The sequence below is a fragment of the Myotis daubentonii genome, chromosome 1 (assembly GCF_963259705.1).
Source record: "Myotis daubentonii chromosome 1, mMyoDau2.1, whole genome shotgun sequence".
Lineage (NCBI taxonomy): Eukaryota > Metazoa > Chordata > Mammalia > Chiroptera > Vespertilionidae > Myotis > Myotis daubentonii.
In genome coordinates this window covers 220,541,884-220,830,241 of record NC_081840.1, presented here as the reverse complement: position 1 = coordinate 220,830,241, position 288,358 = coordinate 220,541,884, and the positions used below count along the sequence as shown (strand labels likewise).

The following is a 288,358-nucleotide window of genomic DNA, read 5'->3' as shown; positions in this document are numbered from 1 at the left end:
CCTAGATACTTAAACTCACCAGGAGATACAGGGTTATTGAGCACGGCAGAGAAAAAGGGTGAACATTTTTTCCTGGTACCATATAATGGTCACAAAGGTCTATGATGAGATTAACTCTTCATTTCTTCTATTCCTATAATGTAACAGCATAGGACTGTTGGAAGTCTGTCAGGATATCTGAGATTGAGAGGGTAAATAATCAGGTTTTATGTTTAGGGTTAAGACAACTCCTCCTTTTGAGAAATGAAAAGTGTGTGTGTGTGTGTGTGTGTGTGTGTGTGTGTGTGTGTGTGTGTGTGTGTTTTGTTTTGGTTTTGAGTTTTCTAGAACTCAGAGATAAGGAGGCCAGATTGTAAAATTTTAAGGAACAGGGAACACCATGACAGAGAGTTTGTTTTATAGGGGTGAATTCTGGAAGTCTCCTTAAAATAAAGACATATTGTATGGTTCATTTTTTCCATTTTGGGCCCTAGGAAAAGTTTCTTTAACTAATATATTGAAACTCAAGTCTGACTTAATCTAAATCCCCTATATCTGGTTTTACATATTTTAAAGTATATTTAAAAATACCTGAGAAAGTAATTAAAATAATGATTTTCATCCTCAGATATCGGGTGAGGACCAGGAATTTGAATTTTTGATAAACTTCACAGGATTTTTCTAATGAACATAGTCCATGAACAGTACATTGAAATTATTAACTCAATATCTAATATAAAATTTTTATAATTCATTTCAATTATTTGGTATCATAGAAATGAATTGACTATAATGGGTATTTTGGCCAACTCAGACACCACAGGTGTTATGAACTGAATTGTACACACACACACATACCTGCTCATATGTTGAAGAGCTAATATGACTGTATTTGGAGGTTAGGCCTTTAAGGAGCTAGTTAAATGAAGTGTCCTTATAACAAAAAGGAGGCCCCAGGAGTATGTGCTCACAAAGGAAAGGCCATGTGAAGACAGAGCAACGAGGTGACCATCTAAAGCCAGGAAGAGCAGTATCACCAAACTCAACCATGCTGACATTTTCATCTTGGACTTTTCAGCCTCCAGATCTCTGAGATTCTAAATTTCTCTTGTTTTAAGGCAACCAGTCTGTGATGTTTTGTATGGCAGCCTGAGAAGACTAATACTGTGGCCTAAAATGTTTTCAAAAGAAGTGGCAAGTGTCAGATGAAGTCAACATGATGCTCTTTAACATGATGAGAGTATTTCTGCTGGAATCTGACACTTATTTCTTCAGGGTTTGACAACAGGACTATTCACATTGGACAAGTCAGGTGCTCTGACTTTGAAAGTTCTTGCAGGGGCATTTCCCAGGATTGACTCTCTGACTCCTCTTTTTGTTGCTGTTGCTTCCAAGATTGACTAATTCTTTTTCTAGCAGATTCATTTTTTCTTTAGCGTTTTAAACACAACCAACATGGTTAGAATTTCATCTTACTAACCAGAGAGAGATCCTTTGTATTTTACTAAGACTTCACATGTTTCTATTCAAATGCATTCCATGTTAGTTGCATAGTCCTCTTTGCAGAGAAATATCTCATTTCTCTGTGTGTGCTGGGCAGTCAGGATGTCAGAGTGAGGAGAGGGACTACCATGAACACTCCAAGGTGAATTCTCCTCCAGTTTGGTCTTCCAGCGTAGATGAAAGATTGAGAAAGAATGATGCAGCAAACCCTGTTTCTTAGGGCAACTGGTAGGAAGACAAAATATTTTCTCACTAGGCAGAATAGTTTATTAAGTGGGAAACTTCACCTCATGACCACAATGTTAACCGAGTGCTATGCTTATTAAAACAGATGTACTGGCGTCTATAAACTGTGGTTCAATGTCTTCTTCTGAATTCAGATTATTTTTTTCCCTAGTCACTTTTCAATTGTAAGTATCTATTATAAATAAGTTAGTTTTAAATAAGCTATTTCTAAAATCCCAGGGAAGTATATTTTTCACATTTCTTTTTATTTGCTGTGGTAAAAAAAGAAACCTCTGTCTCAGTCACCATGATTATTAAGTCATTTCTCCACAGGTTTCCAGGGACCCTCTGCTAACTAATTTCCATTTTCAGTTGCTGATGACTATGTTCATTCAACTAGAGTGATGGAGTTTCTTTTCATTGGTTTTAAAATAGGGTATTTTATGGAAGGTTTCTGCATATCACTGTTGAAGGTGCAGTATGCCATTTGTTTTTGTTAAAAGTTTTATTCAGGTCATACATGACTGAAGATGCCTGATGGTGAGTTCATTCCTGAATTTCTTGAGTTTATTGCTAGAGAAATGTAGTCTTCCACTATCACAAAAAGTGGAAGGAAATTATATTCATTATTAATAATTATTGTTTCTCTAGACCAAATGATTTGGCAAAGGTACCTTATAATATTATTCCCATTTTCCACATGAATAAAGGAGGACCAAATAAGTGAAACATATTTGCTTAGGTATAGAATGGCATGAAGAGTAGAACTGTATATATTCTATTAGGAAATTAAGATACCAGGCTTTAATCCCACATCCATCTGCTGTAATTCTAGCATGATCAGTTTTCAAGGACTTTCCATTCTAATTGCAAGACTGAAAGTCTTGCTTTCTGTCAATTCTGGGCAAACTGGGACAGTTGGTCACCTTACCAAGTCCTAGGCTTTTTCATAGTACCGCATCATTATTCTCATGTTATGGCTTTTTGCATAGATATTTTAAAAGAATATGTTAGCATGAAGTGGACACCATTTTAAAATATTAGCCAAAGTTTTATCTCCCATATTTGCTTATATACAGTGGTCTTTCTTAAAATTAGTCAGCTAGGCCATTCTACGTTCACTTTTCCCATCATACAGTATTCAACACAGAATAAGGAGTTGTTTCTTTATCTACTTCAAGTTTGATTCCTCAAAGAATTTGGAATGTCTATAATAAGGACAATAAATTTGGTGACATACATGATGATATATAATTAAGGATTTACAACATTAAAAATGATGGTGATGATGATGATGACTAAAATATTTTGAACATTTGCTATATGACAGATACTTTCCTCAGTGTTTGATAAGTGTTGTATTACAGTGTTTATATGAATTATGTACTCATTTTTTCTATATATGGGAAAACTGAGGCAAAGAGAGGCTGAATAAAGTTTTCCAGTTCACACAAAAAGTATGGCAGATCCAGCATTCAACCTTAGGCAGTGTGGCTCCAGATCCTGCACTTTTAAGCATTGCGCCCTACTGAATCAAAAATAACATTGGTTTTAGACAGAGAGGGTCAATTAGAGAGGAAGGGATGAGGAATTAGATCCCAGTAGTCCCTTGAGAAGAGGCTGAATAACTACTCAATCTTTCAGGGCCTGAGCTTTGGGGAGAACAGATAAGAAAAATCAAGATATGTTTAGAGGGAATCAGAGAGAAGGGTGAATTTGTGTTCTATTCCAAATTAAACCCAAGATAGGACACAATCCAAGAGTAGAAATCACCTTGTGATTAGCCTAAAGGTTCATTCTGAGATAACAGGGATCAATTAGGATTTGCTTCTTTTGTATATAACAAAAACCCCCAAATAATGGAAGCTTAAATAAATAAGAGATTTGTTTTTGTTCTTGTTGCTGGAGAAGTCCATTTACAGTAATTCCATGATTATCAGGTAACAGGTTTCTTTATCACCATCATTACCATGTTTTTATTTTCTAAAATGGCTCCATGAACCATCATATTCATATTTAAAAGCATCAAATATCAAAGGGAAGAGATTAATCAAAGCATATATATGCATAACCCAATGGACACTGATAATAGTGAAGGCCTGGGAGCGGGCAGGAGCTGGGTGAAGGGAGTCAATGGGGAAAAAAAAAAAAGGAGATATGTGTAACACTTTCAACAATAAAGATTTAAAGAAAAAAGAGCAAAGGAACATTTCTTCTTTCAAGGTCCCACTCAACAACTTCCACTTATACCTCAATTAGCCAGAATATAATCACATTGCCACATTTGATTGCCAGGATGCAAAAATATAGGGTTTTATTAGGCATATTGCTACTCTTAACCAAAGTAAAAGTTTATTTGCTTTTTAACTAAGATAAGAAGAAAATAGATAGTGTGTATGAACTGGCAGTTTCAACCAATGGACTCATGTGGTAGCAATGGGAAAACCAGTAGTTGAAGGAATCTAGTAACCCAAAAGTAGGAGAGGAAGTGAAGGGTCTCAAGAAGCCTGTGATCCAGCAATATTGGAGGGTTTCCTGAATGTCAGATAATCCAAAATTACCTGAAAGATAGTAATGTCCCAGAAGACCCTAAGACTAAGAGGGAGGGAGGTTCAACATCGCAACAGTATTCAGGACACATAAAAAGCAACAAGTTGAGAAATGATCTTCTCTGATATGTAATACTGTGTAAGCCCTCCCATTATTAAATACTGGTCCCTAAGACCTTGGTACAATTTTAGGGTAAGGATAAAGGAGCCCCAGTTGTGCTGAAATTAAATTTATTTCACCACAACCAATTGGAGTGGACAGATTCATTTCAACTTAAGAATAAACTTACATTTCTCTCACACCTAAAATTGTAGACTGAGATTTGTAAAAATTACACGTGTAAGTGAAGATAGGGATACATCATTACATGTTAGTAACAAGATTATATTTAGAGCCAAATTAATATTTATGGTACCCTTTGATACCATTTGATTATATCCCAAACCCTTCAGACCCTGTGAATGCCGCTGTAAGTAATTTGGCATGTATGTAAGCAATTTCATTATGAATTATAATGCATATTTTGAGTTCAACTGTGTTCACTTGCTGGGACTGCATGACAAAGTTCCACAGCCTGGATGGCTTAAACAACAGAAATTCATTTTATCACAGTTCTGGAAACTAGAAGTCTGAGTTCAAGGTTTCAGCAGGATTGTTTTCTTCTGAGACCTTTCTCATTAACTTGTAGATGGCTCCCCTTTTCCCTATGTTTTTATAAAGTCTTCCTTCTGTGCATGTCTGTGTCCTGATCTCTCTTTAAAAAGACACAATTCATTTTTAAATAGGGCCAATATAATGACCTCAGTTTAACTTAATAACCTTTTAAATGGCCCTGTCTCTAAATATAGTCACATTCTGAGGTCCTGGGGGTTAGAATTTCAACATATGAATTTGAGGGGATACAATTCAGTTCTTAACACCAACTTTGCACCCAAATGATGCTTATCATACTATTGGGTGGGACTTTAGGATGATGGAAAGACCCAGGGTCCTCATTATCACCAAGGACTACTGATAGAGCACCATAAATGAACACTGTCTATGTGCCAGACCCTCTGTTTGGAGTTGTAGGGTCATAAGATCCTAGCCATGTGCGGAGCTTCTCATTAACTGAGGTTTCTGGATATTGAAATACTGAAAAAGGCAATGTAGTCTACCTGCTCATTTATTGATGTGTATCCTTCCATAGAGGTAAGGAATGATTCAAATACTTTAATTATAAGTGGTTTCAACTAGCAAATATGTCATAAGTATACATCTTGTGATTGAAAGTGAGAACAAAGTATTACCGTTAAACTCATTAATAATTAAATCTAGTTTATGATATTTAGTAGTTGGATAATGCTGGTTACTCATGTTAAATTTTCTATTTAAATGTGGGTAATAATTATTTTTAAGCTTTGTAAAATAAGATGCCAAATGTGACCGAGCAAGAGTGGAAAAGGAGGTAATGGGAGGAGGAAAAACGTGTCATATGGAGCCTAATAGGGCATTAGAAAGACTATGATTATGAGTGAGATAAGAACATCCTAGCTATTTTGAAAAAAGAGTGACATAACCAAACTTACTTTTTTAAGGACTGGAGACTTTGGAAGAGGGCAGAGCAGAAACAGAGAGACCAGTTAGAGAAAGGATGTGGGCATGAACAAAGCTAATAATTTGGAAGTGGTAGGAAAAGGTTAGATTCTGGATATGTTTTGAAGATAAGCCCAGAAAAAAAAAATGTTTTAACAGTTTAGCTTGCAAATAAGATTGGAATTGAGTCTTGGTATAAAAAAAGTAAAGGTTGAAAAAATACACTACTGAACTATGAGAAAATTTAAGTGGTGTGGACAGGATTCTCCCTTACATAAATTAAGAAAATCTAAATGCTTACTTTCTCCTTTACTTCTTCACTCTTTCATACTCTCACATGATCATGCACTTCTATTTTAATCATTACATTGCTTAACTCCTTGCCCTACTAAACAGAAGCTATAATTTCTTCTCTACTCTCTTCAAAGTCTACAAAGTTGCTTAGAACAGTTTGTGCTCAGTAGAAGACATTATCTGAAGATAATAACAAGAGTGGCATTAGAGAGAAAAAGATGTCACACAGCTGCTTCTGGGGTCACTGTCAAATATGGTAGAATGCTTTCTTTACTGCCCCTTGCACACTTTCCTAATGGTGGTACTATTGCAACTATTTTACATACTCCTGTTTTTGAGCTAGATGTCCTTCAATATTATTTTTATATTGGCTACTATTATCCACCTTTTTCCTATAACTTATGGCTAGACCTTTGACATATAAAACAAAGGGCCTTAAAAATGTTCCTGGATCTGAGTATGTGAAAAGAGAACCATTGTGTATTTCGAGTATCGTAGGGCACCCATTATTCTTGAGCGATGTGCCTTACATTCTAGGTTATATACTAGTACATATACCAGGTAACTCGTTTTTTCATAAATACTTGTGGTGTGCCTACTCTTTGCCAGAGCCTGCTGTAGATATTAGGCTTACAAATGCAAATAATCCAGACAATAACAAAGTAATTGCACCTGTGATCTGTGTTACAAAGTGAATGCAAAGAGCCTACTAGGAGTTCAAATTATGGCTCAGGAAGTAAAGAGTGATAAATTTGTACAGTGCTTTGACCAATGTATGATGGAAAGTCTAAACCAGGGGTTGGCAAACTATAGCTTGTGAACCAGCTGCATGTTTTGTAAACACATTTTTATTGGAAAAATTCCCTGTGCATTCTTTTAAGTTTTACCTATGGGTACTTTTCTACTACAATGGCAAAGTTAGCTGTTGTGATAGAAACCGTTAGGTTTTGCAAGCCTGAAATATTTTCTATCTGACCCTTTAATAAAAATGTTGCTGACTTCTGGTCTATAGTATGACTAATAACAACCACAGGAATACTCATCACTTTAAAGTGTCATGTGCATTAAAAAACTGTTCTTCATGGTCCCATCACATAGGGTTGGCATTGGCAACACAATATTTAGCTGATTGGCCCATGAAAGCAAGCCAGACAAATAAGGGCCTTTCTCTATGTTGGCCCAGAGGAGAGCATTAGTTCTGATGGATTGTTTTTATACAAGGCCAAAGGAAACTTTCTAAACATGTGCCAGTTGGTCTATCTCTCCTTCAAAACAGTGAGCAAATCAGTGCAGAAGCTATCTCCAGACCCAAGTGCTGATTTATTGACTTTGGCAACTCTTGAGCTTATGTTTACCTTGTCATGACAATAAAACTATTGAAATAGAAGTTGAATCAAATTGACAGACACTCAGAACTGTAGCTAAACTGGCCCAAGTACATTTTTTATTTATAGGATTCAGCTTGGTGTACTATATTGGCATTTAATGAAGGCCAAAAATGTTCCTAACCTGAGTAACAGGCCAGAACAGAACAGCAAATTGACCAGCAGTTATCTATTCATCAGGGTTTTACATAGAATGCAGTGTGAATGGTGTGCCTTGGAGCTGGTGATGCAATGACACAGGGAGTATTATTATTGGGCAGAGAAAGTTCCCTCCAAAATAGCTTCACTTTTGTGAGCCTCCTGCCCAAATCTAGGTGTTTTAAGAAATGTCAATGACCGCACATGCATTCTATTTTCAGATTCCAAAAGAAGAATTCCTGTTATTCTTCCCACACAAGTTTCAAGTTCTTAAATTGTATTTAAATACACAATAAATTTGAATTCCTTTATTCCCTTTTAGTATTCAACCACATTTGTTGAACACTTATCAGTGTAATGCATTCATTATATGAGCAAGCCCAGTTACAATGAAAGAATAGGCCCTTTGTTTTTAAAGAGGACACAACCTAAAAAGGGAAAGATAAATTCTAAAATATTTGCTAAAACAGACAATAAATCACATGCACAGACTCTCTCTCTCTCTCACACATGTGTATAAAAGTCATGGGAAGGTGGAATTTCCTGGCATTTTAGGCTGATTATTGGTTAAAGCTGCTTAGAAGTCATTGATGGAAGTGAGCTTTGAATAGAATTTGGAAGGAAAGGATTCATGACATTTGCAAGATACCTTAGATCAGAGGTTGTTAAACTATAGTCCAAATCTGGTTGTTTTTGCAAATAAAGTTTTATTGGTACACCGTTATGCCCATTTGTTTGTCTTGTTGACAGCTGCTTTCATCCTACAGTGGCAGAACTGCTTAGTTGCAACTGAGTTGGTATAGCTGCAAACCTAAAATAATTTACCATCTAGCTGCTTAAGAAACAGTTTTCTACTCTATCGTACAAGAGTATGAAACTGGAGGAAGAGACATTTACTAGCAAGAGCTCTTATATTGGTAAAATGATGGAAACATGGATATTTACATGCATTTGTCTTCCTTAAATTATTTCTGGCACAAGAATGGATATAAATGAAAATTAATATTCTTATTGAAAAATGGGAAGGATATCACCTACAAAGAGGTCTTTAAGAGAATTATATTAGGGAAGCTCTTCCTCCATGAAATGTAGTAGATTATTATCCTAGCGGTGACCTCACCACTATCACTGAGTTGTAAACTTCAAGCTGCCATTTTGAATTGATTTACATAAATATTTCTGACATTTCCAAATGTTTCAGCACCTTCTTCTAAATGAGGAACTAAATTATTTGCTGTTGTTGTTATTGCTTGCATTAGTCCCCAAGATGTTACTTCTGGACTCCATGAGTTACCCCAAATGTGAATGGGAGTTTTAATATGTGACTGTCTCATTATAAATGTGAAAGGGCCTATGGGAAATTTGGCATTAATTCAAATATACCCTAAAACAATTTTGATTTGTTAGGCATGGCAATATCATACTTTTCTAATATTTTAGTTTCAAAATTTATGGAGAGAAACCTTTAAGAAGACTATATTATCCACAAAAATATTCTAAGTAGTGCCATGCTATAAAGTCCAGCTGTGAAACTAGTCCTACTTCATGTATAATGCACCAATTATCAAACTGCAAAATGTAGAGTAATTTTAAGAATTATGGCTGAAGATGAACACATTTCTCTTTAAAGGTACTACTAAATTGAAATTCATGCAAATACGCCATAGACATTCACATTCTTACATTCTAATTCCCCCAACCCCTTTCTAGGATCTGAAATGTGCTTTATGTTCCCCAGTACTTTCTCATTATTGGTTCTGTCCCATAACCTGGTTTGGTTGAGAGGGTAAAAGTAGTTATTCCCTTTTTGTTTTGATAAAAAGACTAAGATTCAATGAGTTAAGAGACTATTCTAGATACAAATTCCCAGGTCTTTAGCAATAATTCTGAGGTTCCTGGGAAGGGAAGTTTTATGTTGTACAAAAATTTTAGATAGGTAGATAGATGATAGATGATAGGTAGATAGATAGATAGATAGATAGATAGATAGATAGATAGATAGATAGATGACTTCATATATAAAACTACATATATGTGCAGAGAAAAAGTGTAGAAAAAGAGTTATGGAAATAACATTCACTCTGTTATGCTAATGGTTATTGCTTAGTATATCCTTTCAAAAAAAATTTCATGGATTACGCTTCTTGTCTGCAGTCACAGGAGATATTGGACTCAGTGCTTATGTTGAAAAGGATGTTACATGTTTTTCAATCCATAAACACTTTAAGTCTAAAAAATAGAGGAGTCTGGTTCATCTCTCCAGAGATCCATAGGGAGTGTCACTCTCTGCCGGGGTCCAACCCCAGCGGGTCCAGGGGTCCCCAAAGGTGTGGACGGAGTCGGCGAAGAAGGAATGACACGGAGACAGCGTTCAGTTGATCAGCAACCTAGCCAGGATCTCTAGCCCGGATCTCCAGAGAGGTTCTGCTTCGGATTTCCAGCGAGGTTCTGTAGCCATGTTCCCTTGCTAGGTTCTCCAGCCAGGTTCTGTCCAGGCTCTCCAGTCAGGTTCAGTGTCCAGGTTCCAGTCAGGTTCTCCCGCCAATCTCTGTAGTCAGGTTCAGTCCAGGATCCCTTGCCATGTTCTCCCGCTAGGCTCTGTCTCTAGGCTCCGAGGCCAGTCCCTCTCCAGGATCCTCCGGCATGCTCTCTCCAGCGAAGTTCTTCTGTCTCTAGGCTCCGTGTAGGTTCTGTCTTCTTGATTCTGTTCTAAGTTCTGAGTGTTTCTATCTTGTTACAACTGTATTTATACCAGTTGATTCAATCCTATCAATCTCTATTACAAAGGTTAGGGCGTTTCTTATCTCCATTCCAGGGAGAAAAGATTATGTAGTTTAAGCATGATTGTTCGTAGTTAAAGGGATTAATTACCCACCTGGCACTTAGTTGAGGGGTTTTATTCCCTCCCTAACTTCAGGGGAAAATCCCTACCTGGGGAAAACAACCTTTCTCAGAGACCTTGGTTAAAACACATAGTGCCAAGAAGGTGAGCAAACATATTAAGAACAGTATGCCATATATGCCAGGTCCCTTGAAACAGCAAGCATGGACCGGCTCCTGGCAACTCTCCATAAAATTGTTTATGCATGGATATACAGTGCATGATCATCATATCTTGGCAAGAGGACACAAGTTCAGCATCTTCCATATGCAGCAGGGAAAACCCCTTCAGCAAAGAAGTCTAGCCGTTGGCATGCACAAATTATACTAGCTTTCATTTTACTATGTCAAAAAGAACACTCACCATGCTTAATGAGAGGCTTTGGATTAATGCTAAGTGTTTACAGCAGCGAAGGAATGCTCAGATGCCTGGGAAAGCAGGGCACCTAGCGGGCACAGTGAAGGTCACTTATTCACATTGAAAAATCAGTTATTTCCATGGTCACAGATAGAGTCTCCAGTAAGGTGTGTGTGTGTGTGTGTGTGTGTGTGTGTGTGTGTGTGTGTGTGTGTGTGTGTTAAATGCACACATAGGTTTATATGTCTTAGGTACTTTAACTGTCACTGTTTCATTTATAAAGCTAGGAGACCAACACAGATGACCAGTTGATTATCCAAGTAGTCTTCTCTTTCCTTTCAGGAGGGAAGGCTTGAGAATATGATTGTGATCGGATGTATGTATCCCCAGAAGCCCCACTTTTGTGTGCTCGTTTGAGTGTTGCTCTCACTAATTTTTTATAAAATGACTCTGCAGTGCTCTGAATTGGCAACTGGGATGAAGCAAATGACAAGCAATCAATTTCATGTTCAAGGTATTCCCATTTTAGAAACTCAGGGAATATAGAAAATGCTCTTGTCTTAGTAAGAGAACATTTTTTGAAAGCATCTATTAAAGGGGAATTTAATGGTCAAATTCCAAAACTGACTTCAAGGTATATTTATGTTCTGAAAAATCCATTTCTTTGCCCAGCCTTCCATGATGCCTATAATTTCCACGCTGAGCATCACTATCCCTTTAGGTTTTAGCATTTTTTAAGACACCTCTGACAATATGTGTCTTTTGTAAAGTCAAGACACAAAAAGTTGTGTCTTTAGCATGTTTTTGTGTACACTGTTGAATAAATTGTTGTATCTAAATAGTTTTTCTACTAAAGGAAATTATATAGAGCAAGTAAATTTTGATTGATAGTAAGACGTATGCACACTCATTTATTCAATAACTTCCTGTTGCTCTATTGAACATGATTTATTAATTTTTCACTGTGAAGGTTGACTATCCATAGGGACACTAATTGCTAATCTTGGATCTGGTGATGGCAGTGGCATCATATGAGGCATCTTAATGCACAAAGTGTAGAAGTATCTAAGTTAGGGGAAGGGACCACATCAGTCAGAGTCAAGTCTGTCCTACCTCAGCCTTTTCTCTGGTTGATGCTGGTCACTGCCCACATCACTGGAATAGCCTAAGTGACAGAGGAGACTGCTGTGTGTCTTGAGACATCTGCCGGAGTGGAGGGGCACTCAGTGCCACACTGTCGCCTGCCCAAAAATGCATACCAGGGTTTTTCTCACAGTAGCTGCCTTATATAGTCCTCTAATAATCCCCACAGTTCTAGATTGTAGACCCTGAGCTAGGATCTTCATGTTAATTAACCAGTAAGCTGAATCTTTTTTAAAAAATAAAGTTGCATAAAAAACTTACAGAACATTAAAGCAAATACAAAGGTCCTGAAGGCACATTCTCCTAAAAGACAAAGCCAAAATCCTCACGCTGGCCCACAAGGCTCTCACAATCTATATGCTTCACCCTCTGTAGCTCCCCAGTACCTCTCTGAACTCAGTTCTCTCTCCACTCACCACAGAGTAAGCTCTATGAAACCAGGAAATGGGGTGTTCCAATACTTAGAATAGTGTCTTGCAAAGAGTAGGCTCTCAGTAGATGTTTCTTTGACACAATCCTATATAATAAAAGCCTAATATGCTAAGTGTCTGGTCTACCAGTCGTCAGTTCAACCAATCAAAGCATAATGTGCTAATGATATGCTAAGGCCGCTCAAACACTCACAATGTCGTGCACTGACCACCAGGGGGCAGACACTTCAATCAGTAGGTTACCTTGCTCCTGGGGTCTGGCCGATGGGGACTGAGCAAGACAGGCTGGACACGCCCTGGAGCCCTCCTGTGGTCCCTCCCCAGCTGGACAACCATGCACCAGTGGGGTTCCTCATCCTGGCCTGCACCCTCTCACAATCTGGGAACCGTCAGGGAATTTTGGAGAGCCACAGGCCAGGCTGAGGGACCCCACTGGTGCACAAATTTGTGCACTGGACCGCTAGTGTATGAACAATTAATGTGTTTAACTGTTTCATAGCCTGTTTGAGCCTCAGATTTCTCATTCATAAAGAGGAGTACCACACTACCCATTTTTCAGAGAAGTTGAGAGAATAAAACAAATAATACACAGGAAGCATCTGGCAGAGTGTTGGTACTCAATACATTTTTGTTGTGTTTCCTGTCCTCTTTTATTCTTGTAGATAGAATAATCACAGATAATATTTATTGTATTCCTATAAAGTGCTGGAAGCTGAGCCCTTTATAAGAATTGTCTCATTGAGTTTTCTAAACCCTGTGAGCTAGAAACTATTATTTTTCCTGTTTTATAGATGAGGATTAAAAGGTTAAGTTATTTTTCCAAGATTGCACAGTGAGTTAGCAGTCAAACTGGGATGCAAATTAAATTTACCTGACAGTGTACTTCCACTTGTAGTATAGTGACATGGCAAAGAGTGGGATTTAACCACTCCAGGGATAGATGACTAATATATGGTCCATGCTCCAATAGCTGAAAGTATAAAGGTGGCCCTTATTGGTGGACATCATAGTTCATTTACATGTTTGTTTGTTTTAATCTGAGGAAAGTTTAAATAGCCTGGCTAACTTGACCAGTTTGCCTGGACCATCCTCATAAAATTTCATCCCTAATTCTAAAGGATTGATGTGAAGGTCTTCATAAAACATAATACATAATAAATTTATTATCTGTCATTGATCACTTACTTGCAAGGAACCATAATATAAAATTATGTTTATACCTATTATATGGTCATAGCATATTTTCTTAATTCTGAGTATTTATTTATTTTAATTTTTAATGTTGATATTATACAGAAGTCTCCATTTCCTCCCTCTCCCCACTTCTCCCAGATCCATTTTGTTCATTAGATTCCACAAATATACTTTTAAATCTTCAAACCAACTCTATTACCTATGTATTAATTATCTCCATTGTGTCAAGATCATTGGAGAGGTTAGAATATTTGCCCAAAGCCACAAAGCTTATAAGTGGCAAAAGCCTTAAGGAATTATGGAATCTGAATTTCACCAATTGATTTTCATAGGAGTTAACATAACTGAAGAACCTAATTCAATCTAACTCCAATGGATGTGCCCTTAACCATTATATTAAACTATAAAGAGCTATAGAGATGTGAGGATTTATTATGCCTTTTCTTATACCATTATTCCACATGGAAATTTTTACTCTGCAAAGCCTTCATTAAGTTTCTATCTACATAAACCATCTTCACAATTATTCAAGGAATTGAGTTGACAGTCTCTCTTACAAATATCCAAAAGCAAAAGCCAAAAATGACTTTGGCATAACTCAAATATTCATCAAGTGTCTGCCTGACCATTATGGCTGAATGGAGAGACCCCTACCTGTGCAGTGATAGGCAGTTCAGATAAAGCATGTAAATGGGCTGCCGAAAACCAAAGGTTGGTAATCTTCCCAAAGTTGTGTGCCAAGGTTCTGACCGCTTCCTGGGTACAGAGGAAGGTTGTAGGCTCTCCTCTCATTGCTGATGTCTTCAGTTGCCAAGGATGCATGCCTGCCAGGTGCCAAATCAACTTCTGGTTGAGATCCGATGTGGAGAACACTTCTGTGGTGTAAATTAAGCATCTGGAAAAACAGCATTAATTTTGTTAAGCTGCTCAAAAATAAGTTAGGAGCACTTCAGCATCCCATATGCTGCTTATGTGATCAGTCAGCTGTACCTCACAGCCAATGTTATCCTTCTCTTACAAAATTTTCCCAACATATTTGGAAGACTTCTTGCTTTTCCTACATTATTATTTGCTGTGTTACAATCTCCAAGGGAATCACTCAATGCATTTTTCTCATTCTTTTCTATGCTGGCTATCAATGCCAGCCACCTTCTCCGGGATTAGAACACTTTAAATTCAGTATGGAGCTTATAATGATTCCTAACTCATTCATCAGTATCTGTTTTAGTCTCATAATACATGTCACCTTTATGGGATGCATCCACATGCATAGACACCAGCCCAAACTTCTCCCCCACCCCCACACACACACACTCAAGTATCCCTACATTGTACCTCTCAGTCCCACCTAGGATAGTGTTACTTCTTCAGGGTACACCAACAGCAAGATCAAAGACATGATAAAATGCCATATAACTGTAATCCACCAGATTCATGACAGCATCCAAAAGTTTGACAGGAGGACATCATTAATTTTTGAGAAGATTCCCTGCTTTTTGGCAGGAATTCTGCCCACAGCTTTCCAATTAGCCTGCTTTAGGGCTGGAGAGAAGCTAGTTTCTCAATTGTAAGTACCTTATCTGACTGAAATCTTATTCTGCCAGATAAATTACAAAGGAATTTGCACAACTTTTCCCAGACTCTGGCTTAGTCACAAGATTAATATGAAAATAAGGTCTTCCCTCCAGCCTTTTTTGAGTTCTTCTGATTTTTTTTTCCATTATGTTTTCTAAATGCTCTGCTTTGCTAATGGCACATTAAATGGCATTCTTACCAGGAGATGTGGGATGGAAGTTAAAACAAAACTTCTCAGAAGATCTAGATTGTGCCATGGCATGAAGGATTGGGAGCGAGTCATTTACCATGACACATCCTTCTTAATTTCTACTTGCTATGAGTTGACATAAAATTAGTATTCTTTGAGCTGAACAGAAGCAAGCCTTAACTTAATTAAAAAACACCTTGACAGTGTCTCCTAGGTTTTATGATTTGTACCCTTTGGCCCAAATCCCCAACATCAATAGGGAATTTCTCAAGGGATATTGTATTGTTTGAAAATAGTTTAAATCTGTGTCTGAGTTTCTGCAAGATACTTATTTGAGATAGCTTGTGGCTTAAGGATGTCCTTGATTTATTGTTGCATGAAAGGTACCTCAGACATCTCCCATTAAAGAGGACTTTGTTCTACTTAATGTGACTTTTCACTCCCAACCTATTTTTGTGTAAAAACCTATGGGCTGACACATTGGCTATTCTAAATTTGCAATGTGTTGGTAAAAAAACATTATTTACCTGGTAATATTGTTGGCTTAATTTGAACATCAGATACAACAGCATATTTTGCATTAACACTAAGTACACACACATATACACATACACACACACATTTCTTGAGATGCCCATAAGAGCAAGTACCTATTACTTTATGATCAACAGCCCTAAGACATATGTGTTGTGCTTTGAATTGAAATGTAACATCCAATAATGTATCTAATTTTCCAATTAAGCATAAGTATAGAGAAAACAGTTGTTATTTGTATAAATACATAAAAACCCAGAGGCATAAGGGCTTTGTAATATTATCTTATTATGTTCTATCAATGTCTTATAATTAATAAGAATGTTATAATCATGTGATTTTTTTCACATGAAAAAACAAGATACATCATGGTAATAGTAAGCAAGCCAAAATACAAATGCCTTGGGACCAGGACGAGTTAGGCTCTCTCTAGTTAGGCTTTCTCTCCAGGTACAAAGTTTAAGGAGGTAAAAAAAAACAAACAAAAAATAAAGCCACAATTAGTAATCAAGATAAATAACCTTTTAAGCTCATATTTAAAAATCAAAATTATGGTGCAGCCACTATGGAAAATAGTATGAAGGTTGCTCAAAAAATTAAAAATTAGCCCTAACCAGTTTGGCTCAGTGGATAGAGCGCTGGCCTGCGGACTGAAGGGTCCCAGGTTCAATTCTGGTCAAGGGCATGTACCTTGGTTACAGGCACATCACCAGTATGGGGTATACAGGAGGCGGCTGATCGATGTTTCCCTATCATTGATGTTTCAAATTCTCTATCCCTCTCCCCTCCTCTCTGTAAAAAAATCAATAAAATATATTTAAAAAATTAAAAATTAAACTATGATCCCATTCCTGGGTATATTTCCAAAATAATTGAAATCAGAATCTTGTAGAGACATCTGCATTCCCATGTTAACTGCAGCATTATTCTCAATAGCCAAGGCATAGAAATTACCTATGTGTCTATAAATGGATGAATAAGTAAAAAATATGTTGGAAAAATGCCTTATAATATCACTTATTTGTTAAATCTAAGGAAGCCCAACTCATAGAAACAGTTGGTTTTCCAGGGGCTGGAGTGGGAGAAATAGGGAGATTTTGGCCAAATAGTACAAACTTCCAATTTTAAGATCATTGAGTTCTAAGGGTCTGATGTATAGCAGGGTGATTATAGTTAGTAACACTTAGTGCATACTTGAGAGTTTCTAAGAGAGAAAATATTAAATGTTTCCACCACAAAAAAAGAAATAGTCCTATGAGTCCAGATGGAGGTATTAACTAATTCTCTGGGATTAATCATTATGCAATACATAAATGTATGAAACCAACAAGTTGTACACCTTAAACTTACACATTATAATGTCATTTATCTCTCAATATAAGGTCAATTATGTCTCAATAAGGCTTAAAAATGTATTTGCAAGGCAAAAATTAAATTAATGGAAATACATAATACGCAATATATCAAAAATTTTAATCAAGACAGTAAAATTCCTTATTTTTCCCTACTGCGTTTCTTACTAGATCAATGGCAAACATTTACTTGTACTATTTGTAATCATATTTTTGGCCTTGACATTGCACTAATTTTTAAGTGTTCAATCACTTTAATGTGTGATTATGCATTATTCTCATTCTTTTCTATTCTCTCCACCTCGCCGGTAAGTAATAAGATGTCAGGAACTCCGGTGTCCTTGTCTACAGCAGCAGGTTATTGATCACTGAGGACTATTTAGCTCTATTTAAAACCACATTTGGACAAAGGGGAAAGCATCTCTCTTCTTTAAGAGGCTATTTACTGAAATGAAAAAATCATAGAGGCAGCAGAGCATGGGGATAGGAGCAGTGGTTTAATTATAGTTCTACATGTGTAACCTCAGACAACTTACTAACTTCTCTGGTCCTCCTTACCTGTGCTACGACCATTTTACCATTTACCTTGTTGGATGACTGAGGATTAAAGGAGATAACCGCCCTAACCAGTTTTGCTCAGTGGATAGAGCACCGGCCTGTGGACTCAAGGGTCCCGGGTTCGATTCCGGTCAAGGGCATGTGCCTTGGTTGCGGGCACATCCCCAGTGGGGAGTGTGCAGGAGGCAGCTGATCGGTGTTTCTCTCTCATCGATGTTTCTAACTCTCTATCCCTCTCCCTTCCTCTCTGTAGAAAATCAATAAAATATATATTATTTAAAAAAAATGAGATAACCAAGGACAAATGCTCAACTTATTGCAGATACTCAGGACGTTTTTTAAAATTTTTATTTTTCAAAGACACTTGGGAGAGTTCGCCTGTTTTATTTATTTATTGTTTTAGGCAACAGGCATCTATTTTGTTTCTATTTTTTAAATAAACTTTTTATTGTTGACAGTATTACAGACATCTGAGGATATTTTTATTCCTTCTTGCTCAGCATCCTTTACATCATATCTCTGGATAATTTAAGTGTTTAGCTCCAAGATTCCAACCCAGTAGGTGAGAGCATCTTTGGAATGCGTACGTTTAAGGGTTAGCTCTTCCTCCCCAACTTTCCTGACCCTGGGCTACATCCCTTCACTGGCCGTCTAACCTGGGGCATACACCAGATGGCAGTGTCCTATTGAGGACAGGATCTTCCTGGCCTTTTCGGCTCACTGACCAAGTGACTGGTTGTCTTGCCATATCTCTATGTGTGTTACAGGTCAATAGCATTAGCCTTGGGGCCTAGTTGATGTTCAATGTGAAAATAAACACTGGAAAATCTCTGTACACATTCTATTCCCCTTAAACTGCCAAGCATTTCATTTACAAGGTCAATTGGAAGTGGTACCTATGTAATGTTGAAGTAAACATACACTTCAAATAGTTTATTGGTCAATATTTACATTTCCGTGCACTTTAATCAGTACAGAGTGATCGCTTTCCGGATCTGATACACACTGCAAGGCACCAGGGCACCAGAAGTGAGCTATGCAGTGAGCTCCTGTTTAGTGGAAGAGAGAGCATTGTATGCAACAAATAATAGCACGATGTTATGCTATTTATCACAGATGACTTCAGGAGTTTTTGTTTCTTATGACTATGTCTTTGAGTTAATGCATTTCATGGATTTTACTAAGTTCCTTTGCTTTCAGCCAAGAGGTCTCAAATATCATGGATGCCTAACGTTCTCTGTTTTAAAATATGATGAGCATTGCTATCTTGCTACAACCCATCACATGTGTGATTTTGGAGGCTTTTATCATAGCCACCTTTCAATATGAAGAAAGATATACCCAAATCATTTCTTCTACCTCTGCTAATTTATCCTATAAACATTTGCTACAGGGTGCCAAGTACTGCACTTGAGGAAATGTAAACATAAATGAACTATACAGCTCTTAGCCCCAATAGCCATGAGTCTAGAAAAGGTTAATAACTGGTTAGAATTTGAGGGTCAGCCAGCAAGTGGGCTGTAAATATGAGTTTGTGTGTTTTTATGTACACATGCACTGTTTAGTTGCTGCTACTGCTGTTTTTGCTGAGGTTCATGAACTGACACTGTTATTTACTGAAGGAGTGTATTAGTTTGTGAATGTGCTTATGTGTGTGTTGTCCTTTGGTAGGTGATTGGAACTGCTGAGGTTAAAGACCACCTCTCTGTGTAGTCCTCACAAACACACACACACCACCTAGGATTGCCAAACTGCAAACATAACTGGAGTCCATTTCTCCTGGGCACATTTCATTCCTGTTTGCCCTATTCACTCCTTTCTTGTCTCTGACCTGAGTCACCCTGCCTCTGACCAGGAGCAGTCACACACCCTCCTGTGACCTCTAAGGACTCACAGGAATCTGATTTTCCTACAGACCCGCCAGCTGGGGCCCTGGGAATCTGATCCACTCTTGGATCATTCACAGTCTCAGCAGTGGCATTTCAGAGTAGGCGCCACTCAGATCCCTGCCTCACTTGGGCCCCAATGAGCAAGGACACCGCCTATGGCATTTCAAAGACCAGCTCTGGCCCTGGGGAGGCTTGTCATCCCCAGGAATCTTGCTGCCAACACCAATGGAAGCTGAGCAAAGAGGCAACCATTGGCTTGCTTGGCCAAGTGGAGCCCCAAAGGCACCTATTAGAGCTGTGCATGGCTGACAAATCAAAGTTCAAATGCAGCTGGATAATTATCTGAGATTTAGATGAAAGGGAGTTTCTAAGCCCTCTCTTCTCCATTCTCAACATGTTGATATGATGCTATTCCCCCTGTACAAGCGGGAAGACGTGAAATAGTCCCTACATTCCTGATTTATCCGTGGCGTATTGGAACTGCCATCTGCTGTATTTGGCTGTTGATGATGCTTTAAGAAGCCATATAGTGACTGTCTCTTCCTATAACTCACAAGGTCTGAGACTAATCCTGGGAATCAGCATTAATAAAAAGGTAGCATGTTTTCCTGATACTGCTGAAGTGGACACCTTCAATGAAAATGCTTAAAGTTTTCTCCCAATATGATGCACTGTGATTCTATTAATTCTAGATTACAAATAGGTCAGTGTGCAATGCAAGGTCAGAAAGAAGACAGGCAAAAGGCCAAGATTAGAACTCCAGTCTCCTGACACTAGTGAACGCCCCTTTCAGCATCCTGTAGGAGCCCAGCGTGTGTTTCAGACCAGGGAGGACGCCTGCACTGGGCATGGAAAAGGCAGGTGGGTGCTGACAAAGCTTCTGCAGAGTGCCAAAAATGAAGAGCCATTGTTTAAAGCTGCAAAAGGAGAACCAGAGCAATAGGGAGTCATGACCTTTGACAATGAGATGATAAAACAATCCAAATTGTGACCTTCTCCACTTCAACGACTACTTTGCCAATTTCCCTGTGTCCCAAAAGGAATCCTCACAGGAGAATTAGAAATGAAATACTCTGTTTCACTGCTTTGCAATAAGTGGTGTGGCCCAGGACAAATGGGGAAGTCACTACCTACAAAGCCACTCTCGAGGCATCAAAGCCCTTTTGCATGTGTAGCGAAGTTAATGCAGATGTCTGCCTCAGCCTTCCTCAGCAGAAGGACCATCACCTGGCTTTCCTCAGTGTGGTGCTTCCAAGATGCAGAAACACTTTAAAGGAAGCATCTTTCACAGCAGGAATACTAGTGCACAGCTGTTTCAATCAGCCCAGGTCCCCATGGATTCTTTTTCCTGCCTGTAGAGTGTTTATCCTTGGAGGAAAGGTACAGTTGTTTAACTGCTACATTCTCATTTTCTCTTGGCTTCTGCCGTCTCTTTCAACAAGTCCTGCAGGCCTCCCCGAGTAGAATGCCATGCACATCTGTGCTGAGGGAAGGAGTGAGGAGGACACTGAGAAATGAGTGGTAAATAAAGAAAGAAAGCCTAAAACCCAAGATGCACCAAGTACCTAGAACACAGCAGATACTTCATACATATCATCTCAGTAAGTCCTTGCTAGCATATTGAGAGGGAGATATTGAAATACCGATTTTGTAGAAAAGGAATTAGAGTCTTGGGGACAGGAAATAGCTTTCCCAAAGTCAACAAAGAATGAGAAAGGAAATCAATATCAGACCTTGGTCTCTTAGAATTCAAATCTTAGGCACTTTCGCCTCCACTCTGCCATCTCTTTTAAAGCAAAGAACGAAAGTGAAAAATGACTATTTTTTACCCCCCACCCCCAGTGATAAACTGGATTTCCCCAAGTGGAATGCAAGGCAGTCAGATTGGATGGCCACTTCTTAGTTTGTTTTTAATTCCATGTAACCGTAATGGCTACAGCTGTGGCCACATCATACATTGCTGGTCCCATGCCAATCCCCAGAGTCCCGGAGAAGCAAGTGACTCACAGGCTTTGAGAAGTGCCTGATGGGGCCTGTCAGTCAGGGCTCATTATCAAGAGCTCCTGCCCCAGACCAGGCAGGACTCCTCAGCTGCAACAGACCAGCAATATTGCAGTTTCAGCCTGCACACACAGCTTTAGGTGTGTGGCTCTATGAAACCCTTGTCAGTAGTGAAGTGGCCACGTGTGAGATACTGCAAAGGGATCCACATAGTTGCCAGGCATGCCAGCTGTATTGGAATGTTTTGAGTAGTTGGGGTTTAAGAATCCTGATCTCAGAGAGTATAGTTATTTTCCCTTAAGTGGGTCATAGGGAGTTCACCCCGGTTTAAGGGGAAGTGCCAGAGCATTTATCTGCCTTTGAGTTGTATACATTTGGGGAGTGCTAAGGGAATATTTGATAGATAACTGTACAAAATTGGATTTTTCTCCTCTGCTTTTATTCACCCATTTACTTATGTAATAAATATTTATTGAGCAACTACTATAATCCATGAACTACACTAAGAATATGGAAAACAAAAATGGATACAATAAATAAAGCATAATCTGTGCTTCCAGTAACTGACAGTTCAGACAGGTAGATAGGCATATAAACAAATATGTGAGGTAAAGTGTTCTGTGTATTATAACAGAAGTATATTTAAGACTTAAAGGATAATGTATTTGATGGGATTTGGAACGAGAAGAAGAGGAGCATTCAGGAAAAAACAAAAAACAACACTTTATGGAGGAGGCTTCCCTTGCCAGACAGCATTTTCAGCAGAAAGAATAAAGGCTTGCCCTAACTGGTTTGGCTCAGTGGATAGAGCATTGGCCTGCAGACTCAAGGGTCCCAGGTTCGATTCCAGTCAAGGGCATGTACCTTGGTTGCGGGCAAATACCCAGTAGGAGGTGTGCAGAAGGCAGCTGATCGATGTTTCTCTCTCATCAATGTTTCTAACCCTCTATCCCTCTCCCTTCCTCTCTGTAAAAAAAATCAATAAAATATATTTAAAAAAGAATAAAGGCTGTTGTACAAATCAACATAAAATTAAATTCTAGCTCTGCTAACATTGAGCTATGTAATCATGACCTTGATTTCACCTTTCTGAGTCTCATTTGTGAAGTGAGGACAAAACAAACTATACCCACCTCAGAGAGTTGTGAATATTGAATGAGATTCCTGTTAGACACCTAAAGAGAAATTTTTATAATTGGGTATAATTTAGTATCTTTTGGGAAGAGAGACCCTCTGAGTCAGATGGGTGTTTTTGCCAGTCATGCTGTCTGAACTTTAGTATGTGAATGTTTCCTGTTACCCATCTAGGATAAGCCAAGAGTGAAGAAGCTTGATTTTAGAGATTAAAAATGTGAGCTAACAAAGGAAAGACCTTAGCAACATCTAGCACATGTGGTGGGTGGCAATGCCCATTGTTGCCTTGGGGAATGAAGATGTAGTTTATAACATAAAAGAATGCCTTAGCCTTTACCTCATGTTGCCCTTCTGGAACAATGGCAGTGTCTGATATTCGCATTCATATATGGAGGCCTAATAGAAATCAAATAGATGTGACTTATTCTGCAATATTTTTTAGACTAGTCAATTTTCTATTATATTTGGGGATCTGAGGCAGCTTAATAGACATATCAACTAGTACATGAAATATAGCAATGATTATTATTACTGCACCAGTCAGGGTTCCATATTGCAAGCAACAAAAAAAGATGACTGGCTTAGGAAGAAATGAGTTTATCAAAAATATATTGGGTAGCCAACAGAATCATTGGGAAACCTAGAAAAGCATGCTAGATGCTAATCTTTCAAGAACTACTCTGATGAGAAGAACAAAGAAACTTCTAGTGCCATGAATGAACCTTAGATGCAATTTAACCTGCCATTTAACTTGAATGCACTGCAAGTGTCTCCAGCTACAATGCCTCTTCCTTGCCAGGAATTAAAAATATAGTCATTGATTTGCAGCATTATGTACAATAGCCAAAATATGGAAGCAATCTAGGTGCCCCCTGATAGATGAATGGACAAAGATGTGATACATATATATGATAGAATATTACTCAGCCATAAAAGAGAATAAAATCTTGCCATTTGTGACAGCCTGGAGGGATATAGAAGGTATTAAGTGAAATGTCAGTCAGAGAAAGACAAATACAATATGAGTTTACTTATATGTGTAATCTGAAGAACAAAATAAACAAATAAAACAGAAACAAACTCATAAATACAAATAACATTTTGATGGTTGCCATATGGGAGGGGAGCTGGGATGAGTGAAAAAGGGGAATGGGTTAAGATGTACAAATTTAAAATTATAAAAACAGCCATGATACCTGGCAGATGTGGCTCAGTGATTGAGCATCAACAAATGAACCAGGAGGTCATGGTTTGATTCCCGGTCAAGGCACATGCCAGGGTTGTGGGCTCAATCCTCAGTGTGGGGCATGCAAGAGGCAGCCAGCCAATGATTTTCTCTCATCATTGATGTTTTTATCTCTCTTTCCCTCTCCCTTCCTCTGAAATCAATAAGATTTATTTTAAAAACAACAGCCATGAGGATGTAAAGTACAGCACAGGGAATGTAGTCCATCCTCTCTAATAAAAGAGAAAAATGGTAATTGGCGTACGACGATACCCTTTTCATTGGCTAATCAGGGCTATATGCAAATTAACTGCCAACTATGATTGCCAGTTAACTGCCAACTAAGATTGGCAGTTAACTGCCAACAAGATGGCAGTTAATTTGCATATGTAGGCACAATGCAGGGAGGCGAAAGGGAAAGCAGGAAGAAGCCCCCTGCCACTGACAGTGATCGGAAACCCAGGGGGAAGCTAAGAGCTGGGGGGGCAGGGCAAAGGTGGCCCTGGGGCCGCCTTTGCCCTGCCCCCCCAGCCATGATCGGAGAATCAGGAGCCTTTTCCGCCCTGGCCAGTGAGAGCAGGAAGTAGGGGTGGAGCCAGCGACGGGAGCTGGGCATGGTCGAAGCTGGCAGTCCCGGGAGCTAGGGGTCCCTTGCCTGGGCCTAAAGCGGAGCCCACGATCGCGGGGCCACTGCAGCTGCGGGTCCCCGCTGCCCGGGCCAGACGCCTAGGCCAGAGGCGTTAGGCCTGGACAGGGGCAGAGCTTGCAACCGCGGGGAGCTGGGGGTCCCCTGCCCAGGCCTGACACCTCTGCCGGAGGCCTCAGGCCTGGTCAAGGGTCCGATCCGGTGATTGGTGATCGGAGGGTGATGAGGGTCAACTCCTCTGGCCGAGGCATCAGGCCTGGGTGGGGGGCAGAGCCGGGGATTGGGGGGATATGATGGTCCCCTTGCCCAGGCCTAAAGCCTGGGTCAGAGGCGTCAGGCTTGGGCAGGGGGTGGAGCAAGCGATCAGAGGGAGATGGGGGTCCCCTGCCCAGGCATGATTCCTGGGCCAGAGGCCTCAGGCCTGGGCGGGGGCCAGAGCCAGTGATCAGGGGGAGATGGGGGTACCCTGTCCAAGCCTGACACCTCTGGCGGAGGCGTCAGGCCTGGGCAAGGGGCCGATCAGGCGATCGGAGGGTGATGGGGGTCTACGCCTCTGGCCGAGGCATCAGGCCTGGGCAAGGGGCCGATCCTGCGATTGGAGGGTGATGAGGGTCAATGCCTGAGGGCTCCCAGTATGTGAGAGGGGGCAGGCTGGGCTGAGGAACACTCCCCCCCCCCACGCACACCCAGTGCACAAATTTCGTGCACCAGGCCCCTAGTAATATTATAATAACTATGTATGATGTGAGATGGGTATTAAAGTTATTGGGGTGATCACTTACTTCATCAGTTATATACACAACTAATAACTAAGTTGTACATCTAAACTAATATACTATTATATGTCAACTGTAATTGAAAATTTTTTTAAAATATATATCCTTTGCTACTGCCATCACTCTTATAGAGGAAAGGACTTCTCCATCTCTTCCTTTCTGCATCACCAGGTCTTTATGTCCTCTGGTTGGTAGAGCCATGCACTAGATATAAGAGAAATTGGGTAACTTTGGCCTTTTATTGTGAGAAAGTAGAAACTTTATATAAGAAATTTCCAAAATTATAAAGAATGTGTAAAAGATGTCATAGGACCACAAATAGGATGGATATCCACTATAATAATTGTTATTGTCACCATTGTTATTACTACCATATTGATTCGATAAGCATTATTGATGTGCTAACAAGTGTAACGCATTTTTGGGAAGAATAATTAGGAAGAAAGGCTAGGGCACTTGCCTTCAACTTTCACTTGGAAATAATAAGGCATATACCCCAAATATACAAAATCTGATTCTGGTAAAGACAAGTTTGATGCAAGTGTAAGTATTAGAAAGAGCTTCATTTTGACATTTTGGAAAAAGGAAATCTTAAAAGACATGTAAGAGTTGGCTAAGAATCCTTTCCTTATCCAAGAAGTTAGAACAGTGGTTTTCAAACTTCAGTGTACAAGATCACTTTGAGAACTTATAAAAACAGATTGCTAAACCCCAATCCCAGAGTAGGTGGTGAGGAAGATCAAGTATTAGTGTTTGTAGAAATCATAGTCTGAGAACTACATTTTGTCCCTGAGTTAAAGAAGCCTTCAGGACTAGATGCAGGGAAGAAATAATAAGCTAGTGAGATTCAATGGAAAAGGAGACAACCACATATAGAAAAGAACTTGTAAGAAAAACATCAGAAACAAGGTTGGCAAAGTAAATTTAGGCCAAGTATTCAGGGGTGGATTCTGCTAGAATGTCTTGCTGAGGATGCCCCGAGTTAATGCTATGAGCAGGAGAAAATGCTAAAAGACTTTGGGCAGATTACTACAAAGAACTTGTAGTTGAAAAACTATCCATCCTGGATATTTTTCTAAGTGCTGGGAATAACAGAAATAAATTTGATGTTTTTTCAATACAATACATCATTCGGTTATTTTCAAGAGAAGGGAAGACCAATCCAGTGTGGCCTTGTGTGGTGACATTCTAAAGGGGAATGAAGGGCCAAAATAAATGACATTTGAGATAAAAATCTATAAGATGTCTAAATAGAGACTGCTGTCCTTATTACGAGCTTGCTGTGTGAGATTGGGCGCGCTGTGTAACCTCTGTGGTTTTCTATTTCATTGGCTGAAAACAGATGATCTCTCAGGATCTATCTGTGATGGTGCATAAGTCTGTGATTAGATAGAAGGCTGAAGAGGAGAGACAATTCACAGGTGAATTCACCATTGTTAAGACTGGAGAACTGGAGGAATCATGAATCTAACGACAAAAAATAACGTCAACATTTTTCATCTCAACTGGAAAATATAATGACCTTGCCTCAAAGTGGAACAACAACAGAAGAAATGGTGCATCAGAACACCTTTGTTTAAAAAGTTGCATTCAATTTTGGAGGTTAAGAATAGATAATGTATTGGGAGGCAACAGATACGCATATAGATGAATCCTAATTTAATGCAAACCTGTTAGTTTATTTATGTTATTAATATGATACCCTGGAGGATACAAACCAATTAAAAACCCATTTCAATTATTAATTGGGTCCCCTAATTGAAGGGACATAATAAATTAATTAAAATGTCCTCAGCTCAATTCACTAAGGAAAATACCTAAGTTAGGGAATGGATTGGATGAACAGATCCAAATTAACTCTTAAACTGGATTGTACTCAACTTCACATAGAAAAAGTAGCCAAATCCACATAAGGAGGTGTTTGAATGAGAAGACCAGGAGAAGAGAGAAGCAGAGGTGGGTTTCCCACTTGGTTTTGTGGCTGTAATGTCATGGTCATGCCTATTAAACACTGCAAGCCTCAGTTTGCTTAAATATAATGTTAGCTCATCAAATGGAATCATTTAGATCATTCCTCTTTCACTCTGGCCATTATGACTCACAATGAATACATGAGCCAAAAATGTCAGTCCTCAAACTCCCAGTGATAATGTCCTTAACTGAGCATGTACTGAGCACACTCTAATCTGTGCCCACAGTCCAATGATATGAAGATGAGAAGACCCAGGTCTGCTCTAGGCAGCTCACTATCTTAGGATGTCAGAAGTGGGTGCCAGATCTGTACAGAAAAAGGGTGATTGAAAACAGTATGTGCTAAAAGGACCTGAAATCACAGCTCTGCAGATATCCGTTAATTCTGTTTCCTCAATTAAAAATGGAAATATTGATATCTCAGATGGTGAGTATGTTTATTAAATGAGATAAATGTAAAGATTAGACTCTAGCACAACACATGGTAGGTGGTAGGTACTCAATATAAGTGTCTATTTACTTTCCCACATCCTTTCTTTATAAATAATGATGTCGTGGCACTCATTCCATGGAGGTCTTTGGAGGATATCACTTTGCTGAAGGAAAGTGTTATTTTCTGTTGCTTTGTACTGAAGTATTAGCCAGTGCTTAAGAGAGTATAACACATCAGAGTGGTTTTAATGGCCAATGTTTAATAGATTAAAATAAGAAGCTCTTGTATAAGAGAAAACTAATTGTTTTCTAAAGTCTTGGTTTCAGCTTGGAACCCCACTCTCAGTGAGGGCTCCACTTGCTTGAGAGTACTTGATATTTTCAGATGTTGCAATGTTACAAAAGCTATTATTTTAATGAATGGCTCTCTGGTTTCTAATAAACTTGAGAATATTTTCATGATTGTGAGTCCATTTGTGCTTATCTTATTCTACAATGTTTTCTCATATGTTTTGTCCACTTTTATATTAGAATGTTTGTCTTTTTCTTACTGATTTAAGGTTGTTTACAATTTTTGTGTACTAACCCTTTTCAGGTTTTTCTGTATTGCAAATGTTGCTTCAAGTTTTCACTTTATAATCTCTGTATGATGTCTTTTGAGAAACAGATTTTAATTTTAATTTATTCTTATATTATTATTTAATAGTTATTGCATTATTTACCATATGAACAACTGATATCTATATAAATAAAAATGTAAATGTTCGTTTGTTCAAAATCTTAAATCTCCAAAAGTTCTTCACCAATTGCTTTGAAATTTTTACACAACGTTGCATTCGAATACTCATGTGTTTTTATATACCTATATACCTACTATTATATAGATGTCACACCTGTGACAGGTAAAAACATGCTTTTTTTGAAAAACAGTGCCATATGTTGGATGTGAAAGCAACACACGCTATACTAAATATTTTACGATTCCATTTTAATGTTTCTGTTTACAATTATAAATTATAGATAAAATTAGCCACAAATATGTGTGTCCAGCTGCAAAACGATCGATCAACTGAGATATTCTCACATCAATTGCTGGAAATTGGGAACAGAAAGGTGCCAGCTGATCTGACCTCAGGATGATTTTCATTGCCTCATAACTTCTGCAATTTAGTGTCGTCAAAAGAAGAATTGGTTGAAAAAGTATTTCCCAATATTCAAACCAATTATAAGAATCACGATTGGCTGAGTGAACGAGCTATTCTTGCGGCCAAGAACAAAGACATCTACGAACTTAATATTAGTCAGTCTAACATTCAAAGCGAGGCAGTCACATACAAGTCCCTCGACACTATTGTGGAAGCAGATGAAGCGGTTAATTATCCAACAGAGTTTTTGAATTCACTTGATCTGCCAGGGATGCCACCGCACGTACTGCAATTGAAAATCGGTGTGCCAATTATCATGCTGCGAAATATCAACCAGCCAAAGCTTTGCAATGGCATGCGGCTTGTAGTAAAAAAATTAATGAGCAACATCGTAGAAGCAACAATCTTTACAGGACCTTTCAAAGGTGAAGATGTCCTCATTTCTCAAATTCCTATGATTCCATCGGATATGCCATTTCAATTTAAGAGATTACAATTCCCAATTCGATTGGCATTTGCAATCACCATCGACAAAGCTCAGGGCGAATCTTTAGAATTATGCGGTTTAGATCTAGACATGGATTTCTTCTCACATGGACAATTATATGTTGCGTGTTCTAGAGACGGCGAACCAGACAATCTCTATATCTGCACAGACAATGGAACAACAAAAAATATTGTATACCCACAAGCATTGTGAAATTAAACATAATAGAAACGTGCGCTTTCTCTTTTCTTTCTTTTCCATTTAACCAGACTGAGCCACAGCAATGCATGGCCGAGTACAGCTAGTTATTTTATATTTTATTTTCTTCTGACCTATTCTTAAACTTACTTTCTCCATCATTTGTTTTCTTTTAATGGTTGATTTTTGGTGGAATATTTCCCCCAAGATTTGTTTTTCTCTTTAAAGTTATACACTCTCTATACTCTTTGATTTTAGCCCTTGAAATTTTTAACAATACAAATAATTTAAAATAATTCAATGTGTCAATTCTAATGACTGCTTTTTAACTGATATGCTTTGCCTGAGGTTTTCATATTATTTAGATTTATTTTTCATACTGCATTCATTAATGTTATTGTTATTCTCTTTAACAACCAGTGTTTGTTTAATGTACTAAAATATGTTCTCTTATTTATTTTTTATGATCCTCTTGAATATTTGCATTTGCTTCTAAAACTAGTTTTTCTTCCCAATGTATGTCTTTTTTTCTTAAGCATAAATCCATTCTTTAAGTTTTTGTTTATATTTCTAAGTCTTTTTTATTTTGGGTGAGGAGGAAGGCATGATTTTTTTAAAGATAGAATTGTATAGAGACTCAGACAAGATTAGCTGTTATTTTTTTCCCATTCCATAACTTTTTGGTCATCATTTCACTGTGCTCTGATTTCCCAGGTAGACATTGAGAAATCTGACGACTGTCTAACTATCTGTTCCCTGATGGTGTTCTGTTTCTCTTCTCTGTATGCTTTAAAGATCTTTGTTTTGTCTTTGATGTATTATGGTTTGGAAAAATAAATATGTTTATGGATGGATTTCTTTGTATTTATCTAGAAACAAAAAATGGCTGATTTTCATCAATTCAAGAAAAACTTTAGATACTTTCTTTATTATTAAGAGCTTTGACCCATATCCTCCATATTCTGCTTCAGATATTCTGAACATAGGTAATTCTTTTAAATGTGCATATATATTTATCTTTCTATGCTGTATTATGTTATTTTTTGGTGTTTTTCAAGTTCTCTGGTAATTCTTTAACAGTTTCCCAGCTATGTATAGTAAACTAATTTGCCCAAAGTCATACAGTCCTGTTTTATTTTGTCATCATTCATGGTAATTTTTAACATGTGAAAACGTTTTTATATTGTTGAACTTGTCAGTAATTTCTTTTATGGTGTTAAGATATTTTTCTCTTAAGATGTATCTTATACTCCAGGTTTATATAATAAATATTCTTCTGTTTTTAGAAATTTATTTTATATGCTTGGACCACCTGGATTTCAATTTGGAAGAAAGAAAATATATTTTGAAAATATAGATACCTTTATTGAATTCAGTAGATTGCAAGTTCCTTCAGGGAAGTGACTTTGTTTTTGCTATCACTTATACATACAGAACTAACCTCAGTACCTGACAAAGAGTAGTTACTTTATATAGTTTTAAAATAATTTTATAAGCAAATTAATGAGTTTTAATAATACACACAGTATCCTCACAATTTCTGTCTTGAGAAGTTTTATGAAAAGGTAATACAGACTAAACTAAATAAAATCATATATATTGCATACCTTTAATTTTGTGTTATCATGTATCATCCATATTTATATATTTTGTTATATAATTTAGATATTATATTATTATGCTCTTTATAAATACTTTAAATAGTTATACTTAATTATAATTTTAATAACTTCATTCACCTTATGTTTTTACCATATTTAATGAAACATTCTTTTACATTTTCCATTTAAATTGTTTCCAATTGTTTTAATTATAGCAGATTCTATATTTGTGTATCTAGAAATGTATTTCTACTATGGCATTACTAGTGTTGACATTAGGAGTCTTGTACTCTTAAAGGTATGAGCTGAAAGCTAACTTTATTCCTTAATTTCCAGAAAATGAAATGACCTCTCTGGTCTTCCTAGACCTAGATCACAGGGTTTTCATTGGGATTAAATTTTAAAATATTTTATAGACTTTACCCAGTGTAGTCTCAACAAATGTTAATTGACCCTACCCCTAGACTTCCTTCTTATAATAAACACACACAAGTAGAATTTAGTCAAAGAGTATGAACATCTAATGGCTCCTGCTAAGTATTTAACTAATGGCAACTGTCTGAGTCAATGACTCATGGCATATTTAGCCTTAGAAAAGTATAGCAAAAATGAGCACGGCTCACACCACATAAATAACACAACCTATGAATAATGTATCCCTGATTTACAGATGAGGAAGTGAGGTCCAGAGAGGTTAAATGATTTTCTGAAATCACACAGCTTATAAATGCCAGAGAAGTGGCAGATTCAAATCCAGGCTATCTAACTCCAAAGATTGCATATTTAATGGTACGATGCCTAGAACTTCTATAAACATCTCCCTGACACTAATTACTTCTCCTGGAGAAAAACACATTTTAACTAGATTTCTTAATTTAAAATTGCACAAGATTTAGGGCCGCCCTCCTTTTCTGCACCAGACATTTTCCACTTAGTCATACTGTGTTTCACCGTTATTCATTTCACCAATGCGTATGCCTCCCCAGCTGGTTTAAAACTTCTTTAAGTGTTAAGCTAATTTTGAACTATTCTTCTGAATTCTCTATAACAACCCCCATAATGGATAATCAATAAACACATACTACCTGATGTTTAGATAGTCTAAATGCTTTATTTCTCTGTAAATTAGTCTCCTTCTAATAAATCAAAGGAAAGTAAAAGTTGTCATAGGAAACAAAACCAAAATGAAAAGCATGCATCTGAAAGTCATGTTACACACATTATAAAGACTAAACAGATCAGAATTATTTAACAATTTTAGTAAAAGGAAGCCCACTATATTTTCCTAGACATCTTGGAAAAAGAGGGCATTGATGTCAGAATCTTCCTGGCTAGTAATCTTGCCAATCTAGGACGTGGGTGGGCAATAAACAACCAACTTGGACATCTATCAGGTAAATAACCAGCCAACTTAGACATCTATAAGGTAGCACTTACAATCGCACAGCTCATTCCAACCTGCCTTAGAAACCTACCTGGTCTCAATTACCACCAATTCATGGCCAACATGGTAAATTTTTGTATTATTGTTTTGGATTTGAGAGAGATTGAAGAGTTAACTCCAAATGAAGAGGCAGCAGGCAATATGGAAAGAATAATCAAACCAATGGTAATGATGGGATTTGCCACCAGCAGGCTGAAAAAGCTGAAGCTGCTTTCCTGATACATGGAACTTCAGCAAGAAGTATAGCCTAAGTCCCTGAACCTCACAGGGATGCTGTGAGGATTAATGTGATAATATATTATCATGTGCCTTGTAATAGGCACTTAGCAGACGGTGCTATCACCATGATTAAAAGATTACTTATCCCTTCTATAGCTATCTGGGTTTTGGGAGTTTCCAATCACTACAAATATAACTTGAGATAATATAAAGGTATAAAGTAAGTATAGTTTGTTTCTCAGTTCAATAATTATATCTTAGACTATTGCCACTATGACTAAACTTATAAAATCATACTAATCTCTATATATAAAAAGCCAGCGACGAGGAATGCTGTAATGACTGGAACAACCGGTCGCTATGATGCCCACTGTGGCCAGCAAACCGGCCTGATTGGGGGTGGGACTGGCCAGCCAATCCCCCAAGGCCCCACCCCACAGCTGGACCCACCCCTATTCACCCCTATCCCAATAGGAGGCGAGGCCAGCCAGCCAACCTCCTGCAGCCCTACCCCAATCAGGGACAGGGCCTGCTGGCAAATCACCTGCAGCCCCTCCCCACCAGCCAACATGGCCCTGATTGGGCCCTGATTGGGGCGGGCCTACCGGCCAACCTCCTGCCATCTCCTCCTCCTGACAGGCCCTGCCCCAATCTGCCCTGATTGGGGACGGGCCTGCCGGACACCACCCATTCACAAATTCATGCACTGGGCTTCTAGTCCTATCTAATAAAGAGGGAATATGCTAATTGACCCTCACGCTGTCACAAAGATGGAGGTGCCCACAGCCAATAAGGAGAAAATATGCTAATTGACTGCCTTGCCCTCAAAGATGGTGGCACCCACAGCCAATAAGGAGGGAATATGCTAATTTACTGCCACGCCCTCAAAGATGGCAACACCCACAGCCACAAGATGGTGGTGCCCAGTCACCTCAGCACTGCTAGGGCAGTAGGCACACGGCAAGACCGGGCCCGGTCTTGCCACTTGCTTGCATCTTGAGTCCCCCAGTACCCTCAGCCCTCCAGCCGCCCAAGGCCAGCCTGAGGTGCAGGCAAGCCTCGGATGTTGGCTGCCCAGCCGCCCAGGGCCACCCAAGTCTCAGGTAACCAGGTCCAGCCGAGGCTTATGCTGCTGGAAGCAGCAGCAGCAGAGGTGTGATGAGGCATCACCTTCCCCTGATCGTTGGATCGCCTCCCACACCTGAGAGCTCCAGGACTGTGAGAGGGGGCAGACCGGGCTGAGGGATGCCCCCTCCAGTGCATGAATTTTCATGCACCGGACCTCTAGTGTATATATATATATATATATATATATATATATATATATATATATACATATATATATATATATATATGCCTAAATGACCGGTTGTATGATATGCACTGTCCACCAGGGGGCAGAAGCTCAATGTAGGAGCTCCCCCCTGGTGGTCAATGCACTCTCACAGCCAACCTCCCTCCCGTGGTCAGCCAACCTCCCATGGTCCATACCACCCCCTGCTGGTTGCCCCCCTCCCCCCCCCCCACATCAGTCCTGATCATCAGCCAGGCTGAGGGACCCCACCCATGCAAAAATTTGTGCTCTGGGCCTCTAGTATATACATAAAAATTAACAAAACTTTAAGCAAATCAATTATAGTTATCATTTTGAATTTTAAAATGAAATAAATATCCTTGAGATACAGTTAGAAATATTATTGACAAGAAAATTTTTTCCTTATAAATTTTATTTTTATATTTGGGGAAAATGCTTTCTCTGTTATGTAATCTATTTTTTAATGTACTTAAATAATAAAGCCATCACTTAAAAAATGAATTTAATAAGGGTCATACAGTTTTCTTCAAATCTGCCAAGTGGATGACAAGTGTAAAGAATGGTCTAATATACCTTTATGTGTCAGTAAATTTATTACTGTCATTGAGAAAATATTGATATATACCTGATGTTGATCTACAGCCAAAGTATGTATTGTGGTAGCTCCATGGTTTATTTGTAGTGCCTGCTCCAAGTTAGGTTGCATTCATGCCCATGATGTATAACGCAGTTAAATGCTGAGACATAGTTTTTATTTCTGAAAACCAATTCACTGAGTCATCTAAACTGGTTTGAAGTACACAAATCTGCAAATGTTTCCTTCTATCTAATATAAGTGCTGCCAGACTCTCAATGCCATACTCCTAATCCCCCTCACATTCTGTTTATATAATATATCCAGGATGGGAAAATCTATAGAGATAAGAAGTAGATTCTTAGTTTCCTAAGGCTTGGAAGGTATAGCAACGGGGGATCTTGAGGTGATAACTAAAGGCTATGGGTTTCTTTTGGGGGTAATAAAAATGTTCTGAAATTGATTACAGTGATGGTTACACAACACTGATTATACTAAAATCACTGAATTGTACATTTTATATGGATGAGTCATATGGAATATGAATTATGTTTCAATAAACCTGTTATAAAAATAAACTAGAAATTTTAAAAAGAGCTAAGAGGTCAGATGAGGCCACATGAGTTGCATCAGCAGTGCTGTGACAAGATTCACTGACATCTTAGTTCATTGCATCTTGACTGAGGGATGCAGGGAAAAACAGACTTGAAGGCAACACAATATCAAAGCAAAATAAAAAGCTATTTAATGATGCCAAAATACTTATCACAATTTCTTTTGTTTAACCAGATCTATTAACATGATTCAAACATGAAAAACATTGGAGAGTTAAGCCCAAAATCCCACCTACCAGACCCTGAAAGTTGTCACATTTGATGTGCAAAATCTGTGTATATCATTTTAATTACTCAAAATGAATTATTAAGAACATTATAGAGATATGACTTTGTTTCTAGGGCAGTGGGCACTTCCATCCTGGTAAAAGGGTAGAGTCACATTATAGCCATATTCATCTCAATGTAATATCAACATACATATTTGAATGGGAGAGAGGGAAGGAAAGAGAGGACAAGAAACAGAGAAAAGAAAGACTCATTTAAACAATACTTAATAGTAAAGCCGTACAAGTATCCAATGTGCAAATTGAACCAGCCTAAACCTGGAGCCAAGAATGTGCCTTCTGCCAGGGTCTGGGTTCCTGTATGCATCTCAGAACATATGTTTAAAGAATCTCATTATGGGATCAACAAGGTCTGTATGAAAGGAGCCAATTCCTGTATCTGTGGTTCACCTGAATAAAAAGTGAATGTTTCTAATATTAAAGGAAAAACTGACTTTGCTCAACTTGGTTAGAGAAGGTCTTCTACCCAGCACCTACCTAAGGCAGTTTCATGGGTAATTCAATAATACACAATTTTCTTCTTACTTATGCTATGACATTAGAATCTAAACCCCATGCAAGCAGCATTATCATTTTAATTCCTGATGTGCTCAGTTGATACAGCTTTTTATTTTATTTAATTTTAATTTAATTTTATTATTTTTTTTGCAGATGCAGGTAGCCCAATGACAGCTCATAAATGAGAAGATGCTCTGAGAAGCCACTAGAATGTCAGCTGCAGAACAATGTGCAGGGGGGAAAAAAGCTTGGAGCAAAAGAGAAAGAGTGCAAGAGGTGGCAAATGCAATGGATAGAAAGCATTAAAAGGTAACCAATAATAAAATGGAGACACAAAATGAATTTTATAGATTTTCTGGTACCCTTGACTCATATAGCAAATAGAAGTATTTAAAATATACACTTATTTGTATTTTAATGCTTTAACTTGCAGTACTCAAGTTGATTTGAGGTTTGAAATACTAGTCTCTCATTAAGTTAATTGTACTCTTAACATTTAAATAATTATTAAAAGGTTTCATAAGTCCTCCCAAGTTGAATCACTATTTGACTAAAGGAAGTTGTTCAGTTTTACTTTATTTTGGCTTTTCTTAAGTTATATTGGAAGCAAATACTTCATTATAAGTAGAAAGAGGTGAAAATGTGCTGAATTTGTCACCACCATAAAGAAAGGAAGAAATCAGAACTTCTTATAATTTTTTATTCTGAGAATTTCATTTACTATACAGTGCCCCACCTAAGCAACATCAACTGAGAATATAATGCTTGAGTGGACCCACTGATGTATCAATATCACTTCCCACTAGTGAGCTTTTTTGGATAACAAATGCTTATTGTGAAGCCTGATGTGATTCCTTGCCCATTAACCAAAAGCTAATTGAGAAGCAAGTAGGTTTTCAGAAATAGAGTAGCTAGAGCTGAGAAATACAGGAGAAATAAATGACACCTTTGCTTTACTGTAAGAATTTCCATTATTGTTTGGAGAAAACAAAATGAAGGTAGAAAAACAGAAAATATAATATTACTATCATATTGCTATGTTATGACGTTCCTGACATAAATGCTACAGGACTTCAGAAATGTGAGATGTAAAGATAGGTCTAAGAGTCAATGTCAACTTCTTAAAAAGAGGTAGAATTTTAATTGGGTCTTAAAGAATGGGTAGAATGTGAATAAGCCCAGGATGGAAGCCAGGGACTTTTCAGATAGAGGAAAAAGGCTCAACAAAAGTCAGAAAACGGAATTGTTTTAGATAGTGCTTGGAGGCCGTGGGAAAGGGACAGCCAGGCTGGGTCAGATGGTGGGTCTCAGGTGTGGGGGCACCGAGAAACACTTTGAGCTATTCCATTTGTGGCAGGATTGCAATCTACTGTAGCTATACCCTCTTTTTCATGTTCAAACAAAATGATGTGACCTCAGCTCTCCTGTGAGGAAGCCTGCTTTGCTTCTCCATTTCTTGAGAATTCCTGCACGTTCAGGTGCCTGACATTCCTGCCTCTTCTAACCTCTGGATCTCCTTGCATGTCTTTGCTTTAAAAATTCTGATTTTTATTTCTGCTTCTCCTGAACTTTGTAGGTACTACCTGCCTTCATGTGTAGACACAACCCTCCCCCCTTCTTCCCTGAAAGTACCACCAATTCAAGGTGGTTTTGAATATAACGCATACTAATTGAATAATAAAAGAATTATACAGAGGTCCTGGAGGAAGGAAGAAGGTTTTATTATAACAGAATTAGAATCAATACAAAATAACTAGTCTACATGAGTCTTACTTTTTCTTTCAGCCATCTCTACCCCAAGACATTTCTCACAAATCTTCCTGCTCAGAACCTAGGTGGCCATAATTTCCTGATGTCTCTTGTGAGTGTGTATATAAAATGTGTGCCTCTATTTCCATCTTCTCTGGTCCTAGAAGACACGATCATCACCGCGCCTTCAAAACCAGTGTGCATAAGCAAAATTCTTGACCCTTGATAATGCAGAGTAATCTTGCTCTTCTTTCTGTGCCCTGGACTGGTCTTGGGGGCTTAATTTTGCATAACCTGAAAATCGCTTCAGTGAGTCTTCCTAAACGAAAGGGGATCCATTGCAGAGATGAATTCTGCTCTTCTAGAATGCAGAAAACAGATGAACCCATTTCTATTTTTTAGTGATTCTTTTCCTGCTGTTAGATATTATTCACAATTGATTGCCTCAACAAATCACTCAGGTCAGGAAGAGTAAAAGAAACACAAGGCTTTAGAATGACAAAGCCCATCTGAAGCAGGCTCTGGGCAGGGCTTGGTTAATACTTGGAGAAAAACAAAGAGACCTTTTTTTTTTTTTTTTTTTTTTTTTTTTTTTTTTTGTCTTTCTATCATATTCAACAAAAAAACCCCACCAAAGTTTTTTTTAAAAAAAATCACTCCATGAAAACAGGCGATAGCACTCAAAGTGCAGAGTGGGGAAAACTGGCTATGTAGATAGCATAGCTCTATTATTTGCAAAAATAGTTTGCCCTTCACTGGTGACCCTTTGCATCTGTTGCATAGGGTGCTGAGCCAGAGACATTAGGAAAGTCAATGGGGATAATGTAACAGACTCCAGTTCCCTAATGGGAGAGAAGCCCTCATTTATGCTGGTGTAAGTGTGCATTCTAAAGACTTACAAAACCATTTAGATTTTCTGAAGCTTTCAGATTTCCCTGAAAATCACCAAATTACAACCTTAAACTGTGTAATTAGTCTGTCTTTAGGAAGAGTGTTTACAGCAGTTTTTTTTTATTTTTATTTTTTCCTGAAAAAGGAGGTCTGTGTAAGTAAATGGTTTGATTTGTCCTGAGCATTTGACTGTGAGGTTAGCTTGTCAGAAACTACAAGAAAGTTTTCTCTTAATCCAGCTGCAGGATTAGGACCTGGATATAAACCCAAGAGCACAATATATTGAACTGCCAGAAGGCACCATACCTATGCAGGGTCAAGGACCCAAACAAATCCCATGGTGCCAAGTTCATCTGCCCCTCTCTTTGTCACATGGATAACATCTAAGTAAGATGAACCTTGCTGGCAGCCTTGATCAATGGAACTGGAGTACAAATATCACAATCTGTTATCAGTGGATAGAAGTGGTTTGGGGTCAAAGCCAACCTCCAAGGGGAGGCCCTGAGTTTCAGATGTTGATGTTCATTTTTATGTCAGTGACTAGTTGATAGCTATGCCTTTTCCTTTTTCCCAGGCCCTGAATCACAAAACCCACTAGAGACAGCTCTGTGATCAAGAATGAACTTGGCTTAAAAACTCTGACCACCTGTTACTCTCAGGATCCAGCCAAGGAAGCAAGCTCTGGGGGAAAAATTAAATGTCCCCTGCAAAAAAAAGACCTTTCTGTACATAAGAACATTATCTCCTCCATCAGCATTGCCACTATCATCAGCCTGCTGTGTCCTTTTGTTGAAGTGGAGTATCAACTGCTCTTCTTATTGTCCTGAAGGGTCCCTCTCTTTAGTGATGCCTGTGTGTCTCATCGGCTTGGCTATGATTGAAAAGCGTTCACTTTGTAAAGGGAAGCACCTCCTTCCATTCCCATTGACCAGCTTCGTCTGCCTCTTAGTGCACATGACCCAATGATGGATACATATGTAAATTCCAATTGTCTGTCTTTTATGAGTTGCATGCTGTTTCTCCAGCTTTTTATAATATAGCATCCTCCAGCTTGCAATGAGACAAGGGTATTGGATTTTATGCAGTTATAAAATCCCACGTGAGACAAACTTTTTATGTAGCTGGTGACTTCATCCCAATACTTGTTTCTCCTCACTACTGCCATGTGCTCTGCCTCCCCATTCTGTTTCCTTCTTTCTTTCTCTGGTCTTGAGACCTCTTATTCAAAACATTCTGGAGACTTTTACTTTTTCTCTCTATTTATGGTTTGCTTTAATGAGCTCAATGCGTAGGAGTCGGCCATTCCTTTTAACTATGAAGGAGCATGCTGATGAAGGTGTGTAATGACAACATCTGTCTGTTCTAAACAGATGTTGTGATGATCCCTGGTTACACACTTAGTATGCTGGTCAGTACAAGCCAACATTCAGCCTCAGAGGAAGAATCCCTTGGATTTCTTGGGTCCGAGGCACATATTTGATAATCTAAACCATTAGCTCCTCTCTTGATGGTAAAACTCATTTCTGCATAAAACCTATAAGAACACAGTATTAATCTGCCATCTGCTGCAAAATACAACTTAGTTATGCATATCATGTTGTAAATGATGTAGAATATAAAGCTACTGCCCACATTGTGGAATTTGTTTAAACAATAATGTGCATAGGTTCTGAATTGCCTTGAGGTATATTTGTTTATACAATAAGCCCAGATAAACATTCTGCTACATTATATGCCATCCTTATTAACAGTACTCAAATATTCCAAACAGCTTTTTTTGAGTTTAAGTTAAACCATAGTTAATCTTGACCTTCAAACAAAAACTTGGCTCTAGTATTATTTTCAAAAGAAAACTCCAATACCAGCCACGCTTTGTCAGTGCCAGAATGCTTACAACATGATCAACAAGTGGCACATATACCCTTACGGACAAGTCAAAGGATTATAATTTAGAAGGCAGGCTGGGAATGTATTATTATGGTGGATGTAATTCAAGATGCCTGGGCAACATGAGGCACAGGTCATCCTGAACTACCTACTCAGCACAAAACAACCTTCAGAGGGAAGCCGTGCATGAGCAGAAACCTGGATGGAAGGAAGACACCAGCCTTACAAATATCTGGGGAGCAGGACAAGAGGCAGAGACACAGCAAGCATAAAAGACCTAATATGGGAATGTGCACTGCAATAGGAAGGAGGCCAATGTTGCTGGAGCAGAATCCACTGAAGAGAAGGGGTGAGGAATTGAGGTCAGGAAAGGAGCCAAAGATAAGATCAGATCCTCATAGAACATTAAAAGGCATTTGAATTTTATCCTAAATGTGGGAAGCACAAAAAATTGAGAGCAGAGGAATAAGTAATTACCAAAATAATATAATAATCATGGTCCAGTATAATAAGTAAGAACTCTTTTAAAAATAGGAACCCAGAAGCAAAAACACCTAATATTGCTTAGGGGGCTAAAGAATGTAAAATTATTATTATTTGCAGTACCTGACTGAGAAGGGAGAAGATCAGGCTGAGGCACCACTTATGTGCAGAGACAACAATATACATAGAAGTGAGGGATAGAAAATATTGTTATTGAGAAATAGTATATTTGATTGGAGTATGTGAGGAAGTGGCATGGGATGAGGTTAGCATCAGATCTTCAAGGTTTCTGCCTGTCACCCCAAGGAATTTGGGCTTTAGCCAGTAAGCTAGGGAGCCACTGAAATATTTTAAGCCAGGAAGTGATGCAACATGATCATGGTTTTATTTTAGAATAATAAATCTGTCAGTAGTGTGAAGAATTAATTGAAGTATAGGGGAGTTTCTGAGGTCAGGACTACTGGCTGAGTAACTTAAAATAATCCATATGAGTAAGAAGAGATGAACTAGGGTAGTAAAGATAAAGAAAATATATTGGAGAGATATTTATAATGTAAGGCCTCACAACTACTTGGATATGAGTGGTGAAATTGAAGGACATAAAGATAATTTCTTGGCTCTTGGTTTGAGGAATTCAGTCAATGGTGAGATCATTACCCAAAATAGAATGGAGTATCATGTTTGAGACTAAATATAGTTTCAGGATTAATACAAAATACAATCTGTGAAATAGAAGAAATATCCAATGAAGGAAAGACCTAGAGGATGTAAAAGGATACGGGCACAACAGCATAAATGTAATTGTTAGCTTTGACAAAAGATGAGGTACAGTTATCCATCCATAAAGGAGAAAGTAATATAATGGTTGATGAAAACTAGGATAAATTAGAAAATGGAATGTAAAAATAATTGAGTTCACTTAGAATTTCCCTCTCTCTCTCTCTCTCTCTCTCTCTCTCTCTCTATATATATATATATATATATATGCATATTTAATTTAATGTGTATGTATTACATATGTTTGTGATATACACACATTAATTTAGAGAAAAGGTTAATGAAATATATATATAAGCTGAAGCAAGCTTAAAAGTATACATAAATATTGCATAGATCAAGAATAATGAAAAATGATCCTGAAATGTTAAGGTTGGATGACAAAATTGTATCATTCTCATTTGAAGACACTGTGGAATAATTTGGGTTTGTTGGTAGGAAGGGAGAAATAGTTAATTTAATTATGGACATGTTAAATTTAAGATTATGGTAAGAAACAAAAGGTATATGTTCATTACAAAATTGAAATTACATATTAGAATCACATAAATGGGTAAAAAAGATAATTTTGCAAACATTTATATTAGTAGCAAAACAGACAAAATGGTGAAGGAGGCACCCTTGGACAATGCTCTCCATAATCAGGAAGGAGAAAGAATCCCAGAAGTTGTTTCCTGTTTATAAGCTCAAGAGTCACACCACTCCAAAGGGTCTTATATTGGTCTGACCTGGTTAATTGCTTAAGAAGGAAAAATCTCTCCTAAGAGGCAAGTTTTATACCTAAACTAGAGGCCCGATGCACAAAAATTCATGCAAGAGTAGGCCTTCCTCCCCAGCTTCCCTCCAGCACCCAGGATCCGGACTTTCCTACTCTGGCTGTGGGAAGGCACCCGGGACCCAGCTGGCTTCCCTCCAGCCCCAGCTTTGTCAGGAAGGATGTCTGGAATGATGTCTGGAAGATATCTGGTCTAATTAGCATATTACCCTTTTATTATTATAGATGATTCCTTAGCAAGAACTAATGAAAACAGGATGGACAATGATGTCTGCTTCTGAGAGAGTGTGGTCAGAATAGCACTAGAAAGGTTCATGTTGGACAATAAAAATGCAAAGTGAAAGTGGAGAGATTTCGAATAGGCTGAATGAAAAAGAAAGACATCTTAGGTATATTCTAGAGACTGAGGCTGTCAGCATTGCAAGTGGCTTGGATTTTAAAAGAAAAACAAAACAAGAAAATGACTTTCTCTGGGAGAAGATACACTATGGGAATATGTATATCTACTCCAAAATAGATTGGGTAAGTTGGCAAAGCTAAATTAACCTTTTGCTCAGAGATTTCTCCAATATGAGTTTAATTTTACAGATTGTTCATTCTGAGAAGAATAAAAAAGACAACTACCAGTATTCAGTAATTCTGAGATCCTAACACCATCTATTGTCTTTACCCCAAACCCCCTGACTCTATGCTACAGTATCTGGCAACACGGGTCTTTGATCTTGGAACATGGTTTTTGCCTGGGATAACTAGCTGCCCTTGAGGAAGAAGATTGGCTCATTCTCAAAGTGATGGTGTGGGGCCAGCGCTGTGACAATCTCATGTGTCCCATTAAGTCCCTGTAATCTTTAAAAGGTTAGAAACATCAGAGCCTTGGAAATAAGTTGACACATCTGAAACACTGAAGAAAGTACACAGATCTTTCTGAAAGATAGTCCAGGTTACAGCTGTGGTTGTAGCCTCAATGCCACCAGCAAAAGAAAATGTCTCTGGCTGAGACCATACCAAATATGAAACTGTGGAATACAAAATTCTTTGAACTTTAAACACACAGAGAAAGAGAATTAGATGTCTAGTGTTATTATTTAGGTCTTATACTTTAACTTGAAAGGGGTTGTAGTATTATTATAGTGTTATGTTTCTAAATTTAGTAAGGAGTTAGGGTTGATATTGAAGTTGAGACAATTCTGGTTTTGGCATTGTACTAACTATTGTACCTTCTTTGTGTATTTTACTATTGGAGCATCCTTTTCCTGTTTTTTTGTGTGTTTGTTTATTTGTTTTTGATAGTAAACTGCTGCCTGATTTTTTCACCTTTTTTTAAAAAAATATATATTTTTATTGATTTAGACAGGAAGAGATAGGGAGAGAGAGAAAAAAACATCAATGGTGTAAGAATAATTGATTGGCTGCCTCCTGCACAACCCACACTGGAGATCTTGCCTGAAACCCAGAATGGAATCATGACTTCCTGGTTCATAGGTCAACATTCAACCACTGAGCCACACCAGATGGGCTTTTTAAAAAATTAATTTATTTTATTCTATTGTTGGAGTTTCTTAATTGTTGCCATCTAATTTGACCAACTAAGTTAGAATGTGCTCTGTGGAACAATGTGACTTGTCAAAAATTGGGATGAGAAACAGAATGGAAAATGAATTTTCAGCTCTGGTTAAAAATTGACCATGAACTAGCATAGAATTCTGACCCATTTTGTACTGTTATAAGGACAGTCCAAAGTTCTCAGAGAGGGGCCAAGAGTTCTGGGTGTCTTTGAAGGAACAACCTCATGAGGGTTGGGGGTGTGTGGAATAATCCTGACAGAGGCCACACTCCACACTCCGCCTGTGCAGCAGCAGGTTTAATGGGTTTAATGGTTGAATTCAATGAACAAACAGAACAAAAAGCTGGGGAATTCTGAGCAGAGCCCATCTTGTTCACTTTCCCACTCCTGGTTTCCGAAAGATGAGATGTGGTAAGCAGAATAACCTTCCTCCCCACAAAGATGTCCATATATTAATCTTCAGAACAAGTGAATACATTACCTTCTATAGCAGTGGTTCTCAACTTGGCTGCACATTAGAATCACCTGGGAATCTTTTTAAAATCCTGATTTCTGGCGGAAACCGGTTTGGCTCAGTGGATAGAGCGTCGGCCTGCGGACTGAAGGGTCCCAGGTTCGATTCCAGTCAAGGGCATGTACCTGGGTTGCGGGCATATCCCCAGTAGGAGTTGTGCAGGAGGCAGCTGATCGATGTTTCTCTCTCATCGATGTTTCTAACTCTCTCTCTCCCTTCCCCTCTGTAAAAAGTCAATAAAATATATTAAAAAAATAAAATAAAATAAAATCCTGATTTCTGGGCCTCATCCTCTGGAAATTCTGTTTCTTTGTTACTAATGTTGTTGCTCCACCCCATAACAAAGAAACGGAATTTCCAGAGGATGAGGACCAGAAATCAGGATTTTAAAAAGATTCCCAGGTGATTCTAATGTGCAGCCAAGGTTGAGAACCACTGTTCTACAGCAAAAAGGGCTTTTCAGGTGATTCAATTCAGGATCTTGAGATGGGAAGATTAACCTGGATTTTTCAGATGAGCCCAATGCAATTAATTACAAGGATCCTTATAAGTGAAAGAGGGAAGCAGGAAGATGGGCTTCAGGGTCAGAGAAGGAGATGTGTTGATGGCAGCAGAGATGGTTGTCCAGGAGCCACAAGTCAAAGGATGCAGGTAGCTTCAAAAGAAAAAGAACTTTTTAATGTATTGCTGGATGTGATTTGCTAATAATTTGTTGAGGATTTTAGTATCTATGTGCATCAAGGATATTGGCCTGTAATTCTCTTTCTTTATAGTGCCTTTATCTGGTTTTGTGATTACGGTGATATTGGCTTCATAGAAAGAGCTTGGAAATGTACTTTCCTGTTGCTTTTTTTTTTTTTTTTTTTTGAATAGTCTGAGGAAGGTAGGTTTTAGTTCTTCTTTGAATGTTTGGGAAAACTACCTTGTGAAGCCTTCCAGACCAGAGCTTTTGTTTGTTGAAAGTTTTTTGTTTTGTTTTTTGTTATTCCTTCAATTTTCTTAGTTCTAATTGGCATATTCAGGTTTTCAGATTCTTTCTAATTGAGTTTTGGAATGTTGTATTTTTCTAGGAATATGTCCCTTTCATCTAGATTGTCCAGTTTGTTGTAATAGAGTTGTCCATAGAATATTTTTACAATCTCTTATATTTCTGTGGAATCAGTTGTTACTTCACCTCTTTCACTTCTGATTTGTTTATTTTGGTCCTCTCTCTTTGCTTCTTGGTGAGCCTGGCTAGAGGTTTGTCAATCTTGTTTATCCTTTCAAAGAACCAGCTCTTGGTTTTATTTATCTTTTGTATTGTTGTTGTTGGTTTTTTTTTGTGTTGTTTTTTTTGTCACTATATCATTCATTTCCCCTCTGATCTTTATTAGTTCCTTCCTCTGCTTACTCTGGGCTTTTATTGATGCTCTCTTCCTAATTCTTTAAGTTGTAGGGTTAGATAATTTATTACCAGTTTTTCTTGTTTTTTGAGGTAGGACTGTAATGCTATGAACTTCCCTCTCAGGACTGCTTTCACTGTGTCCCATAGATTTTGGATTATTGTGTTTTCATTGTCATTTTTTTCCAGGATGTTTTTTATTTCTTCGTTGATCTCTTTGGTAACCCAATCATTGTTTAATAACATGCTATTTAACCTCCAAGTGTTTGATTTTTTTATTGTTTTTATTGTAGTTGATTCCTAATTTTATGCCATTGTGGTCTGAGAAAATGCTTAATATGATTTCAATCTTCTTGAATTTGTAGAGACTTAGCCTGTGTCCCAATATGTGGTCTATCTTTGAAAATGCCCCCATGTGCACTTGAGAAGACTATATAATACTTAACTTTGGTGTGAAATTTTCTGAGGATGTCAATTAATTCCATCTGATCTAGTGAGTCATTTAGGATTGCTGTTTCTTTGTTGATTTTTTGTCCAGAAGATTTATCCAGTGATGTTAATGGGGTATTAAAGTCCCCTACTATGATTATATTACTGTTGATCTCTCCCTTGATATCTTCCAGAAGTTTTTGTTTTGTTTTGTTTTATGAATTTGGGTTCTTCTGCATTGGATTCATATATATTTACCAGAGTTATAGATACAAAGACACACATAGATAGATAAATATAATTTATGATAATTCTGTTATTTTAGTGGTTTTACTTGAGATTATAACATTAATTCCTGCCTAGTACAGTGTATATAAATTAGTACTTTTACAACTTTCAGGAAAATACAAATGCTTTAAAATATTTTAATTTAATTTCTCCCTTCGTGATTTACGGACAAATTTTGTCAGATGTTATAATTACACTAGTAGCCCCGTGCACGAAATTCATGCACTGGGGTAGGGGGGAAAAGGGGCCCCTTAGTCTGGCCTTCACCCTCTCCAATCTGAGACCCCTCAGGGAATGTCCAACTACCTGTTTGTGCCCACACTTTTAACAGATAACAGCTCCATTGTTGTTTCTTTCTTATGCTTAAAACCATTGGAATTAATAGGTATTCAAAGTGTGTATACATTTTGGGGGGACACCCTGTATATCTCTAGTCAGCGGTGAAAGAGACCAACAGCAGATTTGGAACCCCCAGACAGGGAACCTCGCTCACTCCCCACATGTCTCCCCACTTCACTTTCCACCTTCGTGGGCAGCAGGAGAATCAACGTTTTCTCTCATTAATTTGGAAAAGCACGTCCTGTCACCTGCTGCCCTACAGGAGTGAGCTAGGCCCCAAGCAAGCGAGCCTCAGTCAGGGCAGCCTTCGCTCATAGGTGCTGGCACCCAAAGTGCACATTCCTCCTCTACAGTCGCCCCAATTATCCCACTGTTTCACTGAGAGGACGGAATTCCTCTCCGCCTCTGGATTCTTGATCTTGAACACTGACCGAAAGCACCTCAGCGAGGGCCGCCCATGCCCACCAGGTGTGTCTATCTGCACCTGCTCCTGCCTCAGCACCTGCATTAACCCCCAAGAGGTGATCTCTTAGCTGCACTGGCCTCTGTGGGAACAGGGCATCACCACTCCGCCCTCTCACTGTCATCTCACAGGCGCCCACCCTCAGCACCCAGAACACCCAGACACTCTCCAAAGGACATGAGTGTGTCAGAGGGGATGTGTGCACATCCTGTGGGGGTGTTAGGCACGCCGGGTTGATGGAAGTGCGGTGGAGAGGCGGGGGAACTTGTACACGTCTTGGTTTGCAACTGTTGCAGACCTGGGAGGGTGACAGTGTGCTGGGGGATGTTCGCACGCGGGTGGGGGCGGGGAGGAGGATGTGCACACCAGAGGCCTCTGGCTTTGCAGATCCGCAAACCCCCATGGTGCAGCCAGGAGGATGTCAGTCTGGCCCGCCATGGTGGCTGTCCCTGTGATCCTGCACCTTCTGGGCCAGGAGGCGGATCTTGCGCAGCCACTCCTGGGCACTGATGGCCTAAAGGTGCTACTTCAGCTCAGCCTGCAGACTCCGCTTGGCGCGCTCACAGCTGTCACCACCGCCATGTGGGGAGTACAGGCCGCCCTCCCCTGGCCTGCCTCCCCTGTGCAGAGGCTCTCTGCGCTGCTCACCTGCCCAGAGTGACTGGGGCTGGGCGGAAGCCAGGCGTCCTGCCCTGCCCAACCCCAGCCGATTTGCCCCTGTGCGAGCTGCCGCCCCTCCGGGAAGGGTCACGGATCCAGGTCTCGGGACTGCGGACAGCCTCAAGCGCCGCCCCCTGCCCAGCAGGTTCACAGATCCGTGTCTTGGTCCCGTGGACAGCCTCAAGCACTGCCTCCCGCCCGGCAGGCTCACAAATCCGGGTCCCGGGACCACGGAAAGCGTCAAGCGCTGCCCCCTGCCCCCAGGTCACGGATCCAGGTCCCAGACCGTGGACAGCCTCAAGTGCTGCCGCCCCGCTTGCCAGGACATGGATCCGGGTCCCAGACCGCCGACAGCCTCAAGCGCTGACCTCCGCCCAGCAGAGTCACAGATCCGGGTCCTGAGGCAGAGTACAGCCTCCCGCAGTGCCCCCTGCCTGCTAGGTCATGGATCCGGGTCCAGACGGTGGACAGTCTCAAGCCCTGCCACCCGCCTGCCAGGTCACGGATCTGGGTCCCAGACCTGGACAGCCTCAAGCACTGCCCCCCACCTGGCAGGGTCACAGATCGGGTCCCAGGACTGCAGACAGCCTTGCCCACTGCCGCCCGCCTTCAGTATGCAAATTAGCTGCCATCTTGTTGCTTCAGGGTAGGGGTCCCCACTGGGGTGCCTGGCCAGCCTGGATGAGGGGATGATAGCTGTTTGCAGCTGGTCACACCCCCTTCACGGAGGAGGTCCCCACTGGGGTGCCTGGCCAGTCTGGGTGAGGGGCTGAGGGCCGTTTTCAGGCTGGCGGGTGACTGAAGCTCCCAACCTCTCCTTTTTCTCTTTTTTCTTTTATTCTGGGATTTATTTACCTTCTATGGCTGTCACTGGAGCTGAGAGCCAGCTTTAGCTCTGAGGCTTGGCTCCAGCTCTGAGACCTCGGCTGCTGAAACCAGGGATCTGGGTTTGTTTGGGTTCTATAATTGAAACACTGTTGCGGTCCTGCTGGCGGAAGCCCTGCTGACTGAAAGCAGGTTTCTGGAGTTTGTTTAGCTTCTATACTTGCAACATTGTTTCTTAGACTTGCAAGCTCAGAGGCCAGCAGCGGCAGGCGGGGAACCTTGGCTTCCTCCATCACGGGAGCAAGCAAGCCTCCTGTTCGCTTCAGTGCCTGGCTGCCGGCCGCCATCTTGGTTGGCAGTTAATTTGCATAAGGATATGCTGATTAGCCAATGGGAAGGGTGTCAGGGTTATGGTTAATTTGTGTCGAGTATGACTCCCTCCACGTTCTGCGTGGAGTAGGGTTCGGTATCTGAAAGAGGAGCCGCACAACAAATGAGAGAAAAAGACACGAGATAATTTTGCAATATTGGGGGACCAGGCGGGCAAGTCCCAAAGGACTTCCACCTAAGCTCAGGCTGCTCCAATCTTTTATTGAGGTCGGGGTAGCCTTAGGGTAAGGAGGTCTGTCTGGGGTAGCCCGAAGGGAAGGTGGTTTGTTTGGGGTAGTCCTAGGTTAAGGAGTTTTCAATGACACACAGATTAGGTCATAACATCACCCTTAGGCAATTTACATGATTAAAGGTAGGGAGGTTGCTTCAGCTATCATTATCTAGATTAACTGGGTGGTGCACAGTTCTGACCTTTGCTAGAACTTCAAAGGTTACTAGCTTTTGGGGAGTGTCTGTCTAAACTCAGCTAGTGAAGACAATGAATGGTTTCCGGCAAATTTGCATGTTTCTCTTTTATTAGATAGGATGTGTATAAGCCAATAATATGATTGTCATTTAAAGTAGTCAATATCCATTTGTATTTAAAAATATATTTAGCCACTTTATTCCCTCTATTTATTGGGACAATTTTCTGTATGCCTGACTTTTAGTATTTTATTAACTAGATGATTATTGCAGCCAATTCTTTTGGTTTTTGTCTGAAACTATCTTATGTATTTTTAAGCATAAATTTATTGAATTTTAAGTTTGTAGTTATTTTTTTCCCTTTGGTTTATTTTAATATTTTGTATTTTAGTTTGTTTTTGTAACAATTTTACTGTAATATACCTGTGTGTCTTCTTATTTTTTTGTTGTTTGTTTGTTGATTTGCATTCATCTTGTTTGTATCTTGTAATTTTTCTATCTGTGGTGATTTATTTTACAAGATTAATGAGCATTAGGTCTTTAAATATTCCTCCTACTTAAATCTCCTTCTCTCCTTCTGGTATTCTATTATATGTCTGGTAGAATTTTTCACTAGAATTTTTCTTGTCTCTAACATATCTCCTCTATTTTTCAGCCATTGTCTCCTCATATTTCAATCTGTGTATTTTCTTGTGACTTATTCTCCTATTCACTAATATTATCTTTAGCTGTCTTTAGTCTTCTAAAACATCCACTGAGTTCTTAGTTTTAATTATTCTACTTTCAGTTTCTCTAATTTCTATTTTATTCTTAATTATATACTGTCTCCTAACATCATTCTCTATATTTGCCTTATATTTACTTATACCCAGTAAAAGTAGCTATTTTTTAGTCTTCTTCTAATATGTTTCTAATAACTTCCATTTGTGTATCTCTCCTTAATATATTTCCATTTCTCATTTTATTCTCTTGAATTTTTAGTGAATTGTGATCTTTCATTATATCAGGTTACATACAAAAATTTATTTAAAATGATATTTTGGATGACACTACATTTCTCCTAATAAGATTTATACTTTTTACTCTTAATATATTTCTGGATGACATATATTAAGAAAAAATCACTTTAATTCATTCAGTAATTAAAGTTGTTAGAAATCTGGCTTTTTTTTTTCTTTTTTCTGATTCACATTATGGCAAGGTTTTAGGTAACCCCCTCAGCCCTTCAGTCATCATTTTGGCATTCGAAATTGGCAATCAGTCAAGGAAAAAAAATGCTCTAAATTCTGGATTTATCTCTCAAGGATTTGCTTATTTTCATAATCTTGGTCTTGAAAATTTTCACTTCCTTGATAAGCTTGCTACTACTTTTAAATTAATTTTTATTACATATACATTTGTCTAGTTTCATATTTTTTAATTAGGAGGGTTGTTCCAGAATAACATTTCTTCATTTGTAGAAGGAATATACTTAAAACTTGTTTGTGAATTCTCACTTTTACTTTTAAATGCATATCATTTTGTACTGTTTACAAATAATATCCATGTGTGTATGTGTGTGTGATGTTTTATGTACTCTTTATATGTATAGTATTATCAATGGCTATAAAAATACTTCCACTTAATCCTGCGGATTCTCATTCTCATTTGAATCCAGATTATCTTCTTTTTATCTATTTTATTGTTTAAAGGATTACAAATAGTAGTACATATATCTCCTTTTTTTTCCCCATTGACCTTCCTCCAGCCTCCCCTAACCCCTGGCACATGCCCTCATCCAACACACTACCCCAGTGTCTTATCTCATTTCCAGAAGCCATTAAGTGGTTAAGTGAGAAGCAAATGCATTTACCTCAACATGTTGCATACCAGCTTTATCATCCATAGGCTGTTTATTACAGAAACTAGAGGCCCAGGGCATGAAATTCGTTCATGAGAAAGGGGTGTCCTGCAACCTGGCCTGCACCCTCTCTAATTCAGGACCCCTCGGGGGATGCCCGACTGCCAGTTTACTGCCAGTCGGACATCCCTCTTGCAATCCGGGACCACTGGCTCCTAACTGCTCGCCTGCCCGCCAGCCTGATCCCCCTAACTGCCCTCCCCTGCCAGCCTGATTCCTCTAACTGCTCTCCACCATTGACCTAGTCCCCCTAGCAGCTCTCCCTTGCCAGCCTGATCCCCCTAACTGCTCTCCTCTGATGGCCTGGTCACCCCTAACTGCCTCTGCCTTGGCCCACCACCATGGCTTTGTCCGGAAGGATGTCCGCTCTAATTAGCATATTACCCTTTTATTATTATAGATAGGCTGTTTATTATGGAAATAATAATGAGACTAAAATTTTCCTTTTTAAATCATAACTACTTTTTCAAATATTTTGTTGTACTCATTGACTCAGATACCTACTTCTACCTATTTATTCATGTCTTAAATTACTGACTCAGGGAGGAGAGAATATCCTCAATTTGCAGAGCATAGAAGAGAGAAACAGAATATAAATAAAAAAATATATTAAATTAAACCATATGCTATGATAAGTGGTCTTAAGTTAGTTGTAGACTCTCTGCAAGACATCATCTGCTTCATTTGACATAATTTACAAAACTAATTCAGCCCTCAATGTTGACACATGGATAACTGTACTATTTTTTGCATACTTAGTACCCTTTGAATATGAAAGGGAAAACTGGGCAAAATAAATGAACTAACATGAAATTTTGCAGTGTATGGAATTAAATAATATTAAGTCATAGACTGAAAAAGAATTCTTCCCTTTAAAATTGTCTTTTATTACTCATTGTCTCAAGAGAAAACATTTAGATTGATTTTTGTTGGTTTTGAGGCATCTTTCCACTTGCTAATCTCTCCTCTTAACAAAGAATGTACAGACTTCTAGCTCTGAGCATTTGGCAGCCTGCAGTATCTAGCTATAATTTAATGAAATTTCCCTTTTCTGTTGTTTTGTTTTATTGCATTTGTTTGTAATATTACATTTTGTTTATCACAAGTGGTACAAGTTTTCCTTCTGTGGAAACTATCTTTTTTTTTTAAATCTTCACCCAAGCATATTTTTCCATTGATTTTTTAGAGAGAAAGTCGAAGAGAGAGGGAAAGACAGAGAGAAATATCGATGTGAGAGAAACACATTGATTGGTTGCTTCCTGCACAAGACCTGACCAGGGACTGGACCTGGGAGGATCCTGCAACAGTGGTACGTGCCCTTGACCTGAATCGAACACAAGACCCTTCCATCGGAAGGCTGATGCTCCAATTTTAATCTTTCTTTTAAAGTTAGCACATTAGTTTAAAAGAGTAGATCAATACACAATATTAAGTATTACATTGAATTATACAAAAGTTTCAATATCAACCCATAATTGACCTACATACATGGCAATATTATGTAGTTCAAGCTCATTGTAATACGTAGGTAATCTATCCTATCTAATAAAAGAGAAACATGGTAATTAGCGTACAACTGCTACCTTTCCCATTGGCTAATCAGGGTGATATGAAAATTAACTGCCAGCCAAGATGGCAGCCGGCAGCCAGGCAGCTTGAAACTAACATGAGGCTTGCTTGCTTCAGTGAAGGAGGACTCCAACGTTCCCCGCCTGCCGCTGCCGGCCTCTGAGCTGCAAATCTAAGCAACTATGTTACAAATATAGAAGATAAACAAAACCCCAGAAACCTGCTTTAATCGCCAGGCTTCAGCCAGCAGCATCGCAACATTGTTTCAAATACAGAAGGTAAACAAAGGCCAGAAACCTGCTTTAAGCAGCGGAGGCCTAAGAGCTGGAGCCTCAGAGCTAAAGCTGGCCCAGATTAAAAAAAAAAAAAGAAAAGAAAAAAAGGAGCGGTTGGGAGCTTCAGTCACCCGCCAGCCTGAAAACAGCCCTCAGCTCCTCACCCAGACTGGCCAGGCACCCCAGTGGGGACCCCCACCCTGATGGGTGTGTGACCAGCTGCAAACAGCCATCATCCCCTCATCCAGGCTGGCCAGGCAACCCAGTGGGGACCCCCACCCTGATCCAGGACACCCTTCAGGGCAAACCAGCCGGCCCCCACACGTGCACCAGGCCTCTATCCTATATAGTAAAAGGTAATATGCCTCCAGGGGATCAGCGTGACAGGGGGCAGTGCCCAAACCCCCTGATCGCCCTGCGGCTCTGTGTTTGACAGGGGGCAGGGCCACAACCTCCCTATCCGCCCTGCTCTGTTCATGACAGGGGAAGGCACCCCAACACCCTGATCAGCCCTGCTTTGTGCCTGATAGGGGGGAGCTCTCCAACCCCCTGATTGCCCTGCGGCTCTGTGTGTGACAGGCTGCAGTGCCCCAACCCCCTGATTGGCCCTGCTCTGTGTGTGACAGGGTGAGGTGCCCAACTCCCCCTCCCCCATGGGCCCTGCTCTGTGTGTGACAGGGTAGAGCCATAAACTCCCCATCGGCCCTGTCCTGAGTGTGACAGTGTCGGTGCCCCAACCCCCTGATCCGCCCTGCCCTTTGTGTGACAGGGGGCGGTGCCCCAACTCCCCTATCGGCACTACTCTGTGAGTGACTGGGGGAGCTCCCCAACCCCATGATTGGCCCTGCTCTGTGCATAACAGGGGGGAGCTCCCCAAACCCCCTGATCGACCCTGCTCTGTGTGTGACAGGGTATGGAGCCCCAACCCCCCTCATGGGCCCTGCTCTGTGTGTTACAGGGGGCGGTGCCCCAACCCCCCAATCGGCCTACCCTGAGCGTGACTGAGGGTGGCATCGCAACCTCCCAATCTGCCCTGCTCTGTGCATGACAGCGGCAGTGCCCCAACTCCGCAATCAGCCCTGCTCTGAGCCCAACCAGGGGCTGCACCTAGGGATTGGGCCTGTCCTCTGCCACCCAGGAGTAGGCCTAAGCCAGCAAGTTGTTATCTCCAGAGGGGTCCCAGACTGCGAGAGGGCACAGGCCAGGCTGAGGGACCCCTCCTTCCCCCCGAGTGCACAAATTTTTGTGCACCGGGCCTCTAGTATACTAATAAAAGTGTAATATGCTAATTAGACCAGATAGATGGGTTGTCTTCCAGATGTCATTCCAGACATCCTTCCTGACAAAGCCAGAGCCATAGTGCAACCATCCAGTCCCAGATGCCTGCAGGCAGCCCACGGGAAGCCAGCCCTGGTCCCAGGTGCCTGCGGCCAGCCAGAAGGAGCATGACCAGGTCCTTCTTGCCTGTGGCTGGCCAGAGGAGGGAAGCCTGGGTCCCAGGTGTGGGGCCGAGGCAGAGGCAGTTAGGGGTAATCAGGCAGGCAGGCGAGCAGTTAGAAGCAATCAGGCAGGCAGGTGAGTAGTTAGGGGCAATCAGGCAGGAAAGCAGTTGGGGGTTATCAGGCAGGCAAGTCAGCAGTTATGGGTGATCGGGCAGGCAGGCAGGCAGTTAGGGGTGATTAGGCAGGCACGTAAGCAGTTAGGGGGCAATCAGGCAGGCTGGCAAGAATTTAGGGGTGATCAGGCAGGCAGGCAGGTGAGCAATTAGGAGCCAGTGGTCCCGGATTGCGAGAGGGATGCCCGACCGGCAGTCGGACATCCCCCAAGGGGTCCTGGATTGCGAGAGGCTGCAGTCCAGGCTGAGGGACCTCCTCCTGCCCCCCCCCCCCATGAATGAACTTCGTGCACAAGACCTCTAGTATGTAATATAAAACTGGTGATGTCATGGGACTATCTAAATCTGGGAATATTCATATAATAATGGGTACCTTTGATAGGAGCTCACATCATTAATAGTTGACAAGAAGAACCTCTTCTTTTGGCCTGTCCTTTATGTATTTAAGTCACTTTTTACAAGGAGAATGATGCTCTCTAATTTGAGCAACAGCCCACATACTGTCATTCTCTAATCTAGCATATTAAGTTACCAGATATGGAAAAAAAAAAAACTAGCAAAATTAGAGGTTGAACTCTATGCCATGGGCCATGAGTCCAAACATGACTTCAGTATATAACTGGTTGGAATATCTAAAACTTTGAGATTATTGAGAGAAATATCCTTTATAATATAAAAGACATAATAATTTAATTAAAATTACAGTGTAAACTGAGCAAAGACCAGAGGAAAAACAAATCAGTTAGCAAAGTTAATTCCCATCAATTATCAGGCTTTCACAAATAAAAGTCTTATTTCTATTATAATTCAGCCATTTAGTCTATTGCTGGATGAGTTATATGAAGTTGTAAAAGGAAATTGTTTACCACAAAAGGGCCTGGTACAGACTACAAATGTAAAAAAAAAAAATATATCAGAGCTATCCATATATAATTTCTGAAAGTCAGACCACAGTGCTAAAAATCAGAAAGTGATGAGATTAAAAAAAATATAAATCTATTCCAAAAATGCAAGGAAATGAAAATGGAAGAGAACTGGAGAGGGATCTTCTTAAGAAGGAAAATAATTAACCCCTATATCATTAGACCATCTTTTCTTGGCCAGAGAAGTCTTCTAGCCCTTTCACCTATGGTCATGAAAATTGGTAGTATTACATATATATTTTAAAGGTAAAATGAAGGAAGAAAAATAATTGAGGCCACAATTTCCAAACCAAGAAAAATAGAATATGGAACATCATAAAACTATACAAGCAAAGAGAAAAATCAATAAAATTCAACATAGCACATCTCCCTGCGCACTTCTGAACTTACAAAGTCCACTCATCTGGAATGCACCAGGTGTACCGTATGTGTTATAAATCTTTCAAGTCTTCAGAAATATGATCTATCCTTAGAAGCCCTGGAAAATACCAGTTGGCTTCACTAATTGTGGGTTTTGTTTTCTTCCAATCTTGGATATTGACCAGCACCCTGGGGATTTTGTCTCCCTGTTGAAGTCAGCAATATGTCGGAGAGGAGGTAGACACTAAGCACAATCTCCTTCACATAAATTTCTACCTCTCACTCTTGCACTCGAGTCAGAGAATCTGAGGGTGTGCAGATTGCCTTTGCACTTCATGCAGGAGAAGCAATCTCATTTGTATACCAGTACATCAAGGCATCACAGCCTCACTCTGTGACTGGTAAATGGCTGTTTCCATGATTTCAAAATTACCAAGAAGAGTGTCTCAGAATTAACTTCCCATCAAAATCACCTTAGAAGTTTTTTATTATTATTATTAATCTAAATTTATTTTATTTCTTTATTTTATTTAAATTCTTTATTGTTTAAAGTATTACATGAGTCTCCTTTTCCCCCCATTGACCTTTCCCTGGCCACTCCCAACACCAGCACATGCCCTCACCCCCCTCCTGTCTGTGTCTATTGGTTATGCTCATCTGCATACATACAAGTCCTTTGGTTGATTTCTTATCCCCCCACCCCCGCCTTCCCTCATAGGTTGATGTAAATTTCCAAGGCTAACTTTCAGCCTAAATAAATGATGCTCTCTGGGAGTTTTCATGAATCTACATTTTTTAAATAAGGACATTCTGATATAGCTAATCATAAAACCACATTTGGATACCACTGTATAAAAGCACTAATCTCTCCCCTTTATCTCTGTAATGGGAAAGATATAATGCCATTCTTCTCTACCTTTGGACAGAAAAGTTCTCTAAAATCTTCCCTTATCCCCCCTCCCCCCGCAAAAGGTGTGAGACCACTCCACATTAATTAATCTTTCCTCTTCCAAATATCTTCAAGTGTCTCATCTATTTCCCTTTAATCTCTTCCTAAATTGTAATGTCTTGTGCCTATTAAGTTCCAACATAAATATTGAACTATATAAAATAATTTTTAGTGCTGATGGCTGGCTAGTCTTCACTGGCATTGCATTTCTCATAGCCTGAATACGTAGCAGGAAAACTAGAAATATATTTCTACTATTGAGCCTAATAGGCTGACCAAAATCTGTTTTAAAATTCTTAGCCATTAGGCATTATGAAAAAAGGCAAACTGCAATATTCCAAATTTCCCTAGTTGCTCATTAACTTCCCCCATGTTACTTAGCTACATTGCAGAGAATTCCAATAATACCCCCATGTTTGGATTGAGACCCTGGAAGAGCCCACTGCACTGCCTCCGGCTGGCTGTGTTTTGCCTAATAAAGATGGTATAGTAAGATGCTCTGTGGTATGTCTAGGGGGAAGGTAATGTTTTCCTTCCACATTTAAGTTCTTGATCCAATCTGCTACTTCCATCGCCCCTTCCCACTTTTTCCTACCTTATGAGTATACCATGATGGGTCAAAGATGCCAAGCCATATTTATACTGCATTTATATTATATGAGTTCCTGGGCTAGGTAGAAAGTGACATGAGCAAGTCAGATGACTTGGACTCATGTCTGTCAGCAGTAAGCTAATGGCAGTGTATCTCTCTTACCTCTTTGGTCCTCAGGATCTTTAACTGTTAATCGGTGGCACTGGTCACAACATTCGTCATGACAAGTCTCTGTAAGCTGCTCTTCAAACACCCTGAAATAGAACATTAACAAACAAATAGCCAAGTCTTTAAGATCAAAACCCTTCTTCCCCATTAAAAGAGTAGCAGAGGAAGGTATAGTCAATCCTGAATTAATGTATATTATTCTCTTATTTGTCTTTAGAGTTTTAAAATATTTGTATCCTTGAACATATACTCTCAGTTCATACATTGTTGAAACATTCTTTTGTGACTGATACCTGTTCGTCATTATTCTTATATCAATAAAGAACGAAGTGTACATTTTCATTCTCCTGTTGATGGATATGTGGACTGGGTCCAACCACAGCTATAAAAATTCTTATATACCTCTCTTAGTGCCCATGTGCATGAACTTTTGAAGAGCATGTAATATAAAGAAACATTTTAAGATCTTGGGGTATGCTCATAAAAGATGGTGCAGGGATTAAGAAAAAACATATATATAACACAGTGACAACAGTGTGGTGATAGCCAGAGGGAAAAGGAGTTGGCGGTAGGTAGAGGTGGGCAAAAGAGGGATAAATGGGGATAGGAAGAAACTTGCTTTGGGGGATGGGCGCATGATGCAGTGTGTAGATAATGTTTTGTTGAGTTGTACACTTGAAACCTGTATGTTTTTGTGAACCAAAGTCACCCCAATAAATTCAGTTTTAAAAAGAACTTAGTGTGTATTCATATAGAAGTTGGCCAGATCATGTGAATCTTTATCCTGAGAACTAATAGGGCTCCTGGAGGTAAAACTCACAAAATGTGCCTCCATCCCCGCCCCCTCACACACACACCAAATGCCAGACCCCTGGAGATTGTAACTTCCAAGCTAGTCCACACTTAGCCTCTGGTAATTCATCAATTACATTTTAGTGCTCCTCGGAGTACTGGCTCCAGCAGCAGGCTTTGGGCTTCTGCTGTAGGCAGCAAAAGGAAATGTGATTCTTGTTGTTCACTTTTCTCTCCAATTTTGGTGGCTCCAGTTTGCCATGTGACACCAATTTTCTGATGGATCTAAGGAAAGTTGTTGATTTTCAGTTTGTTTATTTTTTTGCTTGTGAGAAAGGGAGTGATGACTTCTAAAGTCTTTATACATTGGACCAGAAACCACATGCCTTATTTCTTTTTTAAAAAATTTTTATTTATTTTTTATTTTTTAAATTAAATCTTTATTGTTCAGATTATTACATTTGTTCCTCTTTTTCCCCACCATAACTCCCCTCCACCCAGTTCCCACCTCACCCTCTGCCCTCACTCCCCACCCACTGTCCTCATCTATAGGTGTACAATTTTTGTCCAGTCTCTTTCTGCATCCCCCACACCCCTTTCTCCCCCAAGAATAGTCAGTCCATTCCCTTTCTATGCCCCTGATTCTATTATAATCACCAGTTCTTATTTCTTTATGAGTTTATTTTTAATTCTTCTGCAAGTTAATATTCCTTTGGAGTTTTATCTCTGGAATTCTATAGTAACTGGGTGGAGAATGCATTCCTGGAGAGAGGAATTGCATTATCCTCTGCAAGCTCCTCGGAGGAACTGTAGCCACAAAACATTTCATATAATTTCTTGGCTCAGTACTTCTAGGCACTGTGCATTTTAATTCTCCACTTGTGTTATGACTGGTATGTAGTAAAAAAAAAAAAATTAGAGTCAACTTTTAAAATTTTACCTCACCTAAGACTTTAGGCTGAAATTGAGAAGTTTATCTGCTTTCTTCCTTCATATGGCATTTTTTCTCAATTCACTCTTTTTCTGAAGGAGTCTCCTGTCATAAACCCCAGCGTTAAGTGTGACTATTATGAGTCTGTACCTTGTATGGACCCAAGACCTTTTCTCCTCTGCTCCATATGACTATTAAAAGAAAATATGTAGCCCAGCCGGCATGACTCAGGGGTTGAGTGTCAAACTATGAACCAGGAGGTCATGATTCCATTCCAGGTCAGGGCATATGCCTGGGTTATGAACTAGATCCCCATTGTGGGGCGTGCAAGAGGCAGCCAATCGGTGCTTCTCTTTCATCATTGATGTTTCTATCTCTCTTTCCTTCTCCCTTCCTCCTCTCTGAAATCAATATATATATAATTAGAAAAGAAAAGCTGTAGCCTACTCAGAATCTACAAGTTCTTTTACGGCAACCTTTATTTCATTGATCTTTCTTATTCCACTTTTTTTTCTAATCTTTGAGAACTATTTTATAAAGTACCAAAAAATGCACATTGAAACATTTAAAAATATTTTTCCATTTTATTTACAAAAGAAATAAATTGAGTGTACTTAGTAGTGTATATTGCTAGGAATAGAAGTCTGGTTCAGCTTTTTGTCTATTTTATATATTAGGATTTGTTTTTTTCAAATAATATATTGTAGATAAATGTATCAATAGCTAAAAAGAATGTTTAAAATCATTAAATTAAAAATCTCCATGAATGTTTATTTGTCTAAATTCATTATGTGCTTAAAAGTATGAGCTTTTGAGCTAGACCATCTGAGTTTGATTTCTAGTTCTGTTAACTATTATTTAACTCATCTCAGCCTGGTTACTCAAGCTTTAGCTTTCTTTACTACAATTTCTTCATCTGTAAAATGAGGGTAATAATAACACCTACCTCATAGGGTCAGTAGGAGAATTAAAATAGCTACAATTTTATAAAAACACTACCAAATATAGACTGCCACATGGCAAGAATTCAATAAACTACAACTAATAACATCATTTACTTTTATTTACTAATTCTATATTGGGGGGGGGTCATTCCTATTTGATCACAATGTTTGTTATCTCCTCCACCCCAATTCATATGTTAAACCCTAACCCCTAATATTGTAGTATTTGGAGGTGGGCCTCTGGCAGGTAATTCAGTTTATATGAGGTCATGAGGGTGATGCCTTCATGATGGGATTCATGCCCTAAGAGGAGGAAGAGACATAAGAGCCCTCTCTCTTTCCACAAGCATGCATTGAAAAAAAGGCAGCTGTGTTAAACCAAAATGCACCAGACACTGAATATGCAGATACTTTGATCTTGGACTTCCCTGCCTCCAGGTCTATAGGCAATTAATGTCTGTTGTTTAAGCCACCCAGTTTATGAAACTTACTTTTAGTAGAAGTAAGAAGACTTGGTTATTGGCTATTTAAAGATCATTAATAAATCTCTCTTCTTGCACTAATATGCAAAAATAATTAGTCATCTTTTTGGGATGTATTGCCTAGCTAAGTCATTACTTCTACATGAGATGAGCTGGCCATACATAGGGTATCTGGAATAGGTACTTTTGCTGCAAAACAAGGGAACCCATCTCTTCAGGTGCAGCTGTGTGTAGTGTCCTACAAATCTACTTTGTTCAAAACTGGTGTTTTTCCTTCATCCAAGAACAAAATTGTACCTTTCCTATGGAGTTGAGGTTTTTCTAGTTGTCCAGAGACTGACTGGCACTATTGGCACTTCCTAACTTAATTTCTTTATACCTCCCAGGAATAACAAGGCAGATTCACAGGCACAAATGATGATGTGCAACAAGGAAGCCACTTCATATCAACCGAGTACTTCCACCTCTTTTTCCAGCATCACAGTCTTGAGGACCAAAGAGTCCATGCTTTACCTCATTTATTCATTTACCTCCTATGTGTTATTCAAAATTTTATAATGTGTGCTGTGCTAGGCACTTATGATACTGTGTTAATTAACACAAAATCCTTCCTCTTAAGGAAGTCACAATCAAGAGAGGAAGGTCAGCCCTAGCCCGTTTGGCTCACTGGATAGAGCGTCGGCCTGGGGACTGAAGGGTCCCAGGTTCGATTCTGGTTGGGGGCATGTACCTTGGTTGCAGGCACATCCCCAGTAGGGGGTGTGAGGGAGGCACCTGATCGATGCTTCTCTCTCATCGATGTTTCTGACTCTCTATCCCTCTCCCTTCCTCTCTGTAAAAAAATAGCAATAAAATATATTTTTAAAAAAAGCAAAAAGAGAGGAAGGTCATTCAGAACACAAATGTGTACATAGATGAGGGAACCCTACAGTGCTTGAGAAAAAAGCAAACACACACAAAACAAGGGCTTCGTTGAGTGGACATGGTATTTCATCTAAGTCTTGAATGATAAGAAAGAATCTACCTATTGACAATAAAAGGAGTATATTGCATAGTGAACATCATATGCAGAAGGACAGGAGTCAATCATTTGGGGTATTTTGACATCCTTGGGTTTCAGTGAGCAAATACTTATGAGTGGAGTGTAGGATGTCTATGGGGAGGAGGCACCAAAAATTAGATGAAATGTTAGATGGCAAACAGGGGCCTCATATTCTAAGCTTTGGGGCTTTGTCTTGTGGGTAGTAGTAGGCCTTCACAGAACAGTTAAACGGAGAAGGACATAATCAACTTTGCTTTTTCGAAAAAGGTAGTGTGTATAGGATGAAGGGTTTTTGTGTTGGAGACCCATTAGTGGCAGCTCTGTGATCCAGGTCTGAACACAGGCAGAGGAGAGAAGATGGAAACACAGGGACTGATTTGAAAGATATTAAGAGGCAGAAATGACAGGACTAGGAGAGTGATTATAAATGAAGGATGAGAAAAGCAGGGCAGGGCTTCGGGAAGATTTCTAGCATGGATGACACATTTCACTGACAGAGAGAATGGGAAAGTGAAAGCACCAGAAGAACAATGACTTGTTTTTAATGCTAAACAAGGAGAAATTGGGCAAGGATTTGTCAAGTAGCCATGATGGCTTTTGCACTGTTGAGCTTCAGGACTCTCTTCAGCCTCGACTTGCTGCTTCCTCTCTTCCTCTGAGCAGCCCCACGGACTCTCCCCAATTCCCACTCTCAAAAGCTGTGAACACCAACTCTGTCCCTGGAGGATCCTCTTCCCTCGAGCTTCCTTGTGGAGATTATCACTCTTCTCAGCTTCCTCCTGCTGCCAGTCCCCAAAGACAAGTACACACGGCATTAAAAAATTTTTTACTACTAATCACCATGTGGAAAGAGAGAAAAGCAAGAATGACAAACATGAGGGAATTACAAAGTTTAAGAAATTGTATGGCCCTAACTGGTTTGGCTCAGTGGATAGAGCATCAGCCTGCGGACTGAAGGGTCCAAGATTTGATTCCGGTCAAAGGCATGTGCTTTGGTTGTGGGCACATCCCCAGTAGGGGCTGTGCAGGAGGCAGCTGATCGATGTTTCTCTCTCATCGATGTTTCTAACTCTCTCTTCCCTCTCCCTTCTTCTCTGTAAAAAAATCAATAAAATATATTTTTTAAAAAAAGAAATTGTATGGATTTCTTTCTTCTTCTCTTACTGAGAAAGTTAACAGAGAACCAGCCCTTCCCCCCTGCCTCCCCTGCCCCCAAGCGCGCGCGCACACACACACACACACACACACACACACACACACACACACACACATTTTGTTCAACCTTTGTTGCTAAGGATGGAGTTCAGCCATCTCCTCTAGTTGGTCTGGTGCCAATGCTTTAAGAAGAGGGCATGCTGACTCCTTTCTCAGGAAATACCTTTCCTTTAAGCAACTGGCCTGAATTCCCTTCATATCTGCACATTTGTTCAACAAATATTTATTGAAAGTTGCTCTCCCTGAGGCACTGTGGTAGGCCCTGAGAAGATAGTTGGGAAAATGACACAGCTCCTGCCCTGGGAGGCTCATGCCATAATGGTTGGGAAACATTAAGTACATGTGCATTTACTAGGCAGTCTCCTTTCCCCAAGTGAATAATGTATTCAGGTTACTTCTGTGGTAGTAGGGATTTTTTAAAATATGTTTTGTTTATGGATGATTACCATTACCAAGAATAGTGCTTGGCAAATAACTTACAAACAGTAAATATGCTTTGAATCATGCCCTCTGCCAAAAACAGATAGGTCTTCCAAAATGTCCCCCAAAAAAGAACTGATCCCTTTTATGATTGAGGTAGGTATTCAAAAAGAGTCCTCTAAGAATAATATTTGAAGATTAATGAAATAATTATGAAAAAAGTGATTCACTTGTTGGAATTGATTTTACTTCATTCGCAAGTTCACTTCTGTTCTGCAAAATGTTTTAAAAATATCAGGAGCGAGTTGCACTAGGATTCATTGTGCCTGCTATAAGCCTTTCACTTGGAGGACAGGGAGGTAGGAGAATAAGCAATCAATATGAGGACTTCATGACATTACCAGGCTTCTTAAACCAACTTTAATCTGTCTTAGGTTTACACTTATGTCAGAATTTATTTTACAACATATCTAACAATATATGTTCTTCCCTGTGATTTTGACACCCCTCCCACTGAGAGGTGGGGGTCTCAGGTCCCTCTCTTTGAATCTGGGTGGCCTTGCAATTGTGGCGGAAATGATGCTACATGACCTCTGAGTCAGGCCATACAAGCAACTTAGGTCTGGTCTGGTTTTCTTGGGATGTTCACCTTTGGAGCCCACATTAGAAACCACATTAGCCATCTGGCTGTCTTCAAGCTACCATGCTGTGAGGAAGTCCAGCCATGAGAGACCAATCCCTTCTTTTATTTTTTAAATTTATTTATTGATTTTAGAGAGAGAAAGGAGAGAGAGAGAGAGAGAGAGAGAGAGAGAGAGAGAGAGAGAAACATCAATTTGTTGTTCCACTTATTTATGCATTCATTCATTGCTTGATCCCAGTATATGCCCTGTCTGGAGATTGAGCCTGCAACCTTGATATATCATGATGATGCTCTAACCAACTGAGCTACCTGGCCAGGGTCCCTTCTTCTTAATTACTTTCTTCTCTGCGAATCAATGGCACATAAGCAACTGGTTTCCTCACACTTTATGGCTCTCTCCTTCTCAGTAACCTTTGCTGGTTCCTCGAAACATTGGAGAAGCTCTCTCTCAGAGCTCTGTTCTGGGCTCTGTGATTTCCACCAACAGTCTTTCTACAAGTTATTTCATCAGCCCCATGTCTTTAAATATTATCATACTTATAATGATATGCCTGTCACCAAATGTTCCTCCAGGATCCATATTCATGCATCCTACGTCTTGTTCATCATCTCCCTTAAATGTTTAAAAGGTGTCTAAAATTTCACACAGACAGAAAAGAACTATTTTCCTCCAAAAAAATATACTCCTTTAGAGACACTTTTCTATCTCACTGCCTTTCACCTAGTTGCTCAGTCCAAAAACCTATCCACCTATACATCAAATCTTCCCTTCTCTTTTCTTTGTACTTTATTCATATCCAGGCCTCTTGGCTCTTAATTAAAAATATATTCCAAATATTATCACTTCTTAGATGGTTCTTTCCTGATATCCCCTCCAAATGCAACAATATACCCCCTTTATATTCTCTCATGTATTAGCTCAGTTTATCTCTTTCAATCTTTTATCTGTTTTTGAAATTCTTATTGTCTTTATTTTTTCTCACTTTCACTCCTCTCCACAAGCATATAAATACTTTGAAGAAAAGGACTCTATATTACTCTCCAAATAAGAGAACTGCAGCTTAGTTAATTTGTTGAGAATGCTAGTATCAGCAAAAGGTACTAAAAATAGGTTTGAATAAGTCCATTTACAAACCCACGTTCTTTCTATTGCATCACCAAGAAGAAAACCTCTTAGATGAATAGTAAAGGGATTGTACTTAATATTTCTAGTAGTATGTTATATGTATCCCATATTTTCCAACCTGAGTTTGCTTTTTATATTAGACTAGAGGCCCGGTGCACAAAAATTTGTGCACTTGGGTGGGGGGGGCGGTTCCTCAGCCCGACCAGTGCCCTCTCGCAGTCTAGGACCCCTCAGGGGATGACGACCTACTGGCTTAGGCTTGATCCCCGGGGTATCAGGCCTAAGCTGGCAATCAGACATCCCTCTGGCAACCCGGCAGCCCTCGGGGGATGTCCACTTGCCAGCGGGTAACAGACCTAAGCTGCATTCGGACATCCTTAGCACTGCTGAGGAGGCAGGAGAGGCTCCCACCACTAGCGCTGTACTGGCAGCCTTCAGCCTGGCTTGTGGCTGAGCAGAGCTCCCCCATGTGGGAGCACACTGACCACCAGAGGGCAGCTCCTGCATTGAGCATCTTCCCCCTAGTGGTCAGTGTGTGTCATAGTGACTGGTCATTCCCAGTCTTTCTGCTGTTAGGGTCAGTTTGCTTATTACCCTGTTACTATATAGGATAGAGGCCTGGGGCATGGGTGGGGGCCGGCTGGTTTGCCCTGAAGGGTGTCCCGGATCAGGGTGGGGGTCCTGCTTGGGTGCCTGGGTGAGGGGCTGATGGCTGTTTGAAGCTGGCCACACCCCCTTTAAGGTGGGGGTCCCCAATGGGGTGCCTGGCCAGTCTGGGTGAGAGGTTGAGGGCCGTTTTCAGGCTAGCTGGCGACTGAAGCTCCCAGCCTCTCCTTTTTTTCTTTTTCTTTTTTATTCTGGGATTTATTTACCTTCTATAATTGAAACTTCATTGCTGTCACTGGAGCTGAGAGCCGGCTCCAGCTCCGTGGCCACAGCTGGCTGAAAGCAGGTATCTGGGGTTTGTTTAGCTTCTATAATTGAAACTTAGTTGCTTTCAGAGCTCAGAGTCGGGCCGCGGCAGGCAGGGAACCTTGGCTTCCTCCATCACTGGAGCAAGCAACTGAACCTCCTGCTCACTTCAACTGTGTGGCTGCCTGCCGCCATCTTGGTTGGCAGTTAATTTGCATATCGCCCTGATTAGCCGATGGGAAGTGTAGTGAAGGTACAGTTAATTACCCTTTTTGTCTTTTATTAGATAGGATACTATAAACAGTAGGCTTCAATATTTCTGATACCCTTATATAAAGGTAATAATAACTTCATTCAATAGTGATGCTCTTTGGCTATTCGGCCTCATGCCTATTACAATATTCAGTAAAGTACCATCTTGTTGTTTTGTGAAATGGGATTCTCCTTTCTTAGAAGTCATTGGTAAAAATGAAAGTTAATTTTAAATTATTTTACAGTTAGGATGTTCCTTCTTAGTAGTAAAGCTTCCAGTATCCTAGTCTCTCTAACAGTTAGGTTAGTTTGGGTTTAAAGTTACATGATTCTCCCATTCAAAATGCCTTAAAGAATAAAGAAATATATTATGTCATATCTTATGTCCAGGAGTCAAATTCTTTGTTCTACTAACATAGGCTCAAAGATGTTATCAAAGAACAGGTGTGTTCCATCTCTCTGTTCTGTCATGCTCAGCGTTATTATACTTTTAGGCATGGTCCCCTCTTTTTAAAAATATATTTTTATTTATTTCAGATAGGAAGGGAGAGGGAGATAGAAACATTAATGATGAGAGAGAATCAGTGATTGGCTACCTCCTGCATGCCCACACTGGGGATCAAGCCGGCAACCTGGGCATGTGCCCTAAGCAAAATGCTTGTCAGTAACATTTTGCATTACATTCTTCCTTGTCTTTATATCAAGGAAGACTGTGAGAAAATCTCCATTCTTTTAATTTGATTGAGTTATCTCAAGTCACATGCTGTCTCCCTTTGTTGAATCTTAGATGATGTAAAAGCTATTTACTAACTATCCTGGGACAATAGGTGAAAACCAGGGCAGGCCAAAGTAAACTCAAACTCTAATTATAGTTACTAGATCAATGTCATACACTGACTTTAATCTCACCAATAATGAGTATATTTTGCAGTGCTTTAGTGAAAAACTGTTTTTTTCTGTTTTCTGGTTTCTCATTTAAAGTCTTTGTTCAACTCTTAAACATTAGCTTTTTAAAGATTTTTCTCTTGAGCATTTCTCACATAGCATTTTCTCTCTCTAGATAATCCAATCTACTCTAATTGCATCATTTATCATCTATATGCTAATAATACCAAACCTTTATCTCCAACCTACACAATACCCATGCACTACAAATATGTACTAGTATATGCAAAGGCATGTTGGACATTAAGAAATTGATACTCCACAGACATGTCAATAATATCTGATATTTCAGTATTCAGTATGACGAAGTATTATATTCTAATATTTACACATATATTATCTTATTTAAGTTTCATAATTACTCTATGGACTTATTACTATTATTATGTATTAATTCGGGGTTCTCCATGAATTGGCTCACACAATTTTGGAGAAGGCAAAACCAACATCTGCAGAGTGGACCAGAGCTGTTATTGCAATTCAAACTCACAATGTGTGGTCTGCTGCAGAATTCCCTCTCACTCCAGGGAAGTCTATTTTTTTTTCAATACAGGCCTTCAGCTGTTTGCATGAGGCTCACCAACACTACAGAATGCAATCTGCTGTACTCAAAGTCTACTAATCTAAGAATCAGTGAAATTTTCATTTCATCCAAAAATATCCTCACAGAAATATTCATAATAATGTTTGACCAAATTTGGCCCAGCCAAGTTGATACAAATTACCCATCACCATTCTAAAAACATTCTAAAGATGAAGAAACCAAGGCAGACAGAGATAATTTTCACAGAGCCACACAGCTAATAGATGGTGGAGACCAATTCAAAGCCAGTTAGTCTGGTAAAAGAACCCATTCTCTTATCATATTATTTTAAATTGATCATCTTCATTACTGAACTATGTTACTGGACCCCTTAAGAATCTCGTTCTCTTACTACATCTATAATGTTATTGATAAGAATGATTCTATTCAGTTGCCCAAGTGGTCTACCTGCAAGTCACCTCTAATTAATTTCTATTACTAGTATTTATACCACCTAAATATATTTCTACTCCAAATTTCCAAAGCTAATGCCTTAAAGTGAACCTCTATCTTTTCTCACCACATTATTTTCTATATGCAATGTTGCATCCAGAAATACCTGATGATCCTCCTCTAATGCAGGGCTTTGCTTATATTATTTCCTCTGATCTTGAATACATTTCTAATTCTCTATTCGTATATGTTCATGTGTGTGCGCACACACACACACACACACACACACACACACACACACACTTAAGTCCTATTGGTCAATTAGGCCTCAGATAATAAATCACTTATATTCCAGAATCATTTGTTGAAATTTGTGCACAGAGGAGGTTCCCTCAGCCCAGCCTGCATCCTCTCCAATCAGGGACCCCTTGGGGGATGTCCGACTGCTGGTTTAAGCTTGGGGAATGGGGCCTAAACTAACAGTTGGACATCCTTTTCGCAGTCTGGGACTGCTGACTCCTAACTGCTCACATGCATGCCTGCCCGATTGCCCCTAACCCCTCTGCCTGCCTGATTGCCTGTAACCACCTCTGCCTGCCTGCCTGATCACCCCCAACTGCTCTTCCCTGCCGGCCTGATCTCGCCCCCAACTGCCCTCTCCTGCTGGCCTGATCTCAGCCCCAACTGCCCTCCCTTGCTGGCCTGATCACCCCTAACTGCCTCTGCCTCATCCCCCACCACCATGGCTTTGTCCGGAAGGAAGTCGGACATCCGAAAGATGGCCAGTTGACCTGGTCTAATTAGTATATTACCCTTTTATTAGTATAGATAGATTATATAGGATAGGATTGCTTAAATGGGGGTGGGGAAGCCTTTTTCAGCAGGAGGAGATGCTCCTGGCAGACAAAAATACATAATCCCTATATCTGGACTGATAGCCAGCCATATGCACTATACTGCCAAACTGGTCATTAAAAAATTGAACTGCTTTCTTACACCTTACAGCAAACAGCTATTGCCCTTAAAACTCCTCCTCAGCCTCCATCTTAGGTTCAGCCTTCGCAGTTAACCCACATTGTGTTCTGATTGGTGAATTTCTATGCCAGTCAGCATCAAAAGCTCCACCTCCTAGGCAACAATTGGCTCCTCACAGTTCACCTAGATTTGGTTCTGATTGTTAGTTTCTATGCCAGTCAGCATCTCTGAGCCTATCTCAGGCCTGATCCGCAGCCACCTCAGCAGTGGCGAGGTCGTTAGGCCTCTGGCCCAGCCCTGTGCTGGAGGCTAATGACCTTGCTGTGCCCACCTCACCCCGCCCACCTCCTGCCGCCCCTCACATCCCCAATGCCCAGCCCAGCAGCTGCCAGCCATGCTATGATAGGAGCCTGTGGGTCGCGGGAGAGGGACCCAGAGGTACTCCATGCACTTCCTGGTGACCAGCCGTCCATCTGGTCATTTAGATCGTGACAACCACCTGGTCTTTTATAATGTAGACTAGAGGCCCAGTGCACAAAACTCGTGCACTGGGAGTCTGTACCTCAGTCCGGCCTGCACCCTCTCCAATCTGGAACCCCTTGGGGGATGTCAAACTGCCGGTTTAGGCCTAATCTCACAATCTGGGACTGCTGGCTCCCAACTGTTCGCCTGCCTGCCTGCCTGCCTGATTGCCCCTAACCACTTCTGCCTTCCAGCCTGATCACCCCCTAACCACTCCCCTGCCAACCTGATTGACACCTAACTGCTCCCCTGCTGGCCCAATTGCTCCCAACTGACCTCCCCTGCCAGCCCAGTCACCCCTAACTGCCCTCCCCTGCCAGCCTGATTGCCCCTAACTTCCCTCCCCTGCATGCCTGTTCCCCTCCAATGGCCCTCCCCTGCAGGCCTGGTCATCCTCAACTGCCCTCCCCTGCCAACCATCTTGTAGCTGTGGGCACCACCATCTTTGAGGGCATGGCAGTCAATTAGCATATTCCCTCCTTATTGGCTATGGGTGCCACCATCTTTGAGGGCGGGGCAGTCAATTAGCATATTCCCTCCTTAGTGGCTGTGTGCACCACAATCTTTGCAATGGCATGAGGGTCAATTAGCATATTCCCTCTTTATTAGATAGGAGTAGGGGCCCAGTGCACGAATTTGTGCACCTTGAAAGGAACGGTGAGCCACAAGGCTACAGTGGGCACAGGGGAGGGACCCGGCCCATCTTCCCCACCCCCTCCCAGTTCCTCCCGCCACAGTTCCTGGTCCCCTCTCTGCTGGCAGCCCTGCTCCCACTGCCACAACTCCTATGCACTGAGGGTGCCACTCTTGCTTGCACCCACTGATGGTGTGGAGTGATTGGGAACAGTGCCAGCAGTGGGTACTTTTTGCATTGCTCTAGCAAAGCTCTAATCATATTGTATTTTACTTGTATGTATTCCAACTGAGTTGGAGGCTCTCTGAGGGCAGATAGTATATTTTTTGTTCTCACTAGTGGATAGCAGTGCCTGATACTTACTGAGTGTGAAATGTGTGTTGGTTAATCAATTAATTTTCATGCCATGTATAATATCACTTTCCTGTCTGTTACAATATGAACAAGGGACACATTATGGTGTCACAATTCCTTAAAAACTTGGAAAACAAGTTAAAGAATAGGAAAGTAATCCCTAAACTCCTGGGTCCACACCATGAAAAACAATGGGGGATGCTTCAGAATATGATTCTGAAGTTCCTTTTGATTTATTTAAAGTCTCCATATATTACAGTAATTAAAGTGCTTCATGACCTCATCAAAATCTTGTAAAGCTTAATTAATGTTTGTAAAGCCTTTTACAATACTTTGATGAGAGGCACCAGAAAAGTATAAGGGATCATTAGCATTATCACTGATGCCATCTTGAAAGACTGCAAACAGTTTGCTACACTTGGGTTTGCTGATTAAATCTTAGTTATGACTATGCAGAAACACAAACAAAATTCATTCCCACAATGTAGCTCAGCTTGTCTTATTCAGAAGGTTGTAAACAGATATACATAAATTTTAATGCAGCTATTTCACTGAGGATTGATACTTAAAATGATGATAAAAGAAGAGATAAATTCAAAATCATTAGTGGACCATTGGCCTCACCTGTACCATCTTGAGAAATATTTTCAACTGAAGTTTGAAGTCAGGTGGGCCTGGGTTGAAAACCTGGCTCTGAAGCATATATTTCTTGAAACTTTGGGCAAATTTCTTAGTATTTCTGCTTCTCCTACTAATCTAAAAATTTGTGAAAAGCTAGGAAGGTGTCTATCCAGTACAAGACACTTACCAAGTGCATAGTATACAGTCTGGCACCTAGCATGTGTTCAAGATATATATTTTTAATATGTAAATGATTGTATATTTAACTATTCATATTAAACAATTAAAATAGAACATCGCCAGCATTTGAAAGATTGATCACCTCCATCTTTTGAAGTGTCATCATTCCATCATCCTGAATGACTTATTCCTCAGGAGTTCTGGGTAACTAAATTTTACTGTGTTGTTTCCATGACTAACAATTCTGATTTTGAAGGGTACTCAATCAAGAAGTCATATGAAAAGCTTTACCTAAGATGTTCTGTTTATCTATTGCTTCATTAAAAAACCCTAAAAATTTAGTGGAGCAACACATCCATTTTATTGTGCTCCCAGTTTAAACAGGTAGAGCAGCAATATGTTATTACTACTCCCTGATGACTGGGACCCTGTAGGGGTGGCTCAGGTGGCTGGATTTAGCTGAGAAAGCTCAATGGGTTCCATATGTTAAGGAGCTGTTTTATCAGCTTCATTTTTCAATTATTTTCTACACCTGTCTCCTGGGGCTAGAAAGTCCAAGATGGCTTCATAATTCAAAATCTGGTCCCTATATTGGGATGGCTGAGCTACATGGAGCTGGCCAATTATCCCTCTCTCTCCATGCATGTAGCCTCTTCCCATGGCTATCTTGAGCTTCCTTAAACAACAGTGTTCTCAGAATTTCTTACATGACAACTGACTTCTCCCAGGGTTAGTATTCCAAAAGAAATAGATCGAACCTGTATGGGTTCTTAGGACCCATCAGAAGTGCAAAATACCATTCTCATCACATTCTGTTGTTCAAGCAAGTTAACAAGGACATCCTAGATTCACGATGAAAATAAATATAGACTTTGTCTCTCAAGGACAGGAGTTGCAAAGAATCTATAGCCATCTATTATCTTCCCCTTAAGAGGAAAAATATCCCTGCCTTAATTGTCTGGAAATCTGAAAATCATCACCAAGAATTCTGTTCTCTTTCGCTATGCTTCCTTCCAATGAGTGGCTATCTTATTCACTTCAAATGGTTAGGAGAGATGGTTTATAAACTTGTTTCTGCCGGGGTCCAACCCCAGCGGGTCCAGGGGTCCCCAAAGGTGTGGACGGAGTCGGCGAAGAAGGAATGACACGGAGACAGTGTTCCGTTGATCAGCAGCCTAGCCAGGATCTCCAGCCAGGATCTCCAGCCAAGTCTTGGTCTGGATCTCCAGCAAAGTTCTGGTTCGGATCTCCAGCCAGGTTCAGTCACCAGATTCTAGTCAGGCTCTCTTGCCAACCTCTGCAGTCAGGTTCAGTTCAGGATCCCTTGCCATGCTCTCTCCAGCGAAGCTCCTCTGTCTGTAGGTTCTCTCTTCTTAGTTCTGTCTGAAGTTCTGTGTTATAAGTTCTGTGTTCTGAGTTCTGTCAGTTTCTGTCTTGTTATAACTGTATTTATACCAGTTGATTCAATCCTATCAATCTCTATTACAAAGGTTAGGGCGTTTCTTATCTCCATTCCAGGGAGAAAAGATTATGTAGTTTAAGCATGATTGTTCATAGTTAAAGGGATTAATTACCTGCCTGGCACTTAGTTGAGGGGTTTTATTCCCTCCCTAACTTCAGGGGAAAATCCCTTCCTGGGGAAACAACCTTTCTCAGAGAGGAGACCTTGGTTAAAACACATAGCGCCAAGAAGGTGAGCACACATATTAAGAAATGTATGCTATATATGCCAGGTCCCTTGAAACAGCAAGGATGGACCGGCTCCCGGCAAATTCCCCCTTTTTTATTTTTTAAAAGCAGGCATTAAAAAGAAAAACCTCAAATGCTCTCTTGTATCCATTTTAAGAGTAGGATTGGCGCTTTTCTGCTATTACCTGAGTCCTGATCTATCACCCCAGGGAGAGCTTGCCAATCCTGCACTTTCCCAGGGTAGAAAGGCTGCAGTGGGGTTAAGGATAAGGCTCCTTGGGCCTACCTTTTCCCATGCCATTACATTTACCTTTCCTTCCTCTGAAAAGCATGGACATATTTCTTGTATAAAACGTTCTGTCTGACTGGGAGTAACCTTAATTCCTCTGCTAGCAAGCATATATGTTAAAAGATCAATACAGAGTCTTTTTTCTTTAGACTCAGTATGGCACATCTTCTTAATCTAAAGATCAATACAGAGTCTTCTTTCTTTGGACTCAGTATGGCACATCTTCTCAATGTAAGTTCTGTACTATCCACCTTCTTACCCTATTTATCCTCTATAGGGGGGTTTGCAGCACCCTGGTGGAGTCCTATCCATCCCGAATGTGGGGGTTCTCAATGGGGGGGCTTACCTAGGGGAATCCTGTTCCAGGGGTTCCCAAAGGTGTGGACGGAGTCGGTGAAGACTATCCACCCTCTTCCTATGGTGGAGTCCTATCCGTCCCGAGTGCGGGGAGCTTACCTAGGGGTCCCTGTTCGGGCGCCAGATGCTGGGGTCCAACCCCAGCGGGTCCGGGGGTCCCCAAAGGTGTGGACGGAGTCGGCGAAGAAGGAATGACACGGAGACAGTGTTCCGTTGATCAGCAGCCTAGCCAGGATCTCCAGCCAGGATCTCCAGCCAAGTCTTGGTCTGGATCTCCAGCAAAGTTCAGGTTCGGATCTCCAGCCAGGTTCAGTCACCAGATTCTAGTCAGGCTCTCTTGCCAACCTCTGCAGTCAGGTTCAGTTCAGGATCCCTTGCCATGCTCTCTCCAGTGAAGCTCCTCTGTCTGTAGGTTCTCTCTTCTTAGTTCTGTCTGAAGTTCTGTGTTATAAGTTCTGTGTTCTGAGTTCTGTCAGTTTCTGTCTTGTTACAACTGTATTTATACCAGTTGATTCAATCCTATCAATCTCTATTACAAAGGTTAGGGCGTTTCTTATCTCCATTCCAGGGAGAAAAGATTATGTAGTTTAAGCATGATTGTTCATAGTTAAAGGGATTAATTACCTGCCTGGCACTTAGTTGAGGGGTTTTATTCCCTCCCTAACTTCAGGGGAAAATCCCTACCTGGGGAAACAACCTTTCTCAGAGAGGAGACCTTGGTTAAAACACATAGCGCCAAGAAGGTGAGCAAACATATTAAGAAATGTATGCTATATATGCCAGGTCCCTTGAAACAGCAAGGATGGACCGGCTCCCGGCATGTTTCTATCACTTATTAACTGTGATTTTAAACACATCTTTCTTATCTTGTCTACCTATCTATCTCAGAGAAAAAAAAAGTATATTTTATTCTGTCACTGAATGATGATGATTTAATGGAAGAAAAGGAGATAAATATTTAGAAATCCTATGTAGATGCCAGTAGTATCATTATTAGTAACATGTAGGAAGGAAACTATAATTACTAAGCTTTCCGAGTCTAATCAGAAGAGTTAGTTCATTAGCTGCTTTGAGTTCCTAAATTCATTAAGGCTGAGGCTGATAGAAACCTAGAGACCAAGTCATAGTTCATTCAGTCTGAAGATCAGACTTCAACTTCAGAGTTGAGTCTTTGGTCATAGCTGTGTCTCACAGCTGTTCTGTACTTTTTCAAATATGAAGGTGAATAAGGTGATAACTTTTCATGTATGTAATTAGTAGAACCATCCAATCATTGTATCTTTTTAAACAATTTATGGTGTGTTTTTTTATTATGAAAATGAACTCAATTATTTGTATGAACGAAGATTTTGCAGCTCTAATTTTTGCTAACAACCAACTTGGGAAGGGAAAATACACTTGAGCAAGCCATTTAGCAAAAAAACTGCTATAATCCCTACAGTGTTCGTGGCTTAAATGAGGTGTTATGTTGTGTGTGGTTTTAAAAATGGGGGTCTTCACTTCATTTGTGCTTCTGAGCATATTATTACTTTTTTAAAGTTACGTATCATGCCCTAACTGGTTTGGCTCAGTGGATAAAGCGTCGGCCTGTGAACTGAAGGGTCCCCGGTTCAGTTCTGGTCGGAGGGCATGTGCCTTGGTTGTGGGCACATCCCCGGGGTGGGGGTGTGCAGGAGGCAGCTGATCGATGTTTCTCTCTCATCGATGTTTCTAGCTCTCTGTCCCTCTCCCTTCCTCTCTGTAAAAAATCAATAAAATATATTTAAAAAAATAAAATAAAGTTACGTATCATGGATTTATTTCTAGAAAGATAGAAATTGCCTTGAAAATGTTTAAATACAGCAAACATTGGAACCTAGCAAGGCAATGTGGTATAGGAGGGAAATGGTACCAGTCCAGTCTCAATATTTGGGATAGGACTCTGAGCTTCAGTTTCTTCCGAAGTCAATGAGGTCAGATGAGTTGAACTGAGATTTTCACATGCCATGATTCTGTTATACCTTTTATTCAAATACTAGAGGCCTGGTGCACAAAATTCATGCGGGGGGGGGGTCCCCCTCAGCCCAGCCTGCACCCTCTCCAATCCTGGACCCCTCGGGGGATGTCCGACTACCGATGGCCAGACAACCTCTCACAATCCAGGACCACTGGCTCCTAACTGCTCACCTGCCTGCCTGCCTGATCACCCCTAACCGCCTCTGCCTGCCGACCTGATGGCCCCTAACTCCCCCCCGCTGCTGTCCTGGTTGCCCCTTACTGCCCCCCTGCCAGCCTGGTTGCCCCCAACTGGCCCACTCTGCTGGCCTGGTCACCCCTAACTGGTCCCCCTGCCGGCCTGATCACCCCTAAATGCCTTTGCCTGCTGAACTGATGGCCCCTAACTGCCCTCCCTGCTGGCCTGGTTGCCCCCAACTGCCCCCCCACTGGCTTGGTCACCCCTCATGTGCCCCTCTGTTGGCCTGGTCACCCCTCAGTGCCCCCCTGCTGGCCTGGTTGCCACAAACTGTGACCCCTTCCAACCTGGTTGCCCCTCATTGCCCCCCCTGCTGGCCTGGTTGCCCCACACAGCTTGCTGCTCAATCATTTGGTCATCCCTCACTAACCCCCCTGCTGGCCTTGTTGCCCCAGTCAGCCTTTTCGGTTGTCCATTCGGTTGTTTTGGATGTGATGGCCTCTGGCTCTTTATATATATAGATATAGCCATTGTAGAGTCTGAAGAAATATAAACATAATTGTAAGTCTGATTTTAATTTCAAACATTGAGCAATGATAGAGGTCCTGACATGACAGAGGGCTCCAAATGGTAAGTTTCTCTAGAATCATGTATAATCTGAAACAAGTGAAAAATGATGAATTATAATAAGCCTGCAATCTACCAATCTTTTGTTAGTTCAGACTCCTCTTCATGCATTAAGCATATTGTCAGGTCTCTTTGGCCCTAAATCCCTAGGTCACTTTCTAAGCTCATCTTTCTTGCTTTCGGCAGCATTTGACTCTAGTGACCAGTTTCTTGTTATGAAACCTTCCCTTCCTTTGTCTTCTGAGACACCACCCTCTGGTTTGAATTCTACTGCTCTGGTTAATTCTTCACAGTCTTTTTTCATCACATTTTCTTCTATTGCACAATCCTGAAGCATATCCTATATAGTAAAGTGGTAATATGCAACTTGACCATCACGCCCTCACAAGATGGCTGCCTACGATGAGGCTGGCAAGGGGGTTACTGAGGGATGACCAAACGACTAAAAAAGCAGGCTGTGTGGGGCGACCAGGCCGGCACAAAAAGAAAATATGATCGTGTGTTCCCTGCTATACTTCAAATATGTACCTCCACACAGGAACACACACCTATACATATATACACAGGAACACATAGGGCAGTTGGGGGCAATCAGATTGTCAGGGGGGTAGTTGGGGGCAACCAGGCCAGCAGGGGGAGGCAGTGAGAGGCTAACAGGCTGGCGGGGGAGGCAGTTAGGGGTGACCAGGCTGGCGGGGGTTTACCTGGCCAGCAGCAGGAGGCAGTTAGGGATGACCAGGCTGGCGGGGGGTGACCTGGCCAGCAGCAGGGGGCAGTTAGGGGTGACCAGGCAGGCAGGCAGTTGAGCAATTAGGAGCCAGCAGTTCAGGATTGTGAGAGGATGTCCCGGATTGGAGAGGGTGAAGGCTGGGCTAAAGGGGATCCCCCCCCCCCCCGCCAGTACACAAATTTCATACACCGGGCCTCTAGTATGTAATACAACCCTCTTCTCTATACATGCTTCTGAAATTATCTCACTCATACTTAAGACTTCAATTCTCATCAATATGACATGTGCCTATTAAATACTTATTGAGTGTGCTTTATCTTCCAGAGACTACAGCCCTATCTTCTAAATATAAATCTGTAGCCTGGTGCTTTATGTTGACTTCCAGACATGCATATATAGGGCATACCAATTTTATCCAACTGCAGGTATATGACATAGCAGGACTCAGAATGCAGTGTCCATGACCTATGTGCTCCCTGGTGCTGTGCAGGTCTTTGTCTTTCTTAATGTACAACCTGAAGTCAACTTCTTCAAAATAACACTCATCTCATCTTCCATATCCCAAATGACTATAACTCCTCTTGTGTTTTGTAGCTGAGTGAATGAGTTTCAAAACTGTCAAGTTGCCAGGATCATCAGTCCTAAAGAAGGGTAAAGAAGATTCAGTGAAATAATAAATATAAAGCACACATTCCAGTATCTGGCATATATCAAATACTCAATGTTTATTATTCTCCACCCTCCATTAATATCCTAGCATCAAACCAGGGCCTCATCTTTAACTATAAAAAAAAAATGTTTTCAATTTCTTTAGAAAGTTTAAAAAACTGTCTTTTAAAAAACTTTGATCTCATAAATTTTATCCTTGTGTTATCACTACATGGTTGCGAACACTATCATATTTCTGTTTCATCCTACTAACTGGTTTCCCTAATCCTGGCCCTGCTGTACACATTCTATCCCCACTCCTCTTTCTTACCTTTTCTTCATTGAACTTTACATATGCTGCTGATCTGTTTGCTACTCAGCACAGACTTCCCATGGCTTTCAGGACAAAGGTTCAAACTCCTAGCCTTGGCATGCACGGCTTTTCATGATATGGTCCTTCTGACCAGTACAAACTCAAGATCTTTGAGTTCCCTTCACACACACTGCTTCTGCTGCAGGAAATGCCTCATCTTCTTTCTCTAACTTGATGCTGTTTAACTTTCAGAGCTAAGTTTCCAGGCCATGTCTTCCAGGGAACTCTTCCTGGACACTGAGACTGGATTAGCGTCTGTATCTCTTACACCTGGTGATGGTCTAAGCTCCCTAAAGCAGAAATTGCATCTCATCCATCTTTGCATGTGACTAGTGCCAAGCAAGAGGCCTAAAGGGCATGTTTGTGGAAGCAATTAATGAACGAAAATTTTTCCATTTAACTGAGTGCTATATAGACAATGATTATAACTATTACATCTGTATAAAAAGGTACATGTTTGCATTTGATGGTAGAGGTGGTGGGGCAGGGACAACTTAAGGACAATCTGTTTCTCTCTGGGATTCTAATGGATCTGACTTTAATAGTGGGGCTATCAAAGAGAAACTTACTGTGTGAGATACTAAGGAGCCTCTATGGGGTCACAAAATCCAAAGGCAGTGTTTCTCAAATGAGGCTTCAAGACTTCTAAGAACTGTGTTTTGTTTTGTTTTTTAAGTTTTATATTTCATTTGAATCATAAATCAACACAGTATAATGTAAGAACATACCAACTTATAACTAGGTAACACAAGGATTTTTAGTGCCGGTGTTGGTTTTTACATAATGCTATTTTAATTACTGTGTGCGAATGAGAAGAGAAAGGGAGAAAATGATTTAATACATAAAGGCTGCTTAAACAAAAAGTGGGGGACAAATGTCATCAGGGCTCATCCAATGTAAGAAGTGTTTGTGATATTGCAAATAGTGGAAAATGGTGGAGGAGTTTTATATATGCTGCTTAAAAAAAAAAAAAAAAGGACAAAACTGTGTCATAAGCCACACTCATATTAGAGGGATTTAGTGTCAGTAAAACAGCCTCATTCATCACAGTACATTAATGCTGCTACTTTTAGCATTTTTTTTATGTTTGCATGTAATTTATAAACTTATTTTCCATTACATTATATAAGAGCTTTAAACATATAAATATTTAAGAAACAGTATCATAAAAATAATGTAGTTTCATGCTAGAGACCTGAGAGATTATCCTCTTTAAAATAATTTGCACATTACTCCAGATGGAAAAAGACTATGTTAATGAATAAAGGATCAGGACATAATAAGACTGACTTGGGAGTAAAAGCTTTCTTGTCAGAGTAAAATGATTTATCTCTTAGCTCAGCGGTGCATATACACACACACACACCACACACACATACCACACACACATACACCATATACACAAACACATTATAAAAATATGTACCTTCTTAGTCCCAGCCAGTTTTGCTCAGTGGATAGAGCATCAGCCTGTGGACTAAAAGGTCCTGGGTTCGATTCTGGTAAAGGGCACATGCCTGGGTTGTGGACTCGATCCCCAGTAGGGAGCATGCAGGAGGCAGCCAATCAATGATTCTCTCTTATTATTTCTATCTCTCTCTCCCTCACCCTTACTCTCTGAAATCAATAAAAATATTTTAAAAAATAAAAATATGTACCTCCACACAAGAACACACACCTATACATATATACACAGGAACACAAGGGATGCACAAACATATTTGTATCTACAAATAATCCCATGCACATGGGAAATATGCGCACACATTCCCTTGCCCCTTTCATGACTATATCTCTGCATTTTATAAAAAGACAGTAAGTACACACAGAAAAGCACAGTTTACAGTTTAGCATGGCCCTTTAAGAAGATTTCTGAAATTAGACTGCTAAACTCCCAACCCTATTGTAGCTGAATAGCCTTGGACATATTTACTTCATGTTCAGTCCCTCATCCTTCTTTTCCTTAAATTGGAAAGGACAGTAAGCACTCAGCTCACAAACTTTTTAGGGAATTAAATGCATGAATGTATTACTGCATGTTGAGCAAGTTAGTACTATGTTGTCACATAGAATGAAATCAATAAATTGTGGCTTTCCTTTTAAAAAATTTGTATATTGATGGGCAGAGAGCACAGCTTTGGGGTTCTAGAAGAGTTGTGGCACCAAAGAGAGTTTCTTCCTTCCTTTGTCTGAGAAAGTGAGGATCCTGGGAGTCATCCCTAACATCTCTCAGTCCTTTATCACCCATATTCAATCCATCACCAGTCGTGTTGATATTTTTCCCTCTGAAACTCTCTCAGATTGATGCATTTCTCTGTGCCTCATGTGGTTATAAGACAAGACACATAACTGGTTTCTCCACACTTACTCATTTGTTCCTTTTTAAGACAGACCTTTTCCAAAAAGCAAATATGATTGTGTATTTCCTGCTATACTTCAATAACTTCTCATTGCTTTTAGGGGAAACTTTGCATAGTCTGGCTCCTCTCTCCCTCTCTCCTTGCAGGGAACTCCTCTATGGAAAGCCTTATTAGAAGAGGACTGTCTCTAGTTAAGCATTGTCTCTGTGAATGTTGATTGGCTGGATGGACAGAACTACTTTGACACTGCCAAGTCATGACACATCAGCGGAGGATGTAGAAGAGGTGTCCAACAGAAAGGGCAATGATGCCTGTTAGGATAGGACAGTACCTTACAGTGGAGGACAATGTCTGGTGAAAGTCGGTAGCACACAAACATGCTACCGCTGTGAGCCGCTGATGATTCATCATCAATGTACTACGAGAGTGAATATAGCCCTAGCTGGTTTGGCTCAATGGATAAAGTGTCAACCTGCAGACTGAAAGGTCCTGGGTTTCATTCCTGTCAAGGGCACATGCCTGGGTTGTGGGCTTTATCCCCAGTAGGGGGCATGTAGGAGGCAGCTGATCAATGATTCTCTGTCATCATTGATGTTTCTATCTCTCTCTCTCCCTCTCTCTTCTTCTCTGAAATCAATAAAAAAAATAAATAAAAGAATTACTTCCCTTATGAGGAATTCAGGGAGATGCTGAAAGGAAAACATTTAGCACAGAGCCAGGGACATAGTAGGGGTTCAGTAACATTTATTGACCCATTATGGGTTGCCCACTCCTGCCAACAAAAGAAAAACAGCCATTAGTCAGATATTTACCCAATCATCCAATCCACCAATATTAAAAAAAAAAAAGAATGAATATAACCAATGAATGCATCAGCAGTGCCCAATGAACATGTTGGCTTCCAGTATAGGAAAAGCATATTAAGAGACAGGTATTTTTGTTTGTTTGCTGTTTGTGTTTTTTTTTTTTTTAAATCTGTGGCTTCTGGAAATATTTATCTGTGAACACAAATGTGATTCCTCCTGGCACTTCTTAGTAATATACAGTGATACCATCATAGCAGAATGAAGGGTCCGTAAGACCCAGCAAAATGGTGGCAACATAGCTGTATCTCACTTTTTTACCAAAAGAAATAAAAAGACCCAGGTTCTTTTATTTCTTTTCTGGTTCTGACTTGCATGGTAATTGAAAACTATACTTCCATATCACAATTTTATTTATTACAGAGTTCACAGATCCATAATCAGCATAGTTTCATACATCACTGAGATTGGATCACAATAGTGAATGAGGATGAAAGGAATGTCTTTGACTCATTGACTCCAGTTTCCCACGGTTCCTTGGAGATACACTTGCCAAGATAAGGTGGCCTAAGAAGGTCTAGAAAAGTGCCTTTGTTAGGTTTGAAATGCTTGCTGCTCACAAATTTCTTCATATATCCCCTTTTTTGGTATGAGAAGCATTGGTCATTCTTATCTGAATACTAGAGGCCCGGTGCACAAAATTCTGCACTTTTGGTCAGGGGGGTCCCTCAGCCCAGATTGAGAGAAGGCACAGGCCAGGCCTAGGGACCCCAATGGTGCACAATCAGGGCTGAGAGGGACATGGGAGGTTGGCCAGCCGGGGAGGGAACATGGGAGGGCTCCAGGGCATGTCCAGTCCATCTTGTTCAGTCCCGATGGGCCGGACCCCAGCAGCAAGCTAACTACCAGTCAGAACATCTGCCCCCTGGTTGTCAGTGCACATCATAGTGAGAGGTTGAGCAGCCTTACCATATCATTAGCATATTATACTTTGATTGGTTGAAAGGACAACCAGTCAATCGAACACTTACCATATTAGGCTTTTATCATATACTAAAGGCCTGGTGCATGAAATTTGTGCATGGAGGGGGGTGGTTCCCTCAGCCCAGTCTGTACCCATTCCTACTGGGGACCCCTCTCACAATCTGGGACCCCTGGCTCCTAACCACTTACCTGCCTGCCTGATCACCCCTAACTGCCTCTGCCTGCCTGCCCAATCGCCCCTAACTGCCCTCCCCTGCTGGCCTGATCTTACCCCCAACTGCCTCTGTCTGCATGATCACCCCTAACTGCCCTCCCTTGCCAGCCTGATTTCATCCCCAACTGTCCTCCCCTGCTGGCCTGATCTCGCCGCCAATGGCCCTCCCCTGCCAGCCTGCTCTCACCCCTAACTGCTCTTCCCTGCCAGCCTGATCACCCCTAACTGCCCTCCCCTGCTGATCTGATTTTACTCCCAACTGCCCTCCCCTGCAGGCCTGATCTTGCCCCCAACTGCCCTCCTTTGCTGGCCAACTTGATTCTGATTGGTCAGTTTCCATGCAAGTCAGCATCAAAAGCTCTGCCTCCTATGCAGCCATTGGCTCCTTATATTTACCCAGATTTCCTTCTGATTGGTCAGTTTCTATGCCAGTCAGCATCTCTGGGCCTATCAACGGTGCCTGATCAGAAAGGTGGGGCTGATCAGCAGCCCTGGTGGAGGCCTGGAGAGAAATGGAGGCACAGCTGTTGGCCAGTCCAGGAGAGAAAGAGAGGCAAGTTCAGATCAATGGCTGCCACAGAGGCTACGGATCAGACCCTGCCTGTCTCTCTGCAGACCTCTCTCTGGGCCTGATCCGCAGCCCCCTAGGCAGTCAGTGCTGGGTCAGAGTGCCTGCATCAGCCCCAGTCACCATGGGGGGTGGGCCACCCCACCATGGCAACCCAGCACTGACTTCTGGTCTGGTCGAGCCTTTGGTCCTAATTGGTCATGTAGGGGATCTACTTTACTTAGCAGACAGTTCTCCAGACTTAGTACTGGGGTGAAGGCCAATGGAGCAGGTGCCATTTTGAATCAGTACCAGTCTATTCTGTCATTTGGCCCTCTTTGGCCAGGTCGGACCACTTGCCTCATTGCCAGGGCAAAAAAGCAAGCATTCTGCTCTGGCTGCTCCATGCCCGCTGCCCAGAGGCCCTCCGTGGCTGGGGTAGAATGCTTGCCTAGTAGCCATGGTGATGAAGCAAGCATTCTGCTGGGCCACTCACGCTGCCTGCTCTCAGCGGCCACCCCCCAGGACTGGGGGACTCCAACGGGGCTGAAAGGACTGGGCGCCGCCATCTTTGTGGTGGAGTGATGGTCAATTTGCATATTCCCTCTTTATTAGATAGGATTGTCAACTATATAGAATATGTATTGAATTTGTCAAAACTTAGTCCACTTATATCTCTGTTCCAAGCATCCTCAACACATGTACCTCTATCTATACTAATAAAAGCATAATATGCTAATTAAACTGGAAGTCCCTCTGGACATCCTTCCAGACGACCTTCTGGATGAAGCCGGGGCTGCTGCAGCTAGGGCTGGGGTGGCAGCTGGGGCTGCTGATACAAGGGCCGGGGCAGCAGCCAGGGCCCTAGGAGCCCCTTGCACAAATTTCATGCATTGGGCCTCTAGTAACACTATATCTTACTACAGATATCATCTTAAAATGTATCATAACTGATTTTTGTTAAATTGCATACTTTTCTACTGACATTTTTTCCAAGATCTTAAACTTTTATTTATGGTATATAGCCAATTCAAAAGTAGTTCCAATGCTCCATTTTTGTGTATTAACTTCATTTTCTCTCCAGCTTAACCTCATTCTATAAAGTAGTTAATGATCTGATAACTAACAGTTGAATGCACTGGTAAATTCTGATATTTCAATAATTCCTCTGAACTTTTTTATAAAGTGAACAATCTCTCTGTAATAAAAATGATCCTCCCTAGTTATTATTTTGTAGATTTTCAGGAAGGAAACTACATTTTTAAATAGTTTAAAAATAGATTAAAAATAGATTTTTGTTAACTGATTATGCATGTACTTACTAATGAAAGTTATTGTGAACACCATATATAGATTATTCATTTGCTCACAATTAAAATATTTTCCCTTAACAATAAAATAACATAAAAGATATTTATTTTCTTTCTCTTGTCACTTCATAATTCTGCTGTATATGGGAATCATCACTCATACTTATTTAGATGCTATTTGGTTTTTTGAAAGGAGGGGATATTTTATGATTTCCCAAGGATCAGTTTGTTTTCCCCATGCTTTAACTGTTGTGCAAATAGTGCCAATCCATCCATAGTTAATTCACTCATTCATCTATTCACTTATTCAACAAATCCTGTGCATTTATTGTGAGCCTCTTATTTGCAGGGAGGGGAATCAATTGTCCATATATGTGGATCTATTCCTGAACTCTCTATTTTGTTCCATTAATATATTTATGTTTATACCCATACTAAACTGTCTCAATTACTGTAGCTTTATAATACATTTTGTCACTTTCCCTTTCAAAGTTGTTTTGGCTATTCTATGTTCTTCACATTGCATTAACATTTTAGAATTAACTTGTCAATTTCTGCAGCATAGTCTGTTTGTTGCTTATATATACAAAAACAGTTGATTGTTGTTTCTTGATTGTACATACATACCTGTTAAATTCACTTATTGGTTCTAGTAGCTTTTTGGTAGATTCAATAATTTTTTGTGCATAGATGATAATGTCAACTGTGAATAAAGAAATTTCCTCCTCCTTTCCACTCAGGATGACTACTTTTCCCCCCCTTTCTAATCTTATTATACTGACTCAGACCCACAGTAATATATTGAGCAGAAAGTGGACACCCTGCCTTATTCCTAATCTTAGAGGTAAAACATCTAGTTTCGCAATATTAATTGTGATATCAGCTAGAGATTTTTCTTAACTGTTCCATATCATATTTAAGATGTTCCCTTCATTGCTGAGAGGGGTTTTTTTGGTGGGATTTTGTTTGTTTGTTTGTTTGTATCAGTAAGTTATGTAGTAATCTGTCAAATGACTTTTTTTAAAGTATCGAGATAGTTGTATGGTTTTCCATTTTTACTTTACCAAAATGCTGATTTTCATTGATTTTCAAATGATACACCAATCTTTGCATTTCTGGGATAAACCCTCATGCTATATTATCCTTTGATGTTTTGTTGGATGCTATTTTCTAAATAATTTTAAAGAATTTTTACACCAATATTTATTGTAAACATTGGTCTGTAGTTTTAGTCTCCTATAATGTCTTTGCTTCATTTTTAACAAAGGTAATACCAGCCTCATAGAATGAACGAAGAAGCAATTCCTCATCTGTAATTTTTTGAAAAGTGGTGTAGAATTGCTGTTGTTTTGTTTTAGTGCTTATAAGAAATCTCCAATAAAGCCATCTGGGTCAGAATTTTTATTTATAACTATAAATTTAAGTAGATATAGTTCTACTTGGGTTATTGGTTTCTTTTTTACTGAGATTGGTATCTCTTGAATTTGTCCATTTTGCCTAAGTGAATACATTTATTGTTACAAAATTTTCAAATAATTCAAAATCATTTTAATAAGTTGTATCTGTAATAGTATAATCTCTCTTATATTATAGTATTTTTAAAATATATTTTATTGATTTTTTGTAGAGAGGAAGGGGGAGGGATAGAGAGTTAGAAATATCCATCAGAGAGAAACATTGATCAGCTGCCTCCTGCACACCCCCTACTGGGGATGTGCCCACAACCAAGGTACATGCCCTTGACTGGAATCGAACCTGGGACCCTTCAGTCCACAGGCCGACGCTTTACCCACTGAGCCAAACCGATCAGGGCTGATATAGTATTTTTTTATCTTCTTTCTTATTTCTGGTTAGTCACTCTAGGTGTTAATGAATGTTATTGATCATTTCAAATAACCAGTTTTGGTTTTATAATTTTGCTTTTATATATACTGCATTTTCACAGCACAGCTAATTACATTTTAACAGTTAATTACTTTTGTAAGATATAAATTATAAGAATAATCTCTCATATATTTACCTAAGAGTCTACTATTTCTGGTGTTCTTCATTTCTTGATATAGAACCATATTTCCCTCCAATTTCCTTTTCTTTCTGCTTGCAGTACTTCCTTCAACATTTCCTATCACCAGGGTCTGCTTTTATTTCAGCTCTTGTATAACTGTAAAACTCTCTGTTCTAAATTCATTTTTGAAAGATATTTCACTGTGTAAAGAATTCTAGGTTAACAGTTTTTCTTGTAATATATTAAAGATTGTGTTTGGTCTCCTCACTGGTATTGTTTCTGACAAGAAATTTGCCATTATTCTTATTTTTTTTTCCATCTGTAAATAATTTGAATAAACTTTTTATCTTAAATTTATTAAAATATTGTTGAGGTAGTACAGAGAGTTTCCATACACTGTGAACCTAGTTCCATCTATTATTAACCAAATTTTCTCATGGAGATTTTCTTAGCCTTAACTTAAAGTCTGTTTTCTGTTGAAGACCCAATCCAGAGTATCCCATTATACTTAACTAGAGACCTGGTGCACGAATCCATACACCAGTGGGGTCCCTCGGCCTGGCCTGCAGGATTGGGCCAAAACCAGGTCTCTGACATGCCCTGAGGGGTCCTGGATTGCAAGAGGGCACAGGTCAGGCCGAGGACCCAACAGGTGCACGATTGGGGCTGGGGAAGGATGCAGGAGGTTTGCCAGCCAGAAAGTGTCTGCGGGAGGGCTCCAGGGCATGTGCAGCCCATCTCGCTAAGTCCAGATTGGCCGGACCCCAGCAGCAAGCTCACCTACCAGTCAGAGCATCTGCCCCCTGGTGGTCACTGCACATCATAGTGAATGGTTGAGTGGCCTTAGCATATCATTAGCATATTATGCTTTGATTGGTTGAACAGACAACCAAATGACTGGATGCTTTGCATATTAGGCTTTTATTATATAGGATTCTTATTTCTTCTGAGGTTTCTCCTAACTTTGATAGCTCACATGTGCCTTCTTCCCCCTCTGGCTGATTTTCAGATTTCTCTTTACCAGTGGTTTAGAGCAATTTGATTATTATATGTTTTCCTTTTGTTCTTGAGTTTTTATTTTCTTTTTTACTTGGGATTTATTGGGTTTTGTGGATAAATTGCTTTATAGATTTCCTTAAATTTGGAAAACTTGTGGCCCTTACTGCCACAATTGAGTTTTTAGCCCTCCTTGTCTCTTTCAGGGACTCAAATGAGAGTCCTCCAAATGGGAGCATATTAGGCTGATTGGTGTTCTTTTCTTTCTCTCTCTGGTTTCCTTTTGAATAGTTTTTATTGCTATATATTTAAGTTCACTATTATTTATTTATTCTGCAGGGTATAATTTTTCATTAATCCCATAAAGGGTATTTTAATCTCACACATTATAAATTTTATCACTAGAGTTTGATTTGGGTCTTTGTAAATGTATATTCCATGTCTCTACTTAACATGTTCAATTCTTTTCTTTAATCTTTGTGAACATATGGAGTACAGTCATAATTGTTTTAGTATCCTTGTCTACTAATTCTAACATCTGTGTCACATCTGTGTCAGTTTCAATCCATTGTGTTGTTTTCTCTTTATTACAGGTCACGTTTTTCTGCTTCTTTGCCAGTCTTCTAAATTTTTGATTGGGTGCCAGATATTATGCATTTTATCTTGATGGGTGCTGGATATATTTTGTGTATTTCTTTTTTTAAAATATATTTTACTGATTTTTTACAGAGAGGAAGGGAGAGGGATAGAGAGTTAGAAACATTGATGAGAGAGAAACATCGATCAGCTGCCTCCTGCATACCCCCCACTGGGGATGTGCCCACAACCAAGGTACATGCCCTTGACCGGAATAGAACCTGGAACCTTTCAGTCCACAGGCCGACGCTCTATCCACTGAGCCAAACCAGTTAGGGCTGTTTTGAGTATTTTTATAAATATTTTTGAGTTCTGTATTAGGACACAATATATTTACTTCAAGGCAGTTTAATTCTTTCAAGTCTTTCTTTAAAGTTTTGTTAAGCAGGACCAGAGCAGCCTTTGGTCTAGAAATAATGATTTCTCTTCTGAGACAAACTCTTCTGAGCACTTCAGTCAATGCCCTGTGTATTATAGGTTGGTTTTCTTTGTTGTTGTTATTGTTTTAAATCTGGTTGTTGGTATTAGGCACTGTTCCCTGGCTCCTGTGTCTACCAGGCACTCTTCCCTCTAATCTCAGGTGGGTTCTTTCTCTAACCTGTGTTAGCTTTTCTTGGGTATATCCTGATTTCTCATGGGTATATTCTGCTGAATACCTGAGAGGTAGCCCTCTTCACCCAGCCAGCATTTTCTCTTTGAAACTCTCTTCTCTTCCTTGTTACGCTGCCAGGTCAGTTTTTGCCAGTTTAGTGTCCTTGAACTCTCAGCTCCAGTTCAATAATTTAGGGTGTCCACTGAGGCTACCTGGGTTCCTCAATGTGTGTCCTGGTCTAGAAAATTCTCACCTTGATTTTCTGTTTGTTTGGGGGTTTTTGTTCGTTCGTTTGTTTGTTTGTTTTCTCTCTCATTTTATAACTTCTGAATCACTTCATCTATCTTATTTGTTAATATTAGAGGACCCCAGGGATTTTTTCTTTGCAAAGCCACTTCCTTGCTATTATCATTTGTTCTCTATATCCCAATGGCTCCCAAATTAAATATTTGGCTTGGATATCTCCTTTAACAACATATCTAAAATTTTCATTATAATGCTTAAATAGGTATCCTAAATATAATATATTATAATAATATATCCCAATCCAAATCATGATTTCCTTTCCCCTTCTCAGAAAACTGTTGCCCTGAAATCCTTCTCGTCCCAAGTAATGGTAACACCATCCTTCCAGTTTCTCAGGTGAAAAAACACAAAGAAATCTTTGAATCAGCAGTTTCTCTTGTACTCTTTAATACTTAAACAAAATTTATCCAGAAACTACCCATTTTCCACCACTTTCTTTGCAGTCAACATCATCTCTTACGCAAATATTGATTTAAAGTCTCAGTGTTATGTGCATACAATGTAAGGATGCTATTTGTAATTTCTTTAATCAGAAATGTTGCAAATACATTAATTTTAATGGGCAGCATATGTATCTTTGAAATTCATCAAATAATTTTAAAGTACAGAGCATCCAGAATAATTATATATCATAAATCCAGAGACTTATGACACTCTTTCCACAGGAATGTTTTCTTCAAACATTTTGAATGAAACTTGTTATTTTGGAATAATTTTAGATTTATAGAAAAGTTGCAAAGTAATTTAAATTGTACCTTTATATTACATTCCCAGTTGCATTTCTTCTAATGTTGTCACTTTATACTATCATCTTACATGTGTCAAACTAAGAAAACACCAGTGGTACGTTATTCTTTAACTAAAATCCAAACATAATTTGAATTTCACCATTTTTACACTATTCTCTGACTTTTGTTTTAAGACCAAATCCAGATTCCACATTGCATTTAATTGTCATGTCTCCTGGTTTTAACTGATCTTTGGCATTTCCTCAATCTTTACTGCTTTTTCATGACCTTAAGAGTGTTGAGCTGTACTAGTCAAGCATTTTGTCCCCTAGACCTCAAATGTGTTTGTCTAATATATTCTCATGACTAGAATGAGGTTATGGGTTTTTGGAGGGAACACCATAGGTGAATGCCCCTCTTAAAATATTACATCAGGAGGTAGATAACATTCATATGACATCATTGCTACTATTGATTTTGATCACAGACAGTGCTTGCCAGGATTCTTCCCAGAAAAATTTCCATGTTTCTCTCTCTGTACTGCATTCATTGGAAGTGAGTCACTGATTTAAATCCATACTCAAAAGTATGAGCATATTGACATTCTACAAAGAAAAATTATTTATTATTCTCTATTTTTATTTATTCAATCATTTATTTATATCACTATAAATATATGTATATTTATTTTATACTTGGGGTTATAATCCAATATTATATTATTTAGTTTATTTTTCAAATTGTTCTAGCTTTGGCCACTGGTTGCCATTAGATTGCCTCTTATATACATACTAGCGGCCCGGTGCACGAAATTCGTGCACTGGGTGTGTGTGTGTGGGGGGGGGGAGTGTCCCTCAGCCCAGCCTGCCCCCTCTCACATACTGGGAGCCCTCAGGCGTTGACCCCCAGACCCCTCCGATTGCTGGCTCTGCCCCTTGCCCAGGTCTGATGCCTCAGCCAGAGGCGTAGACCTCCATCACCCTCTGATCACCTGATCGGCCCCTTGCCCAGGCCTGACGCCTCCGCCAGAGGTGTCAGGCTTGGACAGGGGACCCCCATCTCCCCCCGATCACTGGCTCTGGCCCCCGCCCAGGCCTGAGGCCTCTGGCCCAGGAATCATGCCTGGGCAGGGGACCCCCATCTCCCTCTGATCGCTTGCTCCACCCCCCGCCCAAGCCTGATGCCTCTGACCCAGGCTTCAGGCCTGGGCAAGGGGACCATCATATCCCCCCAATCCCCGGCTCAGCCCCCCCGCCCAGGCCTGATGCCTCGGCCAGAGGAGTTGACCCTCATCACCCTCCGATCACCAATCACCGGATCGGACCCTTGACCAGGCCTGAGGCCTCCGGCAGAGGTGTCAGGCCTGGGCAGGGGACCCCCAGCTCCCCGCGGTTGCAGGCTCCGCCCCTGCCCAGGCCTAATGCCTCTGGCTGAGGCGTCCGGCTCGGGCAGCAGGGACCCGCAGCTGCAGCGGCCCCGTGATCGTGGGCTCCGTTTTAGGCCCAGGCAAGGGACCCCTAGCTCCCGGGACTGCCAGCTTCAACCGTGTCCAGCTCCCATCGCTGGCTCCACCCCTACTTCCTGCTATCACTGGCCAGGGCGGCAAAGGCACCTGATTCTCCGATCATAGCTCCCCCCTGGGTTTCCGATCACTGTCAGTGGCAGGGGGCTTCTTCCTGCTTTCCCTTTTGCCTCCCTGCATTGTGCCTACATATGCAAATTAACCGCCATCTTGTTGGCAGTTAATTTGCATATAGCCCTGATTAGCCAATGAAAAAGGTATCATTGTACACCAATTACCATTTTTCTCTTTTATTAGTGTAGATGGCATGACCTCATTCTTGGTTTTTTTAACCACTTCTTTTCTTGTATTTTCAAACATTTTACTTTCCAAGAATAATAAATAATAACAACTGAAAATGTTTAGGTTTTTCTAAGACTATGGCCTTTATGAAAACAGAACGTTTGTCATTGTATTCAATTACTTACTATAGCAAAATGCCTGGGGATAGCCATTTAATTGGGTTAAGATGCTCTGTTAAAGTGTTTCTCTTCAGTCTAGCTCAAGGCTAGCTGATGCCTCTGAATTTTCCAAGGCCAATCTACATAATTTCTTTGAATTCTTTATTCTTTTAAGGAGGACACTGGTATCTGCCACCAAACAAGCAAATGTATCTAAACATGTCCCCCGTAACACCAATGTGCATGTGCAGTCTTTTAACTTAAAATGTTTACATTTAGTTGTACCATTCTTTAGGGAAACTATGGTCCCTATATTATTTCTATTTAGCCACTCATAGGTAGCTGGAATATGAGGTGCATACAAGGGATAAGTTATATGTTACAATGGATGGTGGAGAACTCCAAAATGAATCATATGATAAAGACACACATGGTCAATATTTTTACATTTTTATCATTTCTTGTGTTCTCATGGTTCATAATATATGAATATGCTGAGGAGACAAACCCAGATATGTTTATCAGGCTCTTTGACATATGCATTTATATATGCATAGGTCCTCCTGCATTAGTAACTCAGAAAATATTGATTTTATATTTAAGATTAATCTACATTAACAATAATATTGGTTGCAATCATTAATATCTATTAATTTTTAAAATAAACTTAGCAGGCTTTTCATTAAACTGTTTAGTTACCTGTGTTAACATGACACAATAAATGTTCAGAATTGACCTTTGTCTCGTATCATTTTATTTAGCCAAATGCTCTGTTAATATTAACATTAACAAATTCCAGATGTCAACAATTAGGATCAATCCAACAAAACATTTAGTAAGGCACTTTTCTCAGACTGAGAATAGGAAGACTTTCCATAAACATGTGTAGTGAATTTTGAGTGAATCTTAAGATAAAATAGTTGTGTTTAGTGACTAAACATATCATTACACAGATGCCTCATCCCCTTCTGCAGCTGTTCTTGCTGTTTTGGTTCTACGTAGCCCCTCTGCTTGTCTTTCTTGTGGCTCTCAGTTAGTGTTGCACTATTTGGGGGGAAATCTGCAGATGAGGGGTTCTGGCTGATTTTGTAATGTGTCTGCAGATAGCTAAGCTTGCATTGTAATGAGGTCAGATTTCATTTCTCAGCAAGGTCACGCTCCAGGGTTGGTAGAACTCCAAGGAAAATCAAAGTGCTGACAGAAACATCTGAAAGGTGGTGATTCAGTAGGTGGCACTCTTTCCTCCCTGCAAATCCTGTTGTCAATGCTCAGGTTCAGTCTGTCTTTCAGAGTAGATTTACATGCCCTCTCTAGACCATTAGGGAATAGTGTGGAAGACTTGGTTGGGGGTGGTGGGAGGGTATTCCTTTGTAGTTTTCTTTAATCCCTGTGTCCTCAAAAAACACTAGCTTTGTATTTTTCTCTTGTTTACCTAGAATTTCAACTTGGTGAGCTGGGCTAACTATGCAAGCACATATGCTGCTGAAAACCTTTATTCTGCTTGGAAAACATTTCCTTATCTGTGTCTGAGTTTTCTAGTTTTTGTATATTTCTCACTTATTTCCCAGAGTGGCACAGACCTCAAAATTAGCCTGCATTGTAGAAGCTTCGAATTTAAAGGCTACCAAAAAATACAAATACTGATGTCTCTGCTATTTCTTCATGAGCTTGAGAAACAGCACAGTTAACATACGGGAGATAGATTCATAAATGAATTAGACTTCCTTTCAAAACTCTGTGTTTTCTCAAATGTCAAAATAAAACAAACAAAATGGAGCCGTTACTTTTCAACAACAAAAGTCAGAATGAAGCCTGTTTATCCCCAATTTACAAATTTATTCTGAAACTACTTTGAGAAATGATTTATGATGTCTTCATTAAGTTAAAGATCAGTAATATAGAAATTAGAACTCCCCCCTGCCCACTCACACAAAAGAATGTGCTAGACAAGTAGAAATAATCTAATAGTAGTTTTAAAATTATAGTTTACCCTAAGAGATTATTAAATTTTCTTTTTAATGTTTATCATTTTCTTTCTCTGGTTGTGTTAGCCTTTTGCTTGCATTGTGACTTTGCTTTTGTTAAAATGTATAACAAAATGTCAGGTGTGACTGAACTCAGTATTTATAAGAGCAAAGGAGTGTAAGTAAATTCATTTGAGGTTCCATTAGTTCAGCCTGGAAAGGTTGCCTGGGTATGATGCTTTGACATTTACTCAGTACCCAAAGAATGTTGTGCAGAATGAGAAAAAATTCATATACATTCACATGCACACATGTGCATGCATGTGCACACACACACACATATTGTAGGGTTTCACTGCATCATATCAATTCAATTAGCTCAAAATGAAAAGAAATGATACAGATTTCCCGACGATATTATAAACATGTAAACTATCTCCTTCCTCTAGTAATGGTGTTTGAACCCCTTGGATAACTTGATTTGGATTCCCTCGAAGCCTCCCACCAATTAAGCTTTGACACACAAACCAGAGTGCCAACCATAAACTCCAGTTACACAATTATATGATCTGCAAATCTCCCTAAACTGCTTTGGCTCCTCTTCCTAGAACAATACTGTGCAACACATAGTAGTAATTGTTTCTGATGACAGGGATAATTTTAGAGAGGGGTTGGCTGGCTTCTCTGGTCTCCTTATTTGCACTTCTTTGTGACAAGTTTTGGAAGAAACCAGGCATAGACAATGAATTTCCCAATAAAGCTCACTTACAGTGGGGAGGTTACATGCCTTCATGGGAACCCTGCATTCATTTTCTTATTTAAACAGGTCAGGAAATCCAGAGCAAGCTGTAGCTTGCATTGCTTGTGCTTAATTCTATATAGCTTCACTCATCTCCTTTGGATCTTGTGATATAGCAATTTTTGAACATAGTTTGACTGCAAATAAGAAATAACAACAGTTTTTGTGAGCTTGGGAAGACTTTTAAAAATCACATTTATGTAGTGAGACCCACCATCATGTAAGAGTGTATTAGATCATCACCTTTGTGCCCCCCTTAAAGTATATATTCTAGCAAATCTTCACCTGTGTTTCATGCTTTTGTACATTCTCTCCTTTCTCACCAGAATACTTTCCTTGAGCCTCTCCAACATCCACATTGCCTCCAAGAAAATTTTTATTCATATTTCAAAATCCAATGCAGACATCAACTCACTGAAGAAGCTTTAGTTTACTCCACACCAATGCAGCTGAGTTCATTGCTCTACTCCCTATTCAATGGGAATTTAGATGTCATTAATTGAGTCTCCAGGGCGATAGCATTGCACACTACTAAAGGGTGAGGATTCACACACTCTTCTATATAGATGGTGCCTTTAAAGTTGGGCAAACAGGCACACCTTGCCTAGGCACTACCACAATTCCTGCCACATAGAACCTACTCAGAAGATATTGATCAAAATGAACTGGTCTAATGTGTAATTGAGAATTTCAGTGGTGAATAGGCTAGAGGTGAACATAACTTTAGAAGCCATTTAGTTCAAGCCACTCAATTTATAGATGCGTAAACTACACCCGATGCTGTGAATTGACCAATTAATTTCTGCCCTGCTAGGTGGTGACAGATCGACTTGGATTAGAACCCAGTCCTTGTGCATCCGTCCTTTCCACAGCAGCAGGTTGCCTCACAAATTGCTACAGTGCAAAGGTACTATTCCAGTGGGGAAATATTGACTTTATAAAATCCTGACCTTGGAAAGCATCCCCATGGAGAGAGTCACATTTTCTTCAGTGTGTTGGATGGCTGTGACTCTAACTAATTTGAGCAATCTCTTCATCCGTTTTTGGTTCTCAGGTTGAATAGTGCCTCACACTCCTTTCCTTGTAAGATCACAGAGTCTCTACAGGTACTAATTAGGCCTCCTGACATTCCCCTGTGGAAATGATCTTATTATTATGACTAAAATGGTACTAAGGATATTTAAGATGTTTAGCCTAAAAGGGAAGAAAGGAGTTAAGTATTCCAACCAAAAGCTCCCAGAACTGAAAGAACTCCAAAGCCAAAAAGCTTAATAATATGGCCTGGGGCAAACAGGTGGTAGAGAAAGGTTTGTCTATTGGGCATGCCTTCAGAGAGACCATCTTTATTAGTCAGGGTTCTTCAGAGAAATAGAATCAATGGATTATATACACATACATATATATATGCATGTATAAACATATACACACAGATGAGGATGATAGATGATAGGTAGATGTTGACAAATTGGCTCATAAGATTTTAGAGACTAAGAAATTTCATGAGCTACCTTCTGCAAACTGGAGACCCAGGAAAGCAAGTGGTATAATTTAGTCTGAGTTCAAAGACTGGAGAACCAGGGAAGGCAATGGTATAAATCTCAGTCTGAGAAGAAGATGAGATGGGATGTGCTTGGTTAAGTAGTGAGGCAAGGAAAAAAGTGGTGAATTCCTCCTTCTTCCACTTTTCTACCCAAACCCTGGATAGATTGGACTATGCCCACTCTGATTATGTAGGGCAATCTATCTTACTTAGCTTACCAATTTAAATGCTAATCTCATCCAGAGACAACATCAAAGACACACCCAGAAATAATATTTAATCTGGGTACTCTGTGGCCAGTCAAGGTGACATAAAATTAAGTATCACTCCATCCCACTCACTTTGCACATACCTTTGTCTTTTCCACCCAACTTTAGCTCTTCCTTCTTTGGACATTTTTCTAGATTCCCTTTTGGAAATTTGAACATTTTTTACCTTTTGGCTGACCCTGATAATTGGCTACATAAAAGCATAGACTGCAATGCCTTATATAAGTATCCTTCTTTAGACAATATTTTTGCCTTTATTTTTACAATACAGGGGAAAATATGTAGCCTGTATCTTTTATTTATCCAACCCAACTGTAATCTACTGTAAGCATTTTGCCTTCCATGCTTCCTGAAATTTTATTCTCAATTATTTGGGAGGGTTCTTTGCTTCTCAGTGCATACTATAATGCAAAAATTCTGTTGGAAAGAGAGTGTCTCATGCAATTAACAAAATTCAGAGAGAACCCTCAACTTTGGTCCACATTGGTCTTTCCTGAAATAGCCATTGATTAGTTACTCTGAATTTCTTTAATGTGGGAATGTTATCTGTGGGCCTCTTTTGGGCATGGCAGCACCTTGACCCAACCTCTAGAAAAACTCCATACAGCTCTTGATCTGTAAGGTCATTTACCCTTAGTGTGTTGTTAAAAGTGACTCTAGGAAAGTCCTCATAAATCATAAAACTCATCCTTTCACAGTCTTCTTGGAAAGCTCTTCTCACAAACCTTTATTTATTTATTTATTTTTAAATTTTGGACATTAGTTTAATTACCTAATAGACCATACAGGTGGAAATATATGGTAAATTGATGGAAACAAGTTTCATCAACTTAGGAGACAGGCAGGCATTTTAGACCAATTTAGGTTTAGTCATTCACCAGATTAAACTTTTTTTTAAAATATATTTTATTGATTTTTTTACAGAGAGGAAGGGAGAGGGATAGAGAGTTAGAAACATCAATGAGAGAGAAACATGGATCAGTTGCCTCCTGCATACTCCCTACTGGGGATGTGCCCGCAACCAAGATACATGCCCTTGATCAGAATCGAATCTGGGACCCATGAGTCTGCAGGCTGATGCTCTATCCACTGAGCCAAACAGGTTAGGGCTAAACTATTTTTTAACATTTAAAATAAAACATCTTTTTATAATAAACAAAACAATATATTATAACTAACTGACTTCCAACACTGCCCAAATTATTTTTTAAAACATTATTTAATTTTTTTCACATAGTTTTAAATGTCAAATTTTCTTTGGTAGATTATCTAAAGTGCTAAATTTTCATTTTAGAACTTATATATTTATCTAACAGAGTACCCTAAATTGATGTTCATCAAGATACTTTACTTTAAGCCCTAATGGTTTATATCTTCCCTTTAAAATATATACGTATTTTTAAGTTGTCATTCTCAAAGATATTCTGGAGAAAAAAATTATGAATTAAAGACCTATAAATTCTTCTTCATTGCTGTTATTGTGGAATAATTATCATCTAACCCATAGTGGTCTATCAACTGAGTAAGGCTGAATTTCTTGTTCTCCTCAGACATAGCTGACTGCAACTCAACAGTTGGCTGCAGCTTCTCCACTTCTTTATTAACAATTGTAACTGAGACAGATAATTCTTTGATCTATACATTTTGACAAGTTTTAGCCTCCTAAAAAGGTCTTCTTCTCCTGAATCTGTTTCAACAATTTTGCCTTTTCTTCATTTAATCATTTTTGGGGAAGATTCTCATCAAAGTTATTCTGGAGATCACTGCAGGAGCCAGTATCAAGTGATTTAGATCCACTTGCATTGCTATTCTTTTTTTAAATTATGTTTATTTATTTATTGTCTAACGTTATATGTATGTCTCTTTTTTCCCCTCTAGACCGCCCCCCCAAGCCATTCCCTCCCCAGGAAAACCCCCACTGCCCAGTGTCTGTGTCCATTGGTTACGCTAATATGCATGCATAGAGGTCCTTTGGTTGCTCTCTAACCACCCCCTCTCCTGCCACTTGTCTCTGGATCTATTCTTGATCATTAAATTATGTTAATCATTATTCTTGATGCTATTTTTCAAATATGGATTTTCTTCAAATTCACTGTCCATGTGCTTAAAGTTATCTTGAAATTCCAAACACTTTTCTTGTGTCGATGATGATGGTTTATCTAAAAAGTTCTGATCATTTTCTTAATTCTCTACTTTAAGACGGTTTACCACTATAACAGGGATTAAATGAAAACTTAGTTTTCCTCAACCGTTCTCTTAAGTGTTGCACTCATAGGTTGCTTTCTTGAACTACTTGTATGGGTTGATGATAGATTGGCACAGCCTGTGGAGTGCTAGGTAAAATCACAGCTGAGTCTGAAGGACTTTCCATCTTGGAAATATTATCTTGGTTTACTTCTTCCTCCACCAATCCCCACAGCGATGAAAACCTGCCTAGCTGCAGCCAAGGGCACTCCTGTTCCAGGGCTCTTCTCACAAACTTTTAGAATTCAACTGCTTCTTACTTCTATCCCAAGCCCTCCTTCTATCCTCTTTCCTCTGGGCACACTCTGAATATGCTCCTCTGATGACCTTGGAAACAGAATGCTGTTCCCTCCTTCCTTTGTGAAGGGGTAGAAAATAAGATCATCATTTGGGTTGTTTTTACTTAATCACTATTCCCTTCCTTCTTTTCTCCCCTTCCTCCCTTCCTCCTTCCCTTCCTTCCTTCCTTCCTTCCTTCCTTCCTTCCTTCCTTCCTTCCTTCCTTCTTTCCTTCTTTCCTTTTTTTCTTCCCAGACATAGCTACTCTTTATCTGCTCCATATACCTTAATAAATATTATAGTACTATTAAACCTAGTTTCCACATTATGAAATTCTGTTTCTACATTCTTTGTTTATGTGTTTCCATTTTCCTGAACTTGCCTTTCCAGGACACCCTTCAGGGCAAACCATCCGGCCCCCAGCCATGCACCAGGCCTCTATCCTATATAGTAAAAGGGTAATATGCCTCCCAGCACTGGGATCAGCGGAGCCGCGAGGCCTCCTGGCCCCTGGAGCAGTGTGACAGGGGGCAGCGCCCAAACCCCCTGATCGCCCTGCGGCTCTGTGTGTGACAGGGGGCAGTGCCCTAACTCCCCTATTGGTCCTACTCTGTGCATGACAGGGAGCAGCACCCCAACCCCCTGATTGGCCCTGCTCTGTGCATGACAGGGGGTGGCGCCACAACCTCCCCATCGACCCTGCCTTGAGTGTGACAGGGGGCGGCACCCCAACCCCCCAATCGGCCCTACCCTGAGCATGACTGGGTGTGGCATTGCAACCTCCCGATCTGCCCTGCTCTGTGCATGACAGGGGGCGGCGCCCCAACTCCCCAATTGGCCCTGTTCTGAGCCCGACCAGGGGTTGCACCTAGGGATTGGGCCTTCCCTCTGCCACCCGGGAGCAGGCCTAAGCCAGCAGGTCGTTATCTCCCGAGGGGTCCCAGACTGTGAGAGGGCACAAGTGGGGCTGAGGGACATCCCCCCCCCCCACCAGTACACAAATTTTTGTGCACTGGGCCTCTAGTATACTATAAAGCTTTCATGAGTAAAGCTTGATGAGTGAAATTTGTTCTCAGGGGGTTCAGAAAAAAAATAGTATGCTTATAGAGATGGGGGAAAAATGGCTAAGCCAATAGGGCAAAATGTTAATCATTTGTGAACAAGCAGAAAGGAAGACAAAATCTTTTAGTACTATTTTTGAAATTTTTCTGAGAGTATGAAATGATATCAAAATAAAAAAGTGGGGAAATAATGAAATTTACCACAAAACAGGTCATTATCAAGCACCTACCAGACACCAGAACTGGGAGAGGTGCTGGGTAACTATATGATATGATTCCTGGTCTCAATTAGTTCCCAGTTAATGGCAGGGGAGACTCAGAGAAACTGGCCCACAGGACACTGTGAAATCAACCATGTGGTGTGGAGAGGGATGGCATGGGTTTACTAGCAACCATTAAGCTGGAAAATGAGGGCAAAATTTATGTTGGTTCATTTTACTTATCCCATCAAAACTTCCAAAAGGTTTCCTATTGCCTATCACAAAACAATACAAAATTTCAAATGTGTGACCCCAGTGAGTTTCATCTGCCTTGCGGAGCTCAGTACAGTTGAACTGCACTGGCTGCCTGGGGGTTATTTTAAGAAAAGTTCTGAGACTATGCCACATACTGAGGTACAGGACAAAGTCAATTACAGCACTTGGGATTCAGGGGTCACTGCTTATATTAGTTTTCTAGGGCTGCCATAATAAAATACCACAAACAGTATGGCTTAATCAAGAGAAATTTATTATCTCAGTACTGGAGGCTGGACTTCTGAGGTTATGGTGTGGGTAGAATGGGTTCCTCCTGAGAGCTGTGAGGAAGAATCTGCCCCAGACTTCTGCCCTGGCTTTTGGTGGTTTACTGTCAATCTTCAGTGTTTGTTGGCTTGTAGATGCATCACCTTGATCTCTGTTTTCATCCTTACATGGTGTTCTTCCTCTCTGTGTCTGTCTCTGTTTCCAAATTTCCCCTTTGTAGACAGGCAGGCATATTGGCTAAGAGCCCACCCTAATGACCTCCTTTTACTTGTGGGTCTGCAAAGATCCTGTTTCCAAATAAGGTCACATCCATAGGTACTGGAGGTTAGAATTTTAACATCTTTGGGGGTACACCATTCAACCATAATACTGCCTCACTGCTCTCAAAGAATTTCTCCCAATTAATTTTTCCAATCTTACATCATATTTCTTCTTGTAAAAATTCATATTTGATGGACTGTTATAAGTGTCCTTGGCATACTTTGCCCTGAGATCTGATCACATTATCCTTCTTCCATCCACAGTTAGATTGTTAAACACTGAGTAGCTCCCTAACCTATCAAGTTGCTTGATATCCTTTGTGGAATTTACATTTGATCTTCGGTGTTCACTTATGTATAGTTTATCTCTTGTTACTATATTGTAAGTCCCTTAAAGGCAAGGATCCTGCCTATCAGGGTGACTACCATCGCCTCAGGGCCCAGTTCAGTGTCTGGCACATGGATCTCTTGCAAGTCCAATAGCACAGGGGACACTGCAGTCTCTATTATGTTTTGTCATTCTTATTTTGACTAGTCCTGGTTTGCTGAACCAAAGTAGGCATCCTAGGTTTTGAATAAGTACATAAGTTGGAACAAGCTAAATGACAATAACAAGAGATTCATCAGAACAAACAAAATGCCCAGCAATAGGGTATTACTTGAAAGAACACACAATGACCATCTTTTCATGACTATAAACAGCAAAGAGAAAAAAAACACTCAGCTGGAAGTAAATTAGAAGTGTGAAGACAATAAAACATAGGCAAACAACAACAACAGAATCTGTAACATGGACAAATACTTAAAAGCACATAAAAGCTTATGAATCTACACTGTGGTGTAGTCACATTGCTAACACTGGAAAAAAAACAGTGGAAGAAAATATTTAATTTTGAATCGATTTGTTGTTGTTGCCCAACTTGCTTTTGTACAAATTGCTTTTGTTCTAAATGCATTCAGCCTCATTCTCGGTGCTTTTGTTTGTTCATTTGTTTGTTTCCTACTTACTAAGGGTATACATATAAAAGCCACTCATTAAGTCATTAAATGATAGAAATTGTTACTGTTATTATTACTGAGCTTCACAATATATGTATGTGAGAGGTGGAACAGAAGCACCAGTTTAAACAGAAGAAAGTGGATGCTTAAAGGTCTGGTCCGAGATTAGAAAGGTCTAGAATGCGAGCTCAGAGAAGCCTTCTTTCTCAGACTCACACTGTCTCTTTAGATCTTATTTGTTCAGGCACAGTCTGGAGCCATGTCCTTTCGGGACAGAGCACCTAGGGTCCCATTTCACCTGCCTTTCTCAGACTCACACTGCCAAGCTGTAAGGTTAACTGGTCTGACTCAGCTGCCTGCTGTACTACCCCTTGATAGAGTCACATGGCCAATCCCTGACAGCCAAGGAATGTCACCCTTCCTGGTTCTGTCACCTGTGTGCAGATGTAGCAAGAGGGCCCCGAAGGTAAAATTGCAGTCACACTGACATAATTACTCAGCTGTTCTGTCCATGCACTGTGTAGCAAAAGACAGTAGGACACTGAGAAACAGACCTGATGTGACACAGAAAAACAAGCATTGGTGGAAAAGGCATCAGGCAGGCACAAAAAGGAAAGAAAATGAGTCTTGAGTTTGATTTTTGAGCAGAGTGATCATCAAAATCCTTGACGTAAGATTAGCCATATAAGGCCTGGCCGGGTAGCTCAGTTGGTTGGGCATTATTCTGATACACCAAGGTTGTGGGTTTGACCCTAGGTCAGGGCACATACAAGAATCAACCAATGAATTAATGAATAAGTGAAACAACAAATCTCTCTCTCTCTCTCTCTTTCTCCCTCTCCCTCTCTCCCCTCTCCCCTCTCCCCTCTCTCTCTTTCTCTCTCTCCCTCCCACCCTCTTTCTCCCTTCTTCTCTCTCAAATTAATAAATAAACATTTTCAAATAGTAGCCATATAAGTAGCTAGATATAGTTAGAATATATTTTAGTCACAGCATGTTTATGTAAAGAGTAGAAAGTGAACTCTCTCTCTCTGAGAATATGCTAAGCTACCTTTTTAGGGAAAAGAGAAAAATGCACTTACCTTCAACAAAACAAGATACACATGGTCAAATATAAGCTGCATAAGCAATAACATATTTATTGCCTATTCCCTGCCATTTATTCACATCCCTCCTCTTGCCTCCTTGGTGGCCTTTTGCATAATGCTAAGCAATGTATCACTTACACACTTGAAAGAGAAACATATACTTTTTTAATATGCAAGTCTAATGGTTCTATTTGACAAAAGAAATCCCAGTGATCTATGTTGTCTCTTAAATTGATCCAACATATCCTGGCATTTGGGCCCAGTTACTTCCTGCTAATAATTTCTTAACAGAAAATGGAAAGACAATAGCGTTAGTAAATCAAACCAAATGTGTGATTAAATGCTGCTTGAATATCAGGCATTTGTTTCAGTTCCACCAGCTCAGCTCCATTGCAGCCGGGCCAGGGGAGGAGGTGGTGTCATTTGCATGCTTCAGCAAGGTGCATTATACAAATCACCCTAAATTATTGACCACTGTACGGGAACTGGTTGCTAGAATATAATGTCCATATATCAAAGGCAAACCTCCAACGAGGACACATCTTTATTTCTCATTTAAGAAGGGTACACTCCCCCTGCCCAGTGTGGCTCAGTGGTTGAGCGTCAACCTATGAACCAGGAGGTCATGGTTTGATTCCTGGTCAGGGCACATGCCTGGGTTGTTGGCTCGATCCCCAGTGTAGGGTGTGTAGGAGGCAGCTGATCAATCATTATTTCTCACAATTAATGTTTCTATCTCTCCATCCCCTAACTCTCTGAAATGATAGATGATAGATAGATAGATAGATAGATAGATAGATAGATAGATAGATAGATATAGACTTTGTTGTCTTAGACCAGTGATGGTGAACCTTTTGAGCTCAGCGTGTCTGCATTTTGAAAAACCCTAACTTAACTTTGGTACCATGTCACATATAGAATTTTTTTTTAATATTTGCAACCATAGTAAAACAAAGATTTATATTTCTGATATCTACACTAATAAAAGAGAAAAATGGTAACTGGCGTACGGCGATACCCTTTTCATTGGCTAATCAGGGCTATATGCAAATTAACTGCCAACAAGATGGCTGTTAATTTGCATATGTAGGCACAATGCAAGGAGGCGAAAGGGAAAGCAGGAAGAAGCCCCCTGCCACTGACAGTGATCGGAAACCCAGCGGGGAGCTAAGAGCTGGGGGGCAGGGCAAAGGCGGCCCTGGGGCCGCCTTTGCCCTGCCCCCCAGCCATGATCGGAGAATCAGGTGCCTTTTCTGCCCGGCCAGTGATAGCAGGAAGTAGGGGTGGAGCCAGTGATGGGAGCTGGGCATGGTCGAAGCTGGCAGTCCCAGGAGTTAGGGGCCCCTTGCCTGGGCCTAAAGCGGAGCCCACGATCGCGGGGCCGCTGCAGCTGTGGGTCCCCGCTGCCCAGGCCGATGCCTCAGTCAGAGGCATCCTGCAGGAGCAGGGGCGGAGCCCGCGCAATCGCGGCGCCCCCCCCGCTGCCACTGTAGGTTCCCGCTGCTCGGGCTGGACGCCTAGGCCAGAGGCGTCAGGCCTGGGCAAGGGGCCGATCCTGCGATTGGAGGGTGATGGGGGTCAACGCCTGAGGGCTCCCAGTATGTGAGAGGGGGCAGGCTGGGCTGAGGGACACTCCCCCCCGACACACACACCCAGTGCACAAATTTTGTGCACCAGGCCCCTAGTTTATTTTATATATTTAAACGCAATTTAACAAAGAAAAATCAACCAAAAAAATGAGTTCGTGTGTCACCTCTGACACGTGTGTCATAGGTTCGCCATCACTGTCTTAGACTATTTGCCCTTCCCCAAATCCAATCATCCTTATTTTTCTCAATGTTTCTGGAGACTTAACCATCATGGTAACCCAGCTGTAACCTCTTAGTTAAAAATGTTCACCTTCCTGTATTTGTATCAATACTATAGACACTTCTGTATCATCCACTTCCATGGGATTCTGGTTTTTAAACTGGCTTTAGTTCCAAAGGACAGCTTTAAATTCCACTAGGTCTAACTGTTCCTCATCTGTCATTCTCAACCTGAATTGGAATGGTTATTTCACATCTTTGAGGTTTGACTACTTGAGTCAGGGATGCATTTGAACTCCACAAGGATAGTGGGGTGTCGCTATACCCTATGGAATACCTTTCTGTTAGTGCCACGTTCACACATTAAGTGTCTGCACTGTTAGGAATAGAATGAGAAATTCAGTTGTTGGTCTCAGGTTTGAAAACTCATCATTTCTTTCTGTGGCCAGTGCTCTTCAATTCTTCATAGGATCCCTGTCTCAGACTCTCATCAAGAAAATTTGGAGTTAGGGAGAAAAGTCTCACTACTTATGTGAGGCAAAATCTATTGATTTATTTATTCACCACATAGATTTATGGGTATGAAAAAAGTGCAGATATGTTTTCATGGACAGTGCAAAGAGATTATTTCATCATAATCCTTGGTTTATGATACATTATTATCTGTCATTTATGACCTTTTCAATTTATCTATTTACTTATTTTATCTGGATATTAAAGAAACTAACATTCCTGAACCCAACACCCAATTCTTTACATTTACCAATTAGTGTTTCCCCAAACCCATTCTCTCTGTCCCCACAAGGCAATGACTGCAAGAAATTTTCTATTCCTTGGTTTTATTCAAATACTTCTTTCAACCAAATACCATTTAGTTTTAGTAGATTTTGAACTTTATAGAATGTGTACTATGTAGTCTTTCCTCTCAGTATCATGTTACTAAGATTCACTTATCTAGTTGCACACATAGTTGCCTCTCACTATTCACAGCAGTTATGCTCTATGAAGATAGTGTGAACACTGATTAAACAATATTGACCTATTGCTCCTGGGGAAATGCAGGCTTAGGTTCCTCTGAGCCTCTGGTCACAGCATTTTGTTAACTGACCAATACATGACGTAGTTTCATATGTGTTTCTGCTTAAAGACACCTTACTTAACATATATTGTTGATTATTTAATATTGATCTCCTAGCCAATAGCACTCTATCTCAAGCCTGGTTGTAGCTTATCCAACACACATATTTTTATTATTAGTCATATCACAGCCTTTTCAAACTTAGCAACACCAGACAGCACACTTTAGCACTGCACTAAGAGGGCATTTTAAATAATAAAATCATCAAGAAATGCTCAAAGTAAGAAAAGTAAGTAAACAGATGGTGAAAAGGGTACCGGTTTGGAGTGTGAGTGTTGTAATGAGAAGGCAGAGTATCTTGTGTGTTCGGCAACTCAAATTTCTCACCACTCTGTATATGTACCTACATGACCAAGAGTATTTGTTTTTGGGTTACAGATAAATTTTAGAGAGTAGAGATTTGCAACTACCTAATCCTATATAATAAAAGCCTAATATGCTAAGTGTCCAACCATTTGTTCAACTGTTCAACCAGTCGCTATGACACACACTGACCACCAGGAGGAAGACACTCCAATTGGTAGATTAGCTTGCTGCTGGGGTCCTGCCAATCAGGACTGGGCAAGATGGGATGGACGTGCCCTGGAGCCCTCCTGCAGTCCCTCCCCAGCCTCTAAAATATTTCTTCTAATTAATTTTCTTTTAATGCACACATATCCGTGCACCAGGCCTCTAGTTTTAAATAATGAGAACTGGCTGCAGTTATGTTTCACTCATTTGTAATGCTGTATAATATTCCATTGTGTAAGTATATGGCACTTTTAAAAACCACTCTTCTATTAATGAACATCTGAGATCTTCACTTGAAAATTTTAAAAAATAATAATTTTTATTATACATTAATTGGTCACACTACTAAAATGATTTCACAAGGGAGAAATGCTATTTTCATGTAGAGATAGAGTCCTGTGCTTACATGACATGATGCCAACTCCAATATACAATCAGTTTATTCTCTTACTAGAGGCCCAGTGCACCAATTCATGCATGGGTGGGGTCTGGCTGGCCTGCCCCTGATTGGGGCCAATCAGGGCCAGGCCAGCCAGAGGGAGGGGCTGCGGGAGGTTGACAGCCCTGCCCCACCCCCTGGTTGAACTCCTGGTCAAGCTCCCAGTCAAGGGGACAATTTGCATATTAGGCTTTTATTATATAGGATTATCCATACTTAGCACTCAAGTTTGTATCAGGAAGCAGAGGTGTATTGGATACAGACCAATTTTTTATACCTTTTTTTAGTATCTGTTGCTCATAAACATTTAAAAAAACATGTTATATGTTTGTTTATTCTTTCAACAAGTATTTCTTTCTTATCTTTATTATTGAAAGTATTACAGATGTCTCCCTCTTTTCCCCATTGACCCCCTCCACACAGCACCTGCCCTCCTCCTAGGCCTTCACCACACTATTATTTGTGTCCATGGGTTTTGCATAAATACATATAACTTAGTTGGTTAATCTCTTCCCACCCACCACTATCCCCACCTTCCCGTATAATTTTTGAAGGCACATGCATTATATGCTATCAATATATGAATGCACTGTGACAGACCCTGAAAGCACAGAGATAGAGGATGATCATTGCTTTCCATGAGTTTTAAGTCTAGAGACCTGTAAATAGGTAACATAAAGATGTAAGTACAACCTAAGTTGTATGGATACTACAAAACCCAGTGGAGGGAATGTTGACCTCTACATCAAGCTATTAGAAAAAGCTTCCCAAGGAGGTGGAGATTATTTTGAAATTTGGCACATAATGATACCCAAACTAGGATCCTTCATGGCACCTTCCAATAAAATATTTTCAAATTTCCAGAGCCTCAGTAGTACTTGGTTTTGAAATACAAACAGAGCAGCTTTGGCCTTTACACATGATCATTTCCCTCCATTTCAAGCAGCTTTCTGGGTTGACAGTAGGTAAGGGCTTTGGATACTGTGAGCTGGTTTTAGCTGCTGTGGATTTTGATGAAATAGAATTTATCCTTCTCTATACACCCTTAATCTTTGGTTACATGAGTATTGCATTTGTGCTATCCCTGCACCTGATGGTATCAAATATTATTTCTCACTCTTGTCCAAATACAGTCAGTTCCTCTTCCCAGGCACTCAGACCTTGTTGGCAATGGCTCTCAACTTGTAGTTCTCAAGCCAGCAGCATTAGCATTGCCTAGATCCTTATTAGAAATATTAATTCTTCTACTGAATCAGAAGCTCTTGGGGTGGGGTCTTGAAGTCTGTGATTAAATAAGTATTCCATGTGATTTCACTGCATGCTAAAGTTTGGAAACTAATGCTAAAAGAAAGTCCTTACTGACTTAACCTTTCCCTAAGCACCCAGGTTTGTCAGAGCTGCGAATTGGTCAAAGGATGTTTTCTGGCTCTATTTTAATTAAGGAGTTCAGGTAAGAATTACGAGAGTAGGAATGAGAAGACTGTAAGCTGTAAATCAGAAGTGGTAGGGCACAGGCATATCACACCTTATGATTGAGAGAGCAATTAAACAAATGAAGAAATATGTTATGGTGGCCAAACCCAGATGTCTGTACCTGAAAGCAGTACTAAGCCTGTTTCTTCAGGTTTACCCAAATCTATGCACATTCTACACGAAATATAGTACACCCACTAGCAATGTTGGCATCATTTGGGAACTTCAAGAACTAAAAAAGTCTTGGAGCTCCATCATTGAATGGTAACTACTTTTGTACAAAATGCCCAGGTGATCAATATTCATATAAAATTGTGAGAAGTACTGGTCTCAGTCTCTTGCACATAGTGTATGTTGCTTAATTTTGAATCAATGAAAAATTGACTGGAAGCTACTGTAAGTCATTTACCCTTCAGGCATTAGGCTGAAAGCACTTATCTAGCACCCACTGACTGCCAATCCTGATTTAAGCAGGTTACATATGTTGATACATGTAAGCCTTACCACAACCCTATGAAGTAGAAACTATTACTATCCACATTTTACACAGGGAGGTTAAGTCTCTTGTACAAGGGCATTCAATTAATAAGGGATAGAATTAGCATCTGAATTTCACCAAATGTTGCTCCTGATCCTGTATTTCTAAAGCTCTCTCTCCCCTGATTCTCAAATGAACAGAGAGTGACAATGCACTTGATTAGATCCAGGACTTGTATTGGTTTTATAGACCCTCGTAACCAGATTTATGGCAAATGGGCAGGTTGTGAATCCAATTGGAACGTTTATTCCACAGTCCTCATGACTTCATTAAAGAAACATTTCTGGCACCTCAGGTCCTCTCAGTTGCCTAATAGGTGAATCTTGGATACAGAGCTCATCCCAATAAGGGTTAGCTGCTTCTGGCTTCTCTTGGGATCTCACACTCTCTCTAGGGAAATCTGATCTCTTTCAAATAAACCCAGAGAAAAAGGCCTACCTGTTTTGTGAGACCTATGGTTTTCTAGACTGACTTAGTACAGAGGGTTAAATTCTGAAATTTTAGGAAACCCATGGTTTCTGAACATCTGAGCTGTCTGTGTCCTCCATTCCACCCATCATACCCAGTAGCAAATAAATTTTGGTCTATATCTTTCACCTGTGATATCCAATGGCTCAGTGTGTTCTAGAATCAAGCAGAGATTCTGTTTCAACCTTAAAACCATTAAGATATATACACCAATGGAAGCAAGCCAGCCCTTTTAGAATTTTCATAACAATATTATCCAGTCACTATAACAGCCATAGCGAAATGTAATTAAATTGTTAGCATATAACAAGGAACCCAGACTTTTGTGATTTTCTATAACTTCTTTAGTTTACCTTGTCTATTTGGAAAAGCCCTGCTCCCTTTGAGGTAAGGTAACCTCACCTAAAGGCTCCTTTATCATGAATCTGTCCTCTCATGGACCACTGTGTGCTCTTCCCTTGATGAAGCTTATTGATACCTGCATTATAATAGTCATCCCCGGGTTGAGACATCTTAAGGATAGGGATCCAGTCTTACTCTTTGATAATATCTAGCACAGTATGGCTGGGCACAAAGTTATCAGGTAATAGCTGTTCATACAAAGAATAACTTGGACTTGCAAAGTGAACATACTTTGAAATTAAATGTGGATTAGTGCAATCTTTGCCCACAGAAAAAAATATATATCATAGAGATTCATGAAAGAGTTGGTTAAAAGCTCAACACCAAATTGAAATATAATTGTGTAATTTAGATTACATACAGAAATGATGGTAATTTACAGCCTAGAATTTTAGAAGAGTATCAGGCTGAAAAATGTAAGGCCTTTGGCCCAATAAGCACACTCATAGCAGAGAATATATGGTCACAGTAACTGCTCCATCTAGCCTTGCACTGCCACTTAGTGTAGCTCTTTAGGGAAATTGATGAAATGTCCAGGTAAGGCTTGCCCTACACGTGGCTCTGTGGGGAAGTGCACCAGTGATCCACTTGGAAAAAAGTGTTACCACTCATGAGAATTTAGAATATTTTTATGGCTCCCAATCCTCTTGATATGGTTTGCCTAAACTTGCACAGTCAGTGAAGGAAAGGTTAAGCCAATCCCTATCTGAATTATCACAAATTTCAAATTGGCAGGGTCCAGATTAATGAGATTTTTTTTTTTACCCTCCTGCATTCCATTTCAATTCACCCAGATAAAATGCGCTGTGGAACATTTGGAGACGGTCCAGAAGACAGCAACTAAAATGATTAAAGGTTTGACTAATATTCCCTCTGAGGAAAGACTAAAGGAGCCGAGTTTATTTAGCCTAGAGAAAAGAAGGCTGAATAATGAATTAATAATAGTTCCCAAGTATATAAAGAAGTGTGGGAGTGACAAGAAGCAGATTCCCTTACTTCTAATGAGTTGAGAACAAGAAAGGGACTCGGAAACATACAAGAGAGGACTGTACGTTCTACTTAGAAATCCTGGCTGGTGATACAACACACAACACTAGAACCTTTAGTGGCTGCTTCAATAGGTGTTTTATGAAAACCCTAAACATCTACCTTCTTCCATGCATTCATGCGAAGTCTTGCCTGCATGCAGATGGATTACACTAAATGTCCTCTCAGTGTCCCTTCTAACCTGGTGATTCGCTTGATGAAAGGTCATCAGGTTGAATTGATTAGAAAGTTAAAATTGCATTCCTGGTTCAATGAATTTGAACTGCAAGAGAGAACCTTTCAAATGAGTGGTCAGTTTGAATTTCACCCTGTTGGCAGTGACCCAAAATTATACCACACTGCCAGGGCAGCCTGGACAGACTGCTCTATCTGAAGTAATAACAATGTTGGCATCGCACTGACAGTGTCCTATCTTGCCTTTGGAAAAATAAATGTTTCAGGATTGCATAAATGGCCACACTGCAGCATCTTTTAGGTTTGCCTCAGTTACTAAGGTGGCGAAACCTCTACAGCAGAGCATTGTGGTGCCAGAGAAAACAGGTTTCTCTGGGCTTTCACCTCCAAGCACAAGGACTCTAGAGGCTCCAAAACAAAGATGATAGGATCAAAATAGGGATTCTTAGGACATGAGTGCCTAGAAATAAATGCAAATGACTTGCAGCCTCCATACTATTACCTGAAAGGCAGGACAGTCACACTAGAGCTGCTCTAATAAATGTTAACAGTGAAAGTCTTCCTGAGAAATTCAAGAACTCCCCCAGAGCAGAAATCAAGGTGACCTTCTCCACTCCTGACTTGCTCTCCACAACTCCCTCCCAAATCCATATCCCATGACTCACCTCTGCTTCTTTGTTCTGTAATGGCTCCTACATATACTAGTAGCTCTTTGCATTCTCACTGCTACTCTCTGAGCCATCTTCTTTTAAAGTATCAACTGGGCCGAACCGGTTTGGCTCAGTGGATGGAGCGTCGGCCTGCGGACTCAAGGGTCCCGGGTTTGATTCTGGTCAAGGGCATGTACATTGGTTGCGGGCACATCCCCAGTAGGGGGTGTGCAAGAGGCAGCTGATCGATCTCTCTCATCGATGTTTCTGACTTTCTATCCCTCTCCCTTCTTCTCTGTAAAAAATCAATAAAATATATTTTTTTTTAAAAAAAGTATCAACTGGACCCTTGAACTAGCCTCCTCACTAGTTTGCCTGCCTTTTCCTTCCCTTAAATCACTCTATACACAATAGCCAGAATTTATGAATTTGAGATTCATTCATATTCCTCACCTGCTTAAAGTTCCTCACCTGACCTTCCTGAGTTCCAAAATAACATGCAGAGTCCATTTCCCTAAGGCATGAAAGACTTTCATAGTCTTCCTGGTGCCCACTTCTTTAGCCATCCACATATCTCCTATCCAAAAATCTCCCTTTGATTTTCTGTGACTAAATGATTTTTCATTCTTCACCGAAGCATGGTTTTTCAAACCTGTATGCCTTGACTCATATTACTCCATCTGTCTAAAATGCCTCTCGATTTCCCACTCCCACTCCCTGCTGTATACTTCACATAGATAATTTATTTTCATATTTCAGTTAAAATGTCACTTCGAACCAGAAGTCTTTCTCAATCCCCCAGGGATATTCCAGTGCTAATGCTTCTATGTTCTCTTGATGTAGACCAACCATAGAGGTCATTTCTGTTTTTTGGTCTGCTCAGAATCCATGCCCTCTTTACCTGATTTTCCTTGCCCCCTGCAATGTGCATTCTTGGGTGGTTTGCCACCGAGGATGCCCTGTTTTCCTCTTTAACAACTGGTAAGCTGAGATAAAGCGAGGCCAACTGAACTTACTCTCTTGGAAACTGAGTGAAGAGGCACAGGATGGAGAACTGTTAGTGCTGATTAGCACCAGCCTTGGTGGCCCTACAAAACCACTGATGGGTCCCTGACTTTTATCTTGAAGCCACTCTGGCTCCTGTGCATTGGAAGCCTTAGTTACTGATTTCCCTTTGGTACTGTGAGCAACTCCATAGCATTCAAATAAGTTTCTTTTTGAATCAAATGAGCTGGAGTTGATTTCTCTGACACATACAACTCTTCTAAGACTTATCTTTTATTTGTCTGGCTCACATTATATATAGGCTTTCTTCTCTTTGAGGGCAGAAAACAGGCTTGAAATATCCTTTTATACTCATCGTGCAATATATACCTGCCTCATAATAAGTGCTCATGAGTAAGTAGATGAATGCTTTACCTTATGGGATGAACATGGGCAAGGAGCAGTAATTAATATTAGCCTAGAGAAAGCATGCTAATGTCTCTATTCTGGTTTATTGTATTTGTCAATAACTAGGATAAAGATTTAAATGACATGTATATCATATCTGCAACTGGGATTAACAGGGCAGAATAGAACATATATTAAATGACCAAATCATGTCCCAAAAAGATGTAGGAAAGCTGAAAGGATGAACTCCATTTTTTAACATCTCTATTGAGAAATAATTCAAATTCCAAAAAAAATGTACCTCTTCAAAATATACAATTCACAGATTTTAACATAATTACAGAGTTGTAAAACTGTCACCAAAATATAATTTCACAACATTTTCATCACTTCAAAACAAACTCATTAGCAATCACACCCATTCCCAGCTCTAGGCAATCCCTAATTTCCTCTCTGGCTCCATATATTTTCCTTTTCCTGGAAATCTCATATAAATGAAATATATATAGCATTTGTGACTGGCCTCTTTTACTGAGCACAGTGTTCTCAAGGTTTATCTATGCTGTAGCTCGTATTTATGCCTTCTATTGCTGAATAGCATTCCATCTTATGAATAACCACATTTTGTATGTCCATTCATCACTTTGTAGACATTTGGGTTGTTTCCATTTTTGACAGTTATAAATAATGCTACTGTGAACATCAGTGTACAAGTTTTTTATGGATATATGTTTTCCTTTTTACTCAATGTGTACTTGAAGTGGAATTGCTGGTTCATATGGTAACTCTATGTTTAACTTTCTGAAAAAAACTAGCAATCTGTTTTGCAAAGCAGCTGTGCTATTTTACATTCCCACCAACAATGTATACATGTTCCAGTTTCTTCATAGTCTTGCCAGCACGTGTAATTGTCTGTCTTTTTGGTGGAACCAAACTTGGATGTTTGAAGTGGTATACCATTATGGTTTTTTATTTGCATTTCCCTATGACTAATGTTGAATATCTTTTCCTGTGCTTATTGGTCATTTGTATGTTTGGTTTTGTTGTTTATTTAAAATTTGGGAAATACCTATTCAAATATTTCCCATTTTTAAATGGGGTTGTCTTAAGGGGGCATAATTGACTTTTATAAATTGATATTGTATCAGATAACTTGAAAGACTACTCAGGTAAGTCTACTATTTTATCTTAAGAATATGTTGAATTTCCTATGCAGATTGTCTTTCCTGAATCTTAAATTATATTTGTACTTTTATAATTTTTACATTTTGTATTTTTTTCCATAGCATTAGTCAGGAAATTCAGTACTATCCTATCTAATAAAGAAGGAATATGCTAATTGACCCTCACACCATTGCAAAGATGGCAGTACCCACAGCCAATAAGGAGGGACTATGCTAATTGACTGTTCTGCCTTCAAAGATGGCAGTGCCCACAGCCAATAAGGAGGGGATATGCTAATTGACTGCCACACCCTCAAATATGGTGGTGCCCACAGCCACAAGATGGTGGTGCCTAGTCCCCTCATCCCCATGGGGGAGGCAGGTATGTGGCAAGGCCGGGCCTGCCCCCAGGCAGGCCTGGCCACTCTGTACGCCTGCCTCTGGAGTTCCCCAGTCCCCTAAGCACCCCCAGCTGCCCAGGGCCAGCCCAAGGCACAGGCAAGCCTCAAATGGTGGCTGCCCAGACGCCCAGGGCTGCCCAAGGCTCAGGTAACCAAGACTGGCCGAGGCTTGGGCTGCCAGCAGTGGCAGCAGCAGAGGTGTGATGGGGGCATTGCCTTCCCCTGATTGTCAGGTTGCCTCCCACCCCTGAGGGCTCCCGTACTGTGGAGGGGGGAAGCTGGGCTGAGAGACCCCCCGTCCAGTGCATAAATTTTCATGCACTGGGCCTCTAGTGTTAAATAATAGGCATTATAGAAGGCATTATGAACTTATTTATAAACCTGAATGTATGTGGCTCAAGGTTTTCCATTAAATAAGAAGCTGTAGGTATTAACTATATGGCCTTTGTTAAGTTAGGGACTTTTCATTCTACAAGTGATTTTCTGGTTTATGTCAAAAATAGATATTGAAATTTAGTAAATGAATTTTTGTACCTATTAATATAGTTGTATGATTAGTCCTTTATGTGGCAAAAGATAAAAATGGATCTATAAATGCCTGATTTTGTATTCTACTGATCCAATTTAGAAATCAATATACAAGTCTCATAAAAACTTAGATGTCTTTCTCACGTTCGTTAGTTTTCTGAAAGTCTTTTCTAAGATAGGAACAATCTATACCTTGGAAGTGTGGGAGAACTCAGCTATAGAGCTATTTGGGCCTCAGGCATCTTTGGAGGAAAGCCTGAAATTATCATTTCAATTTCTCTAATTGTTTTTGGTTATTCAGATTTTTATTCTTCTTGCTTCAATTCTGTCTTTCATATTATATGCACATTTCTCTCTTCTTTCTAGGTTTTCAAATGTGTTTGTATATAGCTTTACAATAACTTTCTATTATTTTTAAAGCTTTTGTAAATATATATATATATATATATATATATATATATATATATATATATATATATCTTTTTCATTTTATATTTTGTTGATTTGTATGTTCCTTTTATCCTGCGCCCCCCCCCCCCCAAATCACTCTTCACTCTTGCCAGAGATCCTTTCATTGAAAAAACATATTTTTTGTAATATTGTCTCTATATTGTTGAGGTTTACTTATTCGTTCATTTATTAAGTACTTATGAAGTACTGGAATGTGTTAGGCATTGGTGTAGGCACTCTGATGTTATCAGTGAATAAAGCAGACTAAAAGCCCTGAGGTCAGGACGGTGACCCGCCCAGGCTAGTCTTAGATCCAGCCCAGTTCATGATGGGCCCTCCTCCTGCTTCATTTGCTTCCTTCTTGTTTGTTTAATTCAACTTTTTACATTGAATCCTTATTAATTTCCCTCTTAGAAATGTGTGTAAATTGTCATCAAATGCTACGTATGGTATGATTTAATTTCCTTTACAATTTCTTCTTCATTTACATTTTATTTTTAGTCTCTAATTAATTATGCCTTATTTATTCACTAATTATTAATAACTATATCTTCCCATACAGAGTCTTTGTTTCTTTAGACATTAAACTTGATTGATTTTTTATTAATGATTATTTTTATTAATGATAATTAACTCATCATCAATATTCATGTGTACCTATGAAAACACTATATATTTACTATATATTATATCTTCTAGATTTTCTCTTTTTGTCTGAAAACTTTCTCCAAAAATATTAACAAATAGGAATAAGGTTATGTGGGGAAAACCTTATGAGGAGTGATAATAGCTTCAATTGTTATGTACATTTAAACAATTTCTTTACTTATTAAACATTTTAAGTTTGGTGTTTTATTAACACTTTGAAAATATTAAGATTACCCCACTATTTTTCCTTACATTGCTAATAAGAATCTTAATGTTCAATGTTTTTTTATCTAGTAAATTTTAGTATATTTGTAGCTTTTTATTCTTGATATGCACTGTAAGTTGTCTACATGTAAGGTTCTCATCTATTTGGCTTTATAAGTACTTCCAAATTAAGGTCTTAGCCATTAACTGTTGTAAATTTTCAGCCTCATTTCTTAAAAATGTTTACTTTTCCATTTATTGCATTTCTTACTTTTAATAAATCCTGTAAATAAGTTAAAACTGCTAATTTTATTCTCCATATTCTCCAACACAATATTTTTTCATTTCTCTATTGTTTTATGTTGCCTTATGATAACATCTCAAAACTCTATATTCTAGCTCAGAAATTTTTTTGAATAGATGCATTTTCCTATTTATTCTTTGTATTAAATTTTAACCTAAATTTATATTTTCAATTTCTTGTATGTGGATGACATGGGGTTCTCCTTGCCTGGCCTGCCTTTTGCTCTTTCCATCAGTTACAACTACTTTCTTCTTGAGATTGTTCACATTTTTAAAGTAGCTTTTGTGCATTTAAATGGTTCTTTTTCTCCTATGTGGTATCACCAGGGTGTGCCTCAAGGGAAGGAGACATAGTATACTAATTCACAATCTTGTCAGGAGGTAAAATCAAGATTGTTCCCTTATGTCCAGAGTAGAAAGCAGGAGGGGGCTGGGAATTGAGGTGTGAGTTCTGGAAAGTTATCCCCCTGTCCAGGCTGGGTCTCTTCCAAGGATGTCCCAACCATCAAGTCCACCTGGGACCTGCCAGTACATTGCTACCTCTAAAGAAGATTGAAGACCTGGGGAGAGTGACATAAAAATCAAGCAACAGGGAAATGAATTCCAACAGCAAATAACATTTTGACTGAGAAACTATTATCACCTTCCAGGGATCGATATTCTTATTTTATACCTACAAAGGCAGTGATTGAAAGATAAAAAGAAAATATTCTTAGCTCTCACCTAGGCAATCACCCTGGAGGATTTCAGGAGGCATGCACATTGATCCTCAGTAACTGGAAGCCTTCAGCATTTGAGCTCTTTCTTCTCTCTTCTTTCTTCTACTTGCCCTTATTTGTGCATGCGCGCACGCACACACACACGCACACACACACACACACACACAAATGCACAATAACTCTTTATTTCTTCCTGAATTCCACATACTTGAAAACTGAGTACCCATGAACAGGTTGTTTCTATAGATTTTGAATTTTCTCCTACATTTTTGCCAACTATTGTAGAGAACACCTCAGCATGTGTACCAGAGAAATACATGGTAAATATACTTACTTTATAATAACAAAATATTTCATAATATTATAGCATTAACATATAGCCCCATATTATAATAAATTATATATTACATACTAGGGCATATAATAGACTAGCATATTATTTACTATAATAACAACAACAACAACAATCTTACATAATAAGAGGATAATATGCAAATTGACCAAACAGAGGAATGACCAGTTGCTATGATGCACACTGACCACCAGGGGCCAGACACTCAAAGCAGGAGCTGCCCCCTGGTGGTCAGTGAGCTCCCACAGGCAGGGAGCAGGTCTGAGCCATCAGTCAGACATCCTCTGAGGGCTCCCAGACTGCTAAAAAGCACAGGCCAGGCTGAGGGACCCATCCCACTCCCTCAATGTAGGAATGTCATGCATGGGGCCAATAATAATAATAATCTACACTAATAAAAGAGAAACATGGTAATTGGCATACGACCACTACCCTTTTCATTGGCTAATCAGCGAGATATGCAAATTAACTGTCAGCCAAGATGGCGGCCGGCAGCCAGGCAGCTTGAAACTAACATGAGGCTTGCTTGCTTCAGTGATGGAGGAAACCAACGTTCCCCGCCTGTGGCTGCAGGCCTCTGAGCCTGCAGTTTTAAACATTCTAACAGATACCGCGGGACTTCAGCCAGCAGATTCGCAACATTGTATGCAAAGGCCAGAAACCTACTTTCAGCCAAGGCCTAAGAGCTGGAGCCAAGCCTCAAGCTAAAGCTGGCCCAGAATAAAAAAGAAAAAAAGAAAAAAAGGAGCGGTTGGGAACTTCAGTCACTCCTAGCCTGAAAACAGCCCTTAGCCCCTCACCCAGACTGGCCAGGCACCCCAGTGGGGACCCGTACCCTGAATGGTGTGTGACCAGCTGCAAACAGCCATCATCCCCTCACCCAGGCTGGCCAGGCACCCCAGTGGGGACCCCCACCCTGATCCAGGACACCCTTCAGGGCAAACCAGCCAGCCCCACCCATGCACCAGGCCTCTACCCTATATATTAAAAGGGTAATATGCCTCCCGGCACCGGGATCAGTGTGACAGGGGGCAGCGCCCAAACCCCATGATTGCCCTGCGGCTCTGTGTGTGACAGGGGGCGGGGCCACAACCTCCTATCCATCCTGCTCTGTTCGTGACAGGGTAAGGTGCCCCAACCCCCTGAGCAGCCCTGCTCTGTGCCTGATAGGGGAGAGCGCCCCAATTCCCCCCCCCCCCCCACGGGCCCTGCTCTGTGTGTGACGGGTAGAGCCATAACCTCCCCATCGGCCCTGCCCTGAGTGTGAGAGTGGCGGCGCCCCAACCCCCTGATGGGCCCTGCTCTGTGTGTGACAGGGAGCGGTGTCCCAACTCCCCTATCGCCCCTACTCTCTGCGTGACAGGGGGCAGTGCCCCAACCCCCTGATTGGCCCTGCTCTGTGCGTGACAGGGTACAGAGCCCCAATCCCCCTGATGGGCCCTGCTCTGTGAGTGACAGGGGGTGGCGCCGCAACCTCCCCATCGACCCTGCCTTGAGTGTGACAGGGGATGGTGCCCCAACCCCCCAATCGGCCCTACCCTGATCGTGACTGAGGGTGGCATCACAACCTCCCAATCTCCCTGCTCTGTGCATGACAGGGGGCGGCGCCCCAACTCCCCAATCAGCCCTGCTCTGAGCTTGACCAGGGGCTGCACCTAGGGATTGGGCCTGCTCTCTGCCACCCGGGAGCAGGCCTAAGCCAGCAGGTCATTATCTCCCAAGGGGTCCCACACTGCGAGAGGGCACAGGCCGGGCTGAGGGACCCCCCTTCCCCCCCAAGTGCACAATTTTTGTGTACCGGGCCTCTAGTAGTAATAATAATAACAATAATGTATTCTGATTTTGTACTCTATAACATAGTAAAATCTAAGGGCACCTGTTTTTCTTCTAATGAGTTTTCTAGGGGTTTTTCAGTAACTATATATGTAAATTATAGACAAATATGATATCAAATTCCCAGTAGTTTTCCTCTGTTAAAGTCTTTTTGTTGAAAATTGCCAGTCCTGTGTATTCAAAGCACAAGCCAAGCACTTTTTACGTTTTTTGAGGACTGTGGGAGGGACCTGGGGAGAGAAAATAAGCAGAGCCAACCATCAAGCTAGCAGTTACCAGGTAGTTTTTATTGTGCTTGGACAAAATGATACACCCTTTCCTTCATGTGTTGCTGGGGCAGAGAAAAGGCAAAAAGCTACATGGGATGTGAAGCCAAGGGGAGCCTGCTGTGCTGGATGCAGGCTACTATTGTGTGGCCTGTGTATGAGCTATAAACATCATTTCATTCTGCCTTCCCAACTGCACTATCAGATGTGTGTCATTATCAACCTTCTTTCAGATGATGAGCCTGAGGATGAGATTCAGCATCATCCAAATTTCACAGAAACAACTAGGAGAGAAGATCTTCCCAGAAGCATGTCTGGACCCAAAGTCGTTCTCAGTCCACTACTCCACAGTACAGAAAAGAGGATTCTGGCCCCAGAGCAGAGCTTGCTACCCAGGGCTTGCTATTTTTTTCTTTTTATTGAATTTATTGGGGTGAAACTGGTTAACAAAATTATACAATTATGCAAGGTTTCACATGCTCAATTCCACAACACATCATTTGTACACTGCATTGTATGTTCACTACCCCAAATCAGTCCTCCTTCCATCACCATTTATCCTCCCTATACCATATCCTCTACCTCCCCCAACCTGCTCTCCCCATGACAATCACCACACCGTTGTCCCTGTCAAAGAGATTTTTCTTTCTTTTTTTTTTTTGCTCAATCCTTTCACCCTGCCACCCAGCCCATCAATTCCCCTCAACACCCCCCCAAACACACACACACACACACACACACACACACACACACACACACACACACGGCTGTCAGCCTGCTCTCTATCTATGATTCTCTATTTTGCTTGTTAGTAGCTTGCTCCTGATTAAATACGAAGTTAGCCAAAGGTTAACTGTGACCCCTCCCACATATAATATTCCTGTTGTGGCCTTTATCTTCCTCCTGTAGTACCCAGGCCCCCACTATTTAGATATCCAGTGCTCTTAGTTTACCTGAGATTCCTACAAGAGCACCATCTCTGATAAACTATTAACCAAGAAATTGGTCTTTGTTGTTTTGTTTGTTTATTGATTTCTTTTGCTTTACCCACAGAACCATTAATAAATAATGCATTGGTTCTTTAATAGTTGCTATTGTTTAGTTCAAAGGAATCAATCTATAAATGTAGAATTTTATTCTCTTGAACCCAAGCACAAACCATGTAAACATTAAATTTACTGTCATCAAAATGAAGTGAAATCTATACCCTGGCCTGGGGTTGCTCAGTGGTTAGAGTATTAGCCCATGGACCAAAGGGTCTCAGGTTCAATTCCTGGTCAAGGGCATGTACCTCAGTTGCAGGCTTGATCCCTGGCCAGGGTCCAGGTACATGTGGGAGGCAATCAATCAATGTGTCTCTCTCACATTGATGCTTCTCTCTCTCTCTCCCTACTTCCTCCCTCCCCTCTATTCTCTTTAAAAATCAGTGGAAAAATATCTTCAGGTAAGGATTTAAAAAAATGGCCCTAGCTTGTTTAGTTCAGTAGATAGAGTGTCAAACTGCAAACTAATGGGTCCCAGGTTTGATTCTGGTCAAGGGCATATACCTCAATTGCAGGCTCAATCCCCAGCCCAGGTTGGAGCAGGTATGGGAGGCAACCAATCCATGTATGTCTTTCACATTGATGTTTCTCTTTCTCTGTCTCTCCCCCTCCATTTCACTCTCTCTAAAAATCAATGGAAAATATCCTTGGGTGAAAATTAACCAAAAAAAGAGAAGTGAAATCTAGCCAATTATTAATGCCCCATGGTCCACTTTGCACCAGAAATCTTAGTATCTGAAAACACAAGAGGAAACAAGTCTGGTGGTCTTTAAACACATTTCCTCGAGACAATCAAGGTAGAAATAAAGAAATCTCACAATTTGGTGTGTGGATGTTTATCTTGCTAGATACTGTCAGTGGTTTTCTGTAGCTGCTTATTGAGCTGGCTAATGTTTAATTTGAGTAACCTTGTGGAAAGACCTGTTTAAGTGGCCCTATCAAACAATAGCAGCAAGGAAAGAGATAAGAAGAAAGTATAAAAAGATTATTAAAGAAATGCTGGGGGTGGAATTTATCTCTCCAAACAAATCAGGGTGTCTGGGCTTAATAGAAAAATCCTATAATAGGTAGACAGATAGGAAACTGTAATTTTCCAGAACTTAGTATCATGTGAATGCTTTTGCTCGACTTTGGTGGCAGAGAATTGGGGAGGGGAGACTGTGACTTTCAGGTCATTATTTTTATAATACATTCCCTAAGTTCTTGACATTCTAAATACTTGAAAAAAGTTTAAACACAGCAATAACAAGCAAACAAGCCAACAAGGAAAGAAAGTGGAGGGGAAAGGCAGAGATTTAAGAATGCCTTCCCTAACTCTCCATCCATAATTTCATTATATAGGCAAGAAATCTCTTTTTATCTCTTTTGCAATCCTAACATATCTCAGAGCAACATTTGGTTAAGTTTTGGCCTGTTACATCAGAGTTGTTTTACTAAGCAGACAGTGTATAAAACAGAGATAGAGAGTGGAGAAACTAATTACTAAACAGAGGCTGAGTTTGTCTTTCAGTGTCTCCATTCCCTGGCTAGACAAAGGAAAATTTCCACCATGTGTTCCTTGCATTTCTTTATCATAGAAGAGAATTAATAATGTACAAGTATTGATTTTTTATTTGTGCAGTTGTTGAAGCAAAGGGGTTTAAGTAAAGAATCCAATATTTTATTTGATCAATCAGCTTGTATTTGTTAAGAACTTAATAAGTAACCACCTCTGTGGGGATTTGGAGAAAGGCTATCAGAAGTGAGGTGACTTTCCTTCTGGGGCTTACAGAAGAGGTGGGCTGACAAGACATACACCGTAAGAATGCTATAGCTTTGACTAGTTTCATTTCTTCTCTGTGTTAACTAGCAGTACAAAACTACTGGAATTTTCTACATAAATAAAGGGCTAGGACAAAAGTTTGAAGTGCTAACCATACATCACAATACTCTGTGTAGTTCTAAAAATTCTGATGGACTAACTCCACTCTAGATGAAATAAGTCGGAATCTCCCTGGGTATGTATTAGGGACTGAAAGTTTGTGTATTCCCCAAATTCACATATTGAAACCTTAATCCCAAGGAACAATAAAGATTACCAGCAAACCGCTGGGAGATGTGGAAGAGATTCTCCCTCACAATCTTCAGAAAGAAACAACCCTCCCGACACCTTGATTTCAGACTCTAGCCTTCAGAACTGAGAGACAATAATTTGTTCAGTTCTTTAAGCCACCCAGTTTGTGGTATTTTGTTAATGGCAGCCTGACCAGATTAATACAGGTCATCTGATAGATAATGCATTTAGGATTTCTCAGAACCAAGATCTTGAGGAAAGATTGCTTGTTTGTTTGTATGTTTGTCTAGGAGGGTTTTTATTTTATTTTAAATTTTTAGAATTTGCCACTTAAAAGTCAAGGTTCCATAACACTTAGACCAGTTCAAAGCATTTAGTGTATATCAGAATGGCAAAGTGTTTGCTAACACACAGATTGATCCACCCTAGGAGTTTCTCAACTTGGGATAAGCCCTAAGAATTTGCATTTCTAATAAGCAGTTAGATGCTGTTAATGATGCTCATTTTGGAACAAAAAAGAATATTGGCTAGCAAAGGACTACTTTTAGTAATCAAAAGAAGATGAAATTTGGAACAGCTAGTAAAGGAAAGAATTAAGAAGTAAACACAGAAGTTATGCCAACTGAGGTAAAGGGTTGGCACTAAAACTACATAAGACAATTTAAGCAGTGGTTTTCTAAAGAGGGTAAAAATAAGTCTTCAGGAACACCACAGATTTAGTAGTTCAGATAGTTTCATACACAGGGCTATGTGTTCCAAAACATACTCAAAATTATGGGATAGCTAAATTACTAGATATAGGGTTAGAAGGGTCAGCAATAAGAAAATTTCAGGCAGAGTGGAAAAGTAAAATGTGTAAAGCTCTACAAGAGGAAAATATAGCACACATTCCGGTTGGGAGATGAGAGTGGCTGGAATGTGGGTGTGGTGGCAGCTCACCTCTGCAACCTTAGAAGTGAGAGATCACTTAATAGAGATGGGTCTGTAGATTACAGACTGGGTGGGCACTCTATAAGGTATTTGTTAAATGATTTAACTCAGGTTGGTTATTTTACAGGTAAAAGAAACCTCTTACTTTCTGCCAGTTCGTCCACATTTGCACTAAGCACAGGGCTTTCCTGGTGAACTTAATGCTATATTCTGAGTCCAAGCTCTAGCCAGTGTTAGCCAGGCCAACAATGCAGTCACCTCCTTTTTATAGAAACCACCTTCGGCCAGATTCTCCAGAAGTAGACCCTAAGATCCAGGTGAAAATGATTTATTAAGGAAATGCTCCTAGGATAAACTGTCAAGAAGTGGAGGAAGAATAAGGAAGGAGAAGCCAAAATAGAGTATTCATCAAATCCTGATGCTGGAGGAAAACTCTACAGTTTCAATTACATCTTAGGGTTGTCTTGATCTGAAGGAGCCAGGAAAGCTTCCAAGGGTTGTCTTTCAAGAAGACAGCTGCCTGATAGCCATTAGAGGCCAAAACTCACTGAAGCTAAGAGAGGGATACAAAGAAATGGTAAAAGGAGCTGTCTTCATCTGTTCAGGCTGCCATAACAAATAGGCTGGGTGATTTAAACAACAGAAGTTCATTTTCTCATGATTCTGAATGTTGAGAAGTCTAAGATCAAGGTACCATTCAATTTGGTTTCTGGTGACGTCTCTTTCCTTAGGTTGCAGATGACTAGCTTGTCACTATGTCCACACATGGCCTTTTTCACAGTGCATGTGCACATGGCGGGAGAGAGAGAGAGAGAGAGAGAGAGAGAGAGAGAGAGAGAGAGAGAGAGCTCTTCTGCTTCCTATGAGGACATTAATTCCATGCTCATGACCTGATCCCATTATTTCCCAAATCACCTATCTCCAAACACTGTTAGGTTGTGCACAAGGCTTTAACAAATGCATTGGGTATAGGGGGACAGATATTCAGTCTATAACAGGAGGCAAGTGGATATGGTTAAGTAAGAGCAGTAATATCAGCTATAGTGGGTCTTCTCTTGTCTGCTTCTGCTCTTTCCTGATGTTGGCCTCCATTGCAATAATTTCAATCAATCAAATATATTCTAAATGTTTAGAAACTCCTACAAAGTTCTAGGACAGTGGTCGGCAAACTGCGGCTCTCGAGCCACATGGGGCTCTGTGGCCCCTTGAGTGTGACTCTTCCACAAAATACCACATGCGGGTGCACATGTACAGTGCGATTGAAACTTCGTGGCCCATGTGCAGAAGCCGGTATTTTGTAGAAGAGCCACACTCAAGGGGTCAAAGAGCTGCATATGGCTCGCGAGCCGCAGTTTGCCCACCACTGGTCTAGGAGACTCTTTTATTGATGCAAATTTCCCTGATCTCCGAAACCTTTATGGCTGTGTGCATAGTGGAGCACCAAAGTCTCACTCAGCCTGAACTTGAGTTCTAACTTAGTAAAAAAGACAGTCATTGGATGCTCATCCTTCTGAAGAGTGGATATGGATTTGTTCTACATTTATTTAACTGAAAGGTCATAGGGTTAAACTCTCAGAACAATGGAAGTCTTTTTTCAAAGAAGCATCTGAGTTTGCAATTCTAAAAGTGGAAAACAGTCAACACCATGCAGATGGCAAACTTCCAGCGTAAAATGTAAAGTCCATTCCATGGAAGTACCACAATGCACTGAAAATACCACCAAACCACTTTACTTCAAAAGATCATGGAGGGCCGAAACCGGTTTGGCTCAGTGGATAGAGCGTCGGCCTGCGGACTGAAAGGTCCCAGGTTCGATTCCGGTCAAACCCATGTACCTGGGTTGCGGGCATATGCCCAGTAGGAGATGTGCAGGAGGCAGCTGATCAATGTTTCTTTCTCATCGATGTTTCTAGCTCTCTATTTCTCTCCCTTCCTCTCTGTAAAAAATCAATAAAATATATTTTTTTTTTTAAAAAAAAAAAGATCATGGAGGATATTTTTCTGAGAAAGTATTTTATTTTCTTCCCCTGGATTACTATAGTTCAATTCCTCTCTGAAGCCTATTCCAAGATGAGAATGGAAAAGTTTTAACCAAGTAATGGATGCAAACATCATTCCATGCGGAAGAGCAGAACCCTCCTCAACCAAGTTTTCTGATTTCTGACTTTGCAGTCTTCAATTTTATGTTGTTTTTGTCATTATATCCATATGTCTATAGGAATCTACATATAGAACTATATATATATGTATACACACACACACACACACATATGATAGATAGATAACATGTAGATAGAGATCCAATGATCTCATCTGTAAAGTAAAACTAATTATATCTTACCTCAATGAATTGCCATAAGAAATATATCAGATAACATTTGTAAAACTTTTGTCACAGTCCTTGGCATATCAGTAAAATAAATACTTACTATTATAAAAATAGCAATATTTTTAAAATAAAGTTTGGTAATATGATCAATATAGAAGGCTGAGAAAATAGGTGCATATGCTTAAAGCAAAAAAAATGATCTGTCTTCTATTAAGTTGACCATGCCACTATAGTTGAGGGGAAGATTCAGTCTGACAATAGAATTTGTAAAAATAAGAAATTTTAGTGTTTGAAGGAACCTTAGAATAAAGCATTCTTCACTTTCATATGATAAAATTAAGGCACCAAAGATGCTCTAACTTTTTCAAGGTCAAACAGCCATGAGGCAGAGCCAGCACAAACCACAGTTCTTCTGTCACTTGACCACAGTCTATTAGACCTCAATTCATATTTGTTAAAGGACTGGTTCAATTTATAATTCATATGTGGATGAATTTACAAAGCTGATTCAGAACAGGTAATTCCATACTGTAACATGTCACCCAAACAATGGAAAATTGGGTTTGACACACATCATTTTTATCCATCAAAAATTTTTATGTTGATGCCTAAACACATTCCAGAGTCTTAAAAGTGCAGCAGAAGGTTTTGAAAAGCAAACAAACCTTAGTCATGTTATTAAAGGACACTTGCTTTGGAAGGGAACTCTGGAGTGTTTAATTATCAACATGTGCCTTTCCATCCTCGGCCTATTAAATCATCTGGCCTGCTAATAATAGCCTGTTTAGCCATCAGGAGAAGATGGATGAGTTTTAGTTCCCATTTTCAAATCCAAGGGATCTGCCCTGTTTCTGAATTATCTGCAGATGAAGATTAGTCACTGAGGCATCTGTAGGTTGTGCAGAGGACATTGGAGTCTTGGCCAGCACATTTATCCTCACCAATGCACATCTCCCTCTCCTCCAGGGCTTCCACTGGTGAATAGAGATGAAAAACACCAAGGTTAAATGTAGGAAAAGAAACCTTACCAATCAAAAGCCAATTTTAACCTTTGTAAACTAGATTTAATTACTTCCTATGTTTAAACTATCCATGAATACATCACCTATTTAGCTTTGCAAAGGAAATTGGACATGTGATATGACTGCTTTCACAAAGCCTGTGAGTGTTTGTTTGTTTCTTTTAATCCATATCTAATGTTCCTGTCACCTGTTGATGTAACAAACTATCCTAAAACTTAGTGCCTTAAAATAACAATTTATTTGGATCATGATTTTGTGGATGAGGAATTTGGAGTGCTTTGCTAGGTGCCTCCCGTGTTCCTTGACATCTAATTGGAGTGGCTTAACTGGTGGTGGATGACCCACTTCCAAGATGGCTCACTCACGTGGCTAGTAAGTTGGTGCTGGTGTTGGCTTATGTTTGGCCTAGTCTTTTGGCGAGATAACTTGGTTGTAATCCACAAGGGCCTATTCAAAGGTTGCTTAAACTTCCTTATGTAGAGCAGCTGAGTCCATAGAAGGAGTGTTCTTTCAGACCAGTAAAGGGGCAAGACTCCTTTGGACCGGACCTCAGAAGTCTCAGAAGGCCATTTTTGCTGTGTTCGTTGGTCAGGAAAATCACCTAAGGCAAGCTCAGATTTAAGGGGATGGAAAATAGACTCCCTCTCTGAGGAGTAGAACAGCAAAGACTTTGCAGACATCTTTTGTCTATTACGTCAAGAAAAATAGTAATAGTTAGATTCTAACTACCTCCTCCACTCCACAAATTTTCTGATGTTTCTCAGAAGCTTAAAAAATATTTTAATGTATTTCTCTGATCTCCCTCCACTCCTGATATTGAATAAATATGTCTTGCTGTCCTGAAATAATGGTTGCAATCTATCAATCAAATTCTATTTATTTTCCTGATGTTTATTCCTTTCCTTTACAAGCCCATTCCCATATTGAATTAATACTGCAAATGCCATTCTGAGTCCTGAATAAGGAGTCACTAACAAATAATGAAAGCTTCAACACAATGTTCTCTGGGAGAGAGAGCAAGGCAGACAATGGAAGAAACAATTAAAAACTACTTTCTAGTTGAAGAAGGATCTTAACAATGGCAGAGCTTTTGAGATATTTAGGTGGCATTCATGCCATCCTTTCTCTTCTATGCCCTAAGGAGCCAGGGTAAGAAAAAAAGCAGTTTTGCAGATCTTATCAGTAGACTAAAAAAAGTAGAAATTAACTAGTAGTAAAAATCTCATACATTGAGCCCATTTAATTTGCATACATTTGCATATGAATACCCAACTAATTGTTGTGAAGTAACAATTAAGAGAACAAAAGAAGAAAGAAAGGGGGTTTAAGGCTTCAACAGACACCTGGGAGACTTTATTTAAAAAGCTTTTTTACATGTTTCAATTGTATTTTAAGAAAGACAAAGGCACTGAATTATGCACACAAAATATGATCAAAAGAATTAAAGTGAGAGAAGGTCCCTGTCCTACTGATACCACTTTCTGATAGAGAGGTCTCTAATTCTTTCCACTTTGCTCTTTTATACAAAAACCCTGCAAAGTTGTGTTTAGAACCCAAAGTTCTAGAGGTAGTGCTAAAGCTAGTTCTGAGTTTCCCCTGCAGAGATCATAAGTTTGCATGGACCCCTTTTCAAGTTGATATTTTTCAACAGTTATTTTATGTTCCTTAGTGTGTTCCTTAGTGGAGAGCTTGTTTACTATGCTTGAGATAAATTGACCTTCCTTTCTCTTCTTTGTAGTTCCAAACAATTCAGTTCTGGTCCCAAATGGTTTCCTCCATTTTTTTCATTTGTCCTAAAAAGCAATTAGCAAATATTTGTGTTATCTTGAGCATGCTCTTTGGGGATCAACCCCTATAACAGATTAATAGATTTTTGTTTTAAATTTTGCATGGCTAGAATCTATTTCTTCTGACAATTGTGGAAGAGGGAATTTTCCTTTACACAATTTTATCTCATATTCTTAATCTTTGTGGCTTCTGAAGGGACTCACATCCTCAGCTCTAAGAACGAAGCCAAAAAAGGGGGGGGGGGAGAGGGAGGTGTTATGTAGAGGTAGAGAGAGATGGACCAGAGCAAGATAAACACAGGCAAAAGAAATGGCCCCCCGGCCAGTGTTGCTCTGTGGTTGAGCATTGAACTATGAACCAGGAGATCATAGTTCAATTCCCGGTCAGAGCACATGCCCAGGTTGTGGGCTCATGCTCCAATGAGGGATATGCAAGAGGCAGCTGATCAGTGATTCTCTTTCTTCATTGATTTTTCTATCTATCTCTCCCTCTACCTTCCTCTCTGAAATCAATACAAAAAATACAAGAAAAATAAAGGGAAGGAAGAGACAGACAGATAGAAAATACTGAGGACATTGTTTGAGATATTGAATTCAGCCATGCCTTAAAATTATATTTTTAATTATACAAGCCAATTAATGTGCCCCCACAATACACACATGCACACACTGGCACATGCATACACATCATGCACATATACACATGGAAACATTTCATTTATTTAGAAGTAATCACCATTATTATTTTATTTTCTGAAGCTAGTGTGCTTTGGGCTTCTGTACTTAAAATCAGGCTTTATTAATACAATCCCTTATCAACTCATAGCAGAGTATTTCCTCCAGTTGTTCTTGAAAGGCATTGTCAAATCTAGGCTAGTACGTAAAATTCACTCCATTGGCTTTTATATAATAAGTGCAAACCAATCAAAAGTAGCCATTTCAAATTACTTGGCTCTGTTATGTGGTTATAACAGATATTGGGTAATAAATATTACTAACTAAATTATCCAATATAAAGTTATTGATTTCCCAAGACAAAATCTCCCTGTATGTGTATTAAATTTGTACACATGCAGACACACACACACACACATACACACACACACACATACACTCACATATTCTTTAGAGTAAGGATGAAAGGCCACAGTACTCTAAATCTCAGGGCAGGTGCACATCTATTAGTATCTCCATAGGTCTGTGTACGTGGTAGCTTTGCTGAAGTAGCAAACTTCAATATCATGTCAGTGTCGTATACCACAAAAGGTTATATCTTGCCTATATTACATGTAAGCTTTAGAGTAGCAGAGTTCTGCTCTAGCAGTGGTCTGCTCCATCTGTTCCTAATTAGACTCCAAGGCTACAGGAGCAACCTCTATCTGGAATGAGCCTTCCTCTGAGAGCAGCAAGCAGAAGCAAAATACTAAACTGAACTATGCAATTATATTGGAATCTTCTGCTCCAACATGGTATCCATCATGTTCCCTCAGATTATACTGCACAAATCTGCCAATGGGACAAGAAAGTATTTGCCACCTACACAGTGGCACCACAAAGTACATGATGAAGACTTGTGTCAGATTGTATTACTAGCTTATGTTACTCTCTTAGGCCATGGAATGAATACAGTATCCCAGCTTTTACTGCTAGAGTATCTAATATGAGAATTTATCTTCAACATTTAGTAGAGAAGACCATGCACCCTTGAGCTATGAAAGCTCAAGGTTCTTGCTTTCTGTTGGGGGAGTTCCCTTTCTATGATATGCTACCCCCAAGGACATTGCTTTTCATAGTCTTGCTCAATAGGTTATATGAAAATGAACTACCTCTGATGTGTTGGTCTTAGATATCACTAGCAAATATGTTGACTCCACCACCATATTCCTCTGACTCTAGGTCTTACAAATATGCAAAATATGCACACCTAAAATTGCAACTGCTCAGAAACTTAATTTCTTTGATCTGACCTTGCTGCTTTTTTTTCCTTTTGATTCAAACTGGCCTTGTCCAGCCTAGCACACTGACTCACTCACCTCCCTCACCCTTGTAAGGCTACTCCCTTAATCATTAAGCCTTTACAATGAGGTTCTTGTCAATATCAAATAATCTTAGGAACAAAGCCTCGTGTCTTTGAACATGGAGACAGAGTTTCAATCACACTAGAGATAACATCTAGGCCTCAGTTGTGTTTCAGCTCCTGACCCAGAAAGACAGAATGACCCTAGTGCTTACACCCTTGCGAAACCAGACATCAGGATCAGATATAATTATCAACTACCCACTACTCTAGTGTGGACCAATCAATAGAGACCATGACCCTAAATCCCTTAGTCACTATGATTAATGATTTTTCTCCCATATAACCTATCCACTAGAAACCATTGGGAAGCCAGGTCTTAGAGCAACCACCCACTTGTGACGTTAGTTTTGGTACCATTTCCTTTACAAAATAAGCCATTACTTTCTTGGCTGCAAACTCTTGTTTACATTTGATCGGGCTTTTTAATGTGTGCAGGCCAATGAACCTCCTTAGTTTAGTAACAAAATGTTGATTTGTTAAGATGTTGTGACTATCAGTGAGACCTAAGATCCCTAGATTCATTCATGCACTGATATAGTCTAAGCCGTGGTCTGCAAACTGTGGCTCGCGAGCCACATGCAGCTCTTTGGCCCCTTGAGTGTGGCTCTTCCTAAGCCTTAGGAGTACCCTAATTAAGTTAATAACAATGTACCTACCTATATAGTTTAAGTTTAAAACATTTGGCTCTCAAAAGAAATTTCAATCGTTGTACTGTTGATATTTGGCTCTGTTGACTAATGAGTTTGCCGACCACTGGTCTAAGGCATTCCAGTAAACACAATTTTCTACATTTTACTTCATTGGTTTTAGCAGTTCCTAAGTGGACACTATTCTAGTAGCTATGGCAATGTAACAAACCACCCCAAATCTCAGTGGCTTGAAACAATAGCAATTATTTATTATTCTTCATGATTTATATGAGTTAGGAATTTACCAGCAGCTCCACTCATGGTTCTGGTTCAGTCTTTCAAGAAGTTGCAGGGTGATGGTGACTGGCACTACTGTCAGGAAGGCATCTTCACTCTCGTGTATGGAACCCTAGCTGGGAAGTCTTGGACATCTGAGAACAGCATAGGCCCCTAGTATATCTCCCTGTAACTCTATGTTCTCACTTTTGTGATCTCCAACATGGCAGCTCCAGAACAACTTACATGGTAGATCAGATATCCAAAGGAACAAGGCAAGAGAAAGAGAGAGATTCTCACTTTAGAAGTCAGACAAATGTAAATTTTGCCATGTTCTTATACTTGAAGCAATTATAAAGTTATGCTCAGGTTTGCGGAATGCATCAGAGACCTCATCTCTCAAAGGAGGATTGTCAACATCACTTTGTAAGAAGAGTTAGTTGGATGGGACTGTTACTGGTGGGAGCATCACTGGAAAATCCAATTTGCCATAGATACCTTGGCTGCCCTGACCCTTAATCTAGTTCTGATGAGACACACTGAATTTGAGTAAAAAATGTTTTAACTGAAAGAAAAGATCAGAAAATTATCTCATGCAACTCTTTTCAATGACCAACTCAAGGAATGTACATGATTGACCCAGATAAGACAGATAATTAGATATAAATATACCAAAATGAGGGTAGGCATCCATATCCTGAACCCACTTCACTAAATCACAGAACATGATTCATTTTATTGTGATCCTGGTTTATAGATTATAGCCATGGTGTAGTTAAACTGATAAAAACTGAATCTTAAGCTCTATTGAAATAAAAATCAAATGCTATCTGCTCTTGAGTATTTTTTTTAATTTACCTAAGTAATACCTAAGTCATTGATCAAAAACAGAATCGAAATCTCACACCTACATAAAAATTAACACAAAATGTACCATAAATTTAACTGTAAATATAAAACTAGCAAGAGGGAAAAAATGAATATATGATTTCTAAAGTACATAGAGTGATACTTGGTAAGATTTTTCTGACATTCTTAGCCCAAATATATATGAACAAAACAGTATTACCTATTCTTATAAGGGTTTTGAACTCAATTCCTTAATAGTTGAATTCAAATTCCTTCATAGTTACAGGGTTATTACAGCTATTTCATATGAGGTGAACAGTGATAATTTGTGTTTCTTAAGAAAGTGGTCAATTTTATCAAAGTTGTCAAATTTACATGTGTAGAGTTGTTCAGAGAATTTCCATATTACATTCTGGTATGTCTGCAGGGTCTACAGTGGTATCCTCTGCTTCAGTTATAATATTGGTAATTTCATATTTTTACTTTTGTTCCCCTCAGTCTTGCTAGATGTTTGCCAACTTTATTGATCTTTTCAAAGAATCAGCTCTTGGTGTCATTGATTTTCTCTATTGTGTTTCTATGCGCAAGTTCATTGATTTCTGCACTTATGTTTATTATTTCCTTCCATTTCTTTGCTTTGGGTTTATTTTGTTTCTATTTTTCTAGATTATTCAGGTAGAGGTTGATTATTTATTTAAGATATTTTTCCAAATAAGTGAATTTAGTTTTAAAAATTCCCACTTAGCACTGTTTTAGATGTGTTACACAAATTTTGATAATTTGTATATTCATTTTCATTCAGTTACTTGTACGTATTTAAAATTTCTGTTGAAACTCCCTTTTTGAACAATGGGTAACTTGTAAATATACTACTTAGTTCCAAATGTTTGGAGATTTTCTGTAATTATTCTCTTATTGATTACTAGTTTGATTCCATTGTGGTTAGAGAAAAAACTGTGTACTTTCTGTTAGCTTAAAAATTTTAAATTTATTTTATGGATTTCCACCTTAGGATATAATTAATGAACAATTGAAAATAATATGTGCTCTACTATAGTTTGGTGTTCTGAAAATATTGAGTAGATACTATTGGTCAATCCTATTGTAGAGGTTTTCAATATCCTTGATGTTTTCCTATCTAGTTTGTTTGTTTGTTTGTTTGTTATGAATTGTTGAGAGAGGGGTATTGAAGTATCCAAGTATAATAGTGAATATCTATTTTTTGTTTGTTTTAATTCTACCTGTTTCTGCCTCACACATTTTTCAGCTGTGTTATTTGATGCATACATATTCAGTATTTCTGTGCCTTTTTGTGATTTTACTCTTCATCATTATACAAAGTCATTCTTTCTGGTAATTTATTTTTGCTCTGAAGTCAACTTTATCTGATATTAATAAATACACTTATGCTTTTTCTGATAGTGTTTGAATAATATATATATTTTTGAAATAGTTGAGTCATATTATAACCCACTCAGCCAATCTCTGTCTTTTAATTTGCATATTTACACCATTTACATTTAATGTAATTATTGATATAGTAGGGTTTAATCCTGCCATTTAATTTTTATTTACTGTTTATATTCTCAGGTTTTTTTTTTCTGTTTCCTTGACCTCTTGTGGGTTACTTGAATTTATTTTATTTTATTTTATTTTATTTTATATATATTTTATTGATTTTTTACAGAGAGGAAGGGAGAGAGATAGAGAGTTAGAAACATCGATGAGAGAGAAACATCGATCAGCCGCCTCCTGCACATCTCCTACTGGAGATGTGCCCGCAACCCAGGTACATGCCCTTGACCGGAATCGAACCCGGGACCCCTCAGTCCGCAGGCCGACGCTCTATCCACTGAGCCAAACCGGTTTTGGCAACTTGAATTTATTTTAGAATATTTCTTTGAGTACCTTTCTCTCTCTCTCTCCTCTCTCTCTCTCTCTCTCTCTCTCTCTCTCTCTCTCTCTCTCTATATATATATATATATATACACACACACACACATATGTGTGTGTGTGTAAAAAATTACTGTCTACTTGTGTCATTATTTTACAAGTTCAAATAAAGTATTACAACTTTCCCTTTAGTTTCTTTTGGCATCTCTATCTCTATACTAATAAATGAATAATATTCTAATTAGGGCCGATATCTTTAGGACAACCTTCTGGACGTCCTTCTGGACAAAGCTGCAGCGGCTGTGAGGGCCAAGGCTCAGGCCGGCAGTGGCAGCAGCAGTGGGGTAATGGGGGTGGTGCCTTCCCCTGATCTGCCAGGTTCCTCCTGCAGAAGGAGGCCAGACTGTAGCTTAGGCCGGGAGCCGCAAAAGAGGTGGTTAGGGGCAATCTGGCAGGCAGGGGAGCAAGTTAGGGGTGATCAGCCTGGCAGGAGAGCAAGTTAGGGGTGACCAGGCAGGCAGGCAGGCAGAGGGGTTATGGGTGATCAGGCAAGCAGGCAGGTGAGCGGTTAGGAGCCAGCAGTCCTGGATTGTGAGAGGGGTGTCCCACTGCTGGTTTAGGCCTGATCCCATAGGGACATCCCCCAAGTGGTACCAGATTGGAGAGGGTGCAGACTGGGATGAGGAACCCCCGCCACCCATGCAAGAATTTCATGCACTGGGCCTCTAGTTTATAATATAATTGTCTAAAGTATGTCCTCAGCATATATAGGTTGTCACAAAAAATGTATACACACACATTGAATAACTATAAAGGCAGTGTTTATTAAAGTACATTTCATTTCCAAAATTGAACTATCAGCTATTAAAGTGTGCATACATTTTTGGAGAAAAACCCTGTATTTAGGATTACATCACACAATGTTTAAATTTTAGATTTAGTCATAAAATAATATTAGAGAACTTAAAAGTAAAAAGAAAGCCCATTGTATATTTTTTTATATTTGCTTATCTTATTGTTTCATCTTTACTGATGTTTCAGGGTTGCTTATTTTGCAATATCTATTGTGTTTATAGTACTTTCTATAGTAACTCTTTTAGAATAGGTCTGCAAATGAAACAATCTCTTAGTTTTTCTTATCTAAGAATGTTTTGACTTTTATTTTATCCTGAATATTATATTTTCTGGGTATAGGCTTCTAGGTTGACAGTTCTTTTTTATTTTCATCACTTAAAATATTGTGCCTTTTCATTTTGGTCTCCATCATTTCTGATGGTAAATCAGCTATAATTTTAATTGTTTTTCCCCTACAGGTATTATTTTCCCTTTGGCCATTTTCAAGATTCTTTTCTTCGTCTTTAGTTAGCCAAAGTTGAATTACATGTCTTTGCATGGATTTCTTTGGGTTTATTCTGTTTGGGGTTCACTCATTTTCTTAAATCTGTAGGCTTATTTCTTTTAGAAAATTTGGGGAGTTTTGGTCATGATTTCTATATATAAATGTTTCAGCCCTGGCCTCTTTCTTCTCTTTTTCTTTAACTCCAATGGCATAAATGTTAGGTCTTTTATTGTAGTCCTACAGATCCCTAAGATTCTATTACCTTTTTGTTTGTTATTGTTTATATCTCTTTGCTGTTCAGATTGGGTAATTTGCATTACTCTGTTCCATTTATTGATAATTTTCTCAGTCCCCTCCATTCTGCCATTGAGCCTATTCAGTGAGCTTCTTGTTTTAGTAATTGTATTTTTCAGTTCTAAAAATGTCCATTTAGTTCTTCTTTAGAGCTTCTTGTTCTTCGCTGAGGTTTTCTAGTTTATTTCTTACAAGCATGTTTATAATTGCTCATTAAAGCATTTTACTGTGGCTGCTTTAAAATCTTTGTCAGATAGCTTTAACATCTCTATTATATCAGCATTGGCATCTCATGTCTTTTTTTCATTCATTTTAGTATCTCTGGTTCTTGATGTGACAAGTGATTTTTTATTGAACCCTGGACATATTTGCATTATGTTAAGCACTTCTTGATATTATTAAACTTTTCATTTACCTGGCATTTTGGTGGCATATTCTGAAAGAGAAAAACTCACTCATTTATTGCCACATAAAGATAGAATTCCAGGTTTGCCACTCAGCCTCCATCGACACCAAAGTTTGGCAGGGCTCATTACTGCTGGGCAGAAGTATGGGTTCTGACTCTGCATGTGGTTCCCACTGACAGCACTGGGGTTGACCTTGTTACCACTGGGTGATGATTAAAGATCCCCTTCTCTATTAGGGCTCCCCACATCAGTGGGGAGTGGGAACATTACTCTGGAGTTCAGTGGAAGTCTACGCTGCCATGTAGTCTGCACTGACACCATGGGCGGGGACCTTTTTACTGGCCAGCAGGAATTAAAAGTCTGCCTCCTGCCTACCTTCTCCAACTCCAGCCCAGCAAGAGTATTAGAGTTTCTTGTTACATTCTCGAGTAGGTACTGTCAGCTTTTGCTGGCATAGGTAGGGTAGGACTAGAGACATGTCTGTGTTCTTTAACTTTCTGTGTTCTTAGAGCAGTTGCTGTCCAACAGTTTCCTGTCTTGCTAGGCTGCCCCTTTCCCTAGTCCTTTGGCTAGAGAGAACAGGCTTTTGTTGGGGCTATTTTTGTCTGTGCCGGCTGGTGTTTCCAGATTGCTGACTTCATCTGCTGAGAGTCAGGATATAAAAGGCAAAGAGAACACCCAGGTAACTAAACCCCATGTTATTCCCAATATCCTAAACTTTCTTGTGAGCCTGTCATCTTTTCTCTATATTTTAGTCTTCTTTATTTGTTTTATATATTATGTCCAGTTTATTATATCCAGTATTCTTAGTTGTACTAAGTAGGATGATGAAGTAAGTATGTCTACTCTATCTCCAAGAAGCAGAAGTCTCATTAGGAAAACTTTTTTAAAATAATAATTTCATTTATAGTGGGGGTTTTTATGAAAAATAAACAGTCCAGTTCATTTGAGAGGTTGCCCAGGAAACAACAGAATCACAAAGAGAATATTTGTTACTGTGAACAGACTATCCAAGCAAATGGATTCAGAAAGTACTTAAAATATTGGCATTTATGCAAAATCCAGTTCCCAAATAAGCCAGAAGACCAATAATATGAGTGTGCCTTCAGTTAATACACAGGGATAGTACTTGAACCAAACCCACCTAGAAAACCCTTGGGACAGATGTTAGGACCAAGCAAGAAACTGTAATCACAGGTAGACAGACTGACCTGGGAGAACAGACTTCCAGTAGTCTTTTGCTATCATGTCATTTTACTTTGTCCTGACTACACCCCTAGGAGGGAGGTACTATTATTGATGTCCATTTTACAAAAGAGGAAAAAAAGACTTAGAGATTCAATATGTTTTTCAAGTTTTTAGTACTAATAACTAGAAAATCTATTCTCCAAAACTTATTGGTCTTTCTCTAGAATTTAAGCTGTTAACTATTAGAGGATAGAGATGCTCAGAAAAAATGTCTCTCATAATAGTGTTCCAATCTGGGGAACATAGCAACAGTATCTAAGAATAACAATTATCTCTATTCTCATTCAAAATGATAATTTGAGAGATTCAAAAAGTAACTGGGGGTTACAACAGATAACTGGGTGTTCTCTTTGCCTTTTATATCCTGCCTCAGCAGAAATAATCTGTAGTTGCTAATAAAGAAACAAATAGGAATCTTATTTTTTTAAGTCAGGGACAGGAAAACCTGAGTTCATGAATTAGGGTCAGGGTGAAGATTTTGGACCAGTTTGAAGTGAAATAGAAATGTAAAGAGTGGACACAAAACACAGGGAAAAGGAACTGCCCATGTGATTTGACAATTGACTTGTAATCAAGCATCAGAATGATAATACTATGAATTAATAAGTGCCTACAGTGTGCCAAGGGCTGAATCAGATACTGAAACAAGTATCAATCAGAACATGCAAGAGAGGTTCAGGCTTGAATTAAGTGTGTTGGGTTCCTTTTATCACAATGGAACATCCCAGTACTTAGGATTCCAGCATTTAGCACCAAAGGCTTTAGAGTCCTGGCTAGGAAGGACAACTTTGTGAGAAATTCAAAAAAAGAACCCTCGTGCACTGCTGGTGGCACTGCAGACTGGTGCAGCCACTGTGGAGAACAGTATGGAGTTTCCTCAGAAAACTAAAAATGGAACTCCCATTTGACCCAGTGATCCCACTTCTAGGAATGTATCCCAAGAAACTAGAAACACCAACTAGAAAGGATATATGCATCCCTATGTTCATAGCAGCACAATTTACCATCGCTAAATTTGGAAACAGCCTAAGTGCCCATCAGTAGATGAATGGATTAGAAAATTGTGGTACATCTACACAATGGAATACTACGCAGCGGTAAAAAAGGAGTTCTTACCATTTGCAACAGCATGGATGAAACTAAAGAGCATTATGCTAAGTGAAATAAGCCAGTTAGAGAAATATAAATATCACATGATTTCACTCATTTATGGAATATAATGAACAACATAAACTGATGAACAAAAACAGATCCAGAGACAGAGAAGCATTGATCAGACCATCAAACCTCAGAGGGAAGGTAGGGGAGGGTGAGGATAAGGGGGAGAGAACAACCAAAGGACTTACATGCAAGCATATAGGCCTAACCAATGGACACAGACAACAGATGGGTGAGGGCATGAGTCGGGAGATGGGGGGTAATGTGGGGATAAGGACACATATGTAATCAATAAAGAAATTTAAAAAAATTCATGAGGAAGAGAAGGGAAATTCATATGTTTTCTGCCTCAAGTCAGGATTGTTCTACACCTATGGTGCAACTAAGGCTGCAATGGAACATATTAGTGATCTATCAGGATAAAAAATAATTTAGGCATGCAGAATCTCACCTTCACTAGGGACAGACATTGTTCCAAATCTAAGGGGGAAAAAATCAATCAAAGATAACATCTTCCATGCAGGACATGTGGCCCTGTCCAAAACGTTCATGGAGACACGCAGTTCATTCCATAAGGTCCTTGAAATGTGGCTCCGTTCAAAGTGCTCATGAGCATATTTGGGCCATACCAACTGGTCCTTGCTACTTGGTCCTGCCCATAATATCTATACTTATAAAACCGCCCTGGGTTCAAATAGCCTGCAACATTTATCCTTTTGCTTTATAGGATCAACACCTTTTTAAAAAATACTGTACTATCATGTCTTCTTGGTCTAATAATTGTGTTGTGGCTGTATTGTCAATTTTAACTCTTCTTGTCTCAGTACCTTATCTAGTAATGGCACATGGGGTTAGATAGATGGGTCAGCATGGACCAAATGTCTCCATGGGCATTTTGCACAAGGACCAAATTTCAAGAACCTTTTGGCATGGACCCAATGTCTCCATAAATGTTCTGGACAGAACCAAATGTCCACTCATCTAGCATCCCAGCAATCCATCCATTCAGCAATCATTCATTCAACTACTAATTACTGAGTGTCTGCTCTTTGCCTGGTATTATGCTAAATTCAAAAAAGAACACAACAAACCTGATTTCTGCCTTTATTGACTTACTGACAAAATAACACTAGAGAACACTTTCCACAAAGGATTGATTGATGGATCACAGAGAACACAGGCATCACTGGACTGGCTGTTTAAGTGCAGGGGTGTCCCTTGTTATAAATGATGTAATAAAAATGTATAGCAGAGATACACAATCTTGCTTAGGGGAATAGTAAAGTCTTCCCAGAGGAAGAGACATGAGAGCAGAGACCTTGATTTGGAGAGAGGGGAGGAAGGTAAGTGTTAAAAAGTTCCAGTTAGAGTAAATAGCCTGTGCAAGAGCCTGGAACTTACACAGCACACTGAAGAAGCTTGGAGAAGGCCGGGGTCACTAGAGTTTGACCAGGGCAGCAAATCACCTCTGTGACCTTAGAGGCAGGAGAGGATTTCTTAAAGGCAGAACATAGGGTAAGGGTTGGGCGGGTGTCTTAGGAAGTGTCTCTGAAGTGGCTAGCTCAGTGTAGTGACATTGTGGGTGATGGGAACCTCTCTCTACTGCTCTGCCTTTTCTGTCTTTGTACTAAACACAAAGGGTGACGATGTGAAAGGGGCTCCTCTTACATCTTGAAAACCTCATCTTCTCCGCAGCAGGAGTTCTCAAGTGGCCCCAAGCTGGTATTTGTAGAGCAGTGCTAACTCTGCTCTTGTGGGGAGTCATCTGTGAGCAATGGGAGTTATTTCTGTGTCAGCTCCTCAGATCAGAGGCAGCTGGGCAGCCAGGATCCACATGGCCTGGTCCAGGTCATCATGAGGCTGATGAAAAGGGGGATGGAGCTCTGCCAGCTATAAGACCTAGTACTGAGGAGCTCAAGAATGTATTTTAAGCTACTTTAAAGTCCGTGGATGCTATTTGCTCCTTTGAAGCTCATTATGGCACCGAGCTAACCATTTAGTAATCCCACTGAAGTCTAATACCAAAGAGCAGTAATTTGCCAGCTAATTCAAGCATCCTGTTTTGCTGAAACTATGGGATACCATATATCATGTATGTCTTCCACATTTATATTTGGAAGTATTTAGGTTGGGATTTTTATTTGTGTATTTATGTAAAGGAATTATGTTGTAATTTTGATAGAGTAACTACCAACCCCATGTAGGTAGCATAATTAAATGCTCAGGCTTATTTCATTTATTCAATAAATATTTGCTGATTTCAAACATCTGTGAGGCATACTTCTATATACCAAAGCTCAGTGAGGAAAGAGATACACAAAGTTTTTATTAATGTGGGGTTTGTAATCTAAAGAGTTTAGATAGTAACCTGGTAACAAAGAAAAAGAAGGAAAAAAGAGGTAGGAAGAAAATCAGTAAAAAGAAGGGAAGGGAGAAGGGCATAAAGAAGGGAGGATGGACACTTCCAGTGTTAACTAGTAGGGAAATTGAAAGGATAATGTGACAAATCATACTTGTCATGTGTCTGGTTAATCGGTGCTATGTAGCACACTACTCAAAGCTTAGTAACTTAAACAACATTGTGTTTTATTATTTTTGTTAGTTGAAAATTCTAGAAGGATTCAGCTGGGTGGTTTTTCTGTGACCCACACAGTAGCAACTGGGACAGGAAGATTCACTTCCAAAAATATGTCTAGCCCCTCAGAGCCTCTCTCTCTCTCTCTATTCCCCCTAGCTCCCTTCTTCCCTCTCCTTTCTCCTTTTTCTTTCTACAGATTATTTCATTCTCCACAGTCTGTCCTTGTGGCTGGGGCTTCTTACAGGATGGTTATCAGAGGGCGTTACACTAATTACATGGCAACTTGCTTCTAAGTGTGAGTTAACATTGCAGGTCTCTAAAGGCCAGAGTTTAGAACATCACCCCTGCCCTATCCTCTTGATGTGAGCAACACAGAACCCACCCAAACTCGGAGAATTGCGGCATGGACTCCACCTCTCAATGGCAGGAGTGCCAGAGCATACGTGGCCACCTCTAATCGACCACAGAGTCCCTGCCATGAGGTTGAATGATCAAGGATACCTTTCCTCAGGAGGCAACATTTGAACTGAGTCCTGGATGACAAGAAAAAAACTAAAATGTTAACTTCTGAAAGCATACCATGCTAGGCAGAGGAAATAGCAGTACAAGACCCTGAGGCATAAATGATTGATGTATTTGAGAAAAGCATGAAGGCCAGTGTAGCTGGAGCTTGAAGACCGAGGCAGAAACTTTAAGGAGATGAGACAGGAAAAGTAGAGTCAATTGGCCATGGGCAGGAATTTGGATGCATTATTAGTGTGAGGGAAGGCATTGTAAACTTTTGAAATTGGCACAAGGTAATTTATATATTCAAAATATTATAAAGATTCAAAAATAGCAGGCAGAAGGGAAGTTTAGAGACTAGCACAGTAATCCAAGTATGAGATGAGGATGATGACCTAGACTAGCTTAGATCCAGTGGAGACATAGGTTAGGGTATATGTACAGTACAGGTGCAAGTGTAGGTACAGATATAAATATAGTAGATGTAGAAATAGATTTAGAGAGAGACCTATGTAGGTTTAGATTTAAGTTGAGATAGAGATTTACATACACATATATAGAAATATAACTACTTATAGGTTTAGAGATCAAGATATGCACATAGAAATTGATATAGGAGTAGATGTAGATTTGAAGATACGTGTGTGTGTGTGCGTGTGTGTGTGTGTGTGTGTTTAGATACAAATACAGATAGATTACAACTTAGAAATAAATATGGTTAGATATACAGACACAAGCACAGATATAGCTACATTAGAGATAGACGTAGAATCTGCTAATGAATTGGGTAACAAAATGAAGATATAAAAGAACTCAAGGATGACTTGCGCAACTAGATTCAGAGCAATGCTGTTTTCTGAATTAAAAGACACTGGTTTATGAAAATTATTCCACTAATAAGGTAAACTAGCCCAAGAAATCAGAAGTATTTATGGGGAAAATGTCACATCTGATTTTTTCTCTTCTCTCTCTCACAAATGCCCTTCCTTGCCTCTTTCTTCTCCATCACGTTTCTTGTCTGTGGAACGTGATTGGAAAGCATCAGAGACTTGGGGGCAAGAGTGGCCTGCATTTAAACAGGCGTGACCATGCATAAGCTGTGGAGTGCGGGCAAATTTGCTCACTTTTTTTTTTTAAAGTGGGTCAGCAGTGCCTTTATTGGTGAGGAGGCAGGTGGGGTTGGGGGTTCCCATGTGAGTCAGGATGCTATGGTGGAAGAAGCCCCAGGCCCAACTGGGGAGGGGATTTCTTTAGTCACCAGGGGCACAGGTGGAAATGGGACTCCCACTCCATGATGGGCACCCAGACCCTCCCCCAGCTCCCAGGTGGGGATGGCAGGAGCCGTGAGGGGGTCACTCTGAGGGGTGGCCCTGAAGTCAGGCTGTACCAGGTCACACAGACCTGTGGTGATGGGACAGGACTTGCTTGGGGCCGGCAGGATGCCAGGCGTTGTGACCGGTGACCTCTCTCTCGCTCAGTTGGCAATCCTCTTGTCCTTGTCAATGGTGTGGGGCCCACTGCTCTTTGGAGGAGCAGAGCCCGTGTCTTCCTCACCCAGGACCACCTCTGGCTTCCGACACTTCTCAAAGGCGAAGATGATGATGACCACCACGACTACCTCGGTCAGGACACCCAGGAAGGGCCACAGGGCAGCGAGGCGGCTGCGCAGGCGCAGCGTGATGACAGCATGGCCCACGCCCTCGGTGTTGGTGCCATAGCAGGCATACTCGCCAGCGTCTGCCTTCAGGTCGAGCTCCTGCCTGTGCAACTCCGTCTTGGTCTCCGAGGACACCACGAACGTGTTCTCGGACTTGTTGTTGAGAACCTGGTTCCCGGCCGCGGTGATCTTGTACCAGGCCCACTCGGTGACCGGGGGGAAGGACTCAGACTTGCAGACCAGCACCGCTCTCTCTCCCTCGATGCCAAGCACTGAGCTGGCCACAGCCTCAACCTTGGGGGGCCCTTTCACGTTCACGCGGGCGGTTCTGCCTGCGGGTTCCGAGAGGAAGGTGCAGGAGTACTGTCCCGAGCGCTCTTCTGGGTCTACCTCGTACTCCGTGGTCAGGTCGGGCGTCGCGTCCTCCTGCAGCACCCGGTCCCCTTTCATCCAGCGGTGCCCCAGGACGTGGGTGTCACTGGAATTCAAGGTGCAGGTGAGGCGTGTTCTGGAGCCCTCATCACGTATGGAAGTTGAGATATTGCTCCCTGCTCCGGAGCCGCTCTCGATGCCCAGCAGGGTGAACCCCAGAAGCACAAGTAGTCCCGCTGCCATGTCACCGTCCTGGTCCCTGTTGCCAACCGCCACTGTCGCCAACCGCCGCCCCAGCCCTATGAGAACCTGGAAGGCGGGGCGGGCGCGGGTTCACAGGGAGGGGCGCGCAAGGCCTGCCAGCCAGCCACCATCTTCGCTCACTTCTATAAGCTTCAGTTTCTTCAACCTCAAAAAAGAATTATCTATGTCACAGGGCTGCTATGAGAGTTAACAGTAAATATATATATTTACTAAACATTCAGCAAGATGTTTAGTACCAAGTAGGGCTCAAGAAATGTTCATCTTCCTTTCCTTATATTCTAGCCTTTCAAAATCCTATTTGTGTGTCAAGACCCAACCTTACTTAGCTGCTTTATAAAACCTTTTCAATCATCGCCACTCCTTATTGCATTATTTCAAAATTATTTCTATTAAGCTAATGCAATTCCCCGGTTAAACTGTAATCTCCTTGAAGGCAGTGATTCACCCTGACTCATCCTCCTTTTTCCATAACAAGCAGCCCAGTGCTGAGCACTCCATAAGTACTATGAAAATCCTTGTTGATTGATTCCTTTTTCATTCCTTGAGGTGAATTAAGTAATTCTTCAGTATTGAAGGTCCAGTGAAAAACTGACTCTAAAAAAAGTATTTAATATATGGAGTCCCATGTTTATTTGTGTGTGATTTTGAACTAAATAAGAAAGGGACTTTAATTATTTTCTTATTATTTGCAGGTAGTTCTCATATTCAATAGAATGTTATAAATGTGAAAACAAAGGTCTTTGTAATGGCGATTTTTCCCCATGAAGTTGTCTGAAAGTTAGGCTGTCAATATCTACAAATTACTGACAAATTACATTGATGTGCCAGTCTCAAATGAATTGTATTATATTACATTTGTAAATGCTAAAAGCAGTGCTTGATACCCTCGGTTAAAATTTACCTTTAAAATTTAGCCTTCCGAGATAGATATTTTACATTATATTTTAAAATATATTTGTTACGAGTAGTTTTTCTTAACTCAAAATGTGATTTCTGGATAAAGTTTCACATTAGTGTAATATCTTACTTTCCTCTGCCTCTGTGACCATGAAATTGTTCTCTTACACAGATTACATAGGCATATCCACACAGCTGGAATCTTTCCTATTACTAAAAAATTATGACCATTTAGGACAAGATTGTCTCCATTTCTGATCAAATATAATCACTGATATCTTTGTCAAAACATTTTAATGTGAAGAGAATATATTTTTTGGTAGATACTTGACCATGTGTTTTTAAAATTTCATCTCTATGATTTGAGAATCTTTATTTTTCAGGACTAGCTCTCATTTTATTTCATTATTGCTTTCCTAATAACTTATTGATCTTGGCATTCAATAATTTTCTACCTTGAATGTTTTCATGAAATAATAACCCCAACTTAATAACATAATATCATATAATATATTTCAAATAATATATGGACTATTAAGATCTCCTTCCTACACTATTTAAATGTTATTTTTGGTATATCTTTTTCATCAGAGTCAAAAATTGAGTATTATATAACAAATGCTGCATAAAACCACAACAAAAAGAGTATGAACTAAGAAATATTAAACTAATCATTTCCCTAGTACAAATATAACATCTTAATGGATGCTAGAATGTGGGCTATTTCATACTGAAACATTGGCACAAAATCTATGCCCCAAATGGATGACTCAATAAGTAAATAAAATGCCCCAAATGCAAAAAGTCTCCTACTTTTCACTGAAGTGATCTGGACCCTCCCTTCTTTTTTATCTTCACATCATATTATCTCTCGCCTTGCTCAAGGATGCTCTAGATGCATCGGCCCTCAGATCCCTTGAACACATGTGTCTCTCTTAACTAGGACATTTTGAACCTGACATTTCCTCTACCTTCAACATTTTCCACACAGTTCTTCACAGGGTGCTATTTTTTCATCCGTCAGTTTAAATTTCATCTCTGCAGTCAGACTTTCTCCAGCTATCTAATGGATGGCTTGCTGTATTCATAGAGCATGTGAGTACATAGCTGCATCTCATAGAGCATCTTTCTTTCAGAGTGCTTACCCCATTGCTTTATTTTCTCCCCTTCTCATCAAAATAGGAGCTCCATAAGCACAGGGAATATGTCTGGAAAAGGAGTCGTTTCTGTGAATCTATACATTTTAACAAGCCCCCTGGATTCTATTATACAGACAAATTTGAGAAATTATTCTATATAAGCCCCTTAAAATCTGGTAGTTGCCCAATATTTAGTTTACAGGCTATTGATATTGAGCAATAACCAATATCTAACATCATGTCTTTCATTTTGTTGGATGAGTGAATAAACTTGTTAAGATGGTATTCTAATCCAAGATCTGGGTTCTGACTCCAAAGGTCATGAGTTTATCACACATTGGTCAGAGTAATGGAAAAGTAAGAGGAAAATACATTGGAGAGGGAGAATTTAACACCATGTCCTTAAAAGCTGATGGTGGGGTCATAGAGACCTACCACTCATTTTATTTCCATAGTTAAGTGCATGATTCATTTATACATATAAAAAAATGTGTTGACCATCCATTATGTGTCAGGCATTTCATAAGCACCAGAAAAATATGTTCAAGACAGACCATACTCATGAAATTTGTTGGTGAACTTTCAGTAGATAGGTAACAATAGAAGTTCGATTACATTGAGTTCTAATATGTGTGAAATAAAAATACAGATATCTATAATATTCAGTTTGTCATCTACAAAATGGATACAGTAATATCTCCCTTAAAAGGTTGACATGAGGATTAAATGAGATCACAGTCTTCTAACACACTGTGTAGAACAGAATAGATCCCCAAACTATTTGAAGGAGCATATTTTTTGCAGCATTTTCAATACAAGGTCAGGGATTCCATATTAATTTGGTAGAATTTAATTCAACTTACATGAATTGAAAGCAAAAATTCCATTAATATATTAAAGATGGTGACTCATTATCTCAAATGTTTATTAATGACGAATACACAAGATAATGCTATTGAGGATTATGATTTATAAAATGAATCTAAATAAAATATATGAAAACCCATCAAAAATAAGTAATAACTTCAGTTACTTTGATATTCTGTGAGGCAAAATGATGCCCTTATGCAAGACTGACATAATGTAATCAGTTTACACTCGTGAGCCAATTCTGTAATCCAATCCAGCATTACTACCATGATGTTTATTATATTGTGTTGCCAAGGAGAGAAAATTATAAGGCAAGTTATCATTTGTTAGCTAATTAATTCACTCTGCTCATAGTTTTCAATGAATTCAATGTATGAACCATGGCATTATGAATGTTACATGTGTTTTTACTTAAACTTTACAATCACTAAGTGGCAGAGCATTCTCACTTCTCTTTACTCTCAATGAGAGTAAGAGTGTTGTCCAGGACACACAGCTGTTTAGCAGTAGTACTTGAACTTAGCCTCTGATTTTAACTCTAAACAAACTAGGATGTCCATTTACCATTTTCTTAGTGACACTGCTCTAGGTAGCAAGGCACTGAGTTACCATCATGGTTCAACCTCCATAACAAATATCTACTGATTATGTACTATGGGCATAGTACTCTAAAATAATCTGTGCACATTTGTGTGTATAAGACATTATCCTTTGCTCACTCAAAGATGAATGAAATAATGATGCACACTTTCATAGGATTTGCTATCATTGGTTAGGACATAGGAATCCTATATAATAAAAGGGTAATATGCAAATCGGCCCAATGGCAGAATGACCAGCCGCTATGATGCACACTGACCACCAGGGAGCAGACACTCAATGCAGGAGCTGTCCCCTGGTGGTCAGTGAGCTCCCACAGGGGGAGCACTGCTCAGCCAGAAGCCCAGAAGCTGGGCTCACAGCTGGCGAGCACAGCAGCAGTGGCAGGAATCTCTCCTGCACTCCAAGGCAGTGGGGTGAGAGCCTAAGCTATCAGTCGGACATCCCCTGAGGGCTCCCAGACTGAGAGAGGATGCAGGCTTGGCTGAGGGAACACCTGCCCCCCGCCCCTGAGGGCACAAATCTCGTGCACTGGGCTTCTAGTAGTACATAAATATAATGAAAGTTGTATGTCCATAACTTCAACAATTTGGAGGCTGGAGATTGTATCCACATTTGGGTCCAGCTTCATTCTTAAACATTGCCTTGTGCAGAGTTGACACGCAATACTATTTATGAGGAAAAAAATCAGTAAGGACAATGAATTACTATGATGCCTAGATACTAGGCAATCTATGGAACCAAGAGTTCAAAATGTATCTGGTCTTCCATTATGTATGCAGTCAGAGTGGCTATTGGTGAAAGGAGTAAAATTTACTCTGAAATATTTCAACATAGCCTTCTATGTTATCCTGTCTTGGGTTTGTTAATTGGGTAAGCTCTAACCCATGTGCAGATGGCTGCTCTATTCAGGAATTCACACTCAGGTGTGTGTAGCTATCCTTCTAATTAAATAACTCCTACTCTAGAATTAGTTTCTACTTGTTCTTCTGTTACCCATATGTAGACTAATAAAACATGTTAGTAAGTAGCTTGGCAATTGCCAGGAAAAAAATGTCAACATGAATATCCTGTTAAATACCATGGCTGATATTGAAAATGAGTTCTCATTGACAAAAATATTTAAAATACATGGGTTGGCAAAAATATTTTAGAGAAATTTTAATCCTTATATTACAGGGTGCACAAATCCAGGAACAGTTCTTAAAGTTTCTGTGCCAGGCCATTGGTTAGGAAGTTTTCTGATTTCCAGATAGGTTACCATTCCCTACCTCTGGCCTGATGTTAAATTTACCTTGAGTGAATGTATCATGCAAGGTGATGGTCAGAGTACCAAATAGAACAAAGAGCTGGAGTTTCATTATAGAACCAATCATGTGAATTTCTAAGTCTGCTTCCAAATAAATATGTAAAAAACAAACAAACTGAGTAGTTTATGTGAGAGATATTGATCCCAAACTGACTATTACCAGGTAACACACTTATGAAAGATTAGTCATCCTTGACCCTCCTCAAACATCTTGGTTGGCCAGTTTTCTACAAGCTATACATGTCTAAACTGGTTTAAGTTCCTGTGTATGATACCAATGCACATGGACCAAAACGTAGTGGGAGAGGTGTTTTTGACTGTTGAGAAACTCTTAAAGCTTTCTATCATAAACATCTTGATCCAAGCATGGAAAAAGCTCAGAGGTCAACATGCCTGTCTCCCATGACCCCACTCTTTCCTTTGTTTCATGGAGGATCACCTTTAACACTCCCACTAAGATAAGTGTCTTTTCTATATAGTTCAAGGTTCCCAGTGAACATTGTAACAACTACTGATATACATTTCTGATATAAAAGCACATATTAAAATAGCTCCATATAAAACCACTCATTTTCAGAAGTCTTTCAAAAGCATTTTTCATGCTAATGTTTACATATTAAAATATATGTCTCTAAACATTATGATGCTTATTTTCCAAATTAGTATGCAAGTCTGAAGTGCCTTACTTTTGTTGAATAGAGTCATTCATGCATTTTATCAGGAAATGTGGTCATGTATGTAATGGTACCTTATATCTTTTTAACATTACATTCACAGACCAGTCTGAAAACTTTACAGGGTTCTCAAAAAAATATTACATCCTTTGGATTGGTACAAAGTTTTGGCTTAATGCAGTAGAAAATGAGCTATATAATACTTACATAGTATTACCACTCTATCTACTAGTATTGGGAACACCAATCATTAACCTGGAAAGAATATTTGTGCATGGACAGACATTATTCCTTAGCATGTAGAGGAGAAACATAATGGAATGTGGAGCATTTATTCTTTGTCTTTAATTTTGCATATGGATAGCACATTTGGTGCCAAAGCAACTCAAAGTTTTATTTTTGCAAGAGGGAATCAATGTTAGTGATTGAATGGGACAAGTTCATCTGTCTACCCATTTTTGAAATATGACTAATGTGGTGAAACTACGTCTAATTGAGGGAACACAGATATCTGATATCAAAATAAGTGGGATCTTGCCAAAGGCCTTTTTTCCCCCTGTCCTCCTTCTCAATGACATCTGGACCAGAACCAATGTATGAACTATCATGTTTCTGGAATGTTCCAAGGTCGCCCTTCTGGGAGTTGCTTTTGCTGTCTTTCTTAGGCACAAGTTTACTCTCATATTCAAATGAGGTTAATCTGATGAGTATGTTTTCTAATAGGAATTGTGCATTTAAAAACAAAATTATGTAATTTAATGGTGTATGGGAGGAGAGATAAGTTTTTATAAGACACTGTTCCATATTTTCTAGTCCTGCAAACTTCTTCTTCCTCATTTCGAATGTATTCTTGACAGAGCCTGAGGTTGCCCTGAGGCATAAATGCACGTTTTTAGGGAATAAAATGTTTGCATCCTCCAATGCAGTTTTGCATCAAGATTTTTTTTTATCTGCAAAGAAGCATTTCTTAAACTGATGCATTAAAAGTCCTTGGTATAGCAGCAGGCAAAAAATGGTGAATGCAGGCAAAGGCACAGTGGAGAACTAAATATATCTCACCTCAACAGACTCTTTGGTATTTAGGTTTTCAGTGATCTGTAAAATGCTCTGTACATTTTTAAAGCTGTTTGCAGGCAATTCATGTAAGACGGCATAACCAGCAATGGTTTGGCTTTGCAAAACATGTGTATATAACAAATTCAGTTTTGCTTCAATTTGATGCTTTGGCATATTATATTCTTATCTCTCCAAGATTTAGAAAACTTTCTTTAGCAGTCTTCCAATCTTTTCTACAAAAGAGTAACAAATGTCTTTCTTGGTCATCTTTTGAATGGTATTCTCACAACAGGATTATCAGAATTCCTTTTCGGACTATAGAATCCTGAATCAGCAAAATTTGCAGCTTTGCTGCATACTTAAAATAGGTTGGCACAAATCTGGTCTGGTAGTGCTGGCATGTGTAATATATTTTTTTTTATCTGTAAGGTCATTAGAATATGACCAGTGCATGGAAAGAAAGAATCTGTTCCTCAGAAACATTTCAGTGCCTGCTGTTTTTCTATTGCTTTGCCTCTGTGCCTCCAGAAGACATGACTAATGATTTTGAATTACAAGGGCCTGGTGACTTGGCAGTGACAGATAGACATGATGGGCTCCTGAACTAGCCCCATCTTTACAACTTCCCAGTATTGGTTTCTCCTTAGCCAGTCAGAGTCAAGATTCCACATTGTTTTAGATGCTCTGAAATGGATATTCTTAGATACCCCCTGTAAGATAGACAGCTGTTGGAAATTGAGAGAGGATATTGGCACTTGATGGGAAATACAATTTCTTTGATAAATGAAAGAATGCTTAGCTTCAAGGCATCCAGGGGAAACAATTCAAACACAAAGGAAAACAAGAACTAATCCAGGAGTCTTCCTTTGGTTCATGTCTGAAGTCCTCTCTTTTGCTGAAGTGGTAGTGTTTACCTCTCTGAATGAATCTTGCTCCAGAATCTTGGTGGATTTGTTGTTTGTTGTTGTTGTTGTTGTTGTTGTTGTTGTTGTTGTGTGTTTAGAGAGAGGAGGGTTGATTTCTCATTTTGCCTCTTATTCATGGTCTCACTGTGGGCTGCTTTCACTGTTTTTGTTCTCTGAAGATGGAAAGCACCATTGCAAAAGTGCCCAAACGCTGTGGATATTTACTGTTCTGGCTGCCTCGCATCCATGGGTGCTTTCCAAAAGCCCTCATTATTTCCTTTCATGAATTCACTCTCCTGCATTGATTGCAATCTGATGGGACTGTAAATCATTCATTCCCTCCACTATAGGAGCCGAAGGAGTCTGTGGGGGCATTGTAGGCTCCTCTGACCAGGTCTTTACTCTCTAACTCAGTATAGCCAACAAGTAGGTTAGCATATGACTTAAATTTAACCCATCAGATTTTTTCTCCTGGAACATTGAATCTCAGCAAGAGAGTTTCAAAATCTGAAAACACAGGTAATGTTCATTTATCCTAACTCTGGCACCCTGTATCCTGGCTGAATAATTTTTCTCCCCTTCATTGTTTTTGTTCTGTTTGAATCTGTGTTTGTGTGGTCTAGTTTTCTGTTGTATATACCAATGCTGTGAGCTACCCAATATCTTTTCAGTAAATTTATTTTTCCTCAAATTGCCCATTATAGAGTTTTATTATTTGCAACAACAACAACAAAGCAAACAAAACAAAACAAAAGAAAAACCCTTAAAGAATATATCCATCATATAACCTTTCTGGGACAAGGTAGGTTATATAAATATCATAATCAATTAAACCTTGAAACAAGCTCTAACCATATTATATTTCTTTAGGTGATGGGCTGTTATTAATTCCAGACATCCATTTTTAGGACTGCTACAAAGAAAGTTTCAAATAGTATGTAGTTTCAGACAGTAACAAAATTTCAAATAAAATACAATAATGTCACATGTCATATGGGAATAAATATGCAAGATGAAACAATGAAGAAGGCACTTTTGAGCAGATTATAATCCAGCTTAAGCAGCAAACATAAACAAATAATTTCAAAATATTACTGTAATTTAGCTGCAGGGTATTTCAGTATGAACCACTATTTCCATCTCATGTCAACTTTGACCTAGTATATCTCATTATGTAGATAGAATCTATTCAAACTAATGTGTTTGTAACCAATATAGATTTTCTCAAAGATCAATAAGGAGGAATATAAGGATTGCATATTGCATACCCCACACAGAAGCCTAACTTATATGTTTTCTATGTGTCTTTTTTGTTTTTGAGCCTCTTCTTTTTATCCTTTCCCCTGGCAATGTTTGTCCTTTTTCCTGTCCTGACAGCATTTTTCTTTGTACATTTTCCTTCCTCTCATCCACACTTTTTTATTTTCTTATCTGAAAAATGATTACTCCTCCAAATTTGCTTTAACCCAGCCATCACCTTCTCAACTAACCAAAGATCCTTTGGTAACAGGACCCATCATCCTTAGCAGACATTAATGGATATGAAGAAAGGTTTTTGGAAATGATGACAATATCTGATCTGGATTTCAGGCTATACCTAAAATCTGTACATAACCTGGGTCCTTACAAATCTTATATTTTCTCCAAGTTTTATTTTTCCAACCCAACCGAGACCTATTTTCTTCATGGGTCTGTTGGGAAGATAAACTATGTGCTTTGTAAAATGTTCCACATTATAGATATGTAAGAAAATAGAATGCCATCTAGGTGGTGGTTTGACAAGATCACTTTAAGTTATCTTATTCCAAAATGTCATCTGTTACATGAATTATTAGATATAAGAAACCCAAGTGAATGACAAGAAGGACATCTTGTAAGTAAATGACAAGAAGGGAATCTAAGTTGTCATCGCCCCAAGTTCCAAAGCCACAATCTCTGCCTTGTGAAGTTTAGTACTTTAATAGTTCTGCTAATATTCTCATTTAAAAGTGTTTGTTTGGATCAGATTAGGCTATAATCAAATACTTTACCCATGACCACCTTCCCCTGTCTGTTCAGTGGAACCTTATCTAGATGAAAAAGGTCAAGGTCAGGGGGCAAGCACATTAAATACTGCAAATACTCCATTGCAACAAAGACTCTCCAAAGAATAAACACACACACACACACACACAGCACAAGAAATACTTAACGTCCAGTTGGAGATCCACTATGCTAGTATTTACAGTGTTGGGCTAACTCTGGGGCAACAGGTCTTCCCTTTTACTCTTAGAAATTTCTAAATCTCTGAGTGACATCAGATCCATTAAACATTAAGTATAGGACAAAAGCTTTGGGGTTTCGCTCTGCCACTGGATTTGGTGGCCTGTGGTAAGCACTTCTGCAGCTAATGGACACATGGGTTTTGGTCACAGTTCATTATATGGTCTTGTCATGGGGTGTGTATATTAGTGATCACCGTTAAGCAATCAATTTCATCCAAAGTGGGCTTCATTCAAGTTAATTTACATTATGTTATTGAAAATATACACAATGTCCCTCATATCTGCACTGACATAAGTAAGTGAAAGTGAGGCATTTTGAAACCTCTAGATAAAAGAGACCCAGTTGCTTTATAAGAAATCATGATTATGATAAACTCTGGCCCTAGTATGGGAGATAAAACAACAAGCTTTGGTTAAATATAATTCTACATAGAGCTTACCAGAAGGCACTCCTAATTAGGCCAGGGTATTGTTTTCAATTCATCTGCCCCAAACCAACAGGCACAACCGTGTCCCACATAGCAGGTCTGTGTAACACATGAGATGACTCTGCCTTTGCATATTTAAATCTGGTGCCTTCACAGATATCTCTCATTCTCTGAACAAGACTGTCAGGGTGGGATCCCAGGAAGTCTTGAAAACAGGCCTAAATGCTTCCTCCCCACTGTGTAACCTACCAGCCCAGAGCCACCAGATCCCCCGCTGGTGGCATCGGTGCTATTTGAATAAAAACCTAAGACAAAAAGGTGATTCCAGCGGAGTGACTTGAAGTTCAAACAACTCAGGACTACCCATGTTTTGAAAAGAAGGACAACTTGCCCTCCTGGATATTTATTAAATTGCAATATATAAAAATATATTTTGAATCCTAAGGGGGCATTCAGACAAGAATGAAGTTAAGAAATAAGTAAGATATGCTTCACATGGAACTCAGAGTTAGATGAGAAGGTCAATCATTTACTTCTTGCCCAATCACCACTGCATTAAAGATTTTAAATACATAGACTGGAACTTGAAGCTGCCTAGTGGGCATGTCCAGTGCAGCCAATTATTATAGTTTTCTAATTTCATCAGAGATTATGATGATTAAAGTAGCAAGAGGTTCACTCCCAAGCTGACAGCTGTATGTGGTTTTTAAACCCAAGCTACAAGATTTCTCTTCTACCATTAACAGCAAACATGCAACATGTTCCTGAGCCACATTAACTTTCTGGGAAAGCATACATGCACACCATGAGGAGCTATGTGAAAGGTTAAAGTGGCCATCTCAGATGGTGATGAAAGAAAAATTGAATCTATTTAGGAAAAGGGGATGAGGACGAGATATTCAAAGGGAAGAGCTACACAGCACCAAGACAAAGGAACATTTGGTCAATCAATGATGGCAATCAAAATATACTTGGGACAGTGGAACAAGAAAGGGCATAGAGCAGGGGTGAGCAACCTTTTTGTGAGTGCGTGCCAAAACCAGCAAAATCTCTGACTCAAATTCTACGTGCCAACCCTAATTTTTTGAGAACATGTTACGCCTACTTGATATCTCTTAAGGTGTACATATGTGAAGAACCTTGAAGAAATAATAAAATTCATTCGAACGACAAAAACACAGTATATGATGATGAAAAATACATTTATTTTTTAATGTATACATGTACACTGATAGTCCGACAGAAAATTTTATGACTCCATTTGATATTATCAGTGGAACTTTTGCTGCTGCATCATTGATGACAGGGATTTTATATCAGGTTTATATTTCGTGACCTTCAGAGATATGCACGAGCTACTACTTTCATCCGTCAGGCTACTCCTATTATGAGACTTAACAAAATTCATCACTGAGAACAAAGATTCACAAGCGTATGTGGATGAAAACATGAAGAGTAACACTGTTGCAGTTTTCTGCAACAGGTGTGCTATTTCAGGGTCATTAGTCAATGTAGCTGGTCCGGAGGCAGCCAGGGCAGTGCCACTTGTCTGGTTTTGTTGCTTCCCTGGGCCCGGAGCTGAAATACACCTGAGGCCTAGATGTTATCTTTAGGGAGGAAAAGGTCAGAAGTTCTGACCAGTGATATGCTGGGGGAGAAAAGATTACCCTGGGGGTGAGGTTCTTGTTTTCCCAGTTTTGCCCCTTGATCAATATCCATGGCTTTCTGCCCTAGTGAGTTTCTGTACCTGACCCATCGCCCTTGCTCTGGGCATTCTATCTAACACTATGGACACATATCCTTAAATGTGCTTGAAAAGTCAATAGCATGCTTTTCTGTTGCTCTCTGAATTAACTCAGAATTAGACAACAAAGTTTGATACTAAGCATGAATGACTCAGGCCCTGTCCTCTTCTTCCTACCTCTCCTCTGCAGAGGGGTGTGCTGGAAAAAGCAAATTATACTCACAGGTTAGTAGGCCAAATCAGCCTGAGGATTATATGCAAAAAGGATGGTTACATGCAGGTGCTGATGCTTTATTTATGTTTAATCATTGAATTAGGTTTATGGAAACAAAGCTTCTTAAGCATCCCAGATCCAGTATATTTTCATCTCTCTGGGAAGCATTTCCAACCTCACCTTTCAGTTTGCTGTGGGGGCCATGGGATGGACATTTGCCGGTTTACCAGACCACAGTTTTTTATACTTAGCCATCCCGGGGTCTCTGAATGCAAACTAGATTTGAATGCAGTTGCAGTGGAATGCATTAATTAATTACATTTATTATACATAATTGGCATTAGGGCTTTTTGCACAAAGGTGCAAATTTATGGACATTGGTTGAAATACTTATGCAAAATAATACTAAAAACAAACCAACAAACAAACAAAACAAAAATGAACCCCTAAGTTGTTGGGAAAAATAAGGTGGTTTTAATTGCACAGCCAAAAGATTTGTAATTCGATATATGATTCCATATAGTAAACTCAATTTAAAAAGTAAGTTCATTTGCTTTTATCTAACCTTTCCATATCTTGCTCAGTATTGTTGGTATAATTATCACCAATAAAGGGCCAATCTTATTTTTATCTCTTTTTGCATCAAGCATTAGTTCTGTAAACAGAAATGGAATATGTTAGTCTTTTAAACAGAGCCTCCTGCATTACAAACTAGGAAGCACCGGGCCAAAGACTTGCAAAGCAACCAATTATTGCTTAAAGGAGTCATGGTGCAGCCCGTACTTACTTGCTCGTTTGCAGGAGGGGCATGGCTTTTCTGTAGAACAAGACATTTCAGCAAGGATCACTTCAAAGCAGTTGTAAGGTGAATGGCCTTCCAATCAATAGAATATATCTGGCAATGATGGCAAGGAATATATAATGCAATGGATATGAAGTTAGTGGTGCAATAAAAAATATTAATATATTAAGATGCTTGTGACATGGGACTTGCATATCGATAAGCAGACACTAATAAAAAAACACGCAGTGCCAAAAAAATTTGGAATATGGATGGATAAATACTAAATGAAAAGAGTGAGAAATAAAACATTGCCCAGTTAAGGGACATAAACATTTACATACAATTAACAAGTTTTTTAATTATTGATGGACAACTCCCGACATTCAAAGAGATCCAATTTAATATACATTCAACTAATCAAGGAATTAGATTAAACTCCAAGGGTGTAGAACTAGTTGCACAGGTTTCAAATGATCATGCAAATGTTTTAACTTTCTTATTCAGTATTTTTTCCTTGGGGTTAGGGGGCTGATGGAGCACTTTTCTGATGCTATTTTACTGCCTCTATTTGGATAATTATTTCGTAAAACATCCTTGGGATTTTAATTGAATACTTTACTCTCTTTCGGTTCCTACCATGAAATGCATGGGAGGTTGCCTGAGACTATTTAAAGCTTGTCAACCTCTCATCAAGAAATGCTAGTTGAATTGATCTCTAGAAATAGAGGGCTACATTCTCACACCTTGTTCCTCTGGAGCGGTAAGTCTTTAAAGGACAAACCTCCTCTGGTAATTTGAAGTGGAGAAATGGAATTAGTAAGACTTATAAACTATTTCCTAAGAGTCATATTTTTAAAACCAAACTGGGTCTGTGATCTTGATTTCCATCATGTATTTTCTGTGGTGACACATCATTTCCTCCTTTTTCCTCTTGTTTCTCAGTTTGATATACTCCTACTCTGTATATTTATGTGTTTTGGTGCTTTTTTATTGCTCCTACTGTGTGCAAAATACTACAAGTCCTGGAGAGAAGTATAGAAATATAATTTATGATTCTTGCTCTTTTACGTAGGCATTTACAAAACACTCATGATATATCATCAGGAAGTGTGTGAAAAGGGCTATAATGAAAGCAGTAAAAAATGAAGTTTAAAGGAAATTAACTTAACTGTTCCTAGATGAGATATATAACAAATCTGACTAAAAAGTGTTTATTTTCTTAGCTAGTGATTAATATATATTTAGCTTTAACTAGTATTTGTTGTTGAAGGAATTAATCATATCACATTCTTTTCCTCCCTCCTCCTTGTCTCTCTTTATTTGTTATTTATTTTTAAGCTAAAGTAATTTAGTTGTCCAAAATGCAAGATATCTAAAAAATTGTCCTCTGGCAAAATTAGGAGGAGTGCAAACCTAGAGAGGCAGGCTGAAAATCATTGAATTGTTCAGTTCAAATGGGTGAATGTCCCAGTATATAAATAAGATCTCAGTAAAGCTGCTATAAACATACAAAATTACTGAACTAACTAGTAAATTTATACTAATAAAACCATCAAAATGATTAGAGTTGGAGTCCACTCCTTTCACTCACAAATTCATTAAGTATATTGTTCAGTAAACATTTGCTTTAGTTTTGGAATTGTACCAATGAATATATATCTGTCTCTTGCCCCTGTTTTAGGGTAGGAAGAAAGACCGATGTGCAAACACATGTGCATGAATCCAATGTGCCCATACACTAAAGAGGGCTGAGTGCAATAAAAGGAACAGGTTCCAAGACCTGACGTTGCAAGGTCTCAGGATTGAGATTAGAAGGTTTCAGGGCTAAGGTAGGAGGGTCTCAGGAATGAGGTTGGTGGGTCTCAGTACTGAGGTTGAGTGTTTCAGGACTGAGGTTGGAGGGTTTCAAGGGTGGGATTGATAGTGTCATGATGGTCAATAGTGTGAGGGAAAGATTCATGGATGAAATGAGCACCGATCTAGGTTTTTATAAATAAGTAGACATTTTTTGGATAAAGAGTATGTACATTTGAATTGGGAGAATCTACATGAAGCAAAAAGATAGGAGGCATATTAGGAGAATTCAAAATTTTAAATATTTCTAGAGTGTAAATTTCCAGGAGGTGGTCATCTGGAGACAGTGGTCACATCACAAAAATTGTGCATGCCAGCCCTGGCCAGTGTGGCTCAGTTGGTTGGGTGACATCCAGGGCACCGAAAAGTTGCTGGTTTGATTCCAGCCAGGGCACAATCCTGGGTTATGAGGCTTGATCCCTATTACTGGGGCATGCAGGAGGTAGCTAATCCATGTTTCACTCCCACATCGATCTTTCTCTCTGTCTTCCTTCCTCTTTCTCTTAAAAAAACAATACAAATGTATTTTTAAAAAATGTATGCCAGAGCAGCAGAGCGTTCTAGATTTTTAAATTGTCAGTGGTTCTCCACAAAAGTAACTTCCTTCCAGTTTTATTTTAAACTAGAGGCCTGGTGTACAAAATTTGTGCACTCAGCAGGGGAGGGTGGTCCTTCAGCTCAGCCTGTGCACTCTTGCAGTCCTGGAGCCCTCAGGTGTTCCTACAGAGGCTTCTGGCTGAGTGGCACTCCCCCTGTGGGAGCACACTGATAACCAGGGAGAAGCTCCTGCATTGAGCATCTGCCCCCTGGTGGTCAGTGGACATCATAGGGACAAGTCCTTCCACCATCTGGTCAATTTGCATAATAGCCTTTTATTATATAGGATTCATCATACATCTATCCGATGGGTCTTGTAAGCTTGCTAGTGAACAAAAGATTCTTTTTTAAAATATATATATATATATATATATATATATATATATATATATATACATATATATATATATATATATATATATATATATATATATATATATTATTGATTTTTTTACAGAGAGGAAGGGAGAGAGATAGAGAGTTAGAAACATCAATGAGAGAGAAACATCGATCAGCTGCCTCCTGCACACGCCCCACTGGGGATGTGCCCACAACCAAGGTACATGCCCTTGACTGGAATCGAACCTGGGACCCTTGAGTCCACAGGCCGATGCTCTATCAACTGAGCCAAACCGGTTAGGGCCAGAAGATTCTTTTGAAACCCAATCTTCCTATAGTGTGTTGTCCTTTTCCTATCTTGCAAAAAAACAAAAACAAAAAAACCTGTGATTATAGGTTTTCTATTCCCCTTACCAACTCCAGAGTTCTGTCTTTAATTAATTGATTGATTAACATCATTTTTATTCAACATCTTCTATGTGCTCCACAAGAATAGGGGGGAAAAAAACCCTGTCATTTTTATCATCTCAATTAATATTAACAGAAAGTATCCATACACACACAAAAGAGATAATTCATAATACACAACATATTGTCAGTACAAAAGAAATAAGCCACACAAAAGGCCCAGTTGTTTTAACCCAGAAGTTATGGACACGATACATAATACTTTATACATGTCTTTCCTCAGACTGTACAGCTTTAATGAACTCATTTGAGGGTAGTGTGTGAACCAAGATTCATTAACTACACTTGCTATATAGAGAAAGGGTAGGATATTTGCCACAAGCTTCACAGCTCATGGTGAGCATGGCTGGATCTCAAAATACAGCCCACCAACTCTCACTCAAGGTTCTTCCACCAACCTAAGCATGTTCTCATTCCATCCCATGGGCCTCAGAAATGTCACTGGAAAGAAACTGGATTGAAGACAGGATAGGGGACTTAGTGTTGTAACTAAAGAAACATCTAAATTTAGGAAGTATTTGTGGGTGTTAAGGAAGATAGCTTAATTGTAATGAATTACTTCATAGGATAGGTCATAGCTCCTTATAACAATATTCAAAAGCCCCTACATTGTTTTTATTATGTTGGTATCTTATAGGATAAAATGTGGTGGAAACTCAACTCCGATACTCTTCATAAGTTTTTATGTTGCCTCTCAGGAGGACTGGGTGCTTGATCAGGGGTCAGCCTTTCAAAGTAGAGGCGGCTCAATGCCTTGTTGTTGTTAGTTATATTTGAGCCCATATTCAGCACCAGTCACTGTGCTAAGTGCCATATATAAATATAGGCACATCTAATTCCCACATCAATAGTGACTAGAATTCCAAGTTAGGAAAGCATAAATAATACATGTTGAATTTGAAGTAATGTTCTCCTGACTCCAGAATTGCTGCATTTCATCTTGACATCACCAATGCTGAAATGAATGGAGGGTGCTCTGAGGTTCAAGTGTCTCCCCAAACAAAGCACCCAGAGAGGGTGTGTGAAAAAACAAAGAAACAAAAAAACAAACCAAAAAAACCTGACCGGACACATACAGAAATTAACGTTATATTTTAAATTGTTATATAAATAATAATGCATAAGGTAGAAAAATGACTTTAAAAATATAAAAGCTATAAAAGAAAGTTTCTCATTCTACTGACTTATTCCCATTCCCACTCTTACCGGATAATTACTATAAATCATTCAGTTCAAATGGGGATCACTAAATGTACAAAATATGTATTCATAAACTTTAAACAATTGTCTTTGGACTTGTGATTTGAATTATGAGGCAACATGAATCTGAATTACAAATCCAAGCAACAGCAAAGCAATAACCACCACTCCTCAGTGCTGCTTTTCATTCTCTTTTATTTTGCACCCTTTGTCTGTTCAGCATCAAGGCAACTTTCCCTGTGTCTGCTGAAGACAGAGTTACTTCCTGTTCACTTTTTTCCCCCAGGTTAAGGTGGAGATGTTAAAGGTTCAGTGTAGGGTGAACTTTACTTGCCACCAAAGGCCCCTGTTTGCCAGCAGCAACAAATATCCTAGGCTCACAGTGCTTGATGCCAGTGCAAAGCACCACTTATAGTACTACATTCCCACAAAGGCTTGTCATTTTAGCTCCTTGCTATCTTTCCAGCTATCCAATACTTTGAAGATTTTTTTAATATATTATGCAGTGATTTTTGTCATTTTTCGCAAAAAGTATTGATCTGAACAAATTGAATCCCATTACTGAAAATAGAAGCCCTATTTTTTTCTTTATTCTTGAGGTTCAATTATATCACCAATATGTTCTAATGTTGATAATTTAGGGACAGAGACAGGTGTACTTTTTTTTATCTGCAAATACAAGCCTTTTCTGAAATTTCAAGATAATTTTTTTCATACTTTTATGTTCCATGTGTTCTATTCTCATCCTCAGGAACTTCACTGTTTTACATGTATTTAATTTTCTTTTTCTGTCTTCCACACTGAGTATATTTTCTGTAATCACTCTGAAATGGTATTTCATTATTGTTTCGTTTTGTGCAATTTTCTCAAACCCATTTGCAACGTTCCTGACAGCATTTTTTTTGTTGTAGTCATGTCTTATTGTTCTTTCATGTGCGCCTTTCTTTCCTCTCTATTCTGTTTTATTGTTCTCGTCCATATTCTTCCTGAGCTCTGCCTGCTTGGTTTTCATCTCCGACTTTTGTTTTTTAATTTCCTCTTTAAATCCTTGTGTCCTTTGTTAGCACCTGTTTGTTTCTCTGTTTGTTTTCATAGATAAACGATGTCTGTTACTCTTTTGAGTCTAAAGCTAACTAGTTGTCTGAGCTGTCTAGTGTTTCCTCGGATAAATCTGTTAGTCTATGAAAGTCTTTTCTTATTAAATTTCCTTTTGTAAGGAAATACATTCAGATGATGGATCCAAGGGTGTTGATTGGAAAAAGTTAGGAGAAGCCTCAGGATGTCCTACAAATCCACTCTTTCCCTATATGCTACAGATGGGCCTATGGAACCAGGATTAGGCACCCAGACTTACATACTTGTATTGGAGAAGGACAAGGAGGAGAGTTTTTCTATCCATCATGAAGTTACAGTTTTCTCCCTTACCATAGCTCAAAGGTCATCTTTTCAATATCCTAATGGATCTAAGGCTCACTAAAAGTTTATAGATTGCATTACAATGTAAAAAGTCACTTTGATAAGGTGTCTAGTATGTGCATAAGAGTATGTTGAAAGTACCATGTTGTTTTTATTATAAGCATTCAAATAATTAAAAGGAGATATTTCTTTATTGTAGATTATATGAATTTTCTTTTCTTTAGCTCAAAGAACTAGGAATGACATGTAAATTCATTTTAAATAATTTTGAACAAGATTTGTCCAACTTACTTTGACTTCTCCAGCAAGGTAGAGACTCAGTAACTTCTGTGTTGTCTTTGGATAGATGACATAGACATGCAAGGACCCTAAGGTGGTAGCACAACTGATATGTTTGACAAATTGCAAGGGGCAGTGTGAGTGGAAGCCAGGGTTCCAGTAGATCTTTTAAGGATCTGACTTTTACTCTGAATGAAATGAGAAGCCACTGGAGGCATTTGAGCAGAGGAGTGATATAATTTGACCTAGGTTTCAAAAGGATCACTTCCTCTGGTGTCTTAAAACTTAAAATTAGACTACAGGTGAAGAAAGATGAAAGTGGGACACCAGTTGGAAAGCTATTGAAATAATACCTGTGAGAGATTATGGCTGCTCATACTAGGGCCTGAAAAGTAGCCAGATTCTAAATATAATTTGAAATGGAGAAGGAGACATTTCTGATGCATTGGACATGGGCTGTACAAGAAGGAAGTTAAAAGGGATAATTCTTTATGTCTAGGTCTGAGCACCTGGAAGCATCCAGTTGTTGAACTGAGATGAAAAAGACACTGGAACACACATTGTAGGACAGGAGATTAGGAGTTCAGATTCAGACAAGTTTATTTTGAGATGCCTCTAGATATATGTCACCTGCAATGAAACTTAGAATCTTAGTGTACTGGGTTAGATACTATTCTCTCCTAAATTCATGTCCACCTGGAACCCTCGGATGTGACCTTACTTGTCAAGTCTTTGCAGATGTAATCAAGTTAAAATAAGGTCATACATTCAGTGTTGGGGTGGGCCCTCAATGCAATATGACCAGCGTTCTTACAAGAAGGAGGAAATTTGGACACAGACAGAGACACAAACATGTAGAGGAAAAGGGGATGTAAGAGAGAAAGAGACTGCAGTATTGTATCCACAAAGCCAGGAATGCCTGTGATGGCCAGCAGCCTTCAGAAGCTAGAAGAGGCAAGGAAGCATTGTCCTCTGGACTTTTCAGAGAGAATATGCCCTCTGATTTAACTTCTCACCTCCATACCTGGGTGAGAAATCATTTGTGTTATTATAAGCCACCTGGTTTGTAGTAGATTGTTATGGCAGCCTAGAAAACTAATACACCTGCATGTATTAGTATGGGAGACTGGCTCTCAGTAGTTCAGAGCCATTACCTCCCATATTCTAGAGTCTTGAATTCCCTTCATGCAGAGGGCAGGGGCCTTCCTCATATAGCTGACTCACATTGAGCTAAATATCTAAAACCGCATATTGGAGGGGCCACTGACATTGTTACCCTCCTGGCTGGTTAGTTCCTTCTCAGTCTTGTATTTATGCAGATGATATGTTCACCACAAAATCTTTCGGAGATTTAATGTCCTCATGTCCATGAGAGAAAAGTTCTAAAAATGCAATGCTCCCATATAATGAATTTAGCGCAACACGGAAGAAATTAAAAAGAAAATTTAATAGCCTAACTAATGCTGTAACACTGACTCTAAAGTGAGTTTTTATGGGTTAAGGAAATCAGTGAATTTTAAAAAATTAGTTAACATTTTGTCATTTTCTGGTAGCCTAAGTGGTAATTTGAATCATATTATATTTAAAATACTAGTTTATGCCCTAACTGGTTTGGCTTAGTGGATAAAGCATAGGCCTGCAGACTGAGAGGTCCCGGGTTTGATTCTGGTCAAGAGCATGTACCTTGGTTGCAAGCACATCCCCAGTAGAAGGTGTGCAGGAGGCAGATGATCGAGGTTTCTTTCTCATCAATGTTTCTAACTCTCTATCTCTCTCCCTTTATCTCTGTAAAAAAATCAATAAAATATATTTAAAAAATAAAAATAAAATACTAGTTTATGAAACAACCTTATCTTGTTAGGAATTTAAAAATTGCTTTATTTATCTCCTTTTTTTAGCCAAGAAGCCTTTAGTATCCCCTGTTTTAATATTCTGCACCTAAATTTTCTATGGCTGGTAAAAAAATAGTGCAAGCTTCTCTTTTGCCATGTGTCCTCATCATTTTGAGTTATACGCAGTTATAGAAAGAATAAAGCTGGGGAAACACCTTACAAACTGCAGAATTTCTATGAGGGTCAGAAACACAATAGACTTTTTGGAAAAGTAATGGGGGGGTCCTCACATGGTGGGGGTAAGTTGATGGGGTTGAACTGGAAGCTAAGCATCCGGCTTATGAAAATTTTTGCTGTCGCTGCTGGAGCTAGTCAGCATTATACAGCTCCTTGATCACTAGGGACTTTACGATCTGTCTGAAGCTATTTGTGCACTAACAATAACTCTAACTGTTCATTTCATGATTTCTACGATTTGTAGGGGGGGAAAAAGAGTAAACGGTGTCTAAAAAATCTGAACATAAAGAGATGTTAAAATAAGGAGATTGGATGTTGAGAAGCAAACAAAAAAATGCAAAGAACAACGGGAGATGCAATAAATCCAAATGGTTTTCAAAACAAGAGAGAGAAAAATAGTGAATGCAAAACTGAACTGAAAGATGTGAATAAATAAGTAAATTTCCCATTCAAGATCCATTTGGAAGCTGTATTTCTTGGCAGAGTTACTGCTGCTTATTTTCATGTTTCTAGTTTCCCATCTCCTTTTGTCAGTCTATTGAAAGCTTGTTAAAATCTTATTTGCTTTTCCTGTTCTGTTGTTGTTCTTGCCTTAACTTTAATTTTAAGTCATGCAGAAGTAAGGGAAAGGGAAAGAAAACAATCACCACAAATATCACTGCAGTGGCCTGGTCTTGTGGATATTTTATATATTTATCAGCTTGTTTTATTCAGACTTGCTGGTAAAACAATTGAGAAATAAAGAAGAATCTCTCCCTTAAATATCAAATTGCAGTGCTGTTCCCAAACACCTAAGGGTTTCCTGGAGACACTAATCTGAGTCTGAAAGGGGTACCATCATAGAAAAGCAATAACTTCTGCATGGATACTCCAAGAAGAACAAGAGGTAGCTACACTAATTCCTTTCTCCTATTATTCTTTTGAAAAGAGGTTCATATATTCTATCCCTGCTATACAGCAGCTAGGTCAGTGCTTGTCATATATTTCTTCAATAAATAGAAGGCAAAGGTATCCATGAAGAAGTGAACTGATGATGCTAAGTCAGTCCACACTCAACCAATTACAAGAATATAGGTCAAAGGAGGTACTAGTGGTCAACAATGTCGGATTGTGAACTCACACCAAAGACCATTTGAAGGCAAATCCTATGCTCTTAGCCACTGTTGCAAATGATTTAGAAAGTATTTTCTAAGTTGCCTTGGACAAGTAGCATAGCTTGTGAGCCACCATTTCTCATATTAAAACAGAATGAGGTAGTATCTCAAGATGTGGCTGGGAAGACAATAAGTGATTTTGTGTAAAGTGCATATGGTATGTGGCTGACACATGGTGAGCATCACTGCAGTGCTGATGATAGCAGTAACGGCTGAGTTGTATTCACTGCTCTCTCTTCTGTGGTCAGCTGCATCTCTAGCATTTTCTTTTTCTTACCAACATCTTCCAGAGAATTTCCAAACTCATATTCATCCTTGGCTGCCTGTCACAGTGTTGTCATATGCATCATGGAGAGTCATGAGCTCTTGACATTGCTCATTCTCCTCAGATAACTGCCACATCAATCTCTGATTTCAATCCCACCAAACTAGAGATCTTAGGGACTATAGTGAGACTGTACCACCATATAAACACACATATGAAATCCTAGTACAATACCACTGCCTTGCATACAATGTGCCTATATTAAATATTTCTTTTTATTTAAGAGTATTGATTTACTTTCATCAACTAGCTACATCTTGTAGCTGAGGGTGAAGACAGATTCTGTGTGTTTTTTCTTCCCTGTCCCCAATTCTAAATTTGAGTATAGACTTCAGCAGGCCAAAACAAGAGATCCACTGACCCTCAGCCAAAAATCACAGAGAGCCTAGATACACTTCATGAAAACATTAAGATAATCTCTCAAATGATCTATCCATGAGAGGAATTATTTAATTTTTTCACGAATATTTTGCACTGCCCATTTCCAGAAGATGCTATGGTGGACATTACTCTGTATAGGAATTCTAAATGAAAGTGGGCCCACTCTTCTAAAAGAAATGAGCATATATTCCACAAATGAGTGAGATCATTTGGTATTTATCTTTCTCTGACTGGCTTATTTCACTTAGCATAATGCTCTCCAGTTCCATCCATGCTGTTGCAAATGGCAAGAATTTCTTCTTTTTTACCACAGCATAGTATTCCATTGTGTAGATGTACCACCGTTTTTTTAATCCGCTCATCTGCTGATGGGCACTTAAGCTGTTTCCAAATCTTAGCTATGGTAAATTGTGCTGCTATGAGCATAGGGGTGCATATATCCTTTCTGATTGGTATTTCTAGTTTCTTAGGATATATTCCTAGAAGTGAGATCACAGGGTCAAATGGGAGTTCCATTTTTAGTTTTTTGAGGAAACTCCATACTGTTCTCCACAGTGGCTGCACCAGTCTGCATTCCCACCAGCAGTGCATGAAGGTTCCTTTTTCTCTGCATCCTTGCCAGCACTTGTCATTTGTTGGTTTGTTAATGATAGCCATTCTTACAGGTGTCAGATAGTACAATGATGAACAAAATAAACTGATGAACAAAAACAGATCCAGAAACAGAGAAGCATCTATCAGACAGTCAAACCTCTGAGGGCGGTAGGGGAGGGTGGGGGTAAGGGGAAGAGATCACAGGTGGTGGTTCAGTAGTGGCTATCAGGAGGAGGACTGCCTAATCTGGAGGGTCACTTGCATTTGAAAATGCTCATTGCAAAATAGTGAGTATTCCTTATAGGAAAAGAGAATAGGTATTGCCAAAACAGCAGCTATGTCTGTCCTTTGGTAACTTGAATAAACCAGAGAGCCCAAGCAAAGGGAGAGAGTAGATTACACTCAAATAAACTGTCCTGTAATAGTGGCTGTACAGAATACAGATCAGTAATATATGAAAATAATGCTTATGAAAATCAATACAGGACTTGTATGCATGCATATAAGCCTAACCAATGGACAAAGACACCAAGGGGGTGAGGGCATGAGTGGGGGGTGGGGGGGGCAATAGGGTGATAAAGATACATATGTAATACCTTAATCAATAAAGAGAGAAAAAAATAAAAATAAAATGTTAAAAATATAAAAAGAATAAGCATAAATAAATCTCCAAAAGATTAAGATTACTCCCCCAACATCATCACCCCCTACCCCAAGCTAAATATCGCTGCTATATATAATCTCTTATCAGTGTGTGCACTGCATATCTGAAAATCATTCATGGTGATCCTCTTGAGTCTATTTCTTTCTTTCTTTATTAATGAAAGGGTTTTTATTTGTGGCCTCCATTATTCCCAGAAGTACAACACAAAATGAGATGGGGAACCATGATTTATCTTCTATTTGATAAAAACATCTGCAGAATAAAATGAGCCTCTTGATGCCGGAATTGTCATCAGTGATGACTTTGACAAAATGAGCAATACATAAATTGCTAGCTCCCTTGCGAAGCTGAAACAGATTGTCAACTAAAGTACTGGAGGAGATGCATATGGGCTGAGTGGACCAGCTTTGAATAGGAGCACACACAGGTGGTGGTTCAGTAGTGGCTGTCAGGAGGAGGACCGCCTTAATCTGGAGGGTCATTTGCATTTGAAAATGCTCATTGCAAAATAGTGAGTATTCCTTATAGGAAAAGAGAATGGGTATTGCCAAAACAGCAGCTATGTCTGTCCTTTGGTAACTTGAATAAACCAGAGAGCCCAGGCAAAGGGAGAGAGTGGATTACACTCAAATAAACTGTCCTGTAATAGTTGCTGTACAGAATACAGATCAGTAATATATGAAAAGGATGCTTATAAAAATCAATTGCTTTATGGGTTAAGATAGATTTTCCATCAACGCAAAGGATGGAAAGTGTATTTTAAAAAAAAAAATGGCAGTCAAATCCTTTTATTAGTCTTTGTACCTGAAAAGTACAGCAAAAGCCATTTAAGTCTAAATTTTGCAAGCCAATATTAGTTGCCAAGATTGGCAATCAAAACTCTTACAGCCTAAAGATGTGGGTCCCCTAACTGGGATACCCTACCTATACTGAAATCTCTGTAAAGTTCAGGTTTTTCCTCAAACTAAAGAAGCAATTGCCATTTTGCCATAATAGTTACATTATTTACTCAAAGTTTTATTCTCTCTTATTGTGTATATATTTCTAATTTTTTTATTTTAAAATAAATTTAGATTTACAGAAAAGTTGTAAAGATAGTACAGAAGATTCCCATATAGCCCACGCCCAATTTTTCCTATCATTGGTATTTTATATGAATATGCTATATTTATTAGAATTAGCGTATTCATAATGATACATTTTTATTTTCTTATAAATTTTCTTAGTGTTTACCTAAATAAACCATTCCTGTTCTATAATATTCTGATTAAATTTCAGTGTTTCATTGGGCCTTTCTCCAAAGTAATTTCTGCCAACTGCTCTTTATTTCATAGCTGCCAGGTTCCCAATCTATTTCCTTGAGCATATACGTTCCCCTTTAGATGAGAGCAGAAAGCTGAGGGGCTAGAGAGGAAAGCAGTCCAGTCCTCAAGCTGGTCATTGGGCTCTGGCAAAGCTCTCCTCCAAAGAGCTAGTCTTTGTTATGGAGTGACTGGGTATGTTTCACAGTCACTTCCCGCTTCCTTTGCCAGGAACAAGAGGGTATCTTTCCAGGAGCTTTACCAAAAGAGCCTGGTTGAGGTCCTGGAGGTAAAACCCAGAGAAGTGCACCCCCCAACCCCCAGACTGTGGCCACCAGATGTTGCTCAGCCTCATGCCAGTCCGCACTCAGCCTCCTGCAATTCATCAAATTGGTACTTATGTGTCACTGCCAGTTCGTGGCTCTGGGATGGCTCTCCCAGGTAAGCAGGTCCAGGCTCTATCTCTATAGATGCACCTACCTCAAGAGACTCCAGGCTGGTGACTTGCCCTGAGACTTTACCTCTCTGATTGGTCCAAGAAAAAGTCACTGATTTTCAGGCTGTCAGGCATTTCTTGTTGTAAGGATGGAAGTGACAACTTTCAATCCCTTTACATGTCAGAACATTTAACTTTGCTAGTCTTTCAGATTAGAATTTCTGAATGACCATGTCACAGAAATTGCCTTTGTCTTACTCTTCAGATAACTTCTTCATGTAGGAGGATAAATGGGGCAGGGAGAGTATTAGGGAATTAAATAAAGAAAAAGAATGCTCTATCCCTGCCAATTCACCAGGAGGAATTTTTGCAGGTTCCTCATCTACTACATGACTCATATCAACTCTCCACTAAAAACTAAAGATTAAAAGAAAACAAATGTCTTATTTTCTTCTGATATCCAATAGTAACTGATCATAGTAGTCTATGACTGAAATGTAACTCCAGGTATCATTCATTTATGGCCAAACTAAAATGATAGGCCGAGGATAGTCTTCAGAATTGTAGTGCATATGGCTTGTGGCTTTTGCTTCCCCCCCGTCCCTTCCTTCACTAATTTTAACTTGTGTGTGTGTGTGTGTGTGTGTGTGTGTGTGTGTGTGAGAGAGAGAGAGAGAGAGAGAGAGAGAGAGAGAGAGAGAGAGAGAGATACTTTATGGATTCAGTAATTGAAAATGTAGAGTCTAGGTTAATGAATGTGTCAAAGCATGGGACAAAGTGCAGCCTGGTGCCTCCTGACAATGAATGTTTAATCCACCTTCCTGGAGAGACTTCAGAAAACTCTAGTAATTGCGGCAGCAAGAATATCTAACCCTGGAGTACAGCTCTTTATGAACACTGTGTCGTTCATGACACACAAGGGATCTTTTAAAAACAGAGCGACGGTGTTCAGTAAGTTTACCCTTTGACAAATGATTGTTTTACTGTATACAATACTCCCTACAAAACTTTTACTACATTACACAGAAGAGTAATAAAATGAGATACATCCCCCGCCCCCATTTATACATCTTTTTTGCTTCTGTAACTAAGCCTAATGTTACCTGAAAAAATTTTTTCCAAGAAAACCCTGTGCAGGATTGATGAACTGACTTCCCACTGAGTGACCCATGCACTGCCCTCCCCCCATACCCTGCCAGTCCACAACTGGAGAGCCTATAATTCTGACCCTTGCAAAAGAATTGTCAGCCAAACTTAATAGAAATATCTCTCTATAAAGAGGAAGGGCCGAAACCAGTTTGGCTCAGTGGATAGAGCGTCGGCCTGCGGACCCAGGGGTCCCAGGTTCAATTCCAGTCAGGGGCATGTGCCTTGGTTGCAGGCACATTCCCAGTGGGGGATGTGCAGGAGGCAGCTGATCGATGTTTCTCTCTCGTTGATGTTTCTAGCTCTCTATCTATCTCCCTTCCTCTCTGTAAAAAATCAATAAAATATATTTTTTTTAAAAAAGAGGAAGGGGTATTGCCCAATTAATTATTGATGTTTTCTTGTGCCATCCTCTTGGGAGAATGTTCAAAATGAATGTAGGAATTCACAGTTACAAGTGGCCCTCCTCTCCTTCCCTCACCCCCACACTGTGCCTGAAGAGAAATCCTTCCAGAGATGATATCATATGGAAATAACAATACACTCCATTAATTACTCTCTCTAAGGAAGAGACATGTGATATGTCTTACAGAATCAGCTCAAAAGACAGAAAATCCAGAGCCCTCATTATGTGTTTTCTCCTGACACAGCACATTAAAATCTGAAGAAAGAAGACCATCTTATCATAAAGTCAGCAAAAAGAGAGCAAAACAGTGCTCCTATTTGCACACCTATGGCCATTTGGAAGATTAGGCATTATGCTATGATATTGTTTCCCAAAGATCCCATGCAGTTGAGTGGAGGAAACATGAAATTGTTAATTAAAAAGTAAGTAAGTCTCTATGACTTCTTCATCCATGTGATCTAAGAACTATTTAACCTCTCAGTTTCTTATCCTTCATACTGATCTTTGAAGGTTGTAGTAAGAATTTTTATGAGATGGTGACAGTGAAACACCTAGAAAAGGGGTTATACAGCACAGAAAATAACTGAACAAATGTTTGTTTCCCCTTGTCTGACAGTCCGTCAGTAGGAAAATACAACCTAAAATGTATCTACTTCAATTACTTTAGCCACTGGTAGCTTGAAAGATAGTCCCTAGAAGTATCAACTATTTCATCTGGCCATCAATCCTGCATGCTTTATCTGGTAAATGCTTTTTTCCCCTTTTCACTTCGTTCTTTTCTAGTCAGCATATTGAGTCGTGGGTTTTTAACAGAAGCTGCCATCTGAGATAACTAATATTCTAGGCACATTGGATAGTTCAAAGCTAGACCAATCAGAGAACACCACTTCCTCCTCCAAAATGATTGGGCTAAAGGTTTGAAAGGAAAGTCAACCAAGAAAAATCAGAATTTTTCACTAGGATTTTTCAAATGGTTGCTGGAAAGAGAAGTCTGTCCTGTCTGAAGAAATGAGAGACTGGAAAACTGGGTGGGGCGATAAGGTCCTCTGGCGGAGGGATAAAGACAGTTGTGATGGAAAGAAATGAGCTGATAAGCGAAAAGGAAACTTCAGGTACTGGTAGTCTGCCATTGTGTTCTTGCAAGTAAGGCATTTCTTAAGATTCAGCCCAGGTGTCACCTCCCCCAGGAAGTCTGCCATGATCCTACCCAGCTGGATTAAAGGTCCCCCCTTCTGTCTTCCCACAAAACCCTGTAACTACCTTTATCCTACCAGTGATCACTTCATGTCATTTAGCTACCCTGTTTGCTTGTATATATAATGAGAGTGCTTCAACCCACAAACAAAAAATATCACACGTTAAATGTCAGTTTGAGAAAAGTCACAACCGTATTGCGCTTTATTTTTTGCTCTTTGTTTATCTATTTAGATTCTCAAATATACTTGACTCCTAAGTGAGTTGAAGTGAACCTAAAGCGAAAAGATTTTCTCACTCTTGAGACTTTTGCCAGGAAGCAGTAATCAGAAGCCTAAAATTAAGATGTTCCCAGGCAAGAAGCAGTTGAAAAATAAATGGGAAAATTTCCTAAGGAGGATAGAAAAAGATTGTTTTGGTTTACCTATTTCAAGGCTTTTTACTAATTCTTCTCTATAAAGTCATCACTGTGATCTCAGTATATCACGAAGGTACTTACAATATCGGCCTTTCTCTTAGATTCAATTTTCTATAAATGTTTTCCAAGCCCATCCATGTTCAATACCATTGAGAGTAGTTTTATGAATGATTCTTGCATTTGGATTGCTCAGCCAGTTCCCCAAATCAGGGGAAAATGGGACCAGCCCTGATTTTGGAGCCAGGGAGTCTTGTAATTGAAATAAGTTTCTCTTAATTCAAGCTGTGATCTTTTTTTTTTTTTTAAATATATATATATATTTTTTATTATTGATTTCAGAGAGGAAGGGAGAGGGAGAGAGCTATAGAAACATCAATGATGAGAGAGAATCAGAGAATCATTGATTGGCTGCCTCCTGCATACCCCCTACTGGGGATGGAGCACACAACTCGGGCATGTTCCCTTGACCAAAATGGAACCTGAGACCCTTCAGTCTGCAGGCTGATGCTCTATCCACTGAGCCAAACAGGTTAAGGCCAATCTGTGATTTTAAAGACTCAGTGTTCATAAATCTCAATTTAATTGTATGAAAACTTCAGCTAAATGACACCAACCTCTCAAGGTTTTTGCCTAAAAAACTGAAATTTGCATATAAAGTATATAGTACAGTGCATGTCCTATAGTATATGCTTAAAAAGGATAGTTGTTCAACACCATTCAGAAATCTAATGTTTTAAAAATATATTTATTTCATAGAGGAAGGGAAAGGGAGAGGGAGCGATAGAAACATCAATGATGAGAGAGAATCTTTGATTGTCTGCCTCCTTCATGCCCCCTACTGGGGATTGAGCCTGCAACCAGGCATGTGCCCTGACTGGGAATGGAATCATGACCTCCTGTTTCATATGTGGATGCTCAACCACTGAGCCACACCAGCTGGGCCAGGTATTGTTTGTGCCAGGTATTGTGCTGAGTAATGACAAATGAGGAGTGAAGGCAAGTTTTTTTCCTCTGAAAGGTGCCTTCTGTAGGAGACAGAACCAGTTAGCAAGTAAATGAATGAATGAATGAATGAATTAGTAAATGAAGAATTACGGGTAATAAAAAATATAATGAAGGGTAGCAACAGTTAACCAGATATTGGCAAAGTAGGGTAAAATGATGATTTAAGTAAGTCCTTCTGAATATGTAATATTTGTAATATTTAAGTTGAGACACTTGAAGGATTGAGGTCTAGCCAGTGAAGGTCATCTAGGGAAAAACATTCCAGGCAGGAAGGACAGATGCAAAGGCCCTGAGGCAGGAAAAGGCTTGACTTCCAGGGCACTGAAAGGAAACTATCAAGGATGGAGCTTAAATAACAGCTGGGTTTTCAAATTAGATTAGTTTAGAGATGGGCAATAAAAAAAAATAATAATAATAATAATAAAAAACCCAGAAAGCAGTGGCAAGAGTTTGAATTTGATTCTAAGCTCAATGGGGAAGGAAGTCTTGAAAGACTTCTACAAAAGAGGAAGTTGCTCAGAGTGATTTGGTGTGTGTTGAATAGACTGCAGAAGGGCAAGGGTTGAAACAGGGGACACCAGCCTGAATGTTATCAAAGTAGTCTAGTGAGAAAGTGATAGTAATTTGCGAAGGTGGTAGTCATGGAAATGGGGACATTTTCATTAATACACACATTTGTAAATGCTTAGAATGTTATTATTGGTAATGTCGACCACACCACACCAAAGACCTACAAATCATTGACATGTAGCATTTCAAAGCCTTACTTCCTCTACTCTATATATTTTCTTTGTACACCTTTACTTTTCTCTGTCTTAGATCACAAGCTCCTTGTGGGACTGGGGACTCCATCTTACTTGTCCTGCTTGCTAACTCTCTCTATCCTTTTATTTCTATCCTAAGAACAAACATATAATGTTTGTGTAACAACTGAAAAACAAAAACAAACAAACAAACAGCTAATATAAATAAATGATGAATGTCAACAAGGTCAATTTGCAAAGATAACAATTCTCTCTGGTTCTCTTCCTCTCAAGAAAAGTATTGCAAGTTTCTTTCTTCTAAAATCAGAGGTGTACTGACATCCCTCAGAACGCTACGCACACCAATGATGCAGACAATTCAGCCTGATTATCTATCTAGTTCAGAAATAGTTTCTTTGAACATCCCCTCATAAGCAGAGGTGAGTTCTTGGCTCTGGCATTATTGTTGGCCATAATTAGCTCTAGTTAAACTGCCTCTGCACATCCTGGCAGGCAGATCACCTGCATCAATACTGCTACCAGCTTAAGCTTTCTCTGGGGAGACATTGTGTGTGACAGACTTTATCTTCAGGGCAAACTGCCACCAAATGCAGTGGCAGAATCCATCGCTCTGCCCAGTTCAGCTGGAACCAGATTTGATCGATGGGCCTTACAGGCAAGTGTCAGAATAATAAGGATGCTAATCATTTGCAATCTCATGGCACCATTTACCCAGGCATCTCAGAGGACTTTGCCTGAGGTAATTAATTCGAACAATGCCTCTGTGCTCTAGGTAAGTGTTATTATCCCCATTTTACAGATGAGGAGACTGAGTAATGGCAAAATGAAGCAGCTTGCTCAAGGTCACTCAACAGGGAGATGAAAACTAAAAAATACCTCTGAGCCCACTGAACTGCTGTCTGCCTTGTCAATGAAGTACATCAGCTCATCGTCACTTGCTGCGTATTAAATGATGTTTTATTAATGTACACTCTTAAGCAGCTGCCACATTTCACCCAAGAGGTGGCCAGCTTTCAGTGAAGGAGAGTAATTCCGGTTTATAGCAATTATGGTAGCAACTGCTAAGGGAAACTTAAGCTGCCTGCCTGCCTTCCATTGTATCACTCCCTCTTAGGCCTCAATGACTTCTTGTTTGGGAAAAGCACCTGGTGAGAAAAAAATATGATAGGTTTCATGGCATCTAAAGGTTGTTGGGGGTAATTTTTGACTTAGGAAGGAAATTCATGTCACCCAGATTGCTCAACAGGGAGGGAAGACCTGCCTTGTTGTAAAAAAAAAAAAAAAAAAAAAAAAGTCTTTGTTTTACATTAACAATATAGAAAAAACTACAGAAATAAACATGTGAAATGCTCCACATAATGGATTTGAAGGGAGAATGAGAAACTTTGAAAGCTGAAAAAGAGTATCCAGGTAGACATTCTAAAACTCTCTCTTCAGTCAGGGTATGATCCAATTTCTGTTCTTACAGTATCACAGAGTTAATGGAAAGGTGAAGGGCAGAGAAGCCAAGCCTGAGACAGATGTGAAGAAAGGGAAATTTGTTTTCAAGGCCCTGCCCTGACCTTTTCTTTGTTTGCTCTCTTGCACGATAGTGTACGACTGTGAAAGAATGTGGGGCTTGGAAAAGGGGAAAGAGTTTGCCACTTGTCGCTGAAAAACCTTCAGCAAGATTTTTAATTTTTCTATTTCCTTGTTTTCTCATCTGCAAGTTTGGAATATAATCCACCTTGTAGGATATAAAGAGAACTAGATAAAATGGTATACAGAAGAGTCTAGTCTGGTAACAGGTTAATAGACACTCAAGAGAAGGTAAATAATGCAGCTGTTGTTAGTAGCCTCACTCTCTAACCTAACCCCTTCAAGACCTTCCAAACCTTCACACCTACCTTGGCTATCAGGTGTGCTCCCTACTGGCCCAACAAGAACTGACCTTCCTATATGCTGTCTCCATTTCCTCCTTCCCTCTCCTCACTTCTCATTCAATCTAGAACCCAGCCCTATAGTATGTCCTTAACAGGACACTGATTGACCAGTCAGAACCTCAGATTCTGCATCTGTTAACTGGGAATTACTCTCCCCTCTGCCTATCTTATCTCACAAGGTTATAAGAAACACATGGGTAAATAACTCAGTTAGCATTGTAAACTCTAACATGCCATACGTTTTAAGTTTTTAAACATTACCACTATTCTTTCTTAAGGCTTAGCTAAGGGAAAAAAATCACCTCATTTTAATTATTCACAGTAAGACATTAATGATAAAGAGTATGTGCTATATCCCTGCTAGGTAACAATGGTTTGTTTTGATAGAGGCCTTTGGTGTCTTAATCCAAAATTGGAATTATTAGTGGGAATCCAAGGTAGACAAAGAGTCATTGGAAGGAGAAAACTCCTGAAAGTGCCCTCCATATGTTCAGTCTTTACACAAAGGTTGTCTTGCCCTAGCTGTTTTGGCTCAGTGGATAGAGCATTGGCCTGCCGACTGAAGGGTCCCGGGTTCAATTCCAGTGAAGGGCATATGTCTGGGTTGCAGGCTCGATCCCCAGTAGGGGACATGCAGGAGGCAACTGGTCAATGATTCTCTCTCATCATTGATATTTCTATCTCTCTCTCCCTCTCCCTTCCTCTCTGAAATCAATAAAAACATATTTAAAAAAACAAAAAGGTTGTCTGTCCTGAAACATTTTCATGCCTTTGCACACCCTTGGCACAAGACTCAGGGATGATCTTGACAGAGAAATTGTAACAGAAAAGAGGTTGATCATCGGCTCACCAAACACCCAGTGTTCCATTTCTCTCCCCCCTGCCCCTGCTCCCAATACCAAAAAGGTTTCTCAGTATGAGAACCTCATTTTAAGCTGTATTTCCCCCACAGCTAAAAGGGTTTTCTACTGCAAGTGTTAATTGTCCTGACAAGGATGTCTGTCCTCTTAATTTGCAACAGGGGCTGTGCTAAATGGTGCAAAGTACACAAAGGTCTATAGTTATGCCCCCCCCCCATAGAAAATGCTATTAAGAAATGGTCTTCTGCTTTTCATATAAAAATCCCTGCTAACTGTTTCAGCAGTAGAAAAGTCAGCCCAATACAAATACAAAATCGAAGTGCCAACAAGCTAATAAAATGATAAGAAGATCTTGGCACCGATTTTCAGTGCTTGCAATGATGTACTAAAATATGCCAAGTCATGCTCAGGAAGAACATTAAACTGTTCCTATAAATGGGATCTAAGGATCAGCTAAAGCAATAGAGTCTAATTACTATTATTAATAGCAAGAGTATATTAATCTCGCCTATCAGCAAGAAGGTATAATATTGACCTTTTCTTTCAATGACAGCTGTAATGCTGTTATTTACTATGCCGTTCATTTTATTCTGCAGTACTAGTCACAAAATGATTAACACAGGGATGTCCTTTGCCACATTATCAAAATTCTCTTGAATTCTGTTGGACAAAAGGATGTTCCTATCCTTCATCTGAAGAGGGTGGGGATCAACTAATTAAAAAAGTAGGGTAGCCTGGCCATGTGGCTTGGTGGTTGAGCATTGACCTATGAACCAGGAGATCACAGTAAGATTCCCAGTCAGGGCACATGCCCAGGTTGTGTGCTTGACCTCCAGTGTGGGGCTTGAAGGAGGCAGACAATCAATGATTCCCTATCATAAGAATATATATATATATATATATATATATATATATATATATACAGCCTGGCCTGCCCCCTCTCACAGTCCGGGAGGCCTCAGGGGTGGGAGCAACCCGGCAATCAGGGGAAGGTGACACCCATCACACTTCTGCTGCTGCCACTGCTGGCAGTGCAAGCCTCAGGCAGCCCTGGTTATCTGAGCCTCAGGAGGCTCTGGGTGGCTGGGCAGCTGCCATCCAAGGCTTGCCTGCACCTTGGGTGGCCCTGGGAAGCTGGCCAGTCGATATCTGAGGCTTGCCTATGCCTTGGACATTGGCTGGGCAGCTGCCATTCAAGGTTTGCCTGTGCCTCAGACCGGCACTGGGTAGCTGGGGGTCTGTGGGGACTGGGGGACACCGGAGGCAGGCACATGCCTGCCGCCCCAGTGGGGCTGAGGGGACTGGGCGCCACCATCTTGTGGCTGTGGTTGCCGCCATCTTTGAGGGCATGGCAGTCAATTAACATATCCCCTCCTTATTGGCTGTGGGTGCCACCATCTTTGAGGGTGGGGCAGTCAATTAGCATATTCCCTCCTTATTGGCTGTGAGCACTGCCATCTTTTGCAACAGTGTGAGGGTCAATTAGCATATTCCCTCTTTATTAGATAGGATATATATATATATATATATATATATATATATATATATATATATATATAAAATAGGATGATAAATAAATAACAGACTAGCTAGGAAGATCATAAAACATCGAGGGCAATGAAGTCAGAAAGTATCTCACATTTATCCATCCATCAGTCCATCCATCCATCAATCCACTTATCTAACTCAAACATATACTTAGTACTTCACCAACACTGGTAGCATGCATTGAAGTATACCCATTGATAGTAGAGATGGGACTCCCAGGGGGTTAGGTGTGGCAAAAATAGTTTGGACCACATAATCGCATGTATTCTTATGCATTTCTTTTATTGAGGCAATAAGGCTTGTGTGTGCCAATGAATCATGAGAGAAATGACATTTGTTACTTTTAGGGAAGGATAGTAAAGGATAATGTGTCTTCTTCACCCCTCTCTTCCCCTGTTAGAACAATTGCATACCCACAGATGGATGAAGACCACCTAGCCAAATGCATTTTGAATGAAGGAGGAGGGAGCCTCTTTTTTTGTATTAAGCCAGTGAGATTGTGAGGCTTTGTCTTTTGTAGCAGTTAGTGTTAATTTTCCTGACTGATACATAAGATTCCATTATTGTTTAACGTGCTCAGTGATTTGAGGCAAGTCACTTGGCCTTTCAATGTCTATTTTCTAACAGATAAAACAAAGAATACTCTTATCTCTAGCATTCTACAATTTTACATAAGTTCTTGAGTATATAAGGAGAAAAGGGCATTTAATTGTTGAATTTTGTCTGTAGTTCTTTTTCACTTTACAGAAATAATATATTGCCCCATCATTAATATTGTTACACTTTTAAGCATTTCTCTTCTATAGTATTTACCCCCACTGTATTGTAATTATTTGTTTATATATCTCTGTTCTTTTTACATAGGATTATGAGCTTTTCCGGGGGCAGGAACTGTCTTTTTTATCACTTTATCACTACAACCTTAGCAATCAATAATCTTTTTGTTGAAATGTAATTATGAATCTTGGAGTGAAAGACTACAATAGCTTATCTGTCCTTTTCCTGCCACCATTTGGGATGGGGAGATGCCATATAGCATATATAAGAAATTTTAGAGAATGGAAATGCATAACAAAAAAGGGGCCGAGGATGTGAGATAGAAATAATAAAAAGGAGTTGAGAATACTAAGGGAAAGAGGAATAGCCAGCTTATTGATGCCAAGGGAGACACAGGGAGAGTATGAGGGAGTTAAGCCTAGGAACATAGTGAGAAGTCCAGGTCAGAGCACAGAGGCCATCTCCAGCAGAGCACCTAATCATTTTTGAAGGAGAAAATGAAATGTGACTGAGAATTGGGAGTTCAGAGATGGGATGATCATATATCCAATATCTTTTCCTTTCAACCAGGGACATGCATTGCTGGGACTTAGAGGGAATGAAAATTTGAGATCTAATAGCAGGGCCCCAACTTTCCAGATGTCTGGGGCCAAGAAATACAAGGCAGGGTGAATTGGTCAGGATGCTGGTGACAGTTTCAAACTTGTTTGACAAGTAGAACAAGACAGGATGATACAACTAGCTGCCAAGTGTAGTATCAGGCCTCTGGTATTGTCTCAACTAATATAATAAGGGTAAGAAGACATCTTTCTATTGCTAAAAATGTCCAACAAAGGGTGGAATTTCAAAAAGGCCACCAGTGCCCCTCAGCATGTTACCAGGATCAGTAGGAGGCCATTTGTTCTAACACTGGTTAGCAAACAGCTTTTACCTGATTATTTCCCATCATTCAAGCAAGGAGCCTCACTCTTTCTACATAAAAGAGTCTTCCCTACCTCTGAAATTGATTTTTTTATATACCATCTCCAATCTGGAAAATGTGACAAAGCTATGACAATCACACTTGATAACAAAAATCTGCCTAACTCTTTATCAAATTCCTCCACATTGGGGCTGAGCAAATCTACCCAAGGTGCCAGCCACCCAGCACTATGTCCAGGCTGGAGATTAAATTGCAGGATGTAAAAGAAAGAAAGAAACAAACAACTCAAAACAGAGTTAAGGATTATTAGAGGCAACATGCTTAGAGACTGCTGAGAGTTAAGGACAAGCTCTAAATATAGAAGGAAGCAGCAAAAGCAAATACAGTCAAATATTTAAAAAAAACACTAACAAACAGGGGTGCCCTGGAATTAGTGAGAAGAGGTGAATAGTGAGGAATGATGTTTCCATGTCGGTATTTCCCAATACAGATATGTAAACTTCTTAGAGTTCTGCCTTGACACTCTAGTTTAAACGCATGATGTCCTTTCTTAACGCTTGACTCCCAAAAATCATTTCCCTGAACAGTTCTTTATTACCTACATTCCTTTCTTAGGTTCTACCTAGTATATTTGTCCCCCTCAGATTTACTGGTTGCTTTTGCTGTATTTATTTATTTACTAGAGGCGCAGCATGCACGAAATCATGTGCGAGTAGCTCTTTTCTGCTTGCCTCAGCTGGCCGCCCCGCCCATTGCCGCTCCTAGTTCACTGCCCCTCCCTCCACCTCTCCTAGCCCTCAGCTGCTCATAGCTCTCTGCCACTAGTAGCTTGTGCCCTACCACATCTGCCGCGAGAGCCGCTGCTCATTTGGTCATGACGGTGTTATGGCGTGATGGCCACGGGCCTTTTATATAAGAGATAGGCCTAAGGAGGCATCTTAAAGGCTATAATCCCACTTTTGAATTTCACAAACCCAATGGCTTACCTCTTTCAGTCACCTTCTGAGTCACCTAGCAAGGATTATCTACCTACTGCCCAAGTCTCCCTACTGGATGGGCTCTTATTTCCCTACCTATCTCTTTCATGTCATCTCTGCTTTAACTGCCTGGACCTTCTAACCCTCTCCACGTCCTCCTAGGTCCAGAATTCATTCCTCTCTTCAGAACAGCTCGTTCAATGTGTGTCCTATCCTCAGGTACTCAATCTTCAATTTCTCTGTTTCTAGCTGAGTTCCAAGTTCCTATTCTAAGTACTGCAGTCAATTGAAATTTCTAACTATAATGCATCAATGTACTGGTATGTAGTATACAACCAGCTTAAGACAATAGCTGATTCTGCGTGCTGTCCCTACAATTTTAAGGCTAGTCTACATTTCTTTAACAAATATTACCAGTGTGATATGTGGATTTTGTTTCTGTTTTTAATTTGGGGTAAAAATTTTCCAGCCACCAGTGCCCTGATTTCTTCTGCTGTCTCATTGTCCAGAACTGGGCAACAAGACTGTCCAATGGGAATATTACCATGACTAGATTACAATATCATGATGCATCCTAGGGGAAGTGTCTAAATCCTAAGCAATCAAAGGACCCCAGGTACTACCCAAACAAACTGGAGTTTGTTAGTAGGAAAGAAAGGGGGATTGACTGTTGAACATGCAATGGACTTTATCTGTCATGTTTTTATAACATTACCAATTCAATTGAAAAAAAAGAATATTCTAAAAATGAGAATTATCTAACAATCCAATTAAGTCTTGAATTTTTGCTCTGGAAATGTATGAGCAGAGGCCAGCTGAACACCTGAAAGTATCATAGTTGGGAAGCTGGGGTAGATATGATATCTTTGTCCTACATAGCTGTAAAAGTCACTAAACATTTGAGGAAAGTCATGAAAACACTAGAGCGAGGGCAAATGGAAAGAAAAAGACTTCAAAAGCAAACTTGACTCACTTAACAACTTGCTGAGATCCATAAATATATGGCCCCTATTGATTATGACATAGAATGTTGTTTTCCTGCAATTTGAAAGCTTGCCTTTTTTATTTAGTAAGGGAACCACTAAGTTTTAATTGTGCATATGGCTTCCCAGCTGAATTCTGCAGTTCCCAGCTTCCTTTGCAGCTGGGCGTGACTAAGCTTAGATTTCTGTAATGAAATATGAAAGAAGTGATGTGTTCAACTTCCTATGAGTGGCCTTGCAGTGGTTCTCAACCTTCTAGCCCTTTAAATACAGTTCCTCATGTTGTGACCCAACCACAAAATTATTTTCATTGCTACTTCGTAACTGTAATGTTGCTACTGTTATGAATCGTAATGTAAATATCTGATATGCAGGATGGTCTTAGGCGACCCCTGTGAAAGGTTGAGAACTGCTGCTCTTTTGTCCCTTCATCCTCCCTTCACTTGCCTGGAATGTGGATATGATGGGAAGTAATCTTGGATGATGTAGGTTAGGGCAGAACAAGAGCAACCAAACAGAAGAGTTTAGCTTCCCAAGACTATGGAGCCACTAAGTCAGTCCATGTTGCTTATACTGAGATTGCTCCATGCAGGGGATAAATGCTTCGTTTTTATTTAAGCCACTACTGTTTGTGTTTTTGTTACAGTGGACAGATCCTTATCCTCATAAAACCATGGTTCATCTCCATTGGAAATAGTAACTTTTGCAAATTTTTGCCAGGTCTCTTATAGCTCAAGCACAATCTTACTTCTATGTAAATGGCCTTATATCTTACTTTTTTGCTTACAATTTTGGCAACTAAGGGAAATTTGATGAAATCTTAAACCCTCGTATCTGCTAGTCCATCTATATCTATATTAGCTTTGACTTAGTACCTCGTGTCATAAGAGTAAGAGGCACAGAGCAAGAAGAAAATTACTCTGTTTTTTCTCTTATATAATGTTAGCATTACTTTCTTTGTTGCTTTGGTGTCATTGTCATGAATATATGTTCAAGTTCTCCAATAGTGTGTGTGTGTGTGTGTGTGTGTGTGCGTGCGTGTGTGCTTGCAAGTGCAAGTGTATACATGCAGTTGGGAAGTAAGGGAGGAATTGAGGAGAGAGCAGCTGAACAAAGTGAGTGAAGAGCATCCCTCATTGCAGACTTTGTGATTTTTATCACAAAATATCTAGGAAGACACAAAGAGAGATGAGAGTGCATAATAAACCATGAAACTAAGATTGACAACTAATCTACTGGCAGAATCTTAGAGGAATTTCTTCTAATTATAATATTCATGGGGTGGAAAAGAGAAGCACAATTGTCAGGTGATATTAACACATACCATGCCACTTGCAGGAGATCAAAACTGCCAACATGAAGGACAGTGAAGAGCCACATCAACACACTTTCTATGCCTCGGCTCAGAAAAGCAGAGTCTGTGACAATTGCCAACCATAGATAGAATGTATAGCCACAGTTCTATTAAACAGAACATGGAGCATGGTGTCCAAAGTAGCTGTGTGTATGTAAATACATATGTGAATGTACATATGTAGATGAAAAGATTCACACACACGCACACAAATACATTCAACCCCAGATTCCCTAATTTGGACTTTTTCTAAATATTTTCAGAGATTATAATTTTCAGCAACTCTATATACCCTGAGGGAGAAGAGTTAAGCTATGGCAAATTTTCATGTTAGAATTCAATGGAAAAAGGAAATAAAGCACAGAAGTAGAACACTGAGTTTTGCCTTTATTGTTTCAGGAAAGGGAAGAACTACTCACTACTTTCAATTATCTATAAATAAATTTTTCTCCTAGTAATAATGATCACAAGCATTGATCAGATGCTAAATACAAAGCATTCATGGGAAACCATTCTAATAACTAGATTCCAATACTAGTTCTATATTTTACAAGCTGTGAGACCTAGGGCAGGTTACTTAGCATATGGTTGTCTCAATTTCTTCACCTGTATAAGGAGAACAAAAATATGTGGGAGGATTCTGTGAGTTATGTTTGAAGTAGTTCAGTCCAATATCCATCTTATACCAGTGTCAATCCTCATAAGACACAGTGAGGTATGTGCTATTATAGTGCCCATTTCACAGATAAAGTGGATCATGAAGAGGTTAAATGATTCTTTTAATAATTAATAAATCCAGAATTTGAATGCACCATTAATGTACATAGCTCATATACTAAATACTTCAGTATACTGCCTCCTCATGGCAAGTACCCTAGGGATAGGGAGACCCTCCTAAGATCAAGATCGCCATAAAATCAGTCACTGCTAGACACCATAAATGTGGCATTGTGCCATGAATTTCAACCAACCCTTTTGCATAAGATCTGAACAGAGGATTTTAACAATAATCTAGGGCTGAGTGGAAGGGAATGATATAGTCCTCCATCAACCATCGATAGATACCCCTCTGTGTAAAGATGACAACACTTAAAAGAGAAAAATTAAATGGTTCCAGAGAAAATATTGTGCACATTAAAAAAAAAAGGAAAGAGCAATCAAGTTGCAAAAGAAGAACAGTTTAAAAGTCACTAAAGGAAACAGAAATTGCAGAAATTGTCTGCTTTGTAATCTTAATAGAAATGAAAACTACAGTCTCTGAATAAAGAGATGAAAGATGAGATTATATGAAAATAAGTTCAGATAAGAAGAGAGTTGGCTGAGAGGCAGGTAGAAATAAAAACAGGAGTTTGACATGACAAAGATTATAAGGAGATTAAAAATGCAAAAATAGAATGGAAATCTGCATTAAGAGCAATAAAGAGCAGAAATAACACTATAGAATTAGTGACGTTGAGTTTGAACTCTAGAATCTGCAGAAAAAATGCAGAATAAAGGACAAAAATTCAAATGTGCAGACACTGATGGTAAGGATGAAAGACGAAAGAGAGGTCAAATATGGGCATATCTGGTCTTTGAGAAGCACACAGGACAACAGAAGCAATATTAAAGCTATGTTTGAAGAAACATATCAAAATATATTTAATGAGTTTGCAGATCAAAAATGATTACTTAATACATGGAATATACATGTGTGACATTTTTGTTTGATAGGTCAATGTTACCACTTATTATATGAGTATAACATGCACATTGAGAAAAAATTGAAAAATGCATGTTAATAAGAAAACATTTTTAAAGTTTACTACAATACTATTACATAGATATTACTAACTCTATGCTATATATTGTTTCAGACTACAACTGTTAATTAGATTATACAATTGTGCCAAACATACATAGTGTTTTATAATATATTTCTTTCCATATCTGTGCTATATATTTTCTCTTCAAAAGTAACATAATTTTTTTTCAATGAACAAAATAGTTTCACAGTTAAAAATTCATGCACTGCATCTACATATATAAAGAGCTAGGGGCTGTCACATCCAAAACAACCAAACAGAAGACTGACCAGGCTAAGTGGGGTGACAGTGCTGACGGGGGACTAGTGAGGGACGACCAAATGACTAAACAGCAGGCTGCATGGAGCAACCAGGCCGGTAGAGGGGGAGGCAGTGAGGGGCGACCAGGCCAGCAGGAGGACATGGGGGGCAACCAAGCTGGCGGGGGGGGGGGGACAGTAATGGGCAACCAGGCTGGTGGGGGGGCAGTTAGGGACAACCAGGCCAGCAGAGGGGGACTGTTGGGGGTGACCAGGCAGGCAGGGAAGGCAGTTAGGTGTGATCAGGTCAGCAGGCAGAGGCAGTTAGGGGTGATCAGGCAGGCAGGCAGGCGAGCAGTTAGGATCCAGTGGTCCTGGGTTGTGAGAGGGATTCATAAGGGTGTCCATTTCCTTACAGACTTACTAACACTGGATATTTTGTTTTGTTCAGTTCTGTTTTGCCACACTGACAGTTTTAAAATATTATGGATTCAAATTTGTAATTTTTAAAAAAGGCTTTCAGTTTTCATATTATGTTTAGAAATGTCTTCTATATTTCAAGATGATAAACCATTAAACCCATGTTTTCACCTCAATATGTTATGGCAACATATTTTATTTAAATGTTTGGCCACTACAGGATGCATTTTATTAAAAGAAATTACTTACAAATCCAATGTAGATGCTTAGCCAGGTTTTTCTTTGAAAATTTTAATTAATTTTTATTTTCCCCAATGATATAAAATACCATCTGTGTCATACAAATTTCAGTATATATTTAAGTTGGTATCAGGATTCTCAATTTTGTTTTAATGATTTATTGATATTTCAGCTGGGATTACTTGGATTAATAAGTTAATTCAGAAAATTGACATATTTACAATATTAAACCATCCTACCCAAATATAACATGTATTTTTATTTGTTGGAGTCATCTCAAAATCAAAATATTGGAGGACAATATGGGAGTATAATCTTTTTAAAAAATATATACTTTTAAAACTGTATATACTTTTATTTATTTCAGAAAGGGCAGGAGAGAGAAAGAGAAACACTAATGGTGAGAGTGAATCATTGATTGGCTGCCTCCTGCATGCCCCACACTGGGGATTGAGCCTGCAACCTGTGCATGTGCCCTGACCAGGAATTGAACCATGACCTTTTGGTTTATAGGCAATGCTCAACCACTGAGCCACATTGGCAAAGCTGGGTATAATCTTTTGATTGAAGAGAAGCGGTTATTTAAACTTTCTGTGGTTCAGTTTTCACATCAGTCAAATGTGATAACAACAATCACAATAACACTTTGAGGAATTAACTGAGCTAATCAATATTAAGTGTTGGGGAATGCTTGACTCATAGTAAGAGCTAGCAGAAAGCCACCTCCCAACTATGCACATTCTCTCTGAGGATAAAACAAGTTTTAGTGAATTTATTGTGTGTATAGGGGGTGTGCATTCATGTTTTAAGAATTTAAATGGGGTTATTTAGTAAACCCAAACATGAAAAATTTGGCAATTCTATCACAATGCAAACATTTATGTGTTCTTTTCTTCTCTTGTAAAAGGTTGACCTATATAACAACTACTCACTCTTAAGTCATCCCTTCTTCATACTCATAAATGCTTTCTGCAATTTGGACTTTTCTTATTTTTAAACAAATATTTGTTGACTTGCACATTTCTCATTTCTGTACAGAATGCTGTCATTTAAAACTGAAGGCCCCAAGAGGAATGTTTCACATCTATGTTTTTCTAGAGTTGAGTTAAAAGTTTACAGTGAGAAAGTAGATATTCTGACCCAGGTCTGATCTATGTGACACCCAAAAATCGTGGAGTCTGGACTTATGCTGTTCTTCCTGACAAGGAAAATGCACTTGAAATTGAAATGTTGTGCTAACTTGTGTAACGTTTTGATTGTAAGGAAAATTCTTACTAACATCATTGACATAATTCCTACCTAAACCAAAGGGGGCCTTTCTTGATTAATCTTGCCTATTTTTGTGGCTGGCATCTGAGAATACAGTGTTGTACAGCACAAGCAAGGACTCTGTCTTCAGTAACTTGCAAGTCAATGAAGAAAAGGCAACCATACAAATAGAGACATGCAGATGGATATAAACTGATTTTTAAAAATGAAATCAATATATATCTCACATACATACTCACTTGTAAACTCATACACAATGGGAATCCGTTTAAAAATGAAGTATCCTTCTTACATATCAAATTGGACTTAAAACTAATAATACAATTATTCATATAAGCAAAGAAATGAAACCAACCTAAATATCCAAAAAAAGAGATAAATGCTCAAATGACTTATGGTGCCCTCACACAATGAAAGATTATGCAGTCCTCTGCTCTGAGGGAACATGAGATTAAGTAGTCACAGGATTCTACCCTCTGGGCATATCAATAGTGGCATTATGAATTGGATATCATTTCAGCACATGTAAGACTGAAACAAGAAATATATCTTCTCAGTTAGCCACCTTGAGTCGCCTGATCCTATTTATAAGCCTCTTGAACATTAAATGGCTCTTTGAAAACAGTCTTTTCATACTGTAAGTGCAACTTGAATCAGAAACGTATATATTTTGTAGCTATCTGAATCACAAAAATGATTGAGTTTTTGTCCATCAAGGAGGGATTATCAGCCCTGCACATCATATCTTTAAATGCCATTGGACTCTCTTCTTTAGGATTTTTACTTAAAGAAGCACACACTTTATTGTCAGACATAACTTGATTTGCATCTCAGCTTTACCCATGCATCAGCTTTGCAGAATTTCCATATTCTCTTCAGTGCCTTTTACTTACCTGTAAAATGGGGATTACAATAAATGGTTTGAAAATATTAAATGTGTTCAGATTTACAGAGTATCCAGAACTGTATTTGGTTCATGGTTGACATTTTTTAAATGTTTGCATTCCTCCTCCTCCTCCTCCTCCTCCTCCCTCTCCTCCTTCTCCTTCTCCTCCTCCTCCTCCTTCTTCTCCTCCTCCTCCTCCTCCTCCTCCTCCTCCTCCTCCTCCTCCTCCTCCTCCTCCTCCTCCTCCTCCTCCTCCTCCTCCTCCTCTTCTTCTTCTTCTTCTTCTTCTTCTTCTTCTTCTTCTTCTTCTTCTTCTTCTTCTTCTTCTTCTTCTTCTTCTTCTTCTTTTCTCCACTTTGTACCTTCCATATGCCTGGTGAGAAGATCTAGAGATGCCTAGCTTTGATGGGGAAGTTAAATCTTCAAGAAGGAAGAGAGGGAGATTGAATCCTGGAGCGTTAGCTTTTTTAGTGACAGTGATACATGGCAAATAGAAAGGGACAGACACAGTTTGGGTCTCAGACCAACTGGGTGATCCAGCATCATAATAATGTCAAACAAGAAATAAGGGCCCAAATGTGTCATTCAAATTGTCTGGATTTAAATTCCAAGCCTGACTTTAGTCTTTCTCAAAGTAAGATAGGATCTCAAGCCATATATGTAATTTTAGGTGATACAATAATTTTTAATTAATAGCTACTTTCTATGACCAAAGAAAATAGTTTTATGAACAAAAACTATTTTCTTTTATAGTACATTGACATAATTTTTAGAGCAAATTGATTTTAGGGAAAAAATAATAGTAAGGTGGTACTCAGACATGACCAAAGTAATAAGAATGGTATACCAGAATGTCTAAAGTTTGGGCGCCACTATTCTAGGCAAAGTCAGGAAGAAGGGCTTGTCTTAGTTTATTCAGGCTATATAAACTGGGTGGATTATAAAAAAAATAAACACATTTATTTTTCACTGTTCTGGGGGTTGAAATGCCCAAGAGCAAGGTTCTGGGAGATTCATTGACTGGTGAGAAGAGGCTTCCTGGCTCATAGACGGCTGTATTCTCACTCTCGCCTCACATGACCTAATCTCCACCCAAAGGCCCTACATCCTAATACCATCACTTTCAGGGTTAAATTTCAACACAGGAAGTTTTCAAGGGTGGGAGGAAACAAACATTCAGTCCATAGTTGAGCTTAAGAGGTAAAAGGCATTAGGGTATTTTTGAATCAGTGTTGTGTTAGAGCTGCTAGGCATTTATTGCTCTCAATGTTATTTAAGTGCTTCTGCCCTATCTCTCAGCATTGTGCTATGTACACAATAAATACTCAGTGCATGTACATTTCTTTCTCTGTCATCTGGCACTGGCCCTGTTCCTGAGTGCATTAAATGCCCCCCATTGGTGATTAGAACCTCTCATTATGTCTGTCAAAAGGGTCATGACCACAGAGGCTGAACTCCATGCCTCCTCCTGGTCCTGAATCCCAAGGCCTTGGCCATGCAGAGAAATGTCAAGCTTGGCCAGAAACTTTTCCCAAATTGCATATTTTTCTAAATTTCAAGTAAGACAGGCAATTCCCTACCTCAATCTTAGACTATTGCTCTGCAAAACCTTAAAGAAAACCAGTGATGCCAGGACCTTTCCATTTGAAGAATGAGGAAGTCAAACTGGCCCTAATATCTTTGATTTCAGCTGAGAGCACCATTTAGTCCTGATGGGCAAAATGATAGCTACCAAGAGGGACGCCGCTACAGGCTGGAGATCTGATGGTGACAAGCAAATGCAGAGATGTCCTTTCTGCTAGCATCGGAGATACAAACATCCCGGATATAACCAGACACAGGAGCATGCCCAGAACCCAAGAAACCAGCATGATTAATGACAGGGAGGGGACATTTAAGAATGCGGTGGCTTCTGGTCAAGTGCAGAAAGGCCCGGGCCAAGGAAAAACAACACAGAACAAGCAGTTCAACTACTGAAATCAGATTGTTTAGATCTTTATCAGCCAGAGGTCAGGGATGTACACTGTAGGGAAGAAATAAGGTATATTTTACAGGTGTGTTCAGTGTTACTACAATAAATCACTTTTTTAGAGGAAAGTAAAAAAAAGAAGTTAACATCCATTAAACAACTATTATGTGCCAAGATTTTCACACAAACTATGTTGTGTCGATTTGTTTATTCACTCAACAAATATTTATTAAGCACCTAATACATTGCTATAAACCAGATGATATTAAAGTGAAAGAGACAGTATCTTTCTCTTTAGGGACTTATATCTCAGTGAAATAGATAACAAGTAAAATAGTAAACATGCAGTAGAATTTCAGATATAAATACGTACTATGAAGAAATACAAAGCAAGTTAAGAGTGACTGAGGAGACAGGCTGTTATATATGATGTGATCATGGAAGGCCACATGATGAACTATGTGGGAGCCTACAACTTAAGGAAATCACACAGCAACTTGAGTAAAGATGCAAGGGCAGTCCCAGCCATGGGAAGAGCAAGTGCCCAGGACACAGGCAGTAATGACCTTGACCTATTCAAGGAAGAACAAAGAGGCCAATGAGGTTGGAGCTGAGCCAGTGAGGGAGAAATGGTAAAAATGAGGACCATGGAGGTGGTTAGATATCCCAGCAGGAACTGGAGGTCATCCCACCCTCATAATAATCTGCTGAGGGGGCCTTTCTGACCCTAGATTCTCAAATGCAGGAATCTCAGAAACTGGTCTCAAAGGTATTATCTGTCTTAGTACATATGATGTTGAATAAGACAATAAATATGCATCTAATGCATAATATAGTATTATAGTATATATAATTATATTATAGTATATATAATTATTATCATTAATATAATTATATCATAGAATTATTTATAATTAATATAATATATTATGTAAATGTAATTATGTAACATATAATTATATCAGATATAATGGAATATATAAATATCTATTATGTAAGTAATATATATTATGTAATTATATTCTATATAATAGAGTGAGATTATTAGAACCAAGGTTTTAAGAGTGCATATCCAGCATTCACTTCACCACTCTATATTACCTCAATTACATCCTGAGTTATTTAGAAGTTTCAATAACAAATCATTTATAACAAATCTTCCTCTATAACTTTAAAATTGGTATTTATGCAATTTGAATCCATTCAATATATAATTATTGAGACTAAGTATGTGTCCAGAGAGTTCTGCTGAGGATAGGAAAAAAACTTTTCAGAGAGCTTTGTATCCAAAGAATTTATAATCTTGGTGGAGAAAATATTTCCATAGCAACTGATGCCATTTTGGAAATCTAGGCAACTAGAGAGACTACAAAAGGGAGATACTGATTTTGGATATAGGGACTGGAAAGCTCATTGAAAGTGTCTGGTAGGAGTGAGCATTTAAAGTAGAAAATGTTGCAATCCTAATAAAAATACCAATTTTTTTTCCTGGAGAAACAATATGTTTATTTGCTTGATTGCTCATTTTAATAACTCTCATATGGAAAAATAAAATAAGAGTATGGAGAAAAAATGCAACAAGAAAACCAACAGGGGAGGAGAACCTGTAGCAAATATTAAAACATAGTAGAGACCACCTTTAAGGAAAATGTTGTGGTAAGGAAACATGAATAGACAGAGTACCCAAATGGAACAGAATAGGAAGTTTAGAAGTAGAACCAACTGGAAATTGATGATAAAGATGATACCTCAAATCAGAGGGTGTACGAGTTTTCTAGGACTGCCACTAACTGAGTGGCTTAGAATAACAGAACTGTTTTAACTCACAGATCTGAAGGCAGAAAGTTCAAAATCAAGGTTGTAGGCAAGGCCACGCTCCCTCTGGAGGCTCTAGGGAAGGACCTGTTCCAGGCCTCACTCCTGGCTTCTGGCAGCCTTAGTTGTTCCTTGGCTTTTAGATTTCCATCTTCTCCTGTCTCTTCACATTGTCTTCCCCTTATGTGTGTCTGTGTTCATTCTAATTCCTTTTTTATAAGACATCAGTCTTATTGGATTAGGGCCCACCCCAATGACCTCCTTTAAACTTGGTTATCTATGGAAAGACCAGATTTCTAAGTAAGGTCACATTCTGAAGTACTGAGGGTAATTAATTCATAATCTCTTTTTAGGGGGACACAATTCAACTCATAACAATAGGGAATATATGTTGTGGGAAATAGCTATTAAGAAAATGAGCAAATCACAACCATACTTCACAATGTACATCAGGATAAAATCAAATAAATCAGAGATTTCAATGTAAAAACGAAAGTCATAGTGTTCTAGTACGAAACATGTATGAAAACCTTTAATAACTGAGAGGGATAAACAGTTTCCTAACTGAAGTCAAAATCCAGATAATAAAAGACAATATTGACACATCAGAGAAAAGATATTGTTAAGAACATTTTGACGGGGGGGAAAAATCCCCCATTCAAATGAAAGTCAAAATGCAAAGGACAAACTGCAAAAGATACTTTCAAATTCTCTCATAAAACAATAATATCTCCCCAAAAAAGGTCTTAAAGTTTGAGTGCAATAGAAAATAAAAAATATGAAAATATGCAATATGTAGGTGTATCTAAACATATGAAAAGAAAATCAACCTTACTTATAATGTAAGTGAATATTTAAACTAAGCTGAAATACTATTCCTAGGGCTGGCAAAATTCAAAACTTTAACAGTATATTTTGCTGGCTATGCTGGGGGAAGGAGGGGTTTTCTTATAGTGGTTGTGGGAAGGTGATGGTTTCACCTCTATAGGAATAACTTGGCAATAATTAGTACATTATATATGCACTTACCCTTCAACCAAGAAAAATTATTTCCAAATGTAACCCAAATATATAAAATGATTTATGCACAAAATGACTTAGGCATAAGGTTATTCACTGAGATCTTGTTTATAATGGCAAATATCTATCAATAAGAGATTGCCAAGCAGACCATGATACATTCACACAAAGAAACACTTAACAGCCATAAAAATAAATTTCTATAGCTTGATACGAAGTGAATCCATAATATTTATTCAGTGAAATAAATAAGGTATAGAACATAATATACATTGTAGTGCTTTTGTGTAATACAGGTGAATAAGTATGCATGTGTTGGTTTTTGCAAAGAAATATAGTAAAGATAACCACAAATTAAGAAAATGGTTATCCCAGGGGAAGAGAAAAACAGGGAGGGGACAGGTATTTGGAGAAGATAAGTTAGATTTTCTGAATATACTCTCTATTTCCTATACTCTCTATTTGTAAATGTTGCATACCCCAAAATAAAATTATATGTAAAAAGCAATTGCTAATTTTGTAAACAAAATGAAATGAACACACCTGTGTACCAAGCTGATGACACAATCATAGAGATGTGAATTAAAGTGATGTTAAGCACAATATTTTGGCTGTTCATCCTCAGTAGTCAATGTTCAAAGGACAATAAAAACAAAGTGTGTGTGAAAGCACATTTAGAAATCTAATTGCAGCAATGTTCTATTGCGATTTTGCAATTATTTTATTATATCAGTAGAGGCCCGATGCATAAAGTTTGTGCAAGGGTCTCGGCCCTGGTAGAAGCGGCAGCGGCTTGCCTGGGCCCTTACAGCCACGGCTTCACCCAGAAGGTCGTCCGGAAGGACATCTGAAAGAATATCTGGAAGGTTGTTCGGCTGTTCAGTCTAATTAGCATGTTATGCTTTTATTATTATAGATAGAATAATGCAAAAACAATTTATGAAAATTACCTGAAATCAAAGCTTTCTTTTTTAAAAAAAAATGTATTCTATTGATTTTTTTTACAGACAGGAAGGGAGAGGGATAGAGAGTTAGAAACATCAATGAGAGAGAAACATTGATCAGCTGCCTCCTGCACACCCCCTACTGGGGATGTGCCCGCAACCAAGGTACATGCCCTTGACTGGAATCGCACCTGGGACCCTTCAGTCCACTGGCCAACACTCTATCCACTGAGTCAAACAGGTTAGGGCTCATAGCTTTCTAGAGTAGGAGAAAACAAATGAGAGGATATATTCAAAGAAGTGAAAATCTTATAACAGCAAGTTTGAATTGCTATCAATAGTATATAATCAGCCTGGCTTGTATAGTTCAGCTGTTGAGCATCACCCAGAAATCAAGAAGTCACAGGTTCAATTCCCGGTAAGGTCATATGCCTGGGTTTCCGGCTCGATCCCCAGCAGGGGGTGTGCAGGAGGCAGCCAATCAATGATATTTCTCATCAATGTTTCTATCTCTCGAAAAATCAATAGCAAATATTTAAAAAATTATAAAAAAAATAGTATATAAACATAATATTTTGAGTTACCATTGATTTTAGTCTTTTCATTGCATAGGGCTATAAAATAAGTGTTTTTAAAAAGATTCCAAATATTATTGTCCTTAAAATGAATGGGGTCTCCTTCAAAGCTGAGGATGGAGCACCTTTTTCTGTGCCCCCAATGAGGATGGGAACCAGGTTTCTCAGAATGAGAGGTTACAGGTAAGCAAGTAGAAAATAACAGAGTGATCCATGTTGTAAGGGGTTAGAATTGGGGACATCAGTATGAATTTCCATTTATCTTAATATAGACACAGATGGTTAGGCATGAAAATATTTATAGATGTATGCAAATACACAGGTTAATATGCACAAACATACATTTTCTCAGTCTGTTGGCTGAGAGTGCACAGAAGCAATAGTACAAGGGGTATGTCTAGAACCCACGTTTTAGTTTATAAAGCCACACTCGAAAAATGGAACCAGGGTTTCTTAACACAATGTTGCTTTTAAAACTGGGGTAGGAAATATACAAGATGGGCTGGAGCATATGGTAGTGACAGACACTAAACACACACACACACACACACACACACACACACACACACACACACACACACATATACACAAACAGAAAATGATCCATAATGAAGACATGTGAACAGAATCCAGGGATTTACTGAAAGAGCTTCCAGTAGGAAAAAGGTAAAACACTTCAAACAACAACAATAAAAAAAACAATATTGGATTATAACTTAAAGTCCCATTATTATAAAACTAGAGGCCCAGCACATGAAATTCATGTGCGGGTACGGTCCCTAGGCCTGGCCTGCGATCCAGGCCATCTTACCCAGCTGCCCACAGCCAGCCTCACCCCCTGCCACCGCCCCCCCGCCCCAGTTCCCCATTTGCCATCAGGTGATCAGTGCTTGATGGCCATGGGAAAGGACCGAGAGGTTGGCTATTCCCACCTGCTCCCTGACCCCACCCCCGCAGTGGGTGGCCATCAGGTGATTAGAGCCTGCCAGCTGGGGAAAGGGACCAAGAGGTGGTCAGTATGCCTCATAGTGACTGCTCCAGTGGTCATTCTGGCCGTTCTGCCATTAGGGTGAATTTGCCTATTACCTTTCTATTATATAGGATAAACACCCCTGAGTCCAAACTGATATAAATAAATGAGAGAGAAGAGACAAACCTCCCTTGCAGAAGAATTCCAAATAATTCATGTAGATACCTTTCCCTCTAGGAGGTAAGGCATAATTCCCCACTCCATAAGTATGGATTGCCCATAGTGACTTCATTTTAAAGAGTAGAGAGTACGAAAAGAGGCAGGAAAGAGTAACTTTACTAAGGGAAATCTTGACAAACATTGACAAGATGATCAAAGTCAACAGCAATGATGACAAATCATGTTGATAGAGCATGCCCTTGATATGATGTATTGGAAATCTCTCTTTGATCCTATGGTCTTCACCCAAAACTCATTAACCCATTCATAAGGAAAACATCAAACAAAATTTAGGGACACTCTAAAAATTACCTAACTAGTAGTCTTCTAACTATCATGGTCATAAAAAACAAGAAAAATCTGAGAAAGGGTCACAGCCCAGAGCAGCCTAAGAATCCATGACCACTAAATGTAATGGGTGGTCTTGACTGGGATCCCGGAACAGAAGAAATTAGGTAAAAACTAAAGAAATCTAAATGAAGTATTGATTATAGTTAATAACAATGTAGCAATATGTGTTCATTAATGATGGAGAGTATAGCATCGTATATAATAAAAGGCTAATATACAAATAGACTGAACTGCAGAACAACCAAACAACTGAACAACCTGTCACTATAATGTGTGCTGACCACCAGGGGGCACGTGCGGAACATGGCGGGCATCGGCCACAGTGGGATGGTTGGAACAGGTGAGTAGGAGCGCCAGACCACCAGTCGCTGTCATTGGGGTGACCCTCTGGTGATTACTGAAAATTTTTTGCTCCAGCATGCTGCAGTCCCGCCCGCCACTCACACCCACTACCCACTCCTGGCCCCACTTGCACCCGCAGCTGGCACTGGAGTCATTGCTCATACCCACTGCCAGCTCCTGGAGCTGGTCTGGATTGCTTGGCACCGTCAGAAGGTGCGAGCAGTGGCTGCTGGCCCCAATTGCCCTTCAGGGCTTCTCCACCTCCTCGTGCTCCATTGCTCCGTGCTGTCAGTGGATGTGAGCAGGGCCAGCTCCATCAGTGCCTGGGAGCGGTGGCAGAAGGAGTGGGGCTGCTGGAAGACACGGGACCGAAGACTGTGGCAGGAGGGGCTGGGCAGAGGTGCAGAGGATGGGCTGAGACCCACCCCTGTGCCCACTGCAGCCTCGAGGCCCATAGTTCCTTTCAAGGTGCACAAATTCGTGCACTGGTCCCCTAGTACTGATATATGACATATAAACTCTTTTTACTATGTCCCTATTTTTCTGAAAACCTAAAACTGTTATAAAATAAAAAGCTTATTTAAAAAAAAAAAAGACTATAGTTGCATAGGGGTAGGTTATTTTAAAGCTAGCAGAAATCTAGAGATATTTCAATAAGATCCCACCCTCTTACTCTTTTTTCTTGTTAAGGAAAACAGATGCCCAAAGAGAATAAAGAATATGTGTGAGATCACATAGTATCAAAACTTACTCAGAATCATGGCTATTTCATTTTATTCTGAATGGTGATACAAGCTAAAATACTAATTTAAGTTACATGAATCCAAAAAGTTTCTTTTGAAAATGTTTGAATTCATTTCTGGTCCAGCAATTTTTTCCCAAAAAGTTAACAAAAATTAGTCAGATTCTAAAAAGACTTGCCCAAAGTTGTTGGGTCTACCAAGATAACAGTTAACCCACAGAATTAATAAGTGTTTCTATAAATATCTCCAAAGGAAAGCCCAAATGCCTCAAGCACATGGGGAAATACTTCAGTTGAGTTCTTATGTGTTGACCTAGCCTATAGCTTAACACCCAAAGTTTTCAGGGACTCAGACTAAGCAGGCTTTGAGAAACTAATAGTGCTGATCAGTTTTAGAAGAGACTAACATCTAATTTAGAAAGCCATCTTATTGATCCATATGTAATGAGACATATACATGTCTCATAACCAAAACTGGTGTTAACATGAGCAACCTGAACTTACTCATTATTGGATCAACATAAGAAGCCGCAATTATGTTATAATTGAAATTATGTTCAGTTAGCATAGAACCAGAGCAAGCTAGCATAAGTTGACTGATTGGAATAATTAATAGATTTACACTCACACACCCTGTCCATTTTGCCCCAGGGAACTACTTCCTTAGGCAACACTAGCCATCCATTGCATCTCTACCTCCTTGGTTCCTCCATTCTAGGGTTTGGTCAACCTGACTTCTCCTCAGAATCACCTGGGGAGCTTTGAAAAGGAGCTGATGCTGGAGCCCCACCCTGGCATGGCTCTGGGGTAGGACTCAATCCATGCCACGTTGGCACTTTCAAATAGCTCCACAGATCCATCTGAGATGAAGTCACAGTTGAAAATCACTGATCTCTATTATCTATTCCCCCTGATATATTCCCACACGCCACTTCTGAGGGCTGAATTACTTTATTCTGAAACTTCTTTATTTCAATGAACTGGGAAAGCTAGAATGATAATGCCAACTTTGTATTTTAATAGACAAGTGTTGCTACCAGTGTAGCAACATGCACACTGTATGCTGATGAATTGCAATGTTCAATTCAGATAAAATATATCTTTATTCATATATACTTTTATGTCACCCTTTATAAGAAGGGGAATCATATTCTGTCTGACATTTCCTCAAGTTGGAGAGTAACTCCTTCCAGCTTTTCCTGGGTCTACCATAAAGGCAGCCTGTGTCGTGGTTGCCATCACTGGAGAACGATGGGAGAGGGCGGCAAGATGTGGGTTTTGTATATTTTAATTTGTAAAGTGTCACATAATTATTTTGTGAAGTGATACTCCTGGTTTTCCGTGGCTCTAAATGGTCAATTGTCTATGCTGTCTCTTCCCTCTCATTCCCAGTGCTAGAAGTGGGCTTGAGAGGGGACAAGAGACATTGCACATGACTCATGCATGGAAGTGTGTGTCTAAGTGACCTACCCTCGTCCTCCCTGCATTACTTATGATTGTGAAAGGTTTATCAGGTCTTCACTTCAGCAAAGAGAGAAGGACACAGGCCAGAATGAAAACATGGTACAAATAGGTAATTTTTAGTTGTTATCATGTTTTCTGTTTCAATATGAGACAAAATAGGTATTATATTGAAATTAAATTTCTAATTTTGTAAAGAGTTTTAAAATGTTACCCTTTGCAAAGGAATTGAAAATTGACAACTGAAAGGGCGAGGGCTATGCCCTCCATCTTACCCCGGATCCTCCATGTTGGGGCAGCCGCCATGTGCTCAGGAAAGTACCTTCTTCCCGGAAGCCGGGATTTCTTTAAACTAATCAATAACAATCAAGGGACATGTGCTCCATAGAGATGACCACATCCTGTGTAACAAGACCCGACTTGCGCCTGGCCAATCGGCAGGGCCCACAGTCAGCTCCCCTCCCCTCACTCCACCCCCAATTAAAGCCCTGATTTTCTCACGGGTGGCACTCTGCTTCCGGTCGCTGCATCGGCCAGGAAGGCAGGGTCGAGTTAGCTAGCTCAATACAGGACCCTCTGCTTTTGCATCGGACAGGCTCCCTGGTGTGGTTTTCTTGGGGATCTTGAAATCTGGGCATAACATTTGAATTGAAAATTGACAACTAATAGTTGAGAGACACAGAAGGGAATTGGAGCTGTTACAATAAAAACATAAGAAGGCAATGATTAATATTACTAATTTAGCAGCACTCTAATACTGTTAGGCTCAATATACTATGTGCTATTGTATATTTCCTTTGTATCCAAGGCTTGTGCACTGTGTGGCATAATACTCTAAGGGGAACGGAATTATCTCTAATAGTGGGGTAACCTTGGTCACCATCCACATTTACCTGTGTATCTGCTCTCACCTTTTACTTCTGCCTTCCAAGTCCTCAGCCCAGGCTACACACATCTGACTGATTTTACACATCCGCCTTCATGGACCCCATCTATCATCCTTCAATACATCTGTGCACACTGACTACACCCACCTGAATCAATTGCATGTCGCACTTTTTCCACTAACACAGATTTCCATGAAGCCCAAATTTTAAAACATTTCGGAAATAAGACATAGTGTGTGTTTATACTCTACTTCATTGCCTTTGTTTAGGTTTCAATGTCATCCCATGATTTAATTTTTATCTCATGAATGGTGGCCTGGAAGGTGTGGCCCTACCTTTTCCAAAACTCATTGGGAGGAACTTTTATTCCAGAGCTGACACCAGAATTTAGCTCCGAAGTGTCCAGAGTCAAAGTCTTGGCTGGATTTCAGGACTGGGGGGGAAAGCAAAGGGAGTAAGCATGCAATCCTCTCAGTGAGCACGCAATACTCTCACTCTGGCTTTCTTTGTGGAGCACTGTCTTCCACCAGCTATGAAAGCATCAAGGGAAAACAACCAAGACAGCCTCGAATTATCTGTAAATTCAACCCAATTGAAAGCTAAAGGGAAAGGGCAAATTTAGGCCTTGAGTTGCTCCATCCATGACCATTAAGGGACCTTTGTTATGCATAGCCAACCCCCTTCACACCACTGGCACCACTCTCTTTTCTTATAAATTTCACTCCAATGCTCAGTTCGGTGAAGCAAAGCAAGCAAGCTGGGTATTCATAGAGTGTGACTGCATGCCCTAGTCTTTTTCTGATTTTTCTCCCCTTCAGTCTCACTCACGCATACCTCACTTCAGAAAGCCTGTATTTGGTACAGAAGGAAACAACCAGTTTAAGAGTAATACTTGTGGAGAAATAGATTTCATGACTGTAAATGAGCTACATCTTCATGTTTTCCACAGAAATATTTGGTCAAATGAGTGCTCTCAAATTGCCCTAAGTGAAGACATTCTCTAGTCTTTCTGTCTCTGTTCCTCCCAATCTCTCTCTCTCACACACACACACACACACATACACATATTTCTAATATTTTATCTCTAAAAGTTACTCACTTTGGAATCAGGTAAATCTGGTTCAATCATTAACCTACCCATTTACTAGCTGTTTCTTATTTATTTGTTTTCTGTTTGTTTTAATTTAAATTCTCAGAAGTAGGAATGCAAATAATATTTATCGTAGGTGTTTATTCTGAAATTTCAATGAGATAATATGAATAACACACTAAGCACAAGGGCTGGCATGGTACCAATAATAACAATGACGTTGACAATGGTGATAATAGTAAGGATGTGGGAGAATACAGATGCAATAACAGTAACTTCCATGTGTGGATTTCGGCAAGGGAGCCTATCAATACTTGACACATGATGTCCTAACCTTCACCCTAACCCTGGTTAAAGGGCATGTTTTAGGACAAACAATGACTGGCAAAATTAATGACTCACAGTGTGAGGGAATGAAATGTTGCCCAATGAAAAGAGTCAAATAAGGTTCAAAGTAGATTTAACCGTGTGTTAGCTTTTGATTCTTGTTTATGTTTTAAAGGAAGATCAGTTGATAAATTAGTCAGTAACACTTACTGACTACACATGGAAGGGAGTCCCAAAGCCAGGAAAGAAGATACCCAGAATACCATGTGTGTAGGCATCTTCTAGCTAATTATATGGGGGCACTGAGCCATTCAACTTCACACAAATGATGGGGAGTACAAATGTGACCAATATTATCAATTTTAAGGGAATGCTAAGAAGGCAAGTCTGACTTGGAGGCATGAACAAGAGGAATTATTGGGGTGACCACAGGAGGAGAGAAACCAGAACAGACTAATGTAGAAAGACTAAATGAACTATTAAGATAATGTTTTGGAAAGTTTTAATGGCATGAAACAAAGCTTATAGTACAATTTTAAGTTTAAAAAAGCAATATTCAAAATTATATATAGTACATAATTTGAAACATACAAAATCTTGCTCATTTCTACATTACTTTTTCATTCCTCACCATACACCTTCCCTAACATTAAAAGAAAAGATGTTAATGGTTAGTGATATTTGGATGACAGGAATTAAGATAATTGTTTTTATTCTTTCTGTATCATTTTCTATTATTCAAAAAATTCACAATGTATATTAACTAATTATATAATTGACAAAAAATAATAGTAGGAGAAAGCACTGTTTCCTTGGTTTGTTAAACTCACCTACTTCATCTAGCTACTTCCTTCATAATCTCCCTGCTCATTCTGCTCTTAGTTTCTTGAGAAGGACATACCTGATCCAAGCAATGCAGGTTAGGGGCCATGGCCATTATCCCCAAAGCACTCGTGTTCACCCAACTCATATCACATGCACTGTAATTGATTTTCTGTGTCTTTCCTAGATGTTAAACTCTGAGGACAGGGACCATCTGTGACTGCACTGTTGCATTCCAGTGCTCATAATACTTGATCCATAGTAAGAATAGAAAAAAAACAAGGATTGATGTGAAACTGTACCTAAAAAAAGAGAGGACATGGGGGAAGTATTGCTTCAGAGGAGAGTAGAACTAGAAGGGATTCCCAAGCAAAGGGGTGTCTCTGAAGTTGAATGCCAGGGAACCAGGGCAGGAATAGAATTGTCTGCTTAAAACAGTCATAGTCAGGTGAGGGCAAAGGAAGGTAGAGAAAGGCAGGTTGAACACATACTACAGGCAACACTATGACCACCGAGGTTCAGTGACAGTCTTTGTTGGTATAAGGGGTTGAGAAGGCATCATCCAGAATGTGGAAGAGGTAACAGCTGTGGCTGGGAGGAAATAAAGAAGAGAGGTTTTGTCCCTGGGACCAGACAGAAGTGTGAGTGACAATAGAGGGGGCAGTCTCTTTGTCTGCTGGACTCCTGAAACTGCTGTGTCATCCTCCTCCTGTAACCTGCTCAGAGGGCCTGGCAGCCGCTCTAGCTCCCTCCCCCAGATAACCTGGGAGGGGTGGGGGATGTAAAGAGGGAGATGGTCCCTATAAGAACCAGCAAACACAAGCTCCCCCTGCCCCATCACACAACCAGGAGCCTCCTGCCCTACTGCTGTTTTTGAGGGGATGGTGCCTTTGCTTATATTCTTTTGAACAAATATATTTGCAAGTCAAACATGCTATCCTGCTTAACCCCCTTGCTAAGTAAATAGAGCCAAAGCTGACAAAATATCTCTTTAGGACAGAACTTAAAGCCAATTATGTGAGCTTCCTATTTGAAAAGCTGCTTCGGGTTTCTGGACCCCATAAGAGAAAACCTGCCTCCTGGAGTTAAAGCTGCTTTAAGATCCTGGGGAACGTTATTCCACAAAAGGCAGGAGAAAACAGGCTGCTGACATGGGTCTTCTACTTGGCTTCACTGTCGTGAGAGAGTTATTACAAATCCACTGCACCACTTCAGACAGAATTTAATTACAAAGGAACCGGGGCATTAGCAGGTTATCTTCAGAACACGGAGAGTAGCTTAAACTGGCCAAATACTATGTCCTTCCCAAGGAAAGGTCTTAAAGAATAGCCAGAGTAATAACCAAGCAAAGAAAAAACTTTCTATGTGTAAGCTGCTGTGAAAATTCAAGCATCCTGCAATGCCCTGCAGTCTTCCTTCACGTTGGAAGGTGACATATGTGGCCAACCCTCTGTGGCTATAAAAGAGTTGATTCTCAGATCATACTGGAACCTGAAACGTGTTTACGACATTGAAACCCTTTCAGCTTTGAATTGCTATATCATGGCCCTTGGCGTTTTTACTAGTACTCGGTTTTCTGGGCTAAGTGTGACGCTCCAGCAGGTAGCCTTTACTTATGATTTTACTTGGATACTGAGATGCCGTGTTGCTAGCTTTTATGGAGCTGAGGAAAGTATTTGCGGATACTCAGGATGTAGGATGGTTGTCAGGGTGGGTGGGTATCAGTCAGAGTTTTCAGTGGATTGATAGCAATGGAATGTGATCTGGATAAATTCAATGGAAAGGGATTCACTGGAAAGATAAGAAGGAGGTCACAGAACTGATGGAAGACTTGAGAACTAGGCTTACAACTGAGCTGGCATGAAGAGCGCTCTGAGGATTAGGAGGAACATGGCATCCTTTGACAGCCGGACATAGCCGGCCCACTGCTAAAGTAATCTCCACTTAACACTGAATTCAAGAACCCACTGGATCAAGGTTGAAAGCCTCAGCTTATAGGTAACACAGAGGAGGAGAAGGAATAGAAAGGCAGCCCTTCCTCACACCCAGACCAGACACAATGAGGAATTGCTCCCCCCTCTGTCTCCCCACATATCCGGGTTCAGGGGTTCTCAAACTACAGCCCGCGGGCCACATGGAAATACAAATATTGTATTTATTCCATTTTGTTTTTTACTTCAAAATAAGATATGTGCAGTATGCATAGGAATTTGTTCATAGTTTTTTTGTTTTTTTTTTTAACTATTGTCCGGCCCTCCAAAGGTCTGAGGGACAGTGAACTGGCCCCCTGTTTAAAAAGTTTGAGGACCCCTGTAGGTAGACAGAATTGAATGTGGTTAGCCAAAAGCTGCTAGATCGTCCTTCTGGTTCAATAGTCATAGCAAATGGGTGCAAAGAAGACCTTGGGAGATCGACCCAGTAGGGCACACACAATCTGGACACAGCTAGTTTTCCTGAATTCAAGAAAAGGCACTAGCCAAAATATCACATTAGTGCAGCAAATGCTTTAAACTTATTTTTAATGCATTTTTTAATCTTTTAAAATTTTGATTTTAAATTATAAAGAATGAAGTGGTCATTTTGGGAAGGCATAGTGGCAGGAAAAAGACTATGTTATTACTCATAATTCCATCAATTTAATTGCTGATGAGATTCCAGTTAGTTTCTTCTGTTTCCTTTGTATGATATTTTCTAAATAGATGTATTTGTACATTTTGCTTTTCTTCTTATCTTCATAACATGAATTCTCCATATTATTCCAAAGCTTCTTGTAAATATTATCTTAATGGTTGCATAATATTCCCTACTGTTAAGTCACTATACTCTTTGCATACACGTCTTGGTTCATACACTTCTTTTTCCATTTAAAATCTGAATTCTATCAAACTCTGATAACATGCAAACTTTATTTGATTTTTAATGCACCAGGCAAGTGTTAGAATAACAAATCTCATATTTTCAGATCTGAATATTTTAATTTTAAAAAATGACAATTTCACAATAAAAAGATATTCTCTATTAAGTTTAAGTTATACTCCCTAATTTTGTACTTCTGTGAATGCTGGCGAGCATTTGGAGGGTTAGTGAGACATAGACTAAAACAAGGAACCTCATTTTGAAGTCTAACTTGTCTGTTTATTAACCGTGTGACTCAGGACAAGCCATTTAACCTTTCTAAGCTTCTTTCTTTATTCACAAAATAGAGAAATAACGACCATCATAGATTTTTGTGAAGATTAAATGAAATATTCATACATAAAATTGGTTTGTAAAATATAAAGCTATCTATAAAGCAAAGGGTTTTCTTAGATACCAATATATTCAGGAATTTGGGGTGAGGAGTGTCCTCAGAAAAAGCTCATTTAAACGCATCCCTACTTTCACACAAGTACACAAAGTATGGAAGTCCCTGCGGTGTTTATGTATCTAATGTCTAATATCTAATATCTAATATCTAATATTGCTGTCGTCAGAGAGTGTCTGACTGAGATGAGGCCCTTGTTTCTCACCTGCAACGCAGTGGCAAATTAACTTTTCCTTATAGTTTAACAAGGCAATTTTCAACCTCTTCATCTCATGGCACACATAAACTAATTACTAAATTCTGCAGGACACCAAAAATATATATATTTTTTGCTAATCTGACAAAAAATAGGTATAATTTTGACTCATTCACATTGGACTGCTGCTACTGTTGTGTTGGCTGTTGTCATTTTTTTTTTTAATTTGATGATCTAAGAAAAAAGAAGTCAGTGCCCCTGACTAAATCATCAGGTAGTACATGTTTTAAAAATCCTTGCAGCACACTGGCTGAAAATATCATCTGCTTCTCAGGATGTTACCACTATCAAAATTGTATAGCATTTCAAACGAATGAGAGAAATCCTAACTTCAACCCATTGTATCTCCTTCAGCGTGTTGGGAATTAAAGCTACTCTCAAGGAAATCCTCTCCTGACAAATGGCTCCCACCATCTTCCTCGGAGCTCAGGGTGAGTCACACCAACAGATATAATGCCACACAATTAAAAACATCACCAGGGAGAGATACATGGCCAAGTAACCCCCACTAGTCATCACTAAGAGGAACTTAGTCTCCTAGAACTATGTGCCCATTGAGTCAGGAAGCTTGTAACTGTCAAAAGGCCAGGAGTTTTAATACAGAATCAGAAACACATCCATGGTAGGCTATTTGTTAGAGATTCTAGCATGTTTTATTTTAGTAAAACTTGGAGTTCTTGACTTAGGATAGACCATGTCCTGACTGGAATGTTATCTAAAAAGGATAGAAGCCAAAGAAGAATTTTGGTTTTGTGTGTATTAAGGGTGTGTGGAGTTCCCAAAGATTCATTTTTAAAATGAATTAATTACAACTTCACCCACCTCAAGGTGAGGGACATAGAAAAACAGCTAAGGTTTATTTTTTATGATGTTTAGTATTTTTTAATTTTTAAAATTTTATATTTTCAAAATAAAATTGTTTAATAATTTTTTTCTCTGCAAAATGAGAAGAGTAATAGATTCTACATTTAAGCCTCCTCATGAGTATTAAATAATTTGTGTAAACCAATTAGAGTAGTTTCTGGCATATAGTAAGTGCTTAATTAATATTAATGGTATTATTATAAGAATTAGTCCTTTGAGAACTAGGTAGAAAAGTAAAAGGTTTCCTTAGTTAAGTAAATTTTGGAAATCATGATTATAATTTTACCTCTTTGGAGATTCACAACATAAACTAACTTATCAAAGGCTCTGAAAAGTCCTGCACATGTTTAACAATATTTACTACACCAAATTGACCACACAATCATTTGGGGCTTTTTATTTATTTTGCTTGTTAACATCTTTCCTCATTGTTCCCTGAAATGAGCTTCTCATTCATTCACAGCGTAAAATTCCAATTCTTCTTTTAGAAGGAGAAACTTGAACACATCACTACAGATGGCAAATCCCACTTATTAGGCTATATTTGGGATGGCCTCTTATCTGTCTCCTACACATGGTCTAAGGCAGTGGTTCTCAACCTTCCTAATGTAGTGACCCTTTAATAGAGTTCCTCATGTTGTGGTGACCCCCAACCAATTAAAGCATAGTGATTAATCACAAAAACAATATGTACTTATATATGTGTTTTCCGATGGTGTTAGGCAACCCCTGTGAAAGGGGTCACGACCCACAAGTTGAGAACTGCCTTCTTAGACGGTGGAGAAGTTTTCTTTAGACAATGTTTCTTTTCGTTTCTTTTTTTAAAAAAAATATATATTTTATTGATTTTTTACAAAGAGGAAAGGAGAGGGATAGAGAGTTAGAAACATCGATGGGAGAGAAACATCGATCAGCTGCCTCCTGCACACCTCCTATTGGGGATGTGCCCGCAACCAACATACATGCTCTTGACCAGAATTGAACCTGAGACCTTTCAGTCTGCAGGCTGATGCTCTATCCACTGAGCCAAACCAGCCAGGGCTAGACAAGGTTTCTAAAAAGTTTTGTTGCTTCTAGAAAATGTACTTTATCCAATACCCCAAAAGCCCCAGGAAAGAGAGTCTCCGTCAATAGGATTTTTTTATGTTCTAAGCAAATTACTATTGCTTGAATTACCAAAATCTCTGAATCTGATGTCTTCTTTTGATTTCAAGAGTTAGGATGGGTCAGTGCCACTTTTGGTTAAGTAAGTAAACAGGGATAATTTTTTTTTTCTTTTTCTTCTTGGGGTTCAGCAATGAACTGAACTGAGCCAGTGTATAGAAAAATCCCCAGGCCTTTGGAAGTGGTGATCTGGCATGTAGAGGCTCCTCAAGGCTATTCCTGGGATGTCCAGGGTCAGACCTGACCCATGCTATTCACTGGTCCCAGCTCCTGGGACCAGAGAACCCCTGACACACTCTTTATTACTTACAGAGAGCATATCTCCTACCCTCCTTTAGGCTAATCTGTAAATAGATAACATGGTATGCAGGTGGGTGGCATTTATCTCCTGGACATTTCTGTCTTTTGGGTACACTATGCTTATTCCTGGTATGCTCCAGGCACACTCCAAGCACAACTCTGAAGGCTCAAGAGACCCCTCCACTTTTTCCTGTAGATGATTCTTAAACTTCTTAATCCTACTGTCATGACTTTGAGAATTTTCCTTCATAGTCCCTGTGACTACTTGTAATTACACACTGAACTGTGTGATTATTTATCTGCTATATGACTCCACCAATAAAATTTAAGCACTTTGAAGTCAGGGCCCATATTTCTGTTGATCTCCATTTCATTCCCAGGGTTTAGTGCAATGCCTAGCACTTTAAAAGTATAATAAATGTTTGTGTTACAGATAAGTTAATAAATATAACCTATATTCCAATTATTCCCTGAATATATAACATTTCCTCATTCTTCTGTGCTGTTGTATAAGTGACATGCTACTTCCAACATACTCTGCATGTAAAACATTTGCTCTGTGTTGTGACAACTCATTGTCTTCTCTTCTACACTGTCCCAGACGTCCCAAACCCTCAGCAAAACAAATGCTTCCTCAGTGTGACCCTAATCACCCAGAGTGTACTTCCGTAATGGCAAGCCATTGCATTTCATTGTAAATTATGTTCCTATTACCTACTCTCACTGTACAGTGAGTTTAAGAACAAGTGACTTTGTATTGGCAACCGCTAGCAAAGTGCATGCAAGGTATTATTTATGTTATAAATATCCTATCTAATAATAGACAAACATGGTAATTAACCATACCTCTGACATGCTTCCCATTGGCTAATCAGGGCAATATGCAAATTAACTGCCAACCAAGATGGCAGCCGGCAGCCAGGCAGCTGAAGCAAACAGGAGGCTTGCTTGCGCTAGTGATGGAGGAAGCCAAGGTTCCCCACCTGCCGCTGCCCAGCTCTGAGCTGCACTCTAAGCAACTATGTTGCAATTATAGAAGCTAAACAAACTCCAGAGTCCTGCTTTCAGCCAGCCGGGACTCAGAGCTGGAGTTGCAATGGTGTTTCAATTATAAAAGCTAAACAAAGCCCAGATACCTGCTTTCAGCAGCCGAGGTCTCAGAGCTGGAGCCGAGCCTCAAAGCTAAAGCCGGCTCTCAGCTCCAGTGACAGCCATAGAAGGTAAATAAATCCCAGAATAAAAAAAAAAAAAGAAACAAAGGAGAGGTTGGGAGCTTCAGTCACCCGCCAGCCTGAAAACGGCCCTCAGCCCCTCACCCAGACTGCCAGGCACCCAAGTGGGGACCCCCACCCTGAAGGGGGTGTGACCAGCTGCAAAAGCCATCATACCCTCATCCAGGCTGGCCAGGCACCCAAGTGGGACCCCCACCCTGATCCAGGACGCCCTTCAGGGCAAACCAGCCAGCCCAGCCTGTTATATAGTAACAGGGTAATATGCAAACTGACCCTAACAGCAGAAGGACTGGGAATGACTGGTCACTATGACACACACTGACCACCAGGGGGCAGACGCTCAATGCAGGAGTTGCCCTCTGGTGGTCAGGGCGGTCTCACATGGGAGGAGCTCTGCTCAGCCACAAGCCAGGCTGATGGCTGCCAGTACAGCGGTGGTGGTGGGAGCCTCTCCCGCCTCCTCAGCAGTGCTAAGGATGTCTGACTGCAGTTTAGGCCTGCACCCCGCTGGCAAGTGGACATCCCCTGAGGGCTGCCAGGCTGCCAGAGGGATGTCTGATTGCCAGCTTAGGCCCAATCCCCCGGGGAGTGGGCCTAAGCCAGCAGGTGGTCATCCCCTGAGGGGTCCCAACTGCGAGAGGGCACAGGCTGGGCTGTAGGACCCCCTCCCCCGGGTGCACAAATTTTTGTTCACCGGGCCTCTAGTCCTATATAATAAAAGGGTAATATGCAAATTGACCCTAAGGGCAGAATGATCAGTTGCATCGCTATAATGCGCACTGACCACCAAGGGGCAGATGCTCAATGCAGGAACTGCATCCTGGTGGTCAGTGCACTCCCACAGGGGGAGCTCCACTCAGCCACAAGCTGGGCTGATAGCTGCAAGCACAGCAGCAGTGGTGGGAGCCTCTCCTGCCTCCTCCACAATGCTAAGGATATCCAACTGATGGCTTAGGCCTGCTCCCTGAGGGAAGCAGGCCTAAGCCATCAGTCGGATATCCTCCAAGGCTCCTGGGCTGCCAGAGGGATATCTGACTGCCAGTTTAGGCCCAATTCCCCAGGGAGCGGGCCTAAGCTGGCAGGTGGACATCCTCTGAGGGGTTCTGGACTGTGTGAAGGTGCAGGTTGGGCTGAGGGACCCACCCAAGTGCACAAATTTTTGTGCACCAGGATTCTAGTTTCTTAAATAAGTGAATTACATGAGAAATTTATACTTTATTATTGAAAGGGGCTATAGAGATTCTCTTATTTTATAAATAAGGAAATGTAAGTTACAAAATATGTTTTTATCTTCTAAATAAATCAGAAGTAAATCAAGTGTCTCTCTTGTCCATCATTATATCCTTAATGTCTTGTTTGGCAGAGTATGCATGTTCAATAAATAATGCTTAAATGTTATAGTTTAAAATATAATAATTAATTGGTAATGATGCTAGTTCAAGAAGCAAGATGTTCAATACCAGATTCATCATCTCTCTCTCTCTCTCTCTCTCTCTCTCTCTCTCTCTCTCAATGTGTGCCTCATTAAAGAGTGCTGCCTGCCTTCTTTTAGTTGTTTTCAAAGGTAAAGTCACCTATGCATTTCCAATTTAAAATAATCCTCTTTGACTCTGTTTCCTCTTTTATTTGTCTATTCTAAGTTTGATCTTCCTTCCTTGAAAAAAACTGGCATAATCAAAACTCCCTAAAGATTCAGTTCAAATCCAAATTAAATGGTCAACCATGAACATAGAGCGGCTACAGCTGTGATTCTTGGGAAGCAAACCAAGATAGTGAATATTGAGATAGAGCTGGCATACAAGCCTCTGTGCTCCCTTGTCCATTTGTAAAATACTCCTACATCTTTCAAAATTCAGCTCTAACATCGTCTATTAAAACTAGTTAAATTATACTGGTTCTTCACAAGATATTTTGCAAAAATTTTTAAAGGATTTTCAATGAATTGATGAAATTGTCAGTAAATACTAGGTGATGGATTAGGAGAGAAAATTGTTTCTATCATGTGATCTAAATTTTGAGATAAATAGTTAAGAGAAAAAAATAGAAGAAAGCATATCAAATTATTAAGAATGGTTTTCAATGGTGGTCATTCTCTAGAAAATGTAGTCTTTTTATTTGTATCTATTTTCCGAACTTTTTTCCAGTGAGCATGTAAAACTTCCATAACCAGCTGAAGGGAATGTCGTATTTTAGTCTAATCCATTCTCAGGAAAAGATCTGCGATTAGTTATTTATACATCAGTGTGGTTTTATGTCATGACTTCACTCCTCCAGAGACATTCTCCTGCAAGATCCATTCCTCATTGTGAAGTAAAAGGCTTTATCTCCAGTCAAAGAACTCTCAGAAAGAAGAGGAGATGTAATAATACTGTGGAACAGTGCAGTACAGTGGGAAGAGGATGAGTGTTTACAATCAGAACGATTTGGGTTTGCCCCTTACCGGGAAAATGATCTTCCCTGTTGAGATCCAGTTTCTTAACTTGAGAATGGGAATCACCAATGAGAGGAAGAAGTGAAGTAAGCAGGGTCAAGAGGAAGAGATGTGCTAAGTTGAAAATAAGATAGACGAGGCTAGTCGGATAAAGTGAGAGAGAAAAGAAGCAAAGAAGTACACTCAGGTTAAGACACCACTGAAGTTTATTTAGTATCTACTATGTCCTGAACTTTGTTTTGCTTTGAATATCTGCTTTGCTGAGGTAAATGAGACTTCAGTGATAATTTCATAAGCAGTGTGGTTTCAGTGGTTGGCTTGGGGCAGGAAATCTAAAGCTGAAATATTTATAGGTGCTCGGTTATACAAATAGTGACCCAGATCAGGACTTAGGGGTGTCAATTTTCTTTTCTACATTAGTTTTGCTTGGAGAATTTTAAAAACTGATGCCAGGGATTATGCTCAAATCAATGAAAGTAGTGGAATCCACTCACTATTTTTGAAAAGACTTTTCAGGTGATTCTCATATGTAGACAGGTTTGAAAACCACTGAGCTAGGCTTGTTTTCATCTATTTCTCTCTTTGTGTATGGCTCCCTTTGAGTTTCCTTTCTTGGTGATTTAAAGGATGTTTACAGCAAGAAGCTTCTCAAGGGGAAGATACATTTCATGATTATTATTTCAATAGAAACTGATCTTACACTTTTATATCAAGGAGGCAATGGGGAGTGGCAGGGACCAGAATAAATTGGGGAGCATATGTCCTGTCTTAAGGGGCATCTGCTTCTCACTCAGCTGCACCACTTTTTGCCAGTTGGAATGCCTTTTGGAGATCTTTATCCTTTTGAAAGAGAAACCAGAACTTGAGATTTTGTATAACTTTGCTTGATTTTTAAATGTTGGCTCCATTTTATATTACATTGTAGGGTCCAAACAAACCATGTCTGTGGGCTAATGCAACCTACTAGCCCCTGGTTTGTGACTTTGGAATTAAAAGAGGACACAAGCATCTATCACGAAACCCTTCGAGGAGCTGGAGGAATGGGCTATTTTCATGAAATATGCCTGCTATGAAACTGAGCCTATCTTCAGGCTGTTGAGGAAGTGGCTCTTATCTTTGAACAAGAGAAATAGCACCTGCCCTGACGTTGGCAGTATTTAGTCCTTAAGCCTACCCACCTGGTTTGGGTTTGTGCCCAGAAACCCAAGCCAGTCCCTGCAGGGGCCATAATGATAATTCCTAATAAACTGTAGGTAACATATGTAATGTGCTTATCACAGCAACTGGACATAGAAGACATGCAATAAATGTTTGCTTTCTCCACCCCTCCTACTTTGCTGGCTTTCCACCTCTCTCACTCTCTCCCCGCCTTGAAATCTAAACATCTGACATGTTATGTCCTCCAGGATAGCCTTGGTCAATGCAATTGACATCTGGTGCTGTCATCATTTTTAAAGCTTTTGAGTATATGATTTAAACATTTATTGAGTGTGCTCTGTCTCACCCAGAGATCAGCAAGAGATTCTGACAGAGTGGTTCTAAGGCAAAATAGGTATAAAAGAAGGGCAATTTGGAAAAATCTATACAAATGTAAATTACATATCCTCTTTGACCTGAGAGTTCATCTAGGAATTTATCCTACAGGTAATTTATCGCTTATACATTTATTCAGAAACGGATGGATTTGACAGGCTCGATGCAGAAATTTTATTATGATTTCAAAAACTGAAAACAACCTAAATATTTATCAAAACGGAATACATATTTATATAATAGGATCTTCTAAAGCAGCATTTCTCAACCAAGGGTGATTTTGCATGCAAGGGAAATTTGTCAATTTCTGAAGGTATTTTTGCTTTTCATTACTGGGGAGGTGCTGCTGTCATCTAGTGGGTATAAGCCATAGAGGCTGCTAAACATCTTACAATTCACATGATGGCCCTAAGTTGAAGAGCTCTATCTTTAATTTAAGAATTACTCATGAAATTTTCTAGTTAACTGATGGTCATTCTATATGATAAGGAACTCTAAAAAATGTAAGTCCTGTTCTAATCGAAAAATATATTCCCCAATAAATAAATAAAGCTTTATGGCATCTTCAGTGTTTATCAATAAGAAAGAAAACAATGCGGGAATGGTGTAGTTACATGTTTGAACAAAAGAAAATGCCCCAAAAATGGAGGTGTGGGATGGAGATTGGTATCAGAGACATTAAATAATGTTGACATATAAAGAACTATATGATTCTATCAGCATTTCTGTTGTGCACATTTAGAATTTTTAAGGCAGTAAGTACTTTGGTATATGCCACTTTTTTACAATGTAAAATAGCCTTTTATAAATTGGCCTCTTGGTTATATCAGTCCTTCCAATCAAGCATCCAATTGTAATCCTGGCTCCCTCCCTTGAATCAGTTTTCACTAGTGGTATATTAAACATACAGCCAATACTATATCGTTATGATCTCCATCTGCAGACTCTGATACTTTCAATGGCCCTAGGAAGATTTCCTTTGGGTACTTTGAACAAAGACAAAATAGGCACTCGACTATCCTGAAGCAATTATAAAGCGGGGTTGTTCAATTTTGTATGGTGAGAATTCATTTGCCTTACTCCTAGCCTAACATCACTGCATATAAATGCACAAAACTATAGGCTCAGACTCAATCCTGGCATCACATATCAGAACATTGTATCTTATCAAACACATTTCTCAGGTGAAATAGCTGCATATAGTTACAGAAATGTTTCAGCCACAAATGTGATTGCCATAAAAAAATCACATTAAGCAAAAAGTCTACCATTTAGTAAGTCAAAAAAGCCATTTAACATGCTCTCCAAAAAAGAAATTCTCAGTTTCTGCTGGTGAATCCCCAAATTAAAATGTTTTCCAGTGAGTCAAATACTATGGGTAACCTAAGTATGATTGCTTACCTTGAATGGCCACTACAATAGCCTCCTAATTGTTCTCCTTGCATGAAGAATAGTGCTCCCTGCCCCCCAAAGTAGCCTCCGACTTTTGCCTGTGTAATCTTTCTAAATGGCAGTCTCATCTGGCCACTCTCCAGTTTTTAAAACCATGACTCTTCCTTGTGATCCTCAGTGTAAGGTCTTTGGAGATCTTCTTCAGAGAACAATGACTTTTCCTAATTTTACCCAAGCCAGTTTTTCTAGCTTCCCTCCCTGCCAGTTCTTCACTCCTGTCTTACATCTCAGCCATACTTAAATAACCACAATTCCCTGGAGATCTGAGGGCCAGAACTGGGGTGAGAAGGGTGAGGCATTTGCCAAAGATGCAAAACTTAAAGAATATGCCCTCTCCCAAAGAACCAATGATCAAGTAATATTTTAATGCAATATTTTAAAAAATCAAACTGAATGCAAAAGTCCATAATAGATGAAATATCAAATTGTTAAAATATCCTATATATAAAAGGCTAATATGCAAATTGTCCCCTCAGGAGCTTGACAGACTGGGAGTTTGACCGCTCGCTATGACATGTGCTGACCACCAGGGGGTGGCACAGAATGAAGGAAGGCCCGGCCGGCAGCCAGGAGAAGGAAGGCCCAAATAGACCCTGATTGCAGACCAGGCCTAGGGACCCTACCCATGCAGGATTTTTGTGCACCAGGCCTCTAATATTTTTATATTACTAGAAATGTCAAAGACATTTATTGCTGATAATTATTCCTCTCGCTTTGCCTATCTGTTCTGTATTTGTTCATCATATGAGTCTTGCTTAACTTTCAATTTCAAGAGAAACCTCTTCTTGGAATCTCTCTGTAATTTTTTTTCTTTCCAAAAGAAATTGGGGGCTCCTTCTTCTGAACTATCATGGTGCCTTATGCATGCTTCTGTATTTGGACTTATCACTTATGTTTAATTGTGTGTTTTTGTGTTTATTTATTTCTACCAGCTGAGTTAGGACACTGTGGGTTCCTTTCACGTGTCTCTGTAAAGGCACTATGCTTATCGTGCCCAACATCTCTTGCAGAGACTATGGTAAGCAGAGTCCAAAGATGGCCTAAGGATCTCTACCCACTTGGTGAGCTATGCTCATGATTAAGTTCATTATATTGGAAGTTAATAGATCTCACCCCCTTGAGTACGTTACATTATGAGACAAAGGCAGAAGAATTTTGTAGATGTAACTAAGGCCTCAAGTCAGTCGAATTTAATCAAAAGGAATATTATCCTGATTTATTCAGTGGAAAGCCCATTAAAAGACAGCTTAGGCTTACCCTGAGGTCAATGACTAACTACTGGCTTTGAAGAGCAAGTCGCCATGAGTTCTGCAGTTGTAAGAAAATAAATCCTGCCAAAACCTGAATGAGCTTGCAAGAGAAGCCCAAACCTCAGATGTGACTACAGCCCCAATTCACATCTTGATCGTAGCCTTGTAGGACCCTGAACAGAGAGCCAAGCTCATCTGTGCTGAAACTCCTGACCCACAGAAACTGGTTAAATGACTATTTCCTGCATAATTGTTATGTAAAAATAGAAAGCTAATACAGAAACTATTATAGTAATCCCCTAAATAAACTCCCCGTGTACAATTATCATTTATCTGTTATACCACATCTAAATTAATTTTTCTGAAGAAGAGCTATGATTGTTTTATTCTCTGCTCAGAGTCCTTCAACAGCTCCCAGTTTCCCATAGAATAAAAAATAAACTCCATATTCTATATTCTCAGTGATCTTCCAACCTGTCTTTCAAGACCTATCTCCTACTAGTCTGTGAAATACTCCAGCCAAACAACCATTCCTTCTCCTGAAACATACCCTAGGCCGGTGGTCGGCAAACTCATTAGTCAACAGAGCCAAATATCAACAGTACAACAATTGAAATTTCTTTTGAGAGCCAAATTTTTTAAACTTAAACTATATATGTAGGTACATTGTTATTAACTTAATTAGGATACTCCTAAGGCTTAGGAAGAGCCACACTCAAGGAGCCAAAGAGCCACATGTGGCTCGCAAGCCGCAGTTTGCCGACCACAGACCTAGGCTATTTTTGCCTCTATAATAGCAATTCTTGTGTTTAAATTTTTATTTATTTATACTAACTATAGTCCTCATATTTGATGACAAATTCCACCTATTATTCAAGTCTCAACACAATTCTTACTTTTTGTATTAACAATTATCTAGATACCTTCTCATTTTCAAAGGTAGTATAAGGGCTTCCATTTAAGTTAAAAAAAAAATATGGGCATCAGTACAAGATAATTTTTACTTTCCTAAATTTTCTTCCCTCATATTCAGACTTTTCACAAAGTTTATATTGCATTTGACAGTGTGTTATACAAACTTACTAATTTGTATAAATTAACTAACATAACAAACATTATGTTAGTTAATTATTCCATAATCTCTACAAACATAATTAATGTCTGGAAAATATTTCTTAAAGAATTGTGCCATATTTATTAAACCAATATATCATGAGTTAGCTAGCATTTAAGTTGATTTAAATTTCTAATCATTGTAAATAACATTGCAATAAATATTTGATTCACAAAAATTATTTTTATTTAGAACATTTTTATTAAAGTAGATTCCCAGATGTGTAACTGTATCAAATGTATCAGTTACCATTTTTTTACACTTTCTTCACTCTGTTTACCACTATCTAATATAATATCTTTCTATATTTATCATGTTGTTCTATTTTGCCATAATTACTACTATCTATTTTTTTACAATGTGCTGTGTATATTTATATCTCATAGGTGATTAATATCTGCCCAATATATGAATCTATATAGTGGGTAGTAATCTCTGGAAGGGGTCCTAACTAGCTGTCATGCAATGAGGCTAATGGTAAGAGGCTATGCTCGGCACTTCAGTCTGTGGTATTTCTGTTTCATGCACCCTTGCAGGAAATAAAGTTTAAGAGTTTCTGAGTTCTCAAGTTCCTTAGGTGCTCTTTCCAAAAATCAGTCTCCTGGAGAACATTAAAGATATCATGAACATTTTTTTATTTTCATCTCTTCTAACATAAACCTCTTTCCTTCTACTTTAAGAAAGGCACAAGTCTCACTAATCCTAGAATCTACCTATTGTGAGATGACACCAAATATAGGGACACCTATTGGCAGAGATGCTGAAAAACTGAATACCTCTAATGATGAGGTGATGATCTTTTCCGAAAGTCAGTTGGTTTCCAATTCTTCACTTTCAGCAGAATTGAAGAGGGCCTACTCAAGTTGTCAGCTAACAGATTAAAACTAATTTATGATGCAAGGTGACTATGTGAGTCTGGGCATATATATCTGAAGAAGATCAGAGAATTGAGTGACAATGCTTCTTCCATTCCCATCTACTTACTTATATGAACAGGATTTCTCAGTGCTTACATCTATAAAAACCAAAAATAGGAGCAGAATTCATATAGTAGCTATGTGATTCTAGCCATAAGTAGTCTTCATCCACAGAGAGATGAGCCAATGAAATCATAAAAAGACATTTATTTCATTAAGAGATGAATTTCCAATAAAATGTTACTTTTATACCTAATAATTATTACTCAAATTTGAAATAAAATGTGTTGTTTTGATGAATGGTGTACTTATGACAATTATAATAACTTAATGTAGAAGACAATTGTAACACTTAATCTTATGGTTACAGGAAACATTTAAAAGTTAAATCCTAATTTATATACATGGTTTATTATACAAAAGTATGCTAAGGTGATAATAGAGTCCTTCTAAGCATAAAACACACAAAATCACAATAAAAATTTTGAGGAAAATAGAATAAAAAGTACTAGTTTGAAAAGTAAAAGGAATGTTGTTCTATTTAAAGTTATTCATGTATCTTGCATTAATTATGCAATTATTTATTATTATTATGTTTACATTTTATTGGAAAAATGTAAGGCATTATATAACAGTTTTATTTTAAAATGTTAGTATTTCCTCTATGCAGGAAATCACATTTTTGAAAGTATTTAAGTATATGATGATAAATTTTAGACATCAATTGAAAAGTGTACAAGCATGTATATAGTTTCACTAAATTAGTCTAGGGACACACAAATAAAAATATTTTAAGGATGCTCTGTAAGCTTCTATTAGTAAACTTAAAGCTTTATTATAACTATTATTGCCAAGTTATCTGAACAATAGACAACCTCATCTCACTTCTGAGCTCCACTCCCTGCCTGTGATACATCCTCTTACGAAGTCTTACTCCAAAACTTAGCCCAGTCAAGACCCCCAAACCATCCTTGAATAAATTCAATGGCACATATCTAACAAAGATGACTAATACTAGTATAAACTGTTAAGATTTTCAGTCAACATTATCAGTTTTCTTCTTGAATGCACATCACATTGAAGTAAGTTTCAATGAGCTCAAAGCAGCTGCCAAGCCAAGTACACACATCTAAGATTTGAACTTTCTACCTTTGCAATATAAAATAGGCATTAACACTTGCATAAAACTCTTTGTACACATAAAACATACCCAGCAATATCCATGGTATTGGGGATTCAAGATGAGTAAAAACCAATACTTGCCTTAAAGAGTTCATAGTCTATAGGGGAGGTAAATGTGTGCACTCTAAATTTATAAATTGCAAAGAGAAAATTTATAAATTGTACTGCATTAAGTATTTTAGTGAAAGAAATAATAATATCCTAATGTTAATTTTCTGTTCCTTCTATCTAGTAGATTGTGCTAAGTATTTGACTATTTGTTTCTCTATTTTAAATAGAATCCCAAAGTAGATATTACTATCTACTCCAACTGAAGTTGAGAGGAAAAAAAGTAATCCATTTTACTTAATTAATATACATAGGATATAATAAGTGCATGTCAGGTGCATAGTTGCTGGTACATTTTAAATATTTAATAAATGACAATCATAGTTGCTTTTGTAACCCAATCATAAAGCAATCAAAAATGGTTCATGGGAGTCCAAAGGATGATGTGGAAAGGCATTCCAGAAGAGGAGATACCCACATTAGGAGCTGAATTTTGGACAGAGGCCCACAGGGCTGAGAAGGATTCCTGAATGAAATACCGTCCTACTGACTTTCATGAAAACACGTGCTGTTGGTACCCCTCCTGCCTCTTTCCTTGTACTTTTTAATGATGTTTCTTAGTGGGATTTTCCTCTTATATTTCATTGCTAATCTGAAATTTGTCCAGGGCTTAGTCCTCAACCATCTTTTCCCTTCTTATGCATACTCAGTGAGTGCCGGCCTCCATTCTGATGGCTGTGAATGCTATCTTTATGAAGATGGACTTCAAATCCCTATCATCAAGAGTGGCATTTCTTCTAAGTCCCAGACCTGTATACCCAATAGCATACTTGTTTTCTCCATTTGGGTGTCTCACAGGCACCCTCAAAGTTGTCTGCTCAAACCTGACCACTTGTTCCCTTCTAAATCCTGGATTCTCCCCTTTCACTGACATAAAGGGCTCTGCCTTTGTCAGCTGTTAATGCTAGGAACTCGAAGTCATCCATGATTGCTTCTTCTTTCTTGAGCAACATCAAATTGACACCATTCATCCGTCTCAAGTCTTATTGGTTCCACACCCCAAAATACATTTTGAATCTGGCTTAGCTTTAATATTAGCACCACCATCATGCTTGACACAAACCACACTAAAAACTTTCCTCTTGGTGTTTCAGTCTTCTTTCATCCCCAACCCACCCTACCTTCAATCTTTCCCCAACCTATAGCCAACATGCTCTTTTTAACCAGTAATTATTACTTTCTCACTCACCTGCTATCTAGAATGAAGTAAACACCTTATGATAACCTGAATCTGAGTGATATGACCCCTGCCTACTCCTGCTGTCTTCCCTTGTTCTGTCACTGTTATTCATTTTTTCAGTTTCTTCTGCATGTCAAATGTTTCCTTCTTCAGAATGTCCATACACACTACTACCTCTGCCTGAAAATACCTTCACAAGTGCTTTGCATGACTGTTCCCTTCTCTTTGTTGGTCTAACCTTAAACATAATCTTCTCAGAGAGGCTTTTCTTCTGATTATCTTAACAAAGAAGTACCCTTCCTATCATTTTTTAAATATTTTATCCAATCCCCTTCTATCTCTTCATTCAATTTGCAAATACACATTTGTTTACTTATTTCTTGTCTCCTCTACTGCAATGTGCTATCTACACATAGGCTCTAGATATACTTTAATGAATAAATTTGTCTAGTTTATTCATTAAAATATATCTAGAGCCTATCATGATGTTTGGCATATAGTTGATGCTCACAAATATTTGCTAAACAAGTGATAAAAATGAATGTCTAATGAAATAAATGAAGGAGGCATAATAAATTGGGTTCTAAACATGTAAGAAGCAGTCAAACAAAATTCAACCCACTTAAATCATTATAAAGTAGGGATAATGATTACTTTCCCTAAACTCATAAAGATATAGTGAGTATTATATGAAAAAAATTGATATGAAAGTCTGGAAAATTAAAAGCATCAAATCATTGACTTTCATTATTATTGAATGGTTATCTATTTGACCACCTTTTCACTATCCTATATGATAAGAACTGAGTTTTGATAATTAGATATCACCAAATGTTGGGGTCCCTTTTGAAAATCATGTGTACAATATTCTAGTACAAGTGCATACATAGAAATGTATAGGTTAATAAGAAAAATGATCCAGCATGACTTAATGAACTGAAAGGTAAAAAAAAAAAAATTAAAAAATAGTATCATGCCCTAATTCCTGCCTAATCTAGATGTAACGTGGAGATCTAGGGCAATTGCTTTACTTCTGTGGACCTCAGATCCCTCATCTATAAAATGGGCCCTGCCTCCTAGGGCTCTGAAAAATAACAAATTAATGAGAACAATCACTAATTGTTGAGAGTGAAGTTGGAAATGAGGGACAACCTGCATGTTAAGGGCTATTAATTCTAATAAAACTCATAGGTGACTAACTTGCATCTTTCTCCTTTGAATGACTCAGCTGAATGGATTTGGAGCATTTGTATAGAAGTTTCTATTAGATCCCTGCATTGACCCCACAATGTCCTTGGGGACTGGGGAAGAGAAATCAATCATTCACAATAATAGCTGTCCTGCAAGGGTAATAATATATTTTAACCTTATCTTTATGTAGTCCTTTGATAGTCCGCAGAGAATGCTTGACCAGCAACAGTCAAAATAAAAAGTTTCCTATTTTAGTGATTTTTAAAAAATCACTGAAGCTCAATATTATTGTGACAGTGAGCCGGTGTTTCAGATGCCCTGTTAATCGGCTGGACCCTGACAATGCTCAGGAGTTACCTTGCTTTCAGGTGGCTTCCCTTTCTCTGAGGCCCAGTTTATCCCATGGACTTACTACCTTAAACAAATAACTCTCCCACTGAAAGGCCCTTGGTGCCAGTCACCCTTGAGGATTTCCAGGTGCATTAAAAAATCAGGCCAACAAAAACCTCAGCTGGCATTCAAGGCTCTCCCCAACTTGGCTTATCTCTGATGCTCCCTGAGATCCCCACACTGCAGCCAAACTGATCTGAAATTCTTTCCTCATGTTTCATTTCATGTCGTGTGTGCTGATATTGCTGGGCCTTGTGTTTTCAGCTAAATAAAACCCTTTCTCTCATGACCTCTAGAAAGCCTACACTTACTGTTCCCCTCAGCTGGAATTCTCGTTAGCCATTCATTCATTTGAATATATGTTTATTAAGATATATCTACCATGTACCAGAACTAGGGCATAGGAAAAGTAGAGAAAAATAGACAAATCTGTAAACTCATGACTTTAAGTATTGCTAAAAAATACTCAATAAACAAAGGAAAATATGTCCTCAGGTAGATAAATACTATGAAGATAATTACTATTTTTGGATCCACGGTTGAGAACCCAAGTACGTGGAGGGCCAATGTAAGTTATATTGCAGATTTTCAACTGCATGGGTGGTCAGCACCCTAATCTCTGCATTGTTGAAGGGTCAACATTAACTTGACTAGATCTAGCATCTGTTAGTAGTAGGAGATAAGGGATATAGCAGGGAATAATGAGTTGGGGGAACTATGTTATGTATGGTAGCCATGGAAGGCCTGTCTGTACAGTTAAGAATTGAGTGAAGACCTGAATAATGGCAGGGAAATGAGGAGGGAGGAAGGGGGATGGTCTTAGGGAAGGAGGTTCAGGGAAAAGAAAAATAAGGAAGAGAGCATGGCTTGTTTGAGGAAAATTTTGGAAATTCAGAAGCTCTGAGTACCTCAAGACATGTGAACCAGGTGGAAGGAAATAAGGGCAGAGATAATGGTGAGGAGGGAAGACTTTAGTGCCCAATAGACGCTTTTTCCTGGAGGTGGGAAACCACCAGTGGGTATCTGGAGAGAAGGAGTGATTTCTTTTGACTTAGTATTTGAACAGGCTCACTGCTGTTCTCTTCTTCTCGGCTCAGTGAGACTGCAGTGCTCTGCCAGGTGTTTGTGAGGTGCCCCTTACCTGTACTATAGTGCAGAAGGCACTTCCCCATAGAAAGTTTGGGCCACGGTGGAGCTCATATCATTTGTTTTCCCCTCTGTCCTGCACTGCCTGTTTCCCAATGCTTTTGACCAGTTTTATTTTTTCTTTCTTCTTCTTCTTTTTTTTTTTTAATTTTTTTTTTTTTACAGCAGGAGGTCAGGTCTAGTACCTATTAGGAGGAAGCTCCAAAATGATTTGTTTTTGAAAATTTCTTTATGATTTGAATGCTTATAAATACTTTCACTGTTTTTAAAGGGAATGAGAAGGGTTGGGAAAAAATGTTTACATTGCTCAAGTAGCTTAAAAACTGTAATCCCAAGAGAAGTCTTTAAAAATCCTAAGGACTCATTTGCCCTTCCTCTCTATAGCAGGGAGAGGTACATCCAATTACTTATTGGATTTATACATTCTTAGAGTGTCTTATTGAATGTAATGCTCATTCCAGGAACAATCTCGCTCAACCTTTCTTATTTAGGGCTGACACTAAAATGCTTTGCAGATGGCACCCTCTCTGGTGGGCACATTGCCCTCTTCTCTTATTGGGGCCATCATTGTCCATCTTGTTACTATTATTGCCTTTCACATCAATTGGGGTATTTTGAAATAAATTTTGATTGGAAAGGGACAGGTTACTAGATGTTAGATCAAGTCAAGTGTCTAATGCCACCGATTACCTCAATTAATGTTGACATCAACCCATCTGCTAAAAGCACTAGCCCACAGACCCCCACTGTTTCTACTCATTCACATACACAGATTCTATCTTCATTTAATTATTTTCACCTTCCTTCCCTAATCTATTTACTCTTCTCTCTTCAAGACTCAATGCGTGCCCCAACTCCATCAAAAAGATTTGCCAATTGTTAGTATTTCCTGGCATGTATTCTCCTTAGTGATATACTCTACAATGAATTGAATTATCAGATGAGTTGACAGCTAGCCACTAACTTTATGAGTTCCATTGGGTATTATATATGTTATATATTTTTGTATCTCTCACAAGTCTAAAAGCTAGGAATTATCAATAAATATTTAATACATTGATTAAGATTGTTATATGTAATTCCATGGATCAATTGCTAATTGAAAGTATAGGATCATTTTTAGAAAGGAAGAAGGCATTTGTAAAATGAAGGCAAAAGACTTGAACCAACAATTCACAGGAAATATATAAATGGCCAATAAAACTTGAAAAACTACTTAGCTTTAATAGCAATCAAAGAAATGCAAATATGAATGACAATGAAATATATATTTTCAATTTTAAAAAACTGGTAAGTATTTTTTAAGTAATGATATTCAATGTTAAAGAAACTATAGTAAAGAATGAAGATTCTTTTATTACTAGAGGGAGTGAAAATTAGCTCAACCTTTGTGAAAGTCAATTAGTAATATGTATGACGTGCTTAAAACAAATCATAACTTTTTATTCTGTACCTAGGATTTTACCTTATGGGACTAATCAGAGATTTGCCAAAGAAATGTGTGATAAAGGATGTTCTTCATAGCATTACTCATAATAGCTCATAAAAAAGCAAATATCAACCAATAAGGAAGAGAATAAATAATAGTACATATAATGAGATTTTTATGTTGCCATAAAAAATGATGTTTTCAAAGAATAGTTAATGGTGTGCAATATAACATGTAGTGAAAAGTTAGACTACAAATCTGTATATAGAAATGGTGACAATTTTGTTAAAAGCCTAACCATACACGGAGAAAATGGGAAGAAAATAAAAAAACAAAATTAGATAGACTAAATAAAAATAATGAGATTAAATTTTTTAGTCCAAACATTTCAGTAATATATTAAATGGAAATGGATGAAGCACATTATTTTTTCTGGATAAGAATGTCCATTGGGTTATCTTCTTCCATTATATAGAGTTGTTATTTACTACTCTATAAGTTCCCATTCTAAAAATTACAACTTGCATTCTTGACCTTAAATTGGCAACTTTTACTGTCTCTCAGACAATGTAGGTAATAACACTTTAACTCCACTTTTTGTGCTGCTAAAATGTGTTGGGCTTATTTTAATATGCATTGGGGAAAGTATATGAATACATATACATATACATATACATATACATATACATATACATATACATATACATATACATATACATATACATAATATATATATGAGTTTATCATTTTTCCTATAGAGAACATGTATTGCTAAGTTTACAAATAAAAATAAAATGTACAATTCTGTTATAAAGTCCATAGAGTCAATTGATTTTCACAACATGCTTACATTGAATTTTTCCAAACTCTTCTATCCTTAGTACAACTATGGGTGAATTTGATGAATAACTCTAGTCATGACATGAATGGGCTCATATCTCAGTTATATTAACATGCATGACAAAAATGAAATAAAGATAACAAAGATAAATGTCAGAGCTTGACACATTGGCATGAGCAACTTCTTTGCTAAATTGGATAACAGTTAATCTGCATAATTAACATTTTTGTTGCTTTTTAGGCAATCAACTAAAACAATAAATCAAGCCTTGAGTTGTAGTATTTGCCAATTTTCATAGTATAAATACTATCATGATAACTAAACCTAAATTATAGCATGACATCACTGAATGACTGTTGGAAAAAAATGTGCATTAGTATACTATTATGTAGAATTTCCATCTTGCATATATAATAGATATGATCTCAGGGGCTTAGACAAAATAAAATAGATCAAAATAATTAAGAAGGAATGAATTTTGAGTATTTATTGTATTTGTTTTTACTATAATTTATTTTATTGCAATATTTTATAATTTAATTTTTAATAATGGTTACAACAATGTATTTAACAATCAACTTTCAGAATTACTGAAATTTAGCAGTTAAGTTTTTTTGAACCAGCATGAGCTGGCTCCAGAACATCACTGTACTCTATATTTTAATTCCTCAAGATATTATTATCATTTTAAACAGTTATGCTGTTCACATATTGACCTTTTTGATGACTTTTGTTTTTCCCTGCATTGTCATTGTTGTTATTAGAATTACTTCCCCCTCTTCCTGAAGTACTCCCTGTAGTATTTATTTTAGTAAGTTCTGCTTAAAACCAATTTTCAAAGTTTTTGTTTGTTTGTGTGGTAGGCAGAAATTGGCCCCCAAATATATTCCCACCTTAATGTTCAGAACCTGTGAATGTGTTACACTAGGGTACCTTTCATGACAAAAGGGACTTTGCAAATGTGACTAAGGTTATGTGTCTTGAGACGAGAAGATTATCCCAGATTATCCAGAGGGTCCACTCTAATCACCTGCATCTTTAGAATTAAAAAACCCTTCCCAAATTCAGGGAACCAAAGGGATAGAATGTGAGAAAGATTTGGCCCATCCTTGCTGCTTTTGAAGACGGAGTGAAAGTGCCTCAGACCAAAAACTGTAAATGCCTCTGCTTGGAAAGTCAAACAAATGAATTCTCTCATGTCCAGAAATAAATTTAGCCCAGCCAACACTGACTGTAGTGCAATGAGACTGGTGTTTGATTTTCATCTATAGAACTGTAGAATGATAACAAACTGATATTGTTGATGCCTCTAGATTTGTGGTGATTTGTAATGGCAGCAATAGAATACAAATACAATTTTAAATACCTTGGCTTCACCTTCATTTTTGAGGCATATTGTTGGTGGCAATTGGATTCTAGGTTGGCAATTATTTTCTTTCAACAGTTTGAAAGTTATTATATTATTTTCTGGCTTTATCATTTCTTTAAAAGTTATATTTAAAAAAAAAGAGGAAGTTTGCAAATTAGGCTGGGACTCCGTAAAGGGTCACAACCTGAGAGGAGGGGGTTGCGTGCACAGGTGAGGCTCAGAGCAGAGCCAGGGGGGCCCTGCCCAAGCCATGGCGGAGGCTTGAGCGGAGTCGGGGGGCCTTGCCCAAGCCACAGTGGAGACTTGAGCAGAGCTGAGGGTCCCTGCCCAAGCCACAGAGGAGGTTTGAGCAGGCCTGGAGACAGGGAGTCGGGGGTGGTGTGTGCCAGTGGCAGCTTGCCAGCAGTCCTGCCTCTGCACATGAGCTGCAGAGGAAACACCTTTTCTGACTGCTTATTGGCTAAGCAACCTGTACACCACCACTCACAGTGTTCTTGGTAACTTGGGTTATAAGAACCCAAGAAAGTGATCTAGGGTTTTTCACCTCACTCCTGGAGTAAAAACGAAGGTCTGCTGCTAGAGGGCTAAGAAATGTCATAGCCTGCCCTTGCTGGTTTGGCTCGGTGGATAGAACCTCAGCCTGCGGACTGCAGGGTCTGAGACAGATTCTGATCAAGAGCATGTACCTAGGTTTCAGGTTCCTCCCTGGCTGGGGCCCAGGTCAGGGCTCATGCAGGAGGCAACAAATCAAACTGTCCCTCTCACACTGATGTTTCTCTCTGTCTTTCCCTCTCTTCCACACTCTCTAAAAATCAATAAAAAATATCCTCAGGTGAGGACAAAAAAAAAAAAAAAAGAAAGTAAGAAATGTCATATCCTATGAAAGACACATCTTGAAAATGCCTAAAGAAAGTTGTCATTTTTTTGTGGTGAAGGAACTGGAGTCCGTGTTGATGAAAACACCTTGGCGGATGTGACAGCCAGCAGTGGCAGCAGCAGCAGGGTGATGGTGGTGGCACCTTCCCCTGATCAGCCTGGTCGCCTTCCACAGAGGGAAGCCAGACTGCAGCTTAAGCCCACTCCCTGAGGACATCCCCTGAAGGCTCCCAGTATGTGAGAGGGGGCAGGCTGAGCTGAGGGAACCCTCCCCCAGTTCACAAATATCCTATCTAATAAAAGAGAAACATGGTAATTAGCCATACATCTGCTATCCTTCCCATTGGCTAATCAGGGTGATATGCAAATTAACTGCAGCCAAGATGGTGGCCAGCAGCCAGGCAGCTGAAGCGGAACATGAGGCTTGCTTGCTTCAGTGACGGAGGACTCCAACGTTCCCCGCCTGCCGCTGCCGGCCTCTGAGCTCCTGAAGCAACAGCTCCAAAAGATACAATGTTTCAATTATAGAGCTAAAAGATGGTGGTTAATTTGCATATACCAGTTGCGAAGGAAGACTGAGGACAACATGGAGGCCGAGTGGTACAGAAGGGAGCTAAGTAGAGGCCTCGAGGACAGAAAGGGAGCCAAGGCTGTGGAGGTGGAGGTGGGAGGTGGGAGGGCAAACCCAGCCACAGTGGCTGCGAGCTGGAGGGGCAGCGGCTTGGAGGGGAAGGGGCAGCACATGGGAGCGGGAGGGGAAACCTGCCACAGTGCCTGGGAGTGGGAGGGGAAACCCAGCAGGAGCGGCTGGGAGTGGGAGGGGAGACCCAGCAGGAGCGCCTGGGGGCAGGGGGAAACCCAGCAGGATCACCTAGGGGCAGGGGGGAAACCCAGAAGGAGCGGCTCTGAGTGTGAGCAAAGCCTGGCTCAGCCAGTTTTGTTCCCCCCTCTGCTTCGCTCCAGCCGCTGGAAGCCCTATTCTTGCAGGAATCTTCCTGCAATGGGCCTCTAGTATATATATAAAATCTCTATAGCTTTTCCTTTGGAAAAAATGTGTTTTGTTCTCTGGCTTTTACATTTTCTGTTTGTTCTTATTTTCACTTTTTAAAACAATTTACTATAATATGACTAGATATATCTTTTTTTTTTTTTTTTTACATTTATCATGTTTGTGTTCCCTAAGCTCTGTAAATCTATGGCTGTAGATCTCATATTGGTTTTGAAAAATATCAGCATCTACTCAAAATATTTTTCCCTATTATCTCTCTTTTTCTCCCCTTCTCTGGAACTCAGTTACAAGTATGTTAGACATCTTTATTACATTCTAGACATCTATTATGCTCTTTTCTTGTATTTTGCATTTTTTTCTCTATGCCACAAACTGGGTAAAAGTCCTACTATTTTATCTTCCCATTGTCTAACCATGTCTCTTACTATGTCTAATCTTCGACTTTAAAAAATCTACTGGTCTCTTAGTATCTGCTATTTTTTAGTTCTAGGATTTCTATTTACTTTTTTCTCATATAATTAAGATATTGTTAATATTATCTTTCTTTCTAATTTTAGCACAATAATTTTAGTGATCTTATAGTTTTTGTTGGGTAACTCTAATAAACGTTTCACGCAAGGTCTTTTTTTTCTACTTTTTGTGTTACTTCCCCTGTTTTGGGTCATTTAATTCTTTTATGGAATTTCTTTAATTGACTGCTAGATAAGGCATATCAATAATATTAAAAATTCTGTTAATGTTATCTTTTAGCAAATTTATTCTTTTCTGGCCAGTAGCTAGAATATGATCATATTACCTTGAGCAGTCAAGCTCGCTTCTTATCATTTGCCTATATGCCCAGAACACAACTCTTCCGGGCTCTCAGAAAATGTGGGTTGTGCTTCTCTTCCTTCATTTCCCTGAATTTCACTAAACAACTGCTTAATTTTTATTTAGCTTTTTAACCTTTTAGGAATATCTTCCTGGAATTTTGTCTCACAAATCCTGATTGCCTTGGTTGTTCTCTAAATCTTTAAATAACTGCATTGTTTTCTCTTTTGTGGTTCCGGTGAGAGGGTCAGTCTAGTACCAGCTATTTCATTAAATCCAAAAACATGCTTTATTAATGGGTATTCTTTACTTATAAATGAACTAAAAATTTAACTAATGCTTTCAAATGATAGATTCTCAATGTGAACTGATAGAATGACTAAATTAATGAATTGATAGAATTTATTATTTTTGAGTTTAAAAAAGAACTGGGTATTTTCATCAATTTGCAGAAAACTCATTGGAACTGCATCTACTAGATTCTGTTTGGGTTTTGTTTTTTTTTTAACACCTGTTTATACTGTTAAGCACTAAAATAAAGAGTCCTACCAAAAGTATTACAGTGTACATTTTTAAACATATTGAAAAACTTGCTTATTATGAAAATATTCTTTTTAGGATAGCATTCAGAAAACATACTCCTTCGGCCATAATGCCAAGAATAGTTGTTCTTTGCCATATGGTGTGTTTGTTTTTATTCTGGATATACTATGTTGTGTGGCTCATAAGAGTAGGTTTGTTGTTTTCTACTTGGTTGACAGAAGACTTAGAGGAAATTTGTAGTCTATCCATATAAGTCCACATGATATATGACTTAGCCTTGTCTCTTGCTACATGTTATGTTTATGACTTTTTTTTTTCATACTGCACCTACTTTGAATATTTTAGTTTATTATTGTGTTTTTCATTGCAACTTCAGGTGGTTGTTTTGGAGTAAGGTAGAAAGGACAGGTAAATTATTTTTAATTTTTTACAAAGTGTTTTCTACAACATATATTCTTTCACAAAACTCTGCTTGGCCACATTCGCATTGGGAAGAAGGCTCCAATAAATATAACATATATATATATCCAATACATACTTTATATCTTAAACAGATTTGCAGATTTTGTGTAGTTACTTAATACCTAACAAATAGTGCAAATATTAACTCTGCTGCCTCTTTAATAAAAAGGAAAACAAAGGTTTAGAATCAATTAAATAGCATGTGAATAAGTTAGAATTCAACTTAAATATTTTACTTCAATACAATATATGCAGAAAATAATAAACAGAAGTGTTTTGCCTCTAAAATACGTGCCAAGACCTTGGCTACTAACTCACATTGCCTTTCTCCTTTGCTTATGTGTCTTCAGTTAATCAGTACAAATATTTTCTGAAGTATGATAATACAATTTTATTTTAGCTTAGTACTTACAAATCCTTTCTTTGCTTATCACCACACTTTCTGTAAAATAAGAGCCCTTTAATTTGCCTTTCACACATTTCTGCTTAAAGGTACACCTTCAAATGGATCAAACTTAATTGCATTGTGGCCCTTAGCTAGCTCAAATTCCTCAATCAATTCACCTCAGACTCATCTTCTTTCAAGACTAAACAACCCCATTTTTCTTAATCTCTTCTCATATGTTCAGTAATCCCTTTCATTCCATTTATCATTTCTGTTGCCCTATGCTCTCTCCAATTTAACTATAATGTTCTTCAAATAAGGTCCTCTATCAGATGGGCACATGCTTAAAACTTCCTCTTCTATACTCCTATTAGCCCAACTAAGAAGCTGTCCTAATAATTTCAGCTTGCACGGTTATTATGAGCCTCAAGTCTGTGAAATGTTAAATGCAGTATTCTAAAGAAGTGAGAACAAATGACATTTCTTTGTGTTAAAATTTTGAGGCAACATGGTACTCTGCGTAATAAAAAAGAAAAGGTGAGTCTCAAATTCCAAGAAAGTAAGTGCCTTGCCTGCAAAATAGAATTTTTAATATTCATATTAAAGAGCTACTTTGCAATTCTAGGAGATAATGTCATAATTGTAAATAATTAAATATGGTTCCTTTTTCTAAAATACCCAATGACTCTTTTCAAGAGGTTATCTATCATCATCAAAACAATGAGTCTGATGTGAATCCAGGGTATTTGTAATAATGGACCAAATTCATCACAAGATGATCTTTGCTTAAAAAATTAAATAAACAAAAAAGCAAATGCTATCTAAAGAAGTTAGTCTGCAGTTCTCTGAGGCATCCCTGAAAGGAAAGAAACACTGGTGTAAGAAACATCAATTACAAAAGCCCCTGAGTGATAAACAGCTACTTCTATGCAAGGAGTAATTACTGTCTCCCGGAGCTGACCCAGAGAATCTCTGTAGGGAGTGAATGTAATAGTGTGGTTAGAGCCATATGCCATGGGCATCTCTATGCTCTGATGGAGAAGACTCATTTGGGAATGAGTTGGAAGAAGCGGTGCATTTATGCAAAACAGTCTTGCCATTCTGTAATAAAGACCTCAAATCCTAGATTCAGATTGTTAAGTCAAAAACAGAGGGGCAAGAGCAGAAGTTGGGCAGAACAGTTCACTGGTTAGATCCTGAGACAGACATGAGAGCATAGTTGAGCAGTCTAAAGGCTTGGAATATTTGTTGCCAATGGTTCTGAGCATTTCAAATGGATTTGGCAGATCCAACACTTCGAAGTCAAGAGAATAACTAGCTTTGTGTTGTTTAGTGCCATATGATATAGTACTACTATTACTAGTTTAGGGGAAAATGGTAATTTCTTGGGCCTGGTACATGAAAATGTTGGTTATATTCTGGATCAGACATAGATGGATCCACAGGAAGTCAATGGTATCCTTAGCTCTCAATCTTTATCCATCTCTTAACTATGCTTTATTCTGCATTGGTTCCAGTGCCAGGAAGAGTCCTCACTCTTAACTGCAAAATAGCTGCCAGCAGCTTCAAGGTTAATTTATCATTTGTTCTCACAGAAACCTCAGTAGAAAGAGTGTGTTTCTTTCCCAACAGTTTAAAAAGAAGTCCAAAATGATTCTCACTGACTTAGATTAGCCTGATTTGGTTCATATGTACATCCCTGGACCAGTCACTATGGCCAGAAAATGTAATTGTCTGATTGGTCACTCACAGGCCTCCTCTAAATGACCCATTTAAATTTTCCTGGCATGGAACAAACCGACATACCTCCCTGTGGGATTGGGGGGTTGAGAAAAGATAAACCAAAGAACTTATACACTTATATGCATAGCCCATGGACATGGGCAATAGGGTAGTGAAGACCTAAGGGGGTGGGTAGAAGCAAGGAGGAGAGGGATAATGGGGGGGGGGGGAATGGGAGATATCTGTAATACTTTCAACACTAAAAATATATTTAAAAAATAAAAACTAAAATTCTCCTTAAGGAAATAAAGAACAAGATTAACCCTCCCTCCCAAAATGTACGTGCCAAGAGGGGCTGGTTGGTGTTTCTCCAAAGGAAAAACACGGTGCAGATATCAGAAGAAGAAATTAATGTTTTTAAAGTCTGGTGTTTAATTCACCATAGAATTAAAAGACAAAGAGCTACTGTGTAAAACTCCATCTATAATAATAAAAGGGTAATATGCTAATTAGACTGGATAGACTGGACATCTTCTGGATGTCCTTCCGGATGTCCTTCTGGACAAAGCCAAGGTGGCGGGGCCAAGGCAGAGGCAGTTAGGAGAGATCAGGCAAGCAGGCAGGTGAGCAGTTAGGAGCCAGTGGTCCCCGTGGGATCGGGTCTAAACTGGCAGTTGGACATCTCCCAAGGGGTCCTGGATTAGAGAGGGTGCAGGCCAGTCTGAGGGACCCCCCCCCTCCCCGTGCACAAATTTCATGCACCGGGCCTCTAATAAGACTATAAAAAGTACATAGTGAGATTCTTCACAACAGTTACATCCTTATGCATATTACTGAATATTAAAACTGCCTCAGAGACATTTAAAGTGATATTGAGGACAGAAATCCCGACAGATGGAGGGTCAATTACCCAACAACCTTAGAAATCACTTATGTCTTTTTTGCTTGTTTGTTTCTTGTAAGACATGGGGACACTCTACCAAGTGCTTTATAAACATTAGTCTATTTAATCATTAAAACAGTCCTAAGAGGTAGTAATATTGATAACCATTTACACTTGGTCACATAAGGTTAAATGACTTGCTTATGGTTCCACAGCTATTGATGGCAAAACTAAGATTAATGTACAAATTGTTTGACTGTTTGTCTACATAATTACTAATCCCACCACTCTAAGTTAGCAATATCATTTGAAAAGCATCTCTATATATAAAAGGCTAATATGCAAAGTGTCCCCTCGAGAGGTCGACCTAGAGAATAGGAGTTTGATTGCTTGCTATGATGTGCACTGACCACCAGGGGGTGGCACAGAACATGGCGGGCGACCATCAATGGCGGGGGTGCTGAGGGAGCGAGGGGAGGACATGGGGAGGCGGGGAGGCAGGGGGAACTGCGTGGTGGTAGCAGTGTGGGCAGTGAGGGAAGGAGGAGGCAGGGAGGCAGGGAGGCAGGGAACCTGATCACCAACCAGGCCTAGGGACCCAACCCATGCATGAATTTTGTGCACCGGGCCTCTAGTAGATAATAAATTCTAGTTTTATTGTCAAATAGAAAGCTCTTTTGCAATTACCATATACAGTATGACATTCCAAAAACTGGTCTTTCAGTAGTTGCTCGCCTTTATACTACCACTGGAAGAGAACTGAGAGTTTATTCAGAGCTCTATATATTTAAGCTTTATACTCTTTGGCTGTCATTTCCGCAGTATGGCATGTGATTGTGAGAATGGCCAAAGTAGCTGGGTGGTATGAGTTCAAAACCCATTTCTGCCACTTTCTAGTTGTATCAATTTGAACAAGGTTTTTTAAGGATTTTTGTTTTCAATTTTCCCAAATATAAGATAGGTATAGCATTTTTACCTACTTCTGAAACCTATTTTTAGTATTAAATGAATTATAGATTACAAGTCTATAGAACAGTTCCTTGTACACAAAACACACTCAACCCATTTAGTTTTATTGTTGTTGCTGCTGTTATTGTTGCAGAGAGTAACCCCTTATAACATAATTACCAAGAACCGAATGAATCAGGAAGCAGAGCCTATGCGTTCTGCCTAATAAAAAGATGAATATAAAGCAATTATTTTTCTGTGATTTCAAAAGCACTAGCAGATCTTAAAATATACAAAGCCAAATATATACATGGGGAGTTGATGACTACAATTTTTCTCCAGTCATCAGAATGGGTTCTCAGCAGGAAAAGAAGTTGCATAACTATATGAACAAAAAATCAGCTACTCAAAAGGTACCAACACTGTTAATTTGTCTAGTAACATAACTTCCTGAAACTTTGGATTTTATATTTGCCAATTCGGGATCATCAAATCACTGCCCAATCACCAAGTCACTTGTCACTTGTAGAGGCTTAAATGAAATAATGTGATAGCTTGTGATAAATAGGGGGTGTACAACATAATGTAGAAGTTAACTGAAATCCTCATGGATACAGGATTCTGTCTGAATTTTATGACCCTAAATTGTGTTATTTCCACTAACTCTGTCTTTCAAAATTAATATTAGTTTTAAGGGCAGTAAAATTCAGAAAAATTCTAACTTACTCAAAATAAAGTTTTAAAAAGCTATTAACTATGAAGTACATCATTATCCCCACCCCACCCACCCCCACCCCACCCCTACTCGCAGTTCTAATTTTTTTACTTTATTTTGGCTGCACCTTTGGCTTGTCTAGGTGGTGCACTGGGTGAAATGAGCCTAATCCTCATCTGTGAACCTTGCCATAAACTCTACATGTGTCTCTTACTGACACTAACCCATTTGTGCCATAGAGTTAGCCAAGTTATATGATCCAAGTGGCAGGACTGCTTACTTGGAACCCGAACCCACTACAGACACCTTTTCTGCTCTGATTTTCATTCAGATATGTCTGCCTTTGGGTCACTCAGGATATGATTGGAGCAATATTTCCAAGTGTGGTATATATTGGCTGTCTCCAGAGCCTGAAAATACCTGTGAGGTATTGTGCTTCCTTTATCACAGGTAGGAACTAGAATTCTCTCCCTTTTAGTTTGGAAGGTATGTCCCAGCATGCCTCAGACCACTGGAATCCTAAAATTTGTGTGGATGTATCAGTTCCCCCAATCTTCATTATGTTATCTCCTATTTTCTCTAGGGCATGTGTCTTACTGAGGCCTCTAATATACTTGTGACTTCTTGCTCATTTATACCAATTAGCATGATGTCATTATATAATGGACATGTGTGATGTTCTAAGGTATGTCTAGAAAGTTCAGCTTTCTTCATTCTATATTTTGACAGAACACAGGAGAGTTTTCACATAGCCTGTGGCAAGATTATAAATGCATACTGTTATATCTTTTATGTGAATGTAAAGTGTTTTTGTTCCATCTTTTTGATAGGGATGGGAAAAAAAATAAAAATCATTCACCAGATCAATAGCTGAATACCATGTACTTGAGGCGATTTTTATCTGTTTTTGCAAATATACCACATCTGGTATTAAATCTGCAATTGTGATACTACTCAATTGAATTGGCACTAGCCTACTATTATCTTTCAGAGTTCATTTGACTTTCATAAGATGTAGACTGGTGAATTAAATGGAGATAGGATAGAATGCACTATCCTATATCCTTTAGGCCTTTAGGTGGCACCAATTTCTGCCACTTTCCTGATTTTTTTCTGTAGCTATCTTGGCAAGAGAGAGAGGTTCAGTTTCAGAGACTTCCCTTGGCCTTTCTCACTACAATCACTCTAATTCCATAAGCAAAGAACCCAATATGGAACATAGCTACTGAGTATGTCTATTCCAATTACACATTCAGGAACTGAGAAATGACCACTGGGTGGGTCCTTGGAGCCATTGGACACACTTTGAGCCAGACTTCGGCCAGAATGCCATTTATTACTTGGCTTCCATATGTTTCCGCTTCACCAAGGGAGCTTTCCTGGGTTTTACTGTGAACTAGGATTCTCTATTCTTTAAATACTTGGATATTCCCTGTCTCCTATTGTAAATGATTAAAGACCACTGTGCAAATTATTGGGGAAATATTACTCTATACTTGTTGTGGTGTTCTAGGCTTTTTTTCTTTTGAAGATTTGGCCTGTTTTTCAGACAATGGATTCCTGATATAAAAATTGGCTTTTATGTAAAAGCTAAACAAGAGATCATGACTCTTATTGGGTAGCTGCTCTCAGTCTCCCGATCATCCAATCTTCATTTCTTCTGTTAGTAAAGATCATGCAATATGCCGTTGGCTATTGTTCTATGTATAATCTTTATGGATTTTTATAGGTTAGGCCATCCTGGCTGCCACTTCAACCCCACTGTTCATTATGATCATTACAGCCCCCTGGGTTCTGAGAATTAAGCAACCACCACCTGGCCTCTTTCATCTAGCACCCTATCATTCCCAATGCTATATGTCAATTGTATAACTTGTATAACAGTACTGCCCAACATCAAGCCTAGCAGAAAACTATCCCTGGGTTTCTCAGTGCTGCTGATAACCTTCCCACCAGTAAACTCTTAATCAATTTGGTTTAAAAAAATGGTTTCTGGGTTCTCCCAAGGAAACATAATCACCCAGCAGATTTTTCAGGCATAATCCACTTTAACCTGCCCATTCTTGGAGCTTTTTGAGCTCTTTTTCCATGGTGTGCTGTGAGAATTATAGTATTTCCAGTTCACATAATGTGCACCATAACTTTCTCCAAGCTTCTAAGAGTACCCCTAGAAGCATGGGAGCACAGCACCTGCATCCTTGTCAGGGAGTTAAATCCTGTACTGCAGAGCTACACCCACATGCAATACAGCATTGACTATCAGGTCAACCTGATGTCAAATCAATGTTCTGGGATCATTTCTCATTGTTATAAAGTTTTGTTTTTTCTAATTTATATAAATAATAAACAATTTATTATCTTTCTATTTTAAAATTGACTCATGTTACTATTTTTAGAGAAAGTCCTAATAAAATTCACTTAACCTCATGGTGAATTCTGCCCAACTATGACTAAGAACAATGAGTAGAAATACTTACTTTCTTAGCTGATTTCTGTGAATTTCCCTCATGTACATATGGGAAAATATAAGAGAATTTTATTTTTATAAGATTTAATATATTCCCTCTAACAGAGTATCTGAAATAGATTAAGTTATCAGTTCATTTTATAGGTTAATAAATGATTAAATAATCACAACTTAAAAATGAATGAATGGATGGATGGATGGATTTGACACATATTTTGTTGGTTTTGTTCACTGGTTGATTCCAAGCATCTAGAGCAGTGCCTGACACAGTAGTTAAATGTTTCTTGTGTGTATCTACACTAATAAAAGAGAAACATGCAAATTGACCATCCCTCCACTACTCCTAACAGCCAATCAGAGTGATATGCAAATTAACCCAGCAAAGATGGCAGTTGATTTGCATACACAGGCACAGAGCAAAGACTGAAGACAGCGTAGAAGGAAGCCAAGTGCTACAGAAGTGAGCGAAGCGGTAGAGAAGGGAACAGAGCCAAGGTAGCGGAGACTGGAGCAGAGCTGAGGCAGCAGACATGGGACGGAGCGAGGCAGCAGAGACAGGAGGGAGTGAAGCAGCGGACATGGGAGGAAGTGAGGCAGTGGAGACAGGAGGGAGCCAAGACAGCAGAGAAGGGATGGAGTGAGGCAGTGGAGACAGGAGGGAGCCTAGGCAGCAGAGAAGGGAGAGAATGAGGCAGCAGAGATGGGAGGGAGCAAGGCAGCGAACACGGGAGGGAGGGAGGCGGTGGACATGGGAGGGAGCAAAGCGGCAGACACAGGAGGGAGCAAAGCGGCGGAGAAGGTAGGGAGTGAGGCAGCAGAGAAGGGAGTGAAGCCCGCCTCGGCAGGCTTCACTCCCTTCTCTGCTTCACTCCGGCCTCAGGAAGCCCTATTCTTGCAGAAATAGGCCTGAGGAAGCCCTATTCTTTCAGGAATCTTCCTGTAATGGGCCTCTAGTATACATATATAATCTATACTTATAAAAGGGTAATATGCTAATTAGACCAGACATCCTTCCGGACAAAGCCAGGGTGGTAGAGGCCAAGGCAGAGGTTGTTAAGGGCAATCAGGCTGGCAGGGGAGGGCAGTTAGGGGTGATCATGCTGGCAGGGGAGAGCAGTTAGGGGGCAATCAGGCCAGCAGGGGAGCAGTTAGGGGGCAATCAGGCCAGCAGGCAGAGGTGGTTAGGGGTGATCAGACAGGCAGGCAGGTGAGCAGTTAGGAGCCAGTGGTCCTGGATTGCAAGAGGGATGTCCCACTGCTGGACATCCCCTGAGGGGTCCCAGATTGGAGAGGGTGCAGGCCAGGCTGAGGGACCCTCCTCCCCGTGCATGAATTTTGTGCACTGGGCCTCTAGTTTTAAAATATAATTTTAATACAATTCAATGTGTGTTCATTTAAAAAAATTAAACAATATAGAAACTATAGCAAGAAGTGAAAGTTGTATTACACCCCAACTCAATTTAATCTGTTCATTTAACAAATGTAGACCCTTCTATGTAGCAATAACTGTAGCATATGTAGGAGATTCAACATTTAGCAAAAATAAACCAATTCTCCTTAGAGTAACCACTTAGAGTAATACTGCTGCTTATCCTTCCAGATATTTTCTTATATAATTTGAAATACACATACTCACATGCCAAACACACAATTTTTTAACATGAATGAACTTACACTATACATGTGATTATAATAAGCATTTTGAGTTAAACTAGAGTATTTCAAACTTCTTTATATCATAGAAAATAATGTATCTGGCAAAAGTCAGTTTACAGTTGTTCACATGAAAAATAATATAATAATTGATAAATAACAATATAAGAAGAAAATCTGTTTCATGTACTCACAACTGTAAACCTATTTTTGCCACACACTGTATATACACAGCTCATCAGAATAAACTGGTTATCATTAACATAAAATGGACATTTCCTTTTTAAAAATAACTCTGGTAACAATAATAAATCATAAGATATTATTTTAACAAGTTGTTGACCTTGTGTGTTAAATTTTGATCTAGAATTTTTGTTTATACATTTATAAGTGTGATTGGGAATTTTCTTTCGTCTTTTTTAAAAACATTTCTCATTTTCCGGAGTTATATAAGATTTGTCTTATTTTGCTGATAGTATGTCTTCCTTTGTTGCAGTCTGTTATGATGTGTACAAGTTTTATAGTATCTACCTCACTCTTGCAAATTGCAATTAATGGAATCTTGCCATGTTGGTAGGTTGGAAAAAGAAACCTTCTAGGAGCTAGAGAGTGACAATTATATCATGTTTGTTCACTATAGATGGATCTATTCATGTGGGAACTATAAGTCATCTTTGAGTTGTATTTACACAATCACATAATATATAAACTGAAAATTCTAAAGTAATTTTAAGTTGCACATGAAGTGGCCCCCTTCCTTGCTTTTTGAAGTGTTATTTTAGGAACCTTCTGTGTTCTAGCAAAATCTCCAAGAGCCTGACGCAGACCCTGTCTTGAGATGGTGCATGGAACGTGTTTCCACCACCATGCAGAGAGCATCCGATACATGTCAGCACTGCCTACTTTTAAAGCGTGTGTGTCTTTCAGCACCCAGATCCCGCTCATGATAAGTGACATGTGGACTTTTCATGCTCCCTGCACTGGGGACTGCCTTTCCCACTCAGACGGTGAGGTCCTCTCAGAATCTGGCAGCATAACTCATCTTGATTATGCCACCAGTCTCTTTGATGGGAGGCTTGCTGCTTCCTTTAAGAATAAGGATGCAATTGAAGGTTTAACTTCAAACATTTAAGGCACTTAAGGTGCCAGGTCCAATTTATTTACGGCTCCTGATTGATGTCTGCTTTCTGCGTGGAACGTGCGCTTCGGGTCTGCATGGCTTCCCTCAGTGCCCCCACCATCCCTATGCACACGCAAAGTGCACGCCCTTCTCCAGAATCATCTAGTGCCATAGCCATCTTTTGATATCAGATCTAAGCAAGATCTTTGAGCTTTTACTTTTTGGAATTGTAATCGTCTAACTGGAGAGCTGTTTTGACAGATACAGAAAAAATGTTAAAATAGAAGCCCCTTAGGAAAATGGATTGCATATTTGCAACTAGGAAGTCCAACTTTTATTAAGGTTGTAAAAATACCACTTAATTGGGTTTGGGACCAATAAAATACATAAACCCAAGTTGTTTATGGGGGTAGAAGGCTACCACCCTTTGAACAATGTCAGTTGTGTTTTGTTTATGATTCTTGCTTAATTTACAATATTTTACTATAATCTTAGAGAGAAATCATGGTGCTTTGTGGTGGCCTGGGGACTGGGCAAGGGGATGCATGACATGGCTTTTAATCCTCAGCATGTAACTAAGAATTGCCTGACCTTTGTCATCTTACCTATCTGGCCCTGAGCTTCCACCACTTTGAAATAATCTTTAAGTTTCTTCTCATTTCTAAGAATCTGTTTCCTATGCTACTGATTGTGCTTTTTGTTTTATGATTAGTCTCTGAGAAAGTTATGAAACTCCCCATACAAGTAAATAGACAATCATCATAATGACAGAAACAAAAATTAGAATCTACAACTTCATTTTTTCCCCTAGCAAGTCTGTAGTTATTCCAGTATTGTCTACAGGTATCCGATTTTATGAGAGTGCCATATTTAAACATTCATTATCAACTCATGCAATCAGACTTAAGTGCACCTAAGTACACCATCTGTCTTTTTCTTTCTTATATATTCCTCTGTAGTCACACACAGATATCTGCTATTCTAGTAGTGTCTGGAGCCTATTATAGCTGCACCAGTTACAGTGCAATCAGCAGTGGAGGCATTCCCTTCCAAGTCCTGATTTTTCAGAATTTAACAACAACAATGTTTATAAAGACTCTACCCTGAAATGTGACACATTCACACTTTTCTACACAGGTGTGTGTGTGTGTGTGTGTGTGTGTGTGTGTGTGTGTGTGTGTTTTGCTAAAGCTTCAAAGGTAAAGTCTATCTTTGGGGGGACAGTTCAAAGCTTAGACTCCTTTTTTAAAAGCCTAAGCATGGTGGAAAATGTTTTGCAAATCCAAGAGCTTGCTGGTCAAGCTGCAGAGTCATGCAAAGAATTTCAAGACTACAAGTCAGACAGTGAGTGGCTGGAAGGCTGCCAGCTGTTTCATCACTATAGTCCCTGAGGCAAGAACCTGGTCCTTTTGATTGGGTTCTACAGCCATGTTATTTGAACAGTGTGCCCAATCTTGGCCCAAAGAGGCATCAATTCATCCTCTGCAAAGCAAACCAGAACACACCTTTTCAACACATTGGTGATGACTTGACCCCAATGGGACCCACCGGCACAGAGCAGGCAGGCCCAGTGATAGGTCTTGCATCTTGGCAGCCCAAGCATATAAATGAATAGAACACAGGGCTAGAGAGTTGAGGCCTCATGGAAATAAGATCCTGAGGATTTTCTGAAATAATCAAACAGATATCATTGAAATGAATTTCGCCAAAGTCGTTGGCTCTCAACACTCAGCTCTTTTACTATCTGTTGTCCTTTTGGAGTGTAGTAAAACAGAGAAATTGGCCTTTGAAATCAGTCAGCCTATATTTTGGGTCCCATCCCTGACATTTACTGATTCTGTAGTTTTAAGCAGGTTTGCTTAATTAACCTTCTTTTAGCCCTGATTGCCTCATAGGTGAAATGGGGATCACAATACCCATTGTTCATAGCTGTTGTGAAGATTATCAAAACAAAGCATAGTTTATCAAGGGTAGGATTAATTCTGCATAAAACAGAAAAGAAAAAAATAATACAATATAGCACTAACTATATGCCAGGCTCAATCCTAATAACTTGTATAGATTATCTCATTTAATACTAACAATAATCAAGGGATAGACACTTTTAGTGTCTACATGATATAGATGATAAATTTGCAGAAAGGTTAAGTAAGTGGCCTGAGCATATTCAGTTAGTTCTTGGTGGAATTGATATTTGGACCCAGGAAGTTTGATTCCATAGTCCATGCTGACATTTACTGCTCTATCTTTCCTTAAAGAAAGTCAAGCAGCCTAGCAGCTGGCCACCCACCTTGCCCAGTGCACAAATATACTAAAAAGATATAATTTGTTAAGCTCACCTGTCCACAGCTCTGTGGGGGTCACATTGCCATACCTGGCCACAGATGGTTGAACTACTATTGGTCTGGCTTAAGAATTGTTGATCTAGAAACAGGCCAGCAATTGACTATTTGGCCAAATGCAAAAAAAAAAAAAAAGGGACAATAAGATTTTATCATTAGGGAAGTTGAATTAAAAATGCAGAGATAGTTTGTCCTTAAACAATGAGAATAAGGGTTGAGACAAGAAAGAGACAAGAATGGTTTACTAAATTATAATTGTAATATCAGTTTTATTAACTTAAATTGAGTGTACCCTGATAGTTTTACAAACCAAAATGCTGGTGTGTTTTTTCTATGATATCATTATTTCACTATTGAAAAAATATCTGAAATCTGAATCGTTTAAAACGTTAGAAGTACACACAGAGATCAATGGAACAAAGCCTTCGTGTGAAAGTATTGTAGCCATATTCCTTCCTTATTTAAAATCCTTCCCAGGTATTCTGTTGATGTTTTCAATTCTTTCTAAAATGAGAATCTTTTCATATGTTTATTAATCTTTTTCATACAAACCAGGACTAAATTGGTTCATAATTATTTCTGAAGACCCTGAAATGTTGACTTAGAGTGGTAGCAGGTGCCTTAAGGAAAATAGAAAGAGGGTGAGATTCAGATACAGAAGGACAGGGAGAAGGTGGGGAGGCTCTCCCAAGCCTAACTATCTCCTTTGTCTTAATGCTCAGTTTCCTCTTTATTCTCCTCTTTTATCCTCATAAGACCAAATCCATTTTCTAGGACCACATCACTGCCAACCCTCCAGCACTATGAACACTAATACATAGCTTAACAAGGGCCATATTGCCCAATCATCTTCCCTGGGTATACTCTCCCCCAAAGGGAAAAATATTGGTAACTTTGGTAACTTGGTGATGTCTCAGGTGGAATAGAATCAGATACAAAGTGTAGAACTATTATTGCTAAATGCAGAAACCTCTGACCACCAGTAGCTATGGAACCTTTAACATGTGGCTTGTCCAAATTGAAATCTGCCATAAGTGTTATAGTATATACTGGCTTCAAAAATTTAGTGCAAATAAAGAAATGTTTAAAAGCCTCAATGTCTGTATATGGATTAACTGCTGACAAATATTTTAGAATATTTAAGTAAAATTTAATAACTGATATTAATTTCATTTGTTTTTTTTTTACTTTTTAAAGTGGTGAGGAATTTTAATAATTAGATATGTGTTTTGCATTATATTTATGTCGGGTTGGACTGGGGTAGAGTTGATAGCAGTCATATTTTACTTTTTATTAAAATATTGAAATTGATGCTACTGTTAATATAGGTATTTTAAAATTATGTAAAATATTTACCAGAATGCTATACGGCAGTGGTTCTCAACCTTCTGGCCCTTTAAATACAGTTGCTCATGTTGTGACCCAACTATGAAATTATTTTCATTGCTACTTCATAACTGCCATGCTACTACTGTTATGAATCTTAATGTAAATATCTGATATGCAGGATGGTCTTAGATGACCCCTTTGAAAGGGTTGTTTGACCACCAAAGGGGTTGAGACCCACAGGTTGAGAACCGCTGCTATACAGTCATTTTACTTTATAGAAGTTCTAACTGGGAGGTATTATATGCAAATCAAAATTATGAAAAATGAGTCAGCAGATGCTCTGAAGAGAGGAAAATATATAGAACAAGCAGAGGGTCAGGAATCCCAGCTCCATAAAGAGTAGATGACAGAAGGAAGATAAAGATGAGAAGAGAAATGACTGACCACAAGCAAAGGGCAGACATTCCCAATTTCAGTTTTGAAGGTCCTTACCTTGCACAGGGAGCCATGATTCATTTCTCTTCCTTTCAGAGGCTTTGCATGTGTACCTTCAAGGAAAACCTTCTGTGAGTATAGGCAAACTCGTCTTGTCTTTATTAAGCACCTTCAACATATGAGCACCTTTCCTTTGCTTGGGGATGTAATAGTGGACAAACCAAGTAGGTTCCTGCTTGCACTTTGGGAGAAAGAAGTCAATATTATAGAAGTAATCAGTACTTAATAATGGTGAAATAGTAGCTGAGCAAGAAACAGATGCAATGAGAAGATCTCTACAGGCTGTAGAACAGAGTGCTGCTGCAGAGAGTTTGTGTGTGTGTGTGTGTGTGTGTGTGTGTGTGTGTGTGTGTGTGTGTGTGTGTAGTGACAGTTGAGCTAAGGCCCCAAAAGTGAGAAAGAGCCAATCATGGGAAGAGCCTGCAGCAGGGAAGGAAAGGGGAGAACATTCCAACAGGGGGAACAACAGGTACAATGTCCCTAAGGCAGAAAGTTTTTAGTCTGTGGGAGAAACAGTGTGTGGTGTGAGATGTAATGAAAGAGTCAGACAAGGGACCAGCTCTAACAGGACTGTGTTCACACTTTGGATTTCATTCCAAGTGCACTGGAAAGCTATTGGAGAGTTTCAAACTGTGAAATGACATCACCAATTAGGAATCTACTGCAGTGGTCCAAGCAAGATGAGATAAAAGCTTAGATTTAAATAATCCCTGATACTTTTCAATCAACATGATCTAGGGTTGTGTCATTTAAATGGGATTTATTGAATTTGCCCAAAACAATAATATCCAGCTATTTTTTAAATGTTCAATTCTATTTTTATTAATATAAGAGTTCTATACACTTTTGAAACAAATTAGGGAAATTAAGTAGGAACAAAAAGTCGCTCATATTTCTACCACCAGATGAGCATGGTTGGCATCTTGGAGTATATTCTTCCATACATTTCTAACATCCACACATTTGTGTGTACACAGAAATAGGATCACATGATATAAAATGTCAGTAACTTCTTTTTACTTACACTCAATATATATTTTTATGCCATTATATATTCTCCCATGGTATCAATGGCAATTCAAGTGCATGGATATTTGAGAATTGATATGTTACACTATGCTTAGGGTTTTAACTTACTTCCAATGTATTATTATATTTTATTAATATAATACAATGGGATGATGTCCATTCTTATAGATATTTGTGTCCACTCTTAATTATTTACAAATGATAAATTCTAAATCATGTAACTATAGCACCAGTTTAAATAATTTCCACATTTTCAAGACTCTTTTCCCTACAATAAGTTAAACCAATTTACATTCATACTGGTAATGTATAAGGATACCAGTACCTCAGAAATTTTGGATACAATGGGTAGGATGATTTTAAAGTTCTTGGCCTAATTAGTTGGAAATTAATAATATATCATTGTTATTTTGTTTAAACTACATGTTTTAAATTTGTATTTCTGTCTAGTAAGGTTGAATATTTTTTTCATATGCTTTTTGGTCATTTAACTACATTCTCTTTAAAATGCTCATTCATATCCATTTTTCTGTGGAGGTGCTCATTCCGCCTGATCATAAAATGAATAAAAGGGTGGAAAAATTGTTGTTGAGAGATGTTCTTTCTGAATCATGAAGTTGAATCAGGAAAGAAATCTATTAAGCAATGGCACAGCTAATGCCCAAGTAATTCCTGTGAAAGTGGTAGCACAATGAGATCCACCACAATAGTTCAACACAATGTTTCCTTCTATCCAATATTGGTTGCTGAGAATATTCTCAGAAGCTTCTAAGGGTTCCAAATTACTATTTATGTCATATTTCACGAACTCTTAGTTATAGGAGGCTCCACTTATAACATTATCTACTCAACTTGTTCAAGAGTCTAATCTCCCTCAAGACAGCTCCAAGTCAAATGTTCTAAGTTGGAGAAAGCCGAGCACCTAGTAAGAGAAAGATGTTCATCCTACCTGGTGAAAAACCTAACAGCTCTGTTGAGGAGTGAAAATTTGAAATTGGTGTGTGTGTGTTTTTTTGTTTGTTTTTTTTTTAATTGAACAAATGGACCCAAGAAATTTTTCTGTGGGTCAGAGCATGGCAGCATATCTTGTTGGTTGGCCATGTATTATTTTTCACATAAATCATTATTTCATCCAAGATCCAATACTAGTACTTTAGGGTCCAGATAAAGGATGTTTACTTTACCTCAGTGCATGTATCAACACTAATAAAAGAGAAAAATGGTAATTGGCGTATGAGCTACCCTTTTCATTGGCTAATCAGGGCTATATGCAAATTAACTGCCAACTAAGATTGGCAGTTAACTGCCAACAAGATGGCGGTTAATTTGCATATGTAGGCACAATGCAGGGAGGCGAAAGGGAAAGCAGGAAGAAGCCCCCTGCCACTGACAGTGATTGGAAACCCAGGGGGGAGCTAAGAGCTGGGGGGCAGGGCAAAGGCGGCCCTGGGGCCACCTTTGCCCTGCCCCCCAGCCATGATCAGAGAATCAGGTGCCTTTTCCGCCCTGGCCAGTGATAGCAGGAAGTAGGGGTGGAGCCAGCAATGGGAGCTGGGCACGGTCGAAGCTGGCAGTCCCAGGAGCTAGGGGTCCCTTTCCTGGGCCTAAAGCGAAGCCCACGATCGCGGGGCCGCTGCAGCTGCGGGTCCCCACTGCCCGGGCTGGACGCCTAGGCCAGAGGCGTCAGGCCTGGGCAAGGGGCCAATCCTGCGATTGGAGGGTGATGGGGGTCAACGCCTGAGGGCTCCCAGTATGTGAGAGGGGGCAGGCTAGGCTGAGGGACACTCCCCCCCACACACACACCCAGTGCACGAATTTCGTGCACCGGGCCCCTAGTTATTTCAATAAAAGAGTTTCATAATTGCCCTGGCTGGTGTTTCTGAGTGACTAGAGTGTTGACTCACACACCAAAGGGTCTTGGGTTTGATTCCCAGTCAAGGGCACATACCTGGTTCAATCCGTGGTCCCAGTTGGAGGGCTTGCAGGGGACAGCCAATTGATATGTCTCTCTTGACATCTCTTTCTCACATTGATGCTTTTTGCTCATTCTCTTTCTCTCCTTTTCTCCCTCCCTTCCAACCTTTCTAAAGTCAATGGTAAAATAGCCTCATGTGAACATTAACAACAACAATAAAAAATTTATAGTTGATCTCAGTCAAGAATGAGCAAGGCTCAGTAGAAATGTTAGGGAATTATCAGTGAAGAGACTTGGATTCATATCCTGGCTTCTTCAGCTCCTGATTTATTTCCTTGGGTGAGCAAGTTAATTTTTGTACAAACTCTATTTATTCCATAAAGTTATAAGGATCAAATTAAGCAGTTTAAGCTTTCTATAAAACTCAAACTTCTTATGTAAATATCGGATGTTACTGGAGCTGGAGTCACAAATTCAAACATCTTGGGCCAGGTTGGCTTCCAGCTGTATGAGGAGGGTCAGTTGGGCCTGTGGATGGCTCCGATTTATGCTTTGGTTCCACAGGATTGTTGCCATTGTAGCAATAAGAGCCCAGTGTCATCTAATATTTCTTTTTTTTTTTAAAGAAAAACCATAAATCCAATTTGTGTGTAAAAAATCTGCATCTTTGAGTATTGACAGCTAATTAAAAAAAAAAAAACATTTCAAAATATCTTTGTTGGCCAAATAAATTAAATAGGTGTGTCAAAGCTGGATAGTGGCTAGTCAGTCTATAAACTGTTTTATTATATCCAATGTATATGGTTGATCATACCCTTCCAACCTTCATGTTAGCATCTTTAGTTAAGAGTATTTATTGTACCGAGTATATCAAATGTAGTCCAATCTTAGAGTAACCAATTATTTGTAATTATTTACATGATGAGGGTTTTTCTCTTCAGGTGGCCAATTACTTCCTATCAAATTATCACTGAAAAACTGTGATTTTCATTTCCATTTGTAGCCATCTCAAGACTTTATTTTGCATTTGGTCTAAGTAAATGAAAAGGAAATAATAATATCCAATGCAATTATGATCTTATCTCTCTGGATTGATTAGAGGTCCTTACCCTAATCATGCAAATTCTTTATTAATGTTAAGTTTATTAAAAACTTAAGTTCAGATTTATTAGGGTTTTTTTCCCCAAGGACATATTTATTTTGTCTTTTTATTTTATAAGATAGCAGAGAATATAGGATATGGAAAGCCTAGTTACCAAAGGGACCTAGTCTTTCCCATAATTTAGCTTTACCACACTGATCTCTATTAAACCTTTTCTCTATTTATTAAAATTCTGTCTCTGGTAAATTACAGTGAATTTCAGCAAGTGTTTCTAATTCATACCAATTACTGGGATACCCAGTAAAGATTGTTGAATTCTTAGAATTAACAAGTGAGGGGGGAAAGGGGGGTGAAATGCCAATAATTTGAGTCCACTGCATCACAAATGTGTCCTTTGTTCATTTGTTTTCTTAATTATAAGCTGATTTTGAATTCATTAGGTTGATGTATCATTGATACTAGTAAAAATTATGTCCCTAGATCTTTCCAACATTAAATATTAGTTAAAAATTAGTTAAAAATTTATTTGGCAGTAAGTTGCATTGGCAGATGAGCAAGATGAGATTTAGATTGGTACTAAATTCACTAAATTTCCACTTAATATAATATTCTTTATTTTCAGCCTTGGCACCAGTAGTTGGTATTATATATGCCTTTTGATTCTCACCCAAGAAAATCGACCAGCACTCTAGTGAAGGGCAATCCACTGTGAACACTTACCTGCTTAAGGAAGGGCAACTGGGTGTTCACAAGGAGTTAGTATGCTTGCTGCTTCTCCAGGTATTGACACAAATATCTCAGGGTGAAAATAATGTCCTCCTCTCCAGTTTTTAGAAAAACAGAGAAAATAAGCTTGGGTAGAATGTAGTGAAAATATAATTAACTTTTAAAAAATATTAAGTATTGGACAACTTCTTATTTTATAGGTGATGAAAATGCAGTTCAAAGACAGAGAGTGAGAATAGAAAAGGGAGAGATACCAGTGTCATGCTCTTTTCATGGATGCTGGAAAATGCCTCACACTCCTTATGACATTTTGTTATTTATAAGGATCAAGTTAAGGAATTTAAGCTTTCTATAAAACTCTCTTTTAATGAGAAGGCTGTAAGATTGTAGGTCCAGGGATTGATTTTATTTTCAGCTTACATTGTGCCCACACCACCTAGCAGAGTTTACTAGCAAATTATAATCACTCAGTAATCTTGCATTGAATGATTGAATGCTCACATTATATGGAATACACAGGATCTAAGGATACAAAGTTGTGGACTATTCCTTTTCTCAAACAGGAAGTAAAAGAGAAGCAATTAAACATACTAGGATGTTTCTATGATAGAGGTTAAATTCAGATTGTTCTGAAAGCATGGAGCAAGTAAAACGAGCCCAATTTAATAAGGTCATAAAAGACATCCAGAGAGCAATGGTTAAGCTGAACCTTGATGAATGACAAACAACAGTGAGCCACATGGAGTTTTGGGAGCTTCACCCAGTTCATTGTGAAGAGAAGAAATAAGTAGAGGGTATATAAGAAACAATTCATAAATGATTTTATATTCCTTGTGAGCTGCTTAAGTTTCATTGGGTTGTCACCAGGAACAGCATTAAAGATGGACCAGAGGGGACAAGACTAGAGGCAGGAAGCTCAATGAGCAGACTTGCAGTAGTCCAGCTGAGATTTGACAAGGGCTTCATAGGATCTGTTGGTGCTACCCTGAATATATTTTCTCCCCTGGTGGCACACAGGATTATGGAGAACTACCCTTGCCGCCACCTCTAGTCTGCAGTTTGAGTGAGATAACTTCATCCTCCGCTCCAAGAACAGTTCTTCAACTTAAGCTAATTAGCAAAGCCCACTCGCTTGGCCATAGGAATTTGTATTGGGACTAGGCATGTGGCTCAAGTGGAGCAGATGAGGCCGGAGAATACCTGGGCTGGGCTTTTGGAAGGGAATCTCCTTCACTCTTCTGGGAGAACTATTGAAAATAGCATTCTCTCCTCCAGACCAGGAAACATGCAGCCTGGGCACTACCGGTTACTGTATTGTCAACAAAGAGAAAAATCCACCTCTGGATTAAACCAATGCTACTGAAAACAAACACAGAGAAGTAGATGTAGCAAACCTTACTTTGATACTCTAACTTTGGGGCTTTAGAGTTATATAGAATTATGAATTATTTTTAAAAATTATTTAGGCTATTTCAATGTGTGGTGTTTTTTGTTTGTTTGTTTGTAACTTTGACATTCCTCTTCCTGGAAGAATCTTAACTGCTAAAAATGTGGCTGGATAAAGGTAAAAAATTAGGTGACTTCTTCCAGTCTCTCTTCATTCTTACAATCCCCTCCCACCTTTAGTTTATTAAGAAAACATCAAGCCTGCAGACAGCACACTGTTGACTGAGGAAAATGGCAAAAACATCACAAGAGTCAAATCACTCTTCAACAGTCCCCTGACAGCTTTCCCCCCTTCTTCTCTGCTGCCTGCCTGCCTTTGGCTGCCAAGAATTTGCTGTTTGCTTCTCACTTCCCTCATCCAATCCACACTGAGAAGATAACGTGCCCAGCTATCTCCAGAACAGAAAGCTGAATGTGGGCACACATTTTGCCTTGAATGAAAATAACTTACTCATGGAGAGTGGCCTCTGCTCTCCAGGGCTGAGAACAGATTGAGTTTGGTGGTGAAATCTTCCGCCTCTGGTCCTGGGATTTCAGCTAACGGCTTTGGTGTTTTGCACAAGCCACACGCCCCTGGCTTTAATGCTGCCACTGCGGATGAGAGCTTGTCATGTTGTATAACATTACACAGTTTCTCCCAAGCAGCTTTCTGGCTAAGTGACAGCATTTGATATGTCTCTAATATTGACAGTAGTGGTGACTTTCAAGTGTTCTATTTATTTCAGGTAGAAAGGAAGCAGTGATTTTAAAATAAAATAAACATGTGCAAAGGCAACTTCTAGTTCAGTGTAGTAAAAATGCCCAAGAAGTCAATATCCGATCTGCTATTTTCTAGCCATGGACCATTGGGTAAATTTAGAGACTCAGTGTCTGCCACCATAGGACAGACATGATGATAATGTCCATCTTGAAACATGGTAATGTTATTATCCAATGTGTCTAAGTGTCTGGCTCATCACAGACAATGAGGGCACATATGTTAATTGGGATTCCCGCCATGCCCATAACCTTTTCTAAGTAAACAGCACATTCAAGCACTTAACTCTGAGAATCCTTAGACAACATTGTTTTAACCATTAGGCTTAGCCCCTTTTGTAAACAGACGAGTCCACCAATGGTAACCAGATCCAACACAGGTGATGTATGAGGTATCCAAGAAATTATGTCCTGCCCTGGTGCTGAAATAGGAACTACTTCCAAGGATCGAGTGCACTCTTGCTTGAGTTTCAGTAACAAGGACTGAAACTGAATGGATTTATAGAGGCCAAGGCAGGGAGGGTCTCAGAGCTTATGAAAAGAGAGTGTAAGCAAAGTGGCAAAGGGCAGAAAGATTTTAGACAGAAAGAATAAATGAGCTTATGGGGAAAGAGCAAACAGGCCCATAAAGAAATAAATGTATTAAATGCAGCTGAGTTTGATGATGGCAAAGCCTAAATTTGAGACCAATGAACCTTTTTGCTGAGAACCTTGCCACTTCTAGTAGATCATCCAACAGAAGACTTTAGGCAAAATTGTTAGTGATAGAGCTGTGGCACCAGAGTAGCTGGGCTCACATCCTGGCTCTCGCTATGGGAATCTGGGCAAGTTACTCAACCTCTCTACTACCTTGGTTTCTTCATCTATAAAATGGGGACACAATGAGACCTACCATTAGAGCCCTTAGGATGATGAAATAAGTTAGCCTATATGAAGGCTATGTACATTGCAGGCACATAGTTATTTTTCAATAAGTAAATAAGGGACATTATTAGCTATCATCAACTGTATTAAAGTAACATAATATAGCAGCCTTTCAGCCCCAATATAATCCTGTTTCCCTTATGTCCAAATGTATCTCATAATTACTATCACTGTCAATCAAAAGAGCCTAATTAAAGATCTACTATTGTTTTTATTTGAATGTCAAGATAGAGAAATAAGAAAGGAAAAAATAATAAATGTTAAATAGAAATGGTTATCATTTTTTTATGTCCTAACAATTTTTTTGTGTGATCTATTTAGTCATTTATACATTTTCAAAAATGTATTGTATTTCTACAATGCTGAAAATTATTTTTTTTTAAAATGCAGCCTTGTACTTGTGGAGTTTTAAGGCCTTGTGGCATTAACTAATAGTAAGGAAGAGTCATTTTTAAGCTGCCATCTAAATATGAAAAATTACTTACTTCTTGCCCTCATTTAGATAGTGACTAAAATATATTTTTAAGTGAGTTTTTGTCTAACCCACTGTATTGGTCAGGATAAGCTAAAAAATATGGTGGTAAAAAATTAACACCATATTACTGACTTAAAACAACAAACATTTTTTCTTGTTCATCTGTGTGTCCAGAGGGTTGATCAGATGGTCTGTGCCCAACACAATCATTGAAGGAGCCAGTTGACAATGAGTCAATGGAGGCTACATGGCCCATACAATACTGATAAAATATCTGTATTTTATCATATTTTATCAGTATTTTAACATATTTTAACAGTATTGTATGGGCCATGCAGCCTTCATTGACTAATTGGCAGAGAAAGAATGGCCATAGAGAATGCACAGCCTCTCTTAAACCCCCTAAATGGAGGAGTTAACATCACATTCACTTCTAACCCATTGGTCCAAACTGCTTTTCAGTCCCTTGCTGCTATATCGGGTCATGTAGCAGCAAGGGACTGAAAAGTCTCCTCAGATACCAGTAAGCCCAGAGAACTAGTAATCTGTACCTGGCCATCTCATTGAAATTGTAGGAAGATAGGAATAAACATATCTTGTTCAAGCAAATAAATAAATAAATAAATCTATCCTAATAATAGCCTAGGTGAAGTCACACCCTCACGCATCATGCCCTAATGTCCTCACAAGATGGCCGTCATAAGATGGCCATCACAAAATGGCCGTCACAAGATGGCTGTCCGCACAGCAGAGGTGGGGCATGGCAGCCACTCTGTGTGGTGAAGCCTGGGGGTCCCATGGCTCCACGCAGCAAAGAGGAGGCCGGTCCTGGTGTCTCCGCCGACTTGTGCGGAGAAGGCAGGTCCCAGTGGAGGAGTCGGGTCGTGGCAGGGGAGGACAGTTGTGGGCAATCAGGCCAGCAGGGGAGCAGTTAGGCGTCAATCAGGCCAGCAGGGGAGTGGTTAGAGGGCGATCAGGCTGGCAGGCAGAAGCGGTTAGATGCAATCAGGCAGGCAGGCAGGCAGGCAAGCGGTTAGGAGCCAGAAGTCCCAGATTGTGAGAGGGATGTCTGACTGCCGGTTTAGGCCCAATCCCTGTGGGGTCCCAGATTGGAGAGGGTGCAGGCTGGGCTGAGGGGCACCCCCCATGCACAAATTTTGTGCACCAGGCCTCTAGTAAATAAATTAGAAGAAAGCCTGGTTAGAGCAGAATGGGTACAAAAATAAAAGGTAATTCAATGTTAATATGCATTTTCTCTAATGGTTGCAAGAACCTTCCAAGGTAAGATGATATATTCCTGGGGGATAAAAAAAAAATGAAGCTCAGAAAACTTAGTTAACTTTCCCAAGGATACACTGCTGATATACATTAAGTAAAGCTAAAAGTTTAAAATTGAAACTCAGAGGCCTGATACAAAATTAATTGTTTGAACCCAGTTGTTTAAACCACTTGGTTAAAACAATGAGGAAAACTAAAAAGCACCCATAATTAGCCTGAGTACTAAAGAGAGAAACATGAAGCTACAAAACAAATGGGAGAAAATTTCAAATTGAGACCATCTATTACTCACAAGATAACATTGATTTCTTTTTGTAAACTTTCCATAATCCATAATCAAGAGGCAAAACCAGAGCCAAGTCTGTATTAGCTAAACACCACAGATACCTGACTGAGTAAAAGACTTTAGTTGGTATGCTTCTGAGTTTGAAAATGATTTGTTACTCAGCATTATTATGGCAATAGCTGACTGATACAACTAGTAAACCATGCAACCAGGATACAAACCCAGACAATTTGACTCATAAACCTGTCTTTTAATGACTTTGTTATATTACTTTCCCTGCTAGGTCTATAAGTTTGCACTGAATAAATACAATTTCAGGACAAAGTATGGGTGCACCTCAGTCTATGACATCTCCCTGTGCATAAGAGCATAATGTGTCTCTTATAATGTGTCTCTTAGCTGGAAATGTCTGTGATGCTCTCTCTCTCTCTCTCTCTCTCTCTCTCTCTCTCTCTATATATATATATATATATATATATATATATATATATATATATATATATATATATATATATACTTCAGAGAGGAAGGGAGAGGGAGAGAGAGATAGAAATATCAATGATGAGAGAGAATCATTGATTGGCTGCCTCCTGCATGCCCCATGTGGATCGAACCCACAACCCAGGCATGTGCCCTTGACTGGAACCAAACCCTGGACCTCAGTCTGGAGTCCAACACTCTATCCACAGAGCTAAACCAGCTAGGGCGGCTTTTTTTTTTTTAACCACAACCTTATTTTAATTCATTAGCCTTAGTGTATATGGTTTGCTTTTGTGCTTCTTCGTTCCATGCTGGTCTCCACAAGGCAATTTATTTCTGGTTTCAATGCTAATGTACATAGTACAAAGATTCCCAACCACTCAGTCAGCAATATCTTGAAGGTAAATCTTTATTTCTTTCCCTGCTTCCTTTTCTGTTTCTGCCCTGAAATCTTAGTTCACAAAACCAAGTAAACCAAGAAGCACATGAGATTAATAGTATCTTGTGAATAACCTGTAGTGGTCCCTGAGTATCTTGAATGCTCCCTTGCTCTACTAGTAACTGAGGCTTTTGTCCTATTTGGTTTAAGAAACATACATGTGTGGGATAATCTCTAAAAATATTTTCCCACTACTCATTCATTCTTCCCATCATAACTGTTTCCTGCTTGGTACTTAGAGGTCTTTGCATGATCAACATGTTGCCTTTTCCTATCTGGTCTTGGATACAACTCTTTCATGCTCTCTCAACCACTGGCTAAAGATTTATATTAGAAAATTCACCTCATGTATCCTCACATTCTATTGACTTTGTGTAACCAAGGGCCAAATGATTAGTTGAAGGCAACTGACCTTGCATCATTGCTACCTGGAGTGGGAGAAGCAAGACAGAATCGATAGTGTTTGAACATCGATGCTGATGCACAACATCTACTTAATATCCTGTTTCAGATACATTCATAGGAGAAGAAAGTAAGAAATCCATAACTGATTTATCTAACACAAGAAATAGCTTAAAATCATAATATTAGCTATGCCTAAAGAAGAAAGAGGTTTTCTATTTCCTGAGAATAGCACTTGGATTTGGTAAGAACTGTATCTTTCATGTTCATTATCTTTCAGGTAATGCACATGATCTTTTCCCCACACGATTATGGCATGCTGGACAGATGAGATAGAAGCTGATCCTGATCTTTTCAGCTAGATAGTAATAAGCCAGAACTAAGTCTTTCCTGCTCTCGCCACTCACAGATAGTCCTTGCTCAGAGGATTTCCTTCTCTGTGACTTGAGAGCAAGACCTTGCCCAGAATATGCTAAGAGGTATAAGTGCTAGGAAAATACAAACCAGAAAGAGCCACCCACATGGAACAACATTGGCCTCAGGCTGGGCCCAAGCAAATGAAAAAATTGGTCATCAAAATCCTATCTAAATGGGAATTTAAATAGCACAGAAGATGGCTACCTTAGTACCATGAAACGAAGATAAAAACCACCACTTGCAATGGGGACAACCTCTTTCAGACAGTAATTTACTTAATCAAATGCCCTTCATAAAACCATACTCAGGGTTCTAAGTTTCTTGTACTGATGCAATTACTTCAAAGGGAAGGTGGGGTCTTTTAAAATACCTAATAAGAAAGAGTTGGTAACATTAAAAAATTTAAAGCTCAGACAGATATAAAATGTTTAATCAGTATGCTACTCCTCTTGCAACAAATGGATTGAAGGAGTCCCTATTCTTTCTACCAACAAATCCCCTAGATACATTGCATACAAGATTCTATTAACCTCATATAACATCAAAATCAAGTGATTAAGTGCAGACAATGGAACTTGTCTGGTTGCTCTCTACTGTGGAAGAAGTGATGAGTCAATGAGCAATTCTCAGAATTTGAGGATTTCAGTACTTCCAGGTTTTTGTGCTTTTTTTCTAATTATGAGTCATACCATATCCAAAGTCTCATTGGCTAAAATGAAAAGAAAGTGTATAGAGAAGAATTGAGACTAAAGCTGGAAATTCTGGGGTCTAGTCCCAGCTGTCACTCTCTGATGATATGACTTTGGTCAACTCACTTCACCTTTCCATTCCTTAGTTGCTGTATCTGCAATGGGGATAATACATTTCCTCCATTCTACTCAAGAGACTGTCCACTAAAACATCTCTGCAAACCTTCTCAATTTTACAAGGTATGCTTAATGCAGCAACTTACATGCTTCCTATCAAACCACTCAGAAGAATTTGGTTAGCTGTAAACCTCTATCATCTCAACTTCCCATTCCATATTGCATGGACTGAGAAGCAGAAAAATGAAGGGACTTGCCAAAGAGTAGAAGGGGTTTCACATTTCATATTCAAATCCAAAATCTATTGTTTTTCCTTCACACCACAAAAGCATTTGCAAAATGTCAATATATTTTTTTAACATTGTGGTCTGGGTCTGAAAAAGATACATCCATTTTCCAAGTTCTATTTTCCTGTTGGATATGTCAAGGTAGAAAACACAGTCTTAGTCAGAAAGATATGGAAGTAACCCAAGTGCCCACTAATGGATGAATGGATAAAAAAGTTGTGATATTTATATATCTATATCTATCAATCAGTAGATAGATATAGATATATAGGTAACAATATAGATTATAGATAGATAACATAGATAGATATGAGTATAGATCTATATATATATATGGATATAGATTAGATATAGATTAGATATAGATATTGATGATATAGATAAAAATATAGATAGATATAAAATGGAATACTACTCAGTCATGAAACATGAAATACTGCTGTTTGTGACAACCTGGATGGATCTTGATGTTATCATGCTGAACGAAATAAGTCAGATGAAAAAGGATAAAAACTAGATGATTTTGTTCATATGGGAAATTTAAAACAAAAATGTAACAAAACAAACTCAAAGATATACATATCAGAATGGTGGTAACAGAAGGAAACTAGACTTTTGGTGGTGGGCACACAACAGAGTACACAAGTATCAAATTATAATGTTGCACACCTGAAATTTATATAAGGCTATTAACCAATGTTACCTCAATAATAATAATAAAAAACACAGGCTTGGTTATGGGCCCATGAATATCCCTCTTTCAGACAAATGGGCTGCACAGCCCTTCACAACAGGGAAACCAGTGATGGAGGAAACCACAGCAGAGCTGTGCTCCACACAAGTGGTGAAGCAGAGTGAGGGAGAGGTTTAGAAGGAATGTTTGGGAGACTATATTATGATCAACCCTCAGTGACCCAGCAGCACAGTGCCATATGGGAATCCATTATTCCAAAGAGGTGATCTCAGCTGGTGCCAAGTGCGCACTCCATCTCAAAGAAACAAAATTGTTGGGCTCTGGGGACAGAAGCAATGCCTAGAAATGAGGTTTCAAAAGGCCAGTGTAGGCTGTGTGTTGTTAAATGTGAGTCCATCTGAGTCAGCCACTTCTTGCCAATGAAGTTCACAATGAATTCTGCAATGTGACACATAGCAGTAAGGAGTAGGCATTTTTGGAGAATGGAGAAACATATCATTAGCCAAGGGTTGGCTAGACAGGGAAAGACAAGGTTCTGCCTGATCCTTCCATCAGCCCACAGAGAGTTAGGCCAGGACCAGAATATGGTTGTGCATGCTGTGTGGGGTCAAATTCTAGGGTAGGAACCAGGCTGTACCCCTCGCTAGGCAAGTGTGAGAGAACAGTTCTATCAGTAGAGAATGCACAGGCTTCCTAACATCAGATGGCTTAGATGTGGGGACCAGCTATTTATAAGTATCGTCCACCTCTGGAGTCTTTAGCACCATGAGAATTTGTAGTTTCCCTACCAGAAAAAGGAGGTGCTATCCCATGAAAGATAAACTTGAGCCTAATCCTTCACCCTGGGTAAGAACAAAGGAGCTAGCCCAGTGTCTAAGCCAGTGGTTCTCAACCTTCCTAATGCTGCGACCCTTTAATACAGTTCTTCATGTTGTGACCCCCAACCATAAAATTATTTTCGTTGTTACTTCATAACTGTAATTTTGCTACTGTTATGAATCATAATGTAAATATCTGATATGCAGGATGTATTTTCATTGTTACAAATTGAACATAATTAAAGTATAGTGATTAATCACAAAAACAATATGTAATTATATATGTGTTTTCTGATGGTCTTAGGCGACCCCTGTGAAAGGGTCATTCGACCCCCAAAGGGGACGCGACCCACAGGTTGAGAACCTCTGGTCTAAGCATTCCAGAGTCACTTTCCAAAAATTCACCTCCTCTCACCACATTGTGTCCTTGGCCGGGTGTTCCCTAGTGGGTCTTAGAGAAAAAAGTTACTAGGCAAAAAGTATCCTGAATCACTGAGGCAACTTCATCAACACAGATCATTAATTAAAATAAAAGCTAAATCTGAATTGTTTTGTTTTTTAAGTAAATTGAATGAAATGTAATTTATACTGATTTTTTGGTTTGGTTGTGTTGCTGCTTTCAGAAAATGATTTCAAGGCTGCATTCCGTAAGGGCATTTCATTAACCGGTTGAATTTAAGTGTCTTAATTGATGTAGTTAAAGCATTAACGTTGCTGGTAAAAAAATAAAATGACTCAGGGCAAACACACGGTCATATTGTTATTATTGAACAGACTGCCAACGCCTGCACAGGAGATGCTGCAGAGCACACAGTTAGACACGGTCCGTGTCCCAGGGGCATGCAGCCCCAGCAAGGTTGTTATATGGTATTCATTGCAATTTGATGAACTTCATTTATCTAGACAGCCACTTATTTAGGATGAATTGGAACCTACTGAATCATCTTAATTCAGAGGCCTCTCCTGCACCATGGATCTGCAGCAGCTATTAAACTTGGGGAGATTCGGCAGCCATGACACAATGAATGTATTATTCCCACAAAATTGTCTGGGTGTGATGAATCATCAGCTTTATGGACAGGTGTTGGGCGATACCCACTATCACCTTTCCTCCCCCTTAGGTTCTTAAGTACGATATCAGGGCTGCAGTCACTGTTACTCATCTTCCCAATGAAGAAGTTATCTGTCACAGATGATGCTATTTCCCCAATAGCACAATCATTCAATTCGTAGGGAAAAGAAATCACACAGCCTGAAACCCTGATACAAGAGGAGGGTTCCCCTAGGCACTGAGTTCTCTGAAGCGATGAGTTAATGAGGAGAGAAGACTTCTCTCCGGAACAGATACAGCCACTTTATGGCATTCTATTACTAATTGAGAGTAGGAACTCCCATAAACTATACTTGGAGGATTTGTTTGGATTATTTACAAGGCCAAGGGAGGAAACATACAAATTGAGACTCGCATACAGAGTGAATCCATTTGGTGAACAATTGCACATTCTATTTATAGACTGGACGGTTTTTTTCCCAAAGGCAAGTGGTAGGTAAGGTTTGAAAATAAAAATCTTAGGTTGGCACCCTTCTAATTCTTGACTTGTTTCTAAATTCAGTAGCAGAGACTTTTCCAACATATAGGCCAAGTCTGTGTTGTCTTTGATAATGAAGCTTAAAGCTTGGAAACTAAAAACCAAACATAGGGTCTTATTCCAAAAAGTCTTCCAAAAAGTCACAGCAGCTTTAATCTTTTCAGAGTAAAAAAATAAATAAATAAACACTAAGGGCATTGTATAAGCCAGGGTTCTCCAGAGAAACAGACAAACAGAATAAATAGAATATAGATAGATGGGTGGGTAGATGATAGCTAGCTATGTTGCTAGATTGATATAGAAATATTCATGTATAATGATTTATCTTAAGGAATTGACACACATAATTATTGAATTATGGAGGCTGACAAGTCTGATATCTGTAGGGCAAGCTGGCAGGCTAGAAACTCAGGCAGGATTTTCCATGTTACCATCTTGAAGCAGAATTCCTTCTTGTCTGGGAAGCTTGTTTGTGCTCCAGGCCTCTGATTGGATGAGGCCCACTTACATTATTTGCTGTTCCCTCTGATTATAGATGTTAATCACATCTTCCAAATACTTCCACAATGACATCTGGATAAGAGTTTGACCAAACAACTGGACACCAGACCTAGCCAAGTTAACACTTAAGATTTAACCATCACAGGTATCAACACTTTGTGTCAACATTTATGCTGTGATCTTCATGAAACAGTATTTCTTAAGCTGGCAGATGCAAAACCAATAGTATCTGTGTTCAATATAAAAGGGTCATCTAACTTTTTCCACATAACAGCTTAAACAAAAAGTTACTTGGCTTTGGAATACTCCGTGCTTTTTTTGTGTCAACATCAATTATTTTATTGAAAAGTGAATTTCTTATATTTCTGTAAACCAGATGTTGGCAGACAATGGCCCATGGCTAAGTCTGACCCACTGGCTATCTTTACATGGCCCACAAGCTAAGAATTATTTTTGTATTTTTAAATGGTTACATTATAAATAGTTATATAAGGAATTGTACACTCAACCATGCATAAAATTGCTGTCTGTAATGACAGCACATACACACATGTTGTACAAAAACCTATGTAATCATCTATATTTTACCTCTAAAATATGCACCATCTTATCTTTTAAAAATTTTGCCAACCCTTGTTATAAATCAAATACTTTCTCTGTGGCAAGTCTTAAGTACCCACTTGTTCATATGGAGCATTATTGTAGCAAGTTTCTTTAATCCATCTCAGAATATCATAATTCTTCAAGAAACATTAAAAATAATAGTTTTTTGTTGTTTTTTTTAACTTAAAATTCTATCTTTATAAAGTAGATATTTAAAAAAAAAAACACCAAAAATGTCAGGAGCTCTGCTATTTAATGAAAAAACCTTATTTTAAATGAATGTAAGCAATCAGGCAGCGACTCCAAAGATCGGCCATCGTCTGGCCCTTCATCCACCTTTCCAGCCTCACCTCTTAGGAATCCCCCCCCCCCCCCCCTCACTGCACTCCAGCAACAGGAACCTTTTCTTTGTTTCTCAAATACTTCCATCTTGTTCCTACCTAAACTATTTCCACTTACTGTTCCCTCTGCCTGGGAATAATCCCCATAGAGCTTCCCATGGCTGCCTTCTCATGATGCAGATATCAACTCAAATGTGACTTACAGAGGCACACTCTCTCTGACTATCCTCTGACCCACACTCCCCATCCATTTCTCCATCTCACTATTTTATTTTAATTTTTACACAGTGCTATCTGGAGTTATTTGTAAATGTGTTTATCATCTTCCATCAATAGAAGGCCAGCTCCAAGACAGCAAGGAATTCACCTGTCATACCTGGCTGTACCTCAGTATTTGGAACATTCAAAGGCCATAGAAGATGTTTAATCAATATTTATGTACTAAGCAAGAGGGAAGACAGAACACTGGCCAGAGTGAGTTAATAATGTCATTGTCCCGAGTGATGGGTTATAATTGGTTAAAAGTGGCCTGGAAAATACTTAATCTGACCACTCATTTAATTAGCTAAAGGCATTGAGGACCCAATTCAGTTAAAGTATTAGGTACTACAGATACAATGGTAAAGGAGAAAAACAAGATTCCTGCATTCAGGGAACTCATAAAATGATACATCAGGAACAGAGAAGTTTGAAATGTAATGCCATATGCCAGTGGTATTATAAAATATATTTTATATATACCACTGAATATTTTTACTTACCAAAAATACTTTCTCACACTACTTTGAATCATTATGTCCTAGATTTAATATATTACAGTGCTTCCTTGAATATATAGAGCTTTGACACCATATCAATGTTAGCTATAAGGAATTGTTATAAAGATTTCAGGTCAATATTAAAAGACAGAAAAAATTTTTTGTGTGCTATAAAACACAATATGAAATGAGTTAGTTTACCACATTCAAACATATTGATCCTCTGACTTCATGCTTGCTGATTTGATGTCAGAGACTGCAAATTTCTATCTGAAGATATACCTGATGCTTTTCCACTGGTTTAGGTTTCTGACATTCAGACATTACACATCAATTTTAGCCAGAAAGGGGATAGTTAACATGCCTACCTTTACTTCCACCTTCTTGTGCTTCTTTTTAAGAGCTTATTGCATAGTTTAAATGTGGCCAGGCCCCCTATGTTGATTTTTAAAACTTTAGGTGACCTCCCAAGCCCAGGGTCCTCCCAAGAGGAAGGGTGGACAGAAAAACCTAGCAAAGAATCAGTAACATCTCAGAACAAGAATGAAAAAGTAAAGTAGGGATACTGGACCCACCAAGTGTGCTCATGAGATGCTTAGCTTCATGGAGGATTTTGCATTTTTAACTTGGTCAGTGTGAGATTATTGATTGGCAAAAACAAAACAAGACAAAAAACCCCAAACAAACAAATGAAGTCCTATTACCTGATAGGTCTTTCTTTATGCTCCTGTCAATATCAGTATGGCTTTCTTATAACTTTGTTTCTTGGAATGTATTCTACACACACACACACACACATGGGGGATTCTAGTTATTCTCTCCTATTTACTTCCTCAGAAATTTGGAAGAAGATTTACATTCCAATCAGGCTTTAACATAAAATTGAGAAAAGTTTTTTTCTTGACATTTTAGATATCTATAGTGAATAAAAAAAAGCTATAAATATAAAATGCATATATATTTTTCTTACCACCAAGAGTGAAAGTGATATAGGGAATATGTATAACTGTCACTGAACTGGAATTCAGGAGATCTGCCAGAGCTGAACCACAAGTAATCTTTGACCTTGAAAAAGATATTTCACTTCTTTGATCCTCAGTTTCCTCATCTGTAAAATGAAAGCATCTTTAACAGCATTTCTATTATGCTCACTTCCAATTCTAGGTTCTACTGTAAAGTTTAGTTTATACAAATAAAGATAGCCTTGTCTCATTCTAATTAGCATAGCCAATCATATATAATAAAGAGGTAATATTCAAATTAACCCTCACACCCTCACAAGATGGCTGCCTATGACCAGGCCAGCAGTGGGTGAGTGAGGGATGACCAAACAACTGAACAAGCAGGCTGCATGGGGTGACCAGGCCAGCAGGGGAGTTAGTAAGGGACGACCAAATGACTGAACAAACAGGTTGCGTGGGACAACCAGGCTGGCAGTGGGGGGGTCAGTTGGGAGCAACCAGGCCAGCAGAGGGGGCAGTTGGGGGTGACCAGACCAGCAAGGGGGGCAGTAATAGGCAACAATGCCGGCAGGGGATGCAGTTGGGGGCAACCAAGTCAGCAGGAGGGACAGTTAGGGGGCAATTAGGCTGGCAGGGGGGGTAGTGAGGGGTGACTAGGCCGGGGGGGGCAGTTGGAGGTGACGAGGCCAGCAGGGGGGGGCAGTTAAGGGCAATCAGGCCAGTGGTAGGGGCAGTTAGGGGCGACCAGGCAGGCAGGCAGGTGAGTGATTAGGAGCCAGCGGTCCAGGATTGTGAGAACAATGTTCGACTGCTGGTTTAGGCACAATCCCCAGGGGGATCATCCCCAAGGGGTCCTAAATTGGAGAGGGTGCAGGCTGGGCTGAGGGGACCTCCTCCCCCCATGCACAAATTTCGGGCACCGGGCTTCTAGTTTTAAATAAAGATGAACCAGATATTTTTATATATATACTAGAGGCCCGGTGCACAAAAATTTATGCACTCGGGGGGGAGGGGGTCCCTCAGCCTGGCCTGTGCCCTCTTGCAGTCTGGGACCCCTCGGGAGATAACGACCTGCTGGCTTAGGCCTGCTCCCGAGTGGCAGAGGGCAGGCCCAATCCTTAGGTTCAGCCCCTGGTCGGGCTCAGAGCAGGGCCGATTGGGGAGTTGGGGCGCCGCCCCCTGTCATGCACAGAGCAGGGTGATCAGGAGGTTTTGATGCCACCCTCAGTCACACTCAGGGTAGGGCCGATTGGAGGGTTGGGGCACCGTCCCCTGTCACACTCAAGGCAGGGTCGATGGGGAGGTTGCAGCGCCACCCCCTGTAACGCACAGGGCAAGGCCAATCAGGGGGTTGGGGCACTTCCCCCTGTCACTCACAGAGCAGGGCTCATCAGGGGGGTTGGGGTTCTGTCCCCTGTCACCCACAGAGCAGGGCCAATCAGGGGGCTGGGGCGCCGCCACTCTCACACTCAGGGCAGGGCCGATGGGGAGGTTATGGCTCTACCCCGTCACACACAGAGCAGGGCCCGTGGGGGGGGGGGGGGGACGCCGCACCCTGTCACACACAGAGCCACAGGGAGATCAGGGGGATGGGGAGCTCCCCCCTATCAGAAACAGAGCAGGGCTGATTAGAGGTTTGGGGCGCCTTCCCCCGTCATGAACAGAGCAGGGTGGATAGGGAGGTTGTGGCCCCGCCCCCTGTCACACACAGAGCTGCAGGGCGATCAGGGGGTTTGGGCACTGCCCCCTGTCATGCTGATCCCAGTGCCGGGAGGCCTCGTGGCTCCGCTGATCCCGGTGCTGAGAGGCATATTACCCTTTTACTATATAGGGTAGAGGTCTGGTGCACAGGTGGGTGCCGGCTGGTTTGCCCTAAAGGGTGTCCTGGATCAGGGTGGAGGTCCCCACTGGGGTGCCTGGCCAGCCTGGGTGAGGGGATGATGGCTGTTTGCAGCTGGTCACTCACCCTTCAGGGTGGGGATCCCCACTGGGGTGCCTGGCCAGTCTGGGTGAGGGGCTGAGGGCTGTTTTCAGTCTGGGGGTGACTGAAGCTCCCAACTGCTCCTTTTTTCTTTTTCTTTTTTTTTATTCTGGGCCAGCTTTAGCTTTGAGGCTTGGCTCCAGCCCTTAGGCCTCCTCTGCTGAAAGTAGGTTTCTGGCCTTAGCTTACAATGTTGTGATCCTGCTGGCTGACGCCCGGCGGACTAAAGTAGGTTTCTGGGGTTTTGTTTAGCTTCTATATTTGTTACATAGTTGCTTAGAGTTGCAGCTCAGAGGCCTGCAGCGGCAGGCGGGGAACGTTGGAGTCCTCTGTCACTGAAGCAAGCAAGCCTCATGTTAGTTTCAAGCTGCCTGGCTGCCAGCTGCCATCTTGGCTGGCAGTTAATTTGCATATTGCCCTGATTAGCCAATGGGAAGGGCAGCAGTCGTACGCCAATTACCATGTTTCTCTTTTATTAGATAGAATTTTGGATTGACACTATAACCATATGTCAAAACATAAAATTGCATACCTTCATGTATGTTGCCGGTGTATGTCTACTCAACCTTAATAAAGCTCTTTATTTTATTTATTTATTTTTTTAAGAATGCCACTTTAGCTCATTATCTGAAAATAATTAAATTAACAGCATTTGGGAAGGAGAAACAAGAATGACATATTTTCACAGGGCTATGCTTTTAAACTATGCCAGACAATTAACAAAAAAGGGAACCTTTAATAGATACTCCTGCTGCCCAGCACTAAGTACCTTTGATTACACAAAGAAACTGCTTTGAGACAAAGCTCCTACCAGATGAATTTTTTTGACCTATTTGATTTTTTTAACCACCTCTTGAATTCAGCCAGTAAATACTTATGCATTGTTTTCAAAATACTCAGGGGTTTGAGGACCTCCTCCCCAGCCTAGGGAGTGGCTGGGGTTCAAAGACTCCACAGGTGAAAGGAAGAAGGCAGGGCTATTTATCTGCCAAGAAAGGCCTGTAATAAGCACACTACTTAGTTGTATTTCCGCAAAACAAAACAGCTCATTAAAAGGAAATAATTCCCTCAAACTAAAACAAAACATAAACTGACCTGAATTCAACTGTATTTTGATAGACTAAATTCAATAGAACCAATTAACAGGGGGTTAGGCAGCCTTAGAGATAATGAAGAGAAAGGAAAACTATGGGGTGGAAAGAAAATACAGAGGAGATGGAAACAAAAGGGAATAGGGGGAGTTGTAGCTTATATTTTCAGGATCGACATTCATGTGTTATCTATATAACCTATATAATAAAGATGTGATATGCAAATAGGTCATTACACCATGAAGTGTAACGACTAACTGTGTAATGACCGGTACATAGATCAGCAGGAGGGTGGGGCAGTGAGCTACAAGCAGGCAGCAGAGAGCTACAGGAGGGGGCAGGGCAGCAAGCTATGGGGGAGGAGCAGGGGGGCGGAGGGAGCTACAGGAGGGCAGGGCAGCGGGTGGAGAGCTACAGGAGGGCAGCAGCGAGCTATTGGCTACAAGCAGGCAGTGGAAAGCTACAGGAGGGGGCAGGGCAGCAATCTATGAGGGGGGTCAGGGGAGGGGGTGGAGGGAACTACAGGTGGGTGGGGCAGTGGGCAGAGAGCTACTGGAGGGCGGCAGCAAGCTACTGGCTTCCTACTGGCACATGGATTTGTGTGCAGGGCTACTAGTCTTGTCTAATGATAGACAAAAATGTAAATTGAGCATCCCTCTGCTACGCTCACCAGCCAAACAGGAGAGTATGAAAATTAACCCAACAAAGATGGAGGTTAATTTGCATACATAGGCACAAAGTAGCAGAGTGAAGACTGAAGGCTCTGGCTGGAGCAGCAAAGACTGAAGGCTCCTGCTGGAGCGAAGGCCTAGGTCTCGGGTGCTGAAGGAAAACCGGTGTCGGCAGCCAGGGGAAGGGAACACCTATTGCACGAATCTCTTCGTACATTGGGCCTCTAGTCTATATATATAAAGAGGTAATATGCTAATTGGTCCTAAAGGCATCACAGTCATGACCGCTAAGGAGGAGGCTGTGTGTGCGGTGGGGCGTTGCCTTAGAGACAGGTTGGAAGCAGGGAGGCACCCAGAGGAGGCCCATGCCCGGGAAGGAAGGGGTGAGAGCCCATAGCGCCCCCCTCACCAGTCCTTCACCACCCACCTCTCGCACTCAGAGAGCCCCGCTGCTCACCTGCCTGGGAAAGGAGCACAGCGCAGCAGGCGGGAGATTTCCACGCTCTCCTCAGGCACCGTGAAGGGGTGGAGCTCCCGTGTTGCTCCGGAGATGGGGCAGAAGTGGGGATGTGCCCAGAGAAGGAGGGCAAGGCAAGGCAACTCAAGAGACTAAGGGCAAGGCTTGAAGCAGCCAGAGAAGGCCAGAGGGACGGGGGTGCTGGGCCAGGCACGCTGGAGCTCTGCCTGGAGACGTTCAGGTGTCAAGGCAGGGCAGCAGTGTGTGAGCGGGCCATGCAATTTCATGCGCTGGGCTCCCAGTATATATATAAAACCATAACATGAAAATAGACTGAATGGCAGAACATCCGAACAACTGAACAACCAAACAACCAGTCGCTATGACATGCAGTAACCACCAGGGGGCACACACAGAACATGGCAGGTGTCGGCCACTGCAGGATGGTGGAGCAGGTGAGCAGGGGCACCAGACCAATGTGGGGTGCCAGTCGCTGTCATTGGGGCAAGCCTCTGGTGGTTACTGAAAATTCTTTGCTCTATGCGCCCAGTGCTCACACCTGCTGCCAGCACTGGTCCCACTCACACCCACAGCTGGTGCCGGAGCCACTGCTCACACACGCTGCCAGTGCCCAGTGCTGGTCCTGATCGCTCAGCACTGTCATTGGGTGCAAGTAGTGGCTCCTGGCCCCAATCACCCCTGAGGGTTTCTCCACCTCCCCCTGCTCCTGAGAGGTGATCAGGACAGCAGCTGTTGCTCGCATCTGCTGATGGTGCTGGCCCTGCTCACACCCACTGCTGGCACCGGCCCCAATCACTCTGCACCATCAGTGGATGTCAGCGGGACTGGTGCTGTCAGTGTGTGGGAGCAGCAGCAGTGGGGCTGCAGGCAGACAGGGTACTGGGGACCGTGGTGGGAGGGGCCAAGCAGGGGCACAAAGGATGGGCTGAACCCATCCCTGTGCCCACCACAGCCTTACAACCTACAGTTCCTTTCAAGGTGCACAAATTTGTGCACTGGACCCCTAGTAGTTTATAAGAAAAAAATCCCTCCTAGAATTTCCAGGAAAACTATGCCAGCAGGCCCACTCTGTGAATACAGAAAAGCAAATGGAGAAACGCAGCAACTACATCTTCAGCAAATGCTGAAGAAGTCTTTACTGAACCTCAAGATTACAGCAAATTATTTTTCTTTACTTTGAATTTTTCAGAAAATTGTCTCAATGCTTCATTTCTCATTTTTGTGGTAAACAGACCTAAAGCCAAGTGAAAAGTTGGTCTCGTTCTTTGTAATTATCTTTATCTGCCTGCATAACTCAAGCAAAAAAAATCGGAATTACACACGTATTAGCAAATGGGTAGACTGTGTATCAGAGAACTTTGAGAATTAGAAGATAAAGGAATGGGATGGTGTCTAACAAAAGCACAAAAATATTTTGTGGCAGTTTCCTATCTCTTTATTGAATGGCCAAGGATATTTAAAATAAGGTTCTGCTTTCATTAACACTTAAGCACTGCTCCCTTCGCAATACCGAAATGACTATAAATGGTATGTCTGTGTATTATAATCAGGTCCCAGTTTCTTCTTGTTTTCTGCTGCTTCCCACATCAACAGCAGGAAAGGCAAGAGACTGGCCCGGACAATGGCAAAGCATTGGAGAAATGCCTTCAGTTATTATTACCAGAGTAAATGAAGAAACTGCAGACCAGATGGGTGTATATTATCTATCCAACTAAAAGAGTGTCTTGTTAACAGAGATAAATGGTCTGAAATGGCAGAACATTTTCTTGCAATTTTTAAAAATAATAGAAGTAATATTTCAGAGGATAATTCTGCAATTTTTTTCAAGGTTTCTGCTAAAAACTGGCTTTGATATTGATAGATACATTCTTAAAGTGTCCATTGACACATTCATAAATATGTGAAGTTGAAGGGGGATTTAAAAAAAACAAAACACCCAACTATAGTCATCTCTCTTGGAAGCTTGAAGACATAATGTGAATGGCCGAGCATCCAGTAGGGCTGAACATATCTTATTCATTCCTGAGTCAGCATTGCCAAACAAAATAGGGGCAGAGTGATGTGGTGGGGGATGTAGAGGTTACAAGGATCAGACAGACCAGGACCACTCCAATTAATATCTGTGTGACCTTGAATATGTCAAGTAATGTTGTAGAATCTCAGTTTTCGTATTTCTAACATGTATAAAAAGTCTAGCTCAGAGGATTGGCATGAGAATTTTTTTAAGTCTTCTATAAACATCCTGTCTACTACATGCAATGTGTGATCCAAGTGTGAACTTCTCAACAAGCAATATGTATACAAACTATTGGTTCTTTTAATCTCCTTGTAGAAAATAACTTATGCGTGTATGCATAACTCATGGACACAGACAATGGGGTGATGAGGAAGTGGGGGAGGATGGGAGTGGGCTGGAAGAGGTTAATGGGGAAAAAGAAGGACCTATGTAATATGTTCAATAATAAAAATTTAAAATATAAATACATAAAATAAAATAAGAAAATAACTTCTTGAGAACGTTTCATTTTCTTTCAATATTATGGGTACACTAGAGGTCCAATGCATGAAATTCATGCACTGGAGGGGGTAGGGTCCCTCAGCCCAGCCTGCACCTTCTCACAATCTGGGAACCCTCGGGGGATGTCCAACTAATGGCTTAGGCCTGCTATCCGGGAGCATACTGACCACCAGGGGGCAGCTCCTGCATTGAGTGGTCAGTGCGCATCATAGCAACCAGTCGTTTTGTCGTTTGGTTGATTTGCATATTACTGTTTTATTATATAGGAATAGCTCCACTTCGAATAGAGAATGAAACAAGGTCCCTGACAAAAGTACATGATAAATATGATTCTCCCTTTTACAGTCCCTGACCTGGTTAAATCTATGTTATAGTTAAATCTAAGACCCAATATGAATGTAAAAATATTGCCTTCATTTGCATTAAGCCATATCTGTAGGCCAAAAAAAAGGGGTTATTTATTATTAGAAAAATACAATTAAGTTCTGAGATATTTTATTTTACTTGGAAAGCCTCCTTTCTCTAGGAACATAACAATGATTTACTGATTTAGAAAGTGCTGTACTTTAGAGTCAGTCAAAATACATTCCTTATAATCACAATACTGTGTATTTTGAATCTGGGTAATACCTTCCTAGAACATCAAAACCACCTTCAGAGCAGCTTTGAGCCTTTTTTGTTTATGTCACCTCAATTGCCCTTATAGCCACCCAGGGGTCTTGGGTGAGCTATGATCTTTCCAGTTAGCATTTGGTTAGTTGGTTTGTTTAATTACTAGGCATACTGAAAGATAGAAGTGCCTTATTAGCTTGTCAAACCCAGGACAAACTACAACCCAGTATGCGACACCCCAGAAATGAAGGAGAAGATGAAAGTGCCTCCTGGGAACTCACAGCCCAGCTTTAAAAAATCTGTGTGGTGGACAAGGTCAGAGCAGTCCCATTGTACTTGGAGATTCAAGTTGAGCACTAAGTGATAATCAGATCAAGTCAAATGACTTGAAAAATAAAAGGAAAAAAAGACAGCCCGTGGGGGAACCACACACTATATTCAGTCTAGTAGGTCAGAAGCAGGTCCTCTAGTGCCGGCTTATCCTCTGTTCTTCAGTTGAGCACCAGAGGAAGTCGTTTGTTTAAATGGAGCAGATGTTTCATATGGAAAACATCTCAGCACAGTGTGGAAGCTGAGATTGATGGTGGCAACATGAGTTCCCTCTCTCTTAATTCCCAATAAAAGAGAGAACTCGGTGGCATCCAGTGGACCTGTGGTTGCATTTATGTGATTGGATATCTATTTTAAGTGACTTCGTCATATTAGTTTTCTTCTGGGACCAACCCCTACTCTACTCCATCCATATGCTCCTGATGGGAGCTGCCATGTTTTTCCAGAGCCTCACCAATCCCAGCACTTTCCTGAGATATTTTAAATGTCTGAGCACAGACAGGGTGATACAGTCTCCCTCTTGTGGCCGAAGTCAACAAAATGTGAATTTGCTTATTTATTTATTTATTTTTTAATATGACTCCCTAGAAACAGAACATGTGGTGAAAAATAAAAAAGTAAAATAAAATAAAGGTAAAATGCAGACAGAGGTGTAGAACTTGGAGGGAGGGTCTGCAGCAACCACACCCCTGATTCCAACATTCCTAAGGCTCTGGTAGATCCATCCCCTCCCCTTGCTTTGTTGTTCAAATCTGCCATGATTGTGAAAGTTGATAAATGACTGCTCCAGGGAATAGTTTGCGAGGGTTAGGTTTCTGACACTTGCAGCAAACTTACACACTCACCAAAGTATCATTTACTCAGCTCAATTTTCTCCTAACATGGCCTGAATCTTCACCCTAATAAATTCCTCATTACTTGCATAAATATATAGAGGCCTTACCTTTGCAGAACACTTCACTTTGACAGTTTGACTTAACAAGTTGTTTCAACTCTCTAGGTTTTAATTTTCTTATCAATTACATGGCAGGGGCCGAACTAGATCAGAGACTAAAGGAGGTACATGCACCACCATCCCCGCAAGGCAGTTATTATGAACCAATCCTGGCATTTTTTCCAAGGACCTTCTGCCTCAGCATTCTCAGCATAGTATACAAAATAAAATTTACTTTCTATTTCTGGACCTTAAATCATCTCAAAATACCATGATAGCCTTTCTTAAAGTTCAATGCATTAGACCAGGCAAGTATCTGATTCCCATTTCACAGGTAAGGAAATTGAGGCACACAGACATATATGGTCCATATAAAACAGTCCAACTTGCTTTTAATTCTACCTCCCCAATCAGGACTAGGGACAGGATGGAAGATAAAAAGTTAGGCCTTTAAGTATAGTGAGTTTCTTCCATTGGAAGGGGGGCAGTGGGGCAAGGCACTCCATGCCTCTTGTATGATTGCCTTGGAAATTATCTTCTCTTGCCCATCCCTTCCTCTCTCTTTCCTTATGCCATCACATCAGAACCAGCTGGCTGTACCACACATTAAAGGAAGAATGAGGCCCAGCCAATTATTGCTTCTCTGCATTAAGTTGTACCCTGGTGAGTAGCATTCCCAAAGGGGTTGAACTTACGAGTGCGAAATAACAGAGGAGCTCAGGGAAACTGGCTCAGGGACCCACTTTGGAACCCAAGCAGAGATGCAAATTTGGGGTCTAAGCATGCCATTTAGCCAACCATGCAAATTAACACATGCTCATTTGCCCCGGGCCTGAAAGAAACAAGGAGGGGAGGCCACAAGGAATTCCAATGTGTTCTGTTTCTCCTTCAATTGACTTTTGGTCATGTTTTCATTGGTATTCATTTTAGTAGATGCCTATGGCTGAAGGTGAATGTTTGTTTTCTTAACCAGGGCATCAGGAAGCAGATGTGAAGAAAAAGAAATGAGTTAAGATAGAAGGTTAATAATGATAATTTTTTAAATAAAATTGGAAGAAAGGTTAAAAATAGAATATAAAAAATTATATATATATTTTATATACACACAACTGAAAACTGGTGCAAACAACGCAATTCAACCCAGTCAACCCACATCTAAGAATCTTTCTTTCTTTTTTTTTTTTCTTTTAAAGGTTACCATTTACAATCGCTGTTTATGGGTGCAGGGGTTAGGACAACTGTACTTAGTTGCAATTTTTCAAATATATGCTCTTCATAAAAGCAAGCGTCTCACTCTGACAAGGGTTGTAACCCTCATGCATTTTCTATAGCTCTAGCTGAATTGGAACTGTTAGGTCCTATTCACTTCCACCTTCTCAGAGAAGATTCCATTTCCCAATTATTGGAACCGTGAGTCAAATAAAAGCAAACGTTACTAAAGAAAACAACATAAATACAGTCTTTCAATATCTAAAGAGAGCTGGGATTGATTGGAACTAAGTAATTGGAAACACATCTCCATCCCTGTCTTCAACTACAAAGGTGATGATGGTAGGGAGAGGGGTGAGGGCAAGAGTGGTAGGAGCTGGGAGCAGGGGCAAGGAGGAGAAAAAATCATTGAAGTAAAGAAAGAGAATTGTTAATTGGTCTGTGGTTTTTCCTCTGCACCTTAATGCTGTCAGACTGGCATCTTGCTCGTCTACCCAGACTGAACACTTTGCTATAACAAAGCAGAGCTCTCTTCTAGGATAGATTAAAGAACTAATAGCTCTAGCTGGTTTGGCTCAGTGGATAGAGCATAGGCCTGGGGACTGAAGGGTCTCAGGTTTGATTCTGCTCAGAGCACATGCCTGGGTTGTGGGTTCGATCCCCAGTAGGGAGCGTGCAAGAGGCAGCCCATCAATGATTCTCTCTCATCATTGATATTTAACTCTCTCCCTCTCCTTTCCTCTCTGAAATTAATAAAAATATAAAAACAAACAAACAATAAAAAGACCTAGGTGAAATCAGCTCAAGGAGCGTATGTGTGTCGTGTGTGTGTGTGTGTGTGTGTGTGTGTGTGTGTGTGTGTGTGTGATTTCAGTGCAAGAGTCCTTACAGAACTGAAAAAATACAGGTTCCAGAGTTCTCGGGGGTTGTAACCTAAGAGAGAGTTTCTACAATTCTCTAATTTTTAAAAAGCCTTAAACTCAATGAATCTCCATGAATTCTTCCAACATATGACTTGTCATAGCAGCTTCACTTTCTACAGCATTACTGATGTTGAAGAAACGGGGAGAAGCTTGGCTCCATTTTACCCAAGTTATTTTCTATTCATTGCCTTATTCTTTGAGTAAGACCTGGGTGGGCATATTTGCAGATCCTAGCTCCTGCCCACCTTGAGTGGTTGTTCCAGTACATATTCCCTAAAAGAATAGATGGCCTGCTTCTTCTTAGTCATCACAGCCTAAGCAAATAGTTGGAAATGATAAGTATGCCAAATAGCTGAGGGTCACACAACCAACTCATGGAATCTTTAGGAGTGTCTTTGAACATGTTCTAAGGCCTATAGAGTATAAATTGTGGGGGGGTATTGGGGAAAGAGAAGGCACTCAAGATGTTTGTTAAACATCAGCAGTTTGTCAAGCAATTGAAAGTTGATATGTAATCTTCACAATAACCTTGCAAAGAAAATCTGATTATTTCATTTTTGATGGGGAAACATGGGACTGTTCAAGAATGTGCAACATCCTTGGCTACAGCTTGAGGCAGTGAACTCAGCTATTTTTAACTTCAGAAGCTCATAAATGACAGAAAATACATCTACTTTTGTTCCCAGCTTGATTGACTTGTACTTGATGAATAAAAATGTATGATATTTAGAATGATTTGGCATACATACCTATTGTGAAAGAATTTCCCCCATTGAGTTAATTAATACAACTTCATTTTCAATATTTACCCTTTTTATGTATGTAATTTATATTTCAACTAGAGGCCCAGTGCATGAATTTGTGCACCAGTGGGGTCCCTTGGCCTGGCCTGGGGGATCGGGCTGAAACCAGCTCTCCAACATCCCCCTAGGGGTCCCAGATTACGAGAGGGTGCAGGCCAGGCCAAGGGACCCACCGGTACACAATTGGGGCTGGGGAGGGACACGGGAGGTTGGCCATCTGGGAAGGTACTGTGGGAGGGCTCCAGGGCATGTCCAGCCCATCTCACTCAGTCCCAATTGGCCAGACCCCAGCAGCAAGCTAACCTACCAGTCAGAGCGTCTTCCCCCTGGTGGTCAGTGCACGTCATAGTGACTGGTCGGTCAGTCATCTATCTGTCCCCTGGCCGTCAGTGCGCATCACAGTGAGCAGTTGAGTGGCCTTAGCATATCATTAGCATATTACAGTTTGATTGATTGACCAGCCGACCAGCCACCCAGACACTTAGCATATTAGGCTTTTATTATATAAGATTCTACTCTTTTAGTAACTTTCAATTATACAATACTAGAGGCCTGGTGCACGAATTTGTGCACCAGTGGAGCCCCTTGTTCTGGCCTGTGGGATTGTGCCAAAACCAGCTCTCTAACATCCCCCAAAGGGTCATGGATTGCAAGAGGGTGCAGGCCAGGCCAAGGGACCCCACTGGTGCACTATGGAGGCTGGGGAGGGATGTGGGAGGTTGGCCAGAGGGGGAGGGACTGCGGAGGGCTCCAGGGTATGTCTGGCCTGTCTTTCTCAGTCTCGATTGGCCAGACCCCAGCAGCAGGCTCACCTACTGGTTGGAGCGTCTGACCCCTGGTGATCAGTGCACATAATAGGAAGCAGTTGAGCAGCATTAGCATATCATTAGCATATTACACTTTGATTGGTTGAATGAACGGCTGGACACTTAGCATAGTAGGCTTTTATTATATTGGACTAGTTGTGTGAAATCGCATGAGACCTGGGACCCCTCCCTCCTGCCGTGCCATGGGACTGCCTTGAGTCCCGGAGTCCTGACCCACATGGCCAGCGCGCCACGGAACGGCCCCGAGTCCTGGAGTGCCGCCCCGATGCCCCACCTCTGGGCCACGCGGAGTGGCCACAGGGCCCTGCCTCCGCGGTGCGCATGCGGGGCTGCAGAAACCCCAACAAAAGGCACTCAAAGCGGCAGCCAGGACCCCTGTGGTGTGCGTTCATAGGTCTGCGGAAACCCCTGCAAGAGCCATGCAAAGCGGATGCCAGGACCCCTGCACCCCTCCAGGGCCGCAGGAACCATGGTGGAAGCCGCCGGCCCCACCCCCACTGCCCCAACCCCACTGTGCTATCTTGTGATGGCTTTATGGTGTGAGGGTCAATTTGCATATTACCTCTTTATTATATAGGATAGTGTTACCACCCACAGTCACTACATCAGATGTTAGATTCTCAGAACATATTCCTCTTATAACTGAAAGTTGATACCCTTTTACCCTCCCAATTTCCCCACCTTCCAGCTTCAATGCATCCATTTTGAAAGTTGGTGGGTTTCTTAATGATTTTTATTGCAAATTGAAATATATCAAAAGTAAAGGAACATAACATTTAGCATAGAGACTAGAATATAAAAGCCAAATAAACCAAAAGAAAGTAGGAGGAAGTGAATAGATATAAAAGCATAAAATATTTAAAAATAAAACCATAAACTGAACAAGACATGATTCTGTGAGCTTCTCTTCCCTCGGAGGCTCCCAGGCTTGGAGGATGGAACCCATGGACATGTTGGCTCCGTGACCTGCACTGCATTTTTCAAAATGCGTTCTGCCTCTTCCCGAACACCCATTTTCAACAGCAGGCACTTCTGGGATGGAGTGGACTCCTCTGCACTAATGTGTTAGGGGTTTATGATTTAGTAGCAGTGCTTCTGCGTCTTTTCTGAGGTTCTGCACATATGAAATAAATCTTATATTGTGACTGTACTCTTATACTGATTATGTCTATAGATGTGTATTTACAACTGAAAACATCCCCAAATTATATTTTCTTTTACGTATGTAATGCATTCTACTGTGCTGTACTGTGTTTTTAGACTATGTTTCTGTGAACCCATGAGCACAGGGATCAAGTACACACCATGGAGTAAGAGCAGCTTGGTCATAGCTGAGTCCAGATACTTGCAAGTTGTATAAAGTTGAAAAAAATTACTTAATCTATCATAGTAGTTTCTCATAGGAATTGTGATGGTTAATTTTTATGCATCCTACAAAGTATAGAATAATATTCTCAGAGTTTTGTGAGTAATGCAAAAGAAAATGGAGAGTATTTAAGTAGGTGAGGAGAAGAAAGAAGAGATCAAACAACATAAAGACTTGTGTAGAAAGAAATATTTTTTACTACTTTGAGAGCAGAACCTTAGTCATTTCCTTTTGTAATTTAATATAAAAGAACATGCCATATATATTTGTCCATTCTTTTATTTAGGACTATTTCTCTCACTAGATTGTCAAGTTTTTAAGGGCAGAGACAGAGTCTATTAACCCACCATATTTTCTTGTCCTAGAATCATGCCTTTTACATAAAAGTCACCCAATAGATTACTTTTTACAGAATGGGTAACAAATGAATAGACAAGCATTATTAGTTTATTTGTATCCATATAGCAAAGTAATTGTTCAATGTAGTAAAAATCTATGGTCTTATAGACTATTGGGTGCCGGTGAGCATAGCTTATCTCTCCCTGAACTTCACTCATTACTCACTCTTTAAAATCATTTTGATATCCATGCAATAATATGAGAGAGAGAGAGAGGGAGGAAGAGGGAGAGAGAGAGAGAGAGATAGAGAGAGAGAGAGAGAGAGAGAGAGAGAGAGAGAGAGAGAGAGAGAGCTGTGCTTTTATAAGCCCTAAAAGAAAAGCAAGATTTGGAGAAATTTTACCTTTCTCCATGAAGCACATTATTCTAAGCATGTGGCATCTCACAAGAGCTCTAGATGTTCTTGAGATGAATAGCTTTAAGATGAGTTTGACTAACAAACAAAATAGATACAGACTCATCGATACAGAGAAAAGGCTAACAGCCATCAGAGGGGAGAGGAGTTGGAGGACTGGGGGCAAAAGGTGAAGGGATTAAATAACAACAACATAAGACCTCATAGTCACAGACAACAGTATAGTAGTTACCAGAGGGAAAAGGGGTTGGGGAAGGTGAGAAAGGGTAAAGGGGAATAAACGGTGACAGAGGAGACTTGACTTGGGGTGGTGAACTTACAATACAATATACAAATGCTGTATTATAGAAATGTACCCTGAAACCTATACAATTTTATTAACCAGTATCACCACAATAAATTCAATAGAAAAAAAGAAGATGAAGTTGAGATATTTGGTTGTCCAAGCTAGGAAATTGGTAATACTTGAATCCCATTCCATCCCTTATCTCAAAGAGGGGAGAGAAGTGGAATGAGATGACATCACCTACAACTCCCATTCTTAGTGTTGTTGTTTTTTTTTTCTTTTGCCTTTTTCTACTGATCTGGGCAAAAGCACAGAAATAAAAATTGGCAGTAGCAGAAAAATACTGAAATCCAGAGGGGAAAGACCTGTGAGATTATGACACATTTTTTCCTGCTCATGTTTCCAGCTTCTTTTCATGGCCAGTTGCCATTATATCCTTAGCCACTCTCATTTCCATTTCTGTTAATAGAAGAGAATTCTGTTTATTATGCTAATGCAAGGGAATGACAAAGTTGAAATTCTCTAGAGCATTGAAGGATCAAGATTCAAGGTAGAATGGCCCTGATTCACCTCTCCAAATTGGAGATGGTAGGATGAGCAGAGTCTTGAGATGAATAAGCCAATTATGTAGTATTGTTGAATGCCTATGCTTACCTAATATTGTGCAGGGAAAAACAGAGGAAGAGAAAACAAGACTCAGTACTGTTCAAGGAACTATGAAGCTTTCTTTATACTAGAAGAGGCGTGACTACAACATGAAATACATAAAGTGCTGAGGGTAGGACTTGTTCTCTATCTGTCTGTGATTCCTTGTACCTGGCACTGGGCCTAGCACAAAGCAGGTAAATGTTGGTAATTAACTAATGAGTAGATTAAAGTTGAATCCTTAGAATTGGATAGACCTAGATCTCAGATCTTTCATTTTCTAGATCTGTGATTCTGCACAACTTGCTTGATCTCTCTAAGTGCTGCCTTTCAACACTTTCTTCCTTTTATCTTAACAACAAAAAATTGTAAACATTAAGTGCATCAGAGCTAAACATCTAGTACAGAGCCTAAGAAAGAGTAGCTGCTCAATAAATGGCTATTGCCTTATGATGGTTGTTAAGATCAGGCCTTAGCTCATACTCAGCATGGATAGCTCCTTGTTCTATATGGAAGATACCTGGACAAAAGAGCAGAGCACCATTCTCATGTGGATCCAGAAATGGGCCTATGATCTGTCCCCAACTCAATTGTGTCCTTCAAATATCTCTTCTACTCATGCTCTGCTAACTTCAGATTCGACTCTTGTTTTTTGAGTAATACTGGTCCCTGATAGAATGCTAAAGGTAGTTTAATGTACACCTTAAACAAATGAATGAGAGGACCAATCTTCCCAGTATGAAGGTAACAGGCAGTTGAGTAACACTGAAGGGTTACAAGCCATGAAACAGATCATAACATTTACAGGGTAGAAAGAGAGCACACTTTTATCACAAATTCTGAGTTGGAGTCCAAGTCATGCAGTGTACTAGCTATCTGCACTAAGTCTAATTGTTTAATATTTCTGAACCACAGATTTAAAATTTAGATATTATCTGCAAGGTTTCTATAACAATTACATAACACATTATAATGTGTTCAATAGGTCCTGTCACAGAATAATTACCCAATACCTTATTTTAATATTTTTCTCCTCTAAACTTGGCATTGGAACCCTAACACTAGGTGCAGCCATTTTCCTGACTACTCATTATGACCTCCTAAAATATTTCTAAAAATACTTTAATTTCATACTGCTTCATTAAACACTAATATTTCTCACCCTTTTACATCATAAGCCTTTTTGAGTTTGTGAAGAATTGATTATTACTGTCACTGGACTCCAGAAACTCTCAATTCCTGAAATAATAAGTTTCCTTCTTGAGCTAAAGAAACTTCATCAAGCAGCCATTACCAACTGCAGCAACGACTTATTCTTTCAAAGCCTCTAGAGGGTAAGATCACTATAATTTGCTCCTAAATTTCATCTGGCTTTTGATTCCAATTTAGCCAGAATTATGAAATGTCCCTTCAAATTAAGTAAACCACCAAAGCTTTTGCGTTATCTGCAGGATGACAATATATCCCATTATTCCAGATTTCAATGAAATTCAAACTCATCTGTAATGACCCACAATTGGTGCTGCTGCTCTTCATCATGAAAGAGCCTATTGATAGGAAGGAGGCATCAGCAATCAATATAGAATGTGAACTTCTGTCATTAGCAAAAGATAGTACTTAATTATTGAGACATTGACAGATCCTAGACAGGAATCAAGATATAAAAAGTAGAAAATTAGGGGACTCCACCCTCATTTAGGAGAAGGTAGAAATATTACAAATATTGTGATTCTTTGTTCTTATATAAAAATATTTGGATTTAAGGACCAAAATATGAAGCATCTACACTAATAAAAGAGAAACATGCAAATTGGTATCACTCTGCTATGCTCACCAGCCAATCAGAATGACTATGCAAATTAACCCAACAAAGATGGTGGTTAATTTGCATATGTAGGCACGGAGTGAAGACTGAAGAGACTTGGCTTCTCCACTGCAGCTGGACCAGGCCTGAGTCCCAGGTGCCGGAGGAAAACCAGTGCCAGCAGCCAGGGGAAGCAAGTCCTATTGCGTGAATCTTCAAGCAATGGGCTTCTAGTTTGATATAATTCTCTAGGAAAGAAAGTTTTCAGACTGGTTAGTTAAAGAATAGTGCCATATGGATGTTACAGAGGGAAAGGTTTTGCATGGATCTAATCTATACCAACCTGCTGAGCATTCATTTTTTACATCACCTTGACTATAGCTCTATAAAAAAGGTATTATCTAAATTCTAAATGAGTGAATTGAGGTCCAGAAGAGTGCTGGAACTCACGTCCAGAGGTGGAGGAATCAGGATGGGGGCATAGATCTGTCCAGGTTTACAATTCATACTTCAGGTTGGCTATGACACTAAAAGTCTGACACATAAAGTATCAAGACCATATTACCTTGAGGACAAGGACTATAGAAGGATGATTTTTCAATTCAATTTTAAATTCAATTCAAATATTTTCAAATTTTTTAGTGACTACTATCATAGACTTTTATCAGCTGCCCTAGGGAAGTTATGTACCTTAAAAATTATGCCTGAGGGTTCTAGAGACAAATTATCTTTGTATTTGAAGTTCTGCTCTGCCCCTTCCTAGCTGTATAAACGCAGAGAAATGTTCTTCAGTCCCAGATTTCCTCATCTCTAAAATGGATACAAAAATAATCACCTTGCACAGTTTACACAAAGATTAAACAGGATGGCATGTAAAAGCAAAGTTCATTGTCTGGCACAGTATGCACTCAATGCACGGTATCTGTTGTTATTACTCTTTTAATACAAAGCCATCTTATAAAGTAACATAAACTCAATGAAGCATTTGACCTATTGCATGGCAATATTAATTTATTGTTAGAAGGGAACAAAATAAGAGTGAACAAACACTGCTTATTCAGGACACGAGAAAGGGTGAATCCAATCATCATACCTCACCAAGAGTGATGGGGGACATTCTCAAAAACAGAAATATTCAACAGATTCCCCCACAGTACTGCTAAGAGCCACACAGCAAACCAACAATGAGGGGAAAGGCTCTTATCTGCCTGTGTCACACAAAATTTTTTGTTATTATTTATTAAAAATATCAGAGGGCAAAACCTTTACTAAAGTGTGTGTCAATTGACATTGGGGAAATCTAGTGGGCAGTAGACATCCAAAAAGATTGTAGAGGTGTGAGTTATCCCAACAATTTTATTGTCTCTTTCAGAATCTAATCCTCTTATTCTGCAAAGTCCTTGTGTAGCTACTATCCTAGGAGCTTCGCTACCTTTTTAAAGGAGCAGTTCATACAGAATACTTCCCTCAATTCTGATCAGTGGCTTCATTGGGTAAAAATGACCACAAAAATGCTTAAAAATTACCCCAATGTAATTCCTGCTATCTCACATCTTCTGGGCACGTAATCTAATTAAGCAGAATTTGGTCCTTTGTTATTTGAGCAAGATACCTCAGGGTCACAGCTGTGCCTCCAGAACACTGAGAAGTCAGCCCTGCCAGTCCTGCACCCATCCCTGTCCTATTCCACGTTAAATATGAAATACTCACATGACCCTTTGGGCCACTAACTGCCCACACAATCTTGTCATTTTATTTCCTAAGCAGAAGGTAGCTATGTGGACTTCTACCAAATCAACCTATTTTTCTATGAAGAAATCTCTATATCCCATCTTCTCTGGGGCAATGCTTTATGAGATACATGCAGGAAATGGATTCATCACCTTCAATAGATTCCAGCTCATATAAAGATGAGAAAGAGCGAGCTGGGCTCCAAGGCCAAAGAGCTTCTGTGGAATGTCCTTGACCACAACCCTGGTATCCTAGAGCACTCTTACTCCTTCTCTGTTGAGTGTGCTCCTCTTAGCCAGAACTTTCTCATCCTCTTCTGGGTATTATTATTATTATTATTATTATTATTATTTTATTTTTCTTCCTTTCCCTCTTCCTCTCTGTCTTTTTTATTTTTTTTTCCTGCAGGTATCACACGTTTCCACAAATTGTTAATACATTTCCTATTTCATAGCTTCTTATTAGTTTGACTTCTTCCTAGCCTTGCCCTGGGCCCTTTTTTATATGCTTTATTCTCATTGGCATCTTCTCTGCATGCAAATCTCTACTTGGGATTTCATCTAAAGTTAATTTTCAGTTTTTCAAAACTCTTACAGAAGCAAGGTAAGTTTGGAAGACAAGCATTGACCGTCAAGGCTTCCTGGGATATTCACCCTAACTGGGTTCTTATTTCCAAGATGTTTGCTTTTCTCCTCTTGTTAGTAGAAGGCTTGACTGGAGAAAAGGAAGACACAATGCAATTGCTGATCTTGGTTTTGGGAGAGAGAGATTATCATGGAAATAGCCAGTCTGTTTACACATAGAGCCCTTGGGTGGTTACCACTGGTGGTTTCTATAGCAGCTTGTACAACACCATCAGCAGAGATTCACCTCCACTTGGTCTTTTTTCCACACCTCCCTCCCCCACTCCCTTTGTTCAGACTCTAATAACCAGGAAACCATAGAAAACTAAAATGTTATGTGGATCTGTTTGTCATTAGAAGATCTCATTTGCTGTAGTTAAGCCTGTGTTTGCACAATTAAAGTCAGATAACCGTCTCTATTTCTAAACAACTCACACTGTCAAAGCTCAAGACAGATGAATCTTCTCCACATTCAATCAGCCGTTATGTTGACAGTGTACCTGACACCATACACTCCCATAGGAAATGCCATTTCCTGCCTTTCCAAATGATTTGGACCCTCCTGTGACTGATACCAAGGCAAGTCCAGGGGCAGAGGTCAGGATGAACAAATAGTTGGTTGTTACGAGGTACTATGCCTAGTTTCTAATGTGCCTATAGATGCATTGAACCACTGAACCCACAGTCTCATTACTTGCCCCTAAAGGTGGTACCAGACCATCCCACTAGCTTTATTATTCCTATTTTTCCTATCCAGTCCCAGCAACCAACTCCTTTCAATCAGAGCAAACCCTATTTTCATACTCCTGTATCAATATGAACTGACCTCCTATATTTAAAACTGAGAAAACAAAAGTTTATTATGCCACATCTGAGAATTTTGGAAATTGACTATTGGAATATTGGTAATAGCTTGAATTGATCTACAGATAAATCAAGGTAGATTAATATTAAAAGATACTGTAAATTTGATTTTTTGGACTCTGGGTTTTCCTAGAAATGAAACTTATCTAGAGTCATTTTACTTCTAATATTGTAGTAGCTTAAGAAAATATAAGTTGAAGTGTTTTAATATGAGTTAATGCGTTTGTAGTTCAGAGTCCTTGGAAGCTGTGTCTTCTTGCCATGTCCTGCCCACCTCTTCCCATCACATGGCGATGGGAGAAAGGAGGAAGGTCTCCATATGTTATGCCAGTAAAATATAGTGACTAAACAATTTAAAGACAATCACACGATCACAGGCAGATAGGCCTCTTGGTTTTAAATAACTGTGGACTCATTTAAACATTTGTCCACAGGGGACCAAAAGTCTATGATGGATCATGCAACTCAGAGATAAGTAATGGTTCACCATGGCCTGGTTAATAGTTAGACAAGCTGTTCACATTTGATTAGGGTTTTCTTTTCCATTGCTATAATTGTATGATAATTAACTCAACTGAATTACATCTCATTTGGGGAAAATATGTACATTTTGAAGTTTCAGGAGTAACAGATTCCACATGCCAAGAAAAAGTCTGAAATTGTACAGGAGCTCTTCTGCTCAGCCATAAAGATTAGACCAGTAGGTATATGCCTTGTGAGTTTTTGTCTCTAAAGGAGCTAGTGGGTTTCCTTAGCTCTGACTTCTTCCAAAGGCCCTATGCACAAAAGTGCTCTACTCAGACAGCTGTTGATAGATTAGAATTGCCAAGTGGCAAACAGCATGCTCACCTAATGTCATCTGATTTTGTTGCTCAACTTGAGATGGGGCACATGAGGATTTCCTAAAAGAAAAGAAAAAAACATCCCTTTATACAGGTACCACCTTTTTTTTTTTTTTTTTTTTTTTTCATAATGGAAGGAAATTCTGTTAAAATGGCAAGTTATCAGAGTGGGTGTCCAAATTAAGTCATTTATAAATTGGCTAGACTGGTAATCGTGAGGATCTTTTTCCACTTCTGACCTCCTATAAACTTATCTCTATCACACGTCACAGCTAATAATCATTTACTATCTCATGGTTATGCTAATTTCTAGAGCTGCTTAAATCTTTAAAGAGAGTAAAGACATTTTAGAGTAGGGACTCATCTTTGTTTTCTCCAAATCTTGCTAGTTAAGTGCTAGTCTGTTTCTAATACATGTGTCAAGTCATTCTTTTAGTCTCTGTTTTAAATAATCTTTTCTAAAAAGCCATCATTGACCACCAGTATTGGGTAAGTTTTCTCTTCTCTATGCTTGTAGAGCTTCTTGGATACAAACTTATAAAAAATAAGACATATTAAACAGATATTCTTGCTTCTCGTGCTTATCTATAGTCTTGTAATAAAGAGTTTTGGATGAATAAATAATCAAACTCATTTACCTTTCTATTTCAGCAAACAGTGAGAATCATGTAAGGATGCTTGATAAACTGATGTAAATAGCAATTTTCCTCCTAGCTACAACTGACTGCCATTTTCCCACCACGTTCTGGCAGTCGTGCCATTTCACATTAGAAGCTAAACACACTTTCTTAAGATGTCAGTGATAAGGCTATCAGAATGAAGAGGGTGGGACAGGGAGAATAGAATTCTGAAATTTTTGAAAGGCCAGTATAATTTTGCTTGCTGAGGCAGATAACAAACAAATTATCACCCTACCATGTTGTCCATGCTACCAATGTCTCTTCTTCTAGGACCTTTGAATCCAAGACTCACCGGTAGGATTGACTGATGTAGTACAAGGGTTTGTTTTCGCATTCTTTGTCTACCAGAGAATTCCCCTTTGGTGGAATCCTTGGTTTTTGAGAAAATGGTGTTCTGAAATCATTGATGCTATTTTCTGTTCTCCTGCTTCCCTCCCACACTCAGAATTTTATTCCTCCCATTGAATTTCTCTGTCTCTTACATTACTATCCCAGTAGGGGAGCTCTTTTTCTCTCTGGTCCAAACGCTGGTTACAAAGTCCTCTCCTATTTATCCTAAGAATAACTGAAATAGGCTGACATTTTGAAAATATACTCTTTGGAAACATAACCAGATCCAATGCATGTGAGAGAGTTCATTACATAGTTCATCTTATCAAG

General features: G+C 39.5%; 1 protein-coding gene and 1 pseudogene across 1 annotated transcript; both read right to left on the bottom strand.

Annotated features, from left to right (window-relative positions):
• Positions 1-98,802: 98,802 nt before the first annotated feature.
• LOC132227572 (swi5-dependent recombination DNA repair protein 1 homolog) lies at positions 98,803-99,762 on the bottom strand (annotated as a pseudogene).
• A 45,069-nt stretch (positions 99,763-144,831) lies between these two features.
• Positions 144,832-145,629, bottom strand: LOC132227567 (basigin-like). The gene has a single exon (XM_059682821.1). The coding sequence runs from the start codon at positions 145,627-145,629 to the stop codon at positions 144,832-144,834; it is 798 nt and encodes a 265-aa protein (XP_059538804.1).
• Positions 145,630-288,358: the final 142,729 nt, after the last annotated feature.

What these genes read in the sequence shown, in the direction of transcription:
- LOC132227567 (XM_059682821.1), bottom strand. Translation starts at nt 145,629, where the DNA reads ATGGCAGCGGGACTACTTGTGCTTCTGGGGTTCACCCTGCTGGGCATC.